At 34.2% G+C, this 288,358-nt stretch overlaps 1 protein-coding gene across 1 annotated transcript; it reads right to left on the reverse strand.

The window, feature by feature from the left end:
- Window positions 1–70,129: 70,129 nt before the first annotated feature.
- On the reverse strand, window positions 70,130–195,698 carry ADGRL4 (adhesion G protein-coupled receptor L4). The gene is made up of 16 exons (XM_051999166.1): window positions 195,548–195,698; window positions 193,070–193,219; window positions 130,586–130,738; window positions 120,016–120,171; window positions 119,538–119,608; window positions 117,391–117,561; window positions 117,087–117,270; window positions 113,100–113,216; window positions 107,843–108,048; window positions 101,210–101,383; window positions 98,912–99,115; window positions 96,157–96,377; window positions 95,071–95,137; window positions 74,087–74,178; window positions 71,873–72,041; window positions 70,130–71,564 (listed from the first exon to the last, which is right to left on the reverse strand). The coding sequence occupies exons 1-16, from the start codon at window positions 195,567–195,569 to the stop codon at window positions 71,502–71,504; spliced, it is 2,220 nt and encodes a 739-aa protein (XP_051855126.1). The 5' UTR covers window positions 195,570–195,698; the 3' UTR covers window positions 70,130–71,501.
- Between the last annotated feature and the right edge of the window lie 92,660 nt (window positions 195,699–288,358).

Consider the following 288,358-nt stretch of genomic DNA (forward strand, 5'->3'; position numbering starts at 1 on the left):
TCTAATATAAAATACTTATTATAAAACTAGATCTAAAATGAAAAGTCTCAGGCTAAGGACAATAACTCTGCAATTATCATTAATTTTTTTTCTCGAATCCATGATTTTACCTAAGTTTCTGTGATTCTTACATAGGAAATTCCCCACAGCCATAGAGACCATTGAGTTTTCTGCAACCCGTTGTCTTAGAACATTGTCTGGAGGCCTTCAGAAGTTGTGCCCTACCAGGATTCCAAGAGACAACATATCTCCAAGGCAGGACTTGAACCCACATCTTCCTGACCATAAAATTGGCTGTCTACCAATGACATACTAACACTCATTATTATTAACCATAATTTAAGTGTTTTAAGGGTTTTTTGATACCTTTCCCACACTATAATCTTTTCCAATATACCATCATTTCATCGGATCATTCTTTGTATCCAAGAAATACAAAATAGCAAATGCAAGCAACAAAGGGCTCTTATCTAATGTTATCTGGAGCATTCTGAATTCTTAAGTTTTTCATCCCTCTTCTGAGAGGAGGTATATAGTATTATATTACTTGGTTATTTTCTTCATAAATTACATCAAGCCCTGCAAACTAAAAAGCTCTTCATTGGTCTAAACATCTGCATGGAAAACAAAATGGAGGCACATTTCTATTCAGTTGTGTGGGAAATCCATTGCATTAATCTCTGAATCTGCACCTATATTTGTATCTATCTGTATTTAACTATCTCTCTCTTTTTTTTTGTATCAGTATCTATTCTGCTCTCTTCCAAAAAAAAAAACCCTCCTCTTTTGATCACTAGTAATTCTTATATAATGTTACTATTATGTTTCTGTAATTAATTGTGAATCACTATATATATATGTTCAATGTACAAATATTTGTATAGACATCTATCTATCTCTTTAAACATTTTCAGGCTGTCTGAAAATCTTAGAGAAAATTTGAACTTTAATAGTTTAAAATATGAATAGAGAGGGGATACTCTGAGTATACTCTGCTCAGATCACTTCTAGAATATCATTTTAATTGTGCTGGATAGCATCCAGAGGGGATGGTGACCTAGCAGTGTGTACTATGGAAACTGGAGATATTTAGGTTAGAAAAGAAAAGACTTTAGGAGGACATGATGCCTTTCTTTCAGTATTTGACAGGTTGTTGTGTAAAAAATCAAGTCAAATATGTATGTAAAGAAAATATGTATTCAAGGAAAATCTTTTTACTTGTTCTATCTATATATTATTTATGTACACATACAAATGAAATATATATAAATGTATATGTATACACATATATAGAAAGAGACACACAAAAAAATGAGAGCGAAAGAGAGAGAGAGAAAAGAGAGAAGAAGAGAAGAGAGGAATAGAGAAGAGAGAGAAAACAGAAAAAGGAGAGAGAAAAGAGAGACAGAGAAAAATACAAAGAAAGACAGAGAGAGACAGACATAGAAAGAAAGAGAGAGACAGCAAGACACATAGAGAGACACAGAGGCAGAGAAATAATGAAAGAGACAGGAGGGAGGAGAAGAAGAGAAAGAGAAAGAGCATGGCAAGTAATATTTTTCTACATGACATCCATCAAATACTTAAAGATAAGTAGTCTTCTCTTTTTCAATCTAAATATTCCCAGTTTAAAAAACTGACCCTGATATGCTATCTTCTTAGTTAGTTTCCTCTTAGGTTTTTCAGTTCATCATGTTCTTCTACAATATGATCCACAGAACCGAACATAATATTCCACAAGTTTCTGAATGGGTCAGTTGCTATCGCCTTTCTTTCCTTTATGCCTCTCAGTGTAACCAAATGACCATTCTGAGCTTCTGTTCCACATTCTTGACTCATATTGAGTTTTCACTCTGCTAAAAAGCTTGAGGCAGCTAGTTGGTGTAGGAGAGAGATCACTGGATTTGAAGTTTTTTTTTTTTTTTTTTTTTTAGCTGTGTCTGTCTCTTCATGACCCAGTGTGAGGTTTCCATGGCAGAAATACTAGAATAGTTTGCCATTTATTTCTCCAGGTCATTTTACATTTGAGGAAATTGAGGTAAACAGGATATGTTAAGTGATATGTTAAAATCACATAGCTAGTGAATGTCTGAGGCCAGATTTGAACTCAGGATTGTATCTTCCTGACCCAAGACCCAGCACTTACTATACCACCTAGTTGCCCAGGAGGACTTAGGAAGATGAGTTCAAATTCAGCCTCAGATTGATGATGCCAGACAAGTTATTAGTTTTTAGCTACCTCATTTGCTTCAACTACAAAATGGGGATAATCGTAGCATCTATCTATCAGCATTGTGGAGAAGAATGAATGAGATAATATTTATAAGGGGCCTGACACATAGTAGGCACTTAATAAATGCTTATTTCCTTCTTTCTTTCTTTCTTTCTTTCTTTTTTTCCAGGATGACTCTTTTTTTTTTTTTTACAACATTATCCTTTTCACTTGTTTCTGTTCCAATTTTTTCCCCTCCTTCCCTCCACCCCCTCCCCTAGATGGCAAGCAGTCCTTTATATGTTGGATATGTTGCAGTATATCCTAGATACAATATATGTTTGCAGAACCGAACAGTTCTCTTGTTGCATAGGGAGAATTGGATTCAGAAGGTATAAATAACCCAGGAAGAAAAACAAAAATGCAGATAGTTCACATTCGTTTCCCAGTGTTCTTTCTTTGGGTGTAGCTGCTTTTGTCCGTCATTTATCAGTTGAAACTCAGTTAGGTCTCTTTGTCAAAGAAATCCACTTCCATCAAAATATGTCCTCATACAATATCGTTGTCGAAGTGTATAATGATCTCCTGGTTCTGCTCATTTCACTTAGCATCAGTTCATGTAAGTCTCGCCAGTCCTCTTTGTATTCATCCTGCTGGTCATTTCTTACAGAACAATAATATTCCATAACATTCATATACCACAATTTACTCAGCCATTCTCCAATTGATGGGCATCCATTCATTTTCCAGTTTCTAGCCACTACAAACAGGGCTGCTACAAACATTTTGGCACATACAGGTCCCTTTCCCTTCTTTAGTATTTCTTTGGGATATAAGCCCAATAGAAACACTGCTGGATCAAAGGGTATGCACAATTTGATAATTTTTTGGGCATAATTCCAGATTGCTCTCCAGAATGGTTGGATTCGTTCACAACTCCACCAACAATGCATTAGTGTCCCAGTTTTCCCGCATCCCCTCCAACATTCATCATTATTTTTTCCTGTCATCTTAGCCAATCTGACAGGTGTGTAGTGGTATCTCAGAGTTGTCTTAATTTGCATTTCTCTGATCAATAATGATTTGGAGCACTCTTTCATATGAGTGGTAATAGTTTCAATTTCATCCTCTGAAAATTGTCTGTTCATATCCTTTGACCATTTATCAATTGGAGAATGGCTTGATTTCTTATAAATTTGAGTCAGTTCTCTATATATTTTGGAAATGAGGCCTTTATCAGAACCTTTAACTGTGAAGATGTTTTCCCAGTTTGTTGCTTCCCTTCTAATCTTGTTTGCGTTAGTTTTATTTGTACAAAGGCTTTTTAATTTGATGTAATCAAAATTTTCTATTTTGTGATCAGTAGTGGTCTCTAGTTCATCTTTGGTCACAAATTTCTTTCTCCTCCACAAGTCTGAGAGATAAACTATTCTATGTTCCTCTAATTTATTTATAATCTCGTTCTTTATGCCTAGGTCATAGACCCATTTTGATCTTATCTTGCTATATGGTGTTAAGTGTGGGTCCATGCCTAATTTCTGCCATACTAATTTCCAATTATCCCAGCAGTTTTTATCAAATAATGAATTCTTTTCCCAGAAGTTAGGGGCTTTGGGTTTGTCAAACACTAGATTGCTATAGTTGACTATTCTGTCTTGTGAACCTAACCTTTTCCACTGATCCACTAATCTATTTCTTAGCCAATACCAAATGGTTTTGGTGACTGCTGCTTTATAATATAATTTTAGATCAGGTACAGCTAGGCCACCTTCATTTGATTTTTTTTTTCATTAATTCCCTTGAGATTCCTGACTTTTTATTGTTCCATATGAATTTTGTTGTTATTTTTTCTAGATCATTAAAATATTTTCTTGGAAGTCTGATTGGTATAGCACTAAATAAATAGATTAGTTTAGGGAGTATTGTCATCTTTATTATGTTCTCTCGGCCGATCCAAGAGCACTTAATATTTTTCCAATTATTTAAGTCTGACTTTATTTGTGTGGAGACTTTTTTTTATAATTTTGCTCATATAATTCCTGACTTTCCTTTGGTAGATAGATTCCCAAATATTTTATTGTATCAACAGTTATTCTGAATGGAATTTCTCTTTGTATCTCTTGCTGTTGGGTTTTGTTGGTGACTTTCTTTCTTTTTAAAAAAAAAACCACCCTGATCTTTTTTTTCCCCAAATAGCCCTAACAATATATCTCCCATATCATGCCTGTAAAATTGATTTCTTGAACTGAAGTGTAAATTTCACATTTTTCTGTATTAAATCTCACTTTACATTTAACCAAATATTCTATTTTGTCAAAATTCTTGCTTGTACACAATCTTCTAAATCTCACCACCTTCTTTTTGATAGTCTGTCTTCTAGACCTATAATTCTCTTAATCTTCATTTATATCTCATAGAACCCCCACCTTACTTTAGTAATCATCTCAAGAACTATCTTCTCCATTTTAAAAGTTCTCTTCTTTGAATTTCTTTTGAATATATTTCATATCTATTTATTTTTGTATTTATTATTCCTCACTGTAGTACCAATCCCCTTTTAGAATGTAAGTTTTATAAGGGCAACATTCTTTCATTTTTTTTTAATCCTCAGTACCTGGAACACAATATATATTTAATAAATGCTTATTGAGTTAAAATTAATTTCATTTGGGTACAATTTGGACTAAATGGTTTCTCAGCTCCCATATAATCCTGAAATTCTGTTTCTGTGATAACTACAGCCTTGAACACAATAAGCTTTTCCTTATGGATTTAAAATCTTCTGTCCCCAAAACATTATTTTCTTATTTTAGTCCCTTTTTTGGGTTCTGGCAGCCGAGGAATAAAATCATCAAAGGGATAGAATAATTAAGGATTGGGTGAGAACTATACAGGCCCAAGGACATGTTCCTGGAAGGTAACAGGAGGTTGTTTGAATCATTTTTCTATTCTCTCCCTTCCCTTTGCTTCATAGGAGATAGAACGACATTTTAAGCACTGATGACTGGTTATCTGGATTGGACTAGAGAAGAAAGAAAGGATGAGATCATAATGAGGAAGAATTATGTATTGTGCAAACAAAGGATTTCTGGACCTAAGGGGAATATCTGAATGTTCAGTGTTGCCATGAAGCTACAATAACTATTATCATTAAGGAAAGGATAAGGGGTAAGAGAGCTTCATTTTCAAGTCCATGTAATAAGAGTAAATCAGTACTGTGGATGGATGGGTGTATGATGTTTGAGAAGAAGGAAGGGAGGAACAATGCATAATAAGACCCACAGGACAAAGTTAATACGTGGCTAAGTGAACATAATGGCGTTCAAATGGCAAAGGTAACTGAACCATCCTATGTAAGCAGGCATTGAGCATGCCTAGTTTTCTTAATATGGATCCTCTGATGTATTCTGATGGAAGTGGATTTCTTTGACAAAGAGATCTAACTCAGTTCCAACTGATCAATGATGGACAGAAGCATCTACACCCAAAGAAAGAACACTGGGAAATGAATGTAAACTATTTGCATTTTTATTTTTCTTCCTGGGTTATTTCTACATTCTGAATCCAATTCTCCCTGTGCAACAAGAGAACTGTTCGGTTCTGCACACACGTATATTGTATCTAGGATATACTGCGACATATTTAACATATATAGGACTGCTTGCCATCTAGGGGAGGGGGTGGAGAGAGGGAGGGGAAAAATCGGAACAGAAGTGAGTCCAAGGGATAATGTTGTAAAACATTACCCTGGCATGGGTTCTGTCAATAAAAAGTTATTTAAAAAAATAAAAAAAACATGGATCCTCTATATCTTCTATCATATGGGTGGGAGAGCCTCTTTGGATTGGCTGCCTGCATCTTTAAAAGTGGTGAGAGTGAGCTCTTCCCTCTTTTTGATGAATCTTTTGTCTGCATCCTCTTTTCTGCCATTTTCATCTGAGTTCTTATTCTTATTTATGTTATTTTGAACTTAAGAAATAAAACAAACATTTCCATAACATAGTAGAATAGGGAAAAAAGATGATTGCACATGAAATTCAAATCTGTTATTCGTAATTTGCTCTTCCTTTTAAATATATGTTTAAGTTATCATGTAATTTTTTTCTCTTTTTTTTCCTTCCCATTCTATTCTAGAGATAGCTACCATTAGATACAAATACATTTGCATCTATGTATACGAATATATGCAAAATGATTCTATCTATACTTTTATTTATCAGTTCTTTCTCTTGATGCAGTTAGCATTTTTTTTCATAGGTCCTTTATAGTTATTTATAATTGGGTGTTGATAATCAGCAAAATGACTTTATAGTTCAAGGTTGTTCCAAAACAGTATTGCTATTACTGTATATAAAATTCTCCTGATTCTGCTCATTTCACTCTTCATTATTTTGTGCAAATCTATCCATATTTTTCTAAGATCACCAAGCTCATCCATCATATTTTTCCCCCTGAGGAAATTGGGGTTAAATGACTTGCCCAGGGTCATACAGCCATGAAGTGTTAAGTATCTGAGGTGAGATTTGAACTCAGGTCCTCCTGAATGCAGGGCTGGTGCTTTATCCATTGTGCCACCTAATTGCCCTTCATCCATCAATTCTTATAGCATAGTAATATTCTATCACAATCATAAACAATATTTCATTATTGGTGGAACTGAATTGATTTAACCATTTTGGAGATGAGTTTGGAATTATGCCAAAATCATGATTAAACTTCCATAGCCTTGGACCCAGTAATACTAGGTCTGTTTTTAAAGAAAATTAAGGACAAAGGAAAACAACCTATATATTCTAAATATTTATATTGTGATGGCAAAGAAATATGAGCTCCATTTCAGTAACTCCTGTCTGCTATGCCCAGTGTTGATGCCCTGAACTGAAACGGAGAAAGGGGAAAACTTTCCTTTCCCTTCCTTCATTTTTTTAAACCCAGTAAATGAGAAATTCCCTAGTCTGGGAATTTGTTTCCATACTTTCTTGTCTGTCCTCACATTCAGATGCTAGAGATGGTACTCCCAGGACCTAGGAGTTCAAGCCATGGTAACCTTAGAACCAGGATCACAGGTGGAGTGTCTAATCAGTCAACCTGGCATGGAAATCCTCAGAAGTGAGATGATTTGGACTTGTCTCCAAGGAGAACTTTGGATTTGGAACTGGCCTGTGGTAATCAAGTTACTGAGCTAAACTATGAACCTAATGCCTCTTCCCAACCCTGTGATTGAGGGGATGAGAGTGAAGAGGTCCAAATTTATATATTTGTGATTATACCTTTTGGAAGTAAATATTCTTTGGTAAAAACTTCTGTGTTCCATATATACAAACTTTTTGATGGAGCATTATTCAACTCTTTGTATGTTGTTAATGGATTGAAAACTAGGAGTACTCATCAGCTGGAGAATGACTAGATTTATGGCATGTCACTGTAATGGAAATAATTATTCTATGAAAATGATAAAATTATTATTTTCAGAGAAATTTGGGAAGATTTGTTTGATTCAGAATGAAGTAAGCAGAACCAGAAGATTAATTTATATAGTAACAATAATAATTTAAAGGAAAAATAGCTGAAAGATTTAATAACCTTCATCAATACAATGACCAATAACAATTCCAGAGGGCCAAAGATAAAGAATTCTACCCACCTTCTGACAGAGAGATGATGAATTCAGATTATAAAATGTAACACACTTTTGGAATGCCATCATGAGAATTTTTTTTACAATAAAATTTTGTTACAAGGGTTTTTCTTTCTTATGTGTGAGGGAATCTATTTTTTTTAAAACAAAAATGGATTTTTTTCTTAACTAAATTAAAATATTTGGATTTTAAAAACATTTTCAAGAATAAAATTTAAAAATAGATGTAACCTTATAGATTCAGTAAAGGCTTTAGATGAATCTAAACTTCCTCTAAAGTATATTAATACTTTATTAATATGATGAAGGAAGGCATGTAGTGCTATATCCTATTCCCTTTTTCCCCCAAAAGGTGCATGGGATCAATTCACTTTAATAATCCAAGCCAACAAACTTTTATTCATAATCTATGTTGTACTAGGCATTGTATTAGGCACTAGAAATACAAAGACAAAATGAAAATGAAAAAATGAAACAATCTCAGCCTTCAAGGAAAATGTTTTTTTTGGGGTAGATATAAAATATCTACAAATTAAATTCAAGGGGGTGGTACCAATAACTGGGGAGATAATAAAAGGTCTCTTTCAGGAATCTGGCCCTTGAACTGAATTTTAATTAGAAACTGAGATTGTAAGAGATTGTAGTGAGGGAGATTATAGGTTGGGGAGACCTGGGCAAAGATAGGGAAGGACATTTCTTTGTGCAACAATTCACTAAAAAGTCATTTTGCCTGGGAAGTAGAGTTTTTGAAGTGGAGTAATATGAAAAGTTTGGAAAGATGGTTTGAAGCACAGTTGTAGAAAACTTTAAAAGCTAAACAGCAAATTGTATTTTATACTGGGAAAGAAAGGGAGACTTGGAAGCTTTTTGAGCTGGAGAGGTGACATAGTTAGACCTGTGCTTTATAGTCATGTCAACTGGCATGAATGAATTAGAAAGGGAAGAAACTGGAGATAGAGAGACCAAAGGAGGCATTTATGTTTTGCATTAATTGAGCCAATTTTGCTGTGAGCACATTTTTCAAAATTTCATGACATATTAAGATAAATATATAGTTTTTTACACATAATAGGTGATTATAGGATCAAAGTTTTAAAGCTTGAAGGGACCTCAGAAGTCATATTCTATGCTTATTGAATTTCATTGAATTGAAAACCAGCTTCAGGAAACACTTCTCTATTTACATTCAGCTTTGCAATAAAAGCACATTGTCTAGACCTCAGATTCTTAAACCATGGTTTTCAATCCCATATGTTGCAAATGAATGTTGGGGTCAAACATTGTGATTTATTATCAGTAAATGTTTGAGTTATGTACATATTTTATATACTTATATACCCAAGGTCAAGTAAAAATTTCTTTGGTGAAAAAGGCTTGCAAATGGAAAATTCTAGACCATTTATGTTAAATTCAGCAAACTTTAAAGTACTATTCATATAAAGTTTCTTAGGTTTTGCAAAGCACTTTGTATATTGGATATTTATTATCCAAATGAGGAACCTGAGGTTCAGCCGGGTTCAGTGACTTGCCCAGGATCACACAGCTAGTGTCAGAGGCTTTAATTAAAATACTTTCTTTCTGACTCTAATACCAATCCTCTCTCCAGTACACTGCCATTTCTCTTAGAAGCATAGGTACAATTATGTTCCTTCCTCCTGGTATGATAATGATGATAGCTATCATTTATATGGTGCTTTAAGGTTTGCTGAGTACTTTATATATTATGTCTCATTAAGTGGTGGTATGGATTACAACTTGTAGCCCATAATTTATAGCCTGAGAAGACTGTTTAAGGCTCAAAGTCACATAGCTAGTAAATGTCAGAGAGGGAAAGCATTATGCTTTCTTAGGGCATATGGTGTAGACATTCAGAGAAGGCTACATGAGGATAATAAAGTATCCCTCAAATCTAGAGGAGAGGGATGTTGATTTGGTGCTCTTGTAGGGTGAGGGTCAGAGATGGGGAGACTTCCTTGGGGTACATCATGTGGATGTTTCGGAAGAGGGAAGACGATAATGTCACTAAACTATAGGGCAGAGTTATATGCTTAGTATCTGGGAATTTAAACCAGTACCACTTCCTGGGCAGCTAGGTGGCATACCAGATAGACCACTGGGCTTGGAATCAGGAAGAATCATTTCATGAGTTCAAATGCAGTCTCAGACACTTCCTCACTGTGTGACTGTGGGAAGTCACTTAACTCTGTTTGCCTTATTTCCTCATCCAAAATGAATTGGAGAGGGAAACAGTTAACCGCTCCATTATCTTTGCCAAGAAAACCCCAAATGGGTTTACATGGCTGCAGTAATTGAATAATAACACCTTCTGGAAGATGTCCTATGGATACAAGAAAAGACACCTACTGTCCATCATTATATACTCTCATGTCACCCCAGATATGAGTCATAATAAGAGTAACTAGCACTGGAACTAATTACCTCTATGTTCTTCCTCTCACACCAAGGTGATATGATGATCATTTTGAGTTCATCTCTGCATGATGTTTGAAGAAACGATGAAATGAAGTGATGGGGAATTTAAACCATTTCAATACAACAATAATGCTTATCTAGGAGCACATATCCCACATTGCTTTCTGAATTAGCTCAAAGTGACATCCTAAAGGTACACGTATAGAGTCACCCTGAGTATGAGTAAAATCTATATGTGTACATTGAGATGACATGGTGTCCTAGAATGTAGAAAGAGCTTCAAAATATTAGATCTCTTCTTGGTGGAAGGAGATATAAAAATGTTTGAAATGTTAATTTTAAAAAAGTATCCACTTTAACTTGATTTTTGTAGCAACCACTTAACTCTCCACCAACTTTCATTACTTTGGGAAAGGCAGCTGCCTGGGATGGAATAAGGTAAATCTACCCATTGCTTATCTTTGCTCCAGGTCTGGGGAGATAGTACACAATCTCCCTTGGTCTAGAAAATGGATTAATTTAGTTTCTTGAAAATTAGTTTTCATCTAAGGTTGGGGGTGGAAATATTTAATTTTTGTCTGTTTATTGCTGTTGTGATGATTCTATTGCCTTTTACTATAGGGAGTTTCAATAATCATTGGCCCAATTTACTGAGAGAAAGCTGAATTTCTCAATAGCTGGTTTACTCTGAGATATAAAACCAGAGGTCAGGCGTTAGGTTCAAATTCCACCTCAGTCCTTGTGTGGCCTTGAGAAAAATTACTTCATTTTCCTAGCAGTTTCTTAGTCTGTAAAATGAAGTGATTAGACTAAATGAACTCTGAACTCTTTATCTATGCTCCCATTCTCTTTCCAAGGTGGTGGATGTTGCTTTTATTATTATTATCATCATCATAAAAGCAAGTGTTGCAAGTCTATTTATTTTTTTTACATCTCCTATTTCTGGCTCCCTAAAGATAAAATATACATTTAAAATATTCTTAATAAAACCCTGATTGATTAAAATGAAAATAAAGTTCTAATTATCTCTTCATAATTATCACTAAGCCTAGTGTAATAAGGTTTAATGGCCTCAGTTTCTTTCTTCTTTTAATTTTTTAAAAAATCAAACAAGCTAGATCCTCATATTCAAATCCAATAAGTACCAGCCTTCTGAGGTGGGATCACTGTAATTCCCATAGACTCACTGGGCTTTTAAAAAGAGACTTCTGAATAGAGAGGTTTTCAGAATTGGGACTTTTATACTGAGAATCTTAAGGCAAGTGGATCCTGTATTCATATCTAAACTGTCTGCTGCCTTGTTCAGGCTGGGGAGAAAGATTTAGGACTCTGATCTCTTCTGATAAGGGTAAATGGGCCAGCTTTTTTCCATATACAGTTTGTTAGCTACTTTGTACTTAACTAAAATTTTTCCAAAAGGTCATTAAGCAGGTCAGCAAGTGATCAAAAATAGATAAATGTTGCTTTCAAGGGTTGCTACCTTACATTTTTGCCTATATGAAGAGAAACCTTAGCTTATTAAAATTTGCTTTTTTCACTTTCTTTCAGTAAGTAAGTGATATACTGCATGGGGTTGGGTTTCATTCAGCAGGCTTAATTAAAAAGCAGCAATCCTATTTTCATTTAAGTGTGTTTTTAATTCTACGAAACCACTGTTACTCATATCTGAGTTTTCTTTTATAAAATCCTTAATGAATGATCAGAGCTACCGGACATCTCTATTTATTCTTAACCAATCCAAACTGGCTGCATGGCATCTCCAACTTAGCTACTCTGAAATGGATCAACCCACTCAAACATTTGAAAAACACCTCCTACTATGTGCCAGGCAAAATGAACTAATCTCTGTCAAGGGAGACAGATTAGCACAGTGGAAAGACTGCTGGGCTCAGGTTCTCTCTGAGACTGTGCATGATTTTGGGAAAGTCAATTTATTTTACTGATCCTCAACTTCATTATAATATGGAGGAAGTGGACTAGATGACTTTTGATATTTTTTTCTGGCTCTAGTTTTTTGATCCTATGAGTTTACATTCCATCAGGAGAGACACATGAATAAATCAGTGTTGTTGTTGAGTCATTTCAATTGTGACCAATTCTTCATGACCCCATTTAGGGTTTTCTTGGCAGTAATGGTTTGTCATTTCCTTCTCCAGTTCATTGTTTTTTAGATGAAGATTAAGGGTTAAGTGATTTGTCCAGGATCACACAACCTATAAGTGTCTGACACCAGATTTGAACTCAAGTTGATGAGCCTTCCTGACTCCAGGCCTTGTATTCTAGTTATTATTCCATTCAGCTGCACATGTCATAGATATATTGTAAATAATTTTTGAGGGATTTTAGGGGGACATGTAAAGCTTGAGAGATCAGGAAGTTTCTATATGAAATTCTTGAGCAGAGTTTTGATGGAAACTGCATCAATCACAATTTGCCTTAAACAAATGTGAAAGTGGTATTGTACTACATCAGGGAAAATTAGGGTACTCCCAATTTAATATGGTTAACCATTATGATATGGCAGCCAAAAAGTTAATCCAATAAAGACATAGCACCTAGGACTAAAGAGGCCACAATTGTACTGTTCTCAAGTCTCGTTCAGCTTTCCTGTGGAAAATTGATTCAATTCTGAGTACTACATTTTAATAACTGATAATTTAGAGAGATTCTAGAGGAATGCAATCAATATGGTAAAGTCTGTGCTCCATGAAAATCAGATAAACTGGGGATATTTCATCACGAGAAGAATATACTCAAGAGGACAGAATAGTTCTTTAAATTTTTAAAGGATTGTCCCATGGAAGAAAGAATAGACTTTTCTTTTGGTCTCCAGGAGGGGTAGGTATAAGTTTCAAAGAGGTCAATCAAAATTTCCTAAGATTTAGAACTGTCCCAAAGTGTAAACAACTGCTTCCAGAAGTTTCCCCATCACTGCTGATCTTAAAGAAAAGTCTAGCCTGGTCATATTGAGAACAAAATTCTTATTCAGGTACAGGATGGACTAGATGGCTGCTAAAGTATTACCCAATTTTGAGATTCCATGTTCTCATTCTGCTGCAGACCACAGAATAAGAAAGATCATTTCAATGACTTTTAGAAATGGAAAAGGAGGTGGGCAGATCATTCTCCAGCATCTTTAGAAAAAGTAAAAATGGTGACGGGGAAATAGATTAGGATACATAATTACACTTAAGTTTTTAGACTATCAGGTCCTGGGACAAATAGGAGGAGGGGAAACACTGAAGTAGGAATACTCTCTCCTCTTTGACACGATTTCTCCATTCCACTTCCCATTCTTCATTTTGAAAACCTTAATGTGTCACATTTGTGAACTGTTATCATTACCACAGGAAAGTCATTCTTCTCATCTTCAATGGCGTTTGGAAAGAAAGTATCTGGGGACTAGTCACTATGTTGCTCTTGTTCTTTTGTATGTAATACTTTGTAGACTATTGTATATACAGATAAAATGACTGCTTTTTTGTAGTGGAATAAAAGTGTTGGGATGCAAGCTCATCCTCTGTGAGCTCACTGAAAGCATCTTCTAGACCAATCCAGCCACAGACAGGATGAGAGGGAGGATAGGCACTTCATCTTGTACCCTCACGGTTTTGATTTGTTCTGCAAGGTTCAATATCTTGAAAGCTTTTCATTCCATGCAGTAAGAGAATATGAGACTGGTATGGTGATATCCATTTAAAATGCTGTTCTTATGTTCTTATGCCTGGATATGATAATTAATCATCAAGATTAATCAGCAAATGTGCTCGTTTCCCAGCCCCTATTCTTGTCTGTCACCTCTTATTTTGGTTCCCAAATCTACCTTTCATCTCCTTTTTCTCCACAAGTTGCTTTTTCCCTTTTTACTCAGAGTCCCCATCTCAAATCCAGACACCCAGAGTCACCAAAGTTAACTTTGATAAAACTTTCATGAAACCTCCTCAACTATGGGATCCTCACTGGCATTTTGGAGCTGGGGGAGCCTTTATTTTCACTACTGGCACGTGAGAATGGATGATCATGCTGGTGCTTTGGGGAGAGATGCTACCAATATGTTGTGGGAACTTTCATCTCACTTCCCTTGAGAAAAATTACGAATAATATCCTCCTTCCCTCCCTTCTCTTCCTTCCTTCTTTCCTCTTTTCTTTCCTCCCCCTTCCTTCCTCCCTTCCTCCCTTCATTTCCTCCTTCCCTCCCTCTCTCTCCCTCCCTTCTCTTCCTTCCTTCCTCCCTTCCCTCCTCCCTCCTTCCCTTCCTTTATCCCTCTTTCTTTCTTCCTTCCCTTTTCTATCTTCTTTCTTTCTTTCCTCCCTCTCTCCTTCCACCTTCCATTTTCCTTTCTCCCTCTCTTCTTTCCTTCTTTCTTCTTACCTTTCTTACCTCCTTAGGCTAACCACTATATATATACAAAAGGAAAAGGAAAAATACCCTCAGTACAAACCCCTAAATTTTTATGGGAGGAATTCTGGTGTCAGGAGAGATCTGGATTCAAATACCACACCTGCCATTTGCTAGTTGTTTGACTATAATTAGGTCACTTAATTTCTATGAGTCTCAGTTTCCTCATCTGTAAAATGGGGTTAATAATAGCACTTATCTTTCAAGGTTCAAATGAGATGTGTGTATGTGTGTACATGTATACACATATGTGTGTATGTACACACACATATATAAAACACAATCACATACATAATATACATGTTTTATATAATATATATGGTTTGTAAAGCTATATACATATACACATATATACATAACATATGTATGTATGTATGTGTGTGTATTTTTGCAAACCTTAAAGCTTTACTTAAAAGTCAGCAATAATTATTATGGTGGTTATTATTATTAGCTGTCCTAATAGACAGTACTTCTACTTTATAAAGTCTTCCCTATTGGGGAATTAGCACTCTCAATATGGTTTCTATGGGGAAATGTATTCTTACATTTAGAATGAGTAGCTGTAAAGCTGAGGCTAACATGTTCTTTAAATTCTATTTAGATGGAACAACTAGGCTGACATTACCTGCCATTTGGAATCAGTTCTCAAATATAAGCCTCCATCAGAACACAAGCCACATTCTCATTATTCAAAATCCCCAGTTGTCCCCATTTACAGGCCAAACCATTTGTTCCTTATTACATCTTGCTGATTTTGCCTTCTCTTCATCTAACCCCCTTTTTTCCATTTACCTTTTCTATTGTTTTTGTTTTACTTTCTCTTTCTCATAGAGGAACCTCATTTCATAAATGTTAATGGTCTGTATCAGATCATTGTGAATAGGTGAAAGAGCCAGCACCCCCAGATTTCTGCTCATTCTAGTTCTGTGGCCCTTTTTTCTTTTCCCCAGCAGATGGCAGTAAAATACTATAAAAGTTCTACAAAACTCAAATCTGAAATGTCATCTTTTTAGGAGAAAAAAAAAATCTCTAACAGGTCATGAGGTTGTGAGATGGAAAGAAGGCATGTTTGCAAGCAAAGAATATTTCGTACTTGAAAAATCCTAACACTGCATACATTTAGGCAGCTCGAGGAGCTGAGTTGAACTTGCTCGGCCATTCAACAGAAATCAATAGCCTTCCAGAAAAGCACAAGTTGTGTGTGTGTGTGTGTGTGTGTGTGTGTGTGTGTGTCCATGTACATCATAGGCTGGGCAGGTTTCAGGGAGGTAGTCTTCTCAGAAAAGTTCGTTGTTAAGTGTTGCATGAAATATTACATTCAATCTGCATGAAATAGGAATTTAAAATGTATTTATTAGTATCCATATGGTTATGCTAGAGTTTGGACACAAGGGAATTTCTGTTCTTACGATCACTCCTATTAGTGTTAATGGGAATGATGTGTGCAAATCCCCAAATCCCACTGCATTGGAACAAGAATCGACCAGAAGGACTTAAAATACGTATTGGAATTAAATTTGGTGGTGGGGAAACTGAGAGAATAGCAGTTGTGATTCTATTTTGAAACTTGGTGGGAACATTTCGCCTGAAATGACACAGCCCCAAGTGTTATTATTACAGTGAAATGCTCAGTTTAGGGAAGCTGTCAATAGGGTTCTGAGCCAGATCCTAGAATGGCTTTCTCAGATTGCCGACACTCAAAGCTGGAACTTGGCCAACCCCAAAGGGCTTCTCTAGCTGTTCCTTGTCACTGCAAAGGTGGTTTTTAGATCTAGCTTCCAAGAAGAAAGAACTGGTGGTAGCACTGTGTAGTGGAACATTCTCTAGATTTGGAGCCAGAGGACCTGTGTTTTATTTCACTTTTGCTATCTCTGTAACTTTGGGCAGGAATTGCTTGGTCTCTCTGGGATTCAGTTCCTCATCTCTTAAAGTGAGAGATCTGGACAAGATAACTAGTCTTTGATCTAACATTCATTGTATGGTCTTGAACAGGCCATTTATTCTTCTGCTACTCACATCCCCACCAACTCTCAATCTGATTTTTTTTCCTCAGTCCTAATTTTTATCAACTCATATGTTCTTTGACACTAGTTGATATTGCTGACTACCCTCTTCTCCTGGATCCTCTCCTCATTTACCTTCTCAGTTTCCTTTGCTAACTTATCTCTGTCATGCCTCCTAACTCTTCAAGGTTCTATCTTGGCTGCTTTTGTCTTCTCTGGACATTCGGCACACCTTTGTTGTTATTATTCAGTTGTTCAGTCACATTTCACTCTTTGTGACCCTATGGACCATATTATCCATGAGGTTTTCTTGGCCAGGATACTGGAGTAGTTTACTATTTCCTTCTCTGTTAGATTAGTATACTTACCTGTTTCTATTTGTTTAGGTCTATGCCGATTACCTCCCTGCTCTGTATATGCACTTTCAGGTCAGTACCATTGAGGTTCAAGTACTTTCTCTCTGGTTGCTTATTGAAAGAACTTGATGTTTCCAAAACATCTTACTCTCAACATACCGAGCTTGATATTCTCCTCTCTCCAACCCCTTTCTTCTTCTAAAATACCCCATTTCTGTCAAAGGTATAACCAGCCTGCCAGCCTTCCTGACTCACAATCTCAGCATTTTATTGGGCTCTGCTCTCTCTTTTCCCACATATTCAATCATTGGCCAAATGTTATCATATCTACTTTTGTAACATCTTTCACATTTGACCTCTTCTTCCACTCACACAACCAACCATTGCTGGTTCAGATCCTCATCATTTTTACAGATTATTGCAGCAGCCTCCAAATTGGTTTCCCTGTCTCAAATCTTTTTTCTACTCTAGTCCATCTTATACACTGCTGCTAAAGTAAATACAGATCTGACCAAGTAACTCCTTTATTCAATCAGCTCCAGTAGTTACCTATTACCTCTAGTATAAAACATAAATTCCTTTGTTTAGGTTTTAAAGCCCTATATGACCTGAGTCTATTCTATCTTTCTGGCCTCATTAGACATTGCTCCTCCTCTGGCATTCTTGAATCCAGTCAAACTGGCTTCTCTCTGTCCCTCGCACATAACCGTTCGTTTCCCATCTCACATTATTCACTGGATGGCCCCCATGTCTAAAATTCATTCCTTTCTTCCCTTTACCATATAAAGTCTCTCTCTTCATTTAAAATGCAGCTCAGAAACCATCTTTTACAGGAAGCCTGTCCTGATTCTCTCAATTGCTAGTACCCTCCCTTCCCAAGCTACTTTGCATTTAACTATTTTGTACTTAATTAGGAATAATAGTAGTAGTATTTATGTTGTATTTTAAGATTTGCAAAATGCAAAAAAAAAAAGATTTGCAAAATGCTTTACAGATACTTGTTCATTTGATCCTCACAACTATATGTTAGGCGTAGGTATCCCACTTTACAGATAAGGAAGTGGAGGCTGAAGAAAGTTAAGTCAGGGTCACACAGATAATTACTAAATGTCTGAGTCCTTCTTAGACAATGTGCTCTACTCACTATACCATCTAACTACCAAATACTGTGTTAATTTTGTACACATACACACATTTATATATATATATAAATATACAGTTCTCTCTCCCATTAGAATTCTTTGGGAGCAGAGATCATTTCATTCTTTGTAGTTGCATTCCTAGTAATATATAAATAATATATGGATATATAAAGCATAATATATGGATATATGATAAGTACTTAATAAATACTTATTGATTAATTGATTGTTAAGTGCTTGTTTTCCCCCAGACTTGATCTTCTATTCTCCCTACCACATCTCAGGGCTTGCTTCTCTCCTTCTTACCAGCCTTGGACTGAGACTAAAAAGTTTTGTAGCCAGCCTTGTACCCTCTCAGAATACCACCTGGGAGCTGCCATCCAGGTTCCCTGTGGCTGCTAAAGCTCCTCCTCTCACAAGCAGGTTCTCCCCAGAGTGAATCATTTTGGATCAGCAAGGGAGAAATGTCATTTCTATCATGGATTCCAGCTGTCCCTGACTGACAGCCCTGGTCTGGCATCTGACCAAGGCAAGGGAGATAGGAGGGATGCAGGAGGGATGCAGCTGAGACATTCCCTGCCCCTTCCAGCTGGGAAAATTCTGATGCCAAGAAAGAAATCCTTTCATGTAGGGAGACAAAGAGCCAGCCAGCCTTCCTCTCATGCTGACCCATATCTTTTTCCTTCCCCTCCTCTTGGTCATGTTGCTCTGGGTAATTAGAAGAAATCTGGGGCCAGGACTGCTGGGGCTCTTCTATGGCCTCATGCCAATGTCAGACCTGGTTCTCTTCATTGTTTCCTTAGGATTTTTAGGCTTTGTTGGAAGATACTCTGCGGTTGAGAATGGCCTAGATACACAATGAGTAAGTCAACAGATATTTTAATCCTCCATTCTTGCTTTAAGTACCTACAAAGTTTGGTACTTGTACCTGAACTTATGTTAGGCTGGCACTATTCAGGGACACACATCCCTTTCCTATTCTGTAGCATTGGGTTTAGAATTAGAAGGGATTTAGTAGCCCTATAGATCAAAGCAGTACTCACTATTACCATTTGATAATTCCTTATTTCAACTTTTGCTTGAAGACCTTCAAATTGGGAGGACCCTCTCCCTCCCTCTCCCCACTTCTTAGGGTAGCTCATTTAAATTTTGGATGGATGTTATCATTAGAAAATTTGTAGAAGTCAAACCTAAATTGGCTTGTTCACAACTTGTATCCATTGCTTCTGATTCTGCCTTCTAAAGGGAAGAGAAACAAGCTTAATTAATTTCTCCAGCCCTTCAGATACTTAAAGATGGCTCATGTTTCCCTTCTTGCCTATTGTATTTCCAGTCTTCTCCAGAGTCAAGGATGTTTTAGACCACTTAAGCTGTGTCATAGAGGGAGGAGAATAACAGAACAAATGATATAGTGTACTGAGTGTTACATTTGGAGTCAGAAAGCACTGAATTTGAATCCTGAATCTTTCATTAAATTGTGTGATTCCTAACAAGTCATTGAATCTCACAGTCTGAGTTTTCCTATCTGTAAAACAGGGATAGTAATAGCATCTACCTTGTTAGCAGACTTTCAAAACATCATAAGACTTATGTGAAAACCAGGTAGGTTGTTTTAAGGATCAAATGAGATGGCATATAGAATGTGCTTTGGGTATTTTTATTATTGGTTCATAGTTTAAGTAATTTTACTTTTTTTTTTGAATTATAGGAAATAGTGTTTTCTAACCACATCTGTTCTTCTTGACTATAAATAAGTAAAAAATCCTAATACACATTAAAGTTTATGAAGCACATTATAAACATGATCTCATTTGATCATAAAGCATCATAGATTTAGAATTGCTGCAAAAGCCGTTAAAGGTTACTTAGCCAAGTTTCCCCTTTGACAGATGGGAGATTTAAAGTTCAGAGGAAGTTAAATGATTTGCTCAAACTCATTTAGGTAGAAGTCCTAAAGCAGCTTGGTGATTCAGTGGTTAGAGTATTAGACCTTGAGTTAGGAATTCAAATCCAGCTTAAGGGGCTGCTAGTAGTATTAGCCTGGGCAAATTACTTAGCTACTACTTGTCTTACTTTTCTCAAATGTAAAATGATAATAAAGATATTGCTTATCTCCCAGGGTTGGTGTGAGGAACAAATGAAATCATATTTATAAAGTGCTTTTCAAACCTTCAAATACAATATTATTATTGTTTTATTAAATGAAAGAGTCCTGATTTCAACCAAGGTCTTCTGATCTTCCTAAGATGTTGATAAGTTCTACAGATATTGTCTCTACATTTTTTATCTTTTTTTGCTAAGACAATTGGGGTTAAATGACTTGCCCAGGGTCACACAGCTAGGAAGTGTTAAGTGTCGGAGACCAGATATGAAATAATATCCTTCTGACTTCAGAGCTGGTGCTCTATTCAATGTACTAACTAGCTGACCCTGATTCTACATTTATAGTTGAGGAAGCTGAGACTCAGAGAGGCAGTGACTTAGATACATATATACTAAGTGCTTGAGGCAGGATTTGAATCCAGGGCTTGCTGGCTCTTAACTATAGCTCTCTGCCTCTTCCATCTAGCCTTTTACCCTTTTAGGCCAGCCATGATTCTGTTCTTGCAAATGAAGGAGTATTTTCTTATTATACTATGCTCTTTTTCTGGGTTATAAGGAGGAGGGAGTTGACAGCTCATCTCTTAGGAGTTCTCTTTCAGGAATGCGGAACACAGGGGCCTTTTTTATTTAGAACCTACTGTAACCCTTGATCTTGTTGGATACTCAATAAATATTTATTGATTGCTTGTTGCATGGATGAGAAATGGAAAGGAGAGTCTAAATTCAGCTCTGTAGTTTGAGTTTAAAGAGGACGGGAGAAAGATTCCTTTCTTTTGAAGACACTAATTTTCCCTCATGTTCTGATAGCTTTAAATTGCCATAATAGAAGGGAATCTTTTTTTAATTCTTCATTCTGAATGGAATAAAAAAACAGACAAAATTCCCTTCAACCAGCCTTCTTCAGTAATGATCAGCTTCACTGGTAGAACAAATTGGCTGTTGACAATGTTTGATGGTCACTGACACATCCTAATAGGGACAAGAAAGGAAAAAAAAACATACTTTATTGATTATAAGACAGAGTTCCCAAATTTGGTTTTGTCCCTTTAAATTGTATTGACTTTAAAAGGAAGATCTTGGTTCCTTTTAAATGTGAATTTCCTTGATATAACAATTACTTTTAATCTCACTGAACTCTTGTTCTCCGAAAGGTCTGAAACATTTGGTCACCAGGAAAAAACCCAGCACACTCTGACAACTGTTTGACAGATGCTTTGCTTAGAATCCAAATGGTTCCAAACAAAGGAGAAATTTAACATAATTAATAGGGATGATCTGAAGTTACCCTTAAAAACAATCCTAATTTAGAATCATTACTACTTAGTTGGATAGTTTTATTTTTTTTCTCAGCACACTCTCTTGCTATAGTTCTCACACTAAAACCTGGGATCCTTGAACACCTATCCAAACACTTACCAATTTCCAGTTTCCAGCCATCATCATTTGCTCAGAAAGAATGGTAGTAAAAATCAGAACTGTTCCACTGGTGTGGTGAATAATGGGAGGTAAAGACTTCTGCATGCTGTGTTTCCCAGGTTAGAGTTTATGATTGGGAAGATATCCCAAATTGAAAAGTTCAATCCCTCAAAAGGAGTTATTTTCCACGAGTGAGTCAGTCTGCTGAACTCATTATGTCTAAAAATATATATATATGTACCCTGTGTGTGCAAACTCCTTCAATCCCTTTGCAATCCACAGACCAAAGGTGAAGGCTGAGGCAAATTGAAGATTGAGGTGTCCAGAGAGGGATGTGCTTTAAGTAGCGAGACACCACCATCTGTTTTCTTCCTGTCTCATAGAAAAGACTTTGGTTTTTAATGACGTTTCTAGCTAGGTTTATCTGATACTTATTACCTGCCCTAAACCCAATAAGAAGGAAAAAATAAATGGGATATCTCAGAAAGAGATTCTTTATAATGGTTATTTACAAGATTGGGTGGGGGAGAAGGGGAATGAAAGCACTTGAATGTCTGAATATTGCTGGACTGAGAAATGGGACACAATTATGAATGAAATATTTTCGTAGGGTAAGACAATGTTACTAAGATATTTTGATTTCAGTTAGAGAAAGTGTCATTTCTAAATTCCATCTGGAATACAATGTTTATCAGATTTTAAGAAGAATGAGTTAGAATATTACAGAGGAAAGCAACAAGATGGCTAGAGAAGCAGTGAATATTTTGTACAAAGTTCAATGGAAGGAAATGGACACATTTATACTGGAGAAGAGAAAACATAGGGAAAAGATGAAATGCTGTTGAAGTATTTGAAGAGCTGCCACTTGGTAGTGGCACAAGACTTGCTCTTCTTGGCCCTAGAGAGAAGAATCAGGAGCATGTAATGTAAAAGGTAAAGAAGTATGAAACTGGTTTATTGAAAATGATAGCTTAAAACAAATTCTTCTATTTTTACACCCCATATATGTCTCTTTCATTCCACTCATAGAGTCACTACATTTTTTCAGATCCTCAACACCTCCCTCCTGGAGTATTACACTTGTCCCCATTTGTCTCTTACCACCTCCTATATATTCTCCATCTAATCTAATAATGCAGCTTTACTGATCTAATTGAGAATATGAGTACATAGCATTGGATTTTCCATTTCTGTTGTTCTTGCACTCCTGTTCCCCATGCTTATGGTGTTCTTCCTTCTTTATGTCTTGTTTTTTTGGGCTTTACTCAAGATTTACTTTACATCCTTCTTCTTCAGACAATTCCTAGTTCTCCCACATTCTAGTGCTTTTCTCTCTGAGATTACTTCTCATTTTCACTGTATACAACTTCTATGCTACTAATTATTTACATGTTATCTCTTCCATTAGAATATGAGCTCCTTGAGGAGAGGGGTCATGTTTTTGCCTTCCTTTGTATCCCTAGCATTTAGTTCACTTTCTGTACATAGTAAGCACATAATGAATTCTTGTTGACTCATTGGCATTTCAAATAAAATGGATGTGTGATTTCACTAATTTGCATGTTCCCTACAAAAAAGCAATTAGCAACCCATGCATGATTGTCCAGCCTACTCTCCTCAAAGTCCATGTCCTCCCATATGTTAACTCAAGGAAAAGACTTGACAACATGCTGTGAGCCTTCAATTTCTCCTGACTCAGTGAAAATACGAGTGGAGGGCTTGAATTGTCCACATCTTATCTCTCACCCTTTTTACGTGATCAGCCCATCTGGTTTTAAATCACACATTTTCCTAATGCTGTCTATTACATTAGTTTCTATGCCTTAGTCTACTTATACTCACATGTAGCATTCCATTGCTCTTTGTGTGATATCCCTTTTTATTGTTTAGCGGTTTTTTGACTTCCACATCTTAAAGCTATATAAATGAATAAATAATGCTAATAGCATTTATTAGGCAATTACCATGTTCTAGGCTCTGTGCTAAGTACTAAGAGAACAAAAAAAGAGAATAAAGACATATTCTGTTCCCAAGAAGCTTACTTTCCAATAGAAGACAACAATATATAAAGGTAAGGTAGGGCAAAGGGATGGATTGGGGTTCCCAGAAAGTATTTAATTGGGCTAGGGACAGTACAGCATACCAGACACACTGAGATAAGATAAAAGCTCATTAAAGAAATCCTATGGCCCAAGGGTCAGATTACATGCAGCATAGCTTGGAAATAATCAGAAATAATACTGACCACATTTTAACACATAATAAAAATACACGGGAAATACAATAATGGTACTAAATGAATAAATGGGTCCTAGTATATATAGATAGGTCCATATCTTTAGGAAGTATGAAGTAATGCACCTACAATACTTTGGTAAAGCTTTTCTAAGTTTTTCATTTATATCTGGACCCAGCAACTTACACAAGAAGTATAGAACTTGGAAAAGATCCAGAGGAGGGTAACAGAAATGATGAAAATCCTGGCAAGTGGGATGTATGTGGGCAGGATAGAACTGGGGCTAGTAAGCTTAGAGAAGAGAAGGCAGAGCAGTGTTTATTAACAATCTTTAGGGTTGGGAAAGGTTATTATTTGGATGGCATAAGCAACTGTTCTCCCTTTTTACCACAGATGGCTCCGAAAGAGAATGAATCTAAAGTGCTAAAGGGATAAGGTGGTCAATTTCACCTTAAGATGTAAAGCAATGTAACTGGCATTAAACAAGTTGTAACTTAAAAAATGTAATATATGAAAGATGGTAATAATGTTCAGCATTTATATAGACTTTGAAGTTTTAAAAGTTCTTTAATATATTATTGGATTTTTATAATAAACCTGGAAGGTTGGTGCTATTTGTAGAAAAGCAAACTGAGGTAGATAGGTTAAGTGACTTGCTAGTGTTTCATAGTTTTTTTAAGAGTAATATTTGATTTCCAGTTTTCCTGGATCCAAGTTCATCAATCTATTTACCATAATGTCGCCTTGATGCCAGTCTTATGTACCAAGTTGTGAGGCATCAATGCCCATACTGCCTTTTTATTTATTTATTTAAGTGACTTGCCCAGGGTCACACAGCTAGTAAGTGTTAAGTATCTGAGGTCGAATTTGAATTCAGGTCCTCCTGATTCCAGGGTCAGTGCTCTATCCACTGATAAGTACCCATTCTGAAAGAAGACTGAAGAAACTCAATAGAGATAAATTCTGTAACAAGATAAATATTGATTTTTCTGTGTTTCAGGGTCCCATAATTGTAGACTATCTGGATCCTCTCATTATATATACATAATTACACCAAAGAGAAAACAGGTGTGTGTATATAGTATGCAAATACAATGCAAGTGCTTTAGAAGTGATGGGGAATAGAGATGAGAGGTGGGAAGTGTTTTGGGCAGCAAGATGAAGGAAAGGCTAGAATTGGAAAGATCTACACTTGACAATATGAAGCCTCCAAATGCAGAGCAAGAGATTGAAAATATACCATATGAGAGAGGGAATGCCTTCTGGAACAATGGCATAGATAGAGCAGGCAGGATTATAGAGGGTATGTACGCAGGCAGAGAGCCTTAGTGAGAAATATCATTGCTTTTATATCTGTGACAAAGGGAGGGAGGGTGTAGGGCTTGGAAGTGGGAAGCTGGGATGAATAGATGAGGGGACCCAAAGGAAATAATATGGCCTACATTTTCCAGTAAAGGATGAAGTTAAGTCATTTCCTTTGAGAGTGGAAGGTATATTGGGAGTAGGAAAAAAATGGAGAAAAGAAAATATGGAAATGATACAATGGAAAAATGAGATCTTGTTGTTGTTCCGTCACGTCTGACTCTTCATCATCCCTTCTGGATTTTCTTATTGGAGTGGTTTGACATTTACTTCTCCAGCTATTTTACAGATGAGAAAAATGAGGCAAACAGGGTAAAGTGACTTCCCCAGCATGACACAGTTAATGTCTGAGGCCAGATTTAAACTCAGGAGGATGAGTCTTCTTGCTTCTAACCGTGCACTCTACTGACTGACACCTTGCTACCCCCAGGGGAATGAGATTTGTAAAAGTCAGATCACCCGAGAGTAATGTCTTCTTCTCCTGTGAAATCATTGTCAAGATTAGGAAACTATTGGTGAGCAATATAAGTTTTCATGGGTATACTATGTATAAAGTATTCTTGAGAGGTTTACTTAGTGTCAAAGCCACATGAACTTGCAATATCTATACAAAGTTGATTGATCAATATATTTATATCTGTCTCTTTATCTGTCTTTTGTTCTATCTTTTATTTTTCTAGTCATCTACATTTCTAGGTAAATATATATGTAGCCCATATATACTGTAAGTGGATAGGCACTATATATATATATATATGTATATATATACACATATATATGTTAATATGCTTATAGATTTCTGTGTAAATATATATTTACATGCATACAAGTTACATATATTTATAGGGCAGCTAGATGGCATAGTGATTTAAAATTTTTTTTCTTGGAGACAGGAAGATCTAAGTTCAAATTCTTCTTAGTTTTTTACTAGTTATTACACTTCTCTCTCAACTTCAGTTTTCTTATTGGTAAAATGTGGTGTATTAATAGTACTTACCTCACAGAAGCATAAGGATCAAATGAGATCTATTAATAAGATCTGAGGTTTTTCCCAACTTTGGTTATAGGCTTCTCCTTCATATACCTTAGGTGTGTCCATCAATGCCTTCACAATTTTGTTTGTCTCCACTATGGATATTTTCTTTATGTTGTGGTTCAAACCAGATGCTTTTCTCATCTTTGCTCTCTTAAATACCTTTTTCTACATCCTGCCAGTTTCCTAGTGATCTATAGTTAGGTAGATTGTTGTTAACATTTATTAACAACAATAAATGAATAGATAGATAGATAGATAGATAGATAACATGTGCAAAGGCATTCCACAAAACTTGAAATGTTAAATAACTTTTATATATTTACATATGTATGTATAAAAAAAAATCAATATATTTCACAAAGATGTACTCTGATGCTTCATTGTGACTCTTGGTTCTTGTAACTATTCCAGAAGAGCATTAGCACTTTCACATTTGAGACATTTTGAATAGTGCCCTTGAGGGCAGAGAAAATGATTTTTACCTTTCTATCTATCTATCTATCTATCTATCTATCTATCTATCTATCTATTCATTTATTGTTGTTAATAAATGTTAACAACAATCTACCTAACTATAGATCACTAGGAAACTGGCAGGATGTAGAAAAAGGTATTTAAGAGAGCAAAGATGAGAAAAGCATCTGGTTTGAACCACAACATAAAGAAAATATCCATAGTGGAGACAAACAAAATTGTGAAGGCATTGATGGACACACCTAAGGTATATGAAGGAGAAGCCTATAACCAAAGTTGGGAAAAACCTCAGATCTTATTAATACTGAAAAAAGCCAAGGGAGAGAGAACATCAATATCTACTGGCCTGCGTGCTTATTCTCCTATCCTTACAAAATCTTTTTGAGAGTTATCTATACATGAATTGAGTATGTCCTCAATGATGGTATTAGCTGGGAGCAAGCAGGCTTTCACAAGTATTATTAAGCAATGGGCCACATCATTGGCATTTCATAATTAATTGAAAGGTGCAGAGTGCATAAAATCACATTATATTTATTTATTGTTAATTTTTTTAATTCCACAGAATAAAACACAACCTTGTGGGCTCTTAAAATAGGTTACATCCCATCTATCCATTAATATCATTCAAGATTTCTCCAGAGATAAAAGAATATAAATAGCCCTTTTCAATGATGCTCTGATTGTAATCATCACTTCAGCCACAAGAAAGGGGGATATGCTTATCAAAGGTATTCACTATTATGATAGAGGAGATTCAGGGCAGAGCCAGAGGTGAAATGGTATTCCCTATAAATGGTGAGGTCTTTGAGGTACTCTTGTTTATGGATAGCATGGGGCTGATTAGAGGCAGCATGGAATAGTAGAGAGCTGGCTTTGAAATCAGGGAGATATGTGTCAAATCTGAAACACATACAATTTGCATAACCTTGTCCTATCCTGTTCATCACAAGTGGATGAAGATAGTCTATTGCCCAGAATTTTTTTTAATATGCATTTGGATGGACACCCTAAAAACCTTGCCCATCATCGTGCATTTCTGGGATAGACAATGAATAGTAGGAAGAGAGCAGATTGGATGCTTTTGAGAAATTACAGAGCTCTTTTACTGACTGCAAGGTGTTCCTGAAAGCAAATGTACATTTTTTCAATACTGAAATTCTACCAGTGTTGGCATATTGCAGTAATACATGAAATCACTTGCCTCCAAAGACATAAAAATGAATATCACATAGAAGCCAATAGAGAGGTGAATAGTAACTTTGAACAGTTGCAAAATATAAGCAAGGAGGAGCTCTGAAAATGAACATTAATAAAAGATACCATTATAGAATTGCCACCATGAATATGGTAGCAAAAATGAGAAATGGCAGAATGACAACCAGAATTCTCCAGTATTACCTTGTGATTCTAGTAATCCATGAAAAGGCCTCCTGTACTTTTGAGACCTCTAGTGGATAATTTATAGGAAGACACAGATGAGTTATCAGTAGTTTTAAATTTGTCAAATCTAAAGATCCTTCCTTACTCATCATCCTTCTGAACTCCTCTGTAGCCTTTGTTATTGTCAGTCACCTTTTTTCATTGAAATTCTCCTTTCCCCCGGAATTTCCATGATATTTTTCTCTCCTGGCTCTCTTTTGATACATTTGACCACTCTCAGTCTCCTTTACTGAATCTTCAACCAGGTCATGTCAGCTGAGAGCACTGTATTCCAGTGCTCTCTCTGGGATTATCTTCCCTTCTCCATTTTTCTTATTTCACTTGCCAATCTTATCAGATCCCATGGATTAATTAACATATCTCTACAGATACTTTTTAGAATTAATTTGTATTAACCTAACCTCTCTCTTAAGCTTCCAGTTTTACATCTCCAATTGTCTATTGGTCATCTTGAACTGAATGTCTCATAATCATTTCAAATTCAATATATCTAAAATGAGCTCATCATTTATCCCCCAAACCTTACTCTCTTCCTAACTTTCATATTGTTATTGATGTTACCACCAATTCCCCACTTACTCAGGCTCACTACCCATGTATAAACCTTGATTCCTCATTGGCTCTTCTCCAGCCATATTCAATCAATTTCCAGTATGCTTTTGTAATATCTCTTGTATGCACTTGCTACTTTCCCTCTTCTAAAAACACTGCTACAACCTTGGTTTAGGTCCTAATCACCTCACACATGTACTCTTGCAATAGATTGATGTTTGGTCTTCCTGCCTCAAATTTCTTCTTATTCTTCTCAGCTGTTAATGATCTTCTAAAGTATAGGTCTGATTCTCACTCCTTGCTATTCACTAAATTCAGTGGCTTCCTTTTGCCTCCAAATTACTATGAATAAAGAGAAAAAGAATCTGTTTGGCTTTTAAAGTCATACAAAATGTAACTCCTTTTTACCTTTCTTGTCTTCTTAAACCTTATTATCTCACCATATATGCTGCTATTGGTCTCCTTGCTGGGCTTCACATGAGACATTTCAACTCCTAATTCTATGCATTTTCACTGCCTGTCCCTAATGCTAGGATTCTCTCCATCTTCACCTCTGTCTGAAGGCTTGCCTGGCTTTTTTCAAATGTCATTTGAAGTTTCACAGTCTGCTCAAGCTTTTCTTGGTCTCTTGAACCTTACTACCTTCACTCTGGCATCATCTCCAATTTATTTTGTATATATCTTGTTTGTGTATCATTATTTGTGTATTAGCTATCTCATTAGATTAAGAGCTCTTTGAAGCAGGGACTCTTTCTCTTTCTCTGCCTTTATTTGCATTCTGAGCACGTAGCACAGTGCCTGATACATAGTAGGTGCTTCTCTCTTGACAGGATAAAGAGGCACACATCTATTATAATCTGAATCCTAGTCTGAATGAAGATCACAAATCCATTAAATATTATGTATATATACCCACATACAAATATACATTTCTGTACATACACATATATTTGTAGTCATATATATATATATACACACATATGCAGTGCTTATTGGATAATATGCATATAGACATATTTATACAATATGCACACACATGCATACATGGGTATGCACATCTATGTACACATATATGTGTGTACATAAGTTCATGCATGCATGCACACATACATATATACATGCTTATGAATGAATATTGATTTGGCTTCTGTCTCTACCACATATGCAACTAGGGAGATAACTTGGCATTAAGTGAGACATAAAACAAGGATCCATATGCTCATCAGAGGTGTTTGCCATTGTTTTAGAAAATGTCCTGCTCATGGTCCCAACAAAAGAATTCCTTTTTGGTGATAATATTCTGGATTTTGCAAAGTCTCCCTGGTGAAATGTACTGTCATTAGGAAGAGATTGGTCTGAATATTCACATTGGAATAAATACCAAAGTAATTTAAAAATTTATTGTATAGATTTTCATAAACTCATAGAATTTGTGATAGAAAAGATCATAGCATTCATCTAGTCAAACAAAAACATTTATTAAGTTATTTGCCAGCCACTCTGCCAGGTTTTAAGGATAAAAAGAAAATAAATGAAACAATTGGAAAAAGATTCTTTGCTCAAGCAGTTATCCAGTCTTTATATAAAGTCCCCCATGGGTGGAGAACTCATTATTCTCAGAGGCAATCTATTTCATTTTGGGAGGACTCTAATTGTTCAAAAGTTTTTTCTTTGAATACTTGATTTTTCAACAAAAAAGTTTAAAATGACTTTCTCTCACTGCTCCTCATTCTGCTGTCTGGAGTCAAGCAGAAAAGATCTAATCACTCTTCTATATGATTGCTTTTCAAGTCCTCTTGACAGTAGTTATCAACACCCAAATCCCTTAAGTCTTCTTCCTTCCAGATTACCCTTATTTCCTTCATCTAATTGTCCTTAGCCTTGAGACTCTCCACCATTCTGCTTGCCATCTTCAGCACATTCGCTAGTTTATCAACATCTTTAAAAATAGTGGATAATCTTGGAGCAGAGATGCTTGTGTTTATTTCATTGGCAACCTCTTTCCAAGTTGAAGTTTATATATATATATATATATATATATAATATATATATATATATATATATATATATATATATATAGGCTGTCCATTCAGCTGTACCTCGCATTTACCTAAACTTGATATTAATACAATGTACTTAGATTTTATAACTCTGATAAAGTATTTCATCCTGTTGTTGTGGGTCTGGAGGTAAAGAAAAGAAAGCTATAAGATAATCTGATCAAATGGATTTTGAAATGATTGGATGATTAGATTGAAAGAGTAGTTAATACAAAGTTTAGGTAAATATGAGATATAGCTGAATGGACCGCCTATACTTAGATGGAGTATTTTAGTGAAAAATCTTTATAGAAATCGGTATATAATTTGGAAAACTTTGTTGTTACCAGGGAATCCTTTTGTTTGAACTATGTACAAAATAACGTCCAAAATGTGGAGAGCACCTTAGATGAGTATATGGTTCCTTACTTTACATCCAAAATGATACCCAATTATGTCCATAGTTGCACATGTCTACACAAATTAAATTCATGAATGGGATACATTTTCCTGAAGAAGGTCTTAATGGTTGCATGTTGTTCTTCTGAGACAAATCACAGAATTACTAAATATCATAACTGGAAGAGATTTCCAAGGCCTTTGGTTCCAAGTCATACTACCATCAACATCAATTATAATCACATAATCTTGACTTAAAGACTTCTGGAAAAAATCAAATGCAATGAGTTTGTGAACATATCTAACATTTATGTAGCATATACTACATGATAGCTGTTGTAATAATTTATTCTTAATTATTAATTGCTATTTATTCTTAACTATTTCTCTAAAGTTGCTTTCACTTTTGATACTCATGGCATCCATTCCTTTATTGACATTATTGATAAAAATGTTACACAGCATTAATCCTGCTTTAATTAAACATTGTATTGCTTTAAAAGTTGTGTTCTTTGTGAGCAAGACTTTCTTCTGCATGTATTAGTGTAAGTTCTGTGGGACTTGCAGGTTTAAATTTCTTTCATTTCAAGCATTGAGAGCTCCAATACATCAGGGCCCAATACTCACCATTGTTGATGGTGTAATTGGATCAGGAAGGTCTTTGTTTTAGTTTATTTTTCCTTTTTCTTTTTTACCTTGAATCATCATTCTCCCTTGACTAATGAATGGATTTAGAATGATCTGGTTTAGCTGGACTTCACGCTAAGTTCTCATAAGATTTATTTTATTGACAATTCCTTTTTACCATCTTGTAAGGTAATATTGCTTGTAGATTCCCATCATCCTCTGCCAGGATGTCTTTCAAATGAACTTGTCCTTTAAATCAGTGTAGTCCTCAGCTGCCATATCTCTACTTGGCAAGATTTGCTGCCTGAGGCAGTTTCTGAGTTTTTTCCTATGCTTGTTCCCCCATCTCAGATCCCCTCCCCCTATACCTGTTTTTAATGGCTTTGTATCACTTGAATTTCCATTTTTCAGATTTGACAGCTTTTTAAAAACAGTTTGGGTTGGTGCTGCTGTGATTGCACAATGTCATCTCTTCATCTTTATTCTGTCTTCAGATTTAGTGTTTATTTTGACCTTTGCTCTCATCAGTGGATGATCTGACTACACATAGATAGGCAAGAGATTCTTTGGTTGATCTACATTTTAAAAGAAAAAAATTAATAAAAAAAAGCCTACTTAGGGTTGAGGTTTTTGAAATACATGGATGTCTAAGGGAAAACTTCTGGATTCTCTCATAATCAGGAGTTTGAATTGTACATATATCATGGATCTAGGGCTCTAGAAAGGACTTCAGAGATTAATTAGTTCAACCTCTTCATTTGACAGATGAGAAAACTGACCACTGGAAAATTGACTTGTCCAAAGATAAAAAAGTTTTCCGCTAAAAAATATTTATTAAGTAAGGAGGTGTCTCAATGAGTGAAGACTAGGGCCTAGACACAGTGGTTCTCAAACTTTTGATTTCAGTATCTTTATCCTATTAAAAATTATTGAGGATCTCTCCAAAGCATTTTTTTTTTAATCTGGGTTATATTTATAGACATTTACCATATTGGAAATAAAAACTATTTTTGAATTTGTAGACCCTGTAAAAGGGTTTCAGAGATCCCCAGGATTCTCTAGACCATACTTTGAGAACCACTGGTAGAGTCTGAATTCAAATTTAGTTTCAGTCTCTTTCTAACTGTATGACTTTATATAAGTCATTTATTTCACCAGGTCTCAGTTCCTCACCTGAAAAATGGTCACAATAGCAGGATTTACCTACCAGTATTGTTTTGAGGATTAAATGAGGTCGCATTTTTAAGGTACTTGGCATAGTACTTGGCACATAGTAAGTGCTTAATTGGTGTTTGTTTACTTTCTTCTTATAAGACAGGCACTCTGCTAAGTAATGGGAATATGAAGAAAGGTCAAAATACTGTTTCTGGTCTCAAGGAGTTTACATTCTAATAGTGGCGACAATTAGTAAATGCTTGTATTACATTTAACTAAATCTAACATAATCTGAATTTAAATAATTATACAAGATTGTGTAAATAATTGCTAGATTGTGCTAAATAATTATGTTAGCTTTTACTTTATTAAATTGTGAGCTCCTTGGGCAAGGATTGTCTGTCACTTCTTTTCATATCCCTAGCACTTCATACAGGGTCTGGTATACAGTAGGTGCTTAATAAATCTTATGGATTGAATGTTCATACAAGATAATACAGAGTAGAGGGTAGATGATCTCAGAGGGAAAATAGTAACAGGGGATTTTGGGAGTCTCTTTTCAGGAGGTCTAAAGAACACTCACAAGAAATATTCACCTAGATTCTAGGAAGTATATCTTTGGTGATCTGTCTTACCTTCCTGTTGATGTTAGACCTATTATCTGTCAATCTCCTTCGGTTTTGACTTTTCTATCTTAAGTATCTATTTTCTTTCCTTAGTGAAACTTCCCCCTTCCTCCTTATCAGCTTGACTATGCATTACTGCTCAGAGTTATTAATGATAAGTTTCTTATGCAAAGTAGCTATCTGGTTGAACTAATTTGCTGTTATTAATGATGGATGATTTGCATATTTGTCTTTGGGCTAAAATGTCCCCAAAGTCATCCATGTATCATTTAATTCTGTATGCTCACTAAATGCAACTTTGTTTTCAAAAAACCTGTGTAATTGTGAGTTATTGGGTACAATTGGCTACTTAGCTGTTGATTGCTGATCCATTAGAATGTGTAAAAGAATATAATACAATACAAAATATTTATTAAGTGCCTTCTATGTATGATAGACATTGGATTAAGCATAGGTGATACAAAAAAGAAAGAAAAAGATAGATGCCTGCCCTCAAGGTGCTTGCAATCTAATAAAGGGAGCTGACACACAAAAGGAAGCTGGAAAGATGGGGGAGAAAGAAAATAGGAAAATTCTAGGAATAGAGGCACCACGTTCCCTGGAGCTGAAACCAAGAGAATTGCACATGGAAAATGGAGAGTTGGTTGGTAAGTCCAGGTTCTAGCCCTCTATTAAGAAAAGTTTTTGGAGCTTAATGTTCCATCCTTCTTGCCAAGGGAGTTAGTAGCAAGATGGATGGGAAGAGAAGTACGTGTCCAGGGAAGGAACTTCACTAGCACTGAGGTAAGAGAGGACAATTTATTATGTACTGATTTATTTTCAGAGAGTTTTTTTTTTGTATGTGTGTGTGTTAGTCCTGATTTTTCTAGGTTTTAATCAAGAAGCATTTAGTAAAAATTCATAATATTTGCTAGTCACAGTACTAAGTACTAGGTATACAAAGACCAAGTCTCTGATTTTGAGGAGGTTACATGCAAATGAGGAAGGTAACATAATATGTACAAAAAGGACACAAATGAAATAAATACAAGGTAACAGAGAGAGAGGCAGACACCAACAGCTGGGTGTACTATATCTTATAGATTATTAATATTCCTCCATATATAGTGCTAGGCTTGGCATATAATTTATAAGTCAGATGGAAACTGATTATTGCTTGCTTATTGTCAACTTGCTTATTATATATTATTACTTGTTTATTATTTTTAAATTTTAATTTATGGATTAAAACAAGCATTTCCACAATGCTTAAATAAAAAAAATAATTGCAAATGAAATTGCAAATCTGTTATGTACAATTTGTAATTCCTTTTCAATGTACAATAAAATTACCTTGTAAATTTTCTTTTTCTCTTTTCCCCTTCCCTTTCCTGTCTCCCACCTTGCAGATGACTATCATAAATAAATATGTATATGTATATACATATAGAATAAGTAAAATTATTCTATATATACTTTTATTTATCAGTTCTTTCTCTGGATGGAGATGGAGTTTGCCTTCACATGTCCTTTGTAGTTAATTTGGTATTTATAATGGTCAAAATAACTTGTTTTCTCAAAGTCATTTTTGAAACAATATTGTTGTTACTGTATACACCATTCTCTTGGTTCCGCTTTCTTTGCTCTTCATTATTTCATGCAAGACTATACGAGGTTTTCTAAGATCATTAAGCTCATCATTTCTGATAGCATAGTAGTATTCCATCATAATCATATACCACATTTGTTCAACCATTACTTTAACCCTTTACATTATTGACATGTAGATTTCAATATGACTTTGTGACTTTTCCTTTGATTGAGATTAGTTCTTATTTGCTTCCGGGTTCAATGAATGGGCATTTATTACATGTCCAAGTCACTTTTTGATTCTTTATTCTCTCTTGAACTCATATATACTCAGTTATTAAATCTTGTAAATTTTTTCTATTCAGTATTTTTCTCCTATATCCTTCTTCATTTTCACCATCACTGCTTTCTCAAGATAAAACTTCTTCTGTAAATGCTCGAGTCCCTCCCACCCCAGCCACCATGACTATCAAAGACTCAGAAAAGAAAAAAAAAATTACCACCATACTCCCTGACAACATTCAATGGTTCAGCATTAGAAATGGACGTGATTTTGTCAGTGGAAATACCTTTAAAGCAGACATATTATCATCAGCTTGGTTACTGTAGCCTCATGAAGCCTTTCTGTCTGATTTGTAGTTGAAACCCTCTCTATGTGTTTTTCCCGTAGAAAATGAATTCTCTGATAGTAGGGATTTAGGGTTGTATGATGCTCTGTACATAGAAAGTCCTGAATAATAAATATCTTTACATCCATTGCTTCATTAATTAGATAAATCCCTTATGTCCAATCCCTTAAATTATTCCAACAGTTTTCTTCTTACTATTACTGTTTTCAGTTCCTTTTCCTTTAAACCAGACTGCCTGTTCTTGCAGTTAGCTTTTGTTTTTAACCTGACTGGTGGTTTCATCTGTGAAAGGAAAAAACTATGAGGAGTTTTCTTGACAAACACAAATTTGCACTTTTCTGAAATGCATCATCTTAGAGAGTTGTCAAGTGCCCAGAGCCTGTGGCAATGCCCTGGAGCAATGTTTGCTGACCACAGCAGCTGGGCTGGGAGTTGAGACAGACACACCAAAGAAAAAGTAGCCTCGGGGACCATGATCCCTTGAGAAGAGAAATACAAGTTATGGAATTTAGAAAGGCACTAATCCTTATAGCTTGGCAGAGAACTGAGGAGAACTTTATGAGGATGCTGTAGCAGTAGAAGGACTCTCAGTGACCACTACTGGAGAGTTACCTTTCTCCCACATGTGGCTTCTTTATGTGTGCCACATTAATTGTGCTTTAAATTTGACCTCACTCTTCCCAATGACCTTGTATGTTCAAGGGGAAAGTTGGGGGTGATTGTTTTATAACAATTGTACTTGTTAAGACTTGCTTGGTAAATTCTCTTTCTGAAAACTAAGTTAAGAAAACAGAGAAAAAGAGAAACCTTAATGTTTGCAAAGGACTTTACACATAGCATTTTATTTGAGTCTCACAATCTAGAGAAGGTGATACAATATGTTTTACTATTACCCCCATTTTACATATGAGTAAACTGATACTTGGGAATGGTGAACTGAGTGGCTCATGGTAAAATAGGTTAGTATCATAGGAGAGATTTACATTCAGGTTTTCCAGATTCCATATACTACATTATATGCATGAAGCCATACTGTTTCTGGCCTTGGCTAATTAACTACAAATTATTTTATGGCCTAAGAGTTGACTATATGATAAACAGTCAACTATTTAATGCTTTCTATAACTTTATTTCTATCATTGTCTCATTCTTCATAATTTCTAATGAAGTTCTTTGGGTGCACAGTTTATGTCTTCCTTTTAACCCTGTCATACGGTTGTGATTGTTCAATCATTTTCAGTTTTGTCTGTCTCTTTGGGGTCCAATTTTTTTTTTTCCGGAAGATATACTGGAATAGTATTCCCCTTCTCCATCTCATTTTATAGATAAGGAAACTGGAGCAAATAAGGTTAAGTGACTTCCCCTGGGTCACATAGCTAATAACTGTCTAAGGGATCGATTTCAGCTCAGGAAAATGAGTCAACTCTCTTTCTCCTCTAGATCTGGCTCTCTTTCCACTGTCTTCTATCTTTTTACTCCCTCACTGCCACCCCAAGTTATTCAAGTTTAAATTTAGGAAATTACAGTAGTACCAGGGATTTATCTCTTACTCTGCTGGTGCTATGGTTGGATAAGTTTCTTGCTAAAAACTGAGTTCATCCACTTCCCTCCATTTATTTTCCTGAACCTAGAATTGGCCAATTCAACCATTTGGTATTTGGAATGTAAAGCTCTTCACAGATCTGCTTGAATATGGTTCTTTAGTCTTGCCATACATATTCTCATTTCCTTCATTCTACATTCCTGAAACTGCTATGCTTGTTCCTCATACCACTCTTTACATGACTGTCTCTCATGACTGAAATACATCTTAGAATTTCATACTTCTTTTAGGACTTGGTTAATCACCATCTTCTATATGAAGCATTGGGTATTCTCTTCCAGTGGCTCAGGTTCACAACCTTGGTTGCATCCTCAACTCCTTACTCTTTCTCATCTTACATAGCAAATTATTTACCAAGTCTGATCATTTCTACTTCCAAACATCTCCCATATATGCCTTCTCTTTACTCATTCATTTGTCATTCTAGTTCAAATCCTTATAACCTCTGGCAGGAACCATCATTGGCCTTCCATGGGGTCTTCCTACCTCAAGCCTCTTACCCATTGAATCAATCTTTCACATAGCTCTCAAAGTGATCATTCTATGAAGCACAATTCTGACCACATCAAATTACTCCCTAATCTTGAATGATATTTGATTATTTCTAGGATCAAATATAAAACCTTCTGTTTTGCAGATTTAAATGCATTTAAATCTCTTTGCAATCTGTCCTCTTCTCACTTTCCCATCACTTCCATCTGCACAATTTGTAATCCATTAATACTGGTTTACTTGCTGTTCTGAGCATATGATGATCCATTTCCTCATTTGGTGCTTTTGCCTAACAATCTCTCCCTCCTGGAATTCACTTCCTTATTATTCCTGTCTCTTGAAATCCCTGATCCAGCTCAATTTGACCAAGTACATAAAGTACTTCCTGACCTCTCCTTTTGCTAGTGCACTTCCTCCCCAAACAAACTTGTATTCATTTTGTATTTTTATTTTCAGTTCTGAATGACTCTTCATGACCTTATTTGGGATTTTCTTGGCAGAGATACTGGAAAGATTTGCCATTTCCTTCTCAGCTCATTTTACAGGTGAGAAAACTGAGGCAAATAGGGTTAAGTGACTTGTCCAGGGTCACATAGCTACTAAGTGTCTGAAGTCAGATTTAAATTCAGGAAGATGAATCTTCCTGATTCCAGACCCATTATTCTATCCACTGTACCACCTAGCTACTCATTCATTTTTTATATTATTATGGATATAATTATGTAATTAGAGTCATCTTATATAGCATGCTCAGAATTGACCTTCCAAGATCTGACTGACCATGTGTCCAACATTTAGGCATAACAGAGATGAGAAGCTTTAGATTTTCTTTCAGCTATGTGGTAAGCAAAGGATAAAAGTTTGACTTTTATAGGATATGGATATGAGAATTAACTTATTGCTAGGCCCTAGCTGAAAGAAGTAACTTCATGTCTGACCATTGTTTAACTTTCCTACATTCTAGGAAGTTCCTATATATGCAATTATTGGTTTATTTTCATCTAAGTCAAGAATACAAAATGTGCAAGGTCTTCTGATCATAATTAGTTTAGCAAACTTTCACATTTGCAATGTGATGAGTAAGAAGTAGGGTCATCATCCTATTGCTTATTTGAGTGCCCTTAATAACTCCTCCCTTAGTCCCTGTGAATCTGTTAGCAATAGCAATCAGATATGAGGAAAACCAGAATTTGGGGCTTTCAATAGGACTGTACATCCTGCAGTATGTATAAACTGCAATTCCCAATGGATTAGATGGTTGGGGAAGCTCAGACTTGCATATTTATGAGTTACAGTAATTCTTGAATGCTTATATTCCTTCTTGGTAGCTCACTTAACTTCCTTATTGAGTCAAATTGTGAGTAGTTCCTTGGTCTTTCCTTGGATGTCATGACAGCAATAGTGGGGCAGGATACTCCATCAGTTAAGACAAGGAACAGTTTATGAATGAGCTTCTAGTTTCAAATGTCTTGTATGGAAATTTCGTTTTGAAGTGTTGTGGGGGATACACCAGCTCTCACATATTTCCCCTCATTCTTCCATTTTTCATAACGGAATATGGATTCAATAAAGCAGATGTGCACCTGAGTACCTGACTGGTATTTGTGTTTCTTTTCCTGAGGCCACATTTGGATATGAAACTAAAAACATACAAAGTCCAAAAGTCCTAAGTTCAAAGAACAGAACTGGCTAGTGTTGGGGAACCTCCTACATTGGAGAAGCCAGCCACTAACAAGAAGACTGGCCGAAACTTGGTTGTTTTGCCAGCGGATATATTCTTAGAATTTGCATAGTATAAAATTGAAATGAGATTCAAAATGCTGAATCAGCAACTTCACAAACTGCTTGAGATTTAAATTTTAGCTGCCCCAAAGATTGTAAATATGGTTTTCAGATTAAGTTACTCAATCTTTTAAATCTGTTTTTGTCAAATTCATAGTTGTGAGTGCTTTGTTTAACATTCCTTCTGTTTTTAGGAAACAAATACCTATTCTATTCCTAATTCAATTGTGTTTCAACTGTCCATTTTGGGAAAAAAACTGGATAAGATCTTAAAACTAAAGCTTTTGGTAATTTGTCCCTAGTGGACTGCTTCTAGGGATTTAATAACTCTTAAGAATGAGAGAAATGAGGGACTTAACGTACATGCTCAACCAGGCCTGAACCTAAACTGGAACATGAGTACCAATGGACACCACAAGAAGGAGTGAAAGTTTCCTTACCTCTCTGGATTCAGCAATAAATCTCAATGTTTGAATTAAATATGGCTATTGTGCTATTAGGGTGGAAGCAAGAACTATTTCAGTGCCTAAAACATAGCAGAAGTCTCATAAGTATTTATTGAGTGATGTTTACTCCACTCTTAAATCCTTTCCCCCCTTATTCTATTGTTGCTCACACATTGCCAGACTCCAATTTTGGATTACCCCCACCATCTCTCTCAAATACGAGTCTGCCTAATTGAATCCTTGCTTTCATTTCTTTCAAACTCCCACAATATCTTGCCCCACAATTATGTGTTCACTCTCTCCCATTTCAATCTCCCCCTATACAGTGCTTCCTTCCTTGTTGCTTACTAATATTTTCAGGTCAACCCTGCCCTTCAGAGACCTTCTATTGACCCTGTCTTTCCCATCACTATTGTCTTATGTCTCTTTTTCTTTCTTCAGCTGAAATTCTAGAAACAAAATCAGCTATACTCCCTGCCTCCACTTCTTCACCATCTGCTCACTTTTCAGTCCCTTGCAATCTGGCTTCTGTCCCTACCACTCCACTGAAATTGCTCTTTCCAAGGTTACTGATGATCTCTTAACCGCTAAATCCAATGACCAATTCTTAGACTTTATTCTGCTTGACCTCTATTGCCATTCGAACAAAATATAAACTTCTCAGCTTGGCAGTCAGAACACTTCACAATCTGCCTGCAGTTTACCTTTCCAGACGTATTTCACACTACTCCCATTCACACACTATATCCCAGCCAATTCTGCCTAATTGCTATTCCCCAAACTCAGCATTCTGTTGTTCTCCTGACTGAATGAATAAATGAATGAAAACTAAATTCATTAAGTACTTACTATGTGCCAAGTACTGTGTTAAACTTTGAAGATATGTGTACAAAAAATAAGCTGTTTCTGAGCTCCAGGAGCTTAACTCTAAAGGGGGTAATTTTACCTATGTGATGGTCAAGAAGAGTGTTTGGAACAAGGAAGATAGCAGGATGGGGAGTGGAGAAAAATTGATTGATGAAGGTTAATTGTGAAAGGGAAGATTAAGGAATGGCTGCCAGTAAAAGGTCAGTGAAGTCTTAAATAAAGTGAAAGCTTCTGAGATACAGGGGTGAGGAGAAAGTGCATTCCAGACAGTTTGCTCAATTCTAAGCAAAAAAAAATCTGCAACTTTGATATTGATTGGACTATGGTTCCAGAACTACTAAGGATAGTTGAGGTAGCAGGAGGACAAATATTAGAAGGTGGCAGGAGTGTAAAGTGAAGCACAACTGAGGTGAGATAGAGTGGGCCATGTGACATCCTTGCCCTGCTCAAAAGTTTGAAGTAGTTCTATTATCTTTGGGAAAAAACTGAAAATCTCGAGCATGCATGAAAAGTTCTCCATATTTTTCCTCTAAACTGTTTTTCCATTCCCCCTCTGCCATTATGCCTTTTCCCATACCCTATACTCTGCCCAAATTGAACCAGTAATTGTTTCTTGATTTCGATTTGTTATGTTCCACCTCCAGATTTTTTTTCATCCACCAAGCTTGGAATATACTCTCTCTTCACTCTTGCATCTTGGAAGCCTTAGTTTTATTTATGACTTAGCTCAGGTGTCACCTTTTACTGGCTGGCATTCCTGGAGGGCATGCTGCCATCTCCTAGTTGTTCTCACTTCTCAAATCACTTCGTATTTATCACCCTGTGTATATACTGAATATAAGAACCAACTCCCTAACCCCCCCAAATCCCAAGTAAATTTCTTGAGAGGAGGCACTCTTTAGGTAGGATTCTTATTTTGGGGGGGTGGGGGTCCTTTTATCCCTTAGTGCCTCACACCCTGCCTTGCACTTAGTAGGGCTTAATAAATATTCATATAACTGAATTTAATCAAACTGTTTGTTTATGCATTTGTTTGAGTGAGGGAGGAAGGACTTTAAGATTAACTGGTAATTGGGAGTATTTCAATATGAATGCATACAGAGGTTGAATTTTGATGGGCACATCCTATAAATTGAAAGATGACTGAAAGATCAAATATATCTTTCCCACTGGCAGATCTTTTTCTCTCTTCTGGCAGGTGAGTTATAATACTTGTCAACTCACAAAATGAAAAAAAAATAAAACAAAATTCTGCCACTAAAAGAGAATATTTTAGATGTGTAAAGGGGTGGGGACTCATTTTGAGTTCACCGAGAGTCCTAGATCATTGCAACACATGCCACCAAATTTCTTGAAAAGACAGGCATAGAACAGTGTAGGGATTCTTTTCCCTCCCCGTGTATTCCCCTTGTCCCTAGCTTCCTTCACCTAGTTCTGCTGACGATTTTAATCCAGAGCTGCCAAGACCACCTATAGAGAAAAGACAAGTAATTCAGCTCTGGTGTCTGTTCAGCTTTCCCTTGCTCTTGTTGCTGGCAATAGCCTTAACAGGCCAGAGTTCTGTTGTCTGAGAATGCAACCATTTTTCACTGTTAACTGCAGTGAATTGTTTGGGATGTCTGCTTCTGTGTAGCCGATTTGGAAAAAAATCGAGTCTTGGGATGACTGTAAGTTGAATCACGTGATCAAAGACAGAGGAACAGGACCCAGCGATTTAACACTATTTAAAGTAGCAGTTATTCTATTTTTAAATATTATTTTATGTTTCCAAATCCACATGTAAAGATAGTTTTCAACATTCATTTTTGTAAAACTTTGTGTTCCAAATTTTTTTCCCTTTCTTCCTTGCCAAAATTTCCCCCTCCCCAAGACAGTAAGCAATCTCATATGGTTAAATATGTGCAATTAAAAAAAACATATTTCCATATTTATCATGTTGTGCCAGAAAAAATCAGATCAAAAGGGAAAAAAAACATAAGGAAAAAAACAAGCAAACAAATAACTATAGCAACAAAAAAAAAAATCTCCCAATGGTTCTCTCTGTATTAGTAGCTATTATTCTAACAACAAAGAACTAGAAACAAAATGGGGAATAACTGATCAAGTGGTGGTATATGGACTTAGTGGAATATTATTGTGTCCTAAGAGATGAAAAATATTACAGATTCAGAGAAGCTTTGAAGACTTACACGAACTGAATAGCAGAGTCAGGAGAGCCATTTACAAGATGTCAATAAGAATTCTGAGCAAAGTAACAAACAACAGTTTCTTCCAAAGATTGATAATGGAATATGCTTTCTATTTTTTAACAGTGAGGTAATGGATTAAAGATGCAGAATGAGTATGAATAATCAGATATGGCCAATATGTTCATTTATTTTGATGACATATATGTTTGTTACAGAAGAAAATTTCTAATTTAGGCAGAAGAATGGAGGGGTAGATTAGTGGGTGGGAATAGTTATGCTAGAAAAAAAAGTATCACTAAAATATATTTAAATACATAGAAAAAAGGGAGAAAAGCTTAGAAGGGGACAGAAATAGAGCAGCTGTGTTATTACATTGCTGTCATATATATGTATATGATATGTTTACATAACATATGTTCAGTTTCTTATATTTCTCTTCATGTCCTTTTGCAAATTAAAATGTTTGTGCTTAAGTTCACAATAAAAAAGAAAATAAAAAAAAATAGTATGCAGGTTGTATTCAAAGATCCAAAGACTTATTCTTAAAGTACAATGATAAAATAGATAGAAAGTTAGACTTGAAGGACTTTATGGATTCAAATAAATTCCATTCCACAAAAATTTATCCAGCGCCTACTATGTGCTACATGTTATACTAGGTTCTAGAAGTATGGAAACCAAAGGGAAGCAGTTCTTTCTCTCAAATAGCGTTTTTTCTACTTGTGGGAGTGGTCATGTATATGGGATGGTAGTAGTGGTGATGGTATGGGCAGTGTATGCAAAGATAAACAAATTTCTAATATATACAAAATGCGGGACAGCAACAGGACCTGTGATTTCATTGGTACAAGAAGGAAGAACTTCTTTTTATCAATGTCAGTTGGCCCTTTCTCTGTCTTCTTAAAGAACTGTGTACAATAGTGAGAGATCAAGTGATACTCACCCAAGTGTATCAAAGGCTGTACTTGAGTCTTACTATCTTGAAGGTCAGCTCTTCAAACATGACACCATCATGCCTCAAAACCAAACCAAATCAAACCAAACCAAACCAAAACAATTTGAGAGGCATTGGCTGAACACAAAGATTTGGGGAAATCAGCAAGATCTTTACTAGGAGGGGACACTGGAGCTGAGCTTTCCAGAAAGCTAAGGACTTTAAAAAAACTAGGTCTGGGGGGAGACAATCTGGTTCAAATTCTGCCTATGATGTTTTCTTGCTTAATCTGCTCTATAAAAAGAACAAGTTGGATGAGATAGCTTCTGAACTCACTTAGGGCTCAAAGTGTTAAATCTAATGATAGATCCTCTGAGGTGAATTTTAGGAGAGGAATAGGACTCAGATCATTCAAGACACACAGAAAGGGAATGAATTGTTATATTTGGGAACAGCAAATAGTCCACAAAAAATAAACAGGATGTATTTTCTTTCTTTTTTTTTTAATAACTTTTTATTGACAGAACCCATGCCAGGGTAATTTTTTACAGCATTATCCCTTGCATTCACTTCTGTTCCGATTTTTCCCCTCCCTCTCTCCACCCCCTCCCCTAGATGGCAAGCAGTCCTTTACATGTTGAATAGGTTACAGTATATCCTAGATACAATATATGTGTGCAGAACTGAACAGTTTTCTTGTTGCACAGGGAGAATTGAATTCAGAAGGTATAAATAACCTGGGAAGAAAAACAAAAATGCAAGCAGTTTATATTCATTTCCCAGTGTTCTTTCTTTGGGTGTAGCTGCTTCTGTCCATCTTTGATCAATTAAACCTCTCTTTATCAAAGAGATCCACTTCTATATGAATACACAGGATGTATTTTCTTGCAAGTGATTCATATTATTCTTGTTTTCTGTTTTTGTTTTGTTTTGTTTTTTTGGTGTGGGGGAGAGGAAGATTCTTTCTCCTATTAAAGTTGAGCATACCCACAGGAAACCCTAACATGCTTAATAGAAATTTTGGGGCCTACTTTGCCCAACTCTCACTTGCAGTGGCAATCTGTTTCTCCAGAGGGCAGCTAGCTACTTTTGACTGTAAAGCTGTGTGAATAATCCTTAGAGGTTAGTTGTGTTTGTCTAGTACTAGTGTTTATAACCCCCCACTGGGGGGAGGTTTCCCCCAACTGGTGTGTTTCTTCATATTGATGATCAGTTCATAACAATCAGCTAACCATAATCAATTCGCTTTTAGAAACTAGTAATTGTTAAAGTGGTATAGAAAGAATTATTAGTATAAAACCTTTCTCTTTTCCCCATGCTGAGAACATACTATCTCAAAAATTCTATATATAATCTGCCAGAAAAATTGAGACTAAGGCTCCAGTGTCCACATAGCAAAAGAATGACAAATGCTTAATTGTTAAAAGTTCTTTGCCCTCCCCTTTGTGGGCTCCCCATCAGATTTACCATAGTTGTGTTGTAGATTTCTCTTGAACTTTTTGGAGAATCATGAACCATCTTTCCCTAGGGTTTATACTATCTTCAGGTTCCAATGAAAATACAACTGTTAGTCACTGCTATTTTGAGGACACTCCTATTAAATCTATTCAAGTCTTCTGATCTTCAAAGTTTACAAGGCCATATTCTCCGCTCAAGTATTCTCTCTCAGAGATTTGGCTGTATCTGTCTGATATGGTTCTCTCCTGGGATGTCCAATTATCTAAGCATCATGGGCCATGATGGAACCTCTTCAATCAATCCCAACCTACTTCTTATAGTGTCATTTGATTTTATCCAATGTTTTACTCTTTCCAAATTGATTAAGGTCTTATTTCATTCCTAGTCTTATGTCTTTAATTGATTCAACAGAGGTGTTCTTACCTGATGAAGGTATCAAAGTATAGAGCATCTTGTTAGTTACTTTAAGTGGGAGAGGGACTAAATTGATTGATTGATTTAATAGACTCTCATTTACATATGCATGAAATGAAAAAAAAATAATGTGCTACTCTTTTGAAAAATTGTATATTGCAATGCAAACACATTGATGTTAGAATTAGAAGATGAGTCAGTTCTTCCACTTATAAACTTTGTAACTTTGGGCAACTTTAAAGGCTTTATTTTACCAATCTCTAAAATGAGGATGTTGAAATAGTTTAAAGAGTTTATTTATTCATAGGTAGAATTGTAAATATAGACTTTCAGAAGACTGGATTTAAATACAGACATTCTATATTCAAATCCAATCTTTGCTATTTATTATTTTAACACTATGTATTAGCTACTTAATTTCTTAGTATCATGATTTGGGGCAAACCACTTCAGCTATGTTGGTCTCTGTTTCCTCATTTGTAATATGAATAATATCAAACTTCCATCACAACAAAAGGAAACACAATGAAGTATATTTCCCATTTTTTTGAAGGAATTCAGAGTAATTATTGCTAATTGTTGAACCACTGCATTTGGACCTAAATACTTACGGGCATTTAGGAAAATGCTTCAAGGGCAGTTGAACCTACTCAATAATATCCAAAAGAAATCACTGATTTAGATAAGCACAAACACAACATGTTTATTATCTCCCTAAATGACATGAAATATGGTATAGAACTAGTTTGCGGATGGCAGATATTGAATTAAACTAAATTTTGAAAGACTGAATCTAATGGGATTTTTTTTTTTGTTGTTGTTGTTGTTTAGTCATGTCTGACTTTGTATTCCATTTGAGGTTTTCATAACAAAGATGATGGAGGGATTTGCTGTTTCCTTCTTCAGTTTATTTTACAGATGAGGAAACTGAGGCAAACAGAATTAGCTGATTTGCCTAGGGTTACACAGCTAGTAAGTATCTGAGGCTAGATTTGAATTCATTAAGATAATTATTCTTAACTACAGGTCTGGAGTTCTATTCACTATGCCATCTAGTTAGTTATGATATAGTAGTTATTGATTCTATCTTGTTCTTTTTGTAAGCAAGATAATCAGCCTAATGGCCAAGGATAGTAGGATAATACATTTATAGCTGAAGGAGGTGGCAGATTTCAAATAAAGATAAGAAAGGAGTTCTAATTAATTATACCTATCCTCAAATGGGATCCTCAATTATCTTTTGAGTCAGGGAATTCTTTCATTAGCAGAAGTGTTCAAGAAGAGGTATAGCCTTTTGGAGATACTATACAAGGGGCTGATGTTTTCAGGGGTCCTCAAACTTTTTAAATAGGAGGCCAGTTCATGTACCTCAGATTGTTGGAGGGCCAGACTATAGTAAAAACACAAACTTTGTTTTGTGGGCCTTTAAATAAAGAAACTTCATAGCCCTGGGTGAGGGGGATAATTGTCCTCAGCTACTGCATCTGGCCTGCTGGCCTTAGTTTGAGGTCCCCTGTTAGATAAACTGTGAATTGGACAACAGAAAAGTCAATAGATTAGGAATCAGAAAAGTTGGATTGAAATCCTGGTTCTGTTACTTTCTCTTTTGAGCAAGTCCCTGTGTTTCAGTTTCCAAAAATGAAAAATGAGTCAGTGATAATAGATTGTCTTCAAAGTTCCCTGAGACTATTTCTACTTTTTCATACTTTCATACTTTCTATGAATTGAGCTACAAGACAAGAGTTCTAGAAAGAGACCAAAGGTTTTATATGAAAATCAGAAATAATAGGATGATGGAGGCAGAAGAGCCACTCAAAGAAAATATTCTTGAGACAGGAAAGAATACAATCAGCTGTTCAATTATAGCACTATAAAGCTATATGAAAGGTTATTTATTATTATTATTTTTTGAAAATGGTATTTTCCCCACTATTTTGACTGGTATAAAATATTTGAGAGAGACTATTTTTGTCTTAATTAAGGCAATGAAAGTCAAAAGGTTATGACTTTGAATCCTTATCTTCAAAAGAAAGAAAAATCTGTTAGGAAGTCAAGTACTTTTCAATTTCCTTTAAAAATACACCTGCAACAGGCAATATTTACAAGATTTTCAAACATGTATTTTTGAGTGTTATTGAGAGAATTGCAGTTTCTCCTTTTCTGTCAGAATGTGAATCACAAATTGAAGAATGTTTAAGGCATCTGGAACCCAAAATTTCCCACCATTCTGGGACAGGTAATGTATCATGTTGTAAGAAATTCTTGTGACGTTGATAATTCAGGAATCCAAACAGTTTGTCATTATCTCATCTGACTCTTTGTCTGTTGTTATCTCAAATAACAAGAAATGTAGCATAACTATTGGCTTCACCACACAGAAGAAGTATTTTTCAGTAATGACAACAGTGAAGGTTCTCTAAAGTTAGCTCTTATTTTAAAAGTACAAAATGATCTCATTTTTCTCTTGCTCACCACAGAATACAAGTTCTTCCATCTTCAAGTTAATCAAATTCAAATTTTTCAAAGCTAGAGTCCATTTAAGTCAACCCATATATGAAAAAGCATCCCTTTTCTGGTGCAAAAATACCTTTCTCCTTGTGTTGGAGAGATGGGGGACTATAGATGTGGAATACTGCAGATTTTCTTAGTTGCAGTTAATGGGTTGGTTGGTTTGGCTTAAATAGCTTTTCTGCTTTGTTACAAGGTAAGACTCACTGGATGAAGGAGGGCAGGAACACTATATTTGAAAATAATTGAAATAAAAAAGCAATGTACATCGATAAAAAGTAAAATGAAGAGATTTTTAAAAAATCCTTTTCAACAACATAGCTAATAAATGCTCATCCAATGTTTTTTTTTGGAAGACCTCCAGTGAGGGACAGTCTACCATCTCTGTGGCAGTCTTTTTCACTCTTGGATAGTTTTAATTATTATTAAGTTTTTCTTTATAGTGAAATTGACTGTTTTTTTAAAAAAAAACTTTTCATTGTTCTTAGTTCTTCCTTCTCAGGTAAAGGAGAACAAGCTGAATCCCTCTTTCACAAGACCCTTTTTCAAGTTTAACATATTTATTACATGCCAATTAAATCTTCTCTTTCCTAGGCTAGACATTCCCAATTCCTTCAACTCACACTTTAGAGATTCTTCACTTGGTTTTTGGAAGTCACAGACTACCTTTGACAGTATGGTAAAATGTATGGACCCTTTTAAATGCACATAATAAAGAAATATAGAATTCCAAAAGAAACCAATTATATGAAAATATAGTCATCAAAGTATCTTTTTAAAACCAAGTTCTGGGATCCCAGATTAAAAGCTTTTGTTAGTTGCAGTCAGTATGTTTTATTTAACTTGACTGCATTTTCTTATTCTTTATCAAAATATATCTTGGGGGTTTCTGGCTAGATTTCTTTCTTAAAGACCATACCTTAAACCAAAGTCAATCTGATTCTAATTGGCCACCAATAGCCCTAACCCAAGCCCTATTGGTCATTATTTGGATCTTCATTGACTCAGATTGATTGTAAACACCAGTCATTTCTGCTTTGGCCAGGAACCTTGAGAGTCTTCCCTCCCAGATTCATTCATCTACTTAATTATTTATTTAGATTTTTTTTTTTTGGGGGGGGATAGGTGAAAGAGGAAATTCTTTGCCTTGATTGATACCTTGTCTCAATCACTGAATGGGTATGGCCTCAGTCAAACTGAGACCTGTTGAAGACCTTAGCTCTTAAAAAGACCAGTCGCCCATTTCATGCAGGGCCATCTCCAGTCATCCTGATTTTTATCTTGCCACTGGACCCAGATGGCTCTGGAGGGGAAAGTGAGGCAGGTGACCTTGCACATCTCTCCCTCACTTAAATCCAATTCACTTGCACATCATGGCATCTTCTCCCTGATGTTGTGGTCCTCTTCAAGAATGAAGGACAAGCAACATTCTCTGTCATAAGGCAAGTCTCCCAGAATAGTTGAGGGCGTGAAAATAAATTTAAATATAACCAATGTCAATTTATAGCATGATTTAGATGACCTTTACAATTCTGGCTGTTTTTCCTTGGATACTTTCCAGATGAATAATATCTTCCATAAAATGTCCCTCTGTGACCTTGGGCAATTCACTTAAACCCAATTGTCTCAGCAAAAAAAAAATGTCCCTCTAAGAATAGAATATAATATTTGCAATGTAGTGTGATTAGGACAGAGTACAATGGGGAAACCACTTCCACATCTAAGATTCTTATGCCTTTCCTACTGCAGCCTAAGAGTACATCATCTTTGGGGTTGCCACATAATACCTTTGTCATGTTAAACTTGAAGTCCACACATGTCTTATTCTTTTTCATAAAAATGACTATCTAGACATGCTTCCTCAATCATACTTTTGGTGTCAATTATTTTTAACTTCACATTAATCTCTATTAAATTTCATTTTGGGCAATTTATCCTAATGTTCTTCCCTATTCAGAACTTTTTGGATCCTTATTATGGCATTAGTTTACTATCTCTGCTAGCTTTGTGTCATCTGAAAAAAAAAATTGGTTCTTAATAAGGATTTAACTATTACTCTTCCACAGAACTAGATATTAAAAAAAGAAAGAGAAATGAGCAACATGAAACTCCACTGAATTAAAGTAAGGTATCTCTTCATATTCTTTCAAAAACACACACTTTGTGTATCAAATGTTAATCAATATTTATTAAAGTTGATGGATTGTAAGAACAGCTTTAAAGGCAGCAAGGCTACCATTGCTCCTGTTTTCCTGCCTCATCTCCCACCCCTTTAAAATGAAGAAGAGAGTAAATGAATGTCTAGATCACATAATTTTCTAGGCTGTACCGCTCTTTGGTTGTATTGCTTGGGTAATTTTGGAGAAACACATTTCATGAACATAGGATTTTTCACTCTTCCCCCATTATCCCAAAGCTTCCCCTGCTGTGTCTATGGGGTGATTATGCCTGATTCAGTAGTCTGTAATACTCTCATCTCACTTGGAAGTGTTGCATACAAATCATCCATTAAAAGGGTAAAATAGAAGATATCATCGAATCTTACTTTAGGATGCGGTAGATGCCTTTTCAATTTTGTGTAGCTTCAGGGGAGGCATCCCTGCAAACTGCTTTCATTTGAAACTTCTCTCATTTTCCCACTAATCCATAAATTCACTTTTCCTCAAACATAGCCTCATTGGTTCCTTTCTTCCCTTGGTTATGAAATAAAGAACCAAGTGAAACAGATCTTATTTGTTAGACTCTAGAATTGTTCACTTCACCTAGAAAAATTTCATGTTAATTTTCTTGATCAGGTAGAGGCTGGATTTGCCTTTCATTACACTGTGTCACAATTATAGAAACCATCACTTTGCTCAAGGTATATTTTGGGAAAATACAAATAAGGTGCTTTTATTTAGGTGACTCTCTGGCTCACTTTTGAGTTCAAAGGAGGAAAGGCTTTTAACCATCAGAGTTCTTTTAGCCAAAATGATGATTCAGGATTTTTCTCTTGGATTTAATTTGCTGAGATTGTTATATAAAATGAAATTGTGCGATCTTGGGGTAGTCATTTAATTTCAGTTCCCTCATCTGTAAAATGAAAAAGTTGTACCCTATTGACCTAGCTTCTAGCTTTAAATCTCTGATATTCTTGTGTCCATTGTAGAGAAGCAGTGTGGGAAAATGAGTAGATCAAGTCTGAAGTTTGGGCCAGTAAGTGGTATACTGATAGAGTTCTGGGTCTGAAATTAGGAATTCTCATCGCTCTTAGTTCAAATTTAGCCTCAGACATTTCCTAGATATGTGATCCCAAGTCACTCAATGCTATTTGCCTCAATCTCCTCATCTGTAAAATGAGTTGGAGAAAAAGATGAAAAATGACTCCAATATCTTTGCCAAGAAAATCCCAATTGGAATCACAAAAAATTAGACTTGAGTGAAAGGGCTGGATAACAACAACCTGGAGTTTGAGAATGCGGTGCTGCTGGCATAGGCTAGCTATGTGAGTATGAGCAAGTTACTTGGCATCTGAGTGCCCTTGGTATTTCTCTAAGACTATAAATTGCAGAAGAATTATTGTCATCTATAAGTGGGGAGGTTTTTTAAACCAGAAGTTCCCTAGAGCAATGAAATTGTTGGTCTGGTTATAATTAAGCAAACTAATAACAATAACAACAACAATAGTAGTGTAGTGTAATTCATAACCACCTGATTAGAACATTCATCCACAAAAGTCTAAAAACAATGTTTTCAATAGATGTTGCTAATCTGATTAACCCACTTATGGCTCTCACTCTCTTACTTTAGGAAAATTATCTAAGCTTCTTGGATTTTTCTTAGTAGTAAAATAGGAGCTCAGAATATCATTCCTTCTTTCCTTTGCAACCTGAGCAATACATTATTTTGGATATTTCTAACGTCCCAACTATGTGGCAAAAATCTCTCACATATAGTGACCAAGTAGAGGACACCAAGTCATCTGGGAATAGGAAGAAGCATATCCAATTTCTGTTTTTCTGGTTCTTATAGAAGCTGCCCCAAAAATACTTTCTTAGAGTCTAAAGGAGATGAAAGTACAATAACAACCTGTCCTGATACCATTTCTATATGAAAGTTATTTAATATAAATATGAGAAGAATTGAATAATAACATCAAGTCAGTCAACTAACATTTATTAAGGGCCTAATATGTGTCAGGCACTGTTCTAAGTGCTGGGAATTCAAGAAAAGGTAGAAGTCCCTGCCTTCAAAGTGTGTGATATGAGAACACGCAAGCAACTGTGCAAAGAAGATTAATGCAGGATGAAATGGAGATAAGTAACAAAGGGAAAGCACTAGCATTAAGATGGATTAGGAAAAGCTTCTTGCAGAAGTGGAGAGGGTTATGGGGATTCTTACTTGAGACCTTAAGGAAGCCAGAAAAACCAGGAAACAGATCTGAAGAGGGAGAGAATTTCAGGCATAGGGGAATAGTCAATGAAAGAGTGTCTTGTGCAAGGAGCAGTAAGAAGGCCAGTGCCAGCGTATGGAAGAGTATGTAGTAGAGTTGTAGGGGTGAGTGATAGTAAAATGAAGGCAGAAGAATGTAACATCCTTGTAGTCAGGGGTTATTCACTTTAAGAAAGTAAACCTTGAGAAGACTTAGTAATTACCCCAAATCACATGGTTAGTAAAAGGAAGAGATAAGGTCCAGTTACCTTTTTATCTGAGTGGATGTGCCCTATGTGGACCTGACAGTGCCTGGTCTCCCATGTCATACAATCAATTATAAAGTTCTTAAAAGAGACCTCTAGGTCTCTTTTAGACACACTCTAGGGTGTCTGTGATATAATGTGATATAATCACTTTAGTATAGTTGTTGGAAATACATCCTTGGAGGGATGGGGGGACTTGATATTTTTATTCCACCATGCTATCTTTCAAGGAGGTCTGGCTTGTTATTCAAAAATGTCAGCTATTATCTTGCACCTGGATTCAAACAATGAACACTTCTTAGTTTCATAAAAGAAGAAAAGAAGTCATTGTTGGCCCTCATTACCAAACTTTCCATCAGTCATGTTAATCCTAATCCCATGATGCTATCTACTTTGCTCCATATCTTTTTCTGTATTCCCAACTCCACCTTTAACAATTTTCTTTATAATTTTACCTGCTTGCTCTTTGCTATCTTACACTCTTGAAATTTAGCCCAATTTAATTGAGATTAAAATTATAATAAAACTTTGCCTCTAGACGTAGAAATGATCTAACCTTCCAAATTCTTTTGTGATATACTATGAGTCCAGAACCCAATATATTTTGAGGATACCCTATATCCCTGAATCTCAACAAGGTCATGGTCATCTTCAAGAACAAAGCACAAACAACAATCATAATGGGCAGACATTAGTTAGACTTCAGTGTATATAATTGTTTGGGAATATTTCTACCTATGAAGCACAAAGGTACCATCACAAAAAACAGATAAATTAATGGGCATTTCATAGACACACAAGTATCATTTTTGAAAAAGGATTTCAATGTATTATATACAAATGACATCATAGGCAGCTCTTAAGCTTATAATGTTCAGATCAATCACAGTCAGACACATTGAATCTTGACTCTAAAATAGTGATGTCATTGTGGTCCTCTTCGACAATGATGGACAACAGCCAATATCATTCCCAAGACCTGGTGTTCTTGGAGTTTCTTGAAAAGTATTGGTGTCTCTACTACTATTGGGATTTCTTCTGTGTAATCCCCACATCAATATCAGAGAGATGATGACATGACATAAAAGTGAATTGATTTAAATGAGGGTGGACTGTGCAGAGTCATCAGACTCATTTTTTCCTTTAGAACCATCTGGGTCGAGTGCCAAGGTATTCATCAGATTGACTGTAGATGGCCCTAGATGCAGTGGGAGACCTTGGCCTTTCTAAGCTAAGGTCTTTAACAGTTTTCAGTTTGATTGAGGCAACCATCCATTCAATGCTTAAAGTGAGGTGTTGCCATGTCTCCTAATAAATTTGACACGAACAGAGGCATGAAACATGCATCTTGATGCAGACCTTTTTGTTTTCACTGGCATCATAAAGATATTAATAGAGCTTCAGGCTATCTATTGGTTACCTATCCATTGGTTTCAACATATAGCAAGCAAGCAAGTCCATTGCTTTTAATACATTGTTATAACCTTTCTACTATTCTCTATATTCCTTGAAGTAAGGGAATAAACTTACTCATTTCTATCCTTTTAACAACCTAGCACAGCATCTCCAATATAGCAGCTGTTCCATCAGTGTTTGCTGAATGAATAAGCAACTGATTGAGTCAGACAATTATTACTAATTATGCTTTTAAGAGAAATCTGAAATATGATAAGTATTAAGAGGCAAATCCAGCAAACTGTTCCTAAAACAGTTCAATTATAAGCTCTTTATCTGTCTTGAAGAGTACAATTTTTACATTTCAATTAATAGGATTTTAGATAAATCTATATTCTAAAACACTGATTTTTTTTAAAAAGTGAAATTGTGATTTTTGCCACATCATTTAAACAAAAAAGGCAATTATAGAATTAGCCATTGCTTTTTTAACTTTAGTATTTTTTTTCCATTATGATCCTGACTTCAGTATTAAGGTAAATTCATATAGAAAGATGCATCTTTTGTATATACACACACATACACATACATATAATACACACACACACACACACACACACAAGTAATTTGTGTCCACTTTGCAAGATGAGTTTTTGCAAAATACATTTCTATTAGTTGTGGAGAAGGCCAGCATACTTTTAAGACATGACTCTTGGCTTCCAAAAGTTACAGGGAACAATTGATTCTTAAAGTACAAAGGGATCTCAGATCCCATCTGGGCCATTCTGTACTGCTGTATGCTGAACTAAGCATATCTAGTCTAATCCATCTTCTACATGACTAGTCCTTCAAATAAGTGAGGAGAGCTATTGCTATATCTCATCACCTCTTGTCCCCTAAATTTTCTGCATCTATAGGTCCTTCAACCATTCTTCACATGGTCCATCTTCCTTTCTGCTCACCTTCTTGCTTATCTTTTTCTGAATGCGCTCCAGCATTTTGATGCCCTTCCTAAATTATATTGCACAGAACTGAACTCAATTTTTTGAGTTCTTTGGAGAACTGTTTCTTCATATCATTTGATCACTTATCTATTGGGGAATGCTTTTTTGGTTTTAATATTCATTAGTTGCCTATGGATCACGGATTCTGAACCTTATCAGAGACAAGAGATAAATTCCTGATTAGTGAATATCTTAGAGAGCTCAATATATCTGTTTGGCTTCAACTCTGATTCACCTTACCTTTGATAATTTTCTTTACAATGAGCTTGTCACCTTAACATACAATGACTTTCTCATCACCAGACTTTCAGTTCTAGAAATAAATACTACCATTATTAGGATAATTCCAATATAACCCTATATGGTTATGTTTATTATTACTTTGACTACCAAACAAAATACTGCTTTCTGGCTTACATTCCTGTCTATATGTTGTTTTCCTTTATTAAAATATAAGCTCTTTAAAGGCAGGAAGTTTCTATTTTTGTTTTCATATTTCCAACAATTAGTGCAATGATTTGGTTCTTAGTAGACACTAAATACTTTATTCAACTACTCAATTTATTTAATTTCATTCAAAGTTTGACCCCTTCTTTATCTAGTTACATTAATGTTTTCCAGGAAAAGATATTTAAATAAAATTTATTTTAAATTTAAATGTTAAATTTATCAATCTTATATTTTTCTAATCCCTCTATATCTGGTTTGGTTAAGAATTAATCTTTTAACTATAACATTTTATATAAGATTTTTATAAGGGGGTTTATAAAAGGTTTTCTATCTTTATTCTTTAATAATCAGATCACAGATCTAGTTTTAGTTTATGTAATTTATTATGCCATTTAGTGTAAATTATTGTTCTAAATCTAATCTCCATCAGATAGAGATGCTTTACTGGGAGAAGGCAGAGGTTATAGCATGTATGCAAATAAGTAGAATAAAAGGAAAATTGTCATGGAAGATAAAAAGGCAACTTCATAGAAGAGGTAGAATATCTTAATATCTGAGGACTAGTCTAATGATATTCCGAAAGTCCTGTCATCAGAAAGTGGACAATCAAGTGATGGTTTTATTTTTAACCACCACCATTCAGGATGATTATCTAAGAGTTAGGATTGGCCTCTCTGAAGAGGATACCCATGCCAATAAACCATCAATTATTAATATAGGAAATATATTGCTTATAAATAGAATGATTGGTCAGTGTGGTATAATAGCTATAGAGGTGACCCTGTGTCAGGAAGATCAAGTTCAAATTCATCCTCTTATACTTCCTCTACCTTGGAGGTCCCTCAAAGGTTATTTCTAGAATTTCTATTTAAGAAAATGGCCATCTCCTCATTGTCCATCAGGCTGTTTCCAACTTGCTTCCCTACTATTAGCTTCTTTCATGTGTTGTCTTCCCCACAAGAATGTAAGTTTCCCACTAGAATGTAAGGACAGGGACTTTATTCCTTGTAATTGAATTCCCAGTGAAAAGTGCAATTCATGGGACATTAGTAAGTACTTGTTGACTGACTTAGTGTTTGTGGGGCTCTGGATGAGTCTTAACCTCTCAGTGCCCCAGAGAAGTCTCCAAGACTGCAGAATTATAGGGAAAGCATAGGTCTCCATTGGTAAGAGGAGTTCTTTACAAAGAAATAAATCTTTCATTCTATGATCCTAATCACTTAATAAGTGTTTGTTAGACTGAATTGAATCTAATAGAGACAACAATAGAGCTTGAGTTACACAAGCGAAACAAGATGGTCACACTGATATTTTGCATACTATATAATGGGGAGGCAATGAGGATAGAAGAGGGAAAAGAAAAAAAAAAGGCTTAGAACCAATATTTTGCTTTAACTTAATCACTTGGGGAGGTTACTTTTTCTTATCTGACAATGCAGTTAAAACTTCCTAATTATTTAAATACAGTTCTCTCTCTGTCTCTCTCTCTCTCTCCCTGTCTTTCTGTCTCTCTCTCCTCTCTATCTCTGTCTCTCTGTCTCTCTTTCTCTCTTTTTCTTCCTTCCTTCCTTCCTTCCTTCCTTCCTTCCTTCCTTCCTTCCTTCCTTCCTTCCTTCCTTCCTTCCTTCCTTCCTTCCTTCCTTTTTCTTTCTTTCTTTCTTTCTTTTTTTCTTTCTTTCTTTTTCTTTCTTTCTTTCTTTTCTTTCTTTCTTCTTTCTTTCTTCTTTCTTTCTTTCTTTCTTTCTTTCTTTCTTTCTTTCTTTCTTTCTTTCTTTCTTTCTTTCTTTCTTCTGCCTTTCTCTTCTCTCTCCATCTTTCTCTTTCTTCTTCCTTCTCCATCCCCCTTCTCTCACCCTCCTTTTATCTCTTCCTTCCCCCCCTCTCTGTCTTTGTGTGTCTATCTTCTCTCTCTTTCTCTTTTCTATGTCTGTCTCTCTCTGTCTCTCCCTCCCTCCTTTGAATTCCCCCTTTCCCTCTTATTTTTCTCTCTTTTCCTTCCCCCTTTCTTTCCTTGCTGTCTGTTTTTCTTTTCTGTCTCTCTTCTTTTTCTCTGTCTGTCTCTCTCTCTCTTTATCTCTCTCTCCCTTCTCCTTCCTCCCTGTCTCACTCTCCTTTGCTCTCTCTTCCTTCCCTCCCCATCTTTGTTTGTTTCTCTCTTTCTCTCTCTTACTCATTTTCTTTCACTTCCTTTCTCTCACCCTTCCTCTCTCCCCTCCTCCCTCTCTTTCTTTCCCACCCCCTTTTTCTCAATTTCTCCCCCTTACTCTCAGCAGGTAGATAATACAATGGAAAGAGTAGTTGGACCAGGAGTCAAGAAGACTTGACTGCAAATCCAACTTGACATTCAGTAATTGTGTATCCCTGGACAAATCACTTTACTTCTGTTTATCTCAGTTTCCTCATCTGTAAAATGATAATCATGGCACTGCTTATCTCCCCCGACCAGAATTTTTGTGAGGATGAAATGAGATAATAATTGTAAAGAGCTTAGCATAGTGCCTGGAACACAATATATGCTATATAAATGTTAACTATTATTATATATACACACACATATAAACACATGACTTATACATACATGCACATACACACACATTGAAATATGAGCAAGCTCCATTTGTTGTTAAAAGGAGCAGCTGAATTAATACTAGAAAGACGTCAGTATGGAGAGTCATTCTGCCTACTTACAAATTCATAAGAGAAAAATGAGAAATTGGTTTGAGGAAGAAGACAGAACGAGTCAGAGCACTGGGTGGATGTTGAAAATGGGAGATGATGAAGAATATGAAAAATTACCTACCTCACCCAAGTTTGGGAAGGCTTTGCAAAAAACATCACAACTGTATTGCATTGAGTGAAGAAAGAGCTGTTGTGATTGCCAAACAGGCCTAAGTGAAGGAGCCTGTGGGCCAATGCTAGTCACCCAAAAGAAGAATGTATTGAAAACTGGGAAATCTGAACAACACTTAAAGAAAGATTATATGTCAGCATATGATCTCTCCCTGTAGAAGTTGTGTAGTCACAACTTATAGCAGTTAGCTGTTGTCAGGACTAAGTTTTTGTTGCTTCATTTTTACCACCTAGATTTTCCAGAGTTTATTTGATGGTTAGGGCAATTATTTCTTGCCAGCCTTTTCTCCCTTTTCATCTCTCTACCCCATATATTGAATACTCTAAAATCAATTTCCAATACATTAAGGAAAGAAGATAAAATAATCATTTTCATGCTGCCCAACTTAGTTCTTTGTAACTGTGATACTGCAATATGGTTCTGAGTCTAAAGGGAAACAAAACCACATGTCTCAAGGACAAGTTTAGTAGAAACCTGTTATTACCTTTTCTTTCTCTTTCTTCTGTGTGTATGTGAACAATTTTAAGGGTAATTGTACTTTAATAGAGACTCTGTTATTTACAATAACTGAAAAATGGAAGGTGGAAAAAGAGGAGTTATTTTAGTCCTATTCAAAATGTTTCTGTGACTTAGAATCATAGAGTTGAGGGGGTCCAATCATGTACCTGATACATGGATCTCCTCAACAATAATATTTCTGCTTGAACAATTTCAGGATCAGGGTGTTGAAAGAGAAAAAGAATATGTGTGTGTGTGTGTGTGAGAGAGAGAGAGAGAGAGAGAGAGAGAGACAGGGAGACAGAGAGAAAGAGATAGAGAGAGATAGAGACAGAGACAGAGACACAGAGAGACAGAAACAGAGATCGAGAGACAGAGAGAGACAGAGAGATACAGAGAGAAGGAAGGAAATACAGAGACCTAGAGAGAGACACAGACATAGAGGTAGACAGAGAGACAGAGAAAGTGCAAGACATGGAATGAGAGAGATAGAGACAGTGAGAGACACAGAGTAAGAGACACAAAAAGAGAGACAGACACAGACATAGAGATAGACAGAAATTCAGAGACAGAAAGAAAGACAGACAGAGAGAAAGAGAGAGAGAGAGAGAGAGAGAGAGAGAGAGAGAGAGAGAGAGAGAGAGAGAGAGAAAGAGAGAGAGAGAGAGAGAGAGAGAGAGAGAGAGAGAGAGAGAGAGAGAGAGAGAGAGAATGAGAACTACATATCAGAAATAAGATTTGGACCCAGGTCTTATCATTCCCATATAATCATAACCATGTCAAGATGAAAGCTTTGGAGGGTGTGTGATCTGACTCAGAGGATGGAGTTTCAGTAGTGATGTTTAAAGTATGGAACCACAGATCTATGAATGCATTAATATTTACTATAATGAAACCCCCAAATCTTTTCTTTTTGTTGGGTAAATTTGCCTAGTTCCTTTACTTCATACTCTTGTGAATTTCATCTGGATGTCTTTTATCTCTTTATTGGCCTCTTTTGGCCAGTGTATTCAGATAAAGATGTAATATTTAGTGTTTACTTAGATTAAAAAATTTTTCTTGGGTTCTATTTTAAGTTCCAAACTATATCTTTTCCTCCCTCCTCACCTCACACTAGAGAAGCTATAATTAGATATATAGCTATAATTAGACACACAAAACATGCATATTTACACAGATATATATGTATATATATGATATGCATTATATTAATATAAAAACATTATGTATATTTTTATTTATCACTTCTTTCTCTGGATGTGGATAGAGTCTCCTTCATAGGTCCTTTTAAGTTGATTTAATTATAATATTCAGAATAACTTAGTTGTTCATGGTTATTCTTCAAGCAATATTTCTGTTACTGTATGCAACATTCTTTTGGTTCTGCTAATTTCATTATTTCATGCAACTCTTTCCTTGTTTTTCTAAAATTAACCAGCTGCTCATTTCTTCCAGCACAACAGTATTGCATTATTTATTCTTGACTTTGGAGACATTATGCTATAGTGGTTAGAGCTGTTTTGGAATCAGTAACATTTGGGTTCAGGATCTATCCCTCACACATATTGTGATACTACACAAGTCACTTAGATCTTGGGTGTTACAGGCAACTCTCAAAGACTATTAGTTGGAGAATGGCAATAAGATCTACATTGGTGGAAAAAAATTAATAACTTCACCCATAAAATTATGTTTATTTAAAAAATATATATAAAATAGAAAGAATGCCTTATTTTATTCTGAAAACTTGACTTCTATTACTGCAGCCTAAGTCAAATTTCCATTTTTGATTGCCATGTACTTGTGAAGTTGAAATCTTTCTTGAATCTCAGTGCAGAACTTTCCATATTTCCATCATACCTCAATCTATTAGATTCAGGCTGTTTTTTCACTGTGTCAAGATTATTTTAGATTCTGATTCTATATTGCCATGTATCTACATGTCACCTCAAATTTAATGACATCTTAAATGCGATGAAATTTGATGAATGAGGTCTTCATTGAGATAATTAGCAAAAAATTTGAATGAGAAAGTTAGAATACTCCCCCAGAGAACTTCTCCCAGGGATCATTATTTATTCACTTGCTAATCAATCATCACTCTTAATGTAAAGTTATGTTTCATCTAGTTAACACATCCAATGAATTGGGTTATTATTTAGACCAGTGATGTCAAACTGAAATAGAAATGGGAGCCACTAAGCTATTCTTTGCATTATACTTTGACTTAGAAAAAAACGAATAACATTATCAATTTTCTATCATATATTTATTTTGCTAATTATTTACCAATTAAATTTTAATCTTCAGCAGTACTCAGGCATACTCATTGTGGCCAGTGGGTTCTGTATTTGATGCCTTTGCCCTATCTCTAAGGATTTCATGAGATTCTTTGTCAAATACCTTCTTGAAAAAAAATCTTGAAAATGATTTCAGATCCTACTGATAAACTGAAAGCTTCATAAAGGTAAACACTATCTATTGTCTGAACTTTGCATCTTCCCCAGGGTGAGGACTTAGTAATGACTTCAAAAATATTTGTCGATTTTAATTATTGAGTTATTGAAATCTAGGAATACTGTCTACACAGTTTCTCTGAGCTAATTAGAAAGGTTAATAGTTTAATCTGGTATGACTTGTTCTTTGTGAACTCATGCTGACTCCTAGTAATTGCCATTTCTCTTCCTAAATCCTTTCAAAAAACCCCTGCTAATCAGTTCTAGAATTAGACTGAAAAATCTGTAGTTTACAAAATCCCTTTGAACATTAGGCCTTTTGTCCATTTATAGTTTTCTGCTCGCTTATCTTTTTAAACTCCCTATGGATGGCATTTCAGAGATTCTGTCTCCTGAGACTGCTTTAGCAACATCCTAGCTACTTTAGTATTTTATCATCATTGGAATTTTTTCCCCACACACCTAATTAGTTGTTTCTAAGATGTACTCATTATTTAGGATTTTATTAGTAAGTTTCCTTTTGGAAAAGAAATTGTTTTTATTCCCTGAAATTACTATTTTTATTGTGCAACAGTCAATAAAGGATATATTTACAATTTCTGCCTTTTTATTTTTATTTACAACATCTCTGCCCCCAGTGATTTTTATAAAATTCCATGTGGTGCTAAGTATATTCTTTAGTAGTTCAATTTAGAAGATGTCATTAGTCTTTTTAGCTATAATTTCTCCAGAAATTTATTCAGTTCTATATTTTCCCCAATTTATATTTCGGTTATAGATTTTTCCAAAATCAAAAGAAAAACATTAAAATCTCCAACCAATATTTTCTTATCTGAATCTTTTCTTGTAATTCAATTTTTCTTGAAAAATTCAGAAGCTAAGGAACTTGAAGCAGACAGATTTCATGTTAATGTGAATGTGTTATTTATAGTTCATTTCAGCATAACATCCTTTCCTTTTTTGAGTTATGGATTTTTGTTTTAACTTTGAGTGATAGCATAATTCCAACTCTTGCTTTTTTGAATTCATCTGATACACAATAAATTTCATTCCAAACTCTTATTTTTATTGTATATATTTTTGATTTTTACATATGTTTCCTGTAAACAAGAAATCATAAGGTTTGTTTTCTTATTACCCATTATTTTTCACATTATTGGAATATTCAACCCATTTACATTTAAAATCATTAGGATTTAGTTTATAATTTACTCTATTTGCCTTGAATATTTTGTTTTCTAAATTAGGATTCCTTTTCCTTTCTATTTATAAGAAAAGCACATTGTCTCTTCAGTTATTTCAGCTTAATATACTTGCAAGCAAACCTTTCCCAGTGGATTTCCCCCCCCCTCTTAATTTAGTCTTCCAATTCCTTTCTCCTCTTTGTGACCCTTTCCTTAATTTTGGAATATTGCTTAACATATTAATTCCTTTTCCCTAGTTATTTAACTCTTCCCTTCTTTTTTTTCTCCTCTTACTTAAGCAGTCAAGTAAAAACACCCTTTCCTTGTTTCTGCTGCAACTTGTTTGGTAGTTTTAAATTTTTATCTATTGTGTTTTTTTCTAAAAAAATGATTTCAGCTCTCACTTTCTTAATTATTTATTTTCACTTTCTATTCTAGAATTTTATACTTTGATTTGCAGCTCTCATATTTATTCCTTCTTTAACCTCTGCATTCTTCATGGAAATTCCATAAGTTTCTATCTAGTGTGATTTTTATCATCATGTTTTAAATTATTTCTTGATAGATTTTCTTTTTCATTCTTTGTAAAGTAGAAAATACCCCATATACTTCTAGAATGAGTAAATTTCTTGAAGGTAGAATATTTTTTGTCTTTGTAGCTCTGGAGCTAATATAGTACCACGAACATAGTAAGTTTTGTTGAAGTGAATTGAATTGAGTTAAATTCCAGAATATCAAATTTAGGAAGGATTTCAGAAGTCATCCAGGATATTCATACCTAATGTCCACAATCTATCCAATAAATGACCATTCATCATAAACTGAGGCCTCTAGAGATTTGGAGCTACCTATTTCCCAAAAGAATAGATTTCATTTTGGGGCAGCTCTAATTGTTAGAAGATTGTTCCTTATATAGAGTAGAAAGCTTCTATCCATACAACTTTTGCTCATTTATTCAAGTTTTAACATCTAGACTGGGCAAAACACGTAAAATCTTTTGTCCACATGATTGCTCTTCCAATGCTTAAAGATGGCTATCAATACTTTTCCTCCAGCCTCCACTACTCAAATCTGTTTTCTAGGTCAAACTTATCAGATCACTTTAACAGTAAGGGAACATAGTGGATAGGGTACTGAATATGAAGGCAAATCCTATTTTTGGCATTTACTATTTGTGTGACTCTAAAAAGTTATTTAAACTAATAGGCCCATTTGGAACTATGCTCAAAAAGTTATCAAACTGTGCATACCCTTTGATCCAGCAGTGTTTCTACTGGGTTTATACCCCAAAGAGATACTAAAGAAGGGAAAGGGACCTGTATATACCAAAATGTTTGTGGCAGCCCTGTTTGTAGTGGCTAGAAACTGGAAAATGAATGGATACCCATCAATTGGAGAATGGTTGAATAAATTGTAGTATATGAACGTTATGGAATGTTATTGTTCTGTAAGAAATGACCAGCAGGATGAATACAGAGAGGACTGGTGAGACTTACATGAACTGATGCTAAGTGAAATGAGCAGAACCAGGAGATCATTATATATCTCAACAATGATACTGTAAGAGGATGTATTCTGATGGAAGTGGATTTCTTCGACAAAGAGATCTAACTCAGTTTCAATTGATCAAGGATGGACAGAATCAGCTACAGCTAAAGAAAGAACTCTGGGAAATGAATATAAACTACTTGCATTTTTATTTTTCTTCCCAGGTTATTTTTACCTTCTGAATCCAATTCTCCCTGTGCAACAAGAGAACTGTTTGGTTCTGCACACATATATTGTATCTAGGATATGCTGTGACATATTTAACTTGTATAGGACTGCTTGCCATCTGGGGGAGGGGGTGAAAGGAGGGAGGGGAAAAGTCAGAACAGAAGTGAGTGCAAGGGATAATGTTGTAAAAAATTACCCAGGCATGGGCTCTGTCAATAAAAAGTTATTAAAAAAAAAGAAAAAAATAAACTAATGGGCCCTTAATTTTCCCATATATAATATGAGGATAATACTAGCTCATGTCTTACAGAGTGGTAGTAAGAATAAAATACAATTATGTATCAAATGTATACATATATATGTATATATATATATATATATACTCACATATGTATATTTATAAAGCACTTATATTCTTATACATTCCATATGTTATTTAATCCATTCTTATATAACATATATAACACAATCCTTTTTTAATATGAAACACAAAACAATTGTAAAATGTAGAAAGTTCTTTATCAAAAACCCTTTAAATGTTATTATATTTGGTAGATATGATAGAAAATGACTGCTTATATTTAAAACCAAATTTATGTACATAACACATTTTAATTACAAATCATCTCATGAAATGGTATCCATAAATAAGAAGATAAACTAAGTCTCAAAGAGAACAGAAAGGAAATATGCATAAGCTAAAGAAGACAATCTACTTTGTCACTAAATAATTGTTTAAAGATTACTCTCTCAATGCTTATAACATTTGTTATTAAAATTCCTAAGTTAACAGTTCACAAATTACATAAGAAATTTGCACAGATTGGGTAATTAAGCTTTACATTTGTTTTGTTTTGTTATTATTATTATTATTATTATTATTTGTATTGAGTGATTCTGCATTTGGGAGAAGGGGGAAGCAGAGGATGGAGTAGTTAAGAAAAGCTTCACAATAGAGTGAACCCAGGTTTCCAGACTCCACATCCAATCCTATTTTACCTATACAATGCTGTTGTTTCTTTTCCTCTGATCCTTACTTGATTTCTTCTCACTTGACAGAATTTGGGGATATACATCATCATTCCTCAAAAGACAAGCAGCTGCTTCCTGCTCAGCACGTCTAGCCTGGAAGCCATTTCAGGCAGGGGGGACAGCAAGAATAGAGGTGTGCAGATGGGATTTAGCGTGAGATTTGCTTGAAAAAATTCAACAAACATTTATTAATTACTAAAATGTGTAAATCACTTCAATAGGTATAGGGATATTATGTATTTTAAAAGAAAAGAAAGGGAAAAAAAGACAACCCCAGGCTTCAAGGAATTTACATTAGGGAAGATTTGAAATGCACATGTATACCAGATCAAATAAATTTGAGACACTGATAGAACAGTTGTAGATGTTCTGAACGCAACTGATTAAGCAGGTTGAGACTTCATGGGAGACATTGGGCATGGATGCTTAGATTTGGAGTTATCTGAGTACAGAGGATACATTGGACCTGTGATATTTTGAAAATATCATTAAAAGAAAATCAAAACATATAGAGTAAAGAGTAGGCCCTAGGTGAGAGCTTTATGGAGCACTCATGCTTAAGGGAGAGGAATAGGGCAAAGAAAAAGCAAGGAAAACTGATAGACTTTCAGACAATAAGAAGAATGAAGTAAAAATAGTTTGTGGAAACCAATTGTGGAGAGATTGTTTTTGAAATGGACAACAAGGGTCCAATTCTTAGTGCCTGGCACATAATAGGTGCTTAATAAATCCATGTTGACTCACTGACTATTTATGAAACAGGATGAGTCCTAATCTGATTCAATCAGAAGATGTGTATCAATAAGTAGTGAGAAGTAACTGAACACAGAATGTAGCATAAGGGATGTATGCCTTAATTTCCAGGTAAAGCATTTAAATTTGGTGCAAATGGAAAGGGAGCCACTGAAGAGCATTGAGCAGAGTAGTTGATATCATGAAAGAGATATATTATCTATATTTAATTATAAACAATTTTATATTCTCCATTTTTTATTCATAAATCTCTTCCTACTAAACTGTAATCAGTTTGCTAGTAAGAATTAATTGTGAATCAATTCAATTTAATTCATAAAGATTTGTAAATGCCTGCTTTTTGCAAGGCATCAGATATTGGGGCTACAAAGACAAAATTAAATCCTGTCCTCCTGGAGCTTATATTCCCTTGAATGTATTTAACATTATATTGTAAGCTTTTGTAAAGGATATCACTGAGCCTCATAATTTCACTTTTATTCTTTCCATTTAAAAAAAAGTTTAGCTCATGAAATCTATTCATGAATCCCTTTATTGCCTATCATAATAATAAATGTGAAATCACTGCTCATTTCACGAATGATTTCCATACACCCTTAAGATTTTACCTAGCCACCTCAGGAGGGGAAAGGAGAATTGGATTCAGCAAAATGCATTTAGTATTAATGATATTATTAGTATAATAATGAAAAATTTCCCAGGCTAGTTACTTTTTTGGCTCATCTATGCAAATAAGGATTATGGATTTCCAAATAGTTCTGTAATAAAAGTAAGGGGTAATGACTTAAGGTCTCAGTGCCACAGGAGACTTAGACTACCTTATAGCTTGGCTACTGATTGGCAGGAATCATCACCTCTGGTCTGGACTATTACACTAGACTCCTAAAAGATCATTGTGATTCTAGTTTCTCCCAACTTCATATGATTCTCTACTCAGCTGCCAAATTGATATTTCTTAATGAGGGGTCTGACCTTATTCAAGAAACTTCAAGTGACTCTCCTAGTGTTTGCCAAGCTTCCTCTCTTGGATGTCCACAATCTGAATCCAATCTGTCCCTGTAGGCTAACCACATGTTACACACCCTCTGAGATCCTGCTAGTCTGGTCTACTTGGAGATTCCCTTGCAGAACAAACATTTCCCATCTCCAGGTATTTGCTCAGACTAACTCCAAAGACTAAAACTCTCTTCCTTCTCACAAATACGAATACGTAGCTGTTCTTCAAGACTCATTTTAATTGCTAAGGAGCCTTCCCTAATTCTTCAGTTAGTTGTCCCTTCCCTCCGGTGTATTTGTTGTTTTTGTGTTTATGCATACACACATGCATGCACATGTACACATGTATATATATGTACACATAAAATACATACATACATATATATCTATATTTATCTACCTGTATCACAGACATAAATACAAACATAGGCAGCTAGGTGATGCAGTGGATAAACTGCTGGGCATGGAGTCAGGAAGATTCTACATCCTGAATTCAAATCTGGTCTCAGACATGTACTGTAAAATGAATTGGAGTATAAAGTGATAAGCCATTTCTGTGTCTTAGCCAAGAAAACCCCAAATGAGATTGCAGAGTTGAATACAACAGAAAAATAACTAAACAACAACAAATATGTATACATAATAACAATAATACATATGTATGTATGTGTGTGTATGTACGTTATATATCAGTATGTGTACACACAGTTTATTTATCTTGAACACAGTAAAATGTGAACTCCTTGTATGTACAGACTGCTTTTGATATATGTATTCCCACTGTGTAGATAAATGCCTAGAACATTATAGGTGCTTGATAAATACTTGTTGATTGATTTATTATTTCCATATCAAGAGCTCATTGCATTGATCAAATCATAAATCCAATCCACCTGACCATATAAAAGAGAAACAGAAGCTAATGACATATAGAATGCCAGTAAGACCTGTATTCAAGACCTGTCTCTAATGTACCCTGGATGTCTGAGCCTGCATCATTTAAGTTCTCACTGTTTTAGTAACTCTAAAACTCTAAGTTACCTGCATTGATCAAAGGAATTCCTTATACCAATTAAATCACAGAGCTAGTCCCTGTCCCAAACCCTGTACATTGCTAGTTAACACATCTCTGTGTCCTTATTTCAAACAAGAAAACATGGCACTTTGGCTTTCTCCAAGGATACCTCCTTTTTACTGTTTGTATCTTATATGTACCTATGCATTTACATTTTGCTTTCTTCATTAGAATGTGAACTCCTTGAGACAAGGCACCTTCTGTCTGTATTTGTAGCATTGTTGATTAGCACAATGCCTGACATGTTAAGAAATGTTTGTTGATTGATACATAACTTCTTTGCTTTTGGTTGTAGCTACAATGTTTCCTGTCTAAAGTAAAAATACTTATTTTCTCTTGTTGGTATTGCCATTAACTTTGGAGTAAAAGATATTTAAATAGCACGGCTTTATTTTCCTTATAAAACTGACTCAATAGTTAAAACTTACATTTTTACAGCTAAGTTTTGCAAAATGCTGACCTCAAAACTATTCTGCAAGATAGAGAGCACACACATTATTTATTCTTCTATTATAGAGGAGGAAACAGGTTTGATGAGATGCAGGGAGATTGATCAGTGTTAAGATATGAACGCACTTCTCCTGGGTGATAGTCAAGTCACCTGCTCTCTTTGGAGCTTCATATGAGGAGAATTGATTATTTGGATTTCTTAGGATCCTTCCAATCCTTAAGGCACACTCCAAGCACACTTGGCATTATTGTGTCCTAACTCTGCTCAAGGTCGCTTCTTGTTCATTATTCTAAAATCCATAGAACTCCTATTTGAAATAGCATATGATTTGAAAACAAGGAACATGATGGGGAAAACCTTTTTAGTGATGCTAAACAATTACTGATAGTGCATCAGTGTTTAACTTTGATCATGTTTGATCCAAGAGCATGGAAAATGGGGAGGTTTCCATACATATGATTTACAATCTTTTTTTTTTTTTTAAACAAGCAAACAAACAAACCATTTTTCTTAGTTAGGGTATTCAATTCCCCCATATGAAACCTGGTAAGAGAAATACTAAGCTTTCGCTATCTGGCAGAGGAGACTCCCTCCACCCCCAGCTGTCTTCTTAGAAGCCAGGTTTCCCACTGACATCAATGGAAGGATTGATGAATATAGTATCCTAGGTTTTTGGTTTGCCATATGGATCTGTGACTGGGATCTTGCTCCTAGAGATGTCATTACATAAACATCACCATTGCTTCTTATCCTCTGTGTTCTCAGACAAATTACTTTGCTCCGTATCACCCAGGCTACTGCAGTCATTACGCAGTAGGAAAGCGTGTTTCCTGGGCCAGCCAGCCTGATGGTAACTCACACATGGTCATGCATGTGTGGCCACTTAATAAATACCTGGGCAGGATGATGTTTCTGACAGACCACAGACTGTCCATAAAAGAGATGAGGAGCTGAAAGGAAAGGACCAGCCAGGACACTCTTCAAATATATAAAGCTTCTGAATTTCCATTTCATGTTTGGTGAAAACTAAGAAAAGCTGATGCAAGAAAATTTCTTTCAGGCATTAGTTTATTTGGTAGGAGAGCATTTGTAGGGCTCAGCTTAAATACGAAGGAAATGGTTTTTAAAGTCAAAGCAAAATATTCCATATATTGACCTAATTCACACTACAGCAATCATTATATTTAATTCTGCAATTATTTCTTTGAGGGAAAAATGATATATATTTTTTCCCATTAGGGAGATAGTACATTTTCCCACACATGTTCAAACAAAACATCCATAGAGAAGTTTTCAGGGGGGAAGATACAACAGGAATTCTTAGTGATTTCTTTGTTATAAATAACATTTTTTTTAAAAAAAGAATTTTTTTAAAACAGAAAAATTAAATTATGCACAGTTTCATATTTACAAAGCCTTTTATCAGATGAAAATCATGTGAGGAATCTGGTAATGGGCTCTATAGGACTTCAGACAATAAAAACAAAGCATCTAAAAAGACCAGCCCCCCAAAGATAATATTCATTTCAGGAAAACTAATTTCAATAGAAATATCTCCTCTATGTACAATGTTTTTACACTTAATGGCATGTATAGCAATGGGCCTTTGACACACGCAGGCAGTAGCTTGACTGTTATATCAGGTTATACATTTCTCCAGCATTGATTTTTGACTTAATTAAACTCATAAAGGCACAGAAGTGAAGAATCAGCAGAGCACAACTGCCCATCGACAATTAACTTAAGAAGTGACTGAGTCTCTCCCAGAGTATTATTCACAGAAAGAAATTGATTTCTCAAAGAGGGGTCTATAAATTGCTGTTATAGAAATGTAACTTCAGAACATTTATTTAAGTTTTTGAAAGAGGTCTTTTCCCTTCTAGTCCTTATTTTATCCTTACCATTTCCTAACTAATTTATGTTGAAAAATTTACCAGAAGGACATCTGAATATTTTGAGTAGCCATTTAAAAAATCTTTTATTCTTCTTTTCTTCCATTCCCACTTTAGAGAAAGAAATTCCTTACTAACATAGGAAGGGAGGCATTTTTTGAAGGCAGAATTCAAGGGGAAAAAGTAGTTCTTTCATATTATTTGATCATTCCTTAGGTAAGAAATAAAATTTTTGATAGTTGTAGCTCTGTTTCCAATAAGAACTCAAATCCTCCCCACTTATCTGGTCTATTATTTTTGACACCAATTTACATTGATTTGTAGGAATTGTATAGAGTAGCTGCAAAGGGTAGAATATGTTGAATTGCATATTTCATGATAGTTTCTATCCTGTAGATGGCATGACTGAGTTGAAGTTTGACTGTCCAGTAGGTCACTTTGTGTTTTCACAATACCATATTTCATGAATTAATAACATTTAAGTCTGGTTTCTCTCTCTTTGCCTGTAGTGAATTGGAATGTTCTTTTATTTATCGTAGGCATCCAGAACAACAAGGAACGTTTTTGAATAACCTATAGTATTCTTCCTGAATCTGGAAAAAAATGAAGACAAACAAAAGTCACTTTTACAGAATTCCATGAACTCACTCATTATATATTTCTAAAAACTCTTATACTATTTTCAAATCAAGGACAACATAAGACTATCATGCTGAGATGCTTAAATATCCATATCTGAAACTTTCCAGAGAGCAATCAATAATAATGGTGATGAGATTCACTGTCTTTTGGAAATAAAGGCCAAGGGAATGAATTCTTTTCAGATAAAGATTTTCATTCATTGGAGTATCAGTCGTATGTATAACAATCATAAGATACTTAATGAAGATGAAATACTTACTTTTCTAGATAAAACACAAAGAAATATGAAGATGAACATTCCTTGAAAAGCATTGCTGATTGTGAAAAGATATGCTGTCACCACCGATGCATGTACAACATGGAGAACCCCAAAGATCCAGGTAGTTCCAAGGAGGAAGAGCAGAGCCAGAGCTCCCCGTGCACATGACCTAAATCATATTTATAATATTACAAAGGAAGCTTCAGCACATTGTTAGACACCTTTAAATTAAGTCTTCCATGATTATACTGTGGAAAATTCACAAGCCAAAGAAACTTCTTCTTTAACAAAGATTGAAAATAATTTTGAATTATGAAAAAAAAGAAATCTTACTATAGTTACATGGGGTGGCCTTTAGGGTGTGCTGCTGTACTGCTGCAAGAACTAATAGCTAAAAGCAGGTTATATACAGCATTAAAAAAGTGGATAATTTTTTAAAAAAAGAGACTTTCTTAATCTGAAAATATTTCCCCCCCCTCCCTCTTCTGGTATACTGCAGACCAATATGATTTGATTTTAAATCTACTGTTCATGTAATTCCCAAAGGTAAAACATATATCTGTTATGAAGTATTTCCCCTAAGAAACCTTGAAAAATGTGCTGTGTGCTCATAGGTCAGCCCATGTGCACAACATCAAAAGAATTTTCTGGCTTCCTTTCAGATGTGATACAGAAAAGGGTGCAGGATGTAAAACTAGATTTTCTTCTTTTTGATCTTACAACACAAATGCCTCTCAATTCTTCCAGGGTCAGAGTGTTGATGTCTCTATGTTAGAGGCACATAATATGTTTGTGTATGTATATCATAAGCATATACTATATGTGAATGTTTGTTTAATACATATGTGCACGTGTGTGCATGTGCACACATTTTGACAAAAAACAAAAGAATTGCCTATGACTTTGGTGAAATATTATACAGCCTTATTCACTGACTATACTGATGACTTTCATTGCCTTGAAAATGAAGTAACTAATGATTGCTTTCTCATTCATTCTTAGTCCAATCACTCCTTAGTATGGAAGATCTTTTAGCCCTGTTCCTTAGAAAATGAATCATTTTCAACTTCATTAAAACCAGCTCCCTCCATGAGACTGTGTAGGGGAAGGAGTAACAGAAAGTCATCAATCACACAATAGCTAAATCCTAACTATAAATCTGGTACAACACATGGAAACTGCAGGAGTGTTTCTAAGCAACACAAACAGTACGTTGTTTTCAATGTTCCCTATTGTACACTTCAGCTTTCCCTTCACAAACGATTTTCAAGGTCTCAATAAATCAGTTTTAAGGAGAGAAAGCTGATAGAGAAAATCATGGCAACATGCAAAATACGACCAATTCTCTACCCCCTCACAAATATTTTTAAATGATTTTTGTCCCTAAAAGGAAAATTACTAAGAAATGACCTTTGATTTTCTGAACACAAGCCCTATCACTTTTCACATAATAATAATTGACATTTATATATATGAGCTATCATCTTGATATTCAACAGAATCAAGAGAGGACCCTAGCATGTTGACAGGAGCCCCTGTGGTCAACTTGTGACCAGAGAAATGGGATGCTTTGATGGTTTGTGATCTGTATGATCAGGAAGGATACACATCAATGAAATTACTGGTTCATTGAAGTATTTGATTATATGGTGTTTTGAGGATGGCTAAGCACCATTTAGTATGATAATAATAATAATAGCAACAATAATAATAGCTAGTATTTATGTAGGACCTACTATTTACCAGGCACTGAGCTAAGAGCTTTATAAGTGTTATTAACTCATATGTTCTCTCAGCAACTCTGGGAAGTAGATGCTATTATTATGATTCCCATTTTACCATTGAGGAAACTGAGACAAATAGAAGTTAAGTGGCTTGCCCAGGTTCACACAGTTGAAGCTGGATTTGAACCCAGGAGTTCCTGACCAGGCTCAGTGCTCTCTGTGAAGGTACTCTGTGCCCACTCCACCCCATTTCTGTCTCTAATCTGAGATGTCAGTTTCTTGAGGTCAATGACTTGTCTTCATACTCCTAGTTTCTTGCACATAGTAAGCATCAATAAATAACATGTTAATTGAATTATGATCTCATTTGAACCTCACAATGGTTCTGTGATGCTACAAATAAAGAAATTGAGGTTTTGCTAGGTCAAATGTCTTATCTAGTGTCATGCAGCTAATATCCCTCAAAAAGGAGACTTTGAAGAAAGCTTACCTTATATTTTCATAGCAACTAACTTCTGGTTTTAGCATTGCAGTATGTCGAAAAACTTTGTAGATGATCACCCCAAAAGCCAGTAGATTTACCTGGAAAAACATACTAATTTCAATTGATTGCGAAATAATTCTGAATCTTAGTATTAGAGGTATATTGAGGAAGATGAGAAAAGAAGTAAAGATGTCACACTATAAAGAGCCTAGAAAAATCATAGCAGTTTTAGATCTTAGGAAAGCAAAATCTTTTAATAGACATGAGTCAAGCAAATCTGTAACTCGACCTAATCTTAACATCATCGCCACAAATGTTTATTGATTTCTTTTTTTGGTAAATCTCTCCTATTCCCAGCGCAGATTATTTTAAGCAGATGCCAAAAAGACTCTTCAGATTTCTCACTATCATACATATTGATCAGGACATATCATCTGTTGCCAGCAACATCAAAAGCTCCCTGTGCATGGAGGTCATTTTGGGTTTGGAAAGCTTTGGGAATAATTTAGAAAACAATTTTGATAGATCCTTTACTGAATGACATGGGTTATATTTTTATAAGGGTTTACTTGAAGAATGCTATTAGTGACTTTTCTGACAAAAATAGTTACTCTCATTTGAAACAGACAAGGGGGATCTTGAAAGAAAACTGGAACCTTTAATAAATAATGATCAATCACTCCACACATAATCAAACTCCAAATAAATTCTGTTTAATTGAATTAAAAGTCATTGCTATGTTTCATCAGACTTCATGAAGTTTTCTACCCTTCATCCTGTCCTGGATTAATCTCACAATACTGATGATTGGGGCTTATTTTCTTTCCTACATTTTGTGTCAAAATCTCTTCAAATATTTATAAGGTAATTTTTTTTTCTGTAAGGCATTCTGATTCTATTAACATATGCTTACTTATAATTTAATTCTTTGCATTTGGTACCATGAACTAAATATATGTGAATCATTTCTATCATTTTTATTTTCAAAAGTTTTTAATAAAGGATAACTATTATTATTTATATGTTTGGAGGACAAAAAGTATTTGTTTTTATTTGTCTTTCTAAACTTTTAGAAATTAGTTCAGCTTATACTAGAGCGTTAGGTGTCTGACAAAAAGAAAATTTTGCTTTAATCATTTACTTATCCCTTTATGAAATACTCAAATCCAAATGAACACAGTGACCTCAAAGTGTAGAGTCAAGAGTATTCAATGGGAGTTAAGAAGAGATTTGAGTTCTTATCCTAGGGCTTTCACTTGTTCACTTTGAGAGAAATTGGACAAAGCATTAAATGTTTCTGGTCTTCAGTTTCCTCAGTAATGAAATGAAGGCTTTGTAGTAGAAGTCCTATATGATTCCTTCCAGCTATATAATAAGATTGAAATAATTCATATCTATATCAATGTTCTTTTGTTAAATACCTCATGCTTAAAATAATATTAATACTTTATATTTATTTAGCATTTTCAGGCTATAATTCACCTTGACACAAATTCCCCAACATGAGTCTCATAACATCCTATGAATCATATATACCTGAAAGATAATAAACTGGCACCCATTTTACAGATGGCCAAATTAACAATAATTAACACAATGCAGTTTGCCCCAGGATTCCATTGGAAAGCCATTATATCCTGACTCCCCATATAGGATTTTTTCTAACTACTATACTTGCTTTGAATATGTTTTCCAATGGTTTTTAATTTTTGAAACTGTGATAGACAAAATGATAATGATCAACTAACTTTTAAGCTAATCATGACAAGGGAATATGTTAAGCTTTTATTGTCTTTATGTCTTGAACTAACACTAATTGGAAGCCTCTCTTTTATGATCTATTTTATGGGTTGTTGGAAATTTCATAAATTGCTGGGATGCTAGAATTTCAACCAAAGGGCAGGTCCAGTATTTGTTAAAATATAACAGTAAAACAAGAATTTTGTGCTGTCGCTCCTCTATGGGGTTGATCTTTGGAAGCAAATTCTTAGGGGTATAATATAAGATAAGGTTTAGGCTCTTCCATATTGGAAAATGTCCATTAATTCTAATTACTTCATTAATTAATTCTAATGGGAATAATGCTTCCCTATCAAGAAGAGAGAAGACCTTTCACAATTGCAGAGGGGAGATAAAATTGATTTAAATAAATTTAGGCAACAGGATATTTGAGTAGTCATCATTCAGGTAACTATTATGACAAATAAGTAACATTTTTATGTAATAATTTTCAATGTCATTAAAGCCTGACTATTCCAGAGACTCTTAATCTTTCTTATGGCATGGACCCCTTCTCAAAATAATGTCTCTTGCCTATACTGAATTGAAAGAAAGTCTAAATTTAATTTAGAAGTTAGTGGAATTGAAGAGGTAATTTTTTTCACCAACCAACTTCTTACAGTTCTGAAATGTAAGAAGACCTGGACCATATATTGATTCTAGGTTTTTACAATTCTAAAAGATTATCATCTCTTTCTAGCATAATCAATTAAGACAGCAAAGATGTTGTATAAGGCAAAATGCTTAAAAAAAGCACATGAAATATGCTAGAAGTTACTTTTTATGTCTTGAAAATATTTGTGAGACATTCTAAGCTACATTGGTTATCTTGGTAAAAACAGGAGCTAGAAAATATGAAAATTTTCAAAACAGTTCCAAAGACCCACACATTTTGTAATTTGCAGTATGTTCTAGCAGCACTTCTCAAGTTTTGTTTCCAATATAGCTAGCTATAGATTGGGCTGGGGAGAGAAAACTGTTGCTCACACCCCTTTGGGTTCTCTGGAGTGTTCACTTGTTTGGGCTTTGCAGTCCTGTGCCATATGCCAAAATTGGGGAACAGGGAAATGCAATGTTCTCAAGGGACAACTCAGGCCTGGAAATTACATTTTCCAATATGGAATGGAAAGCTTCTTGTGCTCATAAAAACCAGGTGCTGCTGGGCAGTGGCAAACTAATTCTCATTTCACAAAGGATATCATTGCATGTTTTTTCCCCTAAATCTGCATATGTGCTCATTTTGAAAGCTTTTCTGTATTGATGGTATTATTTATGATTGGTCCTAATCCAACATTTTCATTCAGTTGCTTCTTGTATTCTTGATGATATGAGTTGTAGGCATATGGAACTTGTTATTAGGAGACATTATTACATATTTCTAAAGTATAGAAATAGATTCAAGAAGTGTTTTGATAAGTTCAGGGATAAGAAATCCACAATGACATATTGAGGGGATGTTAAGGATATTTAGGGCATTTCCTTAAACTACAGATATCACAATGGGCCGTTCATGTACTCTTACCCAAATGCCCTTTGGGATCATTTTCAGAGAGAACATTAAGCAATCCCTTGGGATCTGTCATGAGGCCATACTTCCTCATGTTAAGTGAATACATTAAGTAATATATAGCTACCAGGAATAAAGAAATAATAGTCTTTGTGCACTCTTTTCTAGTGAGACTAAATCCACAGGAGGGGTCCTAATCATTATTTTATGTTATGGCTCTCTTTGGCATTCTGGAAAAGGCTATGGACCAATTCTCAGATTAATGCTTTTTAAATGTATTAAATAAAATACACAGGATTACAAAGGAATATAGATTCATGTATATGTATATGTATATGTATATACACATATAAAATCATGGATTGTAGGCTCTAAATCACTATTGATTAGAGAAATGCAAATTAAAACCACTCTGAGATATCACCTCACAATGTAAGATTGGCTAATATGACAGAAAGGGAAAGTGTTGCTAAATGATGGAAAGGATATGGGAAAATTGGAACACTAATGTATTGTTAGAATTGCAAATTGATACAATTTCTGAAGGACATTTTGGAACTATGCCCAAAGGGCTATAAAACTGTAAATACTCTTTGATCCAGCAATGCCACTATTGGGGTCTGTATCCCAAAGAGACCATAAGAAGGGGAAAAGACCCACATACACAAAAAATATTTATAGTAGTTCTTTTTTTGGGAGAAAAGAATTGGAAATTGAGAGGATGCCCATCAGTTGAGAAATAGCTGGATAAATTTTGGCATATAAATGTAACAGAATACTACTGTACTATAAGAAATAAGCAGGTGGATTTCAGATAATCCTGCATAGATTTACATGAACTGAGGCTGAACGAAGTGAGCAGAATCTGTATTATATAATGATCAACTGTGATAGATTTAACTCTTCTCAGTAATACAGTGATTTAAGACAATTCCAAAAGACTCATGATGGAAAATGCTATCCACTTTCTGAGAAAGAACTATAAACTACAAACGCAAATTGAAGCACAGTATTTTCACTTTTCTTGTTTTTTTCTCATTGTTTTTCCCTTTTGTTCTAATTTTTCTTTTACAACACGATAATGTAGAAATATGTTTAGCATGATTTTACATGTATAATCTATATCAAACTCCTTGGGGAAGAAGGAACAGAAAGAGGCAGAAAGATTTGGAATTCAAAATCTTATAAAAATTAATGTTGAAAGCTAACTTTATACATATTTGGGAAAAAATTAAATAAAAAGTGGAAAAAATGTTAAATAAAAAATCATTGCCCTAGATTAAGAACCAGTGATATAGAGGACTGTTTCATTTTGGAGGCATTGCTAAGTTGAAGAGTTCCTAGATGAGGTCCACCAGAAGGAGCTTTGCATCCAAATCCTATAAAAGTTGGTTGGTTGATGGAACTAGGGATGTTTAGCCAGAAGGAAAGGAACTATGGTAACAGTTCTCAAGTACTAGAAAGTCTGTCATGTGAAAGAGGGATTAGATTTGCAATTACTTGGGCCTACAGGTCATAAATAGGTAAAATGGCTGCAGAGAGACAGATTTAGGCTTGACTTCAGGGAAAACAAATCCCACAACCAGCACTTTCCAATTATGCATTAGGTCATTGGAAGAATCAATGGGTTCCTCCTCACTGTGAGATAACTGGATGGTTATTTGTGTATTATACTAGGGATTCTTTTTAAAGCACAGATTTGAATCACCTACTGCAAAAGTGCCAGACAACTCAGAAATTCTATGATTTATTTGATTCTGTAATGTGACATTTTTTTTTTTTTGTTACGGTCAGTTAGTGATTCTTGGGATGAAAGGAATAAAAATACCCTCCTCTGTGTGTGCTGCCCAACTCTAGATCTATGATGCTAGGATGCTAGATAAATATTATGTCCTAACCTTTTTTAATACAGTGTAAATTACATGGAGTTACTAGTGTTTAATTTGAACAGTAGAAGGTTTCATAGAGTATCAAAGCTATGGATAATCTGAAGGCCATTATGGATGAAGGTGATGATGAGATTTGGAAGAAGAAGGTGTAAATACAGGGAAAAGAGAAAAACAAGATAAAGTAGACAAGCCAAAAAAAACCCCACCTATAATTAGTAGTAGGGATAGTTATATAAGGAACTTAGAAGGAATAACTCTGGCAAGGCTGAAAAAAACAGATTGAAGACATCAGGAGAAAAATAAACCAAACTGAAATTTTTGCAATCTGAGCTTTAGCATTAATTTTTGGTATAGAGAAAATCCCAAAAGGAGGAAATAAATGAGATGCTTCTTGATCATACTCTTCTCCTAATGAAACAAAACAATAAGAATGAAAAGAAGTGAAAATGAATTATTAATATTTTAACATGTATGTAATGATTATAGTTTTAAATTATGAATTATCTAAGTACTCTAACAACAGCCATATAAAGTCTTCCCATTTGTGATTTCACTTCTTTCTCCTATGTTTTCTCTCATCAATGATCTGGAAAGCTTCAGTGACTTTAGTAGATTAAATGACTAATTTTGCTAGTCACTCACTCCTGGAATTTCATGCCTTATATCTGTAACTTTCCCTGTATTCAGGATGGGTTTATTTGTAGAATACCTGCTAAGTAAGTAATGGGATACAAAAAAAGTATAAGATATATCCCTGCCTTTAAGAAATGGAAGTTGTTAGGGAGACAGACCAGAACATATGAAAATGATCTCATTGGTAACATATGCTCAGAAAGATTAAAAGGGTTTAGTATGCCCAATGTTTTCCACCATGAGTAGAAGGTAAGCTTCTTGAAGAGAAGGCTATTATTGGATTGTCTTTATTCCATGGATGGTATTGGAGATATAAAGTAAAAATAGCACATTTCCTGTCTTCTGGAAATTTACATTTTACTTGTGAAGAAAAGCATTAAACATATTGAATGATGAGATTTTATGTGCTCTCTTATTATCCTAGAAATAATAGGGAAAGGTAAGGAAAAGTTCCCACATGTTGGGTATACCCTCTGTGGCAGACATAAGGCAGGACATAGTTAAGACTTATCTGGGATAAGCATGTATGGATATGTTGCAATTTGCAATATTGGAGAAATTACCAACATTGACAAAATCATAGATCTGAGTTTCTAAGTATTCCAGAATTTTCTCCAAAATCTAGTATAGTTCCTTGTACAGAGAGGGCATGTTAGCATAATATTCACATCATTTATATAATATATACAACCCACATTTTATAAACATAAATGCATATATATACACATATATTACTTATGCTATAAAATAGTTCATACTAGTATATATTATTCATATATTAGTATCTATCTAAAGCTTTAAGGTACACAAAGTGTTTCAGAAATATCTTATTTAGTCCTCTCCACCACCTGAGAGGGAGATGCTATTATTATTATTATCACCCTTATATTATTGATGAGGAAACTGAAGCAAACAGCAGTTAAGTGATTTGAATAGGGTCATATAGCTAGTGTCTGACAATGAATTTGAACTCAGGTCTTCCTGACTACAAGCAGAAAATAACCCAACTGCCTTAAAAATTATTACTCTAGTCCTATTTTTATCCTGAATATTGGAGTTTTTAAGATAAATGAAGACTTAGAAATGAATCTGAATTCACAAGCAATTTGTTTTACAGTTCTCGAATCATCAACCAACAGAGCCTATAAAGCTTTCTTATGGAGAATATGCAAATCAGAGTGCGAAAAAGAAGAGAAAGAAATCCTCTGGTAATCCCCACCATGTCTTGTATCACAGGAAAGACTGGAAATAGACACAGGGGTGGTATTTACCTAGACCAAATAAATAGACCACATCTAAAAGGAGATAGTAAGTCATCATTCAATTTAGGAGGCTCTTGATTCTCCCCCTTCCAACTTTAGGGCTATTTATTTATAGAATGGAATCTGCACTCTTCTTCATGATGCATATTCCTTGCAGAAGATCAGTGGGCATCCTATGTTGCTCGACTCAGTGCATTAGAGCTTTTTCAGTGCCTGCTTTTCTAGAACTGGAAAATTTAGCAAAAAAGAGCTAGTGAAAAAGCAGAAGATAATTCTGAAAGATTTAGATATACAAGTCCTGATTCAGTCTGAGTGCTTCAAATTCAGACTTCAAAATGAATCCCCCCAAATCAGTCATTTTTCTTTTCTTAGTCTCATTCTCAATAATTGATGAAGCCATCTATATGCTGATGTCAGATCTCACCAAAAAGAATGAGAAAATTTCTCCTGCTGCTCCTTTAGATGCAAGCTTGAATTTTTTACATACATCAGATGGAATCTGGCTCCGTTGGAAATGTGTGATATTCAGAACTGCTATATTTCTCAACTGCTCGTATTATCTTGAAATTAACCAATTTACGATAGCCCCAATTTTGTCAAGGGCAAAAGACACAGGTCATTGTGTCTGCCTGTCTAAAGACATGCATGAATTAGTGGTCTTTTCTCAACCAATGTGCTATTTTAGTTAGAGTACCATAATGTTAAACAGTTAACAAGGCAACAGTTTAAACTTCCATTTTTTTTTAAAGTATGCCATATTAATTGCACAGAATTGCTCACAAGCTGGCAATCAAGCCGTCTCGGTTTTGTCTCCTGTATGATTTTTCTTATTATTTCCTCCCAATTGGCAGTGCTTCTGTAAATGCTTTAGCTACAGTACTAGTCATGTAGAGCATTGGAAAGCTGGAAGTGGGGGGAGAGCAGCAAGAGACGCTAAAAATTAAATTAGAATAAAGAAATGCTCAGCAGTAGTACATGTGAGATTTTGCAATTATAATTGCTCTGAAAAATCTCAATTATTTAAAATATGAATACTTGATAGCTAAATATATTTAAGACCTTGTCTAAATAAGTATTAATTTTGTCATAAAATTATGCATTGCCATGAAAATTTAATAGAAAGTTTATAATTTATGCTCTAGACATAGCATATTTGGCAAGTGTGTCAATGTCAACATTTCTGAACACATTCTTAAGCAGGCCTTTATTTATTTATTCATTTATTTTTTAGGCTATGCCTATATTTTACCTTAAAACAAAACAAAAAAAAAATACATCCAAATACTGGCACAAATCATAACCAACAAATGCTGTCCAAAGGAAAAAAGAAAACCACTACCATAAGAAACTCAATTACTTATAATTCGTATTCAAATGGAACCTTCCATTCAAGAAGACATTATTCATTCATTCAATAAACATTTGTTAATGACCTACTGTGTGCAGAACAGTGTGTTAAGTGTGAAAAGCCATACAAAGTTTGATGAAGGGGCCTTGTCCCTCCTCAGTAGTATAGCTCAAATATTCCTCCAATATCATCCTTTCCCTGATCCTTCCTATTAAAAGGGCGTTTACCTTCCCTTTGAAATTCTTTGTATAACTTTGCTTATACTTTCTACATTTCTCTGTGTGTATATATACATATACATGCATGTATATATATATCTAAATTTACTGAGGGAGACAGAGACAGACAAACAGAGACAGAGGGAAATAAAGAGACAAAGAGAAGAAAGAGAAAAAGGGAGTTAGAGAGGAGGAGGGGGGGGAGAGAAAGAAAAAGGGAGAGAGAAAGAAGGGGAGAGAGAAGGGGGAGAGGCAGGGACAGAAGAAGGGAAGGATTAAAGAAGAGGGAGAAAGGAAGGAAAGAGAAAGAAGGAGAGAAGGAGGGAGAGAGAGAAATGGAGAAAGAAGAGAGAAAGTGGGAAGACAGAATGGAGGGACAGAAGGAGATGGAGGGAGGGAGGAGGAAAAGAAAGAAGTGGGAGAGAGAGAAAGAGAGAAGGGAAGGAGGAAGAGAGGGAAGGAAAGAGAGAGGGAGGAAGGGAAGAGGGAGGAGAGAAGGAATAAGGGAGGGAAAGATGGAGAAAGAGAAAGACGGAGACACAGAGAGACAGAGAAACACACATGGAGGAATTTCAATTCCAATAACAATAAGTTACATGAAGGCAGGAGCTCCCCTGCTTAGTTTAGAGTACATTGCACAATGTGGGAGAGAGGCAGAGAGAGGACGGATTTCATTGACATAAAGTGGAAAATTACTCCCTCTGTCAATGAAGATTAACAGCTTTTTTCTGGGGTATGAGAAGATTGCATTGGCTTGCAAAAGGTCCTATGTATAACTAGTAATACTTGTTATTACTGACTCCAGTAATCCAGATTGTGGATAATTCTGACACAGAGGCTGGCCATCTATTCACTATGCCAGGCTTTGTCTTACCTTGAATACAGGAAGGTTTCCTCAATGTTTGCCAACCTGAATTGAACTAATCCACATAGGCAGATAAATTGATATGATATTACTGATATCAAAAGAATACAACAAGAGATAGAGTCTCAATAAAGGAGACAAGACTTCTTAAAATTGCTATATGGTTATAGGTATGCAGGCAGGCAGTATAAGTTCTTGGGATTTAAACTTTCAGAGAAAACACACTCTACCCACTTAGAATAAATACTGTCTGTGTGATATGATTCACTTCTAACAATGTGAGGTCAACATGAACTGTCATAGTTGGAATGTGGCCATTTTTCATCTAATTGTAGATTAAACATCCAAATTAAGGTTAAAAATAAAAATGTGAAATTCTGAAATGACCAGTTAAAATATCTCTAATACCTCCAATAGTATAAATGACAAAAAGACACCAAAATAAATAAAAGGCAACAACAAACCAAGAATGTTTTTAACAAAGCTTTGGATTAGGGGGCAGCTAGGTGGCACAGTGGGTAGAGCACCAGCTCTGAAGTCAGGAGGATCTGAGTTCAAATTTGACCTCATACACAACAATTCCTAGCTTTGTGACCCTGGGCAAGTCACTTAACTCCAATTGCCTCAGCCAAAAAAAAAAAAAAAAAGAGCTTTGGATTAGAAGACAGGACTTTTAACTTCACTAAAAAATTCCTTATGCCGGAGGAATGCAAGTTATGGAAACTTGACTTCTGAAAGGCTTCAAGCATAGAGCCGGCAATAGATTATCTGTGTTTTCCCAAGAACCAATCTGGTTAAGTACTTAGAAGCAAATAATAGTAGGGTTGGCCAATTGGTGATGGATTTTTTGGATGTAGCAATACATAATAATCACACTAATTAATATCTAGAAAACTATTATAAAATTGTTCTGAGTTCAGAGAAGTCCCCTTATATTTCTTCAGAGAAAGTGGCAGAAGCATAAAATCAATTCAGTATTTTTGTATTGGCCCAGTTTGGTCATACTTGGAAGAGTTTCTCTCCTTCTCCAATTCTCTGATGGTATAAGATTAACATTTCAATAAATATTCATCAAGCAAAAGCACTGTAGTCAGTTCCAGGAAAGATAAAAATTTAGATAAGACTTGGTTCTTTGCCTCATGTAGATTACATTCTAGGTATCAGATACACTTATATACAGATAGCTAACCATCTTAAATCCAGAAATTACCAAATTGAAGCTCATTATGGTCTCAGACCATGTCATAGAAGGTCATTTTAGGGAAGCTTATAGTTGCCTTCCTAGATATTAATTAAAAAAATAGACATCACCAAACAGCTTAATTTTCATGAATAAACTCATCATGACTCATTAATTTTTGAAATCTATTAACTGTTGTAAACCTTTTGGACTCTAGTTCAAATTTCAGTTGTTCTACTCTTTTTTCTTTTTAGAAATGAGGGACAGAGTATCTGAAGAATATAGTATTATACTATAATATTTTCTCTCTCTCTCTATATATATATATACATACATACATACATACATATATATAGTACTATAGTATAATACTATAAAGAGTATATGAGGTGCAGCTAGATGGTACAATGGATAGAGCACCAGACCTGAAGTCAGGAGGATCTGAGTTCAAATTTGGTCTCAGACTCTTAATACTTCCTAGCTGTGTGATCCTGGGCAAGTCACTTAAACCTAATTACCTCAATAACAATAACTCCCCCCACCCCAGAGTATATGAAGGGTATATATACCCCAAGATACTGTGATCTTTACTTTACTGATAAATCTGAATTAAGAAAATGGTTAAAGTCACAACCCTTATTTACTCATATCATTGGCTACCTAAAAATACTTAAAATTCAACACTACTTATATATTTATCCGAGAGGTTATTTATCATCAACCTGTGCATATAGGTAGGCCACAATGAAAGGCATTAATCAACAGCAGACTTTCTCACTTAGAGAGATATTCCCATAGGTTATACCTACAACCGACATATTATTTTTTTAATATAGTTAATCTTTTAATCTTTGTATATAATCTTAGGCATTAAACTACTGCTCAACCCTTATAGCTTTGTGGGATTAAAAAAATATAGTAGCACTGGCAATATAAAAATAACTTTAAATTCAACTCAGGAAGTAACTGAAAAAAAGAGGCAGCTAATAATGAGTATAAAAGAGAGATGTGATCTAGTGGGCACACAAGAAATATCATGGGCTCATTCATAAAAATGTTTTCTCCTTGCACATGGAAAGAAGTCATAGATTGATGGTAGGGTAGGAATTAAAGCAAAAGAGTTAGCACACATTAAAAGTATTAATAGGAAAAGTCATTTTTCAATTGACAATGAAGTGGAGGTGATAAAAAAATCTCGGAGATAAGAGTAAAACAATGACTAAATATTGATAAATGTGGGAGATAGTTGATTAAGACCTAGTTTTATATCTGAATTCCTAAACAATAATCATAATTCAGGAGCAATTTTAGCTATAGGGGATAATAAGTCTTTTTAAAATAGCATTTGAGATAACCTATACCAATGGCATACAAAAGGAGGCTGGTCTATTTTGTATTGCTTAATGAAGCCAACTTTGCAATATAAAATGCTATGATCAAAGAATTTTGTATTAAAAATATGAGAAATGTTGTAGCAAAAATGTTCTACAGAAAATTATATTTAGAATAAAAGTAAATACCATATTACATTAAATTTTTTTCTAACTTTAAATAATGTTTTTATATTTATTTTATAATTTTTATCTTTACAATAGCCCTATAAGAAACAACACATCTTTTTTTTTTTTTCCATTTTATAAACAAAGGATCAGGCAGATAAGGGAAGTTCCTAAAGTTTACCAAGTGGCATAGTGAGAACAATAGAATTAGGGACAAAATCATTTAATTTACATTTCAGTCTTTTCTACAGGCCACTCAACTATCAGAGATACATATTTGGTAATGATATTTAATTAGGTCTTATCAATTAATAAAATCAATCAACTTTTTAGTAGGTGGCCACTAAGTAGATACAAGTCTAGTGTTAGAAAAATATTTCTAATGAATAAGTATAATCTAAGTACAATTTTAAGGAGGAAATTTTCAGGTACTTAGGAGATGAAGACAGTATATACTGAATATTGACTTTATAAGTCAATATCTTATTGTCAGTATCTTATAAGTCAATATCAAGATCTTAGATCTTATTATGTCCACCCATGGTCTTTAAAGACTGACTAAAGGCAAGATCAGATTTGAAGTCATGTAAAAAGTAAAAGAAAGAAAAAAGAACATTTTTTTTGTCTTGAAAAAAGTAGCAAATCTTTACAAGCAAAGAAAATCCCCAGAAAGAAAGATTCAAAGCGGGAAAAATGAATTCCATAAGTACTTGTTAAATACTCCAGGTATATGTAGCCAGTACTTTTCAAAGGAGATACAAAGGGAGACAGAGCCCTTTCAGTCAAAGAACTTCCAGACTGAGTTGGGCAGATATGTAAAGGATTCTAGGGCAAAAAAGAAGTAACTTTAAGCTGTTGTACATGGACATGTAGCTGGGCCCATAAATATTACAACATAAGAGATAGCTCGACTGTCTTTGGATAACAATTCAGTTTTTTAAAAGGCCCATTCTTCTTTCTGAAACAAGAGTTCTTTTTCAGATTAATATTATTCTAAAGAGACTGTGCTGTAACTGTTTTATCATTTTAGATGGATAAGTCACAAAGTGAGGCTAAGACAGGGACCAAAGGTGAAAGAGTGGGCACATATCAAAGGTAAGTCTGCTATTTAAAAATGGAGTGTATGATCATGAAAGTTATGGAATCTCCAAAGAAATGTAGTTGAAGAACATCCCATCTTCAATGGAGAGATATACAATGGTCACAAACAGGTTTCAAAGTATTTTAAAGAATTCCATAGGAATAGAATGATGATGATGATGATATCTAGCATTTACATAACTTTAAGGTTTGCAAAGTATCATATTTATGTTATCTCATTCTAACTTCTCAATAACTTTTTGAGGTAGATGCTATTATTATCCTCATTTTTCAGATGAGAAAAATTTAGCTAAAAGATGTTAAGTGACTTGGTCAGGATCACATGGCTAATATGTGTCTGAAGTCAGATTTGAACTCATGAAGAGTCCTTCTAACTTCAGACTCAATGTTCTATTGTCTAGATACTACCATCTAGCTATTCACTAATGGGTCTCTCTGATATAAAGGAGACCTTTTTCTAGTTCCTTTGATATTTTTTGGTTACCTTTGTAACATATAGGACATCTACTAGCCATCTTAACTCTCACCACATGGCTAAACCTTTCTCTTTTTTTGCTCATTCATTTATTCATTTCTTTTTTTAATGTCTTTTATTTTTTTCAAAATACTTGCAAAGATAGCCCATAACATCCATCTCTACAAAATGTTGTATTCCAAATACTTTATTAATTTCTTTTATGGTGTCCTCTATTCTAAGGCAACTTGGTGGCTCCCTAAGTAAAAACACTGAAATTGGAGTGAAGAAGAACTGATTTGGATCCTGAGTCAGTTTCTTCATTGTAAAGAGAACTGGAGAAAAATGGCAAGCCACTCCATCATAATTATCAAGAAAAATGCAAATGGGATCATGAGAAGTCAGATATAACTGAATGACTTAACAACAATGAAGAAGAAAGGAGTAGGATAAGATGACAGAGCAAAGCTGACAATGGTTCCCACAACAATGACATCACTGTGGCATTTACTACTTCACCTACAGGTCACATATTAAGTGCTGAGGAAGCTTGAGTGGCAGGAAAAATCCTCATAGGGTACTCAATCCCATGATGGTTTGGTAAAGGTGGAAAGTAAAGCATTTATTAAATGTTGTGAAAAAAGGCTATAGACACCAATAGAGTAGATGGAATTGCCGGACTATTGACAAAGAATTGTTAAGGATAATGGAAGGAATTTGATGTAAAAGTCCCTCTTAAAGAAATAATTCTAGTAACACATGACAAGTAGTATGAATTTAATTGAAACTCTAAAAAACTGGAGTGCTAACCTCATTTTACAGCCTGAATTCTGTGAAAGAAATGAAAAGGAATTTCAATAATTAAATCTAATAGCGGCCCTGAAAAATAGCTACCAATAGAAACCAGGTAAGAGAATATTTGAAATATCTGAGCATGTACAAATCCGTTAAGTCTGGCTGGCCTGCTCACAGGGATATTAAGGATCTTAGCAAACACTATGTGGTTGTGTGCATGATATTCCTGGCAAGTACTTTAAAAAGACTTCATTTAGAACTGAGAAGAGAACATGTGATAGCAGAATACCCTTTCTTCTTTCTTCAACAAGATAGGAAAGGAGCAAGCTTGACATTTATTCTAAGGAAAGTAACAGACTAGATGTTAGGAGGAACATGTAAGAACATCAGAAAAGATGATGGAAGAGATAGGAATTATTCTTAAGCTTTATTTCTTCAATTGCTGCATCTCTCTGCACTTACCTGGGAGTTTTGTGGGGAGCTCAGGAAATGGGGTCATGGAAGAGGAATTAGAAGCATCCAATACAGGTATACGCCTTTCATACTCTTGCTGTCTTTAGATGACAGAGGGCAAATTTCTCTATCATATTTTGGATGATATTTCTATAAAACTTAATTACAGTTACAAACAATCACACACTAGGAGAAGGGAGAAGCATTAATAATTCAAATCTGGTGTCAGACTTTTACTAGTTTGTGTGATGCTAGGCAAGTCACTCTTCCCATTTGCCTCAGTTTCCTTGAACTAGACAAAGAAATTGAAAACCACTCCAGTATCTTTGCCAAGAAAACCCCAACTGGGGTCATATAGATTCAGGCATGATGGCAATATGACAGTACGTAGGTATTGTGTTAAGGGCTTCACAATTTTTTTTTATTTGATCCTCATCACAAAGGAAATTGGTGCTATGATTCTCGTTTTTAGTTGAGAAATATGCAACAAACCAAAATTAGGTTACTTTTCCAATGTCATACAGCTAGTAAATGTTTGAGAACAGATTTGAACTAAGATCTAAATAAGTTTAAATAAGTGTCTAAAAAAATTTATTCATGATCACAGAAGTAGTGAGTGGCAGAGGTGGGATCTGAACTTGTGTCTTCTGGGTCTATTTTTCATGAAGATAAGTTATCCTGACAGTAGGCTCAGGACTGTATTATTGACTGCTTAGCTGCCACCAATGTGAAAAACCCCTTCTAGTTCCCTTGATACTTTTTGGTTATCCTTGGAACATATAGAACATCTACTACTAGCTATTCTTCATGCTTACCATGCTGATTCTCTCAGGTTCAGCCTAAGAATCCCCTATATTATATATCCAAGAAGTAGTGAACCAGTCATTTTTTGAGGCCTAATAATATTGGCTTATATTTATATAGTGCTTACAATTTGACAAGGTGCATTGTATACATTGCCTCAGCAAATCCACACAATAATTGTATGCAGTAGGTGCTATCACCTTTGTCAAGATTTTACATAGCAGAAAAACTGAACCTGAGATGGAAAGTATTTTCTAAGAGTCACATAGCAAGTAAATATGTGAGAATTGGATCCCATAGTTTCCTGATTCCAAACCTGACATAGGATTACATTCATTATATCATATAGCGTCTTATTGAGGAGGCTGCTCTTTCAATTTCTGGATAATCTGCTAGGTTGGTTTATTTCCCTTTATATATATCTAGCCTAAACCTGTCTCTCTAATTTGTGCACATCATTCCTCTTTCTTCCCTCTAAGGGAAATAGAACAAATCTAATTAATCTTCCACATGACTCTCTAAATAACTAACAGAAGTTATCATGGTCCTATTTCCACATCTTCTTTTCTCTGGACTAAGCATCTCCAGGTCCTTAAAATGAACTTTCTAGGGCATGATCTCAAGACCCTTTATCATACTGGGTTATTTTCCATTGGATGCTCTCCCACATATTAATTCCTTTTCTAAAATGGGAAAAAAATTCACGGAGATTTTCCTTATATCCTTCAGCCAATTAATTTCCACAAAATTATTTCATTTTTATGAGATTACTATTTTTTGTATCCCAAAGAATTTATCAGGAAAAATCCTTCCAGTTATAAAACATCCATGAATTTGGAAAAACACTAAAAACTACAAATATATTATTTATTTTAAGTTTTCATTTATTCAACCTATTTTCTTCCATTCCAACAAGCTATTATTTAAGAAGGGATGAATCATTGGTAAAGAGGAACAAATCATAAAATGTCAGGGTCATTCAGTCATTGGAAAAAACATAAAAAGCAAGCATTGAACTAGTTGAAAGTACAAGATATGAGGGGGAAGGTAAGAATGTTGAAGCATTCTGAATCACTGGGATCATCACACAAACCTCCCAACAAATAAAATACTACTAAATTAAAACATGTAATTAAAATGTTAAAGTGGCTAATCATAACGTTTAAGAATTTTCAGTGGGTAGCATTTCTGATTCAATTTTAATATGATCATTAATGCACATTGCTTTATATATAAACTATGATTTAAATTCTTTTTTATCTTATTTCTGTGATGTATTGAAAACTACAAGAATGAAGACAATATATTTTGGGGAATTCAGTTAGTAACATTTCCCAATGTTGAGTAGTATAATAGAAAGAGCTCATGGTTTGGAGTTCAAGGAACGAGACCAAATTTTGGCTTTGCTACTCACTACCTGTCTGAATTTGGACAAATCATTTCACACACACATGGCCCTCAGTTTCTTGATCTGAAAAATGAGAAGGTTGTATAAGATGACCACTGAGACAGCTTTTAGCTCCAGTCTTTTCTGTCTCTTCCTTGAAATGTTTCTGCTCTAATTAGTTTTAGAATAAACATTCTAAACATCTTCTGGTTGTGTTATCAGGCTAAGAGTAATGGAAACTACAATCTCTGAAAAATTAATATTAAGATCAACTCAATGGACAATGGGGAGCCAACAGTGGCCATGAATAGACTGCCATATACTTGAAACAAAGACAGAGTTAGAGACACTGGGAATGGACAGACACATTTAGGCCAAGATCTGTATTATTGGAGAGAGACCAGATACACTGATATATTTGAGACAAATCCAAATGCTGACATGTTAGGGTTTTAAGATTATAAATTAGCTAGATCTCAACATACTCAGAATGGTAAAAAGATTCAAAAGAATCCAGACTTTGTGAGAAGTATATGTAAGGAATTGCAAGATCAAGAGTTAAAAGAGGGATAAGGATGATCATACATACAACTGTTCAATTGCAAAGGTGATGAATTAAAAAAATGCTTAATTTTTTTTAATAGACAGCCTTTTTTGGCCAACACTTAATTAGTGTTTGTCTTAGTCAAGCAAATACTGTTCTTCAGTGCTAAAAACATCCATGAGAAACTTCAGTTTCTTTTTAAAAATTAAATCATTTTCATAAACTATTTCTTCACACTTCTATACTTTGATCTAATCGGCAGTATAGTTAAAATTGTTTCAGTAATAAAGATTAGAAATATGAGAAGGGAGAAATAAATTGTGTAAATTATCTTCAGTTTGCAGCTTGCTTTACAAAGATTTACAAACCTCTTTCTTGTACTACTCCATCTTTCAAATGCATGACCCACTTCTTTTCATGTCTGGTTGCAATCTTAAAATGACAAAAGGCATCATTCTCAGATAGGATCAACTGGGCCACTGGTTTACACTTCAGAATTGAGAGATCCTTCATATTAATGAACAAACACCTCAGGAAGCAGGGTTACCATTCAAGAAATCAAAGGAGAATAGAGCTTAGATTCCAGATGGGAAACATGGGAGTAGTTTGAGTATAGTGACTGAAGTGGATTAAAGAAAGGTTGAATGTTTGGGGGGTGGCTGGGTAGGAAGGAAAGACTTTGAGGTCCAGAAGCCATCAGTACAAATTAACTTTGTTTTTTGTCATTCTATTGAATGTTTCAAAAACATTTTATTTTTTAATCCCCAAACACAAATATCATAGGGATTCATTCATAAGAGTCAGTAAGACCCATTTACAAAGTTTGTTTCTTCTTATTTAGAGAGAATGAAAACTCTATAGAGAAATGATGATAGTCATTTGATAGAGAGTTCAGTAGTAGTGTAAGTTCCTTTACATATGATGAACAAATGCTATGAAGTCCATGGCATCCATCCCTTAGTTTGGGGACAAAACACAAATTTGAATAATGTCAGCAATGACTGATTTAAATCTTAGGGTTACCTTGCCTGTTAGGGTTCACTGAAGAATGACATTACTTTTTCTTTTAAGAAGCTCCATTCTTATTCATTTCTTTTAAAATATTTTTTAAAAAGTCTTTAAATTAAAAAAAATATTTATTTGATCCTGCTCTTTTTATCAATTTCCCTTTTTGCCCCCACTTTAAATTAAGCTCTGGAATAATGTTTAGGGTGAGTACTTTCAAGGTTTACTTAGCTCTTCCAAAAAACCTAAAACAAAACAAAATTCTTGCAACAGTTAAAATCAAAGAATAGCAAAGTGTAACTGGAATAGGAAGTATTAAAAAGGGTAATGAGTAAGAAAAAAGGGAGGTTGATCATATAGCAAAATGGATGATGGGCAGACTATATGATCCACTGATGTTTTTTGAAATCAAGGAAAGCCCATAGTGCCTTGAGGCGACCCTCTGTGGCTAATTTATGGAGGGAGAAATGGATAAGTTACACAGACTGAGTATTTGAAGAATCAAACAGAAGCTTTTAAACCTTTAAAGATTTAGAACTCAATTTTCAAATAAAAAAAATCTTTCCATTTGAGTATTTGAAAGCATATAAGTATATAATTGTAAATTATACATATACAAGTATATAGATTCTTAGAAATCTGTAGATAGATTTTAGAGGGTCTATGAATTTGAGGAAAACAACATCTTAGTTTTCACCAAATTCTAACTGAATTTGAGTATTTTTTTCAATTATGAGCATAGGTGATAAAACCCTGTTCTGAGAAGGGTACTATGAGCTTCATTTGAACTAAAAAGGGCCATGAGAATCCTTCAGTCAAAAAGTATTAAGTGCCTATGTTTCAGGCACTGTACTAAGAGAATGGTATGATAGTTAAGAGAAACTTGTACCTCTGACAAAAAGCGAGTTGTGTGAGTCTAGGCAAGGGAGGCAGTGTGTGTTAACCGAAGAACTGGATCTAGAGTAAGAAGACCTGTTTCTGCTATTTGTAGCTTGTAAGATCTTGAGCTTTTTTGGTCCTTCATCGAATAAGTATAAGATGAGATCATTGAATTAAATGGTCTGTAAGGTCCTGTCTGCCTTTAAATCCCATTCTATTGCTAAAATAATTTAATAATCTTAATGCCCCAGGAAATCTCTCAGACTGTTATTTGCGGAAGACTTCCTGATTTTCAGTGAGGAGGGGAATTTCCACATCAGGATTCCTCTAAACTAGTGAAATCACAGGTCTAGACAATCTCCCTTCCCTGTCTTCTTGTCCGTCACCCCCATCCAAATGTCAGGTAGAACTTCTGGTCACATAGCCACTTTTGAGAAGTGATATTTGCTGCATTTAAAAAAAAATCCTAATTATAAAGCATTTCACTATCATCTTATTTCTTACCCATATCCCTCTCCCCTTAAAATGGAAAGGTACAGGGGTGGAGGGAGTGAGAAAGGAATTCAATAAGAGAGCCATCACTTCAGAAGACATGGACCAAAGTTGTCCAAAGGTGTTTCCACTGTGCCTTCCCTGATGATCATTCCATTTCCTAATTATTGTCAGACTTCCCACATACATTGTCAGACTATTATAGTCAGAATGGAAGCTGAAAACTTCTAGCACTTAGAAATGCTCTTGAGACACATAAAATGTCTTTATTTAGAATGGAACACATAATACCTGCCAAATTTGCAGGTTGGAAACCACTTCCAATAAGAATTAAAAGGCTCTTTTTCCAACTGAAATAGGCCTATCAATAGATGACTTGTCTACCCATGAGAAATAGCGGGTTCTTGTCTCTGACGTTGCAATTTAGTATAAAATAGCTTTTATGATGACAGGGTACATAGGAATGATAAAACTGTTGAGATGACAGTCTAATCTTCAGAGATGACCGATCATCAATAAAAGATTAAGTAACGTAACATCCCAAATGCCAGATTACCAGTCAGTTGGCACACTCCCTGTAGCCATTTCTTCCTGAATAATGCTGAGATACCACAGCAGGAAAATGCTTTTCCTTATAAACTAGAAATAATTCCCTCTTGTCTATTCCATTCCCTTCAAAAGACAGAAAGGAAAAAAAATAAAATGAAATGACCTTTGTCAAATATCTTTTTTTTTTTTCTGACTAGCAGCTTTAAAAGACAGAATGATAAGTAATGATCAGAAATATGCTTGTTTTTCTTTTGTTTTTACACATGACTGTCCTGAGGATAATGATAGTAATTATTAAGAAACTTGTGATTACTCATATTTAAAAAAAAGAAATAAAATACACATACAAGAATGATGAGACATGCCGGTCCTATAAAGCTCCAAATAAAGTTATTTTCTGTGCTGAGCCAACATCTGAAAAGCAAAAATAAAATAAAAATAGATATAGATTATATAGATCAAGATTTTTGTGCTTCTTATATTTTATGCTGTATGACATTGAAAAATATACATACTTGGTACTTCCTACAAGTCCTGATAAACTTTTTCAGGAAAGTAGTATGATATAAAAATTAGATAAGTAGCCTTGAGTATAGGAAGGATCCTAAGTTGCCAAGCAGGTCCTAAGGTCCTAACCTATACTATTAACCAATAAATTACAATGGTTTCCACTTGCTTCCAGGAGCAAATACAAAATGCTTTGTCATTCAAACCCAGTGCCCTCCCACTTTTCTTTCCAGTCTTTTTATATCTTACTCTTCCATCTAGTCAGTCTGCCTTCCCTGTTCTGGGCACAAGCCACTTTATTTCTCAGCTCTGATCATTATCTTTGGCTCTTTCCCCATATCTGGAATGCTTTTCCTCCTACGTTCTGACCTTCCTGGCTTCCTTTAAATCCTAAATAAAATCCCATTTTCTCTAGGAAGTCTTCCCCAGTCCTTCTTAATTCCTGTGCCTTCCATCTTTTAATCATTCCCTATGTATCCTGTATATAGTTTGTTTTGTATTATATTTGTTTGCATGTTGTTCCCTTCTTAGACTGTAAACTCTTGCGTAGGGTCTGTTTTTGTCTCTTTTTGGATCCCTGATGAATGGCAGATAGTAGGTGCTTAAAAATGTTTATGGATGGATTGAATGATTGGTAGAAGGAGTTGTTGTTCTTAGAAGTTCCTTAAAAAAACCCCATAGGTCTAGTACCTATCCTAAGAAAAACAAAAGTGAATAACATACAACATTTATAATTGTAGACATACTTAGAAAGGTTTGCCAGCATTCCAGCTATTGCTGGGTTTACCAGAACATATTTCTAGAGCTGACTTATGGTTGTAAATATGTTGAATGTGAGTAAGCAAAGGGAAATTATCAGTCATCCCCCCACTCACAAGCAGGACTATGATGATAACAAACACTTATATGAAATAGCAATCACTTACACTTTTGTCGTCCCATAGTATCTATATCCTAGGGCTGCTGAAAATCCAACCACCACGGCTGGACTGAGGTAGCCAAAGATATAAAAATTCTTGTGTAAGAATCCCTTGTTGTAGATGACACCCACGACAATGAGATAGAGATGGATGCCTTCGATGCACATCCATGCAAAGGCAGCTAGAAAGAAATAATGTAGCAATCCAGCAATGATTGAACAGAAGAGCTAGAAATCAACCAAAGAAAGGAAGTCGTGAACAAATTTTCACTAGGATTGTAAAGTATATCTTTCCCTATTGCCTCATTATGCCAGTTGGCAGCATGATTGTGTGAATTTAAAAGTTAGAAATGTTTTAATCCATAAACTAAAAATAAAATAAATAAATGTGAACAAAAAATTAGTAGTTAGGAAAGTGCTTGAACCTTGTAAAAATATTCAAAGATCAAAGGTTTAGCCTTGGAACTATCTTAAAGGAGACATTGGTGCTGCTGATCTTCATTATTGGTATAGGACCTGAACCTGCAATTTCATTATTATAGAAAATTCCCAGATAAGAGAACTCCCTTTAACAATATAGATCAGCAATTAATTCATAGTCTTGGAGACTGGCTTAGTTCACTAAGAGGTTAAGATACTTGACTAGGATCATATGTCATCACTGTAATTAATATTTATATATCTCTGTAAAATTTGTAGAATACTTGACTACATTTTCTCATTTGATTCCCCAAATAACCCTATTGGGAATATGACATTCTATTTTCTACTTTAAAGATGAGCCACTGAGGCTCATATTACTGAAGCTATGTGCCCAGGGTCATAGCACTATTACTTGTCTGAGGTGGATTTTAAACCAAGGTGTTCATATTGCCCTGTCCAACTAGTTAAATGACCTCATTTTACAGGTGAGGAAATTGAAGCTCAAGGAGTTGGAATGGCTTGCCTAAAATCACATAGATTTTAATAGAGTTCCGATGTTTTGGGTTGGCCATATCATAGACTCTCCAGCTTAAGGACATCAGAGATTACCAAGTACAATCTCTGACCTTAATGATAACTTTTATAAAATCTTTCACAAGTGGTCATTCAGCCTTTGCTTGAGAAGGCTAGTGAAGGAAATTCACTACTTGTCAAATCAGCAATCCCATTTTTGTAAAATTCTGTTAGGAAGTTTTGTTTTTGTTTTTGTTTATTTTCCCTTCTTTCATTGAACTGAATTTTGCCTCTTTGCGACTTCAACCCATAGCTTATTATTCTTTCCTCTGAGGCTGAATGATCTATTCCTTTTCCCAAGTTCACTCTCCATATTCTTGAAGGCAGCAATTACATAGCCACTGAATCTTCTCTTCTCAGAATCAATCAATCCTAGTTCTTCAGTCCATTTTCAAATGTCACAGTTCACACTCCTTTCCAATATCTGTATTCTTTGTAGAGAGATGTGTGACCCATCATTTTAAACTGTCAAGATCTTTTTGGATCTTTTATCATTCAATGTTGTTACTTCTTCTAGCTTTCCATCATTAGACAACTTGATATATTACTTATTCTTTTACTCACGTCACTGACAAAAATTTTAATAACAAGACTTAAGAGACACCCATGAGAGTACTCCATTAGAAACCTCTCTTCATATTGACATTAACCCCTTAATAACTATTCTTTAGAGTCAATCTTTTGGCATGTTCTAAATCTGACAAACTATACCCTAACCCATAATTCTTCATCATGTCAACAAGATTATTGTAAGAGATTTTAAGGAATCACTTAATGGCATTTCATAATAGCTGATAAAATTTAACTCTGATAGTCTTGTGTTCAGATGCTAGCTTTGTCATTTCCTAACTGTGTGATGCTGTGAAAGTCATTTGACCTCTGAGATTTTCATATTTGTCAAATGGAAGGTGGAGATAGATGGATTTTGGATTTTTTGTGGATTTTACTTTACACTCAAGAAATACTTGTGTTGCTTGAGTTAAAAAGAAATTAGAAGATGAATTGTTCCTGGGGGATTTTAGGTCCAAAAAGGGGAAGGCAATTTGACATGTGGAAACTAAAAAAGTTCTCATCAACTTGTATTGTATTTTTCCTATAAATGCTACTTTTATTTCTTGAGTTTCCCAAAGACTTGAATGCTAATGGTGCCACAACTATATATCCATGTATTTATCATCTTTGTATATATGTATGTATGTATCTAGAATCTATGTCTTGTCTATCCATCTCTGTACTAGCCATGTGATTCTGGCTAAGAATTCAAAGCCTCAATTTCTTCAATTGTAAAATGGGGATTATAGCACTTGTATTGCTATGCTCAGATCTATTGTATGGAATGTGTTTTACAAAAATTAAAATGAATTTTTATGTCAAAAATTAATGTCCCTGGAATTCAGTTTTTTCATCTATATAATAAGGTCAAACTACTTGACTTTTGAGTGTCCTTCAGTCTTATCCCTATGAGTTTTGAGTGTCCTTCAGTCTTATCCCTATGAGTTAAGGTGCTTTCTTTTGTATACAGACATTACAAAGATGACCAACTCTGATGGGATTTTTGCTAAATAAGTAAATAATAATCAGTTGAGAAATTATACCAAGAAAACCAAATTTTAGTTTTCTCCCTTCATTTTATTCTGATTTTTGAAAAGAGTTATGGTATCAAGGAAAGGGTCAGTTGAGGGAAAATCATATTTTATAGTTGTTTCATGGGGATAGCCAATAGCTAGTAGGAAGTTAAAAACAGTCAGAAAATACCAAAGACTTACCTTATTACTATTTGTATTAATTCCAACCAGAAAAACAAGTTCTGCCAGAAAGAGACTGCAGCAAAGATTCTTGTGAATGGTGGTCCTTGTGCTCTGAATTTCACTAAAAAACCAGAAGGTGAAAATGCACATGGCAAGGCAAACCAACGAAATGATTATTCCAAGTTGAGTAATTCTTGTTAGAATATTGTAATCTTTAATACCCTGAGGACCAAAAATAAGAAAACTCTTAAGAGACTAACCAAATAGCTTGTCATTGGACTCTCATCCTACAATAAATCTCCTTTTAAAATGAAACCTTAATCAAGATGATCAGGAGGTGGAAAATAGACATTGATTTAATATTTTTGGTATTTTTGATATGGTAGAAATCAGTTATAAATCACATAGGACTTAAGCTGCAAGAAAAATGTCTAGATTTTTGTTGCCTATGATATGAATTAATGATTTTAAAATATCTTTATCATCATTTGGTGGCACAATAGATAGAACACTGGATTTGGAGTTAAGAAGTACTCGATTCAAATCCAACTAACACTTTGTTATGAGACCCTGAAATTCACTTATCTTCCTCAACATTATTTTCCTCATCTATAAAATAATACCACTCATCTGACAAGGTGGTTAAGAACATCAAATGAAATAACTTGTATAAAGTACAATGTAAATCAAGAGCTATATGATGCCAGCTAGTATTTTAATAACTTATTTATAATTCTAAAACAATTTATAATAAATATCTAGGATGATGCTAATTTAATGAACTTCACAAAATGTTACAAAAACTTTTTTAAACCAAGCAGTGATTCATTCAAAACATGATGAATAAAGTTATTAGTGATACTAAATATACAGAATATTAAATAAAATTAATATAGCTCAAAGACTTTGAAATTGGCTTATTTTTTTTTTGTAATTAGAGAAATATATCCCAAAAGTTGCTATGGATACTTGGTATCTAACAAAAAGAACCTTTGAAATATTTGCCTGCACATAACTTTGGGAAAGATTTAGTTGGTCTTATCCAAATGTAAACTCCAAATATTTACAGAGATATCCCTCTATCCTAATTTAAGTTATGATACAAATTGTGATATGTAAAACAACAACAACAAACAACTTTGATGAATATTTATCTGTGTATCAGAGAGTACTATTGAGTGCATATATATTCACTTCCATACCTACAGTTGAATTTTGGGACCACCAAAGTAGCAATTTCATGGATATGGAGGAGTTCACTGTATAGAAACTCCCTGCCTTCTTAGAAACCAATAAATCATCTGTAACTGTCTGGGAAAGTATTCCTTAAAGTCTTGAGAAGTCAAGTGATTTGATTATGCTCATTTAAGTTTCTAAATGGCAAATACAGGACTTGAACTCTAGTCTTTATAACTCTACGTCACACAGCATGCCCCTGTCTCTTTTCTTCTCTCCTTTTCTTTCCCCTTCTATCTGTTCCTTCTTTCTCCGTGTGTATGGAGATATGTGCAATAATATAACACAATTAGTGTGTGCAAAGATATGTATATAATTATGTACATATTTATTTGTACATAAATTAGTGTTTCAGAGGCATTTAAATAAAAATAGCCAATAACAGCCAGCATTTATATAGGACTTTAGGATTTACAAAGTGCTTTAATAAAATATTACCTTATTTTATTCTACAATAATTATCTCCATTTTATATATGGGAAAATTGGGGCAGAGAGTGGTTAAGTAACTTGAGCTGGGTCAAACAGGTAGTAAGCAGCTGAGGTAGAACTTAGGTCTTCCTGACTCTAGATGCAGTCCTCTTATCCATTGTTACATACACGTGTATGTTTGTGTGTTTTTTTATATGTACATATGCATATATACACATTTAAATGCATATGTATACACGTACATACACACCTACATATGCAAATAATTGATCATATTACCTTAATGATAAATTTTTGCCAGAGTAATAAAAACTCTAGTTCTGTCACAAAATATCAAGATATAGACATCTAGTATAATGCAGTATTTACTAAGTTAGGGTAAGTAACATATGACTGGCATTCAAAACAAAGAAATTTGGTATGTTATTACATTATTGATGAAATACATCCTGGACATAAAGATCTAGGAATGCATAGGTTTAAATACAAGGTTATTTTTGTTCTGTAGAATTTGCATGGTAAATTTTCCAAAGGAAGAGAGGGCAGATGAAATCAGATATATTCTCTTTAGAAACACTCAAAACCCCCCCAACCTCCTACAAGTCATATCTTGTTGATACTAACTGATAAAACTCCCAAATGCACTTACAATAGAAGCACCTGAAGACATCAGAATGGCAAAATGTGTCAGATGATTACATTTACATGAAGTATGAGTGGAGTTGGAATGCATCAGTTCACAGCCTTCTGTAGACCAGCTGCCATTCATTGTATTACTTGAATAGTTCCAAAAAGCACACTTACTGCTATCCTTCTCTCTAGGCTGAAAAAGAAGTGTACTGTTTTATTGAGGGAGAAAGAAAAAGAAATTTCTCATTTACTGTTGGCACACTTGAAATGGAACACTATTATATGCTCTATGACATCAATGGCGCTGTGATTTCACTGGTTTGGGTCCTTCTTCTAGTGGGACATTTCTTGACCCATATATACCTGCTCCTTTTGTATGTCTTTTAGGTTATATGAACAGCTACTTTAAAAAAGTATTTTGTAAAATTTACATCATGAAAGTTGCCCTTGAATAAACAGACATATTCCAATATCACATGCCTTTGGTGACATCACATCTTTTAAAATAATAAGACACCAAGTAATAGGGGAAATAATTATCAGACATTTATTGTATTCAGCCCTGCAGATTAAAAAGTTCAGATAAGAAATTGGCCTTGATCTTGAATTAATAGTGGGATAAGTTACCAACTAAAATGGAGATAAAGAATACAGATGAAGAGGAAGAGAAAGAGAAAGAAAAAAAAAGACAAGAAGGGGATGAGGAAGGAGAATGCTAAATATTATTATTACCATTTTATGAATGTTTAAACAAAGATCAATTTAAGGCGTTGTTTCACATCACACATTTGCTCTTTCCAAGTCCATCTGTTCTTTCTACTCTGTTCATGCTTTAACATGCTCACCAGCTTCTAAATTATTGCCCTTCATGATTATTTTTATCAAAGAATCTTCTTTGATTAAATTTCTCAGAAACAATTTATTTGGCTTTAGGAAGGAAATTGGCTCAGAAACATGCTGCATGGACTTTGTGGGATAGACTCTGAAACATTTTAAATATCTTTTTAAAAATTCCATATATAGGATAGTCAAAGAAATCAGATCTACAAGAGGGACTCCTAAATTATATACCACCCAGAGTTCAGAATGTAAGAGGATTCTTATTGAATAGATTGGCTACTCTGGGAATCCTAAACCCAGACAAGATGACTATTTCCTTATGAGCACAAATAAAAATATTGAATTTTGTACAAAGTCTACATGTTGATGTTCATTCCATTGCCAATAATCTTTCTGACATTTGACCCACAAAGATGCTAATATTGTGACTTGAATTTTGAAGCACTTGGGTTAGTTTCCTATAGTGATATCCTTGAATGTTATATTTTATCTTTGCATTTTCTGTCCTTGTACTCTTACTCTCTACTAGTGTGTGTGTGTGTGTGTGTGTGTGTGTGTGTATGTATGTGCATGTCTATGTGGAATTGGTAATGTGTTGGACTTTGGAACTCTATGCAAGATTTCTATATTATGATGGGTTGTTGTATTTTAGACATATTGGCGAGAATAAATTATAATTTATTTCTGTAGAATATTAATTGATTGACCTCCATTTATTAAGTAATCACTGTGCATTAAGTTAGGTACTTAAGATAAAGTATCTAAGTACTTAAGACAAATTGTCTAAATTTTGTTTATGTATTTATGAATACAGACATATATGTATATATATATGCATATAAAAATGAAATAATTATTGTCATCAAAGAGCTTACATTCTGAATGTCATGGTGTGTATACACAGATAAATTCATATAAAATAAATACAAATTTATTTTGGAGGAGTAGTAAAACTAAGTCAGAATATAAGTGAGTCAGAAAAGGCTCACAGTGGATAGAGCACCAGCCCTGAAGTCAGGAGGACCTGAGTTTAAATTTGACCTTGAACACTTAATACTTTCTAACTATATGACCCTGGGCAAAATACTTAACTTCAATTGCCTCAGCAAAAAAAAAAAAAAAAAAAAAAAAAAAAAAAAAAAAAGAAAAAAAGAAAAAAAGAAACTAGGGTTTATTAGAAGTACAGAAAATAAGGGAGTGCATTCTAAGTAATTAGGCAGTTTGTACAAAGATACAGAGATCCAAGATATTCTATGTGAAAAATAAAAAAAAAAGGTTAGTTTTGTTAGAATAGTGTGTAAAAAAGAGTAACGCAAATAACCCTGAAAACCCTAAAGTCAGGCAAAAATGAATTTTAAATTCCAAACAGAGGAGTTTGTATTTGATCCTTGGCATAATAGGGAACCATTGAAATTCATTGAAGAGTGATTTGGTCAATTTCTTAAATACTTTGAGTTCTTTATGCCTGGTAGACCCAACAGACCTTGAGGTTCAAATGTATAACCGTTGAGAAACTTGTGTCTTATCAATATTAAGATGAATACTGGAATGGATTCATTCCAGTCAAGGTCAAGGGTGACTTGAAAGTTCTTGTGAAGCAAAGAAAAACTTTTCATTCTTTGTGTGTACCACAAGGAGACAACTCAGTTCATGTAATGTTCAAGTACTTTCCCTCAAAGTAGCCATGAGGAACAAAGAAGAAAAGAGTCCATTAGGAAGATTCAGATTGTGCTCTAACAACTGTCACTGAAAATGTAACAAAATTTGAAGGATATAAAAAACATAACTCCAAACTAAGCAAGTAAATACTTTGATACTCAATTTCCTTCCCTAAGAAGATGAACACAGGGGAGAACCAAAAAAAATGTTGAAAAAAATGATTTGAGAATTAGAAATGAAAGAAACAAAGACTTGCAGATGACTTAGAAGCCTCATGCCTGCATATTATGAGTATTTGTTTAAGAATTAGAATAGATTGGAATTGACCAGCATGGACGCATATCAGAAGGAATAAAATTTATTGTATATTAACAGACATGAAATTACTCATTTCTGATGTGGGAATCACTTATGGATTGGCTTTTTCAGTGAAATCACCTACTAATTAAAACAAAGGACAAAATTACCACCACATTGAAAGATACGATAAAGATGAGAAAACATTGAATGCAATCAAAACAACTCCAATCCAATTTATTTAAATGATCTGTTTACTATTCAAAATGAGAAAAGGATAAAAAAATTATCTCCATTTGTAGGAGAAATATGGCTGATGTAAATCAATCACCACAAAGAGAAAATGAAAGACCTTAGGGGAAAACAAGTAAGTAGTGAAAGGATTTGAAACCATGCTTCTGAGAATTGGACACATTGAATGGATGTATAGGCATATAGAATGGACACAAGGAATTGGACATATAAAATGCTTGGCCTAAAGAAGAAAGGGGTGTGTGTGTGTGTGTGTGTGTGTGTGTGTGCACGTGAAATATCTTTTAGAGTAGAAGGATTTGAATTTTTAGAGGATAGAATCAGGAGCCAAAGGTGTGAAAGTCAAAGAGAAAATGTAGAAGTTAAGAGGAAAAATATACTAGTAATTAGAGGTATTCAAAAAATGAATAGGAAGTAAAGAGTTTTAGATCATTAGAAGTCTTCAAGTAGCAATCAGGTTACCATTTTATCTACTTACATATGTGGCCTTTGTCATGGTGGCTAGCATACAGTATGTGCATAATAAATGTTCCTTGATTGTTTGATAGTAGAAGAGAAAATTCTTGTTCAGGTATAAGTTAGAAACCAACTGACCTTGAAGTTTCCTTCTAACTCTGTTATTGCTGAAAGAAAATAGGATGATTTTCTGTTTCTGAAAAATCTGTTTTCATTTCTGAAATTGTTCACACCTTTTTTTTTTTCTGAACATGATGTTCCACAATATGTTTAATGTTGCTTATTCCTATTTACTTACTTTCCTCAAGTTTGTTTCTCTCCACTGTACGATGTGTTTGTTGTTGTACAGTGACATATTTTTGTTTGTGTGTAGGCATGCCTGGCCCTTTTGTTATAGCAAATGCATCTTTTTTTCTCTATTAAGTATGGAAATGATTGGTCAACTTCAAGTTTCTCCATATGGCTTTACTGAGACATTTTAATCATGTACTAAGATGTTCCTTTATAATAGTACTATACTCCTGAAAAAATCAAGACATTTTCAACTACTCCATATGTGAGAAGTGGGGAATAAAAATAATAACTGCCATTTATATAGCTTTCTAAATGATTTCATTTTATTCCTAAAACAACTCTTTGATGTAGAAAGTTCAGGTAAGATGATCTTCATTTTATAGAGGAGATTGTGCACTGATAGAAAGGGCAATGCTCCTACTGACTAATAATTTCTCTAGAGCCAGGAAGAATTTTAGAAGCCATCTAATCCAACTCCTTCATTTTACAGATAAAGAAACTGAGAGCAGAGAAGTTTCCATGGTCATAAAGTAAGTGGAAAATCTGGGATCAAAAATAGATTTTCTAACTCTGTTCAATGCTTTCTCCACCACTGCCTTCAAGCGTAGGGTACATGAAATCTTGAAAGTATAAAAATAATGACCTACTGGGCCTTGTTGTAATTCTTATGTTATTTCCTCCATGCTATGGTTTTTCTACATTAAAAAAGAAACTTTTATACTTTAAAGGATCTATAATACAATAATGTTCTTATTCCCTCCCATGGTATATCTACTCCTTATCTGTGTATTCCCATAAAGTTTCCACTATGAATCCATCCAGTGTTTTAGATATGTTGCTCTAATCCCTTGACATGTTGAGGGAACCAGGAGAGTATGAGATTTGATTACTTGTCATCTATTGATCTTGCTGTTATTTACATTGTCTCTGCATATTTGCCCAAAAGGAATCCAGTGATCCTCCCACTATTTAGTCCTGGGTCTGGTTCATTTCTCTCCCTTAGTGTCTATCATGACGAATAGAACAATAAGGAGATGAAAAATGAATGTGTGAATGCATGAGTGGATAACTGAATAAATCATTAAGTACTCACTATGTGCCAAGCATTGTGCTAAATTCAGGGAATACAAAAATAGATGTAAAGACAATGTATGTTCTTAAGAATACTTCACTGTACAGTCATAGGGAAAGACAACACATGTACAACTACTGTGGTCCAGGAAGTTACAGGATTGGTCACTGGGACTACAGAGTCACTTCACATGTCCTAGGAACAATAGCAGTTGATTTGATCATGTTCCAGAAATAGAGTGGGGGTAGGTGGGAAACTATAACCACAGAAGCAAGGCATGCTTTTTTTTAAAATTTTTTATTTTTTTATTTTTTTGTATTCCCTAGTGCCTGGCACAGAATAGCCTTAGTAAATGTTGACTTTAAGTTAGGGGAGTAGGAGGTATACTTCATGAAGAATAACTAGGAAGATTGAAGGGCTAATGCCTATGGCTTTTGGTCTAAGAAACGGCTATTTTCTTTTCTTTTGGTTTTAAAGTTAAATGTGCAATTTTTAAAACTTATTTGCATTTATCATACTAAGCAAAACAAAAATCAGATCAAAAGGTGAAAGAAAAACAAAACAAAACAAAACAAAATATGAAGGAAACAAACAACAAGAAGAAACTATGCTTTGATTCATATTCAGTCTTCATAGTTCTCTCTCTGGATGCTAATGGCTCTTTCCATCATAAGTCTATTGGAATTACCTTGAATCATCTCATTGCAACTATTTTTTTCATCAATGACAGTAGAGGCATCATATATACATTGTAATATTGTAGAATCTCAGGGTTGCAAGGGCCCTTAGGCATCATTCAGTTCAATGTGTCCCTAAACAATTCCCTCTACAACATAATTACAAGTATTCATCCAAAATTCTCTGGAAGATCTCAAGTGACTGGGCAGTCACTGATTTGGGAAGAAGCTCATTTCAGAATCCCTAGGACAAGGACAGTAAAAGCAACTAAACAATTTTACTCAAACAAGGTCTGTTCTGGAGGTGGTAATTTTGAGGGCATTGAAAGATTCAATCTCAAGATGTAAAAGAATAATTTAAAAAGAGACTGTGTTTTTTATTTGGGGGAGGTTAAAAAAGTTCAAAGGAAAGTAATAAAAAGACTTGTGCTAACTTTCCAATGAAACATTTTTGGACTACTGCTACTTAATCTCTTTGGTGAATTTATTTATAACCAGGGCCAAACAGTTTGAAAGTCCTGTGCGACATATCAATTGGAAACAAGGCACATGAATTCCCTTCCTATGAAAGTGATATATTTCAACTAGACCCTACGACTTCACATTTTCTTGTAGTACATAACACATTTTCTTGAGGAAAAAGAGACTTTCTAAGGCAACAAGATCCTTAACACAAAACTGAAGTCTGTTTAATTTTAGTTTTTTTTTCTTCTCTCTTTCTGTCTCTCTCTGTCTCTCTCTCTGTCTCTCTCTCTCTGTCTCTGTCTCTGTCTCTTTCTCTCTCTCTCTGTCGCTCTCTCTCTCTCTCTCTCTCTCTCTCTCTCTCTGTCTCTTTCTCTCTGTCTTTCTCTGTCTCTGTTTCTGTCTCTCTCTCTCTCTGTCTGTGTCTCTTCTCTGTATTTCTCTATCTCTTTCTTCATCATTTCCAATCTCTCTCTCCTCTCTATCTCTATCTCTGTTTTTCTTCTTCCCTCTCTCTCCATTTCTCCTTTTTCTCCTCTTATATATTTCTAACAAGTAGATATATAGATGGATAACTATAATTACATAAAGAGATTAGATAAGTAGATTTACCAATATTCCAAACATGATGCCAACAACTTACCTTTACGTGACTTAATGTAAATATGATTTTTTCAAGTTGGTAGAATGTAGATGGCTTTGCACTAACTGAGACAGATACAATGGAGGAGATCACAATTTCTTCCTGTTCAGGGCTATTGTTGCTTTCCATTTCCTGGGAGGCACTCTGAGATGATGAAAGCAAAGCTCCAATGCTCTTATAATGCAAAAACACAACTACAACAGTGCCTGTTAAACAAATAGCAAATTTAGTGGACTTTTCCATAGAAAATATATGAGATCTTGACAGAAGCTTAATATGTTCTACTTTTCACTAAAACATGCAAAGTCATATGGAATATTTTGAGGAAATGGAAAAGCTTCAAACTGAAAAAAAAAGAAGTCTTGTGCATTTATCTGTATATATCTTGTGGCTTTCCAGTAAAATATAAGTACCTTGAGGGCAGGGACTGATTTTCATTTTTATTTTTGTCTCTTTATTACCTAACATGGTGTCTTGAATAAAGCAAGTATTTAATCAAGGCTAATTGAATTGAATACATCAGGCATTTACCTGGCATGCAAAGGAAAAGGCAAGGTAGAAAACTTTTAGAAATACAATCCACAAACACATGTGATTAAGAGTCGGTATTCTTTTTATGAATAAATCATTAAGTACTCACTATATGCCAAGTATTGTGCTCTGAATTATTTGCAGAATATGTTGAAAATATTTTTATTTTATTTCATTCTTAAATCCAGGATAAAGATGAATAATGTAAAAAAAAATTGAAGTGTACAAACAGGAAAATTACATGCTTAGTATTCATTCGTTTGCATTCATTCACATTTTTGATAAAGGAGGCAGTTCTGGGTGAAAATTGTCAGATTTTTATAATCTGAGAATCTTGTTATAATTTCATAATTATAATTATATTTATAATAATAAAAATAAAGATTCACAATTCCAGAGCAATTCCAGAAGTTACTTATTGTGTTTTCCCAGTCATTGAAGAAATCTTGTCTAACATTCTTGACATGATTTAGGGAAGCCATGGTGTGTTCAAATATCTAAAGGTCCATTAATATGGTAGAAAAATTAAATATATCATATGGAACTATGAATCAGTGGATGAAAATTACAGAGATAGGTTTCTGTTCAGAGTGAGGAAGATGAAGTTAACAACTTGAGCCAAGCAAAAAATGGAATGTTTTGGAATTCAGTGAGCTCGCTGTCATTGGAAATTGTTAAACATAGGATAGTGATCATTTCTCAAAGAAATTCCTGCATTGATTAGAAGTTGAACTAAATCATCTTTAAGACAATGTTCTAGTTCTAATGTCTATGATTCTATAATTCTCATTTTGGATTCTAAACATGTAGAGTTTCTGTGATGGGAAACTTACTACTTTGAAGAATAGATAGCGCATTCCATCTTCATCCCTCTAATTCCATTTACTAATCCTAGTCCTAAATTCTAGAGCAGCATAAAGTTAGTCTAATCCATTTATCCACATGCCAGTCCTTTAAGCATCTTAGAATTAGTCTTATCTTTTTCAGGCTAAGCATCCCTAATTCCTTCAATGGGTATTAACACCATTTCTAGAAGTTTCACCATCTTGCTAAATTATGTCTAGATACTGACTAGTTTGTTATGGTTCCTGTGAAAAATGTATCTTAAAAACCACTGGTGCATTTTGGAGTGAAAGTCTTTACTGACTTCTTAGACTATTAGATGTAGAAATGTCCCTTGATATTTTTTAGGCCAGATACTTTATTTTAAGAATTGTTGTTGTTTTTTAGTTGTATCCCTACTCTTTATGACCCCATTTGAAGTTTTCTTGGCAAAGACACTGGAAGGTCTTTCCTTCTCTAGCTCATTTCACAGATGAGGAAACTGAGGATAACAGGGTTAAGTGACTTGTCCAGGATTATTCAGATTAAGTGAGGCTAGATTTGAACTTAGTAACATGAGTCTTCATGACTCTTCACTTGGTACTCTATCCCCTGTGCTACCTGGCTGCCCATTTTGAGGATAAAAGAAACCAAAAGCTCAAAGGGGTTGTCATTTGTTCAAGGTCAAAGTGGTGGGAAAACTGGGACCAGAATCCTTGCTTTCAGGTCTGTGTCTTTTCCACTGAAGTGTTTCTAAAAAGTATAACATATCTCTATTAAGCTAATCAAAGACTGCATAGATTTCTTTAGTAACCACAATACGCTCATGTTGAGTTTGTAATTTAATTACAATCCCCAGAACTTTTCATATGAATTGCTTTAGAGTTAGTTTATTTCCAGCCTCTATTGTGAGAGGATCTGGAGGTTGCTGTTTTGATTTTTATTTTTATATTCATGGCCCTAGAAGCTCTTAGCACATAACAGGTGCTTAATAAAATGTGTGTTGGTTGGTTGGTTCATTCTTGCTAAATTTCATTTATTGGTTTTGGTCTATCATTATAATCTATTGAGATAATTTTGAATCTGGTCTTTAATTGAAAGTGACATCTCTCCATTTTATGCCATCTGCAAATTTTGTCAGCATGTTTTCTCTCCTCTCACGCAACTCAATGAAAAATATTGAATAAAACGGAGTCAAAACCACATGACCAGAGTTGGAAAATAGGCTCAGATAGTCACAAATCCACTTAACTGGCATATTACATCATACTTTCAGTGAAAAAGGGTTTCAATATCCTACTTAAAATGTTTGTTCTACTGTTTCAAATTAGGAAGAGCATTCTATTCAATGAAGAAAATGGCATCAAGACAAGAATTAAGTAGCTTTATCCTTTCTTGTTATCTGTAAACATATCTTCTGCTCTAGGCAACAGATCTATCTTTTTACTCTTCTAAGTTAAAATATCATTTTGCTTTTATTAGCAATTTTGAAAGCTTCATTTTTTCCTGGTCCTTACATGTACTATTCTTCAGATCTCAGTTTTGAATGAATTCTTGGTTATAAACATATGTCCTCTCTTTCATGGTACAGTGGCTAGACTACTGAAAACCTGGCTTTGTATCCTGCCTACCTGGGTTACTACAAGTCAATTATTTAATCTCTGGATGCTGGTCCTTCAATTTCTTCATTTATAAAACTGGGGACTTGACAGCCTCCAAGGTCTCTCACAGCTCTACAATGGATTCCATGATCTCTTGTATGCATTCTTTTAAATTATGAATTCATCAAAACCTTATTCTGCAACACATGGGTAACTTTAGATGCTTCTTTTTTCTTTCTAATATATATTAAACATTTTAGCCAGCTTTTCATTTTATAGATTTTCCCTCCCCTTTTTGTTATTGTTAATAATGCAGCTAAATAGTGAATACATTGGGAATTTGACCAGTGAGATGGGACTATTGCAATTATCTGGACTTTTTCTCTGAAAGCTTAAATAAAAGGAAATCTTAAATGTAATAAAAACATATACACACAAGTCTAGTCCATTTGTTTGAAGACTAATATTCCTATTGTAAACTTTTACTCTAAAATACACAAAGAACCACTGAAGTAAAAATATTGAAATGTCTCCATAGAAAACAGCCATTATTTGCCATGGAAATCTGGGTGAGTTCATGGATATTGCACTGATTTCTCCCTACTTTCCCTGATTTGGAATGAATATGTCCCCAATGAAATCTTAAAAAATATACAAGTTAATAGAATAAATGCAAATTTACATAAAAGAACCTATATAACCTCTGATATTCCAAAGATCTAACTTAATAATGCTTCCAATAATTCATCCTCATAATTTCTTGATAATCTCACTGCATTTCTCTAGTGAAATTAATCACCTATATTGAGCTATCTCTTCTACAGGCACACCATTGAGAGCCTAGCTAATGAGTGTTTGGGTAGGGGATAATAGCTGAACAAAGTGAACAGAGATGGGGCATAGAACTTGATATATGACAGATCCTTTTGCCAAACCTGCCCGAAAAAGGAAATGACTCACTGTGGGGTTTATAATGGGAAAGACCCTATAACCAGGGACCTACTGGTGATTTTCAAACAAACTAGTCTGCTCTTTAGCAATAGCAGAATATGGATATGAGATTGTTAAGAACAAGAGGGAGAGAAAAATGGGTTATTACTCTGTTCATTCACAGTGTCCTACCTCTCTTGGAGGACAAACTATATGCTTCTTTGAACTATAATTATTCATATATATATATCTTCATCCCTATTAGCTCATATGGTGTTTAAAGGTTAGGTATCTTCCTCATTGTATATTTCCATGCATAGAGTAGAATGCAGTAAATGTTTATTGAGCTAAACTCTGAAAAATAAACAAACTTTTAAGTGTTATTATGTGCAAAAAATAGAACAGAATATATGTTTATTTGTGACAACTTAGCAAATAATTATTCTTGATGCATGTTATAGATATTTTTTCAACAAATTCAATTCAACAGATATATGCATTCTATTATTATGATGTATACATATATACAAATATATAATATGGTTATATATACACACACATAGACATGCAATATATACACATATAAGTATATGTACACACACGTATATGAATCAAATTCAGTCCAGTACTTTGTAAAGAAGAGTCATTAGAAATATTGTTGTTCAGTCATGTCTCATTCTGTGATCTCTTTTGGGGTTTTCTTGGCAAAGATACTGAAATGATTTTCCATTTCCTTCTCCATCTCATTTTACATATGAGGAAACTGAAGCAAATAGGGTTAAGTGACTAGTCCAGAGTCGCAGTTAGTTAAGTATCTGAGGCCAGATTTGAACTCAGGATGAGGAGTCTTCCTGACTCCAGGTTGCCACTCAATCCACTATATTATTTGACTGCCCCATTTTATAAATAGAAATTTGCTGAATTTGAAAAACAAAAAACCCAACTGTAATGTGTTTAGGACACACGGACACACATACACACATACACACACACACACACACAAACACAATTTTATATTTATTCAGCTCAGTATTCTGGACACTATACACACAAACACATACAAAAGTGCCCATAATTTGGTTCACACCAGTGATTTTACTGGCATAGGAAATATTCCCACAAACAATTTATATCGGTTTCATCTATACAACTTAAAATCTTAAAGAGTTGTCAAGAGCACTGAGAGATTGGTTAAGTGATATGTTCAGGTTCACAAAAATAGTATATATCAAAATCTCTTGGCTCTGAGGTCACTATTTCTGTGACATAATCTAATGAGGTGTCTTTTAGTTGAACAAATATTTATTTAACATTATATGTATGACATGACTCATAAAAAATAAAACACAAATAAAAGGAGGCAGTTCTCCTACCATTAGAATCATTTTCATCTTTCTTCTTTGGGTAGATTTTTATATAATTTCCTTCCATGTTCACATGAGGATGAATATGTTTCATATGATGAGAATCAAAAGCCAATAATTTGAGACCTGAAAAAAAGCAATACAACCCTTATATTTAATTAAAATACTGTCATGAGTAAAACTTTTATACATGTATAATATGACCTCACATCATTATGTTTCAATATATGACCTATGTCAATTTTAATAAAGCAATTAGCATATACTTTGATATTAATAGTCATGTCCATATATCAGGTATACCAAAAGTCTCAGTGGAGTTTTAAGCCTTAGTAGCTTATTGCTATTGTTTGTTATGTCCAATTCTTCATGACTATATTTAAGGATTTCTTGGCAAAGATACTGGAGTACTTTGCTGTTTCCTTCTCCAGCTGTCAGTGTTACATGACTTGCCCAAGGTTGCACAGCTAGTAAGCATTTGAGCTCATAAAGAAGGGTTTTCCTGACTTCAAGACTGGTACTATATCCATTGAGCCACCTACCTGACCTGTACTATCGATTATTAATTATTATAAACATTATAACTAAAATAATTTGAGGCTAGTAAAGCTTAAAATTATTTAATTTTTGGACACCCTATATTTGTGGCTAAAATATTAGGGTTTTTTTCCCCATGAAATACTGCTTTTAATTTACCCTGTATCAAGTGAGATAAGGATACAAGCATTTTGAATTGAATAAAATGCATAATGACTTTACAAAGAGATTTAACATTTGCAAATTTCAAAGTAAGTCAAACAGATGGGTTTGAATCACAGCTCTGATATTATTTCCTAAGGAATATTGAGCCAGGTACTTCTGTGGGGCCCATTTGTAAAAAGTAGGAATCTAAAAAAAAAAGGTGTTCTAACCCTATTGCTTACTGACCTTAATATTTAGATGTGAATGCATCCGTAGATGGCACAAAAATACAATATAATGAGTAAATAGATTCTCATTTAAGGCAGAAAATTTCCCACATGCTCAATCACAACAGAATTATTATGCAGAAATTCAATTTTTAATTACAATAAGATAATCTTTCACCTCATATTTGTGGCAAGTCCTAATAATATGAAAATAATAACATGAAAAATATGAAAATTAAATGTAGTTTTGAACTCCTTGATATATGGGTTCTCCAATATACTGATTGCAACCTATCCACATCTACCAATTCTGTGTTATCTGTCCATGTCATGCTTCCCAAATATATATATATACACACATACATATATATATATATATATATATATATATACATACGTATATACATATGTCCTCATGTCTTCATGGTTGTGAATGCTCCAACTTAATTATACATTTCTCTGATGACATATTTTATTTCTGTTATTTGTTAGGTATCACAACCAGTTGACATCAACCATATACTTCTCTTTTTTTCAACTGTACTATTCTATAACATGCAATCAAGTAACTCTGATAAAATATCAATGTTTAAAAGTGGAATATTTTTGGGGTTGGCAAAATTCAAGGAGTTTTGCAATTTCTAGGAGGCAGTCCAATCTATTCATCTATTTAAATCTGGTTTCATTCATTGTTTATTTTATATTATTTATGCAAGATTTTATATCTATACACATGTATATATGTGATGTACATATATACACATTTGTGTGCATACATACATACACATGGATATATACATGTATATATATACACGTAAACATACACACATATATAGCATATCCTAAAAATCTTAATGATGTTTTAAATTATTAAAGATAAATCAAAGCTTTTAAGTTTTTAAGTCTACTTAAACTCTACTACAACTTTTGGGACAACTTGTGTACACTATAAACATATATGAATGTATGCTTGTATATACTGTGATTATACACACATATAAGTTGCCTTTTTGAATATCTATATCTATATATATATACTTATACAATATAAATGTACATATAAGTATATAGAAGCATAACATATCTATAACTACACTGAACTATAACTTTAGAAATGCATTTGTATCTTTTTAGTTGTACATATATAAAGGTAATCCTAGAATTTCCTGACAGATATATGCATACATAATGTACACACATATAAACACATAATATATACATATATGATATATAATATACTTACAAATAGATCTCCATATCCTGATGGCTAAGCTCCGTGTGTATGTACAGACATATCTATCTATCTATCTATTCATATAGGAATACAATGATGGCTGAGCTATGTTGTCTATTTAATATCATAATCTGAAAGACAGATATAATTCATTTACTTGATTTTTCTTTCTTGTGGATAGTCATATCACCAGACCAAACACTATGAATGGTCAGATCTCAACTATGATCTTCATTTTTCTTTCTTTCATTTGTACATTTGTGATGTAACCGGAATGATATCATCTGAAAACAGCACCATCTTGAGGAACTTCCCCTCCCAAAGGATTCATTCTTCACTTTGAATTTAACAGTATATTTTATCTATCACAGTAGTGAATGATGCTTTTGGGGAACATATATTTATTTTATTCCTTACCTGAAATCAATCATCAAAGAGCCATCAAATAAGTTATTTCTATTATTATATCTTCTAAAGAATGTTAAATCATTTTGATGTATGTGGTGTGTGTGTGTGTGTGTGTGTGAAATTAGATATAAAAGTTGCTCATTTCCATGACTGCCTTTGTTGAGTACACATATAGTCCAAGATCATTTCCATGCCTTTGCTATCTTTTTATCCCTCAAATACCTTGTGGATCAATTCCTGAATGCTTTTACAGTTATGTCTCCTTTAGCACAGATCTCATCAATTTATATCTTAGTTTAATCCAGTTGCTTTTCCCATTTTCATTCCTTTGAAGGCCAGTTTGATCTATTCTATGAGCACATACAGGAGAGTGTGATTAGAATCATATATAGTGTAATGATTCTATAATCCTTTGATTGTGAAAAAGTTTGATGTAATACTAATGGAAATATAACGACAAGAACAAAAATGATAATACTTCGTATTTATACCTCTAAAGAGAATTGCATTCTCTTCCTAACATCGATTCATTGGGCTAAAGAGCTTGAATAGTATTTTTTCCATTGTAAATATGAGGAAACTGAGGGTCATAGAAGTTGAATGATATATCCAACTCAAACAGTTAGTAAATGGTGAAGCCAAAATATAAACCCAAGTCTTCTGAAATTTAATTGATTGCTATTTACAATATGTCAGAATCATTCAATGTTGACATGTATCAAGGTACATGTATAGCAGAAGAACTCAGTGGCTCTTTTAGAAATTTGACCAATTTTCCTGGGATGCTCCCTTAAAGATATTCTAGGGATAATTTCATATTCACAGTGTCTATTCAAGAACATGAGAATCTAGAAAAGAAAGGATCATTGATATTTATTGTTTAAATGTCTACATAATTTTAAAGTTTTCATTCTCAAAGAAAAAGTACATGTTGGAAAAGAATACTTTAGTTAAAATATTTCTTGATTAATTAGAAATTCTCTAGAAAATGAACAAGGGGAGAAGTGCAGCTTCCCTGGTATGAGTGACAACAAATATCACACTACTATAATGTCAAAGTCAAAAGAGTAACGGGATGGAAGAGTTATTTAGGAGGGAAGAAATAGGTTTACTCCATTGATTAATATATTTTGACATTAAACATGCTAAAATAATTTTTGATGACTAATATAGAAGTGCTTTGTATAACTTTATATGTACAATGGTCATTATATCACTTGCCTTTTCAATGGATATGGGAGAGAGACAATTTGGAACTTAAAATAAAAAAAAATCATGTTAAAAGGGAAATTAAAACATTAAAAATGCTACTATAAAATATTTCAGGAGAAATATGAGCATTATACATAAATAGCATAAACCTAAATTTTTTGTTTTTCTATATGGAAAAAAATGAAACCATATTTCAAGATCAGAGTGTTGCATAAAGAGGGATTCTTTCCTTACCCATGTCGCTTGAATTAATCTCTAACTGAGTTGTCTTTTTGAAGTTCTGGGACATGTTTAGCATGGTCTGCTCCGCCGTGTGCATCAGCTTGGTGAGACTTGTTCTTCTATTATCTGCAGACAGCTTGTCCCAAATTGTAATTTTATCCTTTTGAACCAAAGTGTTTACGGTGTTAACAAAAACCTATTGGTAGGAGAAACAAGTTTTTGGTTTTTTTTTTTTTTTTTTTTTTGGTGTGTGTTGGAGTCTCTTGCTATTCACAGGAGTAGAGGAAAATATAATCACAAGCCTCAGGCTACTTACATTAATAGTTGCATTAGTAAATGCTTCCTTCTCAGAGACATTGCTACTCATAAAACACAAAGATGGAGAAAATGCAGACAATGCTTCAACATTGGTAAGTATATCAATAGGGAAAAGCGCTTGCCCAGAATTTTGGTAGATTTCTTGCAAGGGTTCCTTTATATGCTTAATCTGAGAAAAACAAAAAGGGTAGCAATGATGGAAGAAAAGAAATCAATATATACTATATATATTTTTAAGATTAGAATTTGTAACAGATTTTTTTTCCTCTAGAAATATTCTATTGATTTGGATAGTAGTATATAGATACCCATTTTTACATCTGCATACTTACATGTACATATACATGTGTATAAACATAAACACATACAAACAGGTAATGCATATATGTATACGTGTGTGTGTGTGTGTGTGTGTAGGACTTGTGATTTCCTTGGCGAGGAAGCTCCTGGTGAGGAATTTCCTCTATAATGCAGGTTGACACCTTCTTTACAACTTAGAAAGTTGGTTAAAGCATTAAAAGCTGAAGTTGCTGTGTAAGTAGGATTTGAACATAGTCCTTCAACTCAAGAAGTTCTATTCTGCTATATCTTTTTCTCTGTAAATACATAATGGTATTAAATACAAACCCTGATTTGGACCCAGGGATTAGTTAACATAATCTGACCAAATAACATCCACAGATGTAGTTGTTTTTAAGAAATAACAGTAATCTTTTCAGGATAGATACATGGATAGACCTTTCCATACCACATGTGTGTGCTGCAGTAGAAAGATTAAAATACCTGAGTTCTGCCTTCTAAACTATGTGGCCTTGGTTAGATTATGTAAATTACTTTGAGCCTCGATTTCTTAATCTATGAAAAAAAAGAGAATCGAATGAAATGACCTTCTTATGGACTTTCCTTGCTCCAAATCTGTGATCTTCTTCTAGACTTCTGACCAGGAAAGTCAAAAGCTTCTTAGTACTTGGTCAATGACTCTTAGAGTTTTAGAGTTATCTCAGACTCTGAGTAATTTGCCCATGATCATAGCTAGTACTTATCAGAGGCAAGACTTGGATTCGTACTTTTCTGACTCCAAGCTGGTGATCCTGATACCAAAGATGATCCATGGTACCATGTGCTCTTTCTGGTAGGGAGTATGCAAAGGCAAAAATTTATTTTATAGTTCTTTCCTGCTATATGAGACAATGAGCTTATACATATATAAATAAATATATATGTACACACATATGTATGTATATGTTAATATACTCCAATCTATTTTAATGAATGGAGTTTTCAAAATATGAAATCATTTTTCTAAATAATAAGTACACATCTAAATATTAAATAATAAAATAATCATTGAATTGTACTTTTGAATCTAACCTAGGAAGCTCTTTTAAATTTGGTGATAGAGGAAATGTGTTTTTGATTCTATTCCAATGCTCCTGGCTGAGATTCACTGATTCAATCACTTTAGAAACTGGTTATCTTATGAAAATATTCACGTATGCCACATTTTCTTTGAAATTTGCTCCTTTAAGGGGAAATATGATTGTATAATGTTCCTGACTTGGATCTGCAAAGTCCTGGGTAAAAATCTTGCTTCTGACACTTACTAGCTATGTGATCGTGGGTAAGTCCCTTAGGTCTTCTGTGTCTCATTTTTCTTTTTTGTAAAATGAAGAAGTTGGATAGGATGGTCTATAAGTTTCCTTCCAATTCTAAATCACTTATCCTGTGAACCTAACAAGTGCTCCTTTGAATGGGACAAAATAAGACAGGCTTTTGCTATCTCACTTGTCAGCTGTACCCATTTTTTTTTGTTGAGTACATTTTACAACACGCCAAATAATGAGTCACAAAGTATAATTAAATGTGGAAAAAATCATATCTCCCCCATTTATCACTAAGCAACAGAAACAGTTTGGTTATTTTCCAATTCATCAAATTTTTAATACTACCCAAACAAATTATAGGAAATTAACAAGCTAATTAAGCCTTAGATTTAAATAAGTGAGCTACTTCCAATGTTCTAGAAGTCTAACTGCAGGCTCCCATTCCTAAAAAATCATTTTGAAAGCATATTTACAGAAACAAAAGTGTCAAATTCAAATAAACCATGATCTTAAAAGCTTATGCATAAACCATTCTACTTACTTCAATTAAAGTTTTGTTAATATTTGCAGCAATGCAGACATCATCTAAATGACAGTTTGCCTTCACATTTTCTGTAGAAAAAGAAAATTCACCATCTGGTAACTTTGTTTTATATACCACAAATGGTTTATTGAATAATTCAATTCCCAGTTATTAAGTAGCATATATGCTTACTGGATGCATTTGAATAATTTCCAATGATATATGGATCCTTTCCCCAAACTATTAAAAACAAACAAAACAGAAAGCACATTCTTCAACGTGTCTGATTTTTTTTGCTTATGTTAAGAATAAATTTACTTTTCATCCATAAACTTGATTTAAGATATTGTGTATGTCAATTATATCCTCATATTGTTGTAATGTCAGTCTTTGCTTCTCTTGCTGATGAACCTTAGTGGGGCCCTAAGGAGCAGTGGTGGTTTCCTTAGAAGAGGTCATTCTATCACAACACAGACACCTTTATAATATCATTTACCTTGGCAGTAAGTACCATCATTTGGCTTAAATTGAAATTTTCCTGTGGATGGCTGATAACCTTCTTTGCAGACACAGTGATACCCTCCGTGCACGTTTTCACATTTAGCATGATCCCCACAGACACCTGGGGTTGCTTCCCGACACTCATCTATATCTGCAAATATTGTGAGAAATTGAATTTTTTATTAAGTATTTACAGACTAACACCTTGCTACCTTGTTGATAATGGTACTGCATCCTGCTAGCCATTTCATAACAAAATTGTTTTTAAAAAAGTGAGGAAATGGAAAACCAAATGTAATGGGGACACATCTGAAAATGCTATCAAGGAGAACTGAGCACATAAAAAACATTTAGTTTAAACAATCAGTTTTGATATGATAGTGAAAAATGCTTCAGCAACCAAATACATGCATGTGTTTCTTTCCTCCTATAAACAGAGATTAAGCACAAAAAAGGCATTCGGGTATTCAGGTGACTGAAATCAGTTTGAGGACATTTTTTGTATATAAAGTATGGCTTTAAAATTAATTTAATAAAGATTTATTTCTTTAAAGGGATTTATTTCTGCTGTTTCTCTAATGATATCTAAAATGCAGCTTTCTGCATATTACTAAAGCAATTATCAATTCTTTTATTCAGTGACATGAGAAAAAATAAACAAGGATCTCTCACGTTAATATTTTCTGAATATGGTACTTCAGATATCAGTCATGCACTTCAGCTAATGTCAAACACTGAAAAGTACTACTTAGAATGTTTGCTTTATCTCACTCAAAACATTTCTTTTTTTGTCACAAATTATTGCAAACATTAAATTAAATTGCAATTTTATCATGTCATTGATTACAATATACTTCTCTTCAACTTTACTTTGCATTTGCTTTTCTATGTGGATGGGGCCTCCAGTCAGTCCCCAAAGTGATTCTCCTTTATAAAGCATTGGATCCCTATTACATCCAGTATCAAATATAAAATCTTCTGTTTGACTGTTAAGACCCTTCATAACCTGGCTTCTTCCTACATTTCCATTTTTTCTTCTTTTTAAATTAAATTTTATTTTCAGATATGAATTCCCCCCCCTCCCAACTGTCCTCTTTCCCCTCAATTTTTCCTACTTTTCTTACTCACTACTCTCTGGCTCCATAATCTCTGTGATGCAGTTGCATTAACCTTCTTACTGGTCCTCTATTTTCAAATTCCATGCCTCTTTTACTTACTATCTCCCATGCCTTGAATATTCTTCCTTAGCTCAACCTTCTGGTTTCTCCCAAGACTCAGTTCAAACCACACATTCTACAAGAGATTTTTCTTTTTCCTTTGGATTGCTGGGGTTTCCCTCTGAAATTATTTACCATTTACATTCTATGTATCTTGTAGGCAGGCAGATGATACAGTGAATAAAGTATCAGGCTGGCAGTCAGGAAAACTCATGTTCCTGAGTTCAAATGTGGTCTCAGGGTGACTCTGTATTAGTAATGTGACTCTGATCAAGTCACTCAATCCCTTTTTCCTTAGTTTGCTCATCTGTAAGATGAACCTGAGAAGGCAATGTAAAACTGCTCTAGTATCTTCACCAATAAACCCCCAAATGGGGTCTCAAAGAGTCAGATACAACTGAACAACAATCTTGCATATATGTAGTTTTTTGTATACTGTCTCCCTTATAAAATTGTGGGACAGGGGATGAGTTTCTACATTTCTTTGTGTGTCCAAACTTAGCATGGTACCTGTCTCATATCAAGTCCATAATAAATGTTGATTGACTAGTGTATTCATTCATACTTATGTGTTTCTCACTTTAGAATTAAACTTCTTGAGTACAAAGACTGTCCTTTCTTCTTCTTATCTCCAGCACTAAAATAGGACCTGACAAACATTAGGCACTTTCTTTATGTTTGGTGATGGATTTGTTATTGTCAGTGCCTTCATAGTGCTTGGTACATAGCAGACACTTAAAAATGCTTGCTTGTTTGACCAATTATACTACTTATTTCAGTGGGCTGGCAATTTCTTCACCAATTCAGGTAACAAACCTTCTATAAATCAGATGATGGTCTTTATGAGTGTTTCAGTTGTAAAAGTTCATGACTTGCTGATTTGCCTTGTTTGACCTTACTTCTGTTTTGTCCTCAATCTGTTGAGAGGCCTATATTCCTATTCCATTCCATTCCATAATCATTTAAGTAGTTACTATTTTGTAGACATTGTGCTGGACTCTGTGGATATAAATACATTTCTTCACATATTTCTTTGATTCTTTCATATTTATTATGTCTTACAGCACAATGACCTTCTATTAAAGCTATGGAACTGTATTTAGCCAATTCCTAATCAATAGGAACTTTTGTTTTCAATCCTATGCTACCATATAAGTATTACTATGAATATTTGGTGAACATGGGTCTTGTGTTTTCTTGGAGTAAATACTTAGTAATGGCACACATGGGTTAAAGGATATATATGTATGTATGTGTATGCCTGTTTTTAGCTTAATTCCAGGTTGTTTTCTAGAATTATCAATATATACAATATCCATTAGAATATTATGGATATTCATAATCCAGCCCAAGCATATTGATATGCTACTGTCACTGAATATTGCCATCTTTTGTATTTGCTACTTAGATAATTATTTTGATTTCTATTATATTTCTGTTTCTAATAATCATGTTTGGCAATTTGCATCTCCTTTTAAAATATTCTTTTATTTTTAATTTATAGAATAAAACCCACATTTCCATAACATAATATGATAAAAATGATTGAGAACAATTCGTTCATATACTTTGACCTCTTTTTTTTTTGGTTGGGAAATGACTTTTGATCATATATATATATATATATATATCCCTTATATAATTTCAGTATTACATATTTATTGGAGATATGTGATACAAAGATTTTTTTTTACTTGACATCTTTTCTTCTTACCTAATTGCATTGCATTGATTTTATTTGTGTAAAACCTTTTCAATTTCACAAAACCAAAACTTATCTATTTTATTTTCTATGATTACTTCTAGTCCATGGTGTTTTTTTTTTAAGAAGTCTCCTAGTCATAGCTGTGAAAAGTAACTGAACTTATTCCCTTCTAAACTTTTAATGTTATTACTATTAACATTTAGGTCATTTACACTGAATGAGCTCATTGAGGTATATAGTGTAAGATGATCTAAATCTAATTTCTGCCAAACTTCTTTCTTGTTTCCCCAGTATTTTTTGTCAAACAGGGAGTTCTTTCCCAAGCAACTTATGTTTTATAATTAATCAGGCATTGAGTGATTGAGTTTTATTGAACCTATACTTCTCCCTACAAATTATCTTATATTTATTTCTAATTTCTCCTAATAGCATATAAGCTCCGTAAGGCCAGAGATTGTTTCCTTTTGTCTAGCTCTAGGATTCTCTGAAGGTTATCCAATTTTCCTTTTTCATTTTCTAGGCAATGGCCCTATGAGAAGATCCTGTACAATTCTCCTTTTCAGCTAGAGTAGAACATTCAACACCTTTTGCCTGTGTGTGTGGTCAGAGCAACTCCATTATTCCCAACTCAACCTTTGTGCCTATAAACTTAAGCCCTAATATAATTTTTACTCTGGTTTACATTTATGCTTTTCATTAATTGGAATATCCTTTTGTGTGTACAACAGTGCCATGGTATAGGAAGTTCCAGTAACTGAATTTCCAGGGTTTACACCCCAAATCAACTAGATATTTCTCAAAATTTACAAAGAGAGTGAAACTTCAAATATAATCTTGCTTGATAGACAGAAAAAAAGGAAAGGAATAAAAACACAACATTCATGGTATCCAAGACTAAACAATATGACTTTTCTAGCCAATGGATTTTGTGTGTGTTTCTGTGCATGTATATCTATGTATGGAAGATTGAATTTTGCTATATCATAACATTAGCCAGATTATATGACTCTTTTATACAAAGTACTAGAAACAACCAGGAAAAAAGAGATCATTTTAATTCCTTTCACAGATATGGAAATATACAGTAATATATACAGATATGTATTCCATCTAGAAAGACTACAAATTCATAAAATTGAATTTTTTGATTTCATTAGAGTAGGCTATTTCTAATGTGAAGGCTCCCTTCTTCTGGTGCAGAAACAACCTTTTATTAAGCATCCCCCATATTCTAAGTGCTTTACAATTATCATGTTATTTGATCTTCACAACAATCCTGGGAGATGGGAACTATTATTATGACCATTTTACAGTTGAGGAGATTGATACACAGAGAAATGAAGTTATTTGCTGAAGGTTACACAGATAGTAAATGCCTGAAGCTGCAATTGAACTATGAAGACCTTTCTGACTCCATTTCCAGTGCTCTATCCATAGTACCTCTTGCTTGCCTCTGAGAGACATATCTATGTGTATAGCCTGTATTTATAACCTTATACTCATTTGAAATTATATTCTTATACTATCATGTAATACTGAGAGGTCACTTGATTTGTCTATCTGATACACAGCTTTTGCTGTTGTTAAGTCATGTATGGCTTTTCGTGACCTCATGGATAGACCATTGTACTCCAAGACCATCCGTGAGATTTTTTTGGAAAGATTTGCTATTTTTTCCCCCAGTGGATTAAGGCAAACAGGTTAAGTGGTTTCTCCAGGATCAGACAGTGAGTGATATCTGAGGCCACATTTGAACTCAGATCTTCCCAACTTCAGGCCTGGCACTCTATCCACTGAGCAACCTAAGTGCCTATGTTGCCTAGCTAGCATGAGCCAGAATGCAGGATTTAAAGCCAATTCTTGACTGTAAGACTAATTATGCCATTTTTCCTGTCTTATTCTATTAGAGTTTTTCATTTCCTATTTACAGTGGATTCTAATGACTATAATTATCAGACCTGTCAAGCTTACGCATCTACCAACATTTGGAATTAGTTGAAATCCTGGGGAAAGAGGCACACTTGTATAAGGTGGTAATAGATGTATTTCTTTGTTCAAATTCCCCGAGGATGATCAAAGTACACAAAGAAAATTACTACAGGATTGAAAAAGAGAAATAGTTGCATGGCTGTAAAGAAAGGTAATCCTTAAGGACAGCAAAAATTGGGGAGAAATAGCATTTTTCCAGAGAACCTGTTTTGCACTATAATCCAAAAAAATAATCCATCAAACAAAACACAGGTGGAAGCTTGAGGTTTGGGAGTTGGGTATGGAACTTCAACAAACTATCAATATCCTAAGTCAAAGAGTATTTAAAGTAGAACTGGGGAAAATAATTTGCAAAGTATTAGGGCCACTCTACAAAATAGTAGTAAAGCAACATTGTTAAAATGGATTCTGAAATGAATATTTTACATCTAAAATAATTGTTCTTAACTTATCTACTGAGAATCTTTGTCTCTGTCTCTCTGTCTGCTTCTGTTTCTCTGTCTCTGTCTCTCTGTCTCTATTTCTGTCTCTTTGTCTATCTCTGTCTCTGTCTTTGTCTCTCTCTCTCTCTCTCTCTCTCTGATGAAAACAGGCATAATTCTATGCTTAAAAGGTATTATCAAGGACTGAATAAGACGGTCCTTTGTGATTTGGGGTTTTTAAGTAATATGAGCAAAAGATAAATTAGATGTATTCTGGAAACAAGATATACATGGGAATGGAGCAGCATTAAAATTGTATTAAACTAGTGATTAAGATGTTGAGTTAGTTTTTTTCCTCTTTCTTGTAACTAAACCATTTATGCCTACAGTTGTAGATGATAATTAAAGGCAAATTCCCCATTTTAGGTGGCAGGCCTTTTTTCATGACAAACTAACAAATCATAATCTGCTAGGGAGAATTGGTTGAGATATATTACATTTTCTGGGCAGGAATTTCATGCATTGAAAATTTTAAGTTAAACAGTTGGTTTTTATTTTTTAAAGTTGAAATATTTGTTCTTATTTGGAAAAGCAAAGTACTCTGCTGACATGTATTTTAAAATTGCAAATTATATATATGCATATGTACACACATACATATATATGTATGTGTGTGTATATCTATCTGTCTGTCTGTCTTTTTTATCTATCTAAAAATATCTAGTGCAAAGAATACTGATTTGGGAGTCAGGAGTGTAGGTTGCCAACCTCATTGTGTGTTTAGAAGGCTCTAATCTTGTTTTGGGAAGCTAGGTAGTACCATAGTGCATAGACTGCCTGGTGGAGAGTCAGGAAGTCTTCTTCCTGAGTTCAAATCTGATCTCAGACACTTTCTATTTGTGTGATCCTGGACAAGTCAATTGACTTCTGAGTGCCTTAAATCCATTGGAGAAAAAAATGGCAATCCTTTCCAGAAAACTCCAGTTGGGGTCCCAAAGAGTTTGAAATAATGGAACAATGAATAATAATCTTGTTTTATTTTCTATAAATTGAAAATAATGATACTTATTCTGGCTAATAATAAAAATAGAGTATCTTAAAGTTTGTGAAGTTCTTGATGTGTCATTTTACTTAAACCTTACAACCACTTTGTAAAGTAATTTCCATTATTTTGCTCATTTTATGCATGAAGGAATAAACTGAGAATGCTTAACCAATTTGCTCAGGATTACACAGCTAAATCTGTGGTAGTATTTAAGTTTAGGTTTTTTCTGATTCTAATTTTGTCACTCTATCCATTTCACCAATTCAACTGTCTATTGCTATCGTCCAATTGTTTTCAGTAGCGTGTGAAATTTTTTAGGACCCCCCCCCCAAAAAAAAATGTTTGAGAGGCAGTATGTAGGAATGGAGATTGCTGGATTGGTCAATAAATAGGACATCTCAATCATATTTTAAACAACTTTTAGCCCTGAGAGAATCTCAGTTTCTTCATTGCCAAGATGATGATAATAATACTTACATTACCTATTGTTCAAGGATCATTGGAGCAAAGCACTTCGAAAATGTTAAAACATTATGGAAATTTGAACTATTCTCCAGAACTTGATTCCCCAGCATAGGGCTGAGAATGTCACAATGGGCACCAAAAACAGTACTTCTATCCAGAGAAAGGTTATTAAATTCCTTGTGTGTTTGGCACATAACAGGCATTTAATACATGCTCAAGGATTGATTGATGTGCTAGACAAGAGATAATTATCACTCCATTATGGTTTCCCAGGTGCTAGAAGTAGCTCTTCCATTGGTTTGTTGGATGACTTTGGGCCAAGTTAACATCTTGGAGCATCAGTTTCTTTCATCAATAAAATCAGAACAGAGCAAATGAACTCTTAAGATTCTTTCTAGTTCTAGCATCCTTTTAGTCTATATTATTTACCATTGAGTACCTTGTGGGCTGCTAAGTGGTGGTAAATTGATTGATGAGAACTTCTCAAGTTCCAAAAGAAAGTTAATTTTAAAGGTCAAAGAATTAAAGTCACCAGAGAATTTGATTCTGAAAACTGTGCCTATTAAAATCCCTGAATATCTCCCTCCCCTATCAGAATCCAATTCAAACCTCTAGCCCCTAGTGAATTTAGTTGTTGATTTTCAGTAAACGAACAAATTACAGTGTAAGAACATTTTCAATGTCCTCCAGATAGTCTGTTTATTATAAACACAAGTTTGGAATAATCTTCCGTTGGCATAGGAAATGAATTTATCTTATTCATAGGAAATCAAATATTTTCAGAAGATATCTTCATGAACCTGAACTAACTCACTAAACAGTACCATGGGGTCATGCATATTCCACAGGAGTGTCACTTAACAACAAGCTTGTAGCAAAAGCAAAAGGAGAATCTGCCACACAGAAATCGAAACTGAATATTTTTCAGGACCCACTGGGGCCAACATCTGAATACAAATTTACAAAACTCCGAACGTGAACAACAACTTGTGACCAGAATATATTTTGTTTCTTGGGCATAACAGATCAATTTTTCAAATTTAATATTTATTCAATTTGTTGCAACTGCACCCTAGGCCACTAGACCTCAGAGCTTTCTAAAATTATTTTCTCTGTATGTTATTTGATTTGGTTTTCACAGCATAAATTCTTCCTACTCCTCAAGTCATTGGAAAAACTAATACTCTAAAGCAACTTATTAAATATAAGGATTGTTTGAAGGAACTGGAGATATTTATTCTTGAGAAATGACTTGGGTGGGGGGACATGATAGATACCCTAAAGTTTTAGAAGAATTCTCATGTAATCACAGAATTTGAGAATTATGAGAGACTTCAGATGCCATTTAGTCCAAACCATACTCAAAATGAAATCGCCACTATAGCATGGCTAAGGAGCATTCAACCAGGCTTTCCTTGATAGCATCCAATAAAGTAGATTCACTTTTGAATAGCTCTAATTGTTAGACATCAGGACTAAATTAAAATTTAATTTAAAGTCTTTTATCTTTACTCTTGGTTTGTCCTATGGGACCAAATGGAACATTTTGGATGCTTCTTTCTCATGTTAGCCTTTCAAATATTTGAAGATAACTATCTCTGCTTGATTCATTTCTAATATTACCAGTTCTTTCAACCATACTTGCATGACATGAACTCAAGTATATTGATCTTCCTGGTTATTTTCTAGACACTGTTGTTTATCATTGTATTTTCTAAAATGGAACTGAACAAAATAAAAATTCCAGATGTAGTCTGACCAAAGTATACCCTCTCTTGGTTCTACTACTGACTATCTTTTGCTAGCACTTTTTTCATCTGGAATATCCAGTGTACTGGATATCCAGTACACTTTTACAGGAGTGTACTGGAGCCAGTTTGTTTTGCCTCTGGAGAGCTGATGGTTAAATTTGCAATGTGAATGCTTACACTTCAAAGAATGGCAAATGTTACAAAATAGGGCTTGATTTCTGAGTTATTTAATTGTCTAGACAAGAAAGTAATGGAGAACATGTTAATATTGTGAATGAATATTAAAAGTTTGTAGTATCATTCCCCTTCCCCATCATGACTTTGTTGTTAAACATTTACCAGCACACTCCTGTCTCAACTTTCCATGGTCCCACCTCTGATGGTGAGTTCTCCTGTCTCTCTACCCTTCTTTTGAGGAAAAGCCAGAATGATCTATGCTCACTTTTGTCTTAGTTCCACTCCTGACTCTCCAGTCCTCTCCACTTTGCCACACATTCCTGCTTTTCAGTTCCTTTTTTTTTTTTTTTTTGTGTTGTCCACCTGCACTAGAATGTAAGTTCTTTTTTGGTAGATATCGTTTTTCTTTTGGCTTGTATTCATATTCCCAGTGCTTAGGCAGCTAAATGAAGTAAGTATGGAATCAACAAGAGGTGAGTTTACATTCTCAGACACAAGTTGTGTGATGTGAGACAAGTCATTCACCCTCTTTTTGCCTCCATTTTCTCAACTATAAAATGGGGATGATGATAGCATCTAGCCCACTGGATTGTGACAACCAAAAAGATGATATTTGTAAAGTCCTTAGGATAATAGCTGGTACATAGTAGGTACTTAATTAATGCTTATTTCCTTCCCACTGCCTAGCTTAGAATAAGTATTTAAATGCCATATTATCTCTTTCCCTTATCTCTCTCTGTCTCTCTGTCTCTCTCTCTCCCCCTCTCTTTTCTTCTCTTTCTCTGCTTGTCTTTGTCTCTGTCTCTCTTTTCCTCCTCCTCCTCCTGCTTCTCCTCCTCTCTCTTTTTTAAATAGTGGGGCTATCACCTCCTTCTTCATCGAAATTATGTCTGCCTTTCTTTAATGCAATCCAAGATCACAGTTTTTCTTGGCTTCCACAACACAGTGATGAATCATATTCAGTTTATAGTCCACTAAAAAAAATCCCCAGATTTTTTTTGGATAAGCTTCTGTTAAGATATTACTCTTCCATCTTATACCAATGAAACTGATTTTTTTGAACCCAAGAATTCAGTATGAATTCATTTGTATTTCATCCCTGTACTCTCTAGCTGTCATTACCTTTCTGGATTTCAAAAATGTTAAAGAACAAAAACCAAGGTAGAAATCCCTAAGGCACTTTACTGGGGACTCTAGTCAACATGAGATGGAAGCATTAGCAATCAGTCTGTACCATGACCAGTTCAGCTATTCAACAAATTCTTTGTTCTCTAGTCAATAGCACAGTGCCTGGTACATAATATATACTATATGAATGCTCCCTTCCCTTCCTCTTAGACCAGTATGAGAAACTTTATCAAGCATTTTGTTAAAATCTAGTGGTTGGGTGGCCATTTGTTGTATATGTTATAGCAGAATTTATTAGTGTGGGTCTATCAACTTTTTTTTTTAAATTTTGTAATCCTATCTCAGTATAATTGGTTTCCTTTTCAATCTCATATATTTTATTTTGTCTGTTTAAAAACATTCTGAGAAAGGGTCCAAGGGCTTGAAGTACTAAAAACTCATAACCCCTAAAAGATGAAGAATTTCCGTTATTTGGGATATTCTTCTGGTCAGATTTCCTGTGTTTTTAATGCTTAGAAATTTTATTAAACAGTGCCATATTGACAGGAAATCTCTGACATATTTTACAAGTAGGCACAAGGAAGATCTGACTCAGTTTCTATCAAATTAATCTATCTTATAAGTAAGACTTGTGTGAAATAAACCATTTTTAAAAACACAACTTACCTATACAAGTAGTTCCATCATTAGTCACAAACTTGTTTTGGGAGCTGCTGGATGTAAAGCCAGGTGCGCACATGCAGAAATAACTCCCCTCTGTATTAGTGCAGTTGGCATTCTCACCACAAAGCTGGGTAGAGTTTTCACACTCATTATCATCTGGAAAATATCAATTGAAAGATCATGTTATTCTTAATTCAGAAAATATATTATTTGAACATAATTGAAGGTGTGCCCTATTATTTTGCAAAATCTTAATCAGATGATTTAAATTGTTGGAAATTCAGAATAAAAAGCAGAGAAAATTATAACTATACGCAGATAAGACAAGGTGAACCTAGAAAATCTAAGATAATATTGGAGAAATTAAATGAAATTATTAATAGCTTCTGTAAAGTGACAGAATAAAAGTGAAACACTCAAAAATCACCAGTATTTCATATAATATTAACAAAACCTAGAAAAAAGCAACAATAGAAATTTGATTAGGTAGACTTACCAAATACATAGAATATCTGAGAGTTAATTGATCAAGAGATATGTAAGATTTATGCAAATGCATCTAAAATAAACACCAAAATGGACGAAAAAGATGAAAAAGTAGGGCTCAGTAAAGGGGAAAATTGTTCTAGGTTCATGATTCTGCTAAAAGTTAGCATTCACATAGACCTTTTGGATTCGCAAAATGCTTTTGATTCTCTAAACAACTCTGTGAAGTAAATACTATCATTATCCTCATTTTAAAGTTAAAGAAATGCAGGCCAAGAAAGTTTAAGGAATTTGGCTTATACAGCTAGTAAGCATTCGAGATAGGATTTGAATTCAAATCTCGATTCTGAGACCAACACTATCCATTGTACCACACCACACCGATATAATAAACTTGGCAATACTACCTAAGGTGATTTATAGACTGAGTGGACATAGCCTAGTGCTTAGCACATACCACATACTTAATAAACAGTTTTTAGATTTATTCATTCAATTTCTATAAAGTGGCAAAAAACAAAGAACAATCCAAGGAGTTGACATGAATGGGTTGGGAAAACATGATGCAGCAGACATAAAACACTTTTAAATAAATTTGGTGCAGAAATGAAGGAGATAAATTAGAAACTAATTTGGGGTAGAAGACTCAAGGAAAGTGTCTTTTTTTTAAGATGAGGGAGGCTAAATCTAGGTGTAAAAAGGGGGACTGACTTAAGGGAGCTGTAATGGATATGATCAAAAGTAAAGTATAAGGCAAATACTTAACTTCTGTAACATACCACTGCAAGTCCTGAAATGGGATGGAGACTTGATTATATTATGTTCACAAATAAGATTAAGACTATAGATGAGACTGACATATTACTTTTAGCAAGGGTCAGTATTCCATTTTCCTTTCAGATAGATAGGAAAGAGGAAGAGTGGGAGAAGAGATAGAAAAGTTATATGGCTTGGTGGATAGAGCTTCCACTGTAGACTTAGGATTGAGTTCAAATCCATCCCCAGATACTTAATACTTACTAACTGTGTGATTCTATGTAAGTCACTTAGTCCTGATTGCCTTGCCAAAAAAGAAAAAGAAAAGAAAAAGTTATAAAGTTATATAGAGAGGAGATTGGAGGATCTCAAGATGAACTTCTCACTACAAGAGAAGGTAAGGTCATTTACTGTGAATGCAGAAAAGAAGAAATAGAATCTTGTGATGTCCTATTAAGATGAGCTATAAGGACAATTACATTTATCCCCAGGCAATTATTTTTGGTCCTGGGAAGTTTGCAAAACAAACAATAATTGCTGCCTTTCCTCCCCCTGCCAAAAAAAAAAAAAAAAAAAGTCTGTTCTTTCCCTTAGAACCAGTCTTGGCCACTCAAACTCAGAAGGAAACAGAGACTAGAGTTAGTTCCCATTAGTATTATCTATGCTAATGTAATTAATCTAGAAGTAATAATCTAGGACTGTCACTGCTTCTACTCAGTTCATTCTCACCACAGTTCTCACCTTCTATGATATCTTTTGACCTATCAGTTTTGCTTCACTTGGGGCTGTCAGCTTCCATGTTAAGCCAGGCTCTTCTTGTTACTCATTACTTTCTTTCACTAACCTAATTCTTTCCCTTTCTCCTCACCAATTAAAAATGTTCTATTTCTCTAAAATTTCAAGAATACATTGAATAGATTTCTCCTTATCATCCTTTATGCCATGTCACACTTATTTGGGAATAAGTCTTATTCCCCAGTAGAATTTCAGGACCTCAAAAATGGGATACATTTTTTTTTATCTGCATTCCCAATGTTTACATTATATTTATTGCTAACATGTAGGTCACTCTAAAGTTTGCAAAACACTGTGCACAGTTTATCTTATTTGATCATCACAAGAACACTCTGGCAAATGGGCTATTATTTTTCCCTTTTACAGATGAGGAAACTAAGACAGTGTGAAATTAAGTGATTCATCTAAAGCTACACGACTAGTAAGTATCTGAGGCATATTTGAACTCAGGCCTTCCTGACATTAAGTCCAATATGCCATACACTAGTTGTGGGTTAACTAGTTCCCGGGTTAAGAAGTATTTTTACATTAAATTGAATCAGTGCTATTAGGCTCATTGTTCTTTAGGGGAAAAAAGAATTGTAATGGCTTGAAAGTGACATTCATTCCTTCATTTAAAAATACTTCTTAAATTTTCAAAGTGCAAGACATTGAATTAGATTTCCAACTTAGATCTTTGCTAAAGCATTTTAAAACTACAACTTCTTTATTTTGTTTTAAAATTTCAATGATATTTTATTTTTCTAATTATGTGTAAAGATAAAATCACAATTTTTTTATTAGTTAATATCATGAGTTATTTTTTAACAAACTTCTGGTATCAAGTCTACAACTCTTCTGAAAGCCTTTAAATTTTGGTAGGATTAACCAAAGCTCACTTTCCCTCTGTACAACTATGAGAGCCAAAAGCCACCTCCATAAAATTATGAAATGTCAGGGCAAGACTTTAGGCACCATAGTCAATAGAAAGAAGAATTAGACCCTAACAGCAACATAGAGTGGTGGAGACAATGGGGGATTTGTGAGTCAGGTTACTAGGTTGAATCCTGGTTCAGATATCTAGCTGTGTGACCTTGGGCATGTCACTTAAATCTTAGCATTGGTTTCTACAACTATAAAAAAATGAAGATCCCTCTGTTATTCCTTCCTCCCTTCCCCCTCCTTTTCTCCCTCCTTCCCTTCCCTCCCTCCTCCCTCCCCCTTCCTTCCCTTCCTCCCTCCCTTCCCTTCTTCCTTTCCTTCCCTCCCTTCCTCCCTTCCCTCCCTCCCTTCCTTCCCTCCCTTCCTCCCCTCCCTCCCTTCCTTCCCTCCCTTCCTCCCCTCTCTTCCTCCCTTCCTTCCTCCCTTCCTTTCCTCCCTCCCTCCTTTCCTTCCTCTCTTCCTTCCTTTCCTTCCTTTCCTTCCCTCCCTCTCTCCCTTCCTTCCTTCCTTCCTTCCTTCCTTCCTTCCTCCTTCCTTCCTTCCTTTCCTTCCCTTCCTTCCTTCCTTTCCTCCCTTCCTCCTTCCTTCCTTCCTTCCTTCCTTCCTTCCTTCCTTCCTTCCTTCCTTCCTTCCTTCCTTTCCTTCCTCCCTTCCTTCCTTCCTTCCTTCCTTCCTTCCTTCCTTCCTTCCTTCCTTCCTTCCTTTACCTTCCTTCCTTCCTCCTCCTCCCTCCCTCCCTCCCTTCCTTCCTCCCTCCCTCCCTCCCTTCCTTTCCTTCCCTTCCTTCCTTCCTTTCCTCCCTCCCTCCCTCCCTCCCTCCCTTCCTTCCTTCCTTCCTTCCTCTTCCTTCCTTCCTTCCTTCCTTCCTTCCTTCCTTTCCTTCCCTTCCTTCCTTCCTCCCTCCCTCCCTTCCTTCCTTTCCTTCCTCTCTCCCTCCTTTCCTTCCTTTCCTTCCTCCTCCCTTCCCTCCCTTCCTTCCTTTCCTTCCCTCCCCCCTCCCTCCCTCCTTTCCTTCCTTTCCTTCCTCCCTCCCTCCTTTCCTTCCTTCCTTCCCTCCCTCCCTTTCTTTCCTTCCCTCCCTCCCTTCCTTCCCTTCCTTCCTTTCTTTCCCTTCCTCCCTCCCTCCTTTCCTTCCTTTCCTTCCCTCCCTCCCTCCCTTTCTTTCCTCCCTCCCTCCCTCCCTTTCTTTCCTCCCTCCCTTCCTTCCTTCCCTCCCTCCCTCCCTCCCTCCCTTTGTTCCCTTCCCTCTCTCCCTTCCTTCCTTCCTTTCTTTCCCTCCCTCCCTTCCTTCCTTTCTTTCCCTCCCTCCCTCCTTCCTTCCCTTCCCTCCCTCCCTCCCTTTCCCTCCCTCCCTCCCTTCATTCCCTTCCCTCTCTCCCTTCCTTCCTTCCTTTCTTTCCCTCCCTCCCTCCTCCCTCCCTCCCTCCCTCCCTTCGTTCCCTTCCCTCTCTCCCTTCCTTCCTTCCTTTCTTTCCCTCCCTCCCTCCCTTCCTTCCTTTCTTTCCCTCCCTCCCTCCCTTCCTTCCCTTCCCTCCCTCCTTCCCTCCCTCCCTTCGTTCCCTTCCCTCCCTCCCTTCCTTCCTTCCTTCCCTCCCTCCCTCCCTCCCTCCTTTCTTTCCTTCCTTCCCTCCCTCCCTCCCTCCCTCCCTCCCTTCGTTCCCTTCCCTCCCTCCCTTCCTTCCTTCCTTCCCTCCCTCCCTCCCTCCTTTCCTTCCTTCCTTCCCTCCCTCCCTCCTCCTCCCTTCCTTCCTTCCTTCCCTCCCTCCCTCCCTCCCTTCTTTCCTTCCTTTCCTTCCCTCCCTCCCTCCTTCCTCCTTTTCTTCCTTCCTTCCTTCCTTTCCTCCCTTCCTCCCTCCCTCCCTTCTTCCCTTCCTTTCCTTTCCTCCCTCCCTCCCTCCCTTCTTCCCTTCCTTCCTTCCTTCCTTCCTTCCTTCCTTCCTTCCTTCCTTCCTTCCTTCCTTCCTTCCTTCCTTCCTTCCTTCCTTCCTTCCTTCCTTCTTTCTTACCTTCCTTGCCTCCCTCTCTCCTGAGTATTCCAAGAATGTGATCAGTCTTTCATCTTGGGGAAATGTGTTCAGCAAGTAACCCAGCTTTGGATTTGAATGAAATCTGAATTAGTTTTAAAGTCAGAACTCAGGCTATTAAACAAATGCAAAATTATGCATAGAAATCAAGATAAAGAGGGGACATTTAAAAGGTAAATTCCTAATTTAATATTAGATCATAATGTGAGGAGAAAATATCTAAATTGACATAACAAAGGATTATACCTTTAAAAACATAAATGACTAAATATAAGGAGATCCATCTTATTTAAACGGCCATTCATCATTTTCTAACACTAAAAATGTTTGTCATGTTTTAAAATGTAAATTTTATATTTAGTTTCTATGCAATTTATAACTATCAAATATCAATGTGGAAAGAATTAATGAATAACTAATCATTCAATCAAAGGAAATTTTTGTTCAACAGGCTATTCAAAGTCTCTCCATATATATAACTCTTTATTTTTAATTTTTCATGGAGAAAGGACAGCATTAGGAAAAAGGGAAAGGTCATTCCTATTCTAGGTGTAAATTAAAGTTTTTTTTTTTTTTTGCACAGTATTTGAAATGATTATTTTATTATAATTCAGTTTCAATTAGCACCTCCTATTTTATTATGCATGGATACATTTCTTTAAACATAAGTAAGAAAATAACTTAATAATGTAATCATTTATGAAATTGGGATACTAATTTTATCAACTTGGATCCAATTTATTAACTGGAATAATGATAATTTTATAAAAAATACAAAACATTCTAATCAAAACCAATTTTTATATACAAACATTTTCTTAGTTTTGGAAAGAGAAAACAACTATCTGTGACTGACATAGCAGAGATGAAAACTGTTTTTCTGCATTCAAAATATACACTGAAAAGTACATAATATGCAATTCACTTTACTATAAATAATGCTCAAGCTTTAGATGAAAGAAATTTTTCTGTCCATTTTATGGCAGTCATTTAACTGAAAATTGGCATTTACTTGGGGATATCAGATTTTAGAGTGTTCAGAGAAACAGTGTGGGAATCCCTGACTTAGTATTGTAAAGTTTAAGTTGGATCAAAAGGGATGGAATAGATCCTTCTGAGAGTGAAATTCTGATCTCACAAACACAAATGATTATTATTTGGAAGAAAAGGTATTTTGCTGGGAGGATGATGGTACCTTTTCTTTGGGAGAAGTAGAGATCCCTCAACAAATTCAAATTTAAAGCAAAAGGAGGATTACACAAGATGGGAGCAAAGGAAGATGACTGAAGAAGACTTCCGAAAAATGGCATAGTGTTATAAGTTAACAAAAGAATATGGAGCTCGGGATAAAGTTTGGAGGATTAATTAGTGGTAATAATAACAGTTTACATTTACACAGGAGCAGCTGGATGGCACCATAGTGCATACAGTGCTGGGTCTGGAGTTGGGAAAACTACCTGAGTTCAAATCTAACCTCAAACACTAATTAGCTATGGGATCTTGGGCAAATCACTTAACCTGTTTGCCTCAGTTTTTCCTTTTTTTTTTGTGAAATGAGCTGGCAAAGGAAATAATTGATGGAGATACTAGTGAATCCTGTAGAACCCTCTCAGAATAATGATTAACTGCATAAAATAAAATACACAGGAGAATAAAGAAACCAATTATAGCAAAATAAAAATATCAAAATATTAAAAAAAAACTAAATGTATAAATATAGACTGAAAATCTTGGATTAGAGAGAGGTTATGTTGAGGCATTTGTATCAGCAATCTATACTACCTCTGACCTGATTAATTCATTATTAACCTATGGATCCCTCCAACCTTACATAGATATATATATATATATATATAGACCAAAAAGTGTCTGCAAGAAATTCTTTTTTTTTCCCCACCAGTTTCACAATAGGCAAATTGGCTACACTATATAATTATATATATATATATAATATAATTCACTATATATACTTACATACATGTATATATACATATATACATATATATATATATAGCTATATATGTCCCTATATCTATTGAGAAGTTATGGAATCACCTCCAGTTTCAAAATTAGGAGAACCAGAATAAGTGGTTCCAAGAGCCTAAGCTTCAGTTAGCACATTTGAACAGTGAGAACAATAATACTTGTATGACCTCCCAGAGTTTTGTGAGGCAAACTCTTCAGAAACCTTAATTCATTAAATGACTGAGCTATACAGAAATCAGGTGACTATTTCATTTGCAAACTTTCCAATATTCCAGAACTGAACAGAAACTGAAAATAATTTTACTCCAATTGGGCATAGATTCAGTCACTCAATTACTCAAATATTTATTGAGTTCCCAAGTGTGAATTTGGTTCTACCCAGAGATAAGTAAAATTTAATCAGAAAGACAAAGTTTCTGCCCTGTGATCAGAGTTCATATTCTAAAAGTAAGTTAACATAGGAACATGTAATTGAGTTATTAAAAAAAAAAACTGCTGGAAAAGTTTTGTATAGTTTTATTACATATATATGTACATATATATCATATCCATTCCCATATATTCCTAAATTTAGGTTATTTCACAGTAAAATCCTGGGAGGAGTTCGAATTGACTTTAAAAGAAATTGTGCACTCAGATCAGTTATGGGTAATATGAAGGAAGATGAGAATTGGATCCCCTGTGAATTTTACCTGTAGAGGTGATATACAGAAAAAAGAGGTATACTGAGAAAGGATGCAAACCAGACCCGAGATGGAAGTCTCAGGAGGCTTTTCCTGAGTCAAGAAGTGGTAATGAACCAGTTTCCATTACCTAACTGAATATGTTTATAAAAATAAATTAATATACTGAGAGGTTAAGTGCCTTACTAAAAAAAGAAAAAAGTCAAATGAAGAAGAAAAAGAAAGAAAATCCTGTCATTGACTCCCTGCCTCCTCAACTTTGTGATTTGAAGCCAATCACTTAACCTCTTAGCTCCCTTATCTACAAATTGGGGCTAATGATGCTTTTCCTTTTCTACCTCCCACCCTTCCAGACATGTTATGCGAATTAATTAGTTAATAGTCTATTTCTCATTTTTCTCCATAACCTATAGAGCTTATCTGAGAGAAGACTCCTTATTGAATTTTAAAGTAACAGAGATAGACAATGATGTCTTGGAGGGGAAAAAATGTAATTGCTAATTACAGAGAATCTTTAACTTTTTCAATAGCTAGGTTCAAATATTTAAATTTCCAGCAGAGTGGTACATTACTGTAGTTTCAACATGGGAATTTTAATTCCTCAGTCACAGTTTTATCTACTGTTTTCCAGCCTGAATCATATGGTTTTGCTACTAGATCTCTACAACAGCTCTTTTAATTTTTTGGTGGCAATCTAGGATAATAAAGTTTCAATTAGAATATGACTTAGGAAATTTAGTATGGTATATTTGATATGACTTAAAACTTTCAAGTTATGTGTAATTCAACTAGTAAGAAAAACTATTTTAAGATGAAAATAGCATCTGTTTCAAGGAAAAATTAAAGATCACTTATGAGGCTTTTAATGGTCTTCTATGAGTGGGACCACACTTAATGAATATGCTGAAATCAGTTTGCAATAAGTTTTAAGAGTCAATTGTGAAATTTTCTATAAGACAATTTGCACTTTGGAAATTAGTAAATGCTACATTTCAAGGCTTGACTTATTATTTTCTTGATTGTATAGAATTTTAAAAGTGATGGAGAAAATGTTAATAATTCGGGTTAAACTTAAAAGTGTGTCATGTATTTTCAGAGATGGTTGTTAAATCTTTATTAGTATCTCACCTGCCTCCCACAATGTATTCAGTGTTTCAACTAAACTAGATTATTCAATATTAATGAGCTCATTTAATGTTTTCTTCTCCATTGGAACTTGGATCTTTCACCATCCCCTTTGCTTGCTGTGTGCTCACTTTCCTGCATTATTTCTGCCTAGCAATATCTGAACTCTCCTTCAGTTCCTGTTTAATGTGCCAACTGTTCAGATTTTTACTATTATGCCAAGTGTTTCATTAATCCTTTTTGTGACTGATCCCTTTATCTTAGCATCGTTTTCTTCCAAAGTCTTATAGTTTTGTTAGGACCTATGCAATGGCACCTGGTGCATTTGGTCTTGTCTTTTAAATTCATATGTGCAGATGGCATTTCATCAACTAGATTATAAACTCATTGTGTTAAGGTTATGTATCCTTCATATTTGTATTTTTCTTTGTGCTTGGCATAGTAGCTTATATATAGTAGGTATTCAAAAATATGTTGGATGAATAAATAAATTTGTTTCCATAAAAAAAATTAGCTAGCTAAGAAGTTACATGCTTAAGGGCAAGAAATGTTAATGCTTGTCATTTAGCAGTTATTTTATGTGGGGTTGGATCTGTAGAGAATTGCTGCATTTTCTATCTAAACTCAACAAATATTTATAACTATGTGCAAGTACTTTGCTTGGTATTGGAGATGCAAAGCCCTGGAATATTTCCTACTCTCAAGGATTTTACATTCTATGCAGGAGGATATAGCATGTCTATAAGTAAATATGATAAAATGAAGGCTATGATGGAATTAAAAGAAACATCCAACAACTTCTTTAAGAACAAATGGCACTGTATTAACTTCATTTCCTTTTATTACCAAGTGACAATGGTAGATCAGGAGAATGTAGATATGGTTTACAAAAAATTTAATAAGGTATTAATCAAGTCCATCATGCAATGATCATAAAACAGAGAGAAGAATCATTCCACACTTGATAGACTCCCATTCTCTTTTTTCTACTTAACTACTAGAATATTACTAACTGGGTAAAATACAAAAGGGGTTTAATAGGCAAAGAGAGAAATTATTAAATGTTTAACATCAAAAATCCAGAATAGGGCAAATTGAAGGTGACCAAAAATAGCAATAGTCAATGCTGGAGGGGTTGGGGAAGACAGACACCAGCAAAGAATTTCAAAGTTTTTGCATCCCTCTCCAGCAATTTGAATAAAAACAGAGTTGGTGAATCAAACCTGAAGATTATCCAAAGCTAGGATGAGTTACTAACATATTAGATGAAACAATCAGGATTCAAAAATATCTTGACCTATCCTGGGTCAAATCCAGTCTAATAGCATTTAATAGGGATAATTTTTAGTTTTTGAATTGGATTGAAAAAAAAATAAACCTTGCTAGAAAATTGAGACAAGAATGGGCAGTAGGTTCCTTCTCCCACCCAAATTTGTATCTAAGGGTTTTAACACAATGAAAACTCAGGATACATCAGTATTCAGGTACAATGATGTATAACATTTTACGGTACCTTAAGATTTGCAAAGCATTTTACACAGATTATTTCAATCTTATTACAACCTTATGAGGTGAGTGTTATTGTTATCCCCATTTAACAAATGAGGAACCCAAGACCGAGAAAATTAATGATTTTTTCAGGGTCACTCAGGAAGCAATTGTTTGAGGCAGAATTTGAAGTTGAGTCTTTCTGATTCCAAGTAGATCATATCTACTCCACTACTCGGCTGTCTCATATACATATATAATATGTGTATGTACTTGTAAAGAAATTATATATATATCTATATATAATACATACATACACACATATATACACACATATAGTTATATAGACAGCTAGCATTATTCATATAGGTATATTCCATGTTCTCAACCTTTGTGTTCATGATTTTTCCATTTTTCATTATAACGATCTTTTTTTTTTTCCTGAGGCAATTGGCATAGAGTGACTTGCTCAGGGTCACACAGCTAGAAAGTGTCAAGTGTCTAAGGCCAGATTTGTACTCAGGTCCTCCTGATTTCAGGGCTGGTGCTGTCTCCACTGCACCACCTAGCTTCCCCAGTAACTTGACTAACTTTTTGGGGAAAATATGTTCTACCATGGGTTTTTAGGTTCCTTCAGTATTAAATATGTACATATGTCTTCTCATGTTTGTTATTTCTCACTAGAATAATTTTCAATTAAAGTATGATTTCTATTTTTAACCAACCCCTAGTTGATGGATCCCAATTCTATTTCCCATATTTTACTACCAGAGTATTACTACAAATATGACTCTGGTTCTTGTCTTTGACTTTCTTGAGGCATATACTAAGACGTGAAATCTCTAGGTCAAAAAATATGAAGTTGAATCACACTCTTGTGTAAGACTGGAAAATCGTATATGAACTAATGGTAAGTGAAATGAGCAGAACCAAGAGAACATTGTACACAGCAACAACAACATTATTTAATTATCAACTGTGAGGAACCTGGCTCTTTTCAACAATGATGTGATTCAATACAATTCCAATAGATTTGTAATGGAAAGCCATCCATGTCCAGAGAACTATGAAAAGTAATTATTTAAATTGAAAGAACTAGATGATATAATAGTTCTCAAAATGTGGTGCAGTGAATCCTGGAGGGTCTCTGAAATCCTTTCAGAGGGTCTACACATTCAAAATTAGTTTTTTTTTCTATTTATGATAAATATCTATTATGTAACCCATATAAACAAAAACTCTTTGGACATATTCTCAATAGTTGTTAATACCCTAAAGATACTGAGAAAAAGAGTGTGAGAACCACTGATATAGTGGATAGAGTTCTGAGGCTAGAGTAGGAAGTACCTGAGTTCAAATTTGGTCTCAGACACTGATTGTATGACCCTGAGCATATCATTTAACCCTGCTTGCCTTAATTTTTTCAGCTTATTTTAGCTAGAGAAGGAAATAGCAAACCATTCCAGTAAGTTTGCCAAGAAAAATCTCCTGGGGTTATGAAGAGTTAGACATGGCTGAAACCACTGAACAAAATTGTTGTACCATTTCACATATCAACAGAGTATCAGTGTAATCCTTCCGATATCGGCTTCATATTTTTTTGGTCATTGTTGGCATGACATTTTTCCTTACAGAAATTGCATTATTTTTTTAAAGTATGACATTCCTAGCACTACCTCTTTATTCCCCCCACCCAAGTCCCTTTGTTGTTATTATTACTGTTATTTTTCACATCATCTTGACAACTTTCTTCCAAATTAAGGATGGGATTCGGAATGACCTTTCCAAGCAAAGCAGGAATAGTTGCTGCAGTTTGCATTGGAGTTGCAAACCATGCTAATGAAGCATGATGGGTGATCACCATTAATATGTGATTGTACTTTGATTCTGTTCACGATGAGATTGAATTTTGCTAGTATGATCAGACACTGGCACCCTAGGATCTGAACAACCATTTAGCTTGTATTCCATTTTCCAACCTATTGACTGCAGACTGGGAAAATTAATTAAAAATGGGATGAGCTTCCTCTCCCTTCTCCAGTGAGTGTTATGCCACTGGAAATTTTCACATCCATCATAACAACTTAAAAGCTGCTGAGTTTGACAAGTGCCATTAGCCCTGCACACATTGTCCCTGTGACAAAACTGCCTGGAAGGCTTTATGAATCCTGTTCCTTCTAAATAAGATATCCCCTCCAGAGCCATTTTATCAGTAAGGCTCAATGATACCTTGGAGCCCAAACATAACTCCTTGTGTTAGGATCTGTTGGTCTCTTTCTAGGTGCATATATTTTGTGTGTTTACATGTGGGCTTATTAGAATGCTAAAATCTACATACACACACTTTTACTTGAGTAAAACAAGCAGAAGGAACACTGGTTGCTTTTCCTGATGTTTATAAAACACATAGCTGATTCTAATTCCTCACATTTGTCACTTCTCATTGAATAATATTCAATTACATTATGATTTCCATTTTTAATCATTCCTCACTTGATAGACAACCATTCTTTTTCCTGTACTTTTCTACCAGAGTATTACTAAGAATATGACTTTGGCTTTTGTCTTTGACTTCCTTGGGGCGTATGCAGTGAAGTGAAATTTCAGACAAGTCACATTATTGTGTAATAATGAAGTGATTATTTGTACTGAGACAGCTAGGAGTGTAGTGGATAGAGTGCTGGGGCGTAGTGAGGAAACCTTTAGTTCAAATATGACCTCAGATGTATGATGCTGGGCATATAATATTTCTGAAATTATTTGGTTGACTATAATAATCACAAATCATAATTATATAGGAGACATCAAAAGGCTAGAAGCCATGGGTTCAAATTTTGCTTCTAACATACATGCCACTTCGCTTCTTCATTCTCCAAGCAAAATTTGTAGATGGTGTTTCTTCATCTGGGAGTTTTCTTCTTCTTCTTTTTCTTTTTTGGTGAGAGAATCAGGATTAAGAGACTTGCTGAGGGTCACTCAACTAAGAAGTGGTAAATTTCTGAGGCTGTATTGAACTCAGATGACTTCATGAGTGATGTTTTATCCACTATACCAGCTAGCTGCCTTTTGGAAGGTTTTCTCATACCAATAAAACCAGAAATCCAGGCTCTCTCATATCCCTCTATTTACATACCAATTTAAAGTTGGTAAAACACTATTCATAGCACCTCTCTGAGGTAGATAGTACTAGGATTATATCCTCATATTTTCAGATGAAGACACAGATGAAGACACATAGACTATACAGGACTTGCCCATGATCACAAAGTTAACAATTTCACAGGTAAGATTTGAATTCAAATCCATCACTCTATCTGTGACATCACTATGCAGATACAAATACAAATAATGTCAATATTATCATAGTAAAGGCATTAACAGCAATCTAACACAAAACAAGCTAATATTAGAGTAAAGGTATTAGCAACAGTCTAACACAAAACATGTGAATATTATCCTAGTAAAGGCATTAGCAACAGTCTAACACAAAACACGTTAATATTATTTAATAAAGGCATTAGCAACAGTCTAAATATTGGAGGGGGTGAAATGCTGTAATGGAAAGAAGACTGGAATTTGGAGTCAAAGGACCTGAGCAAATGTTGTTTTATTTTTTATTTTTTTAAAAAACTCACTGACTATGTAATGTTGGATAAGTGAATTAGCCTGGAACTGTTTTTTTTTTTTTTTTTTTTTTTTTTATAATTTCTTTGAGTTTCTTTGAAACTTCTCAGATGCTTTCTGGGTCTAAAGCTCAAATCCCATTCCAGGTTGTTGTATTGTTATTTAAAACACTCACAAAAGTGTCATAAGTCATTTAAAATATAAAACTTTCTTTGATATTTATCTGGGAAAAGAGAATGGTTGGATGTGTGCAATGTGCACAGTGTGTTTTGTGTGTATTTTAGGGAGACTGAAAACAACTTGGATTTTCTGTGGCATAAATAGAGGTATCATTCTATAGTTTTCTACAATCTTTGTCAAATCTTCCTTCAAATATATACTACTCATGTAATCCAGGTCAAGTTATTTAACTTTTTACTGCCCCTACAACTCTCTAAAATTCTAAGGTATAAAATAGTTGCTGATATTAATTTTTAGATGAAATTTCCTGATCAGGAAACTGTCTGCATATCAATGAAATGGTAAATGTCTACACTAAAAACTGAGGCAGTAGAAATAAAGAAACCAAAGTTTCTTTATGTCTGTGACTGTTTTTGCTGTTTCTCCATTTTTTCATTTGTTGAATGAAGTACCAAGCACCACATCAGCTTTATCCCAATGCTAGAAATAAATATCTGTTGAATAAGGGGTAGGGGTATTATGGAAGATTCTGTGATTCTCTGACAAGATGTTATTGTTATTTTATACACTTGACTAACTCCTAAGGCAGGAATATGGAAAACAGACTCTAGGGATGTTATTAGTTCTTTTTTCCATATTGCTCACTGATCATTTTCACATTTTTGCTTTGATCCTTTCTGATTTATCATAAAAATATATTCTTCACAGGATTATATATTAATAATACTAAAATCTTTCATTATGTCACTTCATGTTAAATTCCTTCCAGAATTCCCCCATAAGATACATTCCAAAGGCCTTAGACAAGCATTCATATGTCTCCATAATTTTATCCTTGCCTGCCTTTCCATTCTTAAGTATCATTATTTTGCTATATGTATATATACACACAAATATATATGTAGTACATGTATACAAACACATTATACATATGTATGTATGTACATATATGAAATCATATACATATACATAAATATTCCAAGCAGACTTGCTTCCTCACTGTTCCCCAAAATATACTATCTATTCTCCCTTTGGTCATTAGCCCACTTAATGTCATTCCCCATCTGCTTGAATTCACACTCTCCTTACTACTTGGTAAAATATTTTTTATTTTAAAATTTTAAAATATTATAAAGCCCAATTCAAGTTTCATTTCTTCCTTTCTATTGGAACATAGGATTTAGGATTGAAAGAAACCTCTGAGGTGATCTAGATTTATTAAATCATTCATTAATTCATTTGCTCATTTGCAATGGAGGACTGGTCACTGAGTCCAGTTCTTATGAGCATGCATAAAGTGACATTGATGTAATTCTTTCTATGGAAAAGTGGGAGAGCCTTGCTTTCAGGTGAGTTCAGCTGACATGGAATGGAATGCCTTAGAAAAACTTTATAGCATATATAGAAATTCAGTCATTGGTTCTGGTCCCTTTACCATATAATATAGAGGACCCTCTTTGATTGGCTGCTACTGCCTAGGCAGAACTAAGAGTATTTTCAAAAAGTACTGCTCAGATCACATAATTGTTTATTTATACATCTTTTATTTCTTCTCTCTTTAAAAATGAGGTATTATCCTGAGATGTCAAGTATTTTGTTGTTCAGTTGTTTTAGGATAAGTCTGATTCTTTGGGATGCCATTTGAGGTTTCCTTGGTGAATATCCTGCGTGATTTGCCATCTCCTTCTCCAGCTCATTTTACAGATGAGGAAATTGAGGCAAACAGGGTTAAGTGATTTGTCCAGAATCACACTGCTAGTAAGTTTCTGACGCTAGATTTAAACTTGGGAAGATAAGTCTTCCTCAATTCAGACTTGGTACTCTATGCACTCTTGCACCACTTAGCTGCCCCAAATATTTTCGTCTAATACTGCAATCTAAGAATTAGGGTAGGGATTTGATTTGAGAATGAAGATTATTTTATTATTCATATTTGTTTCTCTAGGACCCAACAAAATGCCTGGAAAGAGTAGGGATTTAATTAATTCTTTTGGATTGATTTGTTATAATTCAAAGACCAAATGATTCTTCAGACCTCAAATAATAACTGTGTTGTATATTACTCATTTGCCACCTAATCAATTGCCTTCTGACATTTAGTTTGTCATTGGTTTCTCTTGTTCTTATTTATACATTTGACCATGTTGACACCTCTACTTATAAACTTCTAGTTGCTCCCTTTTGTCTGAGTAAAGTAAAACTCATTTGTCTGTCAGTACCATTCTCCCTTTGGAGGATATGCCATATTTTCTTTGTGCCTTTCAAATTTCTTTAATATATAATGTTTTATGTTATACTCAACTGAATTCAATTCAACAAACATTTATCATGAAACTATCATGGGATCAACATACTATTAGTGGATACTATCTAGAAAGAAATTTGAAATGATGTGAAGAAAGTGACTAAAAGATTAATACTCCTTGACTCAAGAGATCTCACTCCTAGGCATGAACAACAAGGAAGTCAAAAGAGAATGAGGAGTCCCATTTTCATCATCAAAATATTCATCTCTTTTTTGTAGTGACATTAGCATCTCTTTTTGTAATGATACATACAGGCCCACTTTATTCCATGTAGCTGCCAAAGGAGTCTCAAACATAAAGTATTTATTTACCCACTGATTGGTGAATAGCTAAACAAGTTGTGAAATAGACTACTACAATGTCATATTATTGATTCATTAGATACAATTAAGATGGGGAATTCAGAGAATCAAGGGAAGATATGTGAACTAATGTTGAGTGAAGGAATCAGTATCAGTAGAATTTTTTTTTTGGTGGGGGAAGTAATGAAACTGTGTAGGGGAGAATAGGGGGCTTAATTAAAAAAAATAAACATAATATAAAATAAACTAAAAAAAATCAATTAATTTTTTAAAAAAGAGATTACTATGTATAGGGTACCTGCTATAGATCCAGAGAATGAAAAGCCAAAAAAAGAAATATTCTTTGCTCTTAGGGACAAATTTCTGTTGGGAAAGTATTTGCAGAGGCTTGGGATATGTATGGCAAATATAGTCTGAGGGAGGTGAGAGGGCACAGGATATGTTCAATAATGGTGAATATGCTCCTCAGAATTCTGTCTCTTCCAGACCAACTAACATACCACATTTTCTCCATATTCTTCTGAATTATGAGCATATTCACAATATCTGACGAGATATAATATAGATGAGTGACATAGCTTGTGTAAATACATGGAAATGGGGGATGGGAGATAAAAGGTTGGGTTTGGTCCATTTTGGCTGAAATGTAGAGAATATATTGGAGAGAAATATATATTTTTTTAAAGTCAAAAAAGGTGTCATAGAGAAAACTTGCAGAGGATTAATATTGTTCCCACAAGGATCTGTGAGGGAGGAAAGATCATCTTATCTATGCTGTACAGGGTCTCAGCACCTGCAACACTCAAAGCTGAATATTAGAGGGGATTAATAAATATTTGTTGACTAAAAGCAACAAATAAAAACACTTTCTAATGCAGTTATTATTTGGTTTCCTAGATAACTTTTGTTTCCCGAGGCCAAGGGAGCAAATATGATTCTTTTCTGCATTCCAGAGAGATATCAGAAAAAAAACCTATAGTTTATTTGGGATTCTATAATATTCATTCACTGAATTTATGCATCAATAGATGGATAAATGAAATAATTTTATTAATTTTTACATTACATATTCTTGAAGATCCGAGGACCAGTTATTATGTTTGAAACTCCTTTGGCAACTACATAGAATAAAGTGGGCCTGTATGTTTCTCACAAATTGTTTCAAAGATCTCCCCGAACTTTAAAGGACTCTAAGAATCTGATCTATTTTTATTAGTTATCTGAAAATTGATGTAAACAAAATAATAATTTAGGTTTTTCAGAAAACACATATTATAGGCATTATTCAAATATAAATAATTTAGGCCAAGTATTGTAAATTTCCTCACACTGTTTTGATAAAATCCCACAAAAAATTACTCATCCCACTTATTCTCCACTGTCTCCTATTGGACTTCAGTGTAAATTTAATTTGCTGGCCTTTCTTAAAGACCAAATCACCTTAAGGCTACAAATCAGTATGCAACAGATTTCTTTAAAAATGATCACTTTTCCTCCCCACTCTCCCATGAAATAGTGTGTGATTTTCTTTGAATAAAGATTTTTTTTTTTATATCCATTGAATCTTCTTTGCTACTCAAAGAGCGTGTTGTTTTAAGGTTAGCATATGATGCAAGAAGGAACTGGATAGATTCCTAGCTCAGTCACTGGCTAGAAATCTGCCTTCTATATAAATCATTAAATCTCTCTGGGTCCCAGTTTCCTCATATGAAATTTGTATTAGACGATTCATCTATAGGTCAGTTCCTCTTAGCTCTAAATTATTTTCTCACAATACACACATGCATGTAATTAGACAGGGTGGTGTAGGAGGTAGAAAGTGTCAAGAAGACTCAGACTTAAAATCTTCTCCTGACCCCATTTTGGGTTTTTCTTGGCAAAGATAGTGGAATGGTTTTCCATTTAATTGTATAAATGAGGAAAAGAGACAGAGTTAAGTGACTTGCCCAGCATCAGATAGCTAATAAGTATCTGAGACCAGATTTGAACTCAGGAAGATGAATCTTCCTGACTCCTAGCCACTATATTACCTAGCTGCCCTTACTGGACTTATAGTAATTACTTAATATTTATTGATTGATTGAAGTAGTGGATCCACACCCTATCTCTTATTTTATATTGAGTTATTTATGTACCTCTCATAGAATGTAAACTTCCTGAGGTTTGGGATCCTTTCTTTTAGTGAGTGTATATAATAAATACTTGTTGAATTGAGTAAGTAGCTTCAAATTGCAGCAGAAACTTCAAGGAAGAGGAAGCTTAACCCTTATATACCCTTTTACAATTACATCATTACAGCATACTATGTATGTGTGAACAAGAGAATCATTACATCACCATAGTAAGTACTAAGTTTTTATGTGAACTAGATAACCATCATCTCATCAATTCCACTGAGTTAACCTTGTTTCAAGTCTACTTCTCCAGAGTTCCAGCCCTCTACACTCATTTTCCAAACTTTGTAAGGCTTTTCTAGTTTAGTCTTGGCAACTATTTTTAAAATTTACTTTAATGAAAACTTTTCTTTTTCCTGAATATTTTTGCTAACTGCAGACAGCTTCACTAGAGGAGAAATTAAGACATTCATCCCAGGTATTCATTGCAAATACTGTTCCCATTACCACTACTCAGTAGCAATACTTTCTTTGGTATTAGAAGCCAGAAGATATGGGGGTTCAAATCCCATCACTGACATGGGCTTTTTATATGGGCAAGTTATTTAATTTCTCTTGGTTTTAATTTTCTTACCTATAAAATTTGAAGGGAGTAGGGTAAAATGGAAAAGAGGAGTAGATTTAAAGCCGTGGAATCATAGATTTAAAGCTAGAAAAGGCTTCTGAGCTTGTTCCATTCTCTCCCCTCATTTCAGAGATAATGAGGAAACTAAGGTGCAAGAGAGGATCATAAGCATTAAATGTCTATGTGGGGAATTACAGAGCTAATACTCTTTCAAAAGAACCGTCTCTGAATCCTGCTTCTGTCAGGAACTACCTGGTTGACATTGGACAAGTAACTTCTTCTCAGGGGGCCTTCATTTTTTAATCTGCATAACCAGGAAATTTGACTGGATGGTGTCTAAGATTTCATCAAACTAAAAATATATGTTATCTAACAATGAAGCTTATAGTGCCTATCTCCTAGGTGAGATTGGATATTGTGATGCTTAAAAGGGGCAGCATATTTATGATATTGTAAAATGTACAGCCTCATAAAATGTCAGCAATGAGGAAGATTTTGCTAAATCACATTTTTTTTCATAATAAATTTTGAAAACCAGACCAAAAAAATGAAACTATAAAGACAGTCCTCCTGAAGTTCTAAAATTGAATACTTAACATCACTGTTTAATGCACAGCTGTGCTATTTTTTAAACAATGCAACGTCCATGCCAACATATTTAAAAATAATACTACTACAGTTTTGATGGGAGTATTTTGCCATAAAGAAAGCTTGAAGGAAGAGGTGAGAAAGATTGCAATGATATATTTACTCTTCTCTTTTCTCATGAAGGTCCTTTGTTGATTAGCAATAACTTGGATAGAATAATAACTGAATTGATCAGCCACTATATAAAGGATAATTTGAGTTTACAGATATTCAAAGCTACAATACAATTTTTAAAAACTGTCAAAGAAACTTGAAATAATTTTAAGGTAAAAGGGCTGTTAAAAGTACTGATAAATGATGAATCTTAAGCATAAATTATTATTATAATTAGTATGAAGAGAAATTAGATCCAAATATTTTATTTTAAAAACAAATTTAATTTTGAATATAATATGTGTTGATTTTTAGAAACTATCTATTTCACCTAAAATACATAGATTGAATGAAAACCAAATGACATATTGCAATTAGAAGGCATTCTTGGATAGCATAACATATTTTAACAAGTATAAAATGGTTACATATGCTTGTTATTAGAAAAAAGTCTTTTGTGAAAAGATATTTTCCATTTATTTAGCTAGCAAAAAAAATTGAGTTGCTTTTATGGTCCTAAATAATAATGATTTATGGAATCCCCAAACCTCAGAGTTAGAAGGGATCTCATGGTGATTTCTGCTTGAACAAAAATATCATCTATAACATACCAGAGGAGTGGCCATCCATTTTTTCTTTGTAGTCTTTCAATAAGGATCAACTCACTACTGTCTGAGTCTTACCATTCCATTTTTGGATAATCCTAAATTGACTTTGTGAGCAAGGCTCTGGGTCTCAGTTTCCTCATCTATAAAATGAGGAAATTGGGCCAGATGACCTCAGATGTTCCTGTATCTCTGATCCTTATGTTTCTTGGATCCTAAGGACTCATTTCCTGGTTATATTGTCTTGGATTAAGAAAAACAAATCTATTCCCTTTTCCACTTGGCAAGTCTTCAAATACTTGAAGAGGGCTATCATAATTTTCCTCACGAAGTCTTCTCCTTTTAGGTTTAAATATCTTCAGGTTCTTTAGGTGATCTCTATATGTCTCTTCACTATCCTCATTAACTTCCCATGAATTCTGTTCATTTCTCAATTTGTTTCCTATGATAATGTTTTTGGGGAAAGGCTCAGGATTTGTGATTTCATCAAGGTACTGTATTTAGGAATAAAACTCCCTCAGTTATACCTTCAACTCCTTTTGTTCTAAGGGAACTACTTGAGCACTAAGGGAGTATATAGCTAATAATCAAATTAAATAATAAACATTCATAAGGTATCTGCTATGTTCCAGGCATATTACTGGGTAATACACAGTCAAAAATGAAATAGTTTTTTACATTAGAGAGTTTAGATTCTAGTAGAGATGATGACTTGTACCTATGTGTGTGTATACATATACATTTCTCTTTCTCTTTATATATATGTATATTTATATATTAGTATATGCATATATTTAAAAAAGTATAAAATAAATCCAAATTGTTTTTACCCAGCCAGTGTATATCAGACCCAGGATATGAATCCAAACCTTCCTACTTCTAAGGATGGATTTATGCCATTGTGGCTCAGAGGAAAGAATGCTGACTTGGGAATTAAAACCTTGGATTTTCCCCTAATTCTCTGTGTGATCTTAGGCAAGATCCCACACATCTCTGGGTCTCAGTTTGCTCATCTATAAAATGAGGTTTTTGGAGCAAAGCCAATTCAATAGTATCTTCCAGTTCAAATCTGTGATCCTCTATCACTTATAATAATTGTCTCTCATGTAAATAGATATAAAACATCTTCCTTTAAAATTTTTTTGTTAGATTACCTTTTAATGATTTTTTTTCCCTTCTCTTTAACCTTTCCATGGGGCTTCTAATAGATATTTCCATGACACATCATAAAACCCTTTGTCATTAAACTTGTTCTCTTCACTGGACACAATAACAACATGGTAGCTAAATGTTACACATATTTTACTTTAAGCAAAAACTTAGGGTGATGAAAGGCCTGGAGAGATCTGGCTCAATTGCAAAAGAATCTGAAAATAAACTTACACCCAATAAAGTTAAGGTGCCAAGAAACAATTAGCACAATACAAAAACACTGTTTTATGGGGCATACAATCAACATATGGACCTTTCCCCAACTGCTGGAAGAGTTCATTGAGTTAAATACTGTTGTTGTTCCAAAAAAGGCCTGGGTAATTTAATTTATAGCTATTCAAACGACAATGATGCTAAGGGTAATCAAATATTGCGGCATCAGGTCATAAAATAATTGCCTAAAGGGGTCAGTTGGAAATTGCTTTCCTCCATCATTTCTGCAGCATTATACAACTGGTTAGGTACACTCAGCTAGCTGTGGGAAGACAATTTTGCAAATTGGACTGACCCAGGAAAAAGGCATGATGCCTTATTTTCTGGACCACTGGTCTGACCCAGGATGGGATGGGGAAATATATTTTATATATTAATATCAAAATCCTTAAAAGGAATGAAAATGACTCAAAAACTTTGCCCGTGCTAGAGTCAATCTTAAAACAAGGTGTTCACAATCATTATGCTTGGGGTGATGAAATATTTCTCCCATGATCATCCCAATGTCTTTTCTAGCCCAAGGTTGCATTGTGTTTTTTTCTTCTTATGTTTAATAACAGCCTTTTATGACAAGCCACACTCAAGTCTTGGAGGCATCTCATCTTTATTTCAGGCACTCTATTTGATCAAAGTACAGAGCAGGAAAGGTCAAAATAAGAACCTTAGAATTAAGGTTGTTTACATCGCACACAGGATTCAAAAAGTAAGTGAAAATAGCAAGGACATTCAAGGCAGTTTAGTTGAGCTACTTTCCCTGTATATATTTAAAATATTTGGTTTTGTTTTCCCTAACTGTACTGTTAGCAATGTCATTCTAAAATTCAATAAAATCCTTCTATTTAAGTTCCTTCTTCCTGAAATGTTTCATCAATCATGGTAAAGATGCACTCTGTCATAGGATAATTGCAAACTGGCATTCCAAAAAGGGCACCCACATGTCCTCATCCCCCCTTATCTGTGCAGTGCACAGGGATGACAGGCGATTTATTAGGTGAGATATTGTTACCCTCTTCAAATAGATGTTTTCTCCTTTTGTGATGTGTTCTGTTGTGGAATCAGAGTTGAGTATTTCAGCTGTGTGTTCAAAGGCAGCTGTGCAGACAGTGCTGATGCTTAATAATTTCTTTGTGTAGATATGGCTTAGAGAAAGGAGATCTTATTGGTCTGGAATTGAATCTGTAGGCCTTTCTAATTTTGTCATGCTCTTAGAAAACGTGACATCACTGCTAAGGCCTATGGGTTGCTTAGGTGGAGTGGGAATAAATAAATCACAGAAAAAAAAAGGTACACCTATGGGGGGAAATTTCTCTCTGAGGCAGCACAATGAAAAGCACCTCTTCAGCTGGTAGAATTTGCTCCTAGAATGTTCCAATCACAATTCAGTCCCTTTTTCCCACTAAGCACACCTTCATCAATCTCCAGATTTTGTACTTCCTTCTCTAATATTTTATTGTGCCACATTCATCTTTCTGGGAGTATTAGATTTAGAGCTGGGAAGAATCATATTATGCTTTAGATCATTACTGTGTGACACAATACAAGTTATTTAACCTACAAGTCTCAAGCCAATTCATTTTTCTAATCTGTAAAATGGGAATGGTAATATCACCTTTCTTACAGGATTATTGTATCAAAATAGCTAACCTATGTAAAGTATTTTGCAAAACAAAGCACTCTAAGAATCCTATCACCACTATCACCATTACTCTGTTCACCACCACACCCTCCAAACCTCCATCACCGTCATCATCACCATCAATATCATCATTTCAACTCTGTAGCACATTTTTCTCAACACAGGAGAAAAGCTATAAATTGGCATCCACATTCCATATTCCAGTTGTTGGAGAATATCACTGCAAGATCTATTTCTATGTCCATGATCCTGTTCTTCCCTTGTGTAAGTTTTTTTTTTTTAAGTCCTTGTTTAAACAAGACTAAACAAAAAACCCAAAGTACTGAATTAGTTCTTTGATACTTATAGGACCAAATCATTATGGGTAAGGGTGGAGTGGAGTGATTAGATGAAGGAGGTATACAATAGCTAATGCATTGTCAAAAGTATTTTTTCATAAAAACTGAGAAGAGATCTCATTTCAATAATTAGCTTATTTATTAGTTTTTATTTTCATTTGTTTAACAGGCATTTAAGTGTTTATGTGCTAGGCATCTTGCTAGGCACTGAGATAAAATAAAAAAATGAGTCTCTATCCTCAGTGAGCTTAAATTCTATAAGATTAAAACAACATCTACATAGAATAATACGAGATATATGCAAGTAAAATTAAAAAAAAATAATTTGGGAAGAAATTAGCAACTAGGGCAATCGAAATAAGCTTCATTCATTCTGTCCTCTTCTGTATTTCAGTTCCCTTATCTGTAAATGAATTCAATATTTTTTTTGGAATTTTATGTATGTCTTTTATTTTTATGTCACAATTCTTTCTAGACATATTCTTCCCTTCCCCTCCATTAAATGAGGCTTCCTTTGTAACAAAGAAAAAAATAATTTAACAAAACCAATAAGTACAGCAACTGTGCCTGACTACAGTTTCAGACCTCTTCAGGGAAAAAGACCTATCACTCCTGATTTCTTCTTCCATACCGAAATTAGTGTTTATAATTCCACAGTAGTTTCCTCCATTTTTTTTTTTTTGTTCTTTTCATTTATGCTACTATTGTCAGAATGTATTTTGTTCTCTTATTTCTGTTTACTTAAGTCTGCATCCGTTCATATAGATCTTCCCATGTTTTTCTAACTTCTTCATATTTATTATTATTACATTTGTACAACACATATTCCCCAATCATTCACAGTTAAGCATCTATTTTTTCCATTTTTACTACTTCATAAATCTGAATATTTTAGTAGATAGAATTTTTCTGTCTTTACACTCCTTAGTGTGTCTTATGCATATATATGTATATTTGTTACTCTATCTATGTATGTATATATGTATACATACATATACATACACACACACATACACATTTATGCACATGCACATTACACTCCTCTGCCACCCACCCATCTGCACACTGGCCAAAGAGAATAAATTTTTCAGTGAATTTTCTTCTATAATTCTAAATTCTTTTCTAGAGATATTGGATTAATTTACAATCCTATTAACAATGTATTAGTATGTCTTTCTTCCCATAGCTCCTTCAACATGTCTACCTTTTGTCATCGTTAGTAGTTTGCTGGATGTTAACCTAAGGGGTGTTTTAATTTGCACTTCTCTCTTTAAATTCAAAGAATATACTACATTTTAAGCACTTTTGAACCTATCAAAGGGACTAGGCAAAATTGATACAAACATTTTTCAACATACCATCTCCATTTTCTTTGCCTTATTGATAAAAAATACACTGTGCCAAAAGATACAGCTGATACTACAAGATATTAATAATTTTCAGTTCTAGTGTTAAAGCAATATAATATTATTGTTATTATTAGTAATTGGGTGCCAGCTTTGATATAGTTTTTGATAGGGTGCAATTCTTATTTTGAAAACTGTTTGTTCATGTCATTTAAATCCTTCTCTATAGGGGAAGAGCTTTTGAGTTTATTTATGCTAAAACACTATATACTTTGTATGTCAGTCAGCAAAAGTTTACTGGTCAGCTACTATGTTTCACAGAAACTGTTACACATTGTAAAAGTTACAACACAGAAAAAGAAATAGTCCTTTCCCTCTTATAATTTATAGTCTAGTATAGGACATCAATTTCCCAGGGTGTTTTTGAGCATAAAACTAAGTTGGTAGAAGCATAATAGGAATGGTAGAGGGAACAGCTAGATAGTCAGGAAGACTCATCTTTATGAGTTCAAACATGGCCTCACATACTTATTAGTTGTGTGATCCTGGACAAGTCACTTAACCCTGTTTGCTTCAGTTTTTTTAAACCTGTAAAATGAGCTGAAGAAGGAAATGGCAAACCATTCTAGTATCTTGGCCAAGAAAACACCAAATGGAAGAGTCAGACATAATTGAGCAGCAACAAGAAGGATAAAAATATAAAGTATTATTAACAAGTATGAAGGCCAGAGATTCTTCCTATAACAGTATAAACAATATAATGTCTAATAAGTGAGTGGATTGATATCACTTTGTCATTTACTGATAATCACTCAATATTTCAGTAATCTTTAACAATGTTTTACTTCTTTTAAGGAAAAATGAGAGAGAAATCTATGAAGGCAATTGTTTCAATCTTAAAAGTTAAAAAGGAAAAGAGCATTTCGTTAGAAATGAATCCTACTTATATGAAAAATCCTTCAAAAGAACATCAGAAGCAACATGGAATAGCAGAGATAGTTTGGACTTTAGAGTCAAGTATATCAGTAGTATCTGGTCTTAAACACTTGGTAACTATGTCAACCCAAGCAAGTGACTTAAACCCCGGCTTTAGTTTCGTTAGCTATAAAATTAAACGGATGGATAGATGACTTCTGAGATCCTATTCAACTCCAAATCTATATTTCTTATATGCTTCTAACATTTTGTAGATTAAATAAAATTTTTAAAAAAGAATGCTAAACTTTGATAAGTTATTTACCATGAAAACCAAATCTCACCACACAAAAAGTATCTCTTTTTTTTCATTTGGTTTTCTTTAAGGCTAGAGGAAAATCCATTTTTCCAGAGGAGCATATTGACTTATTTAATTTTCTGATCTTTATTGTTAGAGAAGACTTTTCTTGAATACCAGAACAAAAAAATTTAGGAACTGAACACTAGAGAGAGAGTCACTTATCATATTATATTATCAATTTTGCAATAACTGCATGAAATGATTTAATGGTTTGTAGTATTTTGGGTGTCCTGTATTGTAACTATAAGCTTGTTTTGCAACTAATATGATAGAATGAAGAGTATTGGAGTGGGGTTTGGAAGTTTTGGTTTCTGATTCTTTCTCAGATACTTACCTATTAGCTGTGGGATTTGGGACAAGTTCTTAATCCCTCTGATCTGAGTAACTATAGTATTAAGTACTAAGTAATTGTAGTAATAATATAATACTTTAAATATGGTAAAGAGTTTTACCAACATTTTCTTATTTGAGCCTCACAGCATTCCATTGAGATAGAAGCTACTGTCATCTCTATTATACAATTGAGGAAATTGAGTCTGAGGGAAATGATGTAATTTGCCCAGGGTCAACTCCTTAGGAAGTATCTGAGACAGGATTCAGACTTTAGTCTTCCTGCCTTCGAGTCTAACTATCTAATATACCATACTTCCTCTTCTATAAAATTAAGGGGCTGGAATAAATGAACAATGGTATCTTCCAGTAATACAATTTTCGGATTCTAAAAACTGCTACATTTGCATTTAAATATTACTCTCTCCAGATAGAATATGAGACAAACCCAGTTTTTACATGTATCCCAGTTAAAAAAAAAATTAGCATGATGCTTGGTGGTTCTACAGAGTCTTATTAAGTATATATTCAGTAGAGCAGAGTTATTTTAATTTCATTGTAAGGACAGTAGTTGCATCAAGCTAGTATGAGAAAGATAGGATTTGGAATTTTGTTTAATAAAGATTGCCTTAATAATAAGGAATACTATGACATAAGTGGATAGAAGCCAAATCGGCAACAATATGAATATCTGGTTAACATGATTCTACTCTGTTGAACAACAGTCCGGGTCAGTGAATGATTCAGAAAGAAGTTTCTAAATTTCCATCCCTTGAATGATTTTCTCTGTGGGATTCCATACATGAGGTGTATGGAATGTAGATAGGAACACCAGGATCAATGCCACCAAGGCAGGAAACCAAGTTACTGCAATATATGATGATGTGGTACCTAGAGATTCTTGACTACAAGTCGTCTTTTAAAAAATTCAGTCTCTGATCACTATCAGCTATGTGATCAAATGGTCATGTAAGCTCTTAATGGATCTAGGCTTTATAAGACTAAATTTCAGAACAAAATTTTCTTTAGTGCTTAGCACAGTGGTAGCTGTGGTAGTATATAATAAATGACTAATAAGTGTCCCCCACCACCACCATTGACCGATTAATCTACATTCCTAGAGAGTTCCACATTGGAAGATTCCTACATGTCTGAAACTATGGGCCTAGACCCCTTGAATCTCACCTTCTACCATCTTAATGACTTAATTCAAGAACATAAATCAACAATTGATTTGGATAAAAGCAATATGCTCAAATTTATAAACAAATTTTTATTTTAACAGAAACTAGAATTTATACTTTCTTACATAATTCCAGTGTAAATACTTGTTAACAATACTGGCTAGATTATTTCCCCATTAGCAAAAATGCAAACAACTAATTTTACATAAGGACAGATGGAATTTACCAAAGTGACTTGTAAAATGAAACACCGAACGTGAGAAAAATCAAAGATTTAGAGTTGGAAGACACTTTCAAATATCATTGAGTCAAATTACTTTCTAGAAGGGAGAACCAAGGAAAGAAGAGATTAAACATGACAGGTCCAATTTCTGCTTTTAGTACTTATAAGGACACAAAACCAGCAAATTTTAAAAGCAGAATTTGAACCCAGGATTTCCTCTTTTCAGGTTCAGTGACTTAGCCACTCAATCATTCTTCCAACTCAGTCCAACACACTTTTAATAAGTGGCTATGTGCAGGCACTGTATTTAATGTGAATGACACAAACATAAAAGTGAAATATCCCATATCTTCAAAAAGTGCTTTTATTCAAATACCTAAATTCTTCATTGTGCTTTGAGCATGAGTTATCTCTCTGTTCATTCAAATTTTATCTGATCTAACTTTTATCTTACAGCAGGATTTTCAGGGAGTTTATAGTGTGTGTGTGTGTGTGTGTGTGTGTGTGTGTGTGTGTGTAAGGGAGTGTTTGGGTAGGATATTTGGTTTTTGATATGTAGGGCATTAATTTCCTTCTATTATCTCTTTTTGGAAATATCTCCAAACTCCAGATTCATTACTCAAGTTTTAATATGTGTCACAGTAGCTTTATTGTCATCATGCAGATGCTTATGATTCCTATTTTTTTTGCACCATAGTAACATTCTGCTTGCCAAAACACTTTCTCCCTTTTTTCTTTATTTTCCTTAACCAAAAAGAAAAAAAAAAAAGGAGAGGGGAAGAGACAAGGAGGAATCTGGGAGACCAACAAAATTGCCTGCAGTGGCCAACTCCAAACCAGGTGCAAGCTTGTCAGCCACAAACACTGTGCAGAATGAAGATGAAGAAAACATGTGCTAGAATTGTAAATGAAGCCAGACAGGTGGTACCCTCCAGTTTCTAGTTTGTTGGCATTCTATTCTCAAATGTCGAGTTTCCCCATTTTTGCCCTCTTATTTCTTTTGCAACCTTACTCTTTTTACTCTTAAATGCTTGATTCAAAGAAGACTTTTGTTTTGGAAGTTTCTGATTTTCCTTCACACTTTATAATGTAAACAACCCTCTTGTGTTTTTCTTTGTTCTAATGTCCTTACTAATAGAAACAGATTATGACTTTTTCTTATAATAGTAGCTGCTTTGCTACTTAATTCACAATACAGCTGTCACCCCAACAAAAATTAGTAAAGCACTTTATGTCTTCCTAATTTCCAAAAGAACAAATGGGGACACAACTAAGTTCAACCATGCAACTTCTCTGTAAAACTCATGAAACTAAATTATGACCTTCCTAGGTTGTTTTTAAGCATGCAATAAGAGATGTACATAAAAGAGCTTTGAGAAGTACAAAGTACAAAACCCAACTCTTGCTTCATTCTTTGTGATATATAAGGCAGTAGAGGAGGAATCCCAGCTCTGCTGCTTATTGAATGTATTTGTGAAGCCCATCAGATGGCATAGTTGATAGGGTACATGAAATAAAATCCTACTTCAGACACTAGCTGTGTCATTCTTGGAAACTCAACCTTTTGGTGCTCAAATGAGTGGTCAAATGAAAATGAAGTAGGAACAACAATAGCAGCCTCATTTGTAAAAAGAGAGACCTGGCTTGCAGGATAGTCTGGAATAGTGGTATTATGCTTATAATCTTTGCTATGGAGAGGATGAGCCTGGATAATCTCTTGAGCTCTGGTGGACTATTGATTATTTGATATTAATAATGAGTCCCAGAAATAGGAATAAAAGATGAACCAGCTAAGTTCATAAATGGAGCAAGATGCTTCCGCATCAATTATAGTCATCCCAATTATAGGATGACTGAGATTGTGAACTTCCAGCCTAGACAAAAGAAAAAAATCAATGAGAGAGGAACTATACCAATAGGGGTCTTGGGAACTACAATGGTGAAGAATAACATGTAATTCCTACTTTGTCACCATCACTAAAAACACATACTGAGGCTACCTTTGGGAGCATAAGAGTTTGAATGGCATATGAGCGTTTGGGGATGGGACCTCTCTAAGGATATCACTCTCATCTGAAAAAATTGGTTCAGATGGAAAAAAAATCAATCAACATTTATTTTGCACCTATTGTGTAGCAGATCCTGTCTTAAATATTGAGAATACAAAAAGAGGAAAAAAGTCATTGTCCTTAAGGAACTTACAATTTAATAGAAATAAAAGAGCCCTAGTTCAGGGAGAGACTCTGAGAAGAGTTAGAACCCACCAATGTTATACAATACTACTGTAAAAAAAATGCACAAATGAATATTTTGTTGTTGACGGGACTTTGCTTTCTATCTTTGACCTTATTGCAATATATGTTTAGGATCTGTGGGTCAAAATGTATGAATAGATTATTGATTTTTCTCACCTAATTCCAAAGTGTTTTCCACTGAGTGGTTTTCATCTCGACAACTTCATTAACACTGTCTTAGTGTGCTTATCTTCCCACAGCTGTTTGCCATTGACTATTTTCATCTTTTGTCACTTTGTCAATCTGAGGAAACCTCAGAGTTGTTTTACATTTCATTTCTCTTATTATTAGCCATTTAAAGGAGTCTTTCATGGTAGTTGATAGTCTGGGGTTTTTTAAAAATTATTTATATCTTTTTGGTCAACCGATCAACAAAACATTTATTGTCTATTTGATACCAGGGATTGTGCAAGATTTGAGAGAATCCCATTCCTTGGGCAGCTAATTGTTTAGCTTGTCAGCTTTAGCTTATATGTGTTAAGACAACTTATATGCACATAGGTATATCAAACATAGCTAAATGAGTTTTTTTTTTTTGGTAGGGGGATAGCAACAGAAAAGAATTATGAAAGAATTACTGCAGAAGGTGATAAAACTTTAAGGGAATTAGGGATTTTAAGAAATGGCATTGTAAAGAGGGACAGTTAAGTCAAAGACATGGGGTCAGGAAATAGAAAAAGGCCACATTGACTAGACTGTAGTACATGTGAAGGAGAACTCTCCTTTAATATAGTTGGAAAAGCATTTTGAGACTACTTTGTAAAGGGTTTTAAATGGCAAAAAAGATAAAGTTTCTTCTATTTGATTCTACATGTCAGTGTTGTTGCTAATTCCTCATGCTCAGAGGACCAAAATGACATCATAATGATGGGGTCATTGTATATGTGTTCAGTTGTGGTTGAGCAGACCAATATGAGTTCAGAAGGCTCTACTACAGGTTGGCACAAACAGTCCATATAAACATTTGGAGTGGACATGTCTCTAAATTGGTGCAATTCTCCTTTGCTTATAGAGCACAGTGCCTTCTTTGATGTGGGATGAGCTTGTGTTAAATTTTTTAAGTATTGGAGTAAAATGGTCAAGCTTCAAAAAACAAAAATATGTTTTAGAAAAATTACTTAGGTGGTTATGTGGATGATTAATTAGTTTTGGAAGATGCTTGAGGTAAGGAGGTGAATTAGGAGGCTCTTGCAGTAGTCAGGTGATATATGATAAGGGTTTAAACCCTTGGTAGCTGTATGTGTGGAGAGAAGGTGCAAGTTGGGAGAATTTTATGAAAATTTAAACAACAAGATCTGGCAATCTCCTAGTCATTACTTGGGGCAAGAGGTCTTGCTCTTACTATATGTGGTAATTTTCTTTGTGTTCTGTATGTCAATCAGCCATTGTGTATTGGGCATTTATGTGTGAAGACGATTCTCCATGTTATGAGAGTTCCAAAGGAGAAGTGTAAATCTGTCTTCTTAGAACTGAGTCTAGCTTGTAATGACTACCTTACATCTCACATATGTATTTTCTCTCTCTCCTCTTCTCTCCTTCCCCTTCCCCCAGCCAAAATGTAAATTTGTTCTATTTGATTATACTTATTTCTTATAAGACAGGACTTCTATTTGGAAGGCAGGAGATATAGGAGGTTAAGGAAAATAATTCAAACAAGAGAAGAAATAGAAAGCATTGATTAATCACTTAAAAATATACCAATGACAGCAATAGTAAATTCAGTAGCAGACATAGTGAAATTGACAGTTTTGTTATTTTTTGTGTACAATTTAATACACTCACATGATCTCATCAATTGTAAAGGCCCTCAAATGATGCAGATCACAATTCCATCTATGGTTAAATTCAACATACACTAAAAAAAAAAAAAGAAACCAAGAAAAAACCCAACCTAATTATATTTAATAGAAGTTCACAGCTTCATATACAATCCTTTTTTCTTATTTTTATATATTTTAAGATTCATGCTTACCAATTTTTCAAATTTACAATAGAAAATTTTATTTTTTAAAGTTTCACAACTGAAAATTTAATAAAATAATTTTGATGTCATAGATTATATAGATGATAGAGAATGAACATTTCTAATGAAATTTTTCTTAACCAGCTTTGTATTAAAAAAATTGATTTATTCATGATCAAGTCAGTTAAATATTTATTTAGAGCCTCCTATGTGTCAGGTACTGTATTAAACGCTGGAATGCAAAAAGAGGCAAAAGAAGTCCCTGACCTCAAGGAGCTAACAATTTAGTAGGTAATGCCATACACATATATACATGTATACATATATACACAAATATATTTATACACATGTATATATTTATATATCATACATATAATATCATAGCTATTGAAATCATCTTAAATAATAATAAAGAACATTGAGAGCAGTTATATTCATATGCTTTGATTTCTTTTCTACATTAATCTTCTTATGAAACTCTATGTAAAATACTATTGGAAACCATGTATACATGTCCTGACAAAATTGCCAAGTAGTGAATGACCATGAATTATAATCTAATTTCAATCTCTTTATTTATATGAATAGTAGTCCCACATTTTTATGGATAAAAGTATTATTAATTCTTTGAATGCTATGATGTTAATAATACATACTAGCTAGGACACATAATTTACCCTAAGGTCTGTAAAGCTCATCCAGTTAATTTTTATACTTGGGGAAACTGATTTGCATGGGTTTTTCAATGACTATCTTTAAACATACTGGAGACAATCTCTATAGATAGTCGCTTCTGGGCAGATATTTTAGTACAATCTCACCAAACTTGACCTTTTTCACTAATCTTTTGCAAAGCATTCTAATTATTTTATAAGTAAGAATAGAATTTCCTGCCTGCATGCAGTTCTCTGTTTAAAATCCTTTGTAATTCTTCCCAAAGATGATCCTAGAATTTTATTAAAAGAATGGGGAAAATGAATGAAGGTAGGAAAATGTTGACAATATTAGCTCCTAGACAGTAGAAATTGAGATAGTGTTATCATTTTTTAAAAAAAATCTTTTTTATGCAATACAAAAAATGAATATTTTGTTCCCCCTTAAGCATAGAAATGTAGGGTTCTCAAAGGCAGCTAGGAGGTAATTTAGGGATAATAGGAGCAGTCTCTGCTTTTCCCCACAATAAGATTCTGGAACACCTGTTAGGTGAACCACTGTAGAATGGAATCATAGTTTTCCCATAGGGATGATATTGTAATTGGGAGATTATGTTCCTGACAGAGGCATCCTCATCAAATAAACCAGCTGTAACCAGCAATATTTGACAAAAAGCAAAGCTATTACAACTTCAACTTACTAGAATTACTTAAAAATAATAAAATCAAAATCAAAATCTATGATCCACTTTTTGCAAATTCAGTGTTAAAAGGAAGCAGTGGATGTGAAGGAGAAGGAGGCTGGATTTACAGTTTAGTGTTTCAAAACTGCTAATTTGAACTAGATTTGTGGAAAATTAATCTGAAAAAATACTCATTGTAATAAACAATAATAAGGGAACATGCTTATAAACTACCTTGCCTTGTCACATATTGACATATTTACATATTTGATTATTTTTTAATGTGCTGCCTTTAAAAATGTTTTCTACCTATGCTCTTTTCATTTTTTGAAAATGAGTCATGGTTCTTCCCCCCCTTCCCCTCTCCATCCCAAATAGAATGCTTTTTTATAACAAGTACACATGGCTCAATAAACAAAAGAAAAAAATTCAGCCCCAAGTAACAGTATTACTAGATCTGTGCCCCGCCCCCCAAAGCATCAAAGATTGTATTATTTTCATAGTGTTCCATGACTCATTGTCAGAAACCACTTACTATTATTATGATTGCCTCATTCTTCTATCTTAGTTCAATAGAATTCTGACAGAAACAGCCCTGAAATTGGCTGCTATCTTGCTATTATTTTTTTATTCTTGGGTACAAACTGTGTGTTTTTTTGGGGGGGTGGGGTGGGGTAAATGAATAAAAGCATTGATATGTAAGCTCATTTCTGCAAGCTCATTTCTATTATTATTATTGTCACTATTATTGTTACTATTGTTTGTGTTGGTGCTGCATAATAAATGCTTTTTTTTTCTTTTTGTTATATCCCCTTAATGGACCATAAGTTCTGTGATGGTAATGGCTCAAAGTTTTCCTTAATCTTTGTATTGTCCTTTCCAATGCTTCCCAAGCTGTGTCACAGTTTTTCTACAGAAGAAGTAGAAACTTAGTATTTGTTTAATTGAATTGGAGCCAATCTTCTTAGATGTAGAAAATGTTATTTTCAGCTGAATTTGAGGTCTTCCAACTATAGCTTATTATATATAAAGTTTACCTTTACCATTCTATTTTAGGAATAAAGTTATCTATTTTAAATTCAATTCTTGATCAACATCTGAATGGAGTATGGGAAATACCTTCCCCCCACAAAAAAGATGACAGGAACTTTGGGGATGAGTTCTGACTTTTATAGAGTATCAATATAAATGATTCTGATTGAATCTGATTCTCCCTTGTACCCATTCAGACAAATATTCATCGACCAATATATGTTGGCACTCTGTCTCACTGAAGGAACAAAGGATTTTTGGCTCCAACCCTCAAATTTTCAAGACCAATCCTCTACTCAAAAATTCTCAAAAGGGCTCTTTTTCCTTTAAGATAAAATAAAAAAAACTATTCAGTCTGATTTTTAAGAATTCTTCCATCTGACCCACACCTACCTTTCCTGATTTCCATACTTATTTCCTCTTATTTCAGCCAAAGTGGACTCTTAGATACTCCCCAAGCATGACCTACCATAGAGATATTTAGATGGTAGAATGGACAGTTATAGATTTAATCAAAAAGATTCAAGTTCACAATCTTGCTTCAGAAACTCTAGCTGTGGGATCCATCCTATAAGAGTGGTTTACTAGTAAATTCTTGCCTGCCATGTGGAAAGCCTGGGTTCAATTCCTGGCCCATGCATGTGATCTATGTAACCTTGGGCAAGGCTCAACCCTTTTCAGCTTCTCTGTTTTCTTATCTGCAAAATGAAGCTAATAATAACATCTAAGTCCCAGATTTATTGTGAGGATTAAAAAATGTCACATATATAGAGTCTTTGCAGACTTTAAAGAGTTACATAAAAGACTAGTATTATAGAGATAGCAGGTAAATTGGAAAGAATGTTGAACCATGGGTTTTAATCTCACCTCTTCTATTTACTTACTACCTATTTGTTCTTGGGCAGAACTTTTAAGCTTCCTCTGTTTCTGCATCTATAAAATGGGAGAAGAAATTAAAATCCCTTTCAGCTTTAGCTCTATTCTTCTCTCTCCTTGAATTCACATAGGTTGTGCTTCTCTTTCTGGAATGCTCTCTTTCTTCAGTTCCATCTTTTAGAACCCAAACCCTGAGTTTCAGTGCAATTCTACTTTGTTCAAGGTCCCAGTCTCAGTAGTTAGTATATTCTCCCACCTAACATATCCCCATATTTATTTCCTTGCATTCATGTTGCATCCCCTAAGAGAATGAATGCTATTGAAAATCTAGATCTTTTGTATTTTTGTTTTTGTATTCCTTGTGCTTAAAATAGTGACTAGTTCATAGTAGGTGATTAATAAATGCTTGATAAATTAAATTGGATAAAAATCACCAACAGAATGGGCATTTATGAAGTACTTTCTATATAAAAAATATCATGTATTGAGTAGGAAAATTTCTGTGTCCATGGTAGCCAACTGGCTATGGTACCCAATAAATATTTCTATTCTTTTATATAATTCTACAGGTTGCTGCTCTCAGCTTTTCTTATGTTCTGTTTCTTCTAGTTACCATTGTTGCTGTTTGTTCTGTCACTTTGGTAACATGTGACTAGATGTCATTTGGGATTTTCTTGGACAAGATACTGAAGGTTTGTCTTTTCCTTCTCTAGCTCATTTTACAGATGAGGAAACTAAGGCAAAAAGGTTTAAATGACTTGCTCAGGATCATACATATAGTATGTGTCTAAGGCCAGATTTGAACTCAGAAAGACTAGTTTTTTTAGATTATAGACATGGCACTCTATCCACTGTGCCATCTAGCTTTCCTAAGCTATTTATGATTAGTTTTTAAATAAATACTTTTTTATGCATTCCAAAAAAGAAATTAAACATTGTACCAATGTAGTTTTGTACAAAGCACCAGGTAATCTTATGTCCAGCGATTGCCAAGGAAATGTACAACACCCAGTAACATGACTAATTAGTGAGTGCACCCATGGCTAATTAATGAATGCTAATTCAACTTAAAAGGGTTAGTGCATCTCAAAATGTACTTGATATTGACTAGGGTATTATTCTCCTGGCAGATTCTAAGAGATTATCTCATTAATCTGCTTTCAGTTGTGTCCCAGTTGGAAGTATGCTGACATTTTCTTAATGGAAAGATTGAGTTTAAATTGTATAGTTTACACTCTCTCAATTCTACTGTGATAACTCTAGGAATAAAGTCCAGTTCAGTGTTTCATTTTTTGGCTAGCCTTAACCTTCTGGTTCAAATGCTTATATTTAATTTTCTTTGAGGTGGAGATTCATACATTCTTATATTCAGGCTTTGGTTAACTCACCAATTAATCACACTTCTTTCTAAGAATTTTATCATCAAGTTTTAACTACAAATGTGTCACAATTTATCTGTCACTTTTACACACATTAAATTCAAGATGGTTAAATTATTTTTATTTCATTTCTAAAGTATCCAGTTTGTCACTGAATCAAAAGAATAGATTAAGTTCATTGGTTTGTTCAGTATGAAGATGTGATGATTTGCTTGCTAGTTTTGTTTTTATTTTTTTGGTTTGTTTTATTGTATTTATGAGTTTTTTAATTGCCTTTCATCTCTTCTCAATAGGACTTTTTGCAATTTATTTAATAGTAGCTTTTCTCTCCTGTATCTGAAAAGAAAGGAAGAAAGGAAAGAAGGGAAGAAGAAAAAAGAAAAAGGAATGAAGAAAAGGAAGGGACAAAAGAATGAAAGGATGAAACAAGGAAAGAAGGAATGGAAGGAAGAAAGAAGGGAAATGAGAAAAAAGAGAGAGGAAAGAAGGGAAATAGTGACAAAGGAAGGAAATAAGCAAAAAAGGGAAGAATAAATCAAGGAAGGGAAGAAGAGGGAATGAAGAAGAAAGGAAGAGAAGAAAGGAAAAAGGGAAGCAATAAAAAAAGGAAAGAGGGAAGAAGACAGGGAGGAAAGGATAAAGGGATGAAGGAAAGAAGGCAGAATGGAAGGGAAGAGGAAGTCAGGAAGAAATCAAGAAGGGAAATCGCTTATTAAATGCTTATTATTTGGCAGGTAATGTGCCATATAGTCATATATCCTGGATATTCCTCTATAAGCATGATTTCAAGAAAAGAAAATTTATAGCAAAAAGAATGTGCACAGATCGACATTTATGTATATATCTTTAAGTTATCTGCTTTTTTTGCTTTGACCAGAATATTTCTAGGGTATGAAAATTAAGCTATGATTTCTGGGATAGCCACTTTCCCCACATTACATTTAAGGATGGCATAAACATTTTAAAAGATTGTTTGGTAGATATCTCCCAGATAACAACTTTCAGTTGACAGCGCTATGCCCTTCGAGTCAGGAAATTTGGCTTTAGATCCTGTGACATTTCCTGGTGAATCCTGTACCTCAGACTTGTAATCTCTAAAATGAATATAAAATACTTATATCATCCACAGGGTTAATGGGAGGAGCAAAATGATGAGTGCAAAGTGTTCTCTAATTCTGAATGTGTTATAGAAATAGTTTTTATTTTCAAATGTGTATTGCTTACCTGTCCCCAAATATCTTTTTTTGGGTTCAGGTAGAGGTAAGTAAGGCATCACATCATTTAATAAAAGAAAAGCATGCTTTTTATCTTAAAAACTTAACTTAAAATTAAAATTAAAAACTAACTTAAAATTATTTTTGATTTCCCTGATGCCTTCAAGTTGCATCTAATTTCCTTCTTTAGTTCATCTCTCACCTTACTATGCTTTCATTATTTCCTTTTTCTTCCCTTATGCAGTCTGCCTTAACTTCCACCTATTGTGGAATTCCCACTTATAATTCATGTCTTTGATAGAGCTATTCAATCATTCCTTAGTATTTTCGATCATAGAATTTCCTCCCCCTTATACTCTCATGCTGTTTCTGAAAAGAAAATAAGCCTATACTGAACTTCTTTGTACATATATTTCCTCTCTATTAATATACTTCATGTGATTTATTAAACGTGGGACTTTATTTAATTTTTTAAATTTAATTTCTTTCTACCTGATTCTAGAATCTTGAACTCAGAGCTGAGTTTTTTTTCTTTCTAGTTGTTTCTGCTCCTCAATTTTCTTTTCTTTTCTTTTCTTTTTTTTTTTTTTGCATCAAAGTAATGTATCTCAGCTAACAAATTTCTTTAAATTTGTATAATGCAAACCAGTTTTTCAGCACATTATGACCCAGTCTCTAGGCCAATGGGCAGGCTCCTAGGAGACAACAAATAGGCATCAATCTATTGGTGAGAGAAGGGAAAGACAGTAACAAACTAAAGACCTAACATGCTTGACAAATGAACTAAGTTGATCATCTTGAGCATGAAGGTCAATGGTTATCAACTTTAAAAATTAATTTAAATAATATTTAAATAACTTATATAATATGGCTTTACTACTCCTCCCTTCAAAAATTTTCTGTGTTGGCACATTAATGTACTGTGGTGGTGCATGTGCTATACTTAGAATCTGAAAGTTGTTCTTATTGAATCATTTCAGTTGTATCCAATTTTTCATGACCCCGTTTGGGGTTTTCTTGGCAGAACTACTGGAGTAGATTGTCATTTCCTTCTCCATTTCATTTTACATTTGAGGAATTTAGGCAAATAGGGGTAGGTGACTTGGCATAGCTAGTAAGTGTCTGAGGTCAGATTTGAACTCAGGAAGATGATTTTTTATGACTCTAGGCCCAACATGTTATCCACTGTACCACTTAGCTGCTGTAGAGTCTAAAAGTCCTCATTTCAAATCCTTTTTTAAACATTGTCATGTAACCTCTGGGCTTTGTTTTCCATATCTGTAAAATGGGCATAACAACACCTGTCTTATAGGTTGTCATTTAGTTAGAATGAAATTATATATATGTATGTATATAATTCATATGATGCTTTAAGGGTTGTAAATTCTCTATATACACACATATGTATTTGAACATATACAAATTTTATATATATGTACAGACATATCTATAAAATGTATAAGTATATACATAGATATACATATCTATCTATCTACCTATCTGTTTGTCTACTCATACATCTTTCTGTGTATATTAGAGTGTTCTTTATCCTTCTTTTCTTTATTAAATTCCTACATATTTTTAAAAGGTCAAACCAACTGCTATCTTTGCTTTGAAGGATTTCCTATGTCCTCAGTATTAGCCAATCTTCCACTCAAATTTCAGAGTACTTTGTTTTATCCCTCCCTAAATAATTTATCATGTAATATTTTAATATTATATATTAAATATTATATAACATTATAATGTGTATATATATTATACATCAGTGTCTTTTTCCCTTACAAGAATGTAAGATTTGTGAGAGGGTCAGAGTTGTATCCTATCTAAATGTTGTATAGATTTCAATACCTGACATAATGTTCTATATAGTAGACCATTTAAATTAAATTACAGTGACTAAGACTTAATTTCTTATTCAATTTCTTTAGATTTCTCACTTAATTTTCCTTATATCAAACACTTACTAAATGTAAAGCACTGAAGAAACAAAGACAAAAATGACAAACAGGTCTTGTCCTCAAGGAGCATAATTAACTTAATGTTTAATAAATGAATGGAATTCACAACCTTGCTTTTATAGTGGTTAGTATGTTATGCAATTTAAAAAACCCAACAGTTTGGTTTAAAGGTATAAAAGATATTAGAGATGATTTAGTTTGACCCAATTCATTTTATTAATGAGGAAATTGAGATCCAGAGAAAATAAGTGACTATCCCAAAAGTCAATGGCACAGCTAGCATTAATGAAATGAATTCAATTCAATTTAATAAACATTTATAAATCAGTAACAGAATTTTGTCTGCCCAGCTTCTAGTGCCTTTTCCATGTCCTATGATGATTAAAAAAATTCTCAGGATCCTCAAAAATAAATTTAAGAACAATGATTCTGCTAGAAGATAATTTCATTAATCCAAGACAATGTGTTCTTACTTTTTGATTTTCCTTCCACAAAAGGCAAAAATGGTAATGATTTACCTACTTAAATGCAAAACAAATAATACTGAAAGACTTTTTGCTATGTCTATGACTCATATGATTCTCTTATTATAAATAAATATATATAGTGTATATATATATATAAAACTATATATAACTCTATTATGTCTATATATGGATTTGTGAAATCTTGATAGAAAGCACAGGTTTTCATTGGATAAGACATTTAAAATCAAAATAAGTTCTCACATAAATTTGGCATTTTATCTTTGGGCAGTTGAATGATAGTCATTAATAGGAAGTGGAAGTTTGGCAACATAAATTAGACTATCATTTGGTGAACTGGATTTGGATTAATTGAGAGACTTAAGAAAGGTAATAATTCATCTTTCTTAATCATTTGGAAGCTATTGAAAACAGTAGGAATGCTGACAGGGAGCAAAATATTATATAATAAGAGTGAAAGAGATGAAGTAAAAAGAAATTGAAAATAAAGAAAAATTTTAAAAAGGAGAAAAGAAAAATAAATAGAAGAAAGAAAAAAAACATAGGGGAATAAGTGAAAGTAGAGAAATGTTAAACATTGTTTTACATGTAACTGGGGAGAAATACTAAATAATTTAATAAAAAATTTAAAAAATATATACTAGCTATAGCAATAAGAAGAAAAAATGAAAGAATAAAATAGCCAATGAGAAGTAAAAAAGTGAAAGTAGAATCAAAGAAGAGAAGAAATAAAGAAAATGAATGATTATTAAATGTTATGTGGCAAGCAGTGTGACAAATGTTTATGACAGAAAGTACATAAAGAGAGAAAGTCGTAACTCTAAAGTAGTTTCCCTTGTAATATGGGGACACAACAAAGAAAGGAGAGCAATAGCTAGGGAGGGGTGTTTTGTTTTAGAAAGTTATTGGGATAGTAAACGAAGTCTTTAGAGGAGTAAATTAACTCACCCTTTTCAGTACCAGGTAATATTGATTTGATTATGGTTTTGGAACTAGACAGCAGTTGAAGGGAGGGAGGAAAGATAGCAGATATCATATTTGGTCTTGGAAGCAAGGGACTGGTGAGAAGACAGCCTAATAGGGAAGTAGGGAAAGAGAAAAAAAGAAAGCAAAGAATACAAGTAGACTACAAAGGATAGGGCAGCTAAGCTGGCTCAGTGAATAGAATACCTCTCCTGGAGTCATGAAGATCTAAGTACAAATTAAGATTCAGAGACTAACTGGCTATGTGATCTTAAGCAAGTTGACTATTTGCCTCAGTTCCTCATCTGTAAAATGGGGACACACTAGAGCAAGAAGAAATGACAAACCACTCCAGTATTTTTGACAACAAAACCCTATGGACAGGTCCATGGGCTGTGAAAAGCTGAACAGAACTGAATAACAGATAAGAATAACAATAACAGTAATAACAGTGAATTATCATTATAGTAGGCTCTATACACATTTTCTCCTTGAGGAAGTGGTGAGCAAGATGGAAAGAATAAACGGGAAATAAATAAAAAAGAGAAAATATATTTGAAAAGAAAACGGTGGGGGCAAATCTTTTGGAAAAGATACAGAAAGGAGGAGTAGAGAACAAAGAGAAGGGATTAATTTATACTTCTTTCACTTAATGGAGGTGTGGGTTGTAAAATTCCTAGCTTAATTTGCTGATTTTCAAAGTGGAAAATTGTAATCCATGTAAATCCATATAACAAAGAATAAATAAAAACTAAATCCAAGTGAAAAAAGAGAGAGAAATTAATTCATGGAGGATCCTAAATAATAAGAATGCATATTAACAATGCATCATTATAAAGGTATCTAACACAAGGACTAAATGAATAGCCCTATAATTATGAGGATAATTAACAATAAATGTCTTTGGCAAAATTTGGGTTATGAAGTAATTGCAATGAATTTAAACTATAGTGCAGGTTTTGAAAAATCCCAACTAGCATCTGCACAATAGTGAAAGCCATTTGCTGTTGAATGAGACATTTTCTTTGTACTCATTGTTATGCATGATGGGGAACTTAGTCTACTAGAAACTGCAGTTGGCTGGGAGATCTGAGCTCTAATCTTGTAGTTTGAAGATTTCTCTCCTTAAATTATCTTCTGTTTCCTTATCTCTGTAAATACTGTAACTTTCACCTCTCCGTCCTATCTGCCACTCCTCTCCATCCTATCTGCCACTCCTGACTGCAAACCCTTTGAAGATAGGGATTCCCCCTCCCATTTTTTCTTTGTAATTAGCTACGTTCATTCCTTTCTTGGTCTTATTCTGGTAAGAATAAGATAAGATAAGATAAGACCAAATCAGGTCCTCTTATCTTGGAACTTCTCTCAATGCTTGGGGGTCTCCTTATCTTGGAATTTTCAACCACTGTGAGACTTTCTCTATGTTGACTATATGGTCTTGAGAAGTTCCTTCTAGAACATCCACTTGGGGAGGGATTAAGACCAATATCTATTCTCTTCTCAGTCCTGTTCCTGAATGCTGGACTTTAAAACTATGCCCCCTACATCAAATACCCCCTCTTCCGGCTTTTCGCCTCCTTTTCTACATTGCCTTTCTCCATTAGAATGTAAGATCCTTGAGTTTTAGGAACTGTCTTTCTTGTACTTTTATTACAAGTGTAAGTGTAATGATGAGATCCTTGGTAGCTAGGTGGGTGTTGACAGAGACACCCTAAATTACTGTAAACAATGTGGAAGCCAAACTACTTCCCGAAACAAGGAAAGAGGAACACTGATAGAGTTATGTGGGCCTTAAGAGAATGTTTTGTTCTCAAGTAGACCTTTTGTTTCTTGTCAATTCCTTGCATAGACAAAATCATTAAGACTCTACAATTTATTGTTTCTAATCAAAAGGCCAAGTTATGCTGTCAGTCCCTAAGATTATATTTCCCTAAAAAAAATTTACTGTACGTCACTAACTGGTTAGCTCCTTTTTGGGGTTAATCTGATTTCTAGACATCACAATGACCAGCCCCCTAAATCCTTTTTAGGTTTAACCTGCTTTACAGAATTAAGGGTTCATTAGAAACTTGCCAGTCCTTCCTTCTTTAATGGCATCTTCTCCTAGGTTAATTGTGAGTTCTGCTAGGAAATGGGTCTTTCTCCTTGTTAATTGCCAAAGCCCCTTTTCTTTGGTAAAAACCCTTATGGATTTAGCCTACTGTTAGCAGCATAATAAAATCTTTTGCCTGCTATTTTGGAAGTCTAAAGCTATACATTCTTTTGATATACTTTGGACACTGACCCAAACCCCAATATATTTTATGTTAAAACCCACACTCCCTATCATTTGGTGGCCAAACCCCAATGTTTGATGTCCAAGCCCCATCGTTAGCACAGAGCCTGATACAGTAAACCCTTAATGATTGCTTGTTTCTTTCCTCATTACTACTAGCACAAAAATATGTATTGGGCCAAATTCAATCATGGTGTCGTTGATGTGATCTTAAATAAAATCTTTATGTACTACAGTTTCCTACTATGCTCAAAAAGGAACACTACCTCTCCTATTTTTCCCACTAATCAAGTATCTTTACCAAGAAAAGCACAAAATGAAGTTATGAAGACATGACTGAAAGAACTCAACAACAAAATAAAATACCTCAATAAAACATATAGGAAATATTTGCATAAATAAGCTTATTATAATATTTTAATCAATTTATTTGGTACTGCATGACATTTATAATCTTACTTCATTAAAACATTTCACTACAAAACCTGATTTTTCCCTGCATTTCTTCTATAATCCCAACTTTCAAAATTTATGGTATAGAGTCAGGCATTGTAACTATTACAATCAAACTGAAATTCAAATGTTATGTTTGCAATTCAAATTCAAACATTTTCTGAATTGTTGACTTATCACTAGCTAAAAGCAGCTGGGGTTCTATTTGAAATAATTGTCAATAATTTTAAATTAAAACACTAGTCTGGTGTCAGAAATAGAAGGCAAAAATATTCAGAAAGAAGATTGGCTAACAATCAAAAATGAGGACAAAGGGAAACATCCCCAAATAAGAGATATTTTGAATACATATTAAACTCAATAAATGTGTTGGGAACCAAACATAAACTGATCACTTTAAGAAATTTGGATGGAGCCTTTAGTGTCTCTTTTAATAGTAAAATTTTCATCCCAGATGGAATGGTTTCAGCCATCCTATGCTGACTTTACCATAGCATATGGCTATAGGAAGCTGCAATTCATTTAAATTTCATTTAGTAAGTATGTGTTAATCTCCTACTATGTGCCAGACACTATTTTAGAACCTGGCATGTACAATGACAAAAAGTTTATAGTTCTTGTCCTCGGGAAGCTTAAATTCTACTATAATAGGGCAAAATAAACTGCCAATCTCTATAGTTAAATGTGTTCAATATATCCAATTAAAAACATTATGGTATTTATAGTATCTATATCTATATATTCAATTTTAAAAACATACACTGTTTGATATAACATTCTGAATCAGGGTTGGCAAACTATAACTCACTTTTAAGAAAAATATGGTAGTTCCATGAGGTCAGTATTTTACATTAGTAGCTATTTGGTACTTGTATATTCATGGGCTGCTTTATTCCCTCTCTATTCTAGGGCCCTTTCCCAAACGCATTATTCCAGATAACCCAGTTTTTTAATCCACTTTTGCTAATCCAAGGGTTAAAACAGGATCTTGACATATTCAAAAGCCAATGCATAGACGTAGTCATCAGAAAACCAACATTTTGTACCATTTTTCACCCTCCTTTAAATGATATTTTTTCACATTCTTAAATATACCCATCATTGTCCCCATCAGCAATCTTCTCTTTTCTAGATTAAATACCTTTAATTTTCTCAAGTAATACTCATAAAACACAAACCTCAGGCCCATTACTAATCTAAATATCCTTTCCTCAATACCCTTTGATTTAATACTTTTCATTTATATTTCTGCAACACCTAAAAAAAAGAATTTGAAAATGATCAAAGATATAAAAGGAAGCATGCATGCTTGGAATGCTCTCTTTTGATATCTGAATACATCATTTATCTTCTTTTAAGGCTCATATTGGGTGATACCTCCTTGACCTTCTCAGACTCTCTCATCCTTATCCCAAATGAAAGATAATTTTTCATCTCAGATCTTCTTAAAATACTTTGCCTGATTTATTTTTCTGTTGTTATTGTTGTTGTTTATCATTACAGTGGGGTTCAACTGTTTATGACTCCATTTTGGGGCTTTGTTGGCAAACATATTGCAGTTATTTGCCATTTTTTTCTGCATATCATTATCTGGGTCAAAGTCACAATTTGAACTCAGGAATATTAATTTTCCAGATTCCAGATTCCACCTAGTTGCTATGCTTTTGTATGCATTTATTTGTCATTGATATCTCTTTAAAAGTGAATGGCACGGATGATTTTTATCATTGCAAGTCAAGAGCACAGCACTCTGCTTTGACTATAGCAGATTTTTAATAAATGTTTACATCAAATCAAAAAACATTCCCAATTTTCTTAAAGTCAAAATTCTCTTCAATCTATCTCTAGATCTTTGATCCTAAGACAGATTCACTTTTTGGGAAGGTGAAATCCAGTGGACTTCAAAGATGAATTAGAAGACATTCCATGATCTCTCCCATTTCTGAATTTATACTTATCACTTCCTATAACCACTTCTCCTTTGTCTGCCTAATTTTATTTTATGAACCACATCATTTGCCATAGGCCATGCTATAATACTGATGTATAGATGAAGTAAATGCAGCCACAATTTCTGACATTTTAAGGTTATTCAATGCTATTTTCATACCTAAGGGCATTAAGGACAGGATTATTCTTACTGAAAATTGTGCTTTTCTTGGTCATATCTAACCAGGTTCAAAATAGTGAAGGATCTCAGTTACCCCACTAGAATCTGGGCTTCATGAGTTTGAAAATCTACTTTTCAAAATAAAAGTGAAGTACTTTATATGATGCAGTTGTTACAAAATGTTTGCTTTTTCTTTAAAATACTTTTCTTTAAAAGTATATTTTAAGAATTTCAGAAGAGACTGAACAAGTGAAATAGTTTCAGGGTAGAGATGTAAAAAATAAACAGAGAGAAGAAAAAAAAAATCAAGTATCAAGGGGTTTTAATTTTTGCTGTTAATCTCTTTTTTTCTAAATTTAAATTTCTTCTATAGAATGTAAATCCCTACATTTGTCTAAGTTTCCAAGATAGAGGGAAATTTCTTTTTAGGGTCTTCATTTGTATTCATTATTGTTATTGTTTACTCATTTTCAGTCATATCTGACTCTTTGTGATCTTCTTTGGAGTTTTCTTGGCATATATTCATTATATTAAACAACAAATATACTTCTTGATTCCAAGAAATTCAAGAACTGAAACTTTTTAAAAGATCTTTCTTGCCAATAATTCATTGGGTGGGGCCATCCTTTACCTTCAGGACTACTGCCGCACATGCCCAGTGGTAATCTTACAACTAAATCTCAAAATAAAAAGGGAACAATGTCAAAGGAAAAACATTTATATACTCTCAATTTGGCATGAAAGCTAGATGATAGTGAATTTATAGTCCATAAATAATGTTATTATATGTTTACAATTAAATGGGGAGTGGGGTAACAGTAAGGAGACATCAGAATATTTACAAAAGTTGGGATATCTGATAATTGCACAGAGTTTTAGTATTCTGTAGAGAAAGTATAGCAGTATTTTGAATAAAGTGCTGTGCATGAATTCAGGAAGACTGAGTTCAAATCCTAATTCTATTATTTCCTAGTTTTATTGACTATGGGCAAACCACTTAATCTTTATGTAACTTGAACAACTGTCTAGGCTAAACCTGAGTCCTAGTTTAGTTAAAATTTGTTTTGGTAGGAGGAATTTCCAAAGCTGAGAAAATTAAAGATCCTTGGAATTTCACACAGTTAAAAAAAATTAAGGATCATTTTGAATAAGAGGACAAACAAAAAGCTTTTCCTTTTTCTTGAGTCTTTTTTTTTTTTTTTTTTTTTGCAAGGAGCATCTCAGTAAATATTGGTTTTGTGTCACTTTTCATGACAATCTCAAACTGAATTTTAGATGTGAATATTATGGAGGGTAAAAGGAACTGGATTTGTGACTTCAAGATGTACTGAACTCCAATGCAAGGAAACTCACTAACAATGTTGGTTGACATCTTTTCTGCAATTGATAGTATCAAGGATTTTTCAAGAGCTAATAAGAGGCTAAATGTCTTACACAGAATCATATGGTCAGTGTGTAACTTTTCCACCTCACAGGTGGCTCTCTGTCCATTATAAAATATTTCTTTTTAATAAGGTATCACAAATTAAATTTGTCGATCTATTTCTTATTATTCTATTTCCTCCTATCTAACTATAGCTATTTCTCTATCGGTATATATCTCTGTATTATCTATATTTCTACCTATCATCTATCTATTTATATTATCTCTCTATATATCTATACATTGATATGTTTTATACATATATATCATCTATCTATCTATTTATCTACCTACCTATTTATTTATCTATCTATCCATCTATCTATCATTTAATTACTACTTCAAAATGTCACTAAAATGAATGCCTTTTTAAATCTGGGTCTCTTAACCTTTTCTATATGGTCCCATTCAGAATATTTTTATACATATAAATTAAAACACATGAGATTATAAAAGGAACCAATTATGCTGAACTATAGTTGTTAAGATAAATATATGAATATGTGCATACATATTTATTTATGTATATATATATAAAAGTTCATGGATCCCAGGTTAAGATCTGTTTTAGACATATGTTGACAGAATTACTCATCCAACCACACAGGTTTACAAGGACTACAGGGCCAGAAATAAAATAGAATTTATATGTAAAATGAGTTAAGCAAGCATCAGGAAAAGGATGAGACACTCAATTAATTTTATAGAATAATAGTATCTAGTCCTACATGGAGATTTGGGGAAAAACTCAATAATGAGAAAAAAGATCCTTCCTTTTTTGTCTTCAAAAAGCAGTGAGCATTAGACAGCTGGGTGGCAGATACAGCAGTGGACTTGGAGGCAGGAAGACCTGACTTCCAATTCTGCCTTAGACAATTACTGACTATATAATATGATCTTGGGTAAGGCACTTAACATTTCTTATCCTCAGTTTCATTTTCTATAAAATGGCTCTAATAAAAGCACTTATCTCACAATGTTCTTGTGAGAATCAGATGAAACATATATAATGTAGCTACTCAGTAGACTTAAGTCTTATTAAGTGTCATCATGTGCAATGTACTCTGTGAAGCTTTGGGTATCCAAAAAAGAGGCAAAAAATGGGCCTTCCCTAAAAGATCTCACAATCTAATGGGGGAGACAGGCAAATATTTACAAACAAGGTATAAATAGAATACAGTGATTATAATATAGAGAGGGAAGGTGTAAATTAAGAGGGATAGGGAAACGTTTCCTGTAGAAGGTGGGACTTTCTTTGGGACTTAAAGAAAGTTGTGGCAGCCAGTAGGTAGAGATGAGAAGGAAGAACTTTTCAGGCATGAAAAACAGTCAGAAAAAAATGCTTTGAGAAGTGGAATACTCCCTAAATAGCCAGGAGGCCGGTGTCAGGAGATTGAGGAGTACATGGCAGGGAAGACTGGAAAGACAGGAAGGGTCTATTAGAAAGGCTTTGAGTGCCAAACAGAAAAGTTCATATTTGATCCTGGAAGCCAACAGAGACCATTGGGGATTTAAATCCTTTAAACTTTAAATAAATGTTAGCTATTACTTGAAGCAAAAAGATCTGGAATTTTATCCTGGAGAACTCTTACAGGCTATGAGATCTCAGCTGTCATTTAACCTCAACACTTCTCACTTTCCCCAACAATAATGTGGGGATAATAATTTCTGTCATGCTTTCTTATAACATTATTGTATAGAAATAGGTTTATACCCTTGAAAGAACTATGTTAATATGAGTTAATTTGGTTAACTATATAACCAAACTAATAACAAATATTTGGTATAAATATATAAATAAATAAACAATTTATAAACTGGAAAAGAGTAATATGTTATAAACATATGCTGAAAAGGAGGCAAGTGAGGTTATGATTCTAAATATAATTGTCCAACATGAGCATTCACTTGGTATTTGTTCAATGTAAACTAACAAACTATCTTTTTTCTGTATTAATCAGAAATTACAATCAAATATAAATTTCATAATTATGAATAAATTTATCAAGTCTTGATTGCCATTTCAGAAGTCCAGTGGGCTACCCTAGAAAGCAGTGGGTCCTTATTATTACTTAAAAATACTGCATCTAAGCAAAGGCTAGATGGTCATGCATATTTATTTAGTTGGTGCCACCTTGTTAAATTGTGAGCTTCTTGAATACAGGGACTTTTTGCCTTTCTTTTTTATCCCTGGTGATTAAGATAGTTATTGATACATAGCAGGAGCTCAATATATGCTTAATGATGATGACCATTGGTTAGATGTAAAATGGAGGATAAGAGCTAAACTGGATGGATTCTCAAGTCTTCCTCAGTGAAATTTTATGTTTCTACTTATTAATAAGATTATAAAAGAGAGAATTTATATTTATAAAAGTGAGATCAGAGCAGTTTTAATTCCAATAAATGGCTATTCCTTAAGAGGCCTAAATTTCTAAAAAGTAAGCTTTGGTTTGCTTCTCAAAATTTGCTATCTTGTGTTCATTAATTATAAATTTAAGTCAAATATGGCTTAAAAGGATAACCTAACATTTTAAATCCCTTTGAATTATTCCCTCCATTTTTCAATGTTTTGATATTTTCATCCAACTTAGTATAATCCAAGAATTGCATAAGCATATCTACTAAATTATTGGGCCAATCATTAAAAAATAAACAATGTAAGCTAACAACAAAACCTACAAGCAAATCCAATGGGACATCATTGTATACTGACATTTAGAATTGAATAAGGTTTTATGGCATGGTCATTTCAAGTGCTGTCTCAGAATCAGGAAGTCCTGGGTTCAGATTTAAAGTCTGACTTTTACTAGCTGTGTGAATATGAGCATGTCACTTTTTCACTGAGCCCCAGTTTTCTCATCTGTAAAATGACTATAATAATAGCTTACAGCTTCTTTACAAAAGCCTACAGCTTATAGGATTGTTGTTAGGTTCAAATGGGATGATGATCACAAAAATTTTGCAGATTTCAAAGTCTTTTTCACTTGTTAACCCAGATTAGATACCTATTCAGACTGTTCTGTCTAAATTTACTAAGAAAAACAGATCAAAACTCAATTCAGAATCACTCTTTACTTCATCACCATAAAAGAATTTACAGTTGCTGTGATTTAACTTTTTTAAAGTTTTGAAAATAACCTATTGGCAGAAAAATAACTGCTTCCTGATGGAAACTTTCAGAAACATTTTTCTACAAATAAACCAGTTTCAAAAATTTAAATCTAAAGTACATCTGATAGGCCATACTCCTCCACATCCTGGTGTATAACAAAATTGCTGCAATGAACATAACATTAGTTGAACAAACATAAAGCTATAATCAAGCATCTGCTTGTCTGCATTGCACTCCATATGCACCAAAGTGCTGTTCTAATTTCTTTGGTATTCTCAATGGGTTTCTCTGACTATATGCCTAGAATTAATCTTCAGAAGCCATCTTCCATATGGCACAAGAAAAGTTAACATTGGAATCTTTATGACATGGAGTACATGCAGCTTTCTCTTAAAGAAATAATAAGTGACCATACATATGCAACAACAAGAAGAAAAAATTGCAAAACAATTAGTTCAATGTAAACACAATTCATCATCAGATGTCTGAGTCAAATTCCAGAATGAATAGCGGCAGAAGACCATACCTCCCTTATCAAGTCTACTTTTTCAAAAAACTAATATCATTCAGTCACAGAGCTCTAGAGTGGATAGAGTCCTGCGTTTGGGTCTAAAAAACCTGCCATTATTACTTTCTAGCTAAATGACCCTGGATCAGTCAATTTCATTTTGCCTCAGGAATTTCCTTAGGGGATTTGGTTATGAATGTCAAACATTTTCTAAGCCTTAGTTTCTTATCAAAAAATGAAGGACTTGGAATAGATGTTCTCTTAAGGTTCTCTGACTTAGAAAAACTTCTAATTATTATAGTGGTATGTTTGTATTAATTCAAGTACATCCTTTCAAGTACATTCTAAGTACTAGACAACACCTAAAAATATGAAATTTTAAGTTCTTTTCTCCATATCTAATTTCACAATGATCTTAATAATTCACTTTGTAAATACAAAAATTTTGTAAGAATATTTTACTGGAAAACATTCTATATACATTCAATGCTAATATTAATTCAAATGAAAGAAAATCCATCATAGACTGGAGTGACTCAACTGAGTTTGAGGCTAATTATGTATGATCCCATTCATCAGACAATGAACAAGGGTTGTTCAACTTCCATTTCTAGAGCAAAATGGTAGCTTCCTTCCTCTTGGTGATTACAACTATGATTAATTGCAGAGTTCAAGGTGAAGGAATAATATGGTTCCAGGCATATATGGTTTCCTTTAACCTAGTCAAGACACAGAGCCAGATATTTCAATTAACGCACACCAAGGTCACAAAATCAATTTCTTATCAGCCAAAAACACTCATACTGTAAATTTTATTTTCAAACTATAATCTCTAAATTAAATCTATGTCCCTAAAAAATACAGTGCAGAAACTCAGTCCTCAGGTTTTCTTCCTGATAGCATTTTCACAAATGGCACAAGGCTTTGTGCTCTATATTTAGAATACAATGTTTGGTTAGATTCTGATCTTGCTAGAGAAGGTCATTATCTCTATCCATGGCAAGTAAAGGCCCAAAGTGTTAATTTCCTCCGTAAAGTGCTTTGATATACAAGATTTGACCAATTTTTTTCATATTCCTCTCTTTTAGGCAATGCAATTGGGGAAGTTTAAACAATTATATACAAAAAGTTTGGGCAAAAATATTCCAGTTATATTTCTGCACGTAATATAATGACATATCAGAGTGCGCACACATACACACAGACACACAGAGGAAACTTCATGGTTGAAGTCGAAAATAGCATCAAGTTGCATTAAATATAATCCATTTAATAGAACCTATCAGTAATGAAGCCAGTCTGACCAATAATACTTGTTATTCACATTTTAATGCAAAAACCATCTGAGTTGCATCTAAAGATATCATCTTCCATTACACTTCTCTGCAACATTCTTCTTCATATTCTAATTCCTCTGACTAGAACATTTTCTACTAGTTTCTCTCTTAGACCTCACAAATATAAGCATAACAATGGTGATTTAAAGCCTGAGACCTTTACAATTCACTATATGGCAAGGATCTAGATAGCTGAAAGTATTGCAGTCAGTAATCTATCCCAATAACCTTGTGCCATAATGTTTTATTATTTAGTGAAGTATACCTTCCTTACTGAAAACAAATCACATTTTTATTTTGTAAAAACCTTTCCAAAATTTACTGTTAAATTTGCGCTACATTTATACAACTACGAAATCCATTTTGTGCTATACTCTTTCATATTTCTGCCTAACAAATTAGACAAATCTATTCGTTACTTCTGGGCCATGGGACCAATTTTATGTTTGATACAGGAACACAGGATATAAAATCATATCTCTGGCAGACAGAAAGTGGAACATTATCTGAGATAATATATTAACAGCTTCTTAAATGAATTTTCCTACATCCTCCAAATATGTAATCTGTTGGTTGATTTCAGAGTCATTGAAAAGGATAAAAAGGAATTTTCCTAGAGAAAGGAAGTTAGTAACACTTGGCATGGGTTAAAACACATTTTTAATTAAACAAATAAGTCTCCCTATATGAATAATCAACTAGACCTTCAAAAACCCTCTCGTGGTTGGGGGATGGGTTTTTTCAACAACACCATTTATGTGTTTAGTTGTAGTCAGATGCTAATAATAGTCCTTTCAAAGCAATAAAGAAAAAAAAAAGTTTCATTCCTTCCTGACTCCAACTTAGGGTAGGTTAAGAAATAATATAAAATTGGATGAGGTAAAACTCCCTCCAACAGTGTACATCCAGGCACAAAGATTTTGCAAACACTGAGTGAGAGCAACATGCAAGCCCTAAAGATATTCCATATATTAGGAATAACATTTTAAGAGACCAAATCAATGAAAATATAAATATAAGATCAATAAGAGTCTATGCTTTTGACTAATAAGGAGACTAAAATTCAAGGAGGCCAGGCAAAGCTATGTCCATGTTCCACCATTATAGAACAGTTTCTATGAAGGAATGAGAGGCAATTTGGTGTAATGGATAGAGTCTTAAACTTGAAGCTAATAAGATCTGGGCTTAAATACTTTCTTAGGCACTTAATAGCTGTGTGATTCTGAGCAAGATGCTTAAAAACTTCTGGTCCTTAATTTATTTTTCTACCAAAAAATAATAAAAGGATTGTACTCATTGACTACTAAGATTCTGTCCAACTCTGAATCTATGATTATATTCATAGCACTGGAAAGGCAATACTGACTTCAGATACTATATCAGAAATCAAGATCCAATTAGTATCCAGTGGGGCATGTTAGATAAAATGCTGATCTTGATGTCAGCAAGAGTTGGATTTGAATCCCAGCCTTGACACTTACTGGCTCTAAGCCACATCACTTAATCTCATCTGTAAAATGTGTACAATAATATGGAGTTCTTAGTGGTTCTCAGTTCTTTTAGTTTTTTTGATACTCAGATGAGATCCAATCTAATTCAAGAAGAGCACAATAAACATATTATGTGTAAAGCTTTGAGGGAATAGAAGGATAAACAGTAAATAGATTTCTGACTTTGAGATCTTAGTTTTCTGTTATGCGAAGGCTCCTGCTTGTGAAAATTTTAGCCTACATAGCTTCTAAGGTCTTTTCTAAATCTGAGATTCTAATTCTAATGTTAGTAATTAGTTTTTGTTTTTTTCTTCAAAATTTCCATTAAGTGAGAATCTGATCTCTCTGGAAGTAGCTAAGGATATCTCTTATAACTGTTGGGCAGCTGGGTAGCACAGTGGACAGATTGTTGAGGCTGAAGTCAGGAAGACTCATTTTCTTGAATTAAAATCTGGTTTCAGGTACTTAGTAGTTGTGTGACCCTAAGCTAATCACTTAATTTTATGTGCCTCCATATTTCATTTATACAATGATATGGAGAAGGACATGGCAAATAACTCCAGTATCTTTATCATGAAAACCCCAAATGGAGCCATGACGAGTATACTCACAGACACAGACATATGCATCTCTCTCTCTCTCTCTCTCTCTCTCTCTCTTTCTCTCTCTCTGTACACACACACACACACACACACACACACACACACACACACACACACACATATACATATGCACGTATATATGTGTATATATCTATCATCAATCTTGTTTGTAAATAATTGTTCATTATCTGTGGGTTCCCTTAAAGGAGGGACTATCCCCAGTGCTTAACATAGTTTATGAATATTTGCTAAGTTCTTTCTCAATACATTAGGGAGACAAAAGACATATTTAAATGTCTCAAATATTGATCTAGAAGCCTGGGTCAGCTAGTAAGTTGATAAAGGACATTTAGCTTCTGCTGGCAAATCTCCTGGATTCAAATTCTATGTTAGACATTAATATATGAACTTGAGTAACTCCTTTGGGTTCAGTTTCCTCATCTGCAAAAATGAAAGGTAGGAAGACATATTGGATGGTTTCTAAAGTCCTTTTTCAGCTTCAAACCTGTGATTTGATCTAGGATCCTGAAGTAGTCAATTCTCCTTTTTGAATTGTTCTAATGGTTAGGATGCCTTGCCTTCTATTAAGTCTAAATGTGTCTCTCTGTAATATCCACACATGGTACCTAGTTTGTGTTCTAGAACCAAATAGACTAAGTCACTATTGTACTTTTCTTTTTTAGGCTAAGGGTACACTTTTTTTTTTCATTATGATGAATTTTCCCAGAAGAGGGGGCCTTCTTCTGAACACACTAAAACTTACATCCAAACTGACCTTATTACTCTAGATGTGGTCTGAGCAAGGTACAACCACACAACAGGGTTACTCATATTGAAATTATGTCCTCTGTTAGCACTTGTAAGTAGTCATTCAATTTCATATTTCCAATGACATTTTAGTTATTTTTGTACACATTTGATTTTATCCTTCTGGACTGTAAGATCCTCATGGGAAGGGACTTAATCAGATTAATTTTTTTATCTTGCTATGTTATTGGCCTAATTCTTGTGAAGTTAAGAGACATTCAAACACTTGAAAATAAGCTAAATTATCCTGGGTTCAAATCATACCTCACACATCATATTAATTGTGTACAGGCATGCAATTAAGCCTCTCAAAGTTTCCCCATCCCTAAAGTGAAAAATAGTAATGTTTTATTAATTAGCTCAAGGACTGTTGTGAATTGAGAAGGGAATGCTTGGTCCTTTGAGTTGCAAATGCCAAGATGCCAGTCAGTTCTCATTTAATTTCTGATTTTTAATTTTAAAATTGAGAAAGCATTTTATAAACCTTAAGGGATCATATAATTTTGAGTGATTAGTATTATTATCCCTACACTTACACATAATTTGAAATAAAACTAGTAACCCATAGCTATTATCTATGTATGCAGAAATTAAATGAAATATACAAAATTACCAAAAACATCATCTTCCCCAAAAGTTTGATCAATCTTTTAATTCCAAGATGCCTAAAGTAATAAATCAGCATCAATAAAAATGTTTATATGTCAACTATTTGAGGAGTAGTCTGCTAGATGTTGTAGCAAATAAAAAGTTTCAATAGTGACTTTTTTAAAGAAAAAATATAGTCTCTGACCTCATATTCTACTGGGGAGAAAAACACACAATTGATTATGATACAAAATAATCCAAAGATGAGTGAATAAGACAGGTGCAATAAAACTCGTGTGTGATTCTGGAATGAGAAAATCTGTTACCTATTGGGAAGAGGACGCAATCGGGAAGTCTTGATGAAGGACATAATATGGAAACTGCATATTAAAATTGAGTGATTTGTGGAACTGAATGTTGTAAAATTAGAACAACCAATTTTGTCCTCAAAAAACAGATATAAGAAGGGCCATTCTCTTATGTATTTGCAGAGGCAGTGTATTATGGAACACTGGAAACAGTTTAAACTTTTTTGATATATAGGCTAGTTTTGCTGCATTGTTTTCCCTTACTCTTTATAATTGTTATTATAATAAATGTTGGTGACATAAGGGTGAAACATATTAGTGAAAATATACTTTTTAAAAATTGAGTTTTTCCTACTTTACTTTTTTTTTTTAACCTATCCTCTGGCAGAAAACCCAGGGAGCAGTAACATTTCTCCAAAATCAGACATTTGAAGGGAGAAGCAGGGGGAAGAGGAGAATCAGTAGAAAACTGGGAAATTTTCAAATTAAATCATCATTTTCTGAAATAAAAGAGTTGGCTATAGAATATGTTGATTTCCTATCAAACCTGGGACTGGACATTCCTTGATCAAAGCAAATATCATCTGTTTCTACAAAATATAAATTGTAATCTTAAAAATGTTGATAAGGCAGGAAGCTCACACAAGACACCCAGAAACACAGAACATTAGATGTGTTGGTAAAGCAAACATGTTGTCCCTAAACTCTCTTGAAAGTTTTATGATTGCCAACTATGAAAAGATTAAAATGGACTTGAAGTCCCACATTTAGGGCCCAGTTTTAATCTCTGCATAGCTCAGAGAGATAGAGCTAAAGAAAAACTGGAGAAAGCAAATCTCATTTTTTTCATTTCTCATACAAATTGAAATTTGTATTCTCATACAAATCCCTGTAATATAATTTCCAGAAAAGTTCAGCTTAAAATATATGATATCTTTCTCTTTACTCTGTAAACAAATGTTACTTTAGCATGAAGTAGAAAGAAAAGATGAAGGCTTAGTATTCATGAGTGTGTATGGGTTTATATGGCTGTGTGACATTTTCATAGTGTATGCATTTGTGTCGTTTGAATATTCTGTATTATGACTTCTGAAATAGGCAGTTTTAATGGATTTTAGTATTCTCATACAGGAGTTCTTTGCAATCTTCATGAGATTTTGGGGCTTAAAAAACATAAATGGAAAAAAAACATTTATTATCATTCATATCTAACTGATAATTCAATTCATAATTCAATTATGTATTGTTTTAAAACATTGTTCTGAGAAAAAGGTACAGGGAAATCATATGTGTGTGTATCTGTATGTGTATATATACATATACACACTACATATATACATACATATATATGCACATGTAACAGAAATATGTATATATACATATATATTCATTTCTTTCTTTCTTTCTTTTTTTTGTACACACACATATGTATGAAGTTTCAGAGGCCCTGCTCTTATGTGATTTCTGAAATAGGAAGTTTTAAGTGATTTTAAGTAGCTGCTCTACTTTTTAAATGCAGAATTTGGCAGTTGAACTTCCAGCAAGAGGAAAGTGCTTGTAGGAAGCAGTAAATAGAATATCACAGTTGAACACAGGAAAATCTGAATTTGAATTCTCTGCTTGTAGTAGAAGATATGCCGTTTTATTAATGGTGTGACCATGGCCAAATTCCCCTGACCTCCCAGAATCTGTTTCTTCATTTATAAAATGTGGATAAAAAGAATTAAAGGTAAAGATACAAAAAAAAGTAAATGTTCATGAAAAATTAAAAAAATAAAAGATTAAAATAATATTTTAAAAATATGAATGTTCCTTTTTAAATACAAAGATTCAGACATTTTTAGTGGGGAAGTTAAAAACAGCAGACAGTAAAAATACTGTACAAATGAATGAGTATGCAAGTTCCTTTGGATAAGACAAGGATTTTTTTTAAAGTGCATATAAACGGGAACTTGAAAGAAAAATCACTGACAACTGGTATATTTTTATGTTTTTAAAAATGTTTTACAGCATGAAAAACAGGCAGACCAAAGGACCTTGAACTATTTTTTTCTTTTTTCCATAGAAAACATTTACTGCTGTTTAGTTGGTTATCAACATAGAGAGAGGAAATAAAAGAAAAAAAAAAAAAGAATACATACCCTGTTTAAGGGTGGAGGTATTATAAAAAAAAACCTATTAAAAACATCATTAAAACCTTAGTTTGGCAAAGGTCCAAATGGAGTAAAATTATTGATGTTAATAATGGTAATTATGACAGTTGCTGCCGACCTATAGAACAAAGTAGGAAAGCTGCTTACTAAGAAACGTTGTCCTGGCAATAATGGTTAGAGAGGAAACATATGCAAACATGATTGATGGGGCTATTCTGAAGGTCACTGAACTATCAAAATGTGATGATGCCATTCAATTAACTACCCCATAAAAATCCAAGATTATTTATTGAAAAGAATTTTGTGGAGTCTGTAGAACAGCATATTACAAATTCCTGCTGCATGTACAGAGCAGGCGAACGCTTGATCTAATGTACTATTAAGCCATTGTAGCTTTGCTCTACATATTTTAAGCATTAAACTAATTATGATGAGGCTTAGCCTGACTATGCTGTATATTTAATCTTTTTTAAGAGCCTATCAAATTGAATCACGCAATACAACTTGTTTATGCTATAAGCAAACACATGCAATATTAACAGTGCTCAGTACACTGGCTTAATTAGAAAAACCTCAGTGTTGTCTTAAATACATTTAGAGGTATAATATTGTGCCGTTCTCATCTGAACTCACCATTTAATTATATTTTAAACATAATTTATATAACTTGGAAAGTTGTGTTTTTTTTTTCTTTATTGAAAGTTGGTCTATTGACCTCTTCAAAGGAACCACAAGTATCACATAATTAGAGTTAGAAGCAACCCCAACAGGCACTGAGACCAACTCATACAAAGGGAAGGAACCCCCACAATAATACAACTGACAAGTGAGCATCTAACCTCAGCTTGCTAGAACTTCAAAATAGGGCAACTCATCTCTCTAAGTAGTTCATTCCTTTTTAATAAAATTTCAAGATGTTAGGGTTATTTTTTGTTTGCTTGTTTGTTTTCTCCTAGCAATCAAGCCAAAATTTCTCTTTGAAAATTTCACTCATTGGCAACTCTGTTGAATAGGCAGTATAGAATGAGATCCTGCCCCTCCTTCATCCCCAAACATTGAGAGGACTTTGGGAAACACCAAAAGAAGGAAAGGTTATTGGGATTATTACCTGAGGTACCTGAGGTATTTATTTCATTTGCTTTCCCATTAAGTTTACTCTGCTCTTCCTTCAGCTGCTTGTGGCTGCCTTGAAGTTCACTCCTTTGGCCCACTTGATGGCTGAAATTCTCCCTCTTCTAGCAATAAATAATCATTATCTGAAATGTTCTTGAAAACCTACCTCTTCCACTTCATTCTACAAACATTTACTAAGCCCTTATTATGTACCAGACACTGTGTTAAGGATAACTAAGGTGAGATGACCAGGGCTTTGTCTACAGGTTACAAAATTCTCCCCTTTCTTTGTGGTCTGCTTGTGCTACAAGGACCACTTTCCTATTTTAATTACCACTGAACTGGCCAAGATATTCTTTTGTTTTTTGTGCTTGGCCAGTTAAGTTATCCTTCTGGGACTGGATAAGACGTCTCTTGGCTCTAAATCCTGTGACCTTATGGAGAATGGAAAATGTTTAAACAAAGCCTATTAGTGTACTGAGTTGAAAAGCTGGTAGTAACAGTCAAGTCATGAATGACACAGTGGATGAATTCAAGACATAACATTGAGACCTGAAAAGCCATATACAGAAGAAAAAACAAAGCTAATATCAACAGTGACCTTCTTCTTCTTCTTCTTCTTCTTCTTCTTCTTCTTCTTCTTCTTCTTCTTCTTCTTCTTCTTCTTCTTCTTCTTCCTTGAGGCCTGGTGCTCTATCCACTGTACCACCAGCTAACCCTTCTATTATTCCTTAAAAATGTTACAATATTAAAGTATAAGTGGATTGTATTTAAACAAAAAGATATGTTCATTCCATGGGTTTTTGAATGAAGGTAGAGTTGACATTTATATTTCCAAAGTGAATCCCACTTGCTTTTTTTAAACTGGGGAAATTTTATATTTCCTTCAATAAAATAAAAACTCCTTAGGGTAGGTATTAGTTCACTTTTATCATTATACTTTAAATACTTAACACAGTGTCTGGCATATAATAGGGGCTTAATAAATGTTGTTGACTGAAGTGGAAGAGGTGGGCTTTCAAGAAAGTTTCAGATGATGATTGTTTATTGCCATAAGGAACATTTCACCCATCTTGGATCCTAAGACTAAATGCAGTTTTCCCACTATACCTACTATCTGTTAAGATACATTATGTGATATTGTATTTCTGTGCAAAACTGGTAACTAGGATTAACCTTGGCTAGCCTCACAAAGGAAAACCCATGTTTCTTTGCTACCCGTTGGGGTCTAGAGATTCTTCTCAAGTGGATGCCTGAGGAATCAATCAATCAATCAATCAATTAACAAGCATTTATCATATGCTTACCATGGCCTAAGCATTGTGCTAAGTTCTGGATACACACAAAAAAGGAGGGGGGAATCCCTGTTCTCAAGAAGTTATTATTTGGATAGAGGAGACAACGTGTACATAAGTCACTTTACACTATACATACAGGATAAGTGGAAGGTAATCTCAAAGAAGAAGATATTGAAAGCTGAGAAGTCTGGGAAAGGCATTTGAGATGAATCTTAAAGGAATGTAGAGATGAAGAAGGAAAACTTTCTAGGAAGGAATTCAAGGCTCAACAATCAATCTGAATATATTATAGGGGAGGTAAAATTGTGGTCAAGGAACACATGAGCATGTCACCATCCTATGGAAAGGTTTTACAGTTGTTTTTGTAGCTCTCGTGTCAGCTAACCACAGTTAAGAAGGTCTCTCTCCATGTGATAAACTACCTTTATTAGATCTATTATGGGGAATGTAGTGGACAGAACAATTTTGATGTCCAAAACACCTGAATTCTGTCTCTTTCTCTGATATACACCAGCTGAGGAATAAAGAATAAGTGAGTCACTGAATTCTCAGCTTTTGAGGCAATGCTCTAAGATAATTCATGACAGGGGAGTTGCAGACTTTCAACAGGAGAGAGTCTCTACATAGGGAGTTTCCCAAAGGGTGAAATCACAGATACAGGCAACACCCTTTGCTCCTATAACTGCTACCCCACCCCTCAAAGGGAGAGAATATAGATCTGGTACATTTCAAATTCAGTATTTACTAGGTCAAAAGTTTTCTGTATGATGATCGATTTTTAAAAAAGCATATTGTATACATTTGGTAAAACAAAGGAATAGTAATGTTTGCAGTCAAGTCTTCTTCTGTCCAAAACAATTCTAATAGTTATGAGAGAATACTTACCTTCACATATTGTTATGCCATTTCCTGTGAATCCGGGGAAACAATAACAGCCTTCCACTCCATTCTGAATCTCACATTTTGCTTTTGGGTTACAGTGGGTCTTGGCACAGTTCTGAGCAAAGGCCCCGTCCAGCAAAGTGGACAGGCACACTTAAAAAAAAAAGAGACACTTAAAATATACATTTTCCTTTTGCTTTTTTTCTGAAATTCAATTGGAGAGTGCACAATTCAAATCAGATAACTGCACTTATTGAAAAAATTGTAAGGTTTAGAGCACAGAGGTTTAAATCCCTCCTGGGATATTTATTATCTATGTGTCATTGGGCAAATCTGTTCACCTTTTTGAACTTCAGTTTTCAAAAATGTTAAGTGAGAAGGTTGACCTCTTGGGTAACTTCCAGTTCTAACTCTATGAATCCTATGCTCCCATAAATGGTACTGCTAACAACAGATTGCAATCATTTTTTGTTAAGAATATTAAAACAACATTTTCTTGTTTCTTCAGGTGGGACATAGAACCTCCAATTAGTCTATTATCAAAACACTTATTAAGTTCTAGCTATCTTTCATCTATCTACTTTCTATTTATTCCTCTCTGTCCATCCATCCATCTATTTCTATAATTTCTGTCTCTTTTTATCTATTACTATCATCCATCTATCTATCTATCTATCTATCTATCTATCTATCTATCTATCTATCTATCATGTCTTTGTCTCTGTCTCTCCCTACAATTGTAATTCTTTCATAGCAAGGACTATTTCCTTTGTTGTTGTTGTTTTGTTTTTTATTTTTTGAATTCTCAACTTTTAAAACAATGCTTAACATAGAGGAGGTGCTTAATAAATGCTTACTGAATGATTGATTGATATCCTAGGCTCTGAGGTGGGGATTGAGTGTGTAAATAACACAATATCATTCTCTAACTTCATAGAATTTACATTTTACAATCCTTTGCAAATTTAAGAGTTGAAGGTCACCTTAGAAAATCATTTAGTTTAATCTCATTTGTAAAATGAGGAAATTAAGGCCCAAGCAAGTACAGTGACTATCCCAAGATCATATAAGTGATCATACCTCCATTTTGGGTCTTTTAAAAATTAAATTAAGATGATTTAAAATTTACTTTTCCTAGAAATTTTTCTGTTTAGCAGCACATACATAATATGCTTGAAAACTTAAAACTTGAAAGTACTTTTTTTCTTAACTCAAAAAGTCATAGCATATGATATAAGATCAATAGCCTGCATTTCACCTATGAAAAGACCATCAGACATTTTAAAATGTGTGCATTTAAAAAAAAAGGAGACAATAATTTCTGTAATCCAATTAATTATGGAAACTTTCCCTCCAAATCACCTATTTTCTGTAATACAAGTTTTAAGATTTTCAGCTTTTACTATTCACAGAGCAAAGACCAATCTTCAGGAAATGGAAAGAGCACAATCTGGAGTAATTTAAAAACAATGAAACACAGGACAGAGCAAAACTTTATCTCTAAGTGAATGAAAATAAAGTTGGACATAATCTTTAGTGGACTGTTAAGAAGAGATAAGGAAACTCCTTGGGAAGATGCACCTCCCAACACCCCCCAAATTTTTTAAAATTGTTGTTCCAAGAAGGCTGCTCACAAGAAACTCACTTGGGGCTAACTGGGTATGAGTTATATAAGTTATTGTTCCAAGTAAAGTCAGAAGAAAAATTATCCTTATCTGGTAGCAAGAGATTCCCAAGCTAAAACTACACAGCACCTAGATGTGACCAAATCTCACTCAGAATCCATTTGTTGTACATCAAAGGATTTATTTTCTTCATACAGAGAGCATCATTTAAAGAGATGTTCAAATGAACCCCAATGGTTGTTGTTTCTATGGCTTGAAATTAAGATCCAAGGAGCCTACTTACTGAAAGGGCTTGGAATTTAATACTTTTTTGTCTCTCTGGGAATTTTTTTTTTTGTTGAGATAGAGAAGAAAGATGTAGTTTCTCAATTTTAGAGACAGGAGGACTCAACTTTTAAGTTGAGAGGCCCAGAAGAGAACCAGACCATAGATTTAATTTACAGCTTGAGTTCTGTAAACCAAAAAAATTTTTAAATAAATTAAAAGATAGTTATTAAATTTTTTTTGGTTTTTTAAAACACATTTTTAATTTTTTATTTTTTAAAACACATTTTGAGATACTATCCTGAGGAATTTATAGGCTTGCCACATTCCCAAAGGAGTTTACTATCCAAAGGGAATTACGAGCCAATTAAAGAGGATGCTTGGTCCACTCACTGAATTTTATAGTGGGGAAATTGAGGTCCAGCTAGGGGAAATTACGTATCTAAAGTCAAAGGCAGATTAAGTGTTGGGATCGTTCCTGAATTTTTGACTCCAGACTGTGGGTGCTATGTCACATTGATCTCTCCAAATTTAAGGCTAGGAAAATGCTGGCGGTCCCTGCTCCCTCCCAGGGTCAAGGACAGAAACTCACCTAGAAGCGGGATCAGTTTCATTGGCCGCGGAGGGGTCGAGTGTACCTGGCTGAGCTGGGTTAGGGCTGTGTGCTCCAGTTGTGGCTGCAGAAAGCTGGTTCTACCTTTGAACCCTGGATGCAGCTGGCTGGGGTGGGGGTCAGCTGAGGTGGGGGGAGGCCCCAGTGTGCTAGAGCAATGACGTTTTTAACTTCCTTTAGAGACTTCCCGGACCTTTTGTGTATGTGTATATGTGGGAAAACAACGAAAGCCACCTCCCATGTCCGGCCACCAGGGCTCTACCCCAGCCTGGCTTATTGCCTGGCCTGGAAATGGTCATTATTTCTCCCAAAGTCTTGCACATCCTCTTAGTGTTCCTGGAGAAGCTTCTTCCCATATCCCTCTCTCCTCTCCATACTATCTCACTGTTTTTAGAGGTCAGTTAGTTCATTAATCTCATTTTCCCAGACCAGACTATGCAAAGCCTCTCCCAAGAGTAAGAAAGCAGGATTTGAACTTTTATCCTGTGATTCTAAATCTCCCAGAGAGCTCTCAGTCCTGAAGGCAAACAAAACTGTGCATCTCCGGGCCTAATCCCAAATCCTATACATAGCAACCCCTTTTCCCTAACTCAGAATCTTCTCTTCATTGCACAAGTGCATCTGTTTCTCTCCAGATGATTTTGTATGTTCAATACTGGACAGAAATCTAAGATCGATGGCAATCTTTTCTTTCTGACAGTTTATAATCTTTTTTTTTTATCTCCTCATCTGTAAAATGGGTTAGTTCCTAATTCAGCTACCCACTTCTTGGGAGGGTGATTTGTCAAAAAATGAGTTAGAGCTTTACAAGTGGAAAAAAGGATTTTCCAGAGAAGGAAACAGGATCAGAATGGTGAAATAATCCTGTCCAGAGACACAAGCTGTTCAATTAGAGCTGAGACTTGAGTTCAAGTTTGCAAATGAAGAATACTTCAAAATTAATAAATTTTACAGAGGAATTGTATTATCCCTAATATAAACAAACACGGAACAAATATATTATAAACAATATAAATAATAATCTATAATATTTAAAGCTATATAACACAACATAATATATAAATATATTACAATCATAATATAAACAGACACAATGTTCATTCACCACTACTCTTTTTATATATCCATTGCTTTGCCTGTAATGGGAATTTAAGAAATATTTGTTGAATTGAATTGACAGCTTCTCTAGTTTCCCCAAACATTCATGTGTATAGCATTTTAACTGAATAGCTAACATCAGAATATATATGAATGAACAATATATTTTGGTTTAAAACTCAAATAACTAACCACTTCATTTTAAATTCAGCTAGCTTAATTTTGTTCCAGGCTGCTATAGCATTTTCCATATTTTGGTTTGACTCCACCTCAAGAGGATATAGCTTATCTATAGTCAAAATATACATACATAGCAAGTTTAGTTTCAACATACTCACATTTACAGCTTCGCTTCAAAAAGCACATTCCTAAGTGTCTCTGTTTTACAAAGAACAGAGCCAAATTCTAAACTGGTTTCCTAACTGATTGTAAGACTCTAGAGAATGTGCGTGCATATGTGATATAAAGAGTATCTATCAGTGGTAACAAGGGTGAAGTAGTTGAGGCATTTGCCAAGGGCATGTAAAACTATGGGGTGTAGAAACTATGTAAGATACATCTTGTTGACCCAAACAGGACATTCTATTAAAGTAGAAGTTACATTTTTTTAGTCTTGTCTGGAGCAGGGGATGGGAAGCATAGCTAATTATTAATTCTACTGCTACCAATAACTAGAAGGAATACTGAACTCTTCTCCCCAAATGGTTCATTTAGTCCCATGCTCTAAAACACACTTTTGTTTTAATGAACATGAGAGAGCTAATTCAAATTCAAATATTCTCTAAAATACCTTATTCTACTCGGTTTAGGCTTCATATACAAAACAAGCTTGTTGGGGGTTTAAAAGGTAAATGAAAATGTTTGCCTTAATCCCAAATAATTTCTCAGCCAGGTCTATTTTTTCCCCCTTGTTTTTGTTGGCAGATGGAAGTTTACCAAAAACAACATGATTCTTCTCAAAGGGGAGAAAAAGGACTCAGAATGAATAGACAGTGTTTTATAAAAAGCTTTCAATTTTAAGGCTGCTCTTTTGTAAATCAAAATCACTTGGGATCCCCTTTATAGAAAAGAAAAAAAAATTCTTCAGGAATTAAGGGAGTCACTATGTGATTTCATCATCATCAATCTCCAAGTTTCTTACACTATGATCAAAATATGGACTTCATATAGGATTTCATAATGTGAGAGTTAAAAATCATGACTTATTATCAGTAAATGTTTGATTTGTATTTTATATACCTCTATATTTGGGGTCATATAATGGAAAAGGGGTCATGAGTGGGAAAAGTTCAAGAAGCCCTGACTCTGATTTATCTTTTTGAAGAAGAAAAAAGAATTTAAATTTATAGAAAAATGATTTGATTTGCAATTTAAATTTATCACAAAAAAAAAAAAACTGAAAGAAAATTTTAGGGTTTTCCTAGAATTACTATTAAAGGAAAATATAAAAAAATAAGAAATAAATCAATTTCCCACAGAACTTTGCCATCACTCTTTAATGAAGTACTAGTACCTGAGCTTCTATTACATATCATCACTTATCTATTGGACTTTTCAGCCCAGATATCAAAGAAATCACAAGCTCAACATTCTCTAAAACTGAACTCTCCAAACCTCCCTTCTTTTTAGCTTCCCTACTACTGTCAAGCACTCACCTTTCTTTCAGTCTCCTAAGTTCCTGACATTGGCATTATTCTGGCTGTTCACTGTCCCTTGTCCCGCATAGCCAGTAAGAAATCTTCCAATTTGTTCCTCCACAACACTTCTTCAATCTGACCCCTTTTCTTTCATATGGCTACCATCTTTGTTTAGTTCCTCATCACCTATCTCCAACATGATTGCAACAACTTTCTTCTCATTCCAATTCAGGCTAGCAAAGTGATTTTTCTTAATTTCAGATCTGACCATATGAGTCCTCTATTCAATGAGCAAAACCAAAACAAACAAACAAAAAACCAATGAGATGATTCAAGGTAATTCCAATAGATCTGTGCTGGAAAGAGCCATCCACATCCAGAGAGAGGACTCTGGAGACTGGATGTGGATCATAGTATAGCATTTTCATCTTTTAGCACCTACTATATACTAGGAGATACTCTAAATACTTTATAAATATCATGGAAGTTATATGCTAACATTGCTAACATCTCTATTTTACTTAATTATTTCTTCTTCTCCTTTTTTTTTCCTGAGAAAATTGGGGTTAAATGACTTGCCCAGGGTCACACAGATAGGAAGTAATAAGTGTCTGAGACCAGATTTGAACTCAGGTCCTTCTGACTTTGGAACTGGTGCTCTATCCACTGCACCACCTAGCTGCCCCACACTTAATACTCAAAGAGAAATTACTTGTACAATGTCACACAAAGGATAAATACTAGAACTAGGATTATTCTTCAAAGAACTCAGTTCTTCATGACTTCAGGCGCACCATGCTATCCCTTATGTAAAGTAACTGCCTTGCTTTAGAATTTTGAAAAACACAATGACCAACTATAATTTAAGAGGAAGATGAGAAAGTACACTAACTACCTTCTTGTATAGAGGTAATGGATTCAGGCTACAGAATGATCTAGACGTAAAGTTTTGGACATGACCAATGTGGGAATAGGTTTTGCTTTTACTATGAATTTTGGTTATGAGTGTTTTTCATTTCCCCCCTCCAGTGGAGGTATCAAGTTGGAAAAAGATTATCTTTAATTGCCAAAAATGAAATAAAATTTTTGAAAAAGGATATTTTCTTTGCTAGTGGTGAGTTTCATTCCTTGTAATTGTATTCTAACTGTCAAACATAGTGCCTGGCATATAGTAGGTGCTTAATGAGTGTTTCTGATTGATTGCTTTCTTGATATTTAATTATTGTAGATATCATCATCATCATATCCAAGATAAAGACCTTTATCAAAAACATGAATTGGATCTCTTATGTCATCTTCTTGGAAGCTCCTCTAATGGTATTTCTGTCTACCTGTTATTTCCCTGTTTTCCTAAAAGTTCCCTACACAGAGTATAGCCAGTTTTGGGAGGCCATGAAGCTATCAGGTGAATACTTTTTTTGTCTTATTATCATCTCTTTCTCTTTCTATCACTCCTTCTCTTTCTCCTCGTCATAATGACAGTTCATTGTGCTTCTGATGTGTTTATTTGGGTCTAGGTAGGATCACAGCTTTCAATTTAGAGGGCAACTCAAGGAACACGTGGTTCAATTCCCTCATTTTAGAATGAAAGGAACTTAAACTCAAAGAGAAATTACTTGTCCAATGTCTCACAAATGACAAATATTTTAGAACTAAGATTTGAATTCCTAAAGTCAAGTTTTCTGGTTATTTCTACTAAGCCATCCTAGGAAATAAAATAGATCCATAATAAAAAAGAAACTTGTGGATTTTGGTATTATTGTTTAATTCAATTCAATTCAATTTTACATGCATTTGTAAATATCTTTTTTTTTTTTTTTTTTTTTTTTTTTTTGGCTAGGCATTGTGATAGGTGTTGCTGTATGAAGAGAAAAAAATGAAGATTAAGAAAAAAATCAGAGTTTGTCCTCAAGGAACTTACATCTTACTTGTTTGCTTTGTGGAAGCTCTGAATCCCTAAACAAAGACTGTAAGTGACTAAGACTCTTTCCAACATTCCAACATCCCAAGTAGATTGTATGCTTCTGGAGGTTGGAGACAGGCACTTATATTTCTTTCATGGGTCCATTCTCTCTGCCTCTTCTCATCTATTTCTCTCTGCCCTAATACCCAGCAATTGTTTTTTTTTTTTTTTTTCTTTTTTTCTACCAGAACTTCCCTAATGATAAGTTTTTTCTTCTTTTTTAATCATAACAGACCTGTGTCATTCAAATCCAAAGACAGGAAACTTTGAAAGATTCAAGGCTGATGAGGTTAAAATAAGTTTCCATCAAACACATTGCTTCAATATTGCTGAGCAGAGTAAAAGTGAGCTCTGGAGGTCTATCATACATTTCCATTTAATTTATAAATATAAAAAAGAAATCTTTTTACAGGCTCACCAGATTTCCATTTATATCAGGAGACAGGGTGAACAGGGGGCCTTAATTGGCTTTTATTCTCCAAACTCCTTTAGAAAAACAAAAACCACATCTGGCAAATTTTACAGCTGATTGACTGGAAGGGAGGAGACCTGAGTTCCTTCCCTAGCTTTGTCATTCCATTGTTCTGTGACCTTCAGAAAAATCACTTAACCTCTCTGTGGTTTCATTCACCATCTGCAGATCTCCCAGTTTCCTCTCCCTCTCTTTTCTTCCTTGGTTCTGGATTATGAAGATTAATAAACTGGTAACTCAGACTTTCGGCCTGCGCCCCTTGGCTCTTGCCTCAATCCCTTCTCAGAGGGCCAGGATTTGTCTGGAAATATATCCAGATTCACGTTAATAACCAGCTGCTTTTTAACTCACTCCTGTTGCATGTCATTAAAAAGAAATCTCTGCTTGATCCTCTCATTTCTATCATACTGTTTACCCTATTCAAAACCTTTTTTTCATTTAAGGGGAAAAAAATATTAAGGTGACCTCATTTTGTCAAGGGTAACAACAGGCATCCTTTTAAAAATCATCTCTTATTTCAGATCCTTTTCATTTTCCTCTTTTTGCTTCATTTCTGCTAGCATCTTTTCCTCTTTCCTGACTGTTATTATGAACTAAGCTGTCCACCATGGCACCAGGAGAGGTTCCAGCTAATTTGAAATCCTTCAGGGTGTATGAGTCTGTTAAATTATTTCTTTCAATAGCCATTATCATGAACTTGCCACCCTAGGATCTTATCTTCCAACATGTGCCAAAATCACTCAGTTTATTACACCCTTTTGCAATTGTCGGCATTGTTCTATTTATTTATTTATTTGTTTTTACTAAATTAGATACTGTAATTGTGTGCTGTCAGCATCTTTCTGTACCTTGTTATTCACCCCCATCTTCCATATTATTAATAAAGCTATTGAAAGCATGAGCTTTTGCTACTGATCTCAAGAGAACATCATTATTAACTTCGGTTTGCCCTGAGAATTATCCTTTTAGTCTTATTCTTTACTTCCTATTTCCTCTCAAGTTTTTAATCTCTGACAGGATTTTGCTTCTCCTTTCATAACAGGTTTTCTTAATAGCCTTCTGTGGGGAGGTACTGTCTAAAAATGAAATAGATGTTTTGAAGGTCTAAATAAATTGCATTCACTGGATCCCGTTTGTTCATTTGCTTCATTAAAAAAAAATGTTTCCTATTATATTTACCAGGTCCTGTTGGTATTTCCATTTAATGATATAATGAGCATAAATAAGTTCTGTCCAAACCAGCCACAACCTTCATTGAAATTCAACGGAATACAAGTGAATTTACAACTAAACAATTTACCTTCTCAAAGTCTATTACAAAAGGTGATCGATTCAGGATCACAGATTTAGGGCTGAATGGCATTGCAGGGGTAAATTTTCTTATTCTGCAGATGAAGACACTGAAACCTGGAAGGTTAGATATTTTGTCCAAAGTTGTAAGTTCTTATATGATAGTAAGTATCTGAGTTGGGATCTGAACCCTGAATCCACAAAGCCAGTAATCTTTCTATTAAGTCACGTTGTCTTATTTTTCAAAATATTTTCCATCCCTATGATGATCAATTTTGAAATAAACATCTTATTTACAAATGATTTTTAGTTGACCTTAGTTTAATTGATTTCCATGGGTATTTGACTGGCTTTTGAAACCATTCACAACCTGTCTCTTATCCTACCATCTCATTATAAATTAGTTCTGTATATTTCTCCTTTGGGTTCATCCCCTTTAGGTAATACTCACACTTAGAGTTTGTTTTCTCAGAACATTTAGGGATTCTCAGATCTAGGGTTAATCGTTTGGGTGACATGGAGTTAAGTGACTTTCCTAACATCACATAATAATTGTGTGATTAAAAAAAACCCAAACAAACCCAAACAAATAACCCTCTACACTATACCATTAGGGAACACTGTATCTAAAACGTACAGCCTTATCTCATTTGGATAAATTTTGGGATGTACATACATTGGAATTTGATAATAAAATAATTTCAACTTATGGAGTGTTTACTGCCCTTTAGGTCAGTGATGGAAGTGGTGAAATGCAATCAATTCTAATGACCCCTTCACAAGTATTAATAGCAAATAAGTTTTCTGAAGAGGGAAGTTAGTGGTTAAAATGAGTTCTTGGAAAATGAAAGCATTTATTTTTGCAGAATTGCAGAATATCACTTAAATGTTTATGGATTAATGATGAAACAGTATGTGTCTCCATTAAGAAAACTAAAAAATAAATTGAACTGGTATGGATGAAGTTGAACTAATTATACCACTCTGCCATGTCCTTTTCTTGACTGGCAAATCCAAAGACAATGCTAGCTGTGTGATTCTAGACAAGTCACTTAAACTTGTCTGTCTGTTTCCTCTTCTATAAAATGAGCTGGAGAAGGAAATGACAAACTACTTCAATGTCTTTGTCAAGAAAATTCCAAATGGGGCCACAAAGAATTGCACATGACTGAAACTACTGAACAAAAAACCCAAGGTTATTCACCCTATGTAACTTCCTTTATAGAAATATAAGCCGATAAAATCAAAGAAAATGTAATTGGATTGCTATTAGATTTAGTTGAGTGAGTGTAGCGATTTAGAGTTTAATTAAAATCAGGAATTTTACCTTCTTAGGCTGGAGTCCATGGAATAATTCTGTATTTTTAAAATGTTTATTTTTTATTTTCTCTAGTTACTTGAGATGAGATTAAAAACTATTTTAAAGTATCAGGTAGATTATAGCTGTGTTAAGCCAAACAATTTATTACATTTTAAAATCAATTGAGCTGCTCAGTCTTTAGTTTCAAACTTCTAGTTGAAGGAGGCATTTGATCTGGTGTTAGAAGACCCACATTTGAAACTCAGTTCTACCTACTACTGTTTGACCTTAAATAAGTCTCTTTTTCTCTGAGGGACTCCATTTGTTCATTTAAAAATTAAAGAGAGGAATATAGATGTCTAGTATCTCCTTAGTACTAAATCCTAAGATTCTACTTAGAAGTGCCTCAAGGTATGTGTGTACCTGTGTATTCTTTTTTTTTTTTTTTAATGCAAATTGAGAGGTAACTTAGTTTAGTAAATTGTACACAAGATGTTGAATCAGGAAAATCTGAATTTAAAAGATTTCTCTGTAATCCTGGGTGAGTCATTTGAACTTCTCTGTACCTCAGTTTTCTCATTTGTAAAATGAAAACTAGATGTCTCTAAAGACCCTTGTAATTCCAAATCAGATCTTTGTGATGAGATCCTTAATGATGGGTGTGGTTGGCAGAAAGACTGGAGCATTGATGGAATTGTTCCCTTGGCAAGCAGGGAAAGGTTCTGATAGAGATCTATTTAGCTTAGTAGTTTGCCACTAAGCCAAGCAAAAGAAAATCAAACCATTAAAATAATAATAGTAATAGTAATAATAATAATAATAAAACCTTATAGATATGTCATTATCCCCTTTATTGCTAGTCTTCTCATTCTCATCAGAATATCTTGTAAATTTGTTTTTAAAAAAAGTTTTATTCCCCCAGTAGAATCAAACTCTTTCCGTGGAGACAACTTGTAGATTTTGTCTACATAGCTGTAGAATCTAGTATGATGGTTTGCACACAATAGATGCTTAATAAATAGTTATGTAAGATTAGATTGGATTAGATTTCTCAATTGACAGTACATTTATTCAGAAATATTTTAATTTCCTATTTTCTGTCACTAAATAAGAAGATGGTTGTTTTTCTTTTCTCTGTATTTGTGAGTAAACTGCTTTTAAGAATATCATGGTACAGCATATCACAGTCGAAGAGAGTCACAAATCCTCTGTTGACTATGTATTTTTTTGTAGTCTGAAATTAATTTTATGCTCTGCTTATACTTTCAGCACTCAGATTGATAAGGTTGATGGGTACAATGCGGATTGAAGTGATGTGTCTTGTTTACACTGTTTCCTCCAGGTCCATTACCATAACATTTGAAAGAAACAGTATGATTATAGTCTTAAAGGTTGTCATGCAAATGTACTAATTTTGTTCCATTTCCTCACTGTCCTTGTCAATGGGATGGATACATTACATTCTATGTTCCATTCCTGAGAGACTCATGAGCCTGTCACTAGTCTGGATTAATCTTGAGTGTTGGTTATCATTAAAACACACACACACACACACACACACACACACACACACACACACAGAGTTCTATACTAAAAATGAACTATCATTGAATTTAAAGTCTGAGCAGCTTCACATTCTATTTGCAGTTATGGCTTTGTAACAAAAACTATAACGAGGGCTGCAATGACAACCGATAAGTCTATTTAAATTATAATTTTGTATTGTTAAGAAAAGTATATTACTGTAAAAACCAAGGGGATCATGCATTGGGTAAAAATAAGTTGCTGGAACTGTAAATTCCCTAAATTAAAAAAAAAATAATTGTTATAAAGCAATAAGGTTAAATGACTTGCCCAGGGTAACACAGTTAATAAGTATCAAGTGCCTGAGGTTAACATCGGACTCAGATCCTTGTGATTCCAGGGCACCACCTACCTGCCATTTTGTCTTCCCTAAATGTTTTAGTCAACTCACAGATGGATTTTCTATTAGAATTTCAAGAGTTCTACCAAGAATTTCACCCATTTTCAAAGCACAAAGAATTTCAGGTATACCCATCCTTTAATACAAACTTTTATCAAGCATGTATTTAATGATGTCCTAGGTTGGATGAAGATGCTGTTTAGAGTCATCTTAGCCTAATGGTCTACATGTTGGTGCTGGGATTAGACTACAGAATCACACAACAGAATTTGAGAGCTAGAAGCAATTAACACTACTCTATTCCAACCTGAATGTGAAAGGAATATCTTCTATTATAAAGTTCATAAAGTATTGTCCACCTAGATTTGATCCAATCATTCAGAAGCTCAATTTCCTTATTTGTAAAATGGGTATTTTGGTTTTTAAATACTGATATAGAAAATTTCAGGTGAGGGAACTCCTTTTATTAATGCAGATCAACAATTGCTTTGCTTTTGTCATTGTTTAGTTATTTTTCAATTCTATCTCATTTTTTATGACCTCTTTTGGGGTTTTCTTGATAAAGATTCTAGAATACTTTGTCATTTTCTTCTCCAGTTCATTTAACAAATAAAAAACTGAGGCAAAAGAATTAAGTGATTTACTCAGAGTCTACTATATGTCTGAAGCTGAATTTGAGCTGGTCTTTCTGACCCCAGGCCTGGCTGTCTGTCTATTCACTGCATCACCTAGTTACTCCATAACTGCTTTGCTAATCAGACTTTTAAAGTGTTGCCCTTGGGCATTGAGAGGTTAATTGACTTGTTAAAAATCATACAGCCAGTGTGTTTTACAGATGGGTCATTGACATCAACAATAACTTTTTTTTTCTGCTGTAAGATACTAAATCAATCAACAAATATATATTTTTTTAAATTTAGAATTTTTTATTTTTAAATTAAAAAAAAATAGAATATTTCCTAGATTAAACTTTATTTTAATTTCAAATGAAGACTCTTTCTCCCACTCACTATGTGCCAACTAATGAGCAACTAATTGACCTAGGGGATGGAGTACTGGCCTAGAGACAGAAAGATTTGAGTTCAAATCCATGACTAGTGAAAAAGTCCAAATTGAGAAACATAGTTATACAGTTATTCCTTCTAGTTGTGACATATTGCTGCTTAGTATAAGAAATTGAATGGGAATTTTTCAGGATTTTTGTGGAAGTTGCATATGGCACATGAAGGCCAGCAGATGACAGAGTCTATGACCAAATACTTAACCCATATTTTACAATAAGGTACTATTACGTACTCTATTAAAATCAGATTTCTTCCAGATGAAGATAGGACCAAATAATTATATGTGGGTTTTCCAGATCAAATAGGTATTGTACCCTTACCCCCACTCATGTGGAAGGGATAATGGTATATCTACATCACACCCAAGCCCTGGTTATACCCTCAGCCTCTATGTCTACTTTCTTGTTGTTAACAGTCTTTCAGCAAGACTTGGACAGGCTACTTTGTGAAGTCTAAGTTGCTAAAAATCCTGGGAGTTGTAGTTCTATATGCATATACATATATGTATGAATGTATGTATATGGCAACATAGCATACTGGGTAATGTACTTGGCTTAGAGGAGATAAAGTTTGAGCTCAAGTTTCACCTCTGAAATTTGCCATCTGTCTGATACTCTGGAAGTGACAAACTATATGTCTCAAGGTTCTTCTTAGGTCTTTTCTGTTCATTCATAAAAATGATTTATTTTGGTAAATACAATATCATATTAGGAGACCTTTACAATATGAAATCAGATTGAGACTACTTATATTTGTTAAGTCATTATCAAATGCCAAGTTCTTGCAGGACTGGGCTAGTAGCAAGGGCCAAAGCTCCTATCCATAAAAACCAAAAAGGGCAGATTTAGGCATAGTCTATAGACTGATGATAGTGGTGGTATGGTTATAATGGAACACCAGCAACTGTATATATATTTATGTATATATGTGTGTGTGTGTGTGTGTGTGTGTGTGTGTGCGTGTGTGTATGTGTGTACACACGAACACTCATATATACAATCTACCTCCTTGTAGATTGCAAACACTTTCATCCTTGTATTCAAAGCACTTGTCACTGTGGTATATAAAAAGTATTTGATAAATGTTTATTGATTGTTTGGTTATAGCTGTGACCTTTTTTTGAATCCTGTGAAAAAATTTTAAAAAATCATCACAATTCCAAAGATTTTAAGTCTGGAAGAATTTTGTTCAATCCAAAGTTTGTTAAATTCACTTAGTGACTTTAATGGATTAGGAACAGAGTAATGGGAAAAATGAGATAATATTTAACAGAGAAACTTGAAAACAATCTCTGAGTGTGCTAAGTGATAACGGAAATCATTATTAGCTTGTAAAGAAGACATTTATATGACACCATCAACCGAGTTTGAGTGGAGCAATGTGGTTTATTGACAGTCTTTCGGTTTCTAAGTAGTTGATGAATTGTACAAAGTACAGGACTGGATGACAGCTGTATTGGTAGAAAAATATTCTGTGTTTAGTTTTTCTTTCAAATTCAATCAAGATGTAGTATTAGTTTATAGATAAGAATGGTATGTATTTGAAAGGCCATGTGAAACTTATTGATCTTCACAAGCTCTTTTATATCTCCTATGAATCACCTTAATTTGTATTGACATCCACTGGCACTATTTCTTCTTTATCAGGTATGAAACTTTTTCTTACTCCCTACACTACTTCAATGCTCAATACTTGTCTGTTAACTCATCTATATGAATTACAGGAAGCCTTTCCTGATCTCCTTCTTTGTAAAATGCTCTTTCCCTCCTCTTCAAATTCTTTCTTATTTTATTCTTCTGTTGACATGTTATAGCCTCCAGAAGAATAGAATCATCTGGAAGGCAAGCACTGCTTTTCATTTTTTCTTTGCCTCATCTGTGCTAGAATAGAATGTAAGTAATCATAAACTACAAACTAGCATATGATAGACATCTAATACATACTTATCACAGTGAAAGTTAAAGCTATTTTTACAATGTGTTTCTATATGTAATATTTAAAAAAAATCGGTTTTGGAAGAAATAATAAAATAAGAGAATTAGAGAATTGAAATTGACCTCAATGACTATCAAGTCCAAATTCTACATGAAAAGAAACATCATAGTAACACACTTGAGAAATGGTTGTCTTGTCTATGTTTGAATATATACAAGGAGAGAGAAGTCACCATCTCCTGATTGTTACTTTGTCATGAATTCTTTTTGTTTTTCCTAAATCTCTGTAATACTTCAATACAGTGCTCAATACATTGACTCTCTGTGGCCAAATAAACAAATTTTATCTATCTTCCTTCAACTACAGCTTTTGTTTTCCTTCTGAGATGTCTGTTTTTCCCAAGTTAAATATTCTAAGTTCCTTCAGTTGATCCCCTACCATGATCATTAGTATGTTCATCCACCTGTTCACTTTCTTTTGTATGTTTTTCTTGTAAATGTCCTTCTTAAGACATAATGCCCATGTACTGATCATTGTATTCCTTATAGGGCAGGGCATACTTGGACTATTTCTTTCTTTTCCTGAAAGCTATGCTTCTCTCAATGTAGCCCAGGATTGAGTTCATTTTTGGTTTTGGATTTGTTTTGTTTTATTTTGATTTGTTTTGTTTTTGTCTCAATAACACACAGTTGGATAGCTAGGTGGTGCAGTAGTTAGGGTGCTTGGCTTGGAATCAGGCAAACATCTTCATGAGTTCAGTTCTGACCTCAGAAACTTACTACCTCTGTGATCCTGGTCAAATCACTTAATCCAGTTCTTTTTAACGTCATCATCTGTAAAAAGAGTTGGAGAAAAAAAAAGGGAAACCACTATAGTATCTTTGTCAAGAAAACTCCAAAATGTGATCACAGAAAATTGGATACAACTGAAAGGACTATGGCAAACATTCAGCTTTTGTCAGATTTTTTCCTAGAAAAATTATTTAAATATGTCCATCTCATCAATTTAGGAAATTGACATTTCTTACCCAAGTCTAAGTCTTTATATTTATAGATTGAATTCAGCTTACTAGATTTGACCCAGTATTCAAAGTTATCGAGTTTCTTTTGGATCCTAATTGCCATCTAGGATGTTAGTTAACCCTCAGCTTTCTCCACAAAATTTGATTAACATACACGCTATCTTTTCAAGTAACTTACTGATTAAAAAAAAATGGTCAGTAGCCCAGATCTCTGGGACGTGCCACTGGAGACCTCTTGCCATATTGACATTGAAACATTAAAAACTATTATGAATTTTTAATTCTGGTCATCCAGTCCATTCTGGATCCCAATAAAATAGTAGAAACAATTTTTTTTATATTATGTCTGTGAATGTAAGATGACCCCATAACAATCTTGATATTCAGGGACAAGGATAACAACTCTGTTTAAGACTGTTCATGTTTGGTGAAAATACTCATATCTACCACATCAGTCCACAGGGGACAAGCATTAGATGTCAGGAAAGCTGAACTGATGTAACATGGAGCTGCTTTACAATACAACTATAATTTAATGAGAAAAAGAGATTGCATATTCCTGACATTCTCCTCAAAATGAACTGATTAAATCAGAATGTCTGTGAGTATGACTTACAGTTTTTTCCTCCCGCTAGGTAGACATAACATTCCATGTTCTAATTACTGGTTGGGGTTAGTGTTTGCAAAATTCATCCTTCCTTTAAAACAATCTTTTCATGAGCTACACAATAATATTATTTTAAAATAAAGAACCCCAGAATGAATATTCACCAAATATATTTCTATGACTTCTTAATAGCTGACTATGTATATGAATATACTTATGTTAATATACAGATATATATATATATATATAAACACAACCATAAAGATATTTTTAAATTTGAGAACTGGAGTGCCCTTGGAGACCACTTTCTGTTTACCTGGAAGATCTAAGGGAAGCGGGAGGTCATATTCGGTGCTAATCCTAGTCAAAATTGTGAGGTAGATATACTTTATATACCACCTAAATTTATACTTCACTATAATTCACTTCTCTTTTAGTTTCCTAGATACCATACTCAATTGTTTTCTTTCCTAATTCTTTTAGTACTATACTCTCATTACTGACATGTTTTTTTTGCATTTATGAACCCTTTAAAAAACCCTTAAGAAGGGAGCCCATATAGGGCCTTCTTTTCTCTCTGTACCTCTACTTACCTCCTTCCATCACTCTAGAGTTGTCAGACTGCTGACTTATATTGAGCTTGAAATCCAGTATGACTTCACAGATGTGTAGCTAGCCCTCTCCCATCTGATATTGGTGAATGTGATATTTTTAATCCAAATGTAAGTCTTTACATTTTTTCTTATTTTTTTTTTTCAGCCTTTCCATCATGCCTGACTTTGTGACCCTGTGGACCAACCTGTCTAAGGAGTTTTCTTGGCAAAGATTCTAGTGTCATTTGCCACTTACCTCTTTTCAAATGTCTTGTCCAAGATCACATAACTAATAAGTGTCTGAGGCCGTATTTGAATTCATATCTTCCTGACTCCAGGCCCCATGTTCTGTCCAATGGACCATCTATCTGCGTCTAAGTCTTACCTTATTGGACCTGACCCAACATTAAAGCTGCTGAGATATTTTTGTAGCTTCATTCTGCTACCGTTCTCAACCTTGTGCCCTTCGTAAATCTGATCAATATGCCATTTCTGCCTTTATCTAAGGCATTGATTATGATGTTTATACCATAAAACCAAGGACATTTGGACATTCCATTTAACCATGTAGCTCACATGTCTCCATGTTGCCTATAAGAATAAGGAGAGATTTTGGCAAACAATGTCTGTGGCTGTCCCCTGTTCTATCAGACTAATGATATTATACAAAAAAAAATTGAAAATGAGGTTAGTCTGGTATGATGCATTGTTGGTGAAGCCATGATGGTTCTTAATGATTATTGTTTCCTTTATGAGATGATTGATTTAGGAGAGATCTTCATCAGGGTGTTGAGTTCCCCAATCAATTTGATGAGTTTACAGGCTGTGAACTGAAGTGAACAACATCTACCCAAGAAGTGTGGGCATATTCAGTAGTAGCTTGCTAAGAGAACCTATACAAAGCTGATGAAGGTTCACAAGGATGGACTTTTAACAAAGGAACTGCCCCTCTCCATTTGTAAATGTGAGCTAACTGGCTAGCATGCTCTCATGTTATCTCTCTTTGCAAACTAGATTGCATTTTTCAGTCTTTTGCCACCTTTATGGAATTCCATGATTGTTCAAAAAACACCAAGAGTGATTCAGTACTTAATTCCGTCATGTAAATATATTCTTAAGACCCTCCAAAGTACATATGACTAGGACAAAGGAGCAAAACAAAATTATTATATTCCTGTTTCCATGAACTATAATATTGAAATCATTTGGATATTTTTATGTACATATAATATATACATACATAATATATAATCATAGATATCTTTGATTATAGTAGGCATTGGACTTTGAAAATAGAAGTTACTTGCTCTCAAAATATTAGAACTCAGTAGGCTATCATGATATCTTTTACTCATACAGAAAATCTCAATATAGTCCATAAAGAATTGGTAGAAGAACTAATATTCATATATACAAACAAAAAAAATAGCTATAATCTAGATAAATAAAGACTACAATTCCCCTACTTTCTCCTAAAATCCCTGGATAATGAAGGAGGGAGAAGATTTAAAAAATAATTGACTCATGTTCCTATTTCATTTAATGCATTTAGGCTCATGTTATATTCATCGAATTAAAATCAATATTTTAAACTCTGTGCCAAATTGGGTATGTTATGAGGTTTCTGATGATATGTTTAATATCACAATTTTAACCTTGCTTACTCCTTTGCAACAGATACTGTACTCCCAGTGTTTCCTCTTAAATCACCGTCTCGTTCACGATAAATGACTGTGCTGGAAATGCTTCATCTGGTGGGATGAAGTGACTGTTCATTTGGCTAATGTACTTCACATCTGTCACTTTCACTCCCCCAATACATTTTCACAGCATGGGATATAAACTATACAGGGTAACTTTAGGAAGTAGCTTTCCATTTCAGGAGTTGCCGTGATGTGATTATGAATTCTGGAATGGTTATATCAGAAGAGTTTTGCTTTATTATTTTTTATTATTACTTCCAAGGCTTTAGTATACTTACTGTATCAATGTGAATTTTCATGCCCTCTGCTGTCATTACTAGGGTTTCCAGGGCAGGTGCTAAATCAAGGTCTGCTAATATGGTGGTTTCCTTTATAGACATTCCACTGGCCTGTTAAGGTGTTTATAGATAGAAAAAGAAACTAAGAATCTTAGGATAGCCCAGTGGATAGAGCACTGGGACTGGAATTGAGTTCAATTTCTGACTCAGATATTTATTAGCTCTAGGATTTTGTGCAAATCATTTCATCTCAGTTTCCTCAGTTGTAAAATTGGGATATTAGTAATAATTACCTCTCAGGATTGTGTGAGGATGAAATGATATAATTATAAAGGCTGGTAGCACTGTTTCTGGCATGTAGTAGGTATTTGATAAATGTTTCTTTCTTTCTTTATCTTTGGCTGGTAACTAGCTTTAATGGTTCATTCTTCCAGCAGAAATTTAAGTGGGTCCTGAAATCAAGCTCTGAGGATTAGTTTGGAGTTATATATATTCATGATTATTCATAATACTAATTGTGAATTGATAGCTTCCAGGAAGGGCTTAAACTCCAAATGCCAGTGCTGCAGGGTTCTAGAGCAGATAATTTGTGAAATGTATAAGTGGTGTTGTCTTTTAATCTTTTCACACTTAGATCTCTAGTAACTAGAGACTAGTAACACAAAGACATTGAAGATAAACTAATTTATTAAAAAAAAAAGACATCTGAGGCTTATAAAATACTTGAGCAATGATACTAAACTAGGACATAGGTTTTTTCTTTCTTTCAGTTTTTCCTAAATTGATAGAGAGTGAAGATAGAGAAAGTAGGTACGCATCAGCCTTTATGCTTCAGTTGTATTAACTGGAAGATGTTTTCTATTTAATCTGGCTGCTATACCCTGTGTACCTACTGTGAAACATGATATTGGTCACTCTATTCCAAATGTTCTCTTCCTGTTTTCCTAGTTTTCTTGTCCAGGCCAGGCATGGTGTCTTTTGGATGAATTCCTTATTTGCTCTTCAAATAAGCAAACTTCTGCAGCTTTTAAATCTCATCTCTTTCTCACAACTATGATAGAACAGTTCCTCTCCTTCCCTTAGGTGATATAGAAATCCTCCATGAAAGCTTATAGATAGGGCTACATACAGTCAATCAGTCCATCAATAAAGATTTATCAAGCACCTAAAATGTGCTGGGCACTTGTGTTAAGTGATGGGGATATAAAAATGGGCAAATGATAGCACTTTCCCTCAAGGATCTTACAAGCTAATGCTTTAGTTGGTATTTTAAAGATGTCAATAGGAAGACATGAAGAGAAAGTGCATTTCAGGCACTGAAGATAGCTCGAGGAATTGTTCAGAGTTGAGAAATAGTGTCTTGTTTGAGGAAAAACATGGAGACCAATATCATTGGATTGGAAAAAAAATATTTCTGGATGGGATGCAATAAGGTATCAGAAGACTGGAAAGGGAAAGATGCTAGGTTATTAAAGGCTTTGAATGCCAGAGGATTTTTTTGGTGGAGTTTATTAAGTAGGGGTGGATGGTGTGGGGGTGGTGGTGACATGATTAGATACAAGACTTAGGGTTATATTTATTAAGTGGTTATGTATCACTTTGTCAATTATATACATTTACCAAAAAATATAGATACACAGAGTACCAAGATAAGGTCAAAATTGGCATATTATTTAGAGATAAAGGATGATACCATAAGTAAACTACTGTAGCATGGAAACATTTGCATGCTATATCTACAGATAAAAAATGATTTTATGACCAAACAAGATAGAAAGGATCAAGGGAAGTAAAGTGGATAATTTTAATTATATGAAAGCTAAGTTTTTGTACCAACAAACCCACTACAGTCAAAGTTAGAAGGAAATTAGGAAACTGGGGGATTTTTTTTTTACAAGTTTCTCTGATAAAGGAGTAATTTCTCAAATATTTAGGGAACTGAGTAAAATTTATAAAAATAAGAACCATTACTTAATTAAAAGTCAAAGGATATGAACAGGAAGTTCACAGAAGAAGAAAGTAAAGCTACCAACAGTCACATGAAAAAATGCTCTAAATCACTATTGATTAGAGAAATGCAAATCAGAACAACTCTAAATTACCATTTCATACCTATAAGATTGATTAACATGACAGAAAAGAAAAAGTCAAATGCTAGCGTAAAAATGGAAAAACTGGGCTACTGATGGACTTTTGGTGCAATTTTGAACTGGTTTAACCATTCTAGAACAATTTGGAACCATGTGCAAAGACTTTTGAAGCTATTCCTACCTTTTAACCCAAAATAAGAGAAAAGGACCTAGATATACATGCAGCACTTTTTGTCGTGGCAAAGAATATGTTCATCAATTGGGATTGGCTGAAAAAGATTGTGATGGAATAGTATTGTGCTGTAAGAAATGATGAAAAAAATAAAAATAAATTAAAAAAAGAAATGATGAATAGAATGGTTTCAGAAAAATTTGGGAAGGCATATGAACTGATGAAAAATGAAGTGAGCAAATGCAGGATAATATTGTACCAAGTAAGAGCAATGTTGTAATGAAGATTAACTGTGAAATACTTAGCTACTCTAATCAGTACACTGATTCTAGATAATTCCAAAGGACTTATGATGAAAAATGCTGTCTGTCTCCAGAAAGAGAACAGATAAAATTTGAGTGCATACCGAAGCATACTTTTTTCACTTAAATTTTTCTTGCTTTTTTTTCAAAACATAGATAATATATTTTGCATTATTCCCCATATACAATTAATATCATATTGCTTGTCTTTTTAATGGATGGGGCATGTGTGTGAAAGGAAGAAGGGAGAAAATGTGGAAATCAAAATATTTTAAAAAAAGAATGTTAAGAATAAATAAATAAAATAAAGATAAAATAAATAAAAAAACATTTTTGGAAAATGTACTAGCAATTGGGAGAATTAGAACAGACTTCTCCCCTCCCCTCCTCTCTCCTTCCCTCCTCTTCCTTTCCCTTTCCTCCCCTTTTCCCTCTTCTTCTCTCCCCTCTCTTCCCCTCTCCTAGCCTCCCCTCCCCTCTTCCCCTCTCTTCCCCTCTCCTCTCTTTTCCTTCCCTCTCTTCCCCTCTTCTCTCCTTTCCTCCCCTCCCCTCTCTCCCTTTCTTTCCCCTCTTCTCCCCTTCTCTCCCCTCCCCTCTACTCTCCTTCCCTCTCTTTTCCTTTCCTTCTCTTCCCCTTCCCTCTCCTCTCCTTCACTTCCCCTCCTTCCCTTTTCTTCCCCTTCCCTTCCCCTCCTTCTCTTTACTTTCTCCTCCTCTTCCTTTTCCTCCTTCCCCTCCTCTTCCTTCCCCTTCCTTTTCCCTCCTTCTCTCCCCCTCCTCTTCCCTCCCTTTTCCTTCCTTCCCTTTCCAAGGGAAGGCACTGCAGTACTATTATTATTGCTGTATTAGTTTGTGGAATCTGCATCTCTGAAAGAATTAAGTGACTTTTTCAAGATCACCATATTAAGTGTCAGAGCTGAAGATGAAAAGCTCTTCTATCTCGTATTCCATTGCTCTTAATTCTATCACACTGCTTTTACTGGGACTACCAATCCTCTGAAGGGCGATTTTAATGTCTACATTTGAAAACAAAAGAAACAAAAACTCATTGGAAGAAATGTTTCCTTTCTCAGCATTTAGATTCATTCAGTTGCTCTTAAAAATAATTTCTCCATTTCTGTATACCCTATAATACAACCTTGATGTTTATATATTTTTCTCCCCCCTTTCCTCTTTCTCTGATCCACAGAAATGGGTTGAAATGCATAAGCCGAAAGAACTGACTGAATGAGATGGCAAATGGATTGGAGAAATAATGAGCCAAGTTTCAGAGTAGAAATGTCCCTGCAATATGTGTATATATGCATATAAAAAGTCATTTTTTATTTTTAAATTAAAGAAAGCTACCTAGGACATGAATATAGAAGAAAATCCTACAAAGCTTTGAAGAAATAAAATTTTTGTCAGTGAATGTGGGAAGTATTTGGGTGTGTTAGAAGTATAACCTTTCTGAAATTTCCTTAATATTGAGTTTTTTCATGAAAAACTACCCCTTCTCCCCTTGCTAAACTAAAAACATATGGGATTTTTCATTGGGGGTTACAAAGAAAACCCACATTAAGGCAAGTTAGTCTTCAATTTATATTCAGAGAAACAGGTTGTGATTTTCTGTAAACTTCCACAATCACACTTGTGTACTTAAATGCTTTTGCTGTATGAACTTCAGAAGGTTACTTGAAACATTATAATCAGGGGACCTTAATTTGGATAAAAAAATAAAATATTTTTTCAAACATCTAGAATTATAAAGTCCTATTTGGATGTAAAGCAGGAGGGGGTCTTAGAGAGCAAATCCAACCTTCCATGTTTCTAGATGGGGAAACTGACACAGAGAGATGAAGAATCCTGCCTACGATCACGTGGGTACTAGATAGAATTGTTAACATGATTGGTTTGGGTAGCCTCTATAACTGGGTAAGAAATTGGATTTATTGCAAAAGTCAAATAAGGTTTTCTAAAATGATATAGGTTACAAAAGGAGATGATTGGACCAATTGGTGAGAATGCATCAAATAGGAGAATGATGGCAGGTGGGATACCTGATAGCTAAAATGAAATTTATTAGATCCATATGGTTGAATATCAATTTTTTTCCTTTTTCATTTGATGATCAAAACTACATGACAGACAGTGCAATATGAAAACAGATGAAATGAATTTCCACATGGATTCTGCCAAGTTTCCCGTCTGCACTGAGTTCTTAGAAAGCCCATCTTCCATTCCCATGAGTCTCCTGGAATCTTCAAATTCCACAGTTGACTTGCTCATTCTGCCACCTGACAGAACAACAGGAGGGGTTTGTCCCAATGCTTTTGAAGGCCGGCTTGTTTATTGTGGTACTAGGATATTTTTCAATTCACTCTGATAGGTGAAGCAGTTGTAAAATCCTGCAAAGCTGTAATCATTACAAGGCTCATTCTGATGAAAGTTGTAAGGCTGGATAATAAATGGAGTATAATAAAAATGTGATTTATACTTACATGGCATTCTGAGGTAAAAGGGAATTCAACTAACGAGACAACAGATTCTTTCACTCATTTAAGACAGGGCTCAGCCCAGAAGAAGTTTCAAACTTGCACAAAGAATTTTTTTTGTGTGTGTGTGTGATTTAAAAATACAATTTCTCCTCAGTCTTTATGCTAATGAGCATACCCTTTGGCAGTGATACAGCTCTACTGGCTGTCACTCAACAATACAAAAATCTTCAAGTTATTCTGAACTTTCTATGTAAATGGAGCTTATGGGGTGAAAAAATGGTAAATTGGCTTCACTTTTGCTTAATCTGTGGTCTTTCCCCCCCCCCCATCTGCATCTCATTTCAAATTAATTTTTTTTTTTGCATTCAGAGATGTGTGACAGGATGAAGGGAAATCTACAAGTCACCATATGTAGCGTGTGAAAATCTATGACATATAAGTGATATACATTCTTCCTGAGTATTGCAAATTATATAAAAGACATTATAGATGGTAATATGTTTTGAAACAATGAGTTTAAGGAATATGGATGCCAGATTATCTCTCTATCATATTCAGTGACCTTATGTGACCTAATAAAAAAAGGAGCTCTGATGAATGAGAAAAAAAAGTAAATTGAGTAGTTTTTTGGGAAAAAAGACTGCTTGTAACAGTACCTGTAAATTAAGGAGAATTAATTAGCTGCATGATTAAAAAGGTAGAATGTGATTCATTTATCCATGTAAGAGAGTAGAAAATTAATATTAAATATTTGAGATTATATTTAATTATACTCAAAGTGTCATTTGAAATTCAAGGGAAATTTTGTGAAGAAAAAATAGCCTAATTAAAATCTTCACCAAGTATTTTCTTTGTTTCATAGATTTTGTTGAAAGTTATAGTTAAAACCTTACAAGATATATTAAAGATAGAAAGTGTTACAAATTGCTATAGAACTAATCTATTTTGGAATGTTTAAATATAGCCCATAAACTTTTATTTTTCTTGTGTCATATTTGAAAATCAAAATTTCAGATTATTCAAATATCTAAATAGTGTTCTAATCTGTTTGATAGGAAGACTAATGACCTTGAGCTCAAAAGACTTGAAATCTAGTTTTACTTCATTTCTTATTACATGCATCATCTTTGGGCCTCAATTTCCTAATGTGTAAAATAAAAAGTTTCAGCTAAATGATTCCATTCCTTAAAGTACTATATAATTGTCTATCATTTGTTCATTTTTGATCTGGCTCTTTAATTTGTGGCCTTCATATTTTAGTATGGGAGTATATACGTGGATATTGGTGATGACAATGGTAGCTCTTTCAGTTCTCTATGGGGTTCAAATTCTTTTTTTTTTTTTTTAATTTTTATTTAATAATTACTTTATATTGACACTCGTTTCTGTTCCGATTTTTTTTCCCTCCCTCCCTCCACTCCCTCCCCTAGATGGCAAGCAGTCCTTTATATGTTGGATATGTTGCAGTATATCCTAGATACAATATATGTTTGCAGAACCGAACAGTTCTCTTGTTGCATAGGGAGAATTGGATTCAGAAGGTATAAATAACCCGGGAAGAAAAACAAAAATGCAGATAGTTCACATTCGTTTCCCAGTGTTCTTTCTTTGGGTGTAGCTGCTTTTGTCTGTCATTTATCAATTGAAACTCAGGTCTCTTTGTCAAAGAAATCCACTTCCATCAGAATATGTCCTCATACAATATCGTTGTCGAAGTGTATAATGATCTCCTGGTTCTGCTCATTTCACTTAGCATCAGTTCATGTAAGTCTCGCCAGTCCTCTCTGTATTCATCCTGCTGGTCATTTCTTACAGAACAATAATATTCCATAACATTCATATACCACAATTTACCCAGCCATTCTCCAATTGATGGGCATCCATTCATTTTCCAGTTTCTAGCCACTACAAACAGGGCTGCTACAAACATTTTGGCACATACAGGTCCCTTTCCCTTCTTTAGTATTTCTTTGGGATATAAGCCCAATAGAAACACTGCTGGATCAAAGGGTATGCACAGTTTGATAATTTTTTGGGCATAATTCCAGATTGCTCTCCAGAATGGTTGGATTCGTTCACAACTCCACCAACAATGCATTAGTGTCCCAGTTTTCCCGCATCCCCTCCAACATTCATCATTATTTTTTCCTATCATCTTAGCCAATCTGACAGGTGTGTAGTGGTATCTCAGAGTTGTCTTAATTTGCATTTCTTTGATCAATAATGATTTGGAACACTCTTTCATATGAGTGGTAATAGTTTCAATTTCATCCTCTGAAAATTGTCTGTTCATATCCTTTGACCATTTATCAATTGGAGAATGGCTTGATTTCTTATAAATTTGAGTCAGTTTTCTATATATTTTGGAAATGAGGCCTTTATCAGAACCTTTAACTGTGAAAATGTTTTCCCAGTTTGTTGCTTCCCTTCTAATCTTGTTTGCATTAGTTTTATTTGTACAAAGGCTTTTTAATTTGATGTAATCGAAATTTTCTATTTTGTGATCAGTAATGGTCTCTAGTTCATCTTTGGTCACAAATTTCTTTCTCCTCCACAAGTCTGAGAGATAAACTATTCTATGTTCCTCTAATTTATTTATAATCTCGTTCTTTATGCCTAGGTCATAGACCCATTTTGATCTTATCTTGGTATATGGTGTTAAGTGTGGGTCCATGCCTAATTTCTGCCATACTAATTTCCAATTATCCCAGCAGTTTTTATCAAATAATGAATTCTTTTCCCAGAAGTTAGGGGCTTTGGGTTTGTCAAACACTAGATTGCTATAATTGACTATTCTGTCTTGTGAACCTAGCCTTTTCCACTGATCCACTAATCTATTTCTTAGCCAATACCAAATGGTTTTGGTGACTGCTGCTTTATAATATAATTTTAGATCAGGTACAGCTAGGCCACTTCATTTGATTTTTTTTCATTAATTCCCTTGAGATTCTCGACTTTTTATTGTTCCATATGAATTTTGTTGTTATTTTTTCTAGATCAATAAAATATTTTCTTGGAAGTCTGATTGGTATAGCACTAAATAAATAGATTAGTTTAGGGAGTATTGTCATCTTTATTATGTTCGCTCGGCCGATCCAAGAGCACTTAATATTTTTCCAATTATTTAAGTCTGACTTTATTTGTGTGGAGACTTTTTTATAATTTTGTATGGGGTTCAAATTCTAAGGAAATTTTTTTCTAATGGATTGTGATTAGAGCTGGGAATTTGCTTTGTCTGCAGAAGTCCTTCCCATTTAGCATTCTCTACTAACACTATTTATTCTGGCTGTATAATAGTGGTTATATAATTATTTTACTTTGCATTAAATAAACAAGGACCAAGAAATTAATAAATACTGAGATACATTTGAATTATAAATGAAATACTTTTGAGTGGCAACTGAACTATGTTATGTAGGAATAGTTGTCATGGTAAAATTCTGTATTCTTAATCTTAAATTCTTTTTTAAGACCTCCTCTACTTTTTTACCCAAATGTTAAAAGTAAATAAAAATTTAAAAAAAATTGAGTAAGATCTATATTTTTATTTGTCACAACAATTTTGACATGTGCAGGTCAGGGCATAAATTATGATTCCTAATACATGCTATTTTGAAATTTTAGAAGAAAATGACCTTTATTATTTTTTGTCATTTTTTTTAATAGGATGGCAGAAATTCACTTGCAAAATTCAAGAGTCAACCCTAACTGATGTGCAGAAGATTTTTGTGATTTTATTGGATATCTTATCAGCCTCTTTAAAATAAATCCTGGAAACTCTGACTTTAAAAAATATAACCATGAAGTGGGTCATGTGACCCAGCAAGATTGAAGCCTGGACATTTTCTTTAGTCCTCATGATTCTCAAAACACCCCAAAATAAGATTTAGGCAAAATAGATGAAATAAGTACATCTGTCACTTGCAGACCAATATGCCAATGATTTTAACAAGGCAATAAGGTGATTTAGGAGAGGAGATTAATAATCCTTTTCATACTCATTAGCACCTTTTCCCTCACCAGCCCTTGTACTCTTTCAAAGTTACACAATCTAATCCACTGGCTTGTATTTCTTCTGCTGCCACACCATTCTATGTTAAGAAGCAGCAATCCTTCATTCTTCCTAGCCCCTAGTAGAGAATGTGGATATATGGGAAATTAGAAATCTTACCTATTTAGAAATGCTCCATTGATCAGATAAGGAACAGTATACCAGCATATGTGAAAGGCTATAATAGTCCTGAAGAAAAAGGGTAATCAGCTGGAGTCAATTCTGTCTCCTAAAAAGTCATTTAGAGCAGGGGCTGAGACTGGTAAAAAGAGAAGCCTAATCTCCATTTGTTTAATGTGGGCAGAGACTAAGATTGTTTTGAGGTCCAGCTCTTGAAGTATCCATCATGAAAGGGAAGAAATAAGAAAGTGAGCAATAGGAAAATATAAGGGAAAATTGTCTGAAACTATCAAAGATCTCAGGAGGAAGAACATTTCTGAGTGCAAATATACAAAACAAGCAGAAGATATTAAAGCATAAAAGAACGTGGCCACCAAGACATTCAAACCAACCCATACATCTCTATATAAATATTATAAGGCAAAGGACATCAGCCAGATGAGACAGAAGACTCAATGGACTTGAAAGAGATTGTGGAACCATAGTAGAATATCTCTGAATGGCTTAAGAGAAAAATAAGAATCATAAAGGTAGAATTTATGGATTGTATAGTAGAAATATTTGGCACAAGGAAGAAATCTGTGTACATAGTGGCAAATGTCTCCAAAGATGTGAAGGAGAATAATTAATGGGGGAGGGGGAAGAGAGAGAGAGAAAGAGAGAGAGAGAGAGAGAGAGAGAGAGAGAGACAGAGAGAGATAGACAGAGGCAGAGACAAAGAGAGATAGACAGAGACAGAGAGAAAAAGAGAGAGAGACAGAAAGAATAGGAAGAAAGAAGAGAAAGAAGAGAGGCAAAATAAAATTATGTTTTAAAAATATCTCTATAGAAAAATATAATGATCTTGAAAAGAGGATGAATATAGATAATCTAAAAATTGCAAGTCTTCTAGAAAACATGAATCTAAAAATCTGAATGTTGTGATGCAATAAATACTAGAAAATTGTCTAGAATTTCTGAATGAAGAAAACAATGTACTAATGAAAAGAATAAACTCCATGAAAAAAAATAAAATTAAACAAAATTTCTACAAACTCCAAAACATTCAATGATTAACAAGTCCAATGCCAAACAATAAATTCTCCAAGAATTTCAAATAGAAAGGAAATTCAAAATAACACAGAACTATTTGACATCCACCAGAAACTGAAGAAGGGAAATGAATAATATATTTCAAAAAAATAAAATAATTCAAAACATAAACCAAAGTGACACACCCTTCAAATCTGAACCTAATTATTAATGAAAAACAAGAAAATTCAATAAAAGAGAGAAGCAGCTTATTTGTTTCACAAATATCCCAGACAACAAAACATAAGAAAGTTAAATAAACCCAGCTACCAAAATCAAAAGACAAGTAACTAAATAAATTATCTTATCTTTGGAGACTATTAAAAGGAGAGAGAGAGAAAAAAGAAAGGAAACTATTAGGTTCTAAATAATAACAAAAGGATCATCAAGAGTCTTTATTCTGAAAGAATACAAGGTGAAAAGAGAAATGTGAAGGTAGAACTCACATAGAAGTGATGATAGAGGAATAGACTTAAAGTGCCAAAGGTGAGATATGTGTAAACTGCTTCCTACTATGTCCTGCATTTAGTAAGGTACCTAATAAAAGCTTGCTCATTTCCTTTTTTTTTTTTTTTTTTTGGTCTCCCAAACCAGGTGAATCAATGTGGGATCAAATCTCAGAACTGGAGTACACATAAAAAGGGAGAGAGAAGACAATAATAATAAGAACAGTAACAGCTGACATTTATATAGCCCTTTTTGTGTGTATCTAACACTGTGCTAAATGCTTTACAATGATTGTCTCCTTTTATGCTTTTGATAACTCTGGGAAGTAGTTGCTAATATTATCTCTATTTTACAAATGAGAAAAGTGTGGTAAACAGAAGTTGAGATTGGTTTTGGGTTACACATCTAGTAAGTTTTTGAAGCCATACTGAATTCAGTTCTTCCAGATTCCAGGTCTCATGGTCTCTCTAGAACAATACCTAGTTGCTCAGAAAATTTAAGGGAATGTGTTATGGAACATAATCAAGTCATTCTTAAGCAATGAAAGGTAAATAAGTCCTTTAGTCTCCCAGAAAGAAAGCCTGTGCAAAATGGTTGTGGTGGCAAAAGGAGCGATTAAAATAGATGGATAAAAAGGCAAAATTTCATTTCAGTGGTAGGAGGATATATCTATCTATGGTGCTTCCATGGGGGCATAATAAATTCTGTAATGGGAGATGGAGACCTTACAATTCTATGTAATTTGCAGAAGTTTAGGTATTCAGAGATATCACTGCCCTGTTGACAGAATAGTGCCACAAAAGAGGAACTAGAGCTTTTGGAGCTAAATGTCATCCAGAAGTGAGGGAGGACATGAACCTAGAAAGGAAATCTCATGATATTTGGGAAAGAAAATGCTCATGAGGAAGACAGGGCATAGAAATGAACTACATAATCAGAAACACGGGAAAATGTCTACCATGGGATAATATCCTCTCTATCTTCTAAAAGAACTTATAGCTCTGAGAAAAAAGCATAAGAGAAGAAAAAGTATAGATAGAAAGTTAGTATGGAAATTATTTAGAAGAGGAAACTCTTAATAGATATTAAAAAAACCTTAATTCCATAAAGCAACTAAAAACAAATAAGTACAAGAGCAATGAATCAAAGAATAAAAGGGAAGAGGATCAATAAGGAGAACAAGATAAAAATAATTTTTTGAAAAAGGTGTAAAAAATTTAAAAAAACCCTAAGAAAGACATTGAAAAGAAGATGGGGAATTTAATTAACTACTTAACTGAGAGAAAAAGGAAGAATAAGAGAACTATCTAAAGGAAAGAGAAAGGAATTAATACCTTAAACAAAATTCCAAAACCAGAGAAAGGGATGACAAATGGAGAGGAGATTAAAGGTGAGAAGAAAAGACCTTATGGGAATAAAATTATTTTGAATCAACTAAGCCAAATAATTGAAGAGAAAGAATATAGCATTACAAAGGATGAAGAACAAGTTCTAAACTTCATAGTTTCCTTGGAATTATCTTGAATTATTTTCTTAATCAGAGTAGCTAAGTCTTTCACAGTTGAGTATCATTACTATTGTACTGCATGCTGTGTATGCCGGGCTCTGCTTACTTCATTTTGCATAAGTTCATATAAGGTTTTCCAAGGTTCTCTGAAAGCATCCTTCTCATCATTTCAAATAGCATTAAAGTATTAAAATATACAACTTGTTCAGTTATTCTCCAACTGATGAGCTGTAGAAAACTCTGGAGAAGTATACTTGAAACAAGGTGCTAACTCAGTGGAATTGATCGATGATTATTCTCTAGCTCACATATATACTTAGTACTTAGCATGGTGATGTGATGGTTCTCTAGTTCACACATATTCAGTATACTGTAATGATGTAATTGTAATAGAGTATTCAAACTGGGGTTTAGTCAGACTCAGAATGGAGACTGGTTGAGATTGTCAGACTGTCAGACTGGAGGAGACTGGGTCAGAGTGAGATTGGGTCTGACTGACAGAAAGCTAAGCTGAATATTACAATGAGCATCTTCTCAATTTTCAATTCTTTGCCATGACAAAAAGAGCTGCTATAAATATATTTGCACACAAAAGTCCTTTTCTCTGTTTTTTGATCTCTTTGGGATACAAACCAAATAATAGTGGTATGGGTCAAAGTGTATCCAAAATTTTATTATCCTTTGGGCAGAGTTCCCCATTGTTTTCCAGAATAACTGGACTAGTTTACAACTCCACCAACTATGTATTACTGTCCCATTTCTTCCACATCCTCTCAAGCATTTATCATTTTTCTTTTCTGTCATATTTAGTCAATCTGATAGGCATGAGGTGATATCTCAGAGTTGTTTTCATTTTTACTTTTTTAATCAGGAGTGATTTAGAACATTTTTTTCACATGACAATAGATGGCTTTGATTTAGTCTTCTGAAAACTTCCTGTTCATATCATTTGACTATTTATTAGTCATGGAATTCTCTTTTTATAAATTTGATGCAATTTCCTATATATTAGAGAAATGAAGCTTTTATCAGAGAAACTTACTATAAATTTTCCTCAGTTTCCTATTTTCCTCCTAATTTTGCCTTCAGTACTTTTATTTTGCAAAAGCTTTTTAATTTCATATAGTCTAAATTATTTGTAATTTTTTTCTTGTTTCATCATAAAGTTTTCCCATATCAATAGATATGAGAGTTATATTTTTCCGTGCTCCCCTAATTTACTTATGTCATGTCTAAAACATTTATCCATTCTGATTTCTGTTAAACTTTTTCTAGTTTTCCCAGCAACTTTTGTCAACGGATGAGTTTCCCCCCCCCACGCTTGGGTTTTGGCATTTATCAAACACTAGAATACTATGATCATTTACTACTTTGATTTGTGCAAGCAATTTATTGTACTGGTCACCTACTCTGTTTCTTAGTCAGTGCCAGACTGTTTTGATGATTTGCTTTTCAGTTGTTTTCAGTAGTGTTATATTCTTTGTGACCCCTTTTTGGGATTCTCTTGGCAAAGATATTAGAGTAGTTTCCCATTTTATATACATATGCCATCTGAGCTGTATCACAATCATACAAGATAGATATTATAGGTTTGGATATCCCCATTTTGTTAGAAAGCTAAGATTCAGAGAGGCAAATGGTTTCGCTAGGAATACAGAGCTAGTATGTATCAGAGGTATGATTCCAAATCCACACCTCTATCCATTGTACTTCTTTAGTACTCAAAATATTCTATATATTTCTAAAAGATTCTGGAACACAGTAAGGTAATGAAATAAGATAATCTACTTCAGAGGCTGAAAATAATACCAAAATGTCACACTCTAATAAAGTTATCTGTTTCCTAAGCATTCTTTTATATTCTAAAATTCATTTTTTGGAAAAAAAAAGAATGAAACAGATGAATATCTATCAGATTCCAAAATTCTGAGATTTCTTTTAAAAATTGACCTTTTTACTCCAAATTTCAAAATTTTACAAGGGAAAATAACAGGTTTTCTTTATATGCTAGGCAAACTAACATATCTCTGTGAATAAGAATACAATACATATGGTGATGTCTTAAATAGGAGATTCTGATACTGGCGGGATATTTTAGGGAAAGGCTCCACAAAATTTGTTTTAAGACTGTGTCCCATCACAGCTGAAGATATTTCAGGAGAAAGATAGCACCGTTTAGTGAAAACTCTGTAGCTTATTCCTTGGTCCAGCTCCCAGCCTATCTCTAATTGAAGTGAATCTTGCCAGATGGGAGTTACAGCCAAGAAAAAGAATAAAATGCTGGGCATCATCAGGAATGTATTGAAAACAAAACAGAAAACATCCTCTTATGCTTATGCAAAACTAAAGTACAACTATACATCTGGGCTAGGATGGTCACCTAACTAAATAAAAACAAAGATGACATTGTTATAGCAATTTACAATTTGCAAAACACTATAGATATCTATATCTATATCTTCATATCTATATATATATATTATATATATAATTTAAGATAGAACTAACGCTTTCTCTTCACCCAGTTTTTCCTTTCTCCCACCAGCTTTATCCTCAAAGATATGCCATTAGCACCTTTCACATCATGACTTTCTCCATTGTAGTTTCAATATATCATAGACTGGCATAAGAAATTAAATGGGTATTTTTGTGGAAGCCACAGATGACAGAAAAAGACCAGCAGTTGACACAGAAAAAGTTTAGCATCTCAGAAATACATAAAATATATGTAAAGTATTGTATAATATAAACATAGTTTATCATTTAACACTATGATAATTCAAACTTATTCTCTGGTATAAAGAGAGGGCCAAACAATTTTACATGGGCTTTCTAGATAACAGGGATTTCATTCCCCTCACCATCATGATGTGGAAGGGATAATTATATACATCTACTAAGATCCTTTTTCTACAATGAAGAAAAATTCTTCATGTAATAGGGATAGTGATGAATGAAACAACAGTTTAGGGAGGCAAAGGAGAGTAATTAGGATTATGGGTATTCAAACTTTATATAAATAACTGGACAACTGAAGCCTCACAAAAAATATAGGAAGGATCAAAGTCATCTTGATATCAAGGCAATAATGACACCCAAATCAATGGGTATTTAGCAACAGGCCCAAGAACTATGACAATCCGGTAGTTCTCAAGAGTGATAAAAGTAGAAAAAGGATGACAACATAGGCAAGAGGAAAGAAAAGTCAATGGAACAACTTTGATCGGTTCCTTTCACTTTCCTTCCCAGGTAACCTATTTTTTCACCCTTCAGATGTAATAGGCATTTCATTCTTTTCTAGAAATTACTTGATAAAAAAATCATCTAAACATAAAATCTAGAGCTGGAGAGGACTTTCAAGATCATCTATTCAAAACCTTCATTTTACAGTAATATATATTATTAGAAGAGTCATGAAATATTCACAAACTAAATATTTGCAAATTGCATATTCATAAACTAGAAATGGCCTAGAGAAGTACAATTATAATGCTGCCAGGGAAGGCTAAAGCCCAGAGTGAATTTAAAGATCTCAAAATTCAATTCAATTCAATCCTGACCTTCCTTCAAGGCTCAGCTCCTGTCATTTGCTAGTTTAGGACTGTCTCAATCACCCCAAATTGCTGATGCTATCCCTCTTGGAAATTGCACTAATATATTTTGCATTTAGTTATCTTATTGTGTGCTGTTTTCTTTCAATAGAAAGTAAGCACCTAAAGGGCAGGAGCTGTTTTTTATCCCTAGGACATATATAGCACAAGGTCTGGAGAGATAGAGACAGAGAGAGAGAAAGCGAAAGAGAGAGAGAGAGAGAGAGAGAGAGAGAGAAGAGAGAGAGAGAGAGAGACAGAGACAGAGAGAGAGAGAGAGACAGAGAGAAGTCCTTATATCAAAGATGCCAGACATTCTTGAATACCCCATACACCTCACTCAGTCATTAAAATTCTGTTTTAATGTTTTTTTCATATGTTTGATATGGGAAAACAGAAGCCAGGAACTCCTCTGTTCCATCTAACATCACAAGAATCTCAGTAGATCTGATGGTCTGTCTACTACTTATTCTTTTCTTGATACATGACTCGTTCTCCATCTTTTTTTGATAATACATTTTTATCAATAACATCCTTACTCTAATTCTATTTTATAATTACTGATTTGTTACATGCATATTCTATTCAAATCCTTTCTACAGCTTTCTAGTGTCCTCTGAGTGACATCCATTTTAAATCTTTTAGAACTTCCTGCCGTACAAGTATGTTGGTAAAGAAAGGTGAGTCTTTTTGTCTTTGGAAGAAGTTTAGGAACTTTATAGCTTTCTGTATAGGTGTGCCATTATATTTTATACAAATTTACTACCAGTCCTATTGAGATGGGCATATACTGTGACTCCATGAGGATGGGGCAGACTTTTTGATCATTTACTAAAGATCATAAACACTACAACAATTCTGAATGATCATCTTTCATTTAATTTTTTGATGATTAAGATATATTTAATAGAGATTAACCTTACCTTCTTTTTCTCTACTACCTTTATCAAGAATACTCTTGTTTGAAGATTATTCTTATTTATATAGATTTAAAAGTAAAAATCTAGATGGGCAGATATTGATATTCTCTGACATTTTTGTCAGAATTATTATGGTCCAAGATTTTTTCCTCATGCCTTTACTATTTTCCTTTACTTCTGACACTTTATATCTTGGCTCCTAAATGTTTTAAAAAATTGTGCCAGCTCTAGCATGGATTATCTTTATGAATACTTCATTGACTCCAATTGCTTTTCCTGTCTTTTTTTTTTTTCTCCAGTGACACTTTTCTTTCCCATATGACATATGGGAATGTGCAATTAGAGTCAAAGTATGGTATCTGTACTATTCTTGCAGGTGAAAAAAAATCTGTTGCAAGAATACATACAGATCTTTTCTATTTTTTCCCATTTATTGTCCTCTTTCCATTTTTCCTTTAAGAATTTTGGGGTGATTGAGTTGTTTCTCTTTCCAAAGTTTATTTAAATGAATTCTATTTGTCTTTTGTTTTTGTTTTTGTTTTTGAAATTATACTGTTCACAACTTTCTGTGCTCCTTTTAGTTTATGTAAGAGTTTATAAATGAGTCTGTCTTCTAAACTGGTATTTATCCATGGGCATTTATTTCTGCATTTTTGGCAAGTAAACATGTTTTTGCTGACAAGACACTTTTTGAGCTCTTTTGGTCTGCTGGTTATTGATTTATTTGGATTAAACTTCCATAAAAAATTATTAAAGCATGTTTCTGTCTTTTTCTTGACCATGTTTCAACCACAACAAATAGCTTACATAGTACAGTGAAAAATTTTTTTTAAATTGAACATCATGTTATTTTTGTCTTTTTATTTTTCTTTGTAAATTTTTTTTTTACTTTAGCAGTTGTTTGTCTGATTGAACAAACACATTTGATCTATCAATAGCTCATATCAGTAACATAACATATCCTGTCTGTTAACATGAAATCAATATCTTTTTTTCATGATATTTTTCAAGTTTCTGACCTTGTGAGTAAAATTGTCAATGCTGGAACAAACTAGAATCAAAAGCAGAAACAAAACTAAAATGTAGAAATACCAATGAGGGTTCAGCCAGGAAGCCCAATATCTTTGGGCAGAGACTTTTCGAAGGAATGAAAGGAGAAAACATATAGGTTTTGATTTGGATGGATTTGGATATAGGTTTTGATTTGAAATGGATATGGGTGCTTCTTGACTGGATAATACCTGTTGCTGGAGGATTACAAGTTAGGTTAAGGGACAGAATCTCCCTTGCTAGAACTAATAACAGGAAAAAATCTTCTTCCATTTAGCTATTTCTTATAACCCAACTCTAATAAATAGGAATATTGGAGGGTCACAAAAAGGGCTAGCTGCAGCAGAGTCAAGGGAAAGATACTGGAAATGAGACAACATGGAGTTGCTTTAACTTTTTCAGCTATCTATATCATATCCATCACATTTATTATAATTATGATTACTATTAATGATGTAGATATGAGAAATTTTTATGTAGTCTGTTTTTTGTTGTCATTACTCATTCTGATCCATATTTTCTAATATATATTTCATTATACTCATCTATTACCTTCTTTGCATCAAAGTTACCAAGAATAAAAGAATATGTTGACTTAATATGGAGGCTTTTCCTTTATGAATGATAACTTTTACTACATTCACAAATTATATAATTGAATTTTTTCTAGACTATCTTTACTTCTTTATCATCAGTACTAGATAGTAGCTGATAACACACAGTTTTTTCATGGTTATTACTTATTATTATTATTATTTTTTTCAAATTCTTATCATGAATACAAGCTGATGATGTATCCCATGAAATGATAGTTCTCGTTGCCTTTGATTTCATGATAAAACTTATCCTCTTAATTTTTACTTTCTTCCCCAAGCAGAATGTGTGAGCCTCATTCCACTTTGTTTAAACTTCTTTTTGTCTTCTTATTTCATTTGCACTGTGAATATAAAGATCAATATGATTTAGTTCTTTTAATAATAGGTTTATTCATTAATCCTTAGGAAAGTATCTTGCAATGAGGTATCAACAGTTAAGATATATTTTAAAGCCAATCTAAAAATTTATTTGGCCTGATATGCATGATTCTAAGAAAGAAAAAAAGATTAAAGAGAACAAAATTGGAAATGAGGTTAAAATATCATTATTTCCAAATGACTTGATAGCACATTTGGAAAAATCTAGCTATTTCAGCCAAAAATAATAATCAAGGCAATAAATGAATTAATCAACATAGCAGGAAAACTATGAAAACATTAAAAACAATTTGAAATTTTATTCACTAGCAGTAAAGATTTAAAAAAAAACCATCATAACAGAGAAACTTCATTTAGTATAACAAAAAAAATCCACCAAATATTTGGGGATTAAACTATCCAAAATACATATGACCTTTAAGGAATAAAAGCAGGCTGAAATTATATAACTAAAAGAAGTAATTGAAAAGACAGTTGGTGTTTCTCAATAAGTTCGATTAATGTGGTAACAATGACAGCATTCATACATGTACACATACACAAAAGCATATATATAACTAATATATAATTATATAACTACACATATATACATATATATGTATATACACACACACACACACACATATATATATATATATATAAAACATACACACACACACACACACACACACACATATAGATACCAAATGGAGTACTAGTGGTTGTCTTGATAAGATTAGATAAATTCAGAAAGAAATTAATATTTAAAATATTCAATACCAGAGGACACATTGGCGAAAATGCTATTGAAGGTGCTTTTGCTCTCTAAACTCCAATACAAGGGAATACTGATGAAAATTATCTAGTAGTACTAGGCAAATAATAAAGGAATAGGATAGTGAAATAGAACAGAACTATTAGCAGAAATCCAAAAAAAAAATTATTGTCAGTAAGTTAGTCAACACATTTTTTAAAAACTCTTACTATGTATCAGGTTATTCTATTAAGCACTGGGCACACACACACACACACACACACACACACACACACACACAAAGTAAAAGATAGTTTCTATTCTCAAAGACCTGACTGTCTAATGGGGCAGACAATATATACATAATTATGTAGAAACAGGACCTATACAGAATAAATTGACAATAGCCAACAGAAGGCACATTAATTAAAAGGGATTGGGCAAGGATTTCTGTAGAATGTGGGATTTTAGCTGGTGCCTGAAGGAATTCAAGGAAGCGAGGAGGCAAAAATGAGAAGGAAGAAAATTCCAGATATGTGGAACAGCTAGTGAAATTGCCCGGAGAGAGAAAATAGTGTTTTTTTTTTTTTTTTTTTTTTTTTTGGAGGAACAACAGAGAGATCAGTGAATTCAGGTTGTAAAGGAGGGTTATAAGGCATTAAAAACTAATAAGATTGAAGACAGGCGGCTAGATGGTATGATAGAGCACCAGCTCTAAAGTTGAGAAGACTGATTTTCCTGAGTTTAAATCTGGCCTCAGAGACTTATTAGCTGTGTTGCCCTGGACAAGTCACAATCCTGTTTGCCTCAGCTTCCTCATTTATAAAATCAACTAGAGAAGGAAATGGCAAAGCACTTCAAGAAAATCCCTAAATGGGTCACCAAGAGTTGGGCTTGACTGGAAATGACTAATCACCAACAACAAACATTGTACCAACAAGTCGCAAAGGACTTTAAATGCCAGGAGATGATAGTCAGTGCATTTTATTGAATAGAGGGCTAATAATGATCAGATTTGTACTTTAGGAGCATCACTTTGATAGCTGAGTGAAGGTTTTGCTAAAAAAAAATAGAAAATTTGATCACTTGCACAGATTAGATTCATAAGGAAGGTCTTGCCTTGTTTGATTCTGTTTTTAATTTTTTTAAAAAAAATTAATTTGTGGAATAAAAGAAGCATTCACATAAAAGATGATTAAGGAAAAAAGGAACAGAATCTATATATTTTAAAATGTTTATAGCAGCTCCCTTTGTGATGGGGAAGAACTGGAAATTGTAGAGATGCTCATTAACAGCTGAACAAGTTGTGGTATAAAATTGTGACAGAAGACTACTGTGAGATAAAATGATGATGCTCAATGATTTTAGAGAAAAAAAAACATATGGAAAGACTTGCATGAAATAATGAAATTAAGAGTAGAACCAAGAGAACATTGGTTTTTTTTTCTTTTTCTTTTTTTCCTTTTTTTTTTTTTTAATCAAGGGAAGAATTAGGGAAGATGGTGAGAATCACAGGGAAAAATGATAGTGATGCAGAGATAAACCAACATAGGAGCATAATGCTTTATAAACCAAAGATTTCTAAATTCTACAGTAAGGATTTACTATCTGACAAAGGATACTAGGGAAACTAGGAAGCAGTTTGGAAAATTAAGTTTGGACTAATATCTTATACCATATACCACATTAATCTTCAAGTGGAATCATGAGCTAGACATTAAAAATAATATTATAAACAAATTAGGGGACACAGAAATGATATAATATAGATAGGGGAATTCCTATGACCTAGAGAGAGGTAAAGTGGGTCAAAAGAAATAAAATGGCTAATTTTGATCACAGAAAGTGGGAGATTTTTTTCAGAAACAAAATCAGTTTAATAACAGAAAAGAAACAATTACTTGGGAAAAATCTTTTATAGCAAGGTTCTTTTTTTTGTTAAAAATGGTATTTCAGAGGGAAATGACAAACTATATAAGAGTAAGTTTTATACAATAGATAGATGGATAAGGATATGAAGAGTATCTTCTGAAAAGAAAAAAATTCAAAGATAAAAATGCTTCAACTAATAAGAGAAATAAAAATTAAAACATCGGTGTGCTTTTAATCTATATTTATCAATTGAGTAAAAATGATAAAAATATAAAATTACAATTATTAGAAGAATCATGAGAAGATAGACCCATGAGTGTATACTTGCTGGATCTCTAAACAGAAAACAATTTGGAACTATCAGTCCACCAAGAAACACATACTCTAGGCACATGCTCTACACCAGAAAATTTATTAGTCACTAGGAATTAAAAAATGAAAAGAAAAAAAAACAAGAAAAAAAAAACAGTTTCTGCACAAAAGGAACTAACATTTTAATGGCTAAGACCAAAAATATGTTTGTAAGTTATAGCAAGATACTATAAAATAGAAAGAAAATTTGGAAGGGAAGGCATTGGCAACTTGGGGAATCAGGAAAGACCTATAAAAATTGACATTTGAACTATTTTGAAGGAAGTCAGTGATTCCAAAATTTTACCAAATCATGCATACCTTTTGGTCCAGGGATGGCCCTGCACTTATATAAAGGTATAAATGATTTACATAAAGCACTATTATGTAAAAATATCAACAACAGAACTTTTTGTTATAACAAAAAGCTGAAAACTAAGTGGAAGAATAGCTAAGAAATTATGGATAATACATGAATGTGATGGAATACAATTATACTTTAAGAAATTATAAAAGTATGGAATAAGAGAATGTATATAGATTAGTGTGAACTTATGTAGCACAAAATGATAAGCATATAACATTGTATGTAGTAACTATAGCATTATAATAATAAACTCTGAAAAACAACTATGAAAAATTTAACAACTCTGATTAATGCAGTGACCAACTATGACTCCAGGAGAACAATGATAAAGTTTGATTCTTACTTTTTACCAGAAAGAAGATATTCCAGAGGAGATGAATGAAATATACACTTTTGGTCATAGACAAGATGTGGCTTTATTTGAATATTTTAACAAGAGAGAGATGGGGGTAGGTAGGAAGTGTCAAAAGGGAGAGTGAGCATGATGTTAGAAAAGAAAGAAAAAGAAAGGTAGAAAGAAAGAAAAAGAAGTAAGACAAAAGAAAGGAGGAAGAATGGAAGGAAGGAAGAAAGGAAGGCTGGAAGAAAGGAGGAAGGGAAAGAGGAAGGGAAATTGACTTAGGGGAAAAGTGAAGGGAAGTATAGAGGGAGAGGGTGAGCAAAAAATAAGAGGAGGGAGGGAGGAAGGATGAGAGGGGGGAAGAAGAAAGGGAGGGTTAAAAGGAAAAAATGGAGGGAGTTAGAAAGGGTGTGTTGGAGAAATGAAGGGAAAGAGTTTGGGAGAAAGGAAGGGGAGGGAAGGAGGGAAGAAAGTGAAAGGGGGAAGGAGCAAGAAAGGAAAAAGAGGAAGAGAAGGAAAGAAAAAAAAGGGAAGAAAAAAGAGCATTGATACAATGTATAAAGTACAGGGTCTGGAATAAGGAAAATCTGAATTCAAATTTGGCCTGAAATTCAACAGTATAACCCTGGCCAAGTCATTTAATTTCTATTTGCCTTAGTTTCCTAAACTATAATACAGAGACAACAGTTCCTACTCTTATAGTAATTGTGAGAATCAAATAAAATAATTAAGTCCTTAGTGTATAGAATGGCTAGCATATAGTTCTATGTAAAAGTTAGCTGCTATTGTATTATTATTAGTTTTCTCTATATATGGAAACATTCACATTCATTGGTGTTTGGCAACTTCAGAAAAACAAAATAATTCACATTGAAATTCTAAAATAATATAAAAATAAAGAATTTTAAAAATTTACAAAGGTGGAATAACTTCAAAATCTATGAAAAAATTTCAAAATAATAAATATAAAACATTAATAATAAGTTGAAAAATAGTTTCTCTAAGAATCAGAGATTCTTTTTAAAATGACTGAGATGGTAAATCATAGTTATAAATTTGCAATTTTTTTTTAAAAAAGAAACTACAGAATTCAACACTGATAGGGTTATAGAGAACAGGTATACTTATTCATTGCTTTTGAAATTGCAAAATGATAGAATCTTTTTGAATATTATTAGTTTTTCTAAGCATGATGGTACATAATTGTAAGCTTGCCCTGGTCAGAATCAGAGTAGGTAAAAATTCAGTAGTTGGATTGGGCCAATGAATGGGCACTACACTGTTAAATGAGAAAGACCCAGCCACCAAAAAAAAAAAAAAGAAAAAAAAGAAAAGAAAAGAAAAGAAAAGAAGAGGAAGCAAAGAAAGTAAGGAAAAAGAAAAAAAAAAAGGAAACAGAAAAGGAAAAGAAAGGAAAAGGAAAAAGAATATTGATTTTTAGAATTGAAAGGATTCTAAACCAGTAACTAGTTTAATTCATACATAGAAAGAATAGTTTTCTAAACTTACTCATTTTTATTTTCAAAAAATATCAGTGATATCATAAGGTGATGATGTTTTGACTTGTGTATGAATTGCATTTAAGTGAGGCAGAGCTGTGCAAAGTTAATAGTATCATTCTCTCCTTCAGAGTTTTCTATAACACATCTGACAAGTGGTCATCCAGCTGTTGCTTGAATATTACCAGTGAAGTAATACCTACTACATTCTAAATAACTCCTCATTTTTGAAAGTTTTTTTTCTTACATTAAGTTTTGCTCTTTTCAACTTGTACATATTTTTCCTAGTTCTTCCCCCAGGGCCAAACTGAACAGACATCTATTTCCCTTTCTGAATGACCATTCATCATATGCATGAAGATAACTATCATGTACCCCCTCAGTATTCTTTTCCTTAGGCTAAACACCCTTATTTCTTTCAACTGATTGACATATCACATGAAATTAATTGTTCTGATTACCACCCTCACCCTGCAGTTTCTCCCGTTTATGTCTTTCCTAAAATATGTTTCCTAAAATTGAGCAGTATATGTAGTGATGGTCTGGTTTGGATATAGTACAAGGATATTATCATTTCATTTTTCCTGCAAAATATTCCTCCCCCTAATGTAGTCCATGATTACATTAGTTTTTATAACTCCCACATTGCCTTCTGGATTTATATTAAACTTGAAGTCAACTAAAAATCTCTTAAATTTTTCTTTCAAACAAATTATTACTTAATCTTATCTCTATGATTTGTGCTTATAAATTATGTCTATCTTAATGAAGCTTAATTTTTAAAAGTTTTTTTTTTGCTTATATGTAACTTGAAAATAAAGTCAAATTACAAAAGTAATTATAACCTTTGACTGTCATTCAATATTATTTTGATGGGAATAAAGATAGCATTTATAGATAAGAGTACTGAGTACCAGGCACTACACTTATATTTTACAAAAATTATCTCCTTTGATTCTCACAACAACCCTAAATTAGGAGGTATTATTATCCCCATTTTTACAGTTGAAGAATGTGACAGAAGTTAAGTGATGTCCAAGGACATAGTAAATTCTTGGGGTAAAGTCTAATTTTAGGTCTTCTTGACTCCATACCTAATACTCTCTCTATTGTGCCATTTGGCTGTACTAGTTCTTATATCAATGTTCTTGAACCTCTTGTAATGTCTGGGCATTCTTATCCTAAATTCTACTGTCAGAGATGAGTTAGATCCAAAGTTAGATCCAAAGACTTCATGATATTTCTTGCTCAGTGAGCTAGGGAGCAATTCTGCAGTTAGGAAGTTATTTTTGAAAGTAATCTCCTTAAGACTCCATTGTTGGACTTCACTCTTTCTCCATTATCATCTGAGGATCATTTCTTCAGTTGTTTTTAAGTATCTTTCAGAAAGGAATATATACTAAGGTGACACATTACTGTTACAAAATACCATTTACTTCAAGATCTGAGATACATTTGCCTAAAGTACATACAGAACTAGGATAAAGTTGCCTTAAATTTAGAGAGAAAATGTGGCAAAAAGATAACGTGGCTCCTGGTTTCTGTAAGCCCTTTTCTCCATATGTAGCAAAAATTTCTCTACATAGTATATAGTTTGTTTTTTATACTACTCTGTGAGCCATTCATTGCTATAGTTGACCTTTGGTTTCAATACTGACATCATTTGAACCACAGTTACCATTTATGTATGGATGAAGGGTCCAAAATACTCTAAAACTCACAAGGATCACAAGATCCTTCTCCAATCAAAGTGAGAGAGAGCAAAGCACATGGTCAAGTATCTTTCCCCCCCTACTTGGTCCCTTCTTGTGAATCAGTGCTAGTTAGAATTCCATTATTTGGTGTTCCTTTTTTCCTAAATTATTTGAAAATATATAGACAATCCTGCAATCATGGGCAAGTTTCTTTGGCCTATTTAACAACATTTTTGTGCAAGCAAGTATGCTCCTTGTCAAACTTCAGTTCATTCTGGTCTAGCGTGATGAAGATAGTTTTAACACCCTTGTTATCAAAAGCAACAGTTAAAAGACCTATGTATTCATAGATTTTCATGTGTTATTCATAATTGTAACACAAATGGAAAACAACCTAAATGTTATAAATAAACATTGTAATTGATGTGGATTAATTGATTGATTCCCATCACACAGTTTTTGACTAGCAAATAATAGGAATATGAAGAAATTTTTGGTGACCTCTAAAAATAATGTGAAGCAAAAAATAGTCATGGTAACAAACAGAACTAGAACAATGTCTATACTAACCATGATCATGTAAGAGGAAAAGTGAGCAATAATGGTAGAAAAGATTCCTTATGGAATTATTATAGAAGTTATGGAAACAGAGGAAATCAATGAAAATTTCTCACTTTTTACATAGTGAGAATACTTAAATGTAAATAATTTCCAAACAAATTTCACCATATTGATACTTGAGATTTGATTTGTAATCAAATATAAAAAAGTATTGGCTTAATAAAGAAAACTCCAAACCAATAAAATAAATTTTGGATCAATTTCATCACTGACATGGAAGCCTGTTCCAGCCATTCAACTTTCTTAAGGACCTAAAGAGCTATTTAAGAATTAGTGGAATGATATTTAGATGATTCTCCTAGACAAGAAATATATATTTTTAAAGGGGAGAAGAGCATGTTATAGATATTTTCAACCAGTTAAAGGTCTATCATTTAGTACATAGATGTAGTACATAGAAAGGCTGAACTGGGATCATCAAAAAGAAGCTTTATATAACTTGAGCCTTAATAAAGGGAAGAAATTTGTAACAATTAAAATTATGTAAAGTGAAATGAGCTGCCTTGGGTGGTAGAGTAAGCCTACCTTTTAAGAACTATCTTTAAATAAATGTTATATGATCACTTTTTTGGTGATTATTTGGTAAATACCTATTGGATTGAATTAGAATTTTAAAACTTCCTTTACAAGAACAAGTAAGACAAGGCTAGGTTAGTGTTTTCTATTTTAAATAATTCTACTAGCTTTTCAAATTATTCTTTTCCAATGTTGATGTTCATATTTTCAATTGTTTAACTAGGTAACCACCTGATATGTCTTCTATCTGAATATCCCAATATTCCTCTGTTGAATATTACCATATCTTTTGTTTGAGGTTGTATTTCAAGTGGAGGATCAAAATTAATGTGGCTTCTCTACCCAATGGCATTTATTTTGGTTATAAGATTAGAAATGTAAATTTGCAATAAAAGAAGAAAATAGAAAGCTGGTTTTAATGAATATTTTACACATGACTAATTAACAGAATCCCCTACAGGAATTTGGAAGTAATAAGGAATTGACTGAAAATAAATTAAAAATTAATAAAGGAGTCTCCAAACAACTTTGTTTATGAACATTTACCAGTTGCTTTCTTAGTTATGAATATTTCAAGCTGTTTTGTTATTCAGGGTGTATTATTCTTGGAGTGTTCATAATTTTAGAGGTGATTAGACAAAAAGAGAGTAACACACAAAACAAAATGTCTTAAAATGATAAAAACCTACCTGGGGAAAACTTGCTAATGTAAAAATAATGGCTTAATATTCATGTATTTTGTCTAACAATACCTGCAAAATGAAGCCTTTTTCTGTATTCGAATTGTGAGTTTCAGAGGAAAAGAAGCACAAATGATGCAAATTCATTTCACAGGACCAATAATTTGGAACTAGAAAGATCATCATGACCAATCCTGCATTTTATAGATGAGGTAACTGAGGCCCAGGAAGATAGAGACTTGTTTGCATTAAAAAAGGAAGATATGAGATTAGAACTCAAATTTTCCATCTTCTAATTTAGTTCTCAAAACATGTAAATAGATGAGAACTTAATTACATAACAAGAACAAAATGATCCTAGAGATTAACTTGTGCTAAACTACTCTAGCTTTTTGCACATGAAATGATGATAGCAAAAAAAAAAATTACTGCTTGGATCAAAATTAGACTATTATATTTCAGCCAATATTAATTTTTTTTTAAAAAAAATCTTCATTCATTCTCAGGTTTACCTTTAGAAATACCTTGTCTCAATGCCTGCAAGTTTGCAACATAGATTAAAAAATGCAAAACTAAACTGTCACATATTTAATGAATCAATGATATGTTATTTCATTGATATAGATCACAGAATATTGGCATAGATTTTAAAACAATTCTAAATTAAATTAAAATTTTAATTGTTAATTTAACTAAAAATGTTAAAAAAAATTCCTGCCATATGTCAGGTTTTGGTAATTCATTTTGGTAATACAAAGATAAAAATGACTTCTAGAAACTTAGATTGCACTGGATTCATGGGGCATGATCACTTATGTAGTATATAAGCAAAGTAATGTAAATAAATGTAGTATATAAGTAATGTAATGTGAAGCAATTTTAAAGAGAGAACATGAATGACTTTGGCATTAGAAAAGGACTTATGTAAGAAGTTTAAAAGAAAGTTAGTGATTCTATCAGGTGGACGTAAATAGGGAGCACATTCAAGTTACAAGGTTCAGTGAAATGCAAAGGTGTGATAAGTTCTTACTAAACTAAAACTGATACATAAAATGAGCTTTGGTTACAGAATTTCCCCTTCTCTGATAAAACCAAAGAAGGTAATAACTAGCATTTATGTAATGATTGAAGTTTGCAAATAGCTTTACAAATATTTTCTCATTTGGTTCTCATAATAACTCTTTAAAGTAGGTGCTATTATTTACAGATGAAGAAACTGGGACAAAGAGAAATAAATTCACTTGCTCTGATTTCAGATCTGTCTGGTGCCAGGTCTAGCATTCTATTCCACTCTTTTATCTGTTTTGTATGGGTTAGTTGTTAATTTGTTTTCAGTTGTATCTACTTCTTTGTGATCCCATTTGGAATTTTCTTGGTAAAGTTATTGGAATGGTTTGCCATTTTCTTCTCTAGCTTATTTTACAGATGAGGAAACTGAGACAGAGTTATATGACTTGCCTAGGATCATATAGCTATTGGTTAAGGTCAGATTTGAACTCAGAAGGATGGATCTTTCTGACTTCAGGCCTGGCATCCTATCCACTAAACTACCTTGCTGCCCTTACATAAGTTAAGCATAGTTATACAGTGATACCTTGAGATCAGTGGGTTTCACATTCATAGTTTTGCTTTTTCTGGGATTGGTCATCAATAATTAAATGGGAATTTTAGGATATTTATGTGATGCCCTGGAAAATCATAGACAAGATACATATGTAAAGAAAACTAAAAAAAGTTATAAATGCATAAACATTGTATATTATTAATCTATTTTTATCATTTACTACCAGAAACATACATACAAAAAATAATCAATAGTTAAATTTTGCTAAAGAATGACAGACCATGAACTCTCTTTGAAAATGCCTCCTTTTTGTATCTCTACCATTTAGATTCAGTGATGAGATATTCTCTCTCTCTCTCTCTCTCTCTCTCTCTCTCTCTCTCTCTCTCTCTCCCCCCTTTCTCTGTCTCTCTCCCTCTCTCTCTTTCTCTCTCTCTCTCTTTCTTTGTGTCTCTTTCTGTATCTGTCTTTCTTTCTTTGTCTCTGTGTTTTTCTCTGTCTATCTCTGTGTGTCTGTCTCTGTATCTGTCTCTCTCTGTCTCTGTCTCTCTCAGGAAATTTGTGAAGCTGTTGTTGCAGCTTTATGAGTGACTGTGAAGATTCTGAATAGTGTGTGATATACAAATCTCACTTGAGGAGAAACCAACATTTTTATGGGCATAATATGTTTTTTTTACTAGTTTTATTTTAAATAAACATCAGAATTATCAAAAATAAAGATCTGGACTTGGGGCCTAGAGTTCACATTCATTGGGGTCCTATGCCATCTACTCCAATAAATGTTGAGGATGATTATATATGCCCATGTTGTATAACACAAGAGACTATAAAGTTTTTAAAGTTACGGAGTGGTTTTGTTTGATTTTGTATCCCAGTATGTAGTCACAATATCTGACACACAGTAGGTCTTTAACAAATACTAGTTGATTACTTGCTTCCAAAGAAACTGGACTTAGTGGGTTATTAAGATAAGGGGAAATTTCTTGGGAAGGGAAAATGTTAAGGCAAACTTTAAAGCTGAATTGAGAAAATACCTCCTTTCTCCAAGTGGACAGACACCATCTTGAACAATTGAATTAACATTGTAAAAAATGATGACAGATCTGAATATTTAGTAGCAAGAAACTGTTGCCAAGTTACCCTAAGGGCGAGCTGTAAATCTCTTGCAATATTAAAATCTCTTGTTATACTTAACCTCCAAGGATGTACTAGGATGGATGATTTCAGGAGGAAATAATAGGGATTCAGGGGCTTTGTAATCTTGAATATGTTTCAACAGAAAAGAAAACCTTTGTTAGATTCTGAAGGTTAGTTATGTCAATGACTATCGATAGTTCAGTCAGATATGAAGTAAATACAATGTTAACAAGGCCTTTCTTTTATGTCCTTGTGCTGCTAAAATTATTGGAGCATCATCTAGGAACAAATGAGAAAAGAAGGTAGTGCTGAATCTTCACTCAATTTTCACAAGATAGAGAACAAAATTATATTGCCAAAGTAACAGAGTTGTGTCTTCATTAACTCAGCACTAACTGGCCCATCTATGCTCCAGGGGATACTCACTGTACTTTCTGTATCTGATTTAGAACAACCAGGTGAAAAACTTTTCCAGTGATGATTAGAATAAGAACTGACTCTTATGAGTGGGTAAGGTTTTTCCAACTGTGATTTCATTTTTCACTTCCAAGCTCCACTTCTCTGGAGGGAATGAAAGGTTTGAGGAGATTGGGGCATCACTAAGGGAACAGACTTGAGTTTACTAGATTAGGTCTATTTACTAGATTGGGCCTGCTTAAGGGAAAGAGGTGAGACTGTCAAGGAAGCATTTATTAAGTGCTTATTATTTGCTAGACGTTGTGTTAAGTGCTGGAAACATAAAGAAAAAAAGAAAGGCAATCGCTGTCTTCGATCTAATGAGGAAGCTGAAAAGAGACAAGGGAAGGTACCTAGTTCAGGAGTTGTCACTAAGAGAAATGAAGTTATGACAAATCTGGGATCCCTTCTTAAATGGGTAGATGGAGGGGAAAAAAGAAAGTTACAGGATAACTTTATTATATATTTAAAAGGAATAGCAAGTTTTGCATAATAGATTGAAGTTTCATGTGCAATCATCACTTTTTTCTATTCTAAGTACAAATTCTGATTTTGTTTCTTAAATTCAGAATAAAACAAAGTATAAATTAAAAAATTGGAGATTCTGGGAGAAGCCATCCAATCAGATAGGGGGAGCAATAGCGATGAAGGTATTTCTGAAGTGTAAATTCCGGGATTTAACTGATCTGGGTTGAAGAAGGGGGCAAATGAAGGAAGAGGCAATGAGGGAAAGGAAGGAAAGTAGGAAGGGGAAGAGAAAATGAGTAAGAAAAGAGAAAATGGAGACAGGCAAAGAAGAAAGAAAAGAGGGCAGGAGTAAAGTTAAAAGGCATGTGTTGGGGAAAGGAGAAAAATAGGAGAGTGACTGAAAAGAGGGAAAGAAGAAGGGATGGATAGGCATGAACAAGGAGGATAAAAAAAGGAAGAGAAGAGAAAGAGAAGAAGGAAATAAAATGAGACAGAGGAAGGTGAAAAAGAGGAAGGAGCTGAAAAGAAGGAGAAAGAGGTATGAAGGAAGGAATTTGAAAAGAAAAAAGAAAGAAAGAAAGAGGGGGAAAGGACAGTATGAAAGAAGGGTGTGAAAGAAGAAGAAAGTGGAGATGGAAATAAAGAATCAATGAAGGTATGAATAGTGGGTCTTTTAATATCTTGGACAAAAGTCTTCTGTTAGACTACAAACATAATTTAATCAGAAGATCCTTGACTGGGAATCTGGAAACCTATGTTCTAATTCAGGGTTCACCACAAATAAATCATGATATCATGAACAAATCAATTACTTTCTTTGATCATCTTCTTTTCACATAAATAGAGGGTAGATCATGGTTTCTTAACATTTTTTTTTTTGTTAAGGACTCATTTGGCTACTAGTACAGAATATATTGCAATAAAAATATCAAACTATTTTTTTTAAATCATAGACTCTGTTAGGAATATATGAATCACATCCCCTTTACATTCTTTCTTATATTCCTTGATTCCTTTGATTCCTCAGAGAATTATTTTGAAGGGTAACTTAATAACTAGCAATTCCAATTTAATGGATATTTCCCCCTTCTTCCTTTTTTTTTTTTTTTAAGAAAATCTTTTCTTATACATATATTCAGCAGGACAAATTTTTAATCTTTTTTCCTTCTTTCATATCTTCCTTCTTACATCTGTAAGAAATGAAGTTTGGGAATTTGTAATTAGAAATTTATCCACAGCAAAGGACCTGCCAGTGAATTAACCAGTTGGCATCCAGAGGTGGATTCAAAATGGTGGAGTGAAGCCAGGAAGCTGCTTGAACTCTCCTAGTTTCCCTTGAAAATCACATGAAATCAAGCAACAGAGTCTGATGGAATGAAACCATTCTCCAGTTCAAGATAGATTTGAAAAACTTCAACAAAAATCAGTCTCATTGGGGTGAAAAGGATGTTCAGCCCAGGTCAGAGTCTGGGAAAACCAATGAGATAGTGTTAATCACAGAAAATCAGCAAGTAAAATCCTCAGTCCTGCCTAGGTAAAGAAGCAGACCAGTGGGGCAGTCTCCAGTCCCAGCTCAGAACGCAAACTCTGGGAAACCAGGTTGTTTTCTGAAAAGAGCAGGCAAAAATGCTCTCTGCAAACACAAGAGGTGCCAGTGCTCAAAGCCAAGGTTCAGAGCTGCACAGGAAGCCTTGGACAGTGTCCTCTTACCCCAGGAGTATAGCTTGACCATAAAAGTTCAAAAAAGAGGAAATACCAAAAGAAAAGAAAAGTATAACTTGACCATAAAAGTTGAAAAAAAGAGGAAATACCAAAAGAAAAGAAAAGGGAAAACTGGAAAACAATGTCAGAAACTTGGCATATACTTATATCTCACACCAGACAGCAAAATTAGGTCACATGATTGAAGCATAAAGTGTGATATTAAGCAAATTAGGAGAGCAAGGCATAATTTACCTATCAGATATTTGGATAAGGGAAGAAACTGTGATCAACTAAAGAACATTATAAAAGGCAAAATGAACAACTTTGATTACATTAAATAAAAACGTTTTGTACAAACAAACCCAACAGAAACAAGATTAAAACAGAAGTACAAAGCTGGGAAAAAATTGTTGCATCCACAGTTTCTGAAAAAAAAATGTATGCCCAAATGGCTATAAGATTGTGCATACCTTTTAACCGAGCAGTGCTGTATCCCAAGAAAATCATAAAGGAGGAAAAAAGACCCACATGTGCAAAAATGTTTGTAGTAGCTCTTTTTTGTGGTTGCAAAGAATTGGAAAATGAGTAGATGCATATCAATTGGGGAATGGCTGAATAAATTGTGGTAAAGAAAGGGAAATCAATATTATTGTCTATAAAAAAGGTTGAAGTAGCTGATTTTAGAAAGGTTTGGAAAGATTTACACAAACTGATAATGAGCAAAACAAGCAGAACCAAGAATACATTATACATAATAATAGTAAGAATGTGTGATGGTCACCAATGAAAGACTTAGTTCTTCTTAGTGGTTCAATGATCCAAAACAATCCCAATAGGCTTTGGACAGAAAATGTCATCTGCATCCAGAAAAGGAATTATGGAGATTGAATGTAAATAAATACATGCTATGTTCATTTCTTTTTCTGTTTTTTTTCTTTCCCATTTTTTCCCTTTTGTTCAAATTTTTCTCTCCCAGTATAATTCATAAAACAATGTGTATTAAAAATGAATAAGCCAGTTATAGCTCCAGATGATATATTCTTGGTGTGAAACATTTTTTGAACATAGTAGGAACTTAATCAATGCATAACTGTGTTATTGCTCACCTCCATGCATTCATGAATATTCCCACTGAAAACTGCACCCAGGAAAAAAATAAGCCTTGAACAACTTTGCTTTTTGAGTTTAACTATATCTTTTAAATAAGGGGAAACATTATAAGAATAAAGACAATACTGGCATAAAATTGATTTCTATCATATGTCTTGCTTGCTTTGTGATATAGGTGACACTTAAGCTATCTAAAATAATTTGCTGAAATTGAGGAGAGATATTCATTTTGATTTTAAAAACTCCTTTGTGAATTTGCATTAATATATTTAATGTCTCCTTTTCAGGAGCTGCATTATCAGGCATTTCAATTTCTTCATTTATGGCAAAGTTTTAAATATTGAAAGAAACTTCTGAATCTTCATTAATGAAAATGTAGTCACCTAAAGTAGATAATGCTACAACTCTGGATTTTAATTTTTTTTTTGTCTTTGAACTTAGTAATTATCATAATTTCTCTTCAATAAAAGTTGAAAGAGGGTACAAATAAATAAGGAGGGGAACTGAATGAAAAAGATAAGATTATTTCCCTTCTTTCCCTATCCCTCAATTTCATATGAGTAATATCCTATGATTCTAGGATAAGCCAGGGATACTAAATTATTCTCTGGAAAGAATCTGTCATGAAGTCACTCAGAGAACCAGGATAATGTAGCAAATTGTTTTTTCAAGGCAAAGAATGATAAGCTGGTGACCTCTAAAAATTAATGGCATCCTGATCCCTCCCACTGCCTATACCTTCTCTGAAATTATCTTTCATTTATACTGTAAATATTTTTGTTTATACATAGCTGCTTTCACGAAAATTCCTCCATTAGAATGTTAGTTCCTTGATGGTGAGGACAATATTTTTTTCTCTTTGTATCTCCAGTGCTTAATTCAGAACTTGGCATGTAATAGATTCTTTAAAAAAAATATTAATTGATCAATTACCTCTCAGTTTTTCATAGAATATACTACAAGGGGTTAAGAAAATTGTGTTTTAATGTTGGCTCATATACTATTCTTTGGCTTTAGAAAGTTCCAATAAGTGCTTGGTGCCTCAAATCTATTCAAGAGACACGTTGTTGATTCACTCTCAATAACAGTATTAAAAATAACATTCATTAGTATGAATGTTTTGTGACAATTATCATAGAGTGTTTGAAAGTTAAAAGATATTAAATTTTAGAGCTTCAAGGTACCTTAGAGGCCATCTGGTTTAACTTTCTCATTTAACAGATGAGGAAATTAAGGTCTGAGGAGGTAAAGCAATTTATATAGGATTACATCTGTAACAAATGGCTGTGCTGGACTTTAAATTATGATATATCTATATCTATATAAGTGTACATGTACACATAGCAAACAACGATAAAAGCAACATATGTATACATGTATGAAAATAGGCACAAACACATATGTGTATATATTGCATTATATTATCTAATTTTATGAGATCATATTATATTATTATATCATATCAATCATGTTATTTTTTACAATCATGTCTAGAAATAAAGAAATAGAGAAAGCATAGTGAAACAATGGAAAGCTTTCTCCTTTTGAGACTGAATAATTGTAATTCAAATATTCAGAAATAAAAAAAAATGGGAGAAGAGAAGCAAAAACAATAACTTTGAAAGAAAATATAATTGGCAACAGAACCAAGATAGTAGAGTAGAAGCATAAACCCAGGTAAATTCTCCAAAATTCTCCTCCAAACTACATAAAATAACACATTAAGTAGAATTACAGAGTGGAAAAGCCAACAAAAGTTTGGGGGGGACATTTTTTTCATCTCAGAACATCTGAAGAGGTTAATAAGAGAAATCTGTGATCCAGGAATGAGAGCTATTCCGGACTGTAGGTGACAGCAACGTCAGTAATGGTTCTAATGGTGGTAGTAGTAATGCATTACCACATCATTAGCAGCTTGAGCTGGATATAAGACTATAAACTCTTTGGTAATTTCATTGCTTACATGCAATTCTGGATTAATAGATTAGAGATGGATTAGAGCACTGACTACCTATCTCCCAAGGCAATACCAATATGGAAGCAGTGAGGATTTATAGATCCCACAGAACTAGTTCTGGATATAGAGACATGAAAAAGCCTGAAGCCTGATACAGTGCTTTTCCAACCCCAACTGAGCAGGGCCCTACTTTAACATAAACTTCGAAGTCAAGAAATAGATTAGAAAAATGAACAAACAAACAACAAGAAAGAACTTTCCACAAAAAAGATACAATGATGACAGGGAAGATCAAGTTGCAAACTGAGAAGAAGACATCAAGATGAATCTAATACAAGCGAAACCTCAAAAGACCAAAATATGCAAATTGGACACAAGCCCAATAAAAATTTCTGGAAGGGTTAAAGAAAGAGATGAGAATAGTATTTTGAAGTATCTGGAAAAAATGAGAAAATGCAATAAAATTATAAAATGAGAATTAATAGCTTGGCATAAGAAGCACAAAAATAATGGAGAAAATTATATTTTAAAACCAAAATTGGCTACATGGTAAAAGAGGCATAAAAATTCACTGAAAAAAAGAATTTCTTAAAAATTAGAATTGGCCAAGTGAAAGCTAATGACCCTATAGGACATCAAAAACAACAACAAAACAGAAACAAAAAATACAAGAAAATATGAAATATCTTATTAGAAAAACAAATGACCTAGAAAACAGATTAAGGACAGATAATTTAATAATTATTGTACTTCATCAAAGCCATGACACCAAAAAAAGTTTAGACACCAGATTGCAAAAAAAAAAAAATATAAAAGAAAATTGCCCTCATGCATTTGAACCAGATTTAATTCAACATACAAAGTGAGAGAATCCACTGACCATCTCCTGATATCTCTAGCAGGATCCCCAAATGAAAGCTTCCGGGAATATTATAACCAAATTCCAGAAATCCCTCAAGAATGAGAAATAGCAATCACTTTCAAGAAAAAAGATGCATAAAATTAAGTTAAAAATCTAACAACAAAACAAGTTGAAGGGAAGGGGAGGTAGGATAGCTTTTTTTTTACTAATCAACTATTCCATAAAAAGCTACATAAACCTACATAAAGAGAAAAAAGGCACTATTAAGCAAAATTCCCATAGGATACAAGGAGGGAAATAGGAAAATAAATAACTAACGGGTGACTTCAGAATGAAAATAAGGGAGCTAGTGGAAATGGAGCTGTTTTCTAGTAAATTAAGCTAAAATAGCTGAAGTGACAAGGTGCTATTTTTATAGAAAAATAGGGTAAGAGTCTTAACTCAGAAAAATTCAACATTTGGAACCACTGAAGGAAAATAAAAGCTTAATATTCATAATCTTAAATGTAAATGTATTAATCAATGTAATAAAATAAAAAAGTGATTATTTGGATGATAGAATAAAAGTCTACAATCTGTTGCTTATAAATGGCACACATACAAAAAGAAAAAAATGGTTGAAAAAATTATTATGTAATAGGTGAATTAAAAAAGAAAAACAGAAATTGCAATCTAGTCACCATAGAGAGAAAAAACAAAAATTCACAACATAAAAAAAAAAACAAAAAAACCAAGGAAAATATGTTACGTTAAAAAGAAGCATAGAAAAACCAATATGCTTCAACTACCTTAGTATTTGATTTAAAATACAAAAGTTTACAGAATTTCAAGAAAATAAAGTAATATGAGAGAGGCAGAAGATTTTAATGTCCTCTTTTTTTATTAGAGAAATATAACAAAAGGAAAGTATGTAATGATCAAGTTATTAGAGAAACTAGAATTAAATTGTTCATGGCAACTTCTAAACAAGAATGCTAAAGAACACACACACACACACAACCACACATAGATACATATATATATATATATAATTCTCAATTCCACATGTACTTTTTATAAAAATTATGTATCTGTGAGGACAAAGGGATATTTCAAATAAGACAGAAATAGCAAATATATCCTTTACAGATTACAGTGCAATAAAATAGTAAATAATCCAGGTAGAAGAAACAATAGACAAATGAAAATGGAGATTTAGAAATGCAGTTCTAAATAATAAGTAGGTTAAAAAACAAACAAGGTACGTGGGAACTTAAACATCTACTAAATGCAAGAATTCTACCAAGTGCTTTCCAAATATTATCTAATTGTATTTTTATAATAATCTTGGGAGATAATACTATTGTTATTCCCACTTTCTAGTTGAGGAAAGTGAAATAGACAGATTAAATGACTTGTCCATCATTACATAGCTAGTAAGTATTTAAGACTGCATTTGAATTCTGATCATCCTGACTCGAGGCCCAGCCAGGAGTTAGAAATAAAGAAGGAAATATTCTGGACACGGGGAACATTTAGTGAAAATGCTCAGTCAGGCAATGTAGGGTCTTTTGTGAAAAAAAAGCTAGGAGGTAATTTTTTTTTCCTGAGGCAATTGGGGTTTAGTGACTGTCCCGGGGTTACACAGATAGGAAGTGTTAAGTGTCTGAGGTCAAATTTGAACTCAGGTCCTCCTGTTTTCAGGACTGGTGCTCTATCCACTGTGCCACCTAGCTATTCCAAGGAGAACATTTTTAATGAATTGCAAAGCTCCACTTTAATATGATGACAGAGATAATATTAAAAATTAGAGGAAAATTAGAAAATTGAAAACAAAAAATTGAAACAAAGCTAAAAGCTGATTCTTTGAAAAGACCAATAAAATTGATAAATATTTAAAAGATGAGGGAATAACATTAAATTTACAAAATAGTAAAAAAAAGTATAAAATCACAATAACACAATATAAGAAATAAAAAGAATTGTCAGAAAACAATATGCACAGTTCTATGCTAAGAAAACCAAGAACTCAAAAATAGATGAATACTTTAAAAAACATAAAATACTTAAATTAATAGAAAACAAAAATAAGATCATAAATAATCCAGTCCCAGAGAAAGAAATAGTATCAGTTATAATGGAATTGCCAAAGACAAAAGACCAAACCAAATGAAACAAAAATAAAAATCTTCCTGGAATTGAATCCCAGGAAGATTCTATTCCGAAAGTTGGAATTACACTAGAGATGTGAGGATGGTTCAATATTAAGATATCAATAACAAACTCCTAGTAGAGTTTACAATCTATTGGGGATAGACAAAATTTTCTTCACTCTAAGACTAAGTGATATATTTATTCTATCACTTCCAGTTGACAACCTTAAAATACTTGAAGAGAGTTATTACATTCCCTATATGATTTTTATTTTCCTGGATTAATAATATCAATTCCCTCCCCCCATTATTCTTCCGATAGCATAATCTCAATTCCTTCTACCAATCTGGTCACTCATCAGTTGATGGTCTCTTATTTATTAATGATTTTTTTGCCTGGAGCACCACCCAGAATTGTTCTCCAGATATGATCTGATTGAGAATACACTACTGAATTATTATTATGTCTGTAAGTATTGCACAGTATGACTGTTTAATCTAAAGTCTTAATAATGTTTTTTGACTGCCATATTATATTATTGACTCAATGTGTTCTTATAGAACACTATAAATCTCATGTCTTTTTCTTCAGATTTACTGCTTTCTATCCCCAAATAAAGCAAGATACCACTGGGAATAGCCAATCTTTTCTAATATTTTATTACTGCTCTATGACAAGTCTTACCTTCTGATAGTATATATGCTTTATAAGGCATTTTCCATTATTTCTTAAGTGAAAATCAGCAATGATTTCCTATTATTGCTTAAAGATTTTAAAAGATTTCATTGCATTGGCTCTTATTCCACAGCACAAAATCTCTATTAAGCTTAAATGTTTTTATGGTTCATATTTTGTGGTTTTAACTTAGGAATGACATCTTCAAGCTTTAGATCACATTATATAATTTAGGAAGTTGCAACACTAATGCTTTCCCTGGAGCTATTCAAGAAAAAGCAGAATGACCGCCTCTGAGGATGCTATTAAGGGCATTCATGCATAGGGCAAGGTTTGGACAAGATGACCTTAAAGATCCTTTATGGCTCCAAGATTCTAATATTCTATACTTCATATTACAAAAATTTGGTCTCACCCCAACAGTACATTTATTCAAAAGATCCTACCAGACATTATGCTGTGAGTCAAGACAAAGATCATATTTAAGTATGAGCTTAGCTCAGGATGGGAGCCTTTTGAGAAGATTCTAGGAGTATTGGATTTTCTATTACAATGCTATTAAAACAAATCTTGGCAAATTGAACTATGGATATTTTAATGGGACAGCATCAGAATAATGCCCCAGCCATACATACAACCACGACTCTTAAGAGTGAGGTATAAGTGTAGACAATTTGGATACTGAAAACTTCAATTCCATTTGTAAATTTCTTAACATGAAGACAGTGGTTAATACCAGGTTCACAGAATCACAGAATATTAATGTTGAAAGGGACCTCAGAGTCATGTAGTCTAACCTATACATGAACATTTATCTCTTTATATTATATCTGAAAAATGGGTATTTATCTTTTGCTTAAACATTTCAAGTGATGAAGAACCCACTGTTGTTGGACACAGTCCATTATAAAGTTTTTTTTTTTTTGTTGTTGTTTTTTGAGGGAGGTTTTCTTGCTCTGATATAAGCTTAAATTTGTTTCCCCTTGAAACTTCCAACTGTTGTGACTAATTTTGTCTTTTATCAAAAAGCAAAATGTGTTTATACCATGTCTAATATTGGCTTTTGTATTCCTCACAAATGTTTAACTTGAAGTACAGTGCTGGGACTACCATAGAAGCTCGATGATTTTTTTTTAATTGCTGAATTAATTGAGAAGAGGAGATGAAACACAAGAAAGGACAAAACAGAATGGAATTTTAGGAACACACTCAAACACAATGGGCTAAATTTCCTCTTTTGTGTAAAAATGTCAATTTCATGCAATAGAGTTATGCTAATGGCACCATCTTTTATTCTGACTTCAACCAATACTTTGTTTTTGCCTGAAGAAGTGAAGCTTCATAGGTGCAGGAGGAACCATACCTTTCTTCAATTATTTGATGAGCTATGATGAGTTAATGGAACTCAACTTACTCTACTTAGCTCCAGGATAGAAGATATTGGTCAAGTTTCCAAGAGGCAGATTGAGGTTTAATGTAAGAAGATACTTCTTAATGTTTGGAGATGTCCAGAAGTGAAATGAACTGCTTCTATAGATCATGAATTTAGCCTCACCTGAGCTCTTGAAACAAAGGATAAAAAAAACACTTGTCTAGAATGTTATAAAGACAATCCTCTTTTAAATTTGTTCTGGACTAGAATTTCAGATTGGAAAACAATACTTTGATGTCAAGGGTGCTGACTACCATTATATGGCATAAAAGTTAAGATTTTTTTTTTAATTTTAAATGAGGTTTTATTTTATTTGAAAATAGTAAAATCATTCTTGTCTCATAGATTATACAGAAACAGAGGGCATGCCTTCTGGCTGTAAATTGTTGACCCTGGACTAGATGAACTTTGAGATTCTAAAACTCTGTGAAGTTTAGACACATGGAGGCCAAGAGCTGAGAGAGCTACTATGTGTTCTCAGTTGTTTCTATAAAGTAGGAGATGAGACCATCTGCTAGAAGTGAGGGGGAAGTAGAGAAGGTTTGGAATAATTTTTATATTGTAGAAAGTATATTTGCTCTAAGGCTCAGAGTACAGTTTGACCATTTCTACAATTACCTAACTTGGGTTCAGCAGCTTTCCCTTTCTTGATTTTAGTTTCTTCATAAGTAAAATGAGGGAGTTGGATCTGATGACATCTAAAGCTCCTACTATCTTCTACTCTATGAATATCCTTTTCCAAAGATGTACTCTGGTACACTTTCAGAAGAAATCTCAGATTTTTGATGACAAATTATGATTGGATTAATCAGTGAAAAAGCATTTTAATCACTACATGCCAAAGCACTTTGACAATTTTCAGGCATAGATAAAGGGAAAATAAGACAATCTTGTTGTCAAAGAGTTCATACTATAACGGGAAGAATTAATACACAGAGGAGAGTTCAATTGTTGATCAAGATGGCAAGGTTCAGGAGTCCTTGTGTTGCATCTAATTATTGGATGAATCACTACTATTGGCAAGTGAGGAATGGGCTTAGGGCTTAGCTTGGCTTGGGGATTCTGTTTTCTCTGAGGACCAGGAAAAAGGGAACCCTGGTAGGAGAGTGGAAGGTAGAATCTGGGGGAAGATGCCCTGCTTTGAGCCAGCTCTGATTGGGGCTCTAAATTCTGTCAACCTTGTGCTGAACATGGAAAAATAGCAGCACTGTGCAAATGGAGAAAGTTAAGTTTGGAGAGAGGACATAGGTGTGGGTGCTATTTTTCCCATTTGCAATGATATGACTTTGGCCAATCCCCTCAGTCTTTATGGACCTTGATTTTTTTTCCAGCTATAAATTGATGGGATTAGACTCAATGGACTTTGAGAACTCTTCTAGTGCTAAATCTATGATTCTTTATTGGCAACATGTTGCTCAAGGACTAGTCTAGGTAAATTTCTAGAAACTCATTATCAGATCAGGTTTGTCACAAGTTCATGCATATTTTGGCTTTAATAATTGTCAAAGAACTGACAAATAGTAGGGTTCTAATTTATTCATGTCATTGGATAGAACATTCACATTGATGAGATCATGGGTCCTTAACATATTGGAGATAATCTCTATACCCCCTGAATCATCTTTCCTGAATTCATCAGTAACATCTGACTTGACCTACTTATGTAATCTAAAAACTCCTGGACTTTTCCATCTCCCCTACAAGTGATTTTTTAAAATATCTTGTTTTCCCCATTTAGACTGTGGACTTCTTCAAAATTAAGCTCTTTTACCCATTTCTATGATCCAATCTAAACCTTACTCTGCCTTATTGTGCAGTTATTAATAAGAGAAACATCAACTCATATTTCTATAGTAAATGGAGATTAACCAAGAAATAAAATCTGATAAATTATTGAATGGAGATAGATTCTTTTAGGTCAAATAAGTAACACTCACACATATAACTTTTGCTGATAATCCTGTTTTTATATCACCTTCATTTCTAGATCTATCTTTTATATCTCCTCTCAAAAAAGCTATCCTTTGAAACAAAGCCAAAAAACAAAAAGTAGTTTGTCAAATTGAAGAAACCAAATTCTGAATGAGTATACAACATTCTATATGTATGATCCTCCGTCTCTATTAAACAAGGTGGGGAAATACATTTCTTCATCTTTTCTCTGGGGTCAACCTTGATCATTATAATTAAGCCTCCTTCAGATTTTTTTGTTTCTTTCCATTTACATTATTGTGATCATTATGTATATTGTCTTCCTGCTTCTGTTCACTCCACACAACATCAATTAATATAAGAAATATACTCTGTGTGATACCAACTGGCTAATCTTTTCACAACATATTCCATCTCCTCCCTCTCTGAACATTTTTACTGGCTGATCCCGTGCTGGAACACTTTCCCTCCTTATTTTGGCCCCATTGCTTCCCCTGCTTTCTTCAAATCCTAACTAAAATTCTATCTTCTATAGCAAGTCTTTCCCAATACCATTTCTCCCCCAAATTCTGCTGCTTTTTCAGTGCTGATTATCTCCAATTGATCTTGCGTGTAGCTTGTTTGTACATAATTCTGTGTTGTGTTCCACATTAGAATGTAAACTTTTTGAGGTCAAACTCTTTCTTTTAGATTTCTTTACATCCCTGGCATGTTATACCTGGTACATGGTTTTTAATAAATACTTGTTGACTAACTGACTAACTAAACAAAAACAATTGGATCTCAAATTCTATAACATGCCCATAGTAGATCTGTTACTCTAAATTAAACATTGAAGTTTCAAATACTTTAATAGACATATGATCTCAGTGCAGATTTTTTTTTTCCTTCTGCTGTCACACATGGGAAGCCAAATATGTTTTCTTTATCTTTGAAAATTCCATGACAAAAGGACTTAAATACCCTAATTGATTTAGATGGGAAGGAAGCAGGACAGTTTTTTAATTCTTCAAAAAGATTTTACTTTTAATCCATTATGTGGGAAAAACAATTCTGGAGTCTATTCCATTCTTTCTTTGTTTCTTCCATCTCTCTCCCCTCTTCCTCCCTCCTTCCCTCTCTTCTTCTTCTTCTTCTTCTTCTTGTTCTTCTTGTTCTTGTTCTTGTTCTTCTTGCTCTTGTTCTTGTTCTTCTTGTTCTTGTTCTTCTTCTTCTTCTTCTTCTTCTCTTCTTCTTCTTCTCTTCTTCTTCTTCTCTTCTTCTTCTTCTCTTCTTCTTCTTCTTCTTGTTCTTCTTGTTCTTCTTCTTCTTGTTCTTCTTGTTCTTGTTCTTCTTGTTCTTGTTCTTCTTGTTCTTCTTCTTCTTCTTCTTCTTCTTCTTCTTCTTCTTCTTCTTCTTCTTCTTTCTTCTTCTTCTTCTTCTTCTCTCTCTCTTTCTCTTTCTCTCTCTCTCTCTCTCTCTCTCTCTCCTTTAATCTTACACTGTTTTCTCCTCTTTATTTTTTCCTTTTATTCTTCATTTCCCCTTTTCTTCTCTTCCTCTTCCTTCTCATTCCCTCTTTCTCCTCCTCTCCTCTTCTTCCTTCTCTTCCTTTTCTCTCTCCTTCTCTATTCTTTCTCTTCCACTCATTCTTCTCTTCCTTTCCCTCCTCTTCTTCCTCCTTCTCTCCTTCTTCCTCCTACTCTGAAAATGGAGGCAATACCTATGTTGTATAAAGATAAGGTCTAAATATACTCTTCTTTACCTCTAGATTATGCTAAAGAAAAGCCCACGCTTAGCTATTTTAGAGACACATCTTTGACATTAATTGCACAATTGATGGCATAAAAGCCATCAAAGGATTAGGACAATACACTTTTATATACTTCTTGAAGTAGTGAAAATAACAGAAATATGTAATGTGGAAGCATATGTGAACAAATGAAAGCATTTAGAAAAATGACCCTCTAAACATTCCTTGTTATGAACTGATATAAATTTGTAAGAGAAGTGTGTGGCAGAGGGATTTACTATAAATTACAAAAAGTTGGTCTTATCTGAAACTCCAGGCTATTAGTTGTATGGGGTATGTTTTTAAGAGTCTCTAGTGTTAGCTTGCCTTTCCCATGCATACAACATAAATATAGTGCTAGAAGAAAATAATAACCCAAACACTGTTGTGGGAAACCTACTTCAAGAAATAGATTATTTCCCATTATAAATATTTTGGTTCTTTTATAATGTTAGAATACATTGTCTATTTTAAAAGATCAACACTGGCTAGTTGTGTAGATTGAGTACCTTGATGATGGTTTTTCTAAAGTTTTGATCAACTAATTTTTTTTCCCCAGAGAACTGGAAAAAAAAACAGAGCTTATTGTTTTTTTCTTGAATTTATGATCTTCTGATTTATGGGCATGGCCATTTGATAGGAAGTTAAAACACAAAGAATCAATGGAAGAAAGTTTCTTTGAGACTCATTTAATTCAGCTACCACAAAAGATGATCATTCTATGAATAGAGCTTACATATTTTGATTGAAAGTTAGAGACCTGATTAATTGCCAAAGTTTAGTGAATCTCTCATTCACCTAGAATGACTATGGGGCTTTGGAGCTATCTAGTCCAACCCCTTCAATTTAAGATAAAGGAACTGGGGCCCAAAGAGGTGAAGTAGATTTTCGTTCCTTACACAACCAATTTTGGATAGGGGATTTGAATCCAGGCTCTCTAATGTCTGATCCAATGTTTTCCCTCTTGTAATTCAAGAAAACTCTGGTTATTTTATTTTAGGTAAAGATATTTATTGTTGTTGCTATTGAGTCATATTTGACTGTTTGTGATCCCATAAACTATTCTGTCCAAAGAATTCTCTTGGAATCACTAGAATGATTTGCCATTTCCTCCTCCAACAGATTAAGACAAACCAATATTAAGTAACTTGCTCCGAGTCACAAAACTATGAGAATTGATGTTTTCCTGACTGTAGGCCAGTATACTACTTACTGAACCATCTAGTTGCCTTCTAGGGAAATAGAGGTTAAATAAATGTCCAGGATCATACAGCTAGTGTCTTAGGTCATAGTTAAACTCAGTTCTTCTTGATTTCAGACCCAGCACTCCATCTAAATGGTCTTCTAGCTGCCTCTAAAGACATTTCTAGGCACATTTAAATGTAAATAGAGCCATTATTTTCATAATTTAAAAACACATTTTCTAAAGTAAAATTGTTAAATTTCTTTTATTAAATGATTTAGAATTAAAATTTGCCCTCCCCTTCTCTGTCTTTAATTTTCTTCCCCTCCTCCCCCCCAAATAAGGGACTAGGATACAAACTATTATCATGGAAGGTTTTAATTAAAACTTACCTTATATGTGGCACTACAAAAAGGAATAAAAATTTCCAAAGCCTTAATAATAATTCTATTTGTTCAGGAGTCCTGAAGCAATTGTGCTTTTGAAGATAAGGCATAGAACAACATTAGTCTGTTTTTTTTTTTTTTTTTTTTTAATTCCTGCTCACTTTTGAATCTTTCTTTCATGGAAATTTTCTCTCTTCTTTGTTTGAGAAATTACCCTGGAAGGGAAGACCTTCTACAAAGGACTCAGGGAACAAATAGGGGTTTGGATTAAAATATGGAGAGCTGCCACTGAAATCCTGGCAATATTTCTCCAAACTGGCAAGAACTTTTTTTTTCTCCAATAAGAATCCTATGGGGTTTATCTTTGGGGGATTTTGTGCATTAAAGTAAACTATAAGAGGAACTCTTTTGTAAGGACCCATCAGGGGTGGAGTGTAAGCAGCAGTGTTAATCAGGCCTTGATGCTACAAGAACCTGCAGGTAGTGAATGAACAGCTGGGGAACAGTTTGAGACGCAGATGCTGCTATGTTGGTAGGAAGGCCCATGGTGAAATTCATGGATGTCTTACAAATAACATGTCCATTTCCATTCCAGTTGTGAATACTCAAGTGGCAAATAATAGTTGAATGATTCTTGCACCAATTGCCCCCGGAACTGAAACAGTTGCCTATATTCATGTAGAACATGAGCAATGAGCCAACTCAACCTTGAGAGTTATGTGGTCCCTGTCAATATTGACAGCTAAAATCATCATTTTGCTCCTCTCCTCCCCCTCCCCCCCACCTGAATTTGACATTATTGCTGGAACAGACTACAAATAAGGACATTTTCTCCTGTTCCAGTTTTCACCTTGAGTAGTGTGTGTATCCAAAGAATTGTCCCTTGAATATTTAAGTATGCAGAGACACTAGCCATCTCAATCCATTAGTCATTTAGGAGGGATTAGAATCACAGCACAGATTTTCTTTACTGTCCAGACCTTTGTTGGAACATGGAATAAAGCGGTTAAGTGAATGCAGCAACAAAGTAACCGAGCTCTATGAAAACCATTATTATGTTGAAGATCTGGCAGGGTTTCTGAATTATTTAACACCTCCCTTTGCCAGGCTGACCTGCTGTGCTGTCTAAGTAAACTTCCTTTTCATGCTAACAGGACAAATCTAGTCACACTGAAGCCTTGCTATTCTTCTTAATCTTGTGCAAATTTATATGTGACTCTGTTCTTGACATTCTTAGTCCATGACCAAAAGTTGATGGTATCTTACTGCTAGTTCTGCTAGAGAATTAACTTCCAGTCTCTTTCATATCATGTTGGTGAAATAGTGCAGCTGATCAACAGAACAATTAAAAAAATAAAACCCAAACTATTTATAAAAATGGACAGTATTGAATTGGATCCTGAAATCTATTATCGAGACCTTAGTTATTTATCTTCTCTATCTCTGTCTTCCCTTCTGTTCTCTTTTTCTTTTCTCCCTTTCTATCTCATTTTTATATATACAAAATACTTTTTTCTATGTGTGTCAATCATCTATCTATATATAGCAATCATCATCTATCATCTTTTTTCTATCTGTGTACATATCTTATAATTGTCTTTCTATATCCAAAAACAAAACAGCTAACATTTATATATTGCTTTAAATGTTTATAAAACACTTTGAATGTATTATCTCTTTTGATCCTGATGTCAGTCTTTTGAAGTAGATATATTATTCTATGCACACATTAATGCAAAATGCATCTAGAAATACCTACCTATATGAAAGTCAGTGGGGAGAAATGGAAAGAAAGCTGGCTTTGGAGCCAGGAAACCATGAAATAAAGTCTTGAATTTCACCAAGACTGACTGCATGACCTGAGCAACACAGTTAACCTCTCCACATTCTAGGTCAGCAGTTCTCAAAATGTGGTGGTGGGGTATAAGGGGCTGAGACCCTTTCAGTAAGTCCTCAAAGTCAAAACTAATTTCATAATAATAATAAGACATTTTAATTTCTAATGGTAAATATTGACTGATAAGCAGGGCAGTGCCATAGCCAGCTCTAGATGGTTAAATTTCAGCTTGAGCATGTATATTAGCACACTTATTCTGAGAGACATTAAGTAACTTTATCAGGATCACTCAGCTATTAAATGGTCAAGGCATCATTTAAAGCCAGGATTTCTTGACTTTAAAGGCTAATACTCTGTTCTTCAGAAGCCACCTGGAGGAGATATATAGAAATAATAACCTTAAATTCAAGGTCTGCCTTTGAGATACATCTGTTTTGTAACTCAGAGAATTATATACAGAGGACCTCTACAGTGCCCCTATGTAGCTTTTTTAAAACAATAAATTACAGAGCAGGTACTGATGTCCAATGGTTCACCTCACTCCACCATGCCACAAAACTACCCAAATTAAATAAAACCCCCAAAATACCACAAACTCTTCCAACAACACAATATGGTTTGCAGTGGTTCTCACATTTTTGTTTTCACTATCTTTACACCATTAAAAAATATTGAGGATCTGTCTGAAAAATTTTTGTTTATGTGGGTTATATTGATAAATATTTACCATATTAGAAAAAAAATAATTTGAATTTGCAGACCTTCTGAAAGGGTTTCAGAGACCACCAGAGAATCTCTGGACTTTACTTTGAGAACTACTGGTTTAATGATTGTGGATGTTATGTAATATAATGAATGATAATTAAGAGAAGACTTTTTGGGCCATAGAAATATGTATAACAGGTATGTGGATACTGGAGAAAGACTGCCAATAATAACTCATACAAGAAATATAAATGATAACAATGATTATTTTAAAAGTTTTTTTAATTGAATGCCAACATTTAATTATATAATGTAGAATGTCTAAATCATGCAATATACTGCCCAAAGATTCATTTCACAGAATCTCCTTTTCCCTTTGGCCACATATTTTAGTAGGCATACTTTATTATTCTGCTTACTGTTGTGTATGAACTAGAAAAATGTTCTGTTGGCCTTTTGAATTATGGCTTCATCTGTGCTCCCTTTAGCTCAAGTCTAACTATTAATTTCTAAACACCAGAAAATGCCACAAAGTACTAGGAAACAGGGTCTGAGTAAGTGAATGTTTTATGTGGCCTTGCTTTAGGTTATTGGAAAGGGATTTAAGAAAGGCTGAGCGACTCATCTATGTACTGTTGCTTTCAATGAAAGTGCCATTCTCCTGGTCTCAGATCTGTAAACTATCATTCTCAACCTAATAAACATTGATAGTTAACTTGCCTAGATTTCCACATATTTTGAACATTAAATAATTTGTTGGAAAATCATCATTTTAATTCTAAATATCTTTCTTGGTCAAGTGACTCAATTGAGGTTAAATTGTCTAGGTATACTCTTTTCTGATCTTTGAGTACAATAGGTAGTTCAGGTTAAGAGAACTTGACCTGAGAAGAGTGAGAAGACTTTTTTTTTTTTTTTTTTTTTTATGCAGGCTTCCTTAAAAGACAGATTAGTGCAATGAAATATTCCTTGGCATGAGAATTAGAATACATATACTGGAGTGGCTTCTCTGCCATTGAGTTATGTAACCATAGACTATATCTTTCATTTCCTTGAATCTTGATATCCTTATAGCTGAAGATACTGGTTAGTAGATAATTGGGATAGGGATAGGATTTGTGATTTCAGTAGCCTATGAAAATAACATGTGAGAAAACTTCCTTTGCCAGTACAGATTATTAGCTTTTTTTGCCACCTATATTATTGAAGAGCTGTTTAGAATACTAAGAAATTAACTGCCTTTATTTCCCTCTTCTGTTTGATTTCAATTGCATCAGTATTATGCTGCCTGCCAAGTTAGCATACCACCAGAAATCTTATCATGACAAAGATTACGTCACTTCATATATATCCTCAGTTTATCTCTATCTCTCTGATTAGAAGGTTGGTAAATACAACAACAACAACAACAACAACAACAACAACAAAATCCTCCCAATCCCTCCCTTTATAGTAAATCAGAATTTTCAGGCAATTTTTCATTTTCCACTAGTTGCTCTGCTTGGCTTTAACTTCACTAATAACATGTCCATAATCTGAGTCCCCTACTGAATTCCCCTTTTGATTTTCAGCTTCATTTGTGTATTGTTTTCTCTCATTAGATTGTAAGGTCTGTGAAGGTAAGGACTGTCTTTCCATTTCTTTTCCCTAGCATAATATCTGACATATAATAAGCACTTAATAAATATAAATACTGCATTATATTATATTACATTACTACTTGTCCATGATCCTACATCTAGAAAGCAAAGTGGGATCAAGGGCTGATATTTTAGCTCCAAATCTAAGACTTTAATTATTATCATAACATGCTGCTTTGATCTATCAGACATCTCTTCTGGATTGATCATTTTGTATTTTTCTAGGACTATCTTGGGCTCATGAGATATCTGAGTTTAGGCAAGTCACTAAGATCTTTTTATCTTCAATTTCCTCAATTTAAAAATGAAAGTAATAATACCTTACCTACCTCAGAATTGTGAAGATAAATGGGACAAGGTTTGTGAAGTCACTTTATCACTTGTGGAGCAAGCAACACAGAGTATTTACAGGATTACTGTTGATACTATTTGTCTAAGTGGACAGTTTAGCCTAATAATAGGTTATAGGTATATGGTGCATTGTGCTTTACAAACACCTTTCTCATAGCAATTCTATTATAGAACAAATTATTTCTATTTTAAAGTCAAGGAAATAGCAGTTCACAGTCCAAATCTAGTAAAGATCAGAGCAAAGACTCAAACTCAAGTCTTTTTTGCTCAAGGCCATTTCTCTTTGTGCTATATCATTCTGTCCTTGGAGATCAGAATTTCTCTTTAGATCAATATGATCAGAGAACTCTAACCCTTTGATATAGCAGAGAAACTTAGAGTTCATTGAATTCAATCCCTTCATTTTACAATCCAGTATTGGAAAGCTAGGGCAAAGCATAATGTAATCCCTTTCTATAAAAATAACCATTTTATTTATATAATTAATATCCATCAATTTATATTCTATGAAACATTTTTAGAACATAAGATAGAATTTTAAAGCAAGAATTAAAGAAAAAGAACTCAAAGTAGAAATACGTATTCTGTTGATGTAATGACTAGTGATCTATTATTATTTGTTTTTATTAAGCATGAAAACCATATTTAGAATATGATGAATATGCAGGTATTATATTTACCACCTTCGGCTTCAACTTCATGTATCTGACATCTATGTCTGTCTCTATGGTAACTTCTATCTCTATAGTTATAGAGTCAATGCTGAAAGCCACCAGGAGCTTTGACATTATGTATCTTTTAGTCATTTTGGTTATTAGAAACTTGAAAATCCCAGGTCTTCATACTCTTTTTTTGTTTGTCATTGTTTCTGCTCAAATACATTAAACAGAAGATGACAGAATGTTGTTATTCAACTATTAGAATTAACAACTATTTTATTGAAGTAGGGTTTTTTGAAAAGTGATATATCATTATTAAATCTGCAAATGATATATAACTGAGAGGGATAGCTAGCACCATAGATGACAGAGTTGAATCCAAAAAGAGCTTGACAGTCTAGAGAATGGGGATGAAAAGATTGTGAATTTTTAGTGGATGTAAAACTCAATGTAAATCAATAATTCCGCCAACTACTATGTGCCAGAAACTATACTAGATATTTTAGGGAAATATTTTGTCCTAGAATAAAAATGAAATAATATACTAGGGGATCTAAGAAAAGACCATTATTCCTTGGGTTATATTAAGAGAACCAAAGGTTTCAAGTTAATAATGGAATGATTTTAAACATTGAGGTATAGTGGGAAAAAACAATGTTTCCAAGAATGGGATTTCATATCATGCCTGGGAATGTAACGATCAGAATAAACGTGAGCAAATAATGTAGCTTCTTTCAGCATCACTTGCCCTATTTGTAAAATAAGGAATCTGAACCAGATGGCTTCTGAAGTCCATTTCTGTTGCAGACCTATGTTCTTATGAAGAAGAAAATGAATAAAATATCATTAATGAATTATTTGATAGGAAAAAAATGATCACCTGAATGAGGGAAAGAGATGTGAGACAGACACAATGAATGTTCTATTGATATCCATTGATAGCAGAAAAAATTCAGTAAGCTCCAGCCATGGAACTTCCTTAATAACTGTGATGTAGGACAAGGATAAGAGTAGGAATGGATGGGCTATGATCTGTTTTGTCAAAATAGCAATATCAGTGAAATCTCAGATCCATTTAAATATATGAGGATTTATTTTTTTCTAGGAATAAGGAAATGGTAATAATAGCTAGCATTTATATAGCCCCTTAAGGTCTGCAAAGCACTTAATAAATATCTTCTTTTGTCCTCATGACAACTCAGGAAGGTAGGCACTATTATCCCTATTTTAAAAGTGAGGAAACTGAGGCAGACAGAGATTGAATAATTTGCCCAGAATTGTACAACTAGCAGGAGTCTGAGACTGGATTTGAATTTGGATCTTCCTAATTTTAGTTCTAGCACTTTTATCTACTAGACCACTTAACTGCTTCTAGGCTCTGTTATTCACACTTGTCCATACTATAATTTTTAGTGCCACAGATTAGGAAAACATTATAAAATTTTTAAATAACCTGATTGGGTTAACTAGGACAGACTCCTAAATCATTCCATACAAAGACAAGATTGAAGAAACCAGGAATGTTTTGTTTGTTTAGATTGAATCGGGGAGCAAAAGGAGTGGGAGTAAAGGGGAAAATGATAATTATATTAATGCATATATGGAAGAAGTTATATGTAGCTTACTTTTCTTGATTCAGAGAACAGATTGGGAATAATGATGGAAGTTGCAAAAAGGTAAATTTTAGCTTGATTTGAGAACACTCTCAGCAATTCTAGTTGTCCAGTACTGTAATGGGCTCTCTTGAGAGGTGCTGGGTTCCTCCTCATAGATTTCTTTGAGCATCTGCTGCATGATCATTTGTCAGATGTATTGCAGAAGAGATATTTTCTCAATACATATTTCTGTATATTAGATTGCCATTCTCCCTTCAGATTCTAAAATTCTTTAATTTTATTTTGTTATTTTGACTCCCAATATTCTTTTTTCTCTCCTCACATCTTCTCCACATCACCCTTATCCCCAAAGAAACCATTCTCCAAGCATATGAGGAAAATAAATAGAAAAATTGATTTCAATATAAATAAATCTGTTTTACAGGCACCTTTTCAATGCATCAGCCTTTCATACAAAGTATTCTGTATACATGACTTCAAATGTTAGTGTCTAGTAAAATACCCATGGCCAATTAAATATAGGCTTAACAGTGATTGAAGCCAGGATTAAATGATTCCTCTTTGATGACATTATGGCTATGAATTTAATGAAGCTAATAATAATAGCTTAAAAATTACTTGCTCTTAAGAACCTGGAAGGAGGGGGGCACAAATATTGACTTCATTTTATTTCTGAGGAATCTGAATCTCAAAGAAATACTGTGGAAAGAACCCTAGTTCCGAAATGAAGAGAATCTAAATTCCAAGTCTTTCTTTTTTCTTTTATTGCAGCTTGAGCTTGCACCAAGTTATTGAGCAACTCAGATCTTGATTGACTTATCTATAAGCTTAAGAGCTGGACTGTAAAATCCCTTGTAGCTCAAAATCTAATTTTTTTGAAGTTACTCTCACATGCTTGCATTAGAGTCAGAAGAGAAGGTGGAGTCTGCAATTTGAAACTGAGTCCAAAAGTCTTTCTACTTACAAAAAACCAAGCACATCTAATTTTTCCTTTATCTTACAAATATTTATTAGGTGTCTACTATCTGTTGCTCATAGTGCTAGATGCTAAGGATTGAAAGACAATAAAATAGTCTTTACCTCAAGGAGCTTTTATTGAGTATAAATTGAATAAAGATAGATAGCTCAATAATAAAGGTACTCTGTGTCTTTAATATTAATAGTTTGGTGATGGAAAAGGCGGAAGATAGATAGTAGATAGATAGATTGATAGATAGACTGATAGATAGTAGTTAGATAGCTAGATAGATGGGAAGATGAGTAAAAGCCATTAGACTTTTGTTTATTATCTTTTTAAAAATTAAAATAGAATAATAAAAAAATTATTTTTTATAAATCATTCAACTCAGAAAACTGTCACATATCCCCACAAATATCCAGAGAACTCATGGAATGAGTGGACATAATCTTAGACCATTATAATAGTATGATCAATAAATAGGGAATATGACCAAAGCTCCTTGCTTTTCTACTCCTGGGAGGACTTAAAATCCTTTTTCTCTTCATATAGTCCTCTTTGAAATCCAAATATTTCTTATGAAGACTAGTTTTGTTGAGTCCACAGCAGGCTTTCTCCTTTTAATTTTTTTTTCTGGTTATACATGTATATCAACTTTTTAAAAATACACATTTATTTATCAATCATGTTGGGAGGAAAATCAGAACAAAAGAGGAAAACCATGAGAGAAAAAAATACAGAAAAAAGAAGTGAACATAGCATGTGTTGATTTACATTCAATATCTGTAGCTCATTTTCTAGGTGCAGATAGCATTCTCTTTTCAAGTTTTAATGGGAATGCCTTGGATCACTAAATCACTGAAAAGAACAAGTCTTTCACAGATGATTATCATATATTCATGTGGTTATTATGTACAGTGTTCCTGGTTCTTCTTGTTTCACTCAGCATCAGTTCATATAAATCTTTCCAAGCCTTTCTAAAATCAGCTTGTTCATCATTTTTTATAGAACAACAATATTTCATTCCCTTAATATATCACAACTTGCTCAGTCATTCCCCAATTGGTGGGCATCCATTCCTTTTTCAATTCTTTGCTACCACAAAAGAACTGCTTTGAGCAGAGTTGCAAATTGTTCTCCAGAATGGTTGGATCATTTCATAACTCCACCAACAATGCATTAGTGTCCCAGTTTTCCCACATCCCCTCCAATATTTATCATTATCTTTTCCTGTCATCTTAGCTAATCTGAGCAAGTATGTCAAAGTTGTTTGAATGTGCATTTTTCTAATCAATAGTGATTTAGAGCATTTTTTCATATGGCTACGATGGCTTTAATTTCATCAAATGAAAATTGTTTGTTCATATCCTTTGACCATTTATCAATTGGAGAATGGCTTGTGTTTTTATAAATTTGACATAATTCTTTATATGTTTTAGAAATGAGACCTTTATCAAAAACACTGGCTGTAAAATTTCCCCCCCAGCTTTGTGTTTCCTTTTTAATCTTGTTTGTGTTCCTTTCAGACTCTTTTTTTCTGCCAACGATCATATGTAGTTTTTGAAGCTACTTCTAGCATCAAGTGATTGTCTCCTTGTATGAGGACCCGCCTGAAAATTAACTCCTTCAACTGTACTTCAAGCTCTTTTGTATTGTGACCATTGGAAAGGGTGTCTCTTTTTAGATAGTATGGTTGGTGGTAGATAGGAAAAGAGATGAGATAGAAACCCCATTTTTCCTCACAGGAATCATTCCTTATCTTTTATTTTTGGCTTCTACCAGACCTGCCTTAGGAATGATTATCAGATTACCTTTTGCAATCTCATTGTAATTACAATTAAAGAATAAAGAAAGGCCTCCCGTAAAAGCTAACACATTCTGAGCTTTGAAAATGTAAGGGATTCTATGATATGGAGCTGTGGAGGAATTACATTCCAGGCATTAGAGAATGATTTATGCAAGAACATGTAAAATAGGATGGAATATAATGTGCAGCAAACAGCAATTATGGCAGCTTGACTGGAATGCAATGTGCAATGTGTGTCATTCTAGAAAAGTAGTGTGAAGCACTTAAAAAGCCAGAGTTCATATTTCATCATATAGGCAATAACAACTTAGCTATTTGAGCAAAGGAATAACATGGTCAAATCTGTGCTTTAGAAATACTAGTTTGAAAGCTATGTGAATAATTAGTTGGAATGGGATAAAATAAAAAGTCAAGGAGACTGATTAGGAGCCTAATAAATATAAATGATTAGCAGTCAAAATAAAACTGGACAACTGATTAGATAGATGATAAAGCACTTATTAAGCGCTCATTATGTGCCAAGCATTGCGAATACAAAGACAAGTTAAAAAACAAAAGAGGGAGACAGTTTCAGCCCTCAAAAAGTTTACATTCTAACTGGAGAGGACAAAACATAAAAGAACAGAATGGGTGTATAGGTGGGGCCCTTTGTGGAGATATCTGAAGAAGAGCAGAGTCAGTAGAGGAATGAAGTAGTGTATATGAATGAGATGGGCATTTCCTTAAATGGACATTCCATGGAAAACTCATCAACTGAAGTGATGAACAATTCTTGTTTCTATTGTAGTGAAAAATTAATGATCTTCATTCTCTTTTGATGTTCTGATTCAAAGATATCAACATCCAATGGATTAAATCGGCTCACCAACAGCCTTGCTAAGTGGTCAAAGATGCTCTGTCAATCATCTACATTCCTGTTCTTTCCCAGTTTAAATCTTTTCCACCTTTGAGTATCTGGAGCTTATATATAATACTGCCAAGAACGTACACAGAAAGTTTCATTTTCTTAAGGGAAAAAAGGAGCAACAGAAGAAGGGAAGGATCAACTGTTAAAGATCTTCAAACAGAAATTCAAGGGTCAATTCCTGGTGTCTCTTAAAAATCATAAATCACTTCAGTGAAGATGCCTTGGAAGTTCCTTAGGTGGGGAAATGGACTTTTTAGTCCTGAGAGGGAGATAGTACTCTACATCGTTTTTGAACTTGTTAGTTTTCATCTCCAAATCCAACCTTTTAAAATTATAAAAATAACAGTAGAGAACGTGACTTTTTCCCAATTCCTGGAGGCTTTGCAGAACCATATAAGGGACTTTATAGCATGTTTGATTATGTTTTTAAGGTGTTATTTTCTTTAGTATTTTTATTAACTTTTTTCATGATTTTCTCACATCACTCTCATTTTTTCTTCCCATTTTTTCCTGTACCTCTCTTACTAAAATTTCAAAATACTTTTAAAACTCTTTCATGGCCTGAGACCAGTTCATATTTTTCTTGGAAGCTTTGGCTGTATAAACTTTGAATTTGTTGTCTTCTGAATATGTGTTTTGAGCTTCCTTTTCACCATAGTAACATTTTATGATGAGAATTTTTTTTCTGTTGTTTGCTCATTTTTCCAGCCTATTTCCTGACTTTTAATGTAATGGGCTGAGGCTTGAGTTGATGCACTGAGGTCCCAAGCACATGAGGCTAAATAGTAATTGGACCATACTCTACTAATATATAAGCTTGGAGAAAGAGTGGCCCCTGCCCACTCTTTGTGCAAGTCCTGATGTGTTGTATAGGAAATGACGATTTTGGTGGGTGGAGGCAGGGGAGTGGAAAAGGAAGGGGAAGGAGAGATTTTTGGGATTGCCATTGCCGCGGTTGGCTCGGCTCGCGTCTCTCTCTGTTAGCTGGCTTCCTGTCACAACTGCCTATATTTGCTATCACAATCTTTATTCACTTCTTCACTTCAATAAATATTGAAGATTTTCCCCTTAACCTGAATTCCTGACTCTGGCTGATTTTAAATACGCGGTCATTACATTTGGCACCCAAGCGTGGGAACCAAGGACCCTATTTTCACTGAAGAAGTCTCCAGTGACCAGGAACTTAGGTGAGTATAAGACAAACAGGGAACTTATTTTCTTAAAGACTGAAGCAGTAACTTTTTGGCTGAAATGGGACAGATCCTAGGTAAAGATTCTCCATCCCCCACCCCAACCCTCCCACCCCCAGCCCCACCCAGGAGTGGTGCTATAGAAAGCCTGCGTGAACTGATAGAAGAGGAAGGGCTAGTTGTAACTTGGGAACACGCAGCTAAACTTCTGGGTATATTAAAATGTACCTCTTCTGGGTTCTTAGAGGAAGAGCAAATCTCTCTAGGTAACTGGGCATTGGTTGGTCAACAGCTCTCCGATTATAACATTGAAAACGGTCCTCAGTCAGTTCCCTTTGAGGCATTCTATTTATACAATACGATACTGTTGGCCTTAAAATACCGTATAAGTTCTAGGAGAAAAAGAAAAAACTCTAAGAACAGCCAAATGCTGAAGCCTGAGATAAAGGAGAAAGACATAGAACAGATTAATGGCCATATCCCCACAGGGCATGAAGACTTAAGTGAGGCTCAAGGGCGGGATGAATCTGAGGCAGCTTCAGCCCCACCTGAGGAGCAGGTAATTGACTCTCCTCCATCAACTCCACCCTCCGGGATGGAGGGAGGAGGGGTAGTGGGGGGGGCAGTGACAGCACCAGCACCTCCCCCCCAGCATCCAGCACCTCCCCCCCAGCATCCAGCACCTCCCCCCCAGCATCCAGCTGCTCCTTTGAGTAGATTGCAAAAGGGACTAATTAAGGCCAAAGAAGAAGGGAGAAATGTATTGGAATTCCAACACCACATTTTTCCAGTTATTCAACAGTTTAATTCTTCAGGTCAAGAAAGTAGAAGATACTCTCCTTTTGATATAGAAATCCTCAAAGACCTGAAAAAAGCTTGCACTCTTTATGGGGCTACATCAGCTTATGTTAAGATGCTATTACATAATTTGGCTTTTGAAGTCTTGACCCCTTATGACTGGAAATCTATAGCAAAGATATGCCTAGAACCTGGACAAAACTACTTGTGGCTTTCTGAATATAGTGAGCTCTGTAGGATACAAGCCCAACAAAATAGTCAAAGTGGAGTTCATGCTGCAATCACCTATGACCTACTTACATGTGTCGGTCCTTATGCAGATGTCGCAGCACAAATTAATTATTCTATAGCAGCATATGAGCAAATTGCTGCTAATGCTATTAAAGCGTGGGCTTCCCTCCACAATAAAGACGACAAGGGTGGGGCCTTCACAAAAATAACACAAGGGCCAAATGAACCCTTCGCTGACTTTGTGGGACGCTTGCAGACAGCTATCACAAGAACAAATGGAGAAAATCCAATAACAGACATTTTGATAAGGCAACTTGCTAAGGAAAATGCTAATGAGGTTTGCAGAAGAATTATACTAGGACTGCGCAAGGATGTTCCTTTAGAGGAGATCATAAGACGCTGTGCCACAGTGGGCACAGATGCCTTTTATACCCAGGCTATGGTGCAGACTTCCCAAAATCCAAACATGGGAAGACAGAATCCCTCTTGGCAAGGGACTTCCAGAGAGACTCGTAGATGCTTTCAGTGTGGAAAAGTAGGGCATCTGAAAGCTCAATGTTGGCATAGAGATAGAATGGGAAAACAAGGTGGGAGAACAAGACCCCAAACCCCATGTCCAAAATGCAACAGAGGCTTCCATTGGGCCTCAGAATGTAGACAGATTCAGGGAAACGGGATGAGGGGCCCAGCCCCAGGGCCCAAGGCAAAAAACACTTGGGGCATGATGGCAGCCAATAGTGCACCCAGGGAGGGCCTAGAAGTCCAGTACCCAGACATGACCAATCAGCCAGAAAGCCATATGATGGGAGAAGGGGATTACACAGTCAACCAGCCAGGAAACAACCTGATGGCAGAAGGGAATTACAGTTGGGGAGAATAGAGCTGTATGCAGCTGGGACAACTGAGATACCCCCTGGAGAGGTGAAATCTGTTCCTCTCCAGCCTATGGATCCCCTACCTCCAGGCACAGTAGGCTTGACCATTTCACCTCCTTTTTGTACGTACAAAACAGTGTCCATCCACACACTGATGTGGGAAACTGGGGAATGTGTAGATAATATACCAGTCACTAATACAGGTAGACAATGTGTGACTTATCACCCAGGAGAAGTAGTAGCATCAGGTTTACTCATACAGAATCCTAATAAGCAACCTGGTGATAGTCACCCAGGTTCTGACTCCAGACCACAAAATCCAGGAATATACTGGACAGCAGCTGTAACAGCTGACCGACCTATGCTCACGATCTATATAAATGGCCTACCATTGGAAGGATTGGTAGACACAGGTGCGGATCGTACAGTTATTAGAGGTGCCAATTGGCCCAGTCACTGGCCAAAGATTAAAGCAGACACCTACATGTCTGGAATAGGAGGATCAATAGCAGCTGAAGTTAGTACTCCTATGAGATGGACTTTTGAAGGCAAAACAGGAGTTTTTACTCCTTTTATAGTTGAAAAAATCCCCATCAATCTGTGGAGAAGAGATGTTTTACAGCAATTAGGCTTAAAAATGAGTACTTCGGTTTTTGGGGCAGGGCTACTGTTAAATGCCTGCCAACACTTTCACCTGTTCCTATCCAATGGAAAACTGATACACCAGTATGGATAGAACAGTGGCCCTTAGGTAGTGATAAAATTCAGGCCTTATTAGATATAGTACAGGAGCAGCTTGAACAAGGACATTTACAACCTTCTCTAAGTCCTTGGAATTCCCCAGTGTTCGTTGTAAAAAAGAAATCAGGAAAATGGAGGATGCTCACTGATTTAAGAAAAGTAAATGAACAGATGGAAACTATGGGAACTCTTCAGCCTGGACTTCCATCTCCTACTCAATTGCCTAGAGAGTGGCCTCTTTGGGTCATCAATATTAAGGATTGTTTCTATTCTATCCCTCTGGATAAGGAGGATATGAAAAGATTTGTCTTTTCAGTGCCCAGCGTTAACTTAGCTGAGCCTTATAAAAGATATGAATGGACAGTTTTGCCACAGGGAATGAAAAACAGCCCCACTATGTGTCAAATGTATGTTGCTACTGCTCTTGCTCCAATAAGAAAAGCATTTCCAAAAGTTATGCTATTACATTATATGGATGATATATTCGGATGTGCACCTGAGGAACAAATGTTAGAAGCATGTCTACAAAAGACCATAGAAACACTAAGATACTACAAATTATACATAGCTGAAGAGAAAATTCAAAGACATGCTCCTTTTCAATATTTAGGATATGAAGTATACCCTAAGGTGCTTACAAAAACTGTCCTTAAGAACAGAGAAGCTAAACACCTTAAATGATTTTCAGAAATTGATAGGAGATATCCAATGAATGCAACCAGTGTTAGGCTTGACTACCTATCAGTTACAACCATTATATGATATTTTAAGGGGAGACAGTGCTTTAAATTCACCACGCCAGTTTACAAAAGAAGCTCAAGAGGCTTTGAGAAAAGTTGAACTGGCTTTATCCAATGTGGTTGAAAGAGTCACTCAAAAGCCCTTGGAAATATCAGTTTTTGCCACACAAGAGGCACCCACAGCAGTCCTTCATCAAGGAGACAGTGTGATAGAGTGGGTGAACCTCCCGGCACAACCAGAACAAAGCCTTACTCCTTACCCAGTGCTTGTGGCTAGAATTTTGTTAAAGGCCATTAAGCGAGCAGTACAATTATCTGGGGCAAGACCTGATAAGATATACACCTTTTACACCAATACACAAATTAATGTGTGTTGTGAGACCATCCCAGAGTGGCAAATTTTATTAGCCATGGCTCCTAATTTTATACATGGGTCTCCATTAAAGATAATCAGACTTTTACATAATTGGCGATGGATTCTTGAAGAAAAAGTTTCTAAAGTTCCTCTTAAAGGACCAACTATCTTTACAGATGCATCCAAACACAATATTTGTGCTGTATACTCTCATGACTTAACTATAAAGAGAGTAGTCAGAACTCCTTTTCAGTCCACTCAGCAGAACGAATTGTATGCGATCATGTTAGCTCTCACTTATTACCCAGGAGACATAAATATAATATCTGATTCAGCCTATTCAGTAGGTGTGGTACAAAGAATTGCCACAGCCCAAATAAAATTTGCAGCTTCTAATATATATCAGCTCTTTAAGGAACTTCAGGAGCAAGTGAGAAAACATCCAGGTAAGATTTATATCTTGCATGTCCACTCACATAGTGGACTCCCAGGCCCTATTTTTGATGGGAATTCAAAGGCAGATAGCCTTTTAACTATGTTAGCCAGTACACCTTTATTTCAGGTGGCCCAGGCATCCCATTCTAAATACCATCAGGCTGCTCGAGCTTTGCATTTGCAATTTGGGATTACAAAAGAGGAAGCTAGGAGCATAGTAAAAAGCTGTACAGCTTGCCTTCCTTTCCACGCTCCTACACTGCCTCCAGGGAAGAACCCTCGTGGTTTGAGATCCAATGAAATCTGGCAAATGGATGTGACCCATTATAAATCTTTCGGTCGTCTGTCTTTTATCCATGTTGTGGTAGACACCTTTTCAGGATTCACTTTTGCCACACCAGCAGCAAAAGAGACAGCCCGAGTGGTCACTGAATTCCTCATGCAAGCATTTGCCATTATGGGTGTGCCACAAGCAATAAAAACAGACAATGGTCCTGCATACACCTCCAAACATTTTGCACACTTTTGTGCACAGTATAAGATTTTACACACCACTGGCATACCCTTTAATCCTCAAGGACAGGCAATAGTAGAGAGGAGAAACAGAGACATTAAGACGCTCGTCCAAAAACAAAAGAAAGGGGGAGCCACAGGTAACCCTAGAGAACTACTAAATCTAGCTCTTTATACTATTAACTTCTTGATTTTTGACAAAGATGCACTGGCTCCGGCAGACAGGTTTTATAACCCACCGGAAAGGCAGTGTCCAGTGCGAGCAGCTCCACTATCTTTAGATAATCGCCAGGTGATGTGGAAAGACCCAGAAAGTGGTGAATGGAAGGGACTAGATAGGCTAACTGCTTGGGGGAGAGGGTTTGCTTGTATCTCTACAGGTGGAGAAGAAATCAGATGGGTGCCAACGAGCCATATTCGCCTTGTCCATCACAGAGAGACGGAGCAGACCCTTGAAACGAAGGAGAAGACCCAAGAAACATCGGGTGGTTCTGTTGCTGATTGTGCTCACCATTGAAAGAGTGTGGCAGTTATGGCGTTTGACTCATGGACATAGAAAATCATTGGACTTCAAAACCCTCAGAAATCATTGGATTCTCTGAGACATTAGATTGTTGTAGGACTTTAAATCCCTCAGGAATCATTGAATTCTTTGAGACATAAGACTTGAAAGCTCTCAGGAATCATTGGATTTTCTGAGAAATGATAAGACTGTTACAGCACTTCAAAATCTGCTGGAATCAATGGATTCCCTAAGACATAAAAAGACTTTTTCTGGACTTCAAAAACTTGGGGGGATTATTGGATTCCCCGCTATGTGAAGCAATGGACAATAGATTGGTTTTGGACTATCTCTTGGCTGCTGAAGAGTGTATGTGTGACTGCTGTTTACATACTCTCCTTCTAGGACTTCTGGCAATCTTTTACATCATAATGTTGATTTATATTGTTTGTTATACCATTACTTGGGTGTATAATTCATGTTTGTTACACCACATCAAGCCTGCACTGACTGTGGGGAGAGTCATCACTAATAGTCTCTGTGTTGTTGCTATGTGCTATGTGCTATGTGTTCTCATGCTGATGGGTTTGTGCATAAGACCCTTGAGCCCAGAAACCTGCCAGCAATCCCCACTTCCCTTTGGTGCTTTTCATCTCTCTTCCTGAGATGTCAGGGAGGGCGTGATTATCTCCTTTTTAGTGCTTTCACCTCCCTTCCTAAGAAGTCAGGGGGATCATGATCACCTCCTTTTCGGTGCTTTCACCTCCTTTCCTGAGAAATCAGGGAGGGTGTGATCACCTCCCCTTGGGGGCTCTGACCTCCCTGAGGAGTCAGGATGGCATGATCACCTGTGTTCTAAAACAAAAGAAAGCGGGAGATGTAATGGGCTGAGGCTTGAGTTGATGCACTGAGGTCCCAAACACATCAGGCTAAATAGCAATTGGACCATACTCTACTAATATATAAGCTTGGAGAAAGAATGGCCCCTGCCCACTCTTTGTGCAAGTCCTGATGTGTTGTATAGGAAATGACGATTTTGGTGGGTGGAGGCAGGGGAGTGGAAAAGGAAGGGGAAGGAGAGATTTTTGGGATTGCCATTGCCGCGGTTGGCTCGGCTCGCGTCTCTCTCTGTTAGCTGGCTTCCTGTCACAACTGCCTATATTTGCTATCACAATCTTTATTCACTTCTTCACTTCAATAAATATTGAAGATTTTCCCCTTAACCTGAATTCCTGACTCCGGCTGATTTTAAATACGCGGTCATTACATTTTAACTCTTTGTTAAAGTAAGATTCTGTTTCCAAACTTGTTCCAAGTACATTGTTTCAAACTTGAGGGTTTTGTATAGCTGTTTTCAGATATTTCTAGGGACCTGTAAGTTTTTAGTTTTTCTAAGATGGAAAGATCCAGGAGAAGTGTAGTTACTACTTTTCTGGTCTGTGCTATGGTCTGTGAGTGACCACAAGCATTCTCTTTTTTGCCCTAGAATTGTGAGAAGGGTCCTCGTTCTCTTGTGATCACAACCTCTGGTATGCTAGTGCTCCTCCTTGCTCTGGAACTTCTGCTCAAGACTGTGATCTACATCTGAGTATGGGTAAAGCAACAGAGTCCTACTTTAGTGATGGCCATTGCTGTTAATAATTCAGTGGCTCCAAAGGCCTGCTCCTGGTTTGCTAGGGCTGAGATTTTGCTAGCATGGTCTGTGCTGGACTGTGCTCCACCCTTACCCAGATGAAACAGACCTTTTCTGCTGACTTTTAAGTTGCTTGGTTGGAAAATTATTTTATTCTTCTTTGGGGGGGGGTTCTACTTCTCCAGGAATTGATTTATGGCATTATTAAAGGTGTTTAGAAAGTCTTTGAGAAGAGCTCAAACAAGAAATTGCCTTTTCTTTACCATCTTGCCTCCCCCTACCTGTCTCTGCAAATGTTTGATTATAGAACCAAAACAAGACTATAGATTTGTATAGGCTCTTAAGGTGTCTGAGTTTTCTCTCAAGTAGTAGTGAGATGTGAATCCTTTTAAAACACTGGGAGCTAAATGAAGCTATAATCTGAAGTAGGAGGGAGATAGGGGGATTGAAAAGCAAAGCCAATTTTATATAATCAGTAAAAACATCAGAATTGCTAAGCTCCAGTTTTACCTTTTCTGACCATAGGCTAAATAATACAGCTTTTACATTAGAGAATGGAAAATTATCTTTTCTTTCTATCCTTGGATCTACCACAAGCTAAAGGCTGCTTGAGTTTTGTAATTTGAGGTATGTCCCTATGATACATCAGTCACCAACTGTTTAAGACTCCACCACTAGTGACATATTCCATTTATAAGATTTTTTGTTATATAATGTTATATAATAAAAGTACTTCTGGGACATATCATGAATTATTTGTTTAGGTCAGTTTCTAACTGAAGACCTAGCTGAGCTCTAAGAGTTGGGAATTGGCAGGTTAGCAGAAGTTATGGAATGAGATGAAAAGTAACCATAAACTGTGAGTAATAAAAGCTTTTGTGTGTGAAAGAGAGTTGGGATTTCACCAATATAAAATCTACTGATAATAAACCAAGTCCACTAATGTAGATTAACAAACTACTTTTCTACTTATAGGATTATAGAGCTGACTAGAATACTGAGACTTGATTTGTCTAGTAACACACAGCCTGTATGTGTTAGAGGCAATATTTAAACTCCAATGGTCCTGACTCCAAGACTTGATCTTTTTCACTATTATTATTTTTTTTTTTTACTGTTTCACTATTCCATACATTTCATAGGCCCTTGTGATCTGGGTTTTATAGAATATGCATAGAATTTATAGAATATTTCAGAATTCAAGATATAAAAGAAAATACTTTTTAATATTCCCCAAACTCTAACAGATCTAGTATCTTATTACTATTAATGAGTGGCCAAGTCAAGTCAATAAGCATTTATGAAGTAATCATTATGTGTCAGGCACTCTATTAAAGTGTTACAAATATAAAGAAAAGAAATGACCGACCATCCCTGTTGTCAAGAAACCCACAATCTAATGAGAAGGACAAAATGCATAAAAAAGTATACAAGGTAGATGGAAGGTCATCTTAAAGGAAATTCTCTGACATTAGAGAGGCCTAGTAGAAAGTAGAATTTTAGCTGAAACTTGAAGGAAGCCAGAGAATCTAAAGAAGCCAGGAGGTAAAGAATGGGTACCTGGAGAGAACTGAATGACAGGAGTATATTTCCAGAATTGAAAAGTCAGGAGGTATAGTGATGAGTAAAGGTAATTCTGACTTTGATCCTCTTTGAAGTTGATATATTAAATAATTATTTATGTTCTTAGATTTTTTTTTTGCCTGTTATTCTGGCAATTGTATAGCTAGTAAAGTTGCTTAATTCTAGACTACTGTAAGGTTTTAATATGAAGAGAGTTGAGCAAAAACTTACGAAAAAATAGGATTCTCTAAAAGGGGATAGAACTACTTAATTAATGATAGAGATGTGAGTCTATAAATTTATAGTGAACTATTAAAACATTGCCCCCTCTATTGACTTAGAACCTGTCATGATAATGAGTGAAGATCTAGAATCAAATTGGAAAAACACATAGGTTACATATGAAGAAGGAATGTATATCATCTGCCACACTAAGAAATGTTCAGGATCCCAGAATATTGTGATTTGAAGGAATCTTAGATATTATTCATTCCATCTCATATAGGATCATGGATTTCTTTTATAACGTCTCTTCTAAATGGTCATCTACCCAAGAAGTGTCCAACTTCCAAGTGCAACCAAACCAGATTAAAATGTAATTGAGACATATTTAACAAAATAAATAAAATAAAATATGGCATTGGTTAATTTGTGTTATTTTAAGTAATGAAGGCTTCCAGGGATCTGTTCCTATTTGAATTTGACATTACTGAGCCAGATTCTGCTTGAAGATATTTGGTAAGAAGGGTTTTATTGCGTACAGAGACAGTCCAATCCATTTTCTTAGACTTGTGATTTTTAAGAAGTTCATGGCAGTCTTACTGTCTTAGACTGAGATCAAGTAGTGCTTAGAGAAGACATAGTCCAAACTCCATATTTTATAGACAAGGAAATTATTGAGGTTTAGAGAAGTTAATTGAATTGCCCAAAGGGAATATAGATAAAAAAAAAAAAAAGTAGCAGAGCTGTAATTTGAACTCGGGTCTTTTGTCTTCAAAACTAGTGCTCTTTTTTTTCACTACAACAAGTTTATAAGAAATGTTGAAGTGAAAAATAAAGCTAAAAGTGTGAAGACCCTGGGGAGAAGTAGCACACTGACAAATTTATTGCTGTTGTGGCTTTTTTCTATATATACCTTTTAAACTTTTTTTGAAAACATAATGGAATGTGTTCAGGAACAAGAAACATTATAAAGGAGTTGTATGAAAGGAAGAAAAATGGGCTTTTTATGTGACAAGTATGAATAACTGCACTGCTCCACTGGTACCTTCACAATGTTAAGAGAAAGCAAGTTGGGTTGACTATCTGTGATAAACTTATGGGAGAACATGAGCAAGAGTCCCAGTGGATGGGAAAACTTGAATGTTTTGTATTCTGCATCAGAGGAGAGCATTTCTGAATTGAGATTTATTGCAATACTAAATAGTAAACATACAGAAAAATACAAAATAGTTTATCAATAGTTATAGACTACTTAAATGTCTTCACATGCACTCAAAGTATAAATATACCTCCCCTTTTTGAAGCCCAAGTCAGTCCCTTTTTCAAAGAGAATGCATTTAGATAATTGTGCGATTTTAGGAATGGAAGAGGTGTTTGAGGTTCTCTATTACTTAAGGTATCTAACCTCTCTACAACATTACCAAAAAAATTACTTCAGCTGCAATTTAAGGACCTTTGATACCATGGAACTCATTATCTGTGATGATAATCCATTACAGCCTTTGAATTGCTCTAATTGTTGATATTCTTCCCATTATCTTGAATCTGAAATATATCTTTTTTCAATTTACAACACACACACATACACACACACACACACACAATATCCATGCATTTTGAGGCAGAAGTGGCTTTGAAAACATTTATGTCTTGTTTCGGAGTCTTCTGTTTCTGAATTTTATCAGGGTGATGAAGAGTTTGAAGAGCAGAGTCTCAGGATAGATTGTGGTATATTTAGCTTGAAAAGCAGATTCAAGTGGGTCACAGTTGCTGTTTCCAATTCCTTGAAATACTTTTATTTGGTCACAGATTCAGGAGTGATGAATGAAAGCTGAAAGGATATAAGTTTTGACTTGCTTTAAGTAAAAACTTCCTAACAATTAGCACTGCCCCCAAAATGAAATAAGCTGACTTTGGCATTTGTTTTGTAACAGAGATGCTGCGACTCCACTAACTTAGGGACAGGAGACTACATAGGCTCTGAAGGTTTTATTATGCCCTGAGGAATACTTAGGGTGTCTCTCACCTGCTATCATTGGCTTAAATTCTCATTGTCTATGTTTACCCTTTTATTAGATGCCAGTGAATAGCACTCCAGTTCCATATGGCCATTTTAATATCTATTAGCTTTTACAAAGGGGTATTGATTTCAAAGATATAACCAGAACAAAAATATAAACATTCCAAACTCCACTTTACATCGTGGGACACACTCTTCTCTAGAGCACCTTGATCTCTGAGGGAGTAAGCTGTCAAATTAGCTCAGTTTCTACACATCTGGGCCCCATCAAATTCATATCCAAAGGTAGCATTGTTTATGTTGTTTAAGTCCTTGTTTCAATTTGACTTCCATTGCTCTATAAAGTTATTCCTTGCTCCTCAGAGCATTGATACGGCAATGGTTGCAAAACCCAGCCTGGATACCAACTTCTGAGTTGGTGTGGCTCACCTTCCAACCTTTAAATTTCCCAAAGCTAAGATCATGTAGACAATCATAAACTTCCTCCCGCTAACATTCTCAGTGGTTAGTCCATCAGAACCAGTTACAGAATGCACAAAGTTCCATTGTCTCTCCATTTTTTCTAAAAATAACTCAGTCTCCCAGAAGCCATCTCCCCAACAAAGTTTATGTGCAGAAGTTGCAGTAGGAAAGCAACTTGATAGGGATTACATATGCATCAGTAGATATTATGGTAGATATGCATTTACCAGAGAAGTTGGATCAAAGACTAAGTTGAATATTTATCAGGAAGGGACAGCTAGGTGGTACAGTGAATAGAACACCAGCCCCAAAGTTAGAAGGACCTGAGTTCAAATTTGGCCTCAGACACTTAACACTTCCCAGTTGTGTGACCCTAGATTTGCCCTAATTGCCTCAAAAAAAATATTTTTCAGGTGTATTTTAGAGAGAGGGAGCTAGGTGGTTTAGTATATAGAATTCCAGACCCAGAGTCAGAAAGACCTGAATTCAAATTTGCCAGACACCCTGGTTGTGTGAACATGAACAAATAATTTAACCCTGTTTGCCTCAGTTTTCTCATCTGTAAAATGATTTAGAGAAGGAAATGTCAAACAACTCTATTCAGGCTGACTTTTGATTTGAAGAGATGACAGACTTTTAATGGGGTCCAGCTTTTGTTGATCTAAAATTTTTTTGTCACTTTTTTTCTTTTGGACTTAATTTGCTGAGATTGTGATTTAAAATGAAGCTGTGTAATGTTGGAATAGTTACTTAACTTTTTTTAGCCTCTGTTTCTTCATCTGTAAAGTGAGAAAGTTAGACCAGTACCTGTTGACTACAAATAACTTCATGTGTCTCTCATTCTTAAAAAAAAAAAATTCTCATTTTATTCATCCAAGCCTCCTAGCTACCACCACATTTCTCTTCTCCCTTTTGTAACTAAAAACCTCAACAAAGTTCTCTTTTTACTTTATTCATTGATCCTTCTCATCCTCTTTTGCTAGTTTTTCATCTAAGTCATGCCCACTAATTATAGTTGTTATCTCAGGCTCTTTTTTCCCTCAATGTTATTTCACTTAGTGATATCTTAAGCTCTAATAAATTCTATGGTCATGTTATGCTGATGATTCTCAAGTTTACTTATCTGGCCCTAATGCCTCTCATGAACTGCAATCTCATATCTACACTAATCTTTTTGATATCTCAAACCCTATAGCCCACATTTATCTTAAACTCAACATTTTCCACATGGAACTCACTGTTTTTCTTCTCATGTCCTGTCTTCTTTCTAATTTCTATATTACTATCAAGGGTACTCTTATCCTGCATTTCACCAAGGCTTACAACCCTGAGATTGCATCCTCAACTTGGCCATATATTGGATATGACTGTGTGTGAAAAGATAGAAAAATGTCAGGTTAGGAAAGTCTTTGAATGTCAAAAAGGGAAGAGTGAATGTCTCTCCACGTTTCTCTGTGTTCTTCAATAGGTAGTTCCCTATCACCTTCAAGATCAACTAGAAATTCTTTTGTTTGGTATCTAAAGTTCATCACAACTGATTTTTTCCCATCTTTCCAGTCTCCTTATACCTTACTCTTCTCTCATGTGACTTTCTATCTTTGCTGTTCTTCACCCAAGATACTCCATCTTCCAGTTTTGTATATGTTAACCAATTGTCCCCTCTACCTGAAATTCCCTCCTTAATCATCCCTAGATCTTGCTTTTCCCTGGATTCCTTCAAATCCTTTCCCCTTTCCATTTCCTTTCCTGATTTCCATTATTACCAATGCCTTTCCCCTGTTGATTACTCTCAATTTTTCTTATATATGTTTTGTTCATATGCAATTGTATCCTTACTTTAGCACAGTGCCTTATATATAGTATGAACTTTATAAATGCTTATTGACTGACTTAATGATTCCGTATAATTCTAAAACATTATATGCTCTTGTAATTCTTTCAAGGCACTCTGCCAAATTCTAAAAGGTAGCTCCTAATTTCAAGATGTTTATAGCTTTACGAGTCAACAAATATAAGAGAATGGTCACTATAATAAGTAGATTACAAGAATTTGCTTTAAGATCAAGAAAGTACACAAGGAGACAAGAGATGGGGGTGTGTGATATTAATTTGGGCCATCAGGAATACATTCATTAAATAAGTGTCATTTTGCCTGAGCCTTAGAGGATGTATAAAATTTGAACAGATGGTGATGCTATATGAGAACTTTTCAGGCTTATAGAACAGTATGTACAAAGACTTTAAAAGAAGAAAGTAAAATGTCTATTTAAGAATGATTCATAGTTTGGTTTCTGACTAGAATACATACAGAGGAATAGTTATGAGAAAAGATTGGAATGAGAGATGAGATAGGCTCAATTTTGAGAAACCTTTAAAACCATTTTAAATTATTTGACTTATTTTCTAGGCACTAAGGAATCATTTATTTTTTTGGGGGGGGTACTTTTTTCTTATCATAATATTTCCCTTAAGAAGGGAACCAGGAGAATTTCAAAATTTTTCAAAATATCAAAATTTTCAAGAATTTTCAAAACTTGAGAATTTCAAAATCAGAAGAGATCTCAGTAGATATCTTGTCCAATCCACATCTGAAAATCAGTTTTCTCTCCCTCTGACCCAGCATACTCAACAATTTATGCCCACTAACTATAAAGGTACTTTAAGGTTTTTTTTCCCCCAGGTCTCAACTCCTTTCTTTATAACATTTCATTTAGTGATATAGTCTTTATTAAAAACTGCAGCGAGAGGAGGATTTGCTCCTCTTGAAGCAGCTCATTTTACTTCCAGATAATTCTAATTATTATGAAACTTATCAGACAATGAATGTAGGAGTATAGACTATTGTAAAGAGAACTAATTCTGAAGTCAGGAAGACTCACCTTTCAAATATATGGCCTATAGGACCTGAGGCTATTTGTTGCACAGTACTACAAAGCAGTAATTAACAATTTGGTTTGGGTTAAAGAATAAATTGGTCATTGGAATAGATTTGTTATATACCCCATAGAAGCAAATGCATGTAATATCTTAGAATCTGATAAACACAAAGATACCAGATACTGGGATTAGTATTTACTATTTGACAAAATGTGCTGGACAGCAATCTGAAGAAATTAGATTTAATCTAACACTGTATACCAGAAACCAACAAAAGCTGCAAAAAGATGTGTGACCTGGATATAAAAGGTCACATCATAAACAAATTAGAGAAAAATGAAAAAAAAATACTTATCAGGTCTATAGGCCATTCAAAAGTCCACGACCAAACAAACAAAAAAGAGGATTGGAGAAGATAAAATGGATGATTTTGATTGTATAAAATTAAAAAATTTCCCACAGACAATTCTAATAAAACTAAGGTTAAGAGGGAAGCAATTAACTGGGGAGAAAAATCTTTGCAGCAAATTTCTTTGATAAAGATCTTATTTCTAAATTTTATAAGTAACTGATTTACATTTATAAGAAAAATAGTCATCCTGTTATTGATAAATAAATGGTCTAAGGTTATGGGCAGACAGTTGTCAAGAGAAAAGAAAAAAACAGGCTATCTATAGTGATGTAGAAAAATGCTCCAGATCACTACTAATTAGAGAAATGCAAATTAAAGCAATTCTGAGATTGTACTTCACACCCATCAGAGTGGCAAAGATGACAAAAAAGGAAAATGATAAATTCTGGAATAGCTGCGGGAAGACACGCACATTGATGAACTGTTGCTGGACTTGTGAATGGGTATGATAATTTTGGAAACATACAGAAATAATTTCTAAATAATGCATGTCCTTTGATCTAGTTATATCCACTATTAGGCCTATAACTTAAGCTATCAAAGAAAGAGGAAAATGTCTTTACATCCCAAAATATTTACAGTAGTTTTCTCAATAGTGGAAAACCTGGAAAGTGAGAAGATGCTCAGTAATTGAGCAATAACTGAATTAGTTACGGTATATGAATATAATGTAATGCTATTATGCTCTAAGAAATAATGAGCTGGATGATTTAAAAAAAAACATTAAGATTTATAAAACTGATGAGAAAGAAGTGAGCAGAACCAGAGGAAAAATTTGTCTAACATCAATGGTGTAAAAAGGAACACTTTTGAGGATTTTTGTAAATTGATGAAGAAGGAAATGAGCAGATTCAAGAAAAAAAAATACACAATAACAACATAAAAAAATGTTATTTAAAGTGATTCCTGAGGACCATTGATAAAACATGCCATTCGTTAAAGAGAGGTGGCAGAATTTCTTGGGATGCAATCTTACCACTCTTTGAAACAGTTACTTCTCTCTAATACTTTAATCATCTCCCCTTTCCCTTACAATTTTATTTATAACAATGATTTGTAGAATTTCTAAGAAAGTGGCTTACTAAGTAGCATTATGTTCCTAGGATCATCAATCTAAACTGGAGGGGGCCCTAAAGACCAGCTAGTCCATATATTTGCAGATGAGAAAACAATCTCAGAGAGATCAACTGTCTTGGCCATCATTACCCTAACAGTATCAAAAGCAGATTTTAAAACTAGATTTTCCTGAATCCAGGTCCAACATTATGTAATGTCCTACTCCCAGACTGCCTCTACAGCTTCCACATGAATTATTGCAACCTTCAAATTAGTTGAATCCTTATTAATAAAGGTTTGATATACTTTTTGAATGATAGCATTTTAGACTTCAAAGGGAATTCGTATATTGTTTACCACAGGAATTTCCATATGTTAATAGCAAAAATTCATCCTTATTGCACCATGAATCTTAGAAAATACTTACCTCTCAACAGTCATGTGAAGTATAAGTACAAGTACAAGTTTTATTATACTTATTTTACTGATAAGGAAACTGAGTACCAAGCACATTAGATGACTTAGCCAGAGACCCAAGTCAGATACTATCAGAGTTGTTATATAAATCCAAATCTTTTCTGACTTCAAGTATAGAATGCTGTCTTAAGGATTATATGTTCCCTCTTTTACCCCCTTTTACATCCAGAAAGAAAATCAACACAGAAAAAGGAATACTTATAGAAGAAAAATCAACAAAACTTTTAAAAAACCCTTAGTAATATGCAAAAGCATATTCAGAAAGAGACATAGAAGAAGGGGACAATTTCTGTCCCTTCTCTTTACTACCTTTATTGAAGTTGTCAATTTTATTTCCTTAATGTATTCTTATCTCAACTTATATATCTCAACTCAGTTATTATTTTCATGATTATCTTTTCTAGTAAACCTGAGGATGCAAGAATGCAAGAAGTGTGTCTTCTTTCATATTTGTGCTAATGTTTAACACCTTTCCCATGGTAGATGCTTACAATTTTTTGTTATTTTTGTCACATTGTCATCTCCACTGGAGTTGGAGTTAGGTTAGTATCTATGTGGTTTTTGTTATGTTTTATTTTGGTTTTGACTTTTTTGTATCCTCAGAACTTAGCAAATTGTCTGGCCCATAGTAAATGCTTAATATATGTGTGTGTATGTGTGTGTGTGTGTGTGTGTGTGTGTGTGTGTGTGTGTGTGTATATTCCATTCTTCACTTTAGGAATAAAATCAGCATTTCCATAATAGTAGAATAGAAAAAATGCAAATCTGTTATGTACAATTTATATTCCTTTAAAATATGTAATAAAGTCATTATGCAATTTTATTTTCCTCTTTTTTTTCTTCTCTTTTCCTCCTCCTCTGCCCTAGAGAAAGCTACCATTAGACACACACACACACACACACACACACACACACACACACACACACACATATATATATATATATATAATCACTTTGTATGTACTTCAATTTATAAGTTCTTTCTCTGGATGCTAATTTGTTGACTGAATGGGTGACTGAATTAGTAAATTCAGGATGAAAAGGAAACTGAAGTACATTTGAATTTTTTCAAAGTCAAAAAGTAAGTAGCATCTATAGAAATTTTTATGAGAAAACAAAATTTTACAGTATTCATGTTTAGAAAAACAATATTATATTGTGAGCATAAATCCAATATGACAATTTCTAGGAAATAATAAACACACCAACAACCATTTATTTAAAATTTTTTCCATGATGGGTATAGTGGAAGAAACAAAATAATTTTGAGGAATAAAGGTCTACAATTACTTAGCATTTTAAATATGTCATCTAATTTGGACCTAACAACAACATATTGAGGTAATATAGAGTCAGGAAATTCTGGGTTCTAATCTTGTCTCAGATGATTTACTTGTTTTGTGACCTTCAGCAAGTCTCTTAACTCTTCTCACCCTCAGTTTCCTAATATGCACAATGGAAAAGATAATAATAATTATATGATTCTTCTGAGTAGAAATCAAGTGAGATTTTATATATATATATAATGATTTTCAAACTTATTTATGAATTTATAAATTTCTCTTCTTCTGATTTTTATACAAATGAAGAAACTAATAATTGCTGTAGCAATGTAGCAAGAAACAGATCCATAAGGCCTGGAATTGTCAGATAAATATTTCTTTGATCTGGTCTTTGGAGAATGAATGGCATTTGGCTAGGTCATGAGAAGATTAAAAAAAAAAAAAAACTTTTAGATCAAAAGAATAACAACACAGAATAAGAAAACTTGGTATGATCATAGAACAACAATGGAATAGTTTAATTAGAATATATATATATTATGTATACAAATATTCATATCTGTATTTATACATATATATGTATACTTGTGTGAACATATGTGTATAAATAACTACAAACCTCTGAGCTGTCATCCCACTTGTATAAGGGAACTGTTCCTTACATCAGTCCCCATTTTATAGATGAGAAAATTGAAGCTTGAATAGATTGACTGACTTTGCAAGATTAGGCACAGCTATTAAGTGATGGGACTAGATTTTCAACATGGGTGTCTCTTGATTTAAAGTCCAGTCTTTTAAAAAATTTCAGTATGCACTCATGAGGAAT

This window comes from Antechinus flavipes, chromosome 4 (assembly GCF_016432865.1).
Source record: "Antechinus flavipes isolate AdamAnt ecotype Samford, QLD, Australia chromosome 4, AdamAnt_v2, whole genome shotgun sequence".
Taxonomy (NCBI): Eukaryota; Metazoa; Chordata; class Mammalia; order Dasyuromorphia; family Dasyuridae; genus Antechinus; species Antechinus flavipes.

What these genes read in the sequence shown, in the direction of transcription:
- ADGRL4 (XM_051999166.1), bottom strand. Translation starts at nt 195,569, where the DNA reads ATGAAACTGATCCCGCTTCTAG. An exon ending in AGTTGCTATGAAAATATAAG is followed by an intron (nt 72,042 to 74,086) that starts GTAAGCTTTCTT and finishes AATATGATTTAG; the next exon opens with GTCATGTGCACGGGGAGCTC. An exon ending in TTTGTGTTTTATCTAGAAAA is followed by an intron (nt 71,565 to 71,872) that starts GTAAGTATTTCA and finishes ATTTTTTTCCAG; the next exon opens with ATTCAGGAAGAATACTATAG.